The 265,652-nt window shown below is 47.2% G+C and overlaps 10 protein-coding genes, 1 long non-coding RNA gene and 1 other non-coding gene across 26 annotated transcripts; 8 read left to right on the top strand and 4 right to left on the bottom strand.

Moving 5' to 3' along the window:
* Positions 1-1,846: 1,846 nt before the first annotated feature.
* Positions 1,847-27,053, bottom strand: RBM5 (RNA binding motif protein 5). Of its 4 annotated transcripts, none has more exons than XM_059076806.2 (25): positions 26,923-27,053; positions 25,497-25,566; positions 22,831-22,996; positions 21,906-22,061; positions 18,179-18,248; positions 17,616-17,689; positions 15,078-15,161; positions 14,027-14,087; positions 13,187-13,252; positions 12,207-12,367; positions 11,660-11,757; positions 10,969-11,056; positions 10,740-10,817; positions 10,584-10,656; positions 9,821-9,906; positions 9,358-9,442; positions 9,054-9,145; positions 7,044-7,205; positions 6,033-6,182; positions 5,879-5,950; positions 5,115-5,294; positions 4,722-4,796; positions 3,604-3,701; positions 3,397-3,526; positions 1,847-2,539 (listed from the first exon to the last, which is right to left on the bottom strand). In XM_059076806.2, exons 2-25 carry the CDS (start codon positions 25,511-25,513, stop codon positions 2,414-2,416), a joined length of 2,448 nt encoding a protein of 815 aa, XP_058932789.1. In that variant the 5' UTR covers positions 25,514-25,566; positions 26,923-27,053; the 3' UTR covers positions 1,847-2,413. The 4 variants fall into 4 exon arrangements, with proteins under 4 accessions (XP_058932789.1, XP_066900258.1, XP_066900260.1 ...); XM_067044157.1 differs by lacking the exon at positions 26,923-27,053 and adding an exon at positions 26,391-26,412; XM_067044159.1 differs by lacking the exon at positions 1,847-2,539 and adding an exon at positions 2,893-3,012 and having other exon boundaries at positions 26,923-27,037.
* A 6,149-nt stretch (positions 27,054-33,202) lies between these two features.
* On the bottom strand, positions 33,203-142,574 carry RBM6 (RNA binding motif protein 6). Of its 3 annotated transcripts, XM_067044161.1 has the most exons (22): positions 142,365-142,574; positions 121,259-121,365; positions 115,936-117,214; positions 114,385-114,474; positions 113,099-113,168; positions 94,252-94,325; positions 56,744-56,910; positions 55,733-55,807; positions 49,492-49,552; positions 47,299-47,571; positions 46,724-46,884; positions 45,350-45,447; positions 44,627-44,669; positions 44,405-44,486; positions 44,075-44,160; positions 43,393-43,539; positions 40,841-40,936; positions 39,437-39,697; positions 37,564-37,638; positions 36,793-36,890; positions 34,207-34,336; positions 33,203-33,449 (listed from the first exon to the last, which is right to left on the bottom strand). In XM_067044161.1, the coding sequence occupies exons 8-22, from the start codon at positions 55,796-55,798 to the stop codon at positions 33,324-33,326; spliced, it is 1,803 nt and encodes a 600-aa protein (XP_066900262.1). In that variant the 5' UTR covers positions 55,799-55,807; positions 56,744-56,910; positions 94,252-94,325; positions 113,099-113,168; positions 114,385-114,474; positions 115,936-117,214; positions 121,259-121,365; positions 142,365-142,574; the 3' UTR covers positions 33,203-33,323. The 3 variants fall into 3 exon arrangements, with proteins under 3 accessions (XP_066900262.1, XP_058932773.1, XP_066900263.1); XM_059076790.2 differs by lacking the exon at positions 56,744-56,910; XM_067044162.1 differs by lacking the exons at positions 56,744-56,910; positions 94,252-94,325 and having other exon boundaries at positions 142,365-142,567.
* A 5,710-nt stretch (positions 142,575-148,284) lies between these two features.
* Positions 148,285-162,192, top strand: MON1A (MON1 homolog A, secretory trafficking associated). 5 transcript variants are annotated; one of them, XM_067044163.1, is made up of 8 exons: positions 148,358-148,630; positions 149,654-149,784; positions 155,968-156,012; positions 157,843-157,982; positions 159,109-159,594; positions 160,183-160,948; positions 161,660-161,807; positions 161,908-162,192. In XM_067044163.1, exons 4-8 carry the CDS (start codon positions 157,856-157,858, stop codon positions 162,046-162,048), a joined length of 1,668 nt encoding a protein of 555 aa, XP_066900264.1. In that variant the 5' UTR covers positions 148,358-148,630; positions 149,654-149,784; positions 155,968-156,012; positions 157,843-157,855; the 3' UTR covers positions 162,049-162,192. The 5 variants fall into 5 exon arrangements, with proteins under 5 accessions (XP_058932799.1, XP_058932801.1, XP_058932800.1 ...); XM_059076818.2 differs by lacking the exon at positions 149,654-149,784 and having other exon boundaries at positions 148,342-148,630; XM_059076817.2 differs by lacking the exon at positions 155,968-156,012 and having other exon boundaries at positions 148,346-148,630.
* LOC131764743 (U6 spliceosomal RNA) lies at positions 154,117-154,223 on the top strand. The gene has a single exon (XR_009337943.1). It is a non-coding gene; the product is annotated as a U6 spliceosomal RNA (small nuclear RNA).
* Positions 162,193-166,356: 4,164 nt separating the features above from the next.
* MST1R (macrophage stimulating 1 receptor) lies at positions 166,357-179,166 on the top strand. The gene is made up of 20 exons (XM_067043112.1): positions 166,357-167,619; positions 170,497-170,685; positions 170,760-170,888; positions 171,062-171,232; positions 171,886-172,046; positions 172,403-172,568; positions 172,682-172,818; positions 173,236-173,397; positions 173,493-173,586; positions 173,744-173,953; positions 174,057-174,203; positions 174,284-174,446; positions 174,608-174,709; positions 174,785-174,991; positions 175,269-175,349; positions 175,501-175,682; positions 175,777-175,886; positions 176,149-176,314; positions 176,709-176,845; positions 178,608-179,166. Exons 1-20 carry the CDS (start codon positions 166,372-166,374, stop codon positions 178,789-178,791), a joined length of 4,146 nt encoding a protein of 1,381 aa, XP_066899213.1. The 5' UTR covers positions 166,357-166,371; the 3' UTR covers positions 178,792-179,166.
* A 9,244-nt stretch (positions 179,167-188,410) lies between these two features.
* LOC131764108 (uncharacterized) lies at positions 188,411-192,161 on the top strand. The gene is given in 3 exon segments (XM_067043184.1): positions 188,411-189,059; positions 189,467-189,643; positions 189,646-192,161. Coding segments are annotated over 3 exon segments (3,342 nt in total).
* Positions 192,162-195,746: 3,585 nt separating this feature from the next.
* CAMKV (CaM kinase like vesicle associated) lies at positions 195,747-207,781 on the top strand. Of its 2 annotated transcripts, XM_067044179.1 has the most exons (11): positions 195,747-195,981; positions 203,309-203,417; positions 203,528-203,659; positions 203,842-203,916; positions 204,132-204,270; positions 204,413-204,533; positions 204,690-204,765; positions 204,864-205,000; positions 205,162-205,240; positions 205,478-205,565; positions 205,862-207,781. In XM_067044179.1, exons 2-11 carry the CDS (start codon positions 203,323-203,325, stop codon positions 206,432-206,434), a joined length of 1,515 nt encoding a protein of 504 aa, XP_066900280.1. In that variant the 5' UTR covers positions 195,747-195,981; positions 203,309-203,322; the 3' UTR covers positions 206,435-207,781. The 2 variants fall into 2 exon arrangements, with proteins under 2 accessions (XP_066900280.1, XP_058932803.1); XM_059076820.2 differs by having other exon boundaries at positions 195,784-195,981; positions 204,413-204,765.
* Positions 202,961-208,959, bottom strand: LOC136794987 (uncharacterized). The gene is made up of 3 exons (XR_010842556.1): positions 208,924-208,959; positions 208,433-208,477; positions 202,961-202,992 (listed from the first exon to the last, which is right to left on the bottom strand). It is a non-coding gene; the product is annotated as an uncharacterized lncRNA (long non-coding RNA).
* Positions 208,960-209,203: 244 nt separating this feature from the next.
* TRAIP (TRAF interacting protein) lies at positions 209,204-233,619 on the top strand. Of its 2 annotated transcripts, none has more exons than XM_059076826.2 (15): positions 209,204-209,412; positions 213,899-213,956; positions 214,465-214,548; positions 217,156-217,195; positions 217,800-217,927; positions 219,160-219,254; positions 219,756-219,869; positions 220,628-220,715; positions 221,468-221,557; positions 222,005-222,093; positions 229,705-229,860; positions 232,108-232,156; positions 232,430-232,579; positions 232,691-232,741; positions 232,963-233,619. In XM_059076826.2, exons 1-15 carry the CDS (start codon positions 209,315-209,317, stop codon positions 233,086-233,088), a joined length of 1,416 nt encoding a protein of 471 aa, XP_058932809.1. In that variant the 5' UTR covers positions 209,204-209,314; the 3' UTR covers positions 233,089-233,619. The 2 variants fall into 2 exon arrangements, with proteins under 2 accessions (XP_058932809.1, XP_066900281.1); XM_067044180.1 differs by lacking the exon at positions 209,204-209,412 and adding an exon at positions 209,481-209,609 and having other exon boundaries at positions 232,963-233,617.
* Positions 233,620-236,921: 3,302 nt separating this feature from the next.
* UBA7 (ubiquitin like modifier activating enzyme 7) lies at positions 236,922-245,975 on the top strand. Of its 4 annotated transcripts, XM_059076793.2 has the most exons (24): positions 236,922-237,390; positions 237,475-237,643; positions 237,740-237,874; positions 237,984-238,090; positions 238,408-238,498; positions 238,599-238,734; positions 238,935-239,032; positions 239,126-239,272; positions 239,687-239,869; positions 240,051-240,158; positions 240,316-240,396; positions 240,466-240,621; positions 240,715-240,880; positions 240,960-241,165; positions 241,264-241,328; positions 241,420-241,603; positions 241,677-241,751; positions 242,005-242,188; positions 242,731-242,813; positions 243,090-243,176; positions 243,268-243,459; positions 245,035-245,127; positions 245,203-245,303; positions 245,761-245,975. In XM_059076793.2, exons 1-24 carry the CDS (start codon positions 237,335-237,337, stop codon positions 245,888-245,890), a joined length of 3,033 nt encoding a protein of 1,010 aa, XP_058932776.1. In that variant the 5' UTR covers positions 236,922-237,334; the 3' UTR covers positions 245,891-245,975. The 4 variants fall into 4 exon arrangements, with proteins under 4 accessions (XP_058932776.1, XP_066900267.1, XP_066900269.1 ...); XM_067044168.1 differs by lacking the exon at positions 237,475-237,643 and having other exon boundaries at positions 237,184-237,474; positions 237,758-237,874; XM_067044167.1 differs by lacking the exon at positions 237,475-237,643 and having other exon boundaries at positions 237,186-237,474.
* Positions 245,976-246,148: 173 nt separating this feature from the next.
* INKA1 (inka box actin regulator 1) lies at positions 246,149-248,466 on the bottom strand. The gene is made up of 2 exons (XM_059076845.2): positions 247,744-248,466; positions 246,149-246,991 (listed from the first exon to the last, which is right to left on the bottom strand). Exons 1-2 carry the CDS (start codon positions 247,954-247,956, stop codon positions 246,191-246,193), a joined length of 1,014 nt encoding a protein of 337 aa, XP_058932828.1. The 5' UTR covers positions 247,957-248,466; the 3' UTR covers positions 246,149-246,190.
* An 8,908-nt stretch (positions 248,467-257,374) lies between these two features.
* On the top strand, positions 257,375-264,522 carry CDHR4 (cadherin related family member 4). Its single transcript, XM_059076809.2, has 19 exons — positions 257,375-257,423; positions 257,776-257,960; positions 258,085-258,247; positions 258,327-258,409; positions 258,919-259,029; positions 259,668-259,771; positions 259,966-260,102; positions 260,360-260,543; positions 260,640-260,793; positions 261,047-261,140; positions 261,416-261,619; positions 261,700-261,839; positions 262,074-262,224; positions 262,305-262,525; positions 262,766-262,908; positions 263,397-263,453; positions 263,555-263,642; positions 263,872-263,899; positions 264,402-264,522. The coding sequence occupies exons 1-19, from the start codon at positions 257,375-257,377 to the stop codon at positions 264,455-264,457; spliced, it is 2,352 nt and encodes a 783-aa protein (XP_058932792.1). The 3' UTR covers positions 264,458-264,522.
* The last annotated feature ends 1,130 nt before the right edge of the window (positions 264,523-265,652 follow it).

Here is a 265,652-nt window from a genome sequence, read left to right on the forward strand (position 1 = left end):
GCTGCTCATCTGGGCTTTGAAACTCTTTTGATGCATGGCCACAACATCTGCTCCTGGACGGCCCTCAAAGCCCTGCACATTGCAGCAGCTGTCCCAGCAAAGGGCAGGCTGGACTTGGGATCCCTGGAGGCTCCCTCTAGGTCAGCAAGAGACCCTTCCAAATTCAGAATTTGGGTTTCCCTGACTGGGAACTTTGCAGTGCTCTCACAGTACCCCCATTGGCCATGGCTAGAACAGCGGTCCTATGGTCAGGGTAGGGCAGGGCAGGACATGGCACACTTACCCCTGGGCTTGGGGTTGGAGTAGAACCTGACAAGCCAGCGGGGGATGCCTGGGCCCTTGGGCTTCAGCCTCAGGTCCTCAGGGGCTAAGAGTCATTTAGCACTACTGGCAGGATCTCCCAAATACGGTCTTCCTTGAGAGATCTGAGAAAAAGGTACAGCTTGTCAAACTTTAAGAAATTGGTCCATGGGTTCAGATGCAAGATGAGGGCTGCAGTCACCTGGCTAGGTATGTTGGTGACAGGAACTGTGGAACAGGCTGGAAGTGGGAGAGGGAGCCGCCAGCTTCTCTGAGGATCTGATCAGAGGATGGACACTAAATTCATGTTTATAGAAAAGCCCATGCCAGTGCAGACAGCAGATGCTGTGGTCCAGAGCTGTCTTCATGGAAGCCTTGAGCAGCTGAGCACAGCAACTATCAGCACCAAGTAGGGCTGGGACCGATTCAAGTGCCCTTCCTGGTGTGGGGAAGTCAGAGGCTCAAGATGGCTGATGGAGGCCTGGCTCTCCTGCCAGGGCTCAGCTGTGGCTTCCCCAGGGAAGAGGCTTACACTAACTTGCCCTTTGATGAGCTGGCTATACATAATTGAGAGCTTCCCAGATTTCATGATGTGTGACCTCACCTGTGTGGCCTCAGCCTTCCAGGCTGGCTTTGAGATGTGTCTAATTAAGCTGCTTGTGACTGCTGCTCAGATGCTAAGAGAACCAGCGTCTGCAAGGACTCCGGAGGTGGGGATGGTATCTCCCCATGGCTGTCCCTGGAATATGGGCGTATCAGTTGGGCCCTCATTTGTGAGGTTCCCAAGCCTTAGCCCACAGAAGCCCAAGCCTGAGATTTCTGCATTTGCCTCCACATCTCCCTAGCAAAGCTAGGCTCTACCTCTCCAAGGAACCCCCTAGGAGGCTGAGGTGAGGGCCTGTGCCCTGAAAGCTCCTCCTGAGCATTTTTCATTCTGATTTTATAAGGGGCAGGCCTGCCTGAAAACAGAAAAATATGACCATTCACAGAAGCCATGGAGTTCTACCTTTAAGAATAAGTTCCCCCTCCCTGACTAAATGCCACACAGGGAGCCCAAGCACTCAGTTCAGCTAGATGGGCAGCATGGGTACCCCATCACATCTGGTCCCGGGAACAGCCTCAGACTCAGGCACACTTCCTGCCCTTGTCAAGCATGGTGTTGCTGGCCAAATGATGACAAGGACTGGATGACACCACTCAGAATGGAAAACCCACCCTGCAACGTCCCTGACCACCTCCTCAGCAGCTGAGATGACAGCAGAGAAGTAGAGTGCTTCGGGGGAGAGAGATGGCCTCTCAGCTCCTCCACCTCAGCACAGAGGTCACCTGTATTGTGGCCAAAAGCAGGGAGGCTCTTCCTCACAGAGCAGTAACATGCCTACCCCCCGCAGGTCTAGGATACAGTCTGTGAAAAATGAAGAAGCCCAAGTGCTCGCACTCACTTAGGCCTAGGAAGTGGAAAGGCCGACTCAGTTATGATGGAGTTTTCATGAAGAATTTTCACACACTTCCTTCATCACCCCAAGAATAAAGAGACACAGACACGCATTTTTCAAGGTATTTCTTTTGTAAAGGAGCCCAATTTGGCAACTAGACTGAAAATCTTCCAAAATTCTGTACAAATGTGTAATATACAAATATACACAAGGCTTTTGCCGAGAAAAGACAGCACAACAAATGACAGGCGGCTTTGGTGTTACATACCACCCTAGGGCATCTCAATACCCCCTAGGAATGTAAGGGGCTGATGGACCACAACATAGGCTACACATGTAAAACACACTACAATTACACTATGTACACTTAAGTATAAAAGACCCACTGTCCCCTTGGCCAGCTCACAAGCCCTCTGGCAGGAAGGCAGGCCATTCACCAGATAACCCATACTAGGGGAACTCCTTTAAGTGGGAGAACCTTGCAGAATGAAGTGGTTTGCCCTAAAAACTATTAACAGCACAAGGCATGCCCTTAACGAGAAAGGTGGTCAGAGTGAATTCAAGAGATGGAGCACTCCTTGTGCTCTCTGGAGCTCCTTGTCATCCCTCTCTCCCTCCCTCCCTCTCTCTCCCTCTCTCTCTCTCTCTCTTTCTCTCTCTCATCCTCTCTCTGAGTCTCACTCCATCTCAGTGAACCGGGCAAACATGGCCTTCCGGACAGCATCTTTGTAGGAATCTGCACCAGACAGTCCGTATGCGCTGCCTTTGGCTCCTAGGCCAGCTCCTTTTAGCCGGACTTGAGCCTGGGGGGGGATAAAACTGCTGTCAGCAGCTGGCAGGTAGGGTGTGGACTGCTCCCTCTCCCCCTTATCTAACCCACTCCCTACTGAGTTGGACCACCCTCTGGAAGACAGGAGAGGAAGTTTTAAATGAAGACATGGATTTCTATATTGGAGACCTAGAGTAGGTTTAAGGACTGAAGGGATCAAATAGGTAAGGGAGACAGGCAGATAGAACCATACCCTCCCCTACTCCTATGCCTGTTCAGCAAGCATTTTAAGGGCCCCAAAGCACAAAGCATTGCACTGAAGCCCAGGGAAGGTCTGGTAATTTTGGGCACAGATCACAGCAGGACAGCTTGAAGTCAGCAGAACTCGCTTGCACAAATCAACAGTAAGAGTCTGACCTAAGCTATGTTGCCGGGTCAGAGAGGGAGCAATCACTGGCGGTGCTTTTGTCTAGAAGGTCAGTGGTTGAGGGCCTCTGCTCCTGGGCTCTGAGTAAAGGATTTCTTATCATGGATGGAAACCCTACTAAATTATAATTTGTTTTATACATAAGCAAAATCACTTAGAAATTAAAGCACAGTACCTTTCTAAAAATCCAATCTAAGCTACACGGGTCTGAATTGGTGTTAAGTTAGGGTTTGTTTATAACAAAGGACATAGGAAGACACAGCCCTTAGGAGAAGGTAGGTTTTACCCAAAGATACCAAAAGACCAGAAAAATCAAGTAGGGTGCCACACCCATTCCTTCCACTGACATCTTAAAAGGAGCGTGAAATATGGGAGGGCTGCAGAGAAGACAACTCCCACTGGGTCCTAGGTCCTCTGGGTGCTTCAATCTCATCTCTGGGATAAGCCTGCAAGCCACTGCTTACCTCAATGGGGGCTGTGATGCCTTGACACTTTCTTCCCAAACCTGAGCCTTCCCGCCAACCCATGGCCTGCAGCATCTTGTTGCCAATGTTACTGTGGTCAATGCCATCTTTGGTGGGCTGCTCGTAATTCCTGCCAGTGGCAAACACACAGTTACTTAAAAAGCCAGAGACCTGGCTCACAAAGTGGAAAATGTGCACAACACATACACAGTGCCAGCATCAAACTGCTTCTTGCGCTTAGGTTCTGGAGGTTCTGGAATGCCGTACTTCTCCCGTCTTTCTGCAGCTCGATCCCGGTATTTCATCTATGTGGGAAAACAAACATGGTTAGAGATATTCAGACTTCAATCTGTAGCAGTCTCATGCACCCACACTTCAAGATTATCACCTCAAGTGCTTTCTTCACCTGGAGCTTGGCCTTTTAGAGTGCTCTCAAATACCACATGCCCTGTCTCCCTCGCTGCACTCAGTCATATCCAAAACGGCAGGTTTGTAGAGATGAACTGTGTGTGGAACCTGGGGTAGAACTATGTTTCCAACAACCAGTTTTATTTAATGAGTCACCTCTTGTCAAGGTCTTCAACCAGCCTGCTGGGCGTGGGCACAGCTTGCCAAGGTCCTCGAGGGAGAGGAGGGCAGAGCTGCTGTACCCCCTCAGCATTTGGACAGGCCAACCTCCAGGGAGACAGAGCCAAGGAGACTTCCAGAGACCTGTTCTACAGTCCCTGGGGAGACGGCACAGTAAACAGTGGGAAAAAACAGGAAAGCAAAAGCCCTAACTACAGATACTATCTTGGGGTGAGAAATTTCAAGTAACTTGCTCACTGGTTAATCTCTAACCGATAGGCCTCTATTTGTATTTAAAACCCTACCCAGCTGGCTCTCAACCTGCCTCATCAACTACCAAATGATCGCCCATTAGTGGCCCCCCAAGCTTCTCCTGCCCACTGCTTCCTTCCACATCACCTGCAATCATCTTGTGTCCTGCTGTTCCCTGGGCCTCATTTGAAGCTCCTCTCATTGTTCACAAAGGCTTCCCTGGCCAAGCCAAATGAGCTCACTCTCTCCTTGCTAAAATCCAGAATACTTCACCAGCAAGTATCTGGCACTCAGGACTTGTGAGCAGCCTTGAGCACCCTCATTAAGGGTCAGTGCAGGGCTCATAAAGCGCACAGAGTTGGGTGCAGTCTACATAAGCCACAATGGCCAGGTGACAGGTATGTGGCAAATCCTACCCTGCCCCTGGGGCCTGAAACAAGTGCTACAAATAAAAGCCAAAGGCAGTTACCCCAAGACACTCTAGCAGCACATTGACCCCCATTCACCTCTCTCTCCCTCAGCTCCAAGGCTTCCAGCTCCTGCTCGCTCAGCCTGGATCGTCGGTAGATGTCCATATTTTGCTGTACGAGAGATTTTACAGACAGTAAGAATTCACACCTACCTAATTTGAGATATCACAACATTATCAGTATCTATTATATTCTAAGAGTCAAAGCCCAATTCACTACACTACAGCATGAAAGCCAGAGCCCGGTGCATACAGAGCTGCCACAGTCCTTTCCACTCTATAATCTAGAACATACTATAACCAGGAGCAGCCTTCTAAAAGGCAATCATTTAATACAGGTATTTACTGAAACTTCACTACCGTCAGGGCACTCACAGCATCTTGCTGCCTCCCCTCCCTGCCTCAGATCAGCTCAGAGAAGCATGGCCACCTTGTGTAGGTCTGAGAGCTGCTGGTGCCTGACCAGGGCATCTCTGTTTGGGAACTGGCGCCGGCAGAGCAGGCAGGCCATCTTCTTCCAGTCGGCCAGCTTTTCTTCTTCACTCTCAAGTCTCTCCACCAGCTCCTCTTCATTGTCACTGTCACCACTGTAAGCAGCAACCAGACCCCTCTAGGGACAAAAGGAGGGTGGGTCATTGGAAATGTACAACAGGAAGATAGCATGGCTAAAAGTAATGCCTAATCCAAGCTGTGAGAGTACGCCCATTACCCGTACTGAGTGGAGCAGCCAGGTCCTCCAGTGCTGGGCTCAAGAGCCTCCTGGTACCAACCCTCTTGGGGCCCCAAGAAGAGTTCCCGGATGGCTGTTCTCAAACTACTGACCATGTTTGAAAACCCCAAATACAAAAGATCAGAGTAATGGCCCACCCACATTAGTATCTACCAATAAAACATGTTTTTTTCTTGTCTTAATTTTCTCTTTCCAGTCTGTAAAACTCTCTATTTACAAATGCAATAAAACTCAATTAACTGAGCTCAGGAATTTGGGCTTCATTCCCTGCTCCATCTCTCCAGTTCTCAACTCACACAGGGAAACCAAAGCCCTGAACATGGATTCTATGTGCAGAAGCTGCTCCAAATACCCACTGACAGGGACCAATTAAGTAGAAATCACATTAGCCAAGATGCAGCTGAGTTTCAAAGTGAGACACAAAGCACAGATATGGTCTTTAAACTCTGGTGGTACTTCCTTACTTTGAGGGGATTCTCCTCATCTCCATTTCGCACCAATTCGGGGATGAGCTGCTGCCTTTCTGCTAAGGCTCCCTGGGAAACAGAGAACAAGTCATAAGCCTCAAATTTTACCTAAGTTCCCCTCATGAAGTAAGGCCATTCTTGCTACTGTTACCTTCTTCTCAAAGAGAGCAAAGCCAGCATCTGCTGCAGCAGATTCTCTCCTTTCTTCTTCCCTCAAAGAATTGACAGGTTGAAAGCTGTTTTTAAAATTTTCTTTCTGCTTGTTTAAACTCTTAGCCCAGCGTTCCATGTCTTTGGCAATCTAAAGTCAAACAACAATCACAAAAAATACACTTAGGTAGAGGAACTTAGAAAACAGTCTCCTATGCCATGAAAACTAGCCATTATTGTAACAAACTGTAACAAAACCCCTTTTTCCCTTACCTTTATGAGATACTGCATACAACCAAAATCATTAAAGGTCTCAAAAGTCAAAGTATTTTAAATTACATAAATAGTTTTTATGGATGGTCTCTATCTGCTTCCCACTGAAGTTACCTGTATAAATGACTTTTCCTCCCTGGACTGAAGCTGGGACTCAAGCAGGCTCCTGCACTATGCAGGCTGATTAATGACTCTTTTCTTCTTGCTGCTCCATCAGAGGGAACTCTTCAGTGAATTCTTCTAACCGCAGAAAGGCACTGGAAACCCCATACAGCCTTATACAACCTAAATCTCAGGGACTTCCCTGGTGGTCCAGTGGCTAAGACTCTGCTCCCAATGCAGGGGGCTCGGGTTCTATCCCTGGTCAGGGAACTAGATCCCTCATGCCTCAACTAAAGACCCTGCACACGGCAATCAAGATCCCGCGTACCACAACTAAGACACGACGCAGCCAAATAAATAAATATTAAAAAAAAAAAAAAAAGTCTTTGAGTCTTTCAGGATTTTTTTCCCCTAAGTACACAGGCAACTGACAGACAACATATGGTAACACTAAAAAATTGCAAAATGCTCTACAAACTTGATATAAATAACATGTGTGGCCCCATTTTAAAGAATCCAAATAAAGCAGATATAAATGCTTTGCCCCCCTGCTTCCCCCTCGACAAAAAAAAACATAAAAATTAAGCCCAATATCCCAGAGAGAAAGATGGGTCTGTTGGCTGGGTCATGATCTTACCTGCTGTGCTGTTTTGCTCTTGGGTTTCTCCTTCTTTTCCTTCCCCTCTTTTACAGGAGGTAGGCCCGTCTGCTGGTGGGAGTTAGACTCTGCAGCCAGCACGTAAGTCTCCTTCTCTCCATCCCAGTACAGGTACTGCTGGGTTAAGGAATTGTAGTAGTACTGGGGAAAAAAATACCATTAATGCAGATTTCTGCTGTGTTGAACCATTAACTTCAAGGAGAATTTTGTAAAAACCCACATCAAAGTTGTTTTGTCAAAAAAACTAAACATAAAAACAAAGCATGTTGCAGACCAGTAATATTTTCTGTGTAGATAAGAGGTGCTGTACACCTTGGTGTAGGTGAGGATGAAGAACCAGCCAAGAGGTGTGAAACCTCTTGGGCTAAAGTAGAGTGTAGTTTCTTTTCAAGAGTCTAGTTCCCATTAATTTAATCCCTGGGCCTGGAGGGTACCCAAAGAGAAACGTGTCTGACTCCTTTCCATAGACAGACCATTTACACAAACCAAGTGGCCAGAACATGTGGTTCAGGAGGAGCTTTATCTCATATGTCCTCCATGACGAGTTAACATCTCATTGTTGGGTTCAACCATACAGAATCCTGCCTGTGGACACCCAGGCAACCAAACAGGTTTGCAACAGGCTAGCTCCGGAGTCTGGAAGGAGGTGACATGTGAAGGAACCTGATCTGAAATTTGTGGGGAGAACCACAACAGAGAATAGGTAGCAGTTATCTCTCCTCTTCTCTATTCTTCAGTCAATCACTCTACCTGCTTAACAGGGACCCAGGAGAGATGCCTGTTGTTATCTCTTCCAGGGCAGGTGGTGAGGGTCAGACACAGGAGCCACAACTTCTATGGCCGCCAAGAAGCGGCCATAGAAATATCTGCTTAATATATAGGGCATAGGGTTTCTTTTCAGGTTGATGAGAAGGTTCTATAATTAGATAGTGATGATGGCTGCACAACACTGTGAATATACCACTGAACTGAACACTCTAAATGGTTAAAATGGTGAATTCTATGTTACATGAATTTTATCTCAACTAAAAAAAATACACAGTAAGAAAAAAAATGGCCTGGGAAAGGTCAGACTTCACAAGCAAGAGCAGTGGAAGAACCATGCACAGGCTCAGCCTGCTTGGCAGGTCCCACACAGCTTCACACCTGACTCTCAGAAACCACAAGCTCTCAATGCCAAGTTCCTGTTAAAAGCACTTATTTTTACTGTTCTATATATACATACGGCTCCTGGTCATAAATAGCTGTTTATTTATGGGGTGTTAATGTTTCTTTTCCTCTTTAAAAGTTATATACACCACCAAAAATAAAATACCACTCCACACATCTGCTAATTTCTACTCTCAAAAATACAAAGGGTTGCTAAGTAAAAGAAGCCAGACACAAAAGGTCACATATCTGATTCCATTTACACAAAATGTCTAGAATAGGCAAATCCAGAGACAGAAAGCAGACAGCAGTTGCTGGGGTGGGACAGGATTAGGAAGTGACTGCTTAATATATAGGGCATAGGGTTTCTTTTCAGGTTGATGAGAAGGTTCTATAATTAGATAGTGATGATGGCTGCACAACACTGTGAATATACCACTGAACTGAACACTCTAAATGGTTAAAATGGTGAATTCTATGTTACATGAATTTTATCTCAACTAAAAAAAATACACAGTAAGAAAAAAAATTACAATTAAAATTTCTATCTAGGTCTTTACATGAAGGTTAACAGTCACCTATAAATTTTAACTTGACAAAATAATCCATGGTTTAGAAGTAAGAATAGTGGCTACGGGTGGGGTTATTGACCGAATAGCAACAGGCATCAGAGAACGTCCAGCGTGCTAGGAATGCTCTCATTCTTATCCCAGTGCTGGTATATGTATGAACGCATATACATGTAAACATTCAAAGAACTGCAAGAACTGCATGTCAGTTTCATGCATTTTTCCATATGTACATTATACCTCAAAACATGTATTTTAACCCTTAAATTACCTGCGAGTTGGGGTCATAGTACAGCCCTGTTGTCGGATCATAGTAATATCCTGAAGATTCATCATACTGGTAAGTGGACGTGTCAGGCACTGCTGCAAAAAACAAAATCCAGCATACAGTCATTCCAGGTAAGAAACTGGCTTTACTTCAAATTCTAAACCACTGAGATGCAGCAGGCCTTAATGGTGTTCTCTCACATCCCCAAGTGTCCCTCTGACACCCACAAAGGGAGAGGAACTCTTATTAAACAAAGACAACAACTAGGACTTTCCAACTGTCAACAGCCCCATGAGGTTTGGCTTACCATATTTGGTACCAGGAACTACACCAGTGGGGGAAGCGGCTGGGGCCTGTGTACTTGTGCTAGTGCTAGGCTGTGCTTCCTCAGTCTGGAAAGAACAGCAGCTTCAATATAATTTCAACTGTAAAGTCTCTCAAGAGAACTAAATCACTGCAATAGGGCCCCCTGACAGACCCACTGTAGCAATGATCTAAGGCAATCCTTGAGCAAAACACGTGTTGACAACGTTCTTCCTAAAGGTCAAGTCGAAGCATGCATAGTATAAATACACCCTGTTTGGAATCTTGCACTTAAAATATATACACAAAATTATTTTATTATCTAATAATATTTGACAGAGAAGTGAGACTGGAATGTGTGTGTATTATTCAATCCTAGCTCATACAGCAGGAAAAGATAATACTAGTATGGCAACACAAAGCTTCCCCAACAGTCACCAGTTCTGTATCTAAAATGACAGGATTACCGGAGAGCCGGGTGGATTGGAGGTCTGATTATATAGCTGGGGACTCTGAGATACTACAGCCGCTGAGGTGGTGGTCACTGCTGTGCCTGATAATAAACACAGGAGTTAGAAGAGCCAACGCACTGAACTCTAAGCCAAACAACCTTATCTGTAATGCCCAATCTAGCATCTTTGCATATGTCAGTTCTTAACAACCTAATTCTCAATAAGTACTCTTGAACCTATGATATTTTCATTTTTATAATCCTACTAGAATGTGACACACAAAGTCAAAAATTCTGTTATGATGGCTAAGAAGAAGGAAGAGAAGAAAGTCTCCATATCTGCTCTGGGGTTGAGAATAGATTTAATTGCCACACCTTTATAATTCTAGAACAAAAAACTGAAGCATAAGCTTTTAGAGTGACCCTTCTGATTAATATCTGGACACCAGACGACTGTAGGGCCACACCGTATCTGCTTACCTGAACCTACATGGTCACCCATGATTCCTAACAACACAGACAGGGAAAATATTGAATTCCAAGAATGAACACTCATCACATGGTCTTAAGAGCTTCTTATCAGCTCCTGATGTACACGAGCAATCCCAATATTCCCCTAGGACCTTAGGCATGTGGTGACAACCCTGAATGTGTCCTATCCCCAAGTTTTGCAGGGAAATGGCCCTCATAGATTTATTTGGGTCTAATGAGAACATCTAGTTCTATCTCCTCAATTGTATTTGCTTAAACAAAAATAAAGGGAATATGAAGTTTATTACCTGATGCAGATGATGCATCCGATTCCAATCCTCCAGCCTGTTGCTGATAAAACTGTTGGTAATCCTGTGAGTACTGTAGAAGAGTCCACCATTAAAGCTGCTATTCTCAGAAACCCTCTGGAGACCAGAAGTTGGATGTTGGTCAAATCTACCTACCTGAGCATACTGGGTGTAGCCATCTTGGCCTGGCTGTAGGTAACTGTAGTCAACATTGCCTCCTTCGCCACTCTGAGACTACAAAATACCAAAAGAAGAGGAAACACAGACATCAAGTTTTTGAAATGTCCTTGGAGAGCTTCCAAGGCAAGCACCGCTGGAGAGGTTACTTCTGTGAATCCAGGCAACACCACCACACTGCTTTGAGCAAAAAGATCCTCCATCTTACCTGGGTGGAAGACCACTGAGCGGCAGCAATGGCTGTACTAGCCACGGAGAAAGCACTGACCCGGTTACCATCTGGGAGGACCAAGTCTCTGAAACCACAATGATCCAATCATGTGATTCTATCTCAGTATGTTTCCAATCACTAACCCCACACTACCCAGAAAACAGCAATTCACTCTAGCCTTTGTTGGAAGGTCTCTAATGCCAGCAAGGCCACATTTCAGATGAGGAAGGGTTCCCATGGGCAAAGCCCTAAGTGGGCAAGTGTCCCTATAGTATTTCTATTCTCCTTTGTACTCTTCCATCTAATAAGGTGTCTGCTGGATGAGCAATGATACTAGAAAGGGGAAATTTACATCGCTAGAATGAAGCTCTATATACATGAAGCTGCATGTTGTTCTGGAAGTAAAGAATTATATCCAGATGGGTTTGCACCATCCTGAAGCAGTTTGCATAGCACTTATTCTCAACCCATCTGCCATGTCTCTCTTTGTCCTGCTCTGAAGTTTTCTGGCAACTGGTTATTGAGACAGAGGGAATAAGCTCTAAGAAGACAACTGTGTCCTGCCCAGCCAACCAGGAAGGATAGTGTCTCAATGTAGAGAACATGGGCTTTGAGTGCAGTTAGCAAAGCATCCCTGGACAAGCACACAGATGCAGCAGTTTGAAGTAAGGACAATGAAGCCACTCACTTTCTGGCACTTTTTGCAAAATCAACCCCAATAGTTTTGCCATCAATTTTCAAAGGAGGATGGAGACTCTGTAGTATCTGAAGCAGCTGAGAAGCATCCTGAAGGAAAATGTGAAGAAATACAATTTTGTCATGTAATTGAAAATCTCTCTCTACTACCTAGCCCAGTCAAAGAAATATTAAAAAAAGAACAGCAATTCATTCTTATTTGTGGATATGAAATCATGAGAAAAAAATTAGCCCTCTTTCCTCCAGGACATGAAGGTACCCAGTATTATTAAAAGAGTAAATGCTAAAACAGTCTAAAACAAAGCATGATGAAAGGACGAAAACTATGGCTCAACCTTCAGTTATCTACAGGTATATATGGTATTTTTACCACTTACTGAAGTCATCAGCCTGTAATTTACCACTGTAATAACTGTCATTTCTTATGTCTTTAACTTCGGGCTCCAGGAGCCTTACACGCAGTATCACAATTGGATGAACCACATTTGCCTCTTAAATCTCAGTTTCTTTTAAAAGGAAAGATTCAATGAACATCTCACCATTGCAGAAGACAGCTGCACAAATGCGAAGCCTCTGTTCTGCTGGGTCTGTTTGTCTTTTATGAGGCGAATGTTATTGACAGCTAAGGACGCGTAGGGAGACAGTGCTGTCATGATGGAATCCACCACAGTGTGTGGAGCTATGTTTCGAAGTATGATTGCTGCAGGTGAATGAGACAAATGACAGATACATGCATTCCCACCACCAATGCTTTTCAAGGCAGGTTCAAGTACAAACAAACAAATCCATTTTGGGAGGTTTCTAGCATATTTGACCCTTGAATGCAGGGGGATTAGGGGTGCTGACCCCACCCCCATCCCAGCCACACAGTCAAAAATCTGTATATAACTTTATAGTCAGCCCTCTGTACTGGTAGTTCCACATCCCCAGATTCAACCAGAGGATAGTGTACTATTATAGCATTCATTGAAAAAATCCATGTTGTTCAAACCCATGTTGTTCCAGGGTCAATTGCATATCTTTCACACTTTGACATGGAGAAGATTCTAAAAACCAGTCTTTTATGAGGCAACCTGAAGCTACTGCTCCTCATTAAAAATGGCAGGATGGGACTTTCCTGGTGGTGCAGGGGTTAAGAATCCGCCTGCCAATGCAGGGGACACGGGTTCGAGCCCTGGTCCGGGAAGATTCCACATGCTGCGGAGTAACTAAGCCCGTGAACCACAACTACTGAGCCTCTGCTCTAGAGCTCGCGAGCCACAACTGCTGAGCCTGCGTGCCAAAACTACTGAAGCCTTCATGCCTAGAGCCCGTGTTCTGCAGGAGAGGCCACCGCAATGAGAAGCCTGCTCACCGCAACTAGAGAAAGCCTGTGCGCAGCAATGAAGACCCAGCGCCAGCCAAAAATAAATAAATAAAATAAATGCAAAATAAACAAATAAATAAAGGGTAGGGAACAAAAACATCAAATGGGGGTCAATTTCCAACATAACGGCCAAAAGATTACATTTGAACTTACTATCGCAGTAGTAATCTACAGACTGAACTGATTCTGTGGTTCCAGGGGGCACTTCCTGTTCAGAGTCTACAAGAAAGAAAAGAAAGAGGAAGAATCAGTAACTGAAGACAAACAACAAACCAATATAAAAAATACATTGAGGGGCTTCCCTGGTGGCGCAGTGGTTAAGAATCTGCCTGCCAATGCAGGGGACATGGGTTCAAACCCTGGTCTAGGAAGATCCCACATGCCACGGAGCAGCTAGGCCTGTGAGCCACAACTACTGAGCCTGCGCGTCTGGAGCCTATGCTCTGCAACGGGAGAGGCCGTGACAGTGAGAGGCCCGTGCACCGCGATGAAGAGTGACCCCTGCTTGCCGCAACTGGAGAAAGCCCTCACACAGAAACGAAGACCCAACACAGCCAAAAATAAATAAATAAATAAAATTAAACAAACAAACAAAAACATTGAAATACCAAAGTTTTAATTTTAAGTAAATGTAGCAGTTATTTTTTTCTTTTTTAACCATTTGTGGCTATAGTAAAACCTTATTAATTTTGACATGATTTTAAATGTGGAATGCAAAAATTGGGCCAGTGGAGGACTGACATTACCTCTATACTAAAGAAAAGCAGATGCAGAATGTAAACAAGGCGAGCAGACTTAATTTTGGAACATAAAAGAACTATTTGCACTCTCAATCATCAGCAGGATCTATCTAACCTAAGGTAAGAAGGTTTAAGGAAAATATATAGGTTACTTGTTTAAATGCCCTACAACCCATACTTTTCCTTAGGTTCACAAACAATCCAATTAGTCAGGGTTTAATACATATTCCCAAACAGCTGAATCTGGGCTTACCAAACTTGTCTGCTCCACATCGGAAGCATTTTAGTCTTTTCCTGAAATTGTTAAGGCAGCACTGGAAAAAAAAAAGTTTTATCTTGGTTATTTCTCACAGTAGGCCGGGCTTACTAGTAACAATGTGGGTTAGAGCAAGAGGGCCATGGGCAAGTCCCAGTGAGGAACAACAACAAAAAAAAGCAGAAAGTGATGCCATGTATCCAAGATAAAGGGATATTAACCTAAAAATTTAGAATGCTTTTACTACTATGTGAATTTTCCCAAGAAAAACAAATTTTGATGTATTCTGAAGTAGAATTCCATTTTTATCAAGCTGGGGAAAAGTTTTAGTTCACCCCAAAATCCTACAGCAAGCCACTGGCAAAGTTCTCCCTTATATCAGAAGAGCACCATAAGGACTTCCCTGGTGGCGCAATCGTTAAGAATCCACCTGCCAATGCAGGGGACATGGGTTTGAGCCCTGGTCCAGGAAGATCCCACATGCCGTGGAGCAACTAAGCACGTGTGCCACAACTACTGAGCCTGTGCTGTAGAGCCCGCGAGCCACAACTACTGAAGCCCATGCGTCTAGAGCCCATGCTCTGCAACAAGAGAAGGCACCATGATGAGAAGCCTGCGCACTGCAATGAAGAGCAGCCCCCGCTCACTGCAACTAGAGGAAGCCCATGCACAGCAACAAAGACCCAATGCAGCCAAATAATAAATAGAAAAAAAAAGAAAAAAAGAAAAAAAAAAAAAAGAGAGAAATTGCCAAAAGTTGAGAGCTCTAGAATTCAAGAAACCATAAAGTGAAATAAACTTAAAATCTTAATGGAAACACTGGGCTTAGAACCAGGATCTTAAACAAAATCTCTCATGTTTGAGGGATTCTGTCCTCTAATACCTACTCAGGAGGACCCAAGAAAAGTCAGAAAGTACGAAAATCACCTTATGATAAAAGCTGGTGGTTGTGTACTTACTCGTTTCCTGTTTGGACAGTCAAACAAACAAACAGAAAACAACAAAACCCCAAAAGAGTTTTGTCTATTTGGGAAGAATGCATGCTTACCTTGTTACAAAGCCAATCTTCAAACTTAGGTCTGGGATTGCTATAATGCATTGCAATATGCTTTCCTTGAATCACCAGCTTTTTCTGTAAAAAAAGAAGTAATTAGTTATTCCCATTGTGAGGAACATGTGTCCATTTTCCCAGGGCAGAGCACACTTCGGAAAAATCAGTGCTCTGGAATTAAATGGACAACATACGGGGAGGACCAACCACCGCCACCTATACTCTGCCCATCCAATCCTTCAGATAGGCAGTAAGAGAATGGGATGCGGAGTAAAGGTAAACGGAGTCAGGGAGTGCTGAGAAAGCTGCCACACACTAAACGCTGACATGCACCAGGCCGTGTCTCCAGCAGAGACAGAAGTCCTAACATTCATCATTGACAGGCTGCCTGAGAGTGACAGTCTATTTCAAAAAGCAGAAGACACAACTCTCCCAGTTCTGAGGTTGTCTCCTACTTTAGCCCTTAGCATGGTGTCCTTGGGCTTCGCTTCACTTTTTCCCCAGTCCCCCATCCTTACGCAAAGTGAAAGCCTTTACATTTCCCCTTCCCCCAAATTCCTGCTTCAGATGTGTCCTTTGGGGGACAATGGGAGGGGAACTCATTTTTAAAGGGAATCTGGTTACAATTTTCTCAGGAGGAACTAGTCTGAATGCCATCGACTCTAAAACAGCTAAATGAGATTTCTTCCTGCCAAGTGCACCACGTGATGTCCTGAGTGACACATGTGTTCTTCACTGAAATAGATGGTACTCTCCTTCAAGATGAGTAACCAGGAGGCCAATGAAGTTTCTTCAGGGGGTTAGGAAGTTTGTAAATGTTCATATATCACCTCATCCTTCAAGTCAACCATGTGACTAAAAAGGACTTAATTTTCAAAGGTCAAAACTCCAAGCTGAATGAGTCTACCAAGAGTATACCCAGCACCTGCCCCCAAAGAGCCTTCATTTAACAGGCACATCTTTTCTTTTTCTTTTTTTGGGGGGGAGGGGAAGGGAGCAGGATGTTCTGACACTGCCAGAACAGATTTAAGTAGGAGGCTAGATATCCAAATTTTTTTTAAAGGAGTCTAACCCCTCTAAACATACATACTGTTGAGTAATTTGGTTCTTGCAAATCCTGGAAGAGTTAAGACATGCTGTGAATGTTGTCTCTGCAATATCTAAAGACAAGACTGCATGTCTGGCCAAGAGGGAAAGAGCTGAAGGCCATCCACTCACTGTGTTGTAAAGAAGCAAAAATAGAGAAGCTGGGAGATATGTCAACAGATCATCCCACTAGGAGGGATGTGTGCTGGGGGAGACTCCAAACTATCACTGAGTCCCTAATCCTACTGGCCTTTTATTTCTGGAGTGAATTTGAACTGTAATGAAATATTACACATTAACATAGCTTTGTATACATTAAAATTGTGGAGATTTTTAAGTGTCTTACAGGTTTTAACTTCCTAGGAGTTTTAAACTCCCAAGCAAGTCATTTGATACATCCACCATATTAAAAGATGCTGTCATGTAAAGAAAGCAGATTCACATGAAGCTTGCCCATGTCCTGAATTTTATTAGGATGGTGTCCATGGTATGAAATGAATGAAGATCTACCATTATAAGATCAGGCTGTCACCTCTGGGTTAAGGAAATGAGAGGCTTAAAAATCTAACAAGTCAATCAAAATGATACCCTCATTAGTGAGTCTTGCTATAAATGATAATAAGTCATCAAAGAATAAACTCTTATTTATGAGTGACAAATCATAAAATGCTGCAGAGAAGCAACATAATGAGTTAAGCAGACTTCCCAGAATGCACTTGGTTAAGGCATTCAATACTGTGCTTTGGAGTTCTGGCAAAAAACGTTATTTAAGTGCCAAGCACTGAACATTATCTCGACAAACTGTAGAACACTTCAGTTAATGCTTCTTAAAGAATCATCAATGATTTGCTTTGAACAGACTACAAAAGGCATTCTCAGGGAGATTAGAATGATAATGCCACTCTAACTAGATCAGACAGCAGCAGGACACCAGCTCCCAGGCTAATCTCATCAGACTTATTGTTCAGAAATTCCACTACGTCCTTATATAGTCCTTGAAGACCCATGTAAGCAGTTACGCCTCCAGGAAGCTTACAGTCTCCAAGCGAAATAAAAAATTACTTACAAAATGCCTGTAGCAGACTTCAATTATATTCTCTTCACTGTCAAATCGAGAGTTGGATAATCTAAGATTACTCTCAATGGACATAATAGGAATATAATCAGGTAAGGAAAAGGGGAATATTAAAGATGTCTTGACAACTACCAGACAAATATTCAGTGGTTAACAAGGCCCTGCCAGGTAGCCATGTTTAAAGGCAGAGCAAATTCTGCAATGTAGTGCTTGGTACTGTATTTATTCTAGTAACAGCAATTTTAATATATACAAAGCTTTTCTTTTTTTAAAGTCACTCCTTTGGAACAAACCACTCCTTCAACCTTTTTTTTTAAAAATTGTACAGACTTGTTCCATTTTCATGAATATCTAGACTTGGTGAGTGAAGCAACCTGATTGGCTTCCATCCAGCTGGTAGCATCTTGCAAGTGATAAAACTCCACGAAGGCGAAACCACGGCTTACACCTAGAGACAGCATTCAGATATAGACGGGATACTCGTGTTAGTCAGTTCCTTTATAACAGGTGAATCTCTCTCCCACTGCTTCAACACTGCGTGACAAAGCCAATTGGGAAGCAGCTTTACAAATGTGACTTGACTTGGGGATCTTCTTGATACTTTGCCATGGCAAGGAACCAAGCCGCCTGAACTAAATGCCACTCGATTTGATTCCACGCTTAAAAAGTAACCATGCAACCGACTACAAACAGTCAAACAAGGAGTTTATAAATCACTACTTACCGAAGGGAAAAAAAAGCCCCTAAAAACAAAGTTTTTAAAAAGGTCCTCAGATGCTTTCTAACATCGTTTTCAAACAGTCACATTCCTTAGCCATGGCAAACCTTTCATTCTGAATTCATGTGCTTGAAGACTGGGGATATCAGGATGTTCTTTAGGGACTGAGGTGGGAATGGGGAAGAGAACCAGAACAGCAGGAACTAAGCAAGCTCTCACCTGTTTTCCTCTTCATCAGCCTCACGTCCGCAGGCTGAGGGCCTTCAAAGGATTCCATCATTTCTCGAATCTGCACAGACAGGGTTTTACACATTTATAGTTAAAGCTTTAGCCACAAACTATTCCACACTAAAGAGAGGTCAAAGACTAGGGATTACATTAACTGCTTAATTAGCCAAGTTTTAGCTTCTATCATCAAAATGTAATTATTCTAAAAATAGAATAAAAGAAGGAACACTTCTCATAGAAACTGATGTACTGTAACAGATTTGAAGGCATTCTTTATATGCTGACTGGGAATTTCCTCAGGCACAATTATTTATGTTGTGATACACAGTCTTGCTCATGGTATGCCTCCCTCCTTTAGTCTAATCTTGTTGTTCTTTCTACTAAAGGACCAGAGAGAAAGATGAGATTTAAAAAATGCAGACGATATGTCACTGTCTTCTGAAGTATGCAACCAAGTATCAATGCCAAAAAATGAGGAACTCCCTTAAGATAAATATTTTTTGCACAATATCTTAAAGAAATAGCTTCCTTACATTTACATTAATGGTGAAAATTAACAAAGCTCATAATATTCTTCGGCTCCTAGTAAAATCAAAGTAAACATTAATTGGGCATGTAGAAAGACTTCTGGCTGGTAGGTTTGTTATTGATGTCAGATCAAACCCTTACTGCAAAAGGCAAAATACATTAATAAATACATTAGTCTCTTTATCAATCATACCAGGCAGTGATACTCCCAGGGAGAAAACCAGGGTCAAATCTGTGAAACAAGATTCTTAGTGGCCTCCACTTTCCATAATTATGTGTAAAGGCTGCAGGATTATATACAGTCAATCCTCATTATTTGGGGATTCTGCACTTGCGGATTTGCCTACGCATTAAAATTTGTTAACTCCAAATCAATACTTGTAGTGCTTTCATGGCCATTTGCAGACACGTGCAGAGTAGCAAAAAATTTGAGTCACCTGATGTATATGTTCCTAAACAAGTGTCCTACTCATAGTCTGTTTAGTGCCAAGTTTTTCACATTTTTGTACTTTTTGTTGGTGATTTCACTGTTTAAAATGGCTCTCCAAGTGCAGTGCTGAAGTGCTGTCTAGTGTTCCTAATGCAAGAAGGAAGGCTGTGATGTCCCTTACAAGGAAAATATATTAGAAAAGCTTCATTCAGACATAAGTTACAGTGCTGTGAGTTCAGTGCTAATGAATCAATAGCATATATTAAATAAGGCACCTCTAAACAGAAATACACACGAAACAAAGTCATATATTGATCTGTTAATGAAAATGTTGTGACCAGAGGCTCACAGGAACCTAACTTTGTATTTCCCCTAAGAGCATGGTTCCATACCCCCAGTGCCTTTACAGACTGCAACTACCACAACAAATATAAGGAAAATCGACTATTTTTTCATAAAGAGTATGTATGAGAAGTGCTACACTGAGCCAGACCCAACCACCTGACTCAAGTTCATGCTTGGTAACACAGTAAGAAAAAAATCAGTCACCAGAGTAACTAAAAACAGTTTCTATAAAAGTAGTGACACAGTAACATACATAGTAACATAATTAACTAAACATACATAGTAACATAATTAACTAAAGACAGTTACTCTAAGAGTTCACATGTCAGTGGGGGACTAAAATAAAATGCAATACTGAAAGTGATAAACAAATTCAGAAGATTAAATACTATAATTTTAAAATGTTTTAAAGATCCCAATAAGCAAATTTTCTACAAATACTGCAAAAAATTTGGCAACCTCAGAAAGTCTATTTTGAAAACCTGCCTTCTTAAGGTAAGCACTTCTAGTTCTCTCAGAAGCCTGAAATAAATAAGCATTTCAATCTTGTTTCATTACCAAAAGGGAGTGCCCACAGAGTCAGCTAAGGCATTGCTCTCCCCATGCCACCCACTTCTTCTGCACGCTCCCAGGGCCACAGGCCTAAAAGACTCAAGGGGACAGTATGATCAACAAGTAAACTTTCCTCAACTGACTCCTGCAAGATTTCTTGTATCCCCTCCTCCCCTACTCCACATGCTCATGACTGCTGCTACCTGAGCTGAGCTCTGCCTTCTTTCTACCCCCTACCATTCCAACCTACATAGCTTTTGTTACCAGGTAAAAACCTCAGTAGCTTTCTTTCATACTTAGCTGGGCTTTCAAAGACTCCATCACTGGCCCCCAAAGCACCTTCCCATCCACCTCTCTCTTGCCAAAAGCCTTTGATTTCAGTCGTATCAAGCTGATTTGGGCCAGTCCACATCTCATCCTCAGTTCTCCACCAGACCAAAACACTTCCATCCGCCAAGAATCAGCTCAACTAAAATCTCCCTGGAGCGCTTCCTTGCCCTCGACCAGTTAACTCAGCTCCCTTAAAGAATCCTCCAGAGTTACTCCACAGAACCACTTTCAACAAGACCTTTTCCAACACCTATCCCTTTCTACTGTGCATTGTCTTCATTATCTGCTGACCTTAGCTATTCATCCTTAAGCTTTTATGAGGCAGGATCCATGGTTCTGCATCACTATAGCATAGCAGTACACAGTGTAGCAAGTGTGCTATGGATCACAAATACCCATTATTAATTCTAACATCCCATCTCACATTTGTCACTTCCAATGTTTAGAAGACCAAGGCTGTGTGAACTCAGTACTTATCTTTAGCTCTAAAATTCACTAAACATTAGTCAGAATATTACTCTGAATACTCCAAGACAATAGATACTGGCATAATGCATGTTTTATAAATGTATTTCAAAACATCACATTAATTTCACAAACAACATTGGCTGAGCAGCCTCCTGCATTCAAGGGTTGGGGATACACTTAAGAAATTCCACCTGGTAGGTCAAGAAAGGCTTCAGGGACTTCCCTGGCAGTTCAGTGGTTAAGATTCCGTGCTTCCACTGCAGGGAGCATGGGTTTGATCCTTGGTCGGGGAACTAAGGTCCTGCATGCAGCACAGAGCTGTCCTCCCAAATGAAAGACAGAAGGAAGGAAGGGAGGGAGGGAGGTAAGGAGGGAGGGAGGGAGCGAGGGAAAAAAGAAAGAAAGAAAAGAAGGGAAGAAAGGAGGAAAGGAAGGAAGGAGAAGGAAGGAGAAGGAAGGGAGGGAGGGAGGGAGGAAGGAAGGAAGGAAAGAGGGCTTCAAGGAGAAAAAAAGGGCACACTGGTAGAATGATGGACATGTCCAAAGTGGCGTGCAGCAAAAGCAAGTGGTAGATGTGGCTGGAAGGAATGCGTAAGGGTCAGAGATACCACTGGAAATCAGGCAGTGCCCAGTACACCAAGGCCGTAGTTGACCAGATGGAGAAGTGGGGAGCCACTTCTGAAAAGCCTGTGGCTTTTCAGAAGTTTAAAATGGATAATATAATTTCCATTAAATCAAAGGATGGCCAAATCATAAAATGTTCTTACAGATACACCCTCACCGAGTAAGTAACCAATTCAATAAACACGTACTGGCTACCTTCTAATAGCTATTATTGAAGGAATAACTGCTCCCTGTAGTTCTTCTGAAAACTCTACATTGAGCTTCAAAGCCTAAATACAAATGATAGATCTGTGAATCAAGTTGAGAGAACTCCACTCTAATTACAGAAATGTATTTCACTAGATATTAGCTTGAGATATAGTAACACAAGAAAATAATGGTAGAAGCGCAAAGTTCATTGTGCCTATTGGATTGCTCATTAGAACTGTTGGTTCCCCTTACATCGCTCTCCGTGATGGTGATGGGAAGGCCGCGAAGCATGATGGTCTTGCTCTCCCTCTCATCACTGATGTCATGCCTATAGTCATGCTCGCCATAGTCACCATCTGAATGGTAGCCATCTTCGGATCGGTCACTGTTCCTTCTTTCACGTTCTCTCTGATTTACAATAAAGAAAATTGTAATTCAAATCACACTGGGCTTATTTATACCCGTTGATCCAGTCCCTCCGCTTGTAGTAATTTATCTTTAGGAATAGAGATAATACAAGAACTCCATGATGATGTTCACTGCAGCATCTTCTAAAACAGCATAAAACAAAAACAAGAACAGAAACCCCCAAACCTGGCAACAATCATTTAGTTCAGAAAGAATGGTTTAACAACTCACCAAACAGTATAACAACACACAATGAAACACTATTACCTGTTAAAATGATTATATGCATAAGAAAAAAAACAGTGCAAAATTATGTGGGCTGCACAATTACTGTTAAACAAAGCTAATGCATATGGAAAGAAATGTGAAAAAAGCTATGCTACAATGTTAAACTACAACTTTTAGAAACACCATCTGAGGCAAAGGGATGGTATATAATTATGCCCCAATTGTCTCACCTTTAAAATGAAAATAACACCTACCTTATAAGGTTGTAGTGAGACCTGAATGAGTTCATGTAAGTCAAGTGCTCAAAAGAGTGCCTGGTGCATAGTGAGCCCTAAGTAAACCCTGGCCAGTATTTCTATGACTACAGGGCTCTGTCTTTGAGGGTTATAGTTGACTCAGATTTCAGAATAATAAAGAGTTTGAATATAATACTCCTCTTGAGACATTTCCACACTTGATATGCTTATTTCAAGAATCTTGGAGGTTCTGTGCATATAATTCATAATTCTAACAATTCTATAAACAGTTGTTGGTCACTCACCTCTGGACTGTCATAGTCTCGGTAGTCATCATATCTATCACCCCTCCGATCATCACTAGATCTTTTGTAATCTGAGTCCCTCCTCCTGCTTCTGGATTCACGCTCATCACGATCATCCCTGTCTATGATGGATCCGTATCTTCCACTGCGTTCTGTTCTACTCACTCTGCCATGGAAAATAATTTTCATTTACTCTTCAGTAAATCACATTTTGTCCCTTTAGAAAACATGGTTGAAAAACCACACAACCCACATCTCCGTTTATAAGATATCCAACTAGTTCAGTGTATCCCTTAAAATTTATCACCAAATTCCAATTTACAAAGACAATGACTGGGAAAACAGCTATGTCCCTAAGTACAAAGGTAGTTTTCAGGAATTCATACTAAATGTAAAAATATAGCTATCATGGGCTTCCTTGGTGGCGCAGTGGTTGAGAGTCTGCCTGCTGATGCAGGGGACGCGGGTTCGAGCCCTGGTCTGGGAAGATCCCACATGCCGCGGAGCAACTAGGCCCGTGGGCCACAACTAATGAGCCTGCGCGTCTGAAGCCTATGCTCCGCAACAAGAGAGGCCGCGATAGTGAAGAGGCCTGCGCACCACGATGAAGAGTGGCCCCGGCTTGCTGCAACTAGAGAAAGCCCTCGCATAGAAACGAAGACCCAACACAGCCAAATAAATAAATAAATAAATAAATAAAAGATTAGAATACTAAAAATATATATATATAGCTATCAAATGTATGGGTTTAATATTTTTGAGAGAGTCTGGCTGCCCAAGTTCATCTTGCATTTTCCCAAGCCTGTGGCCTTTACATCACCTCTTTCATCTCTGATTTCAGATCTTAGTGATCAATCTAGACTGGAAGAATGAAATTATAGTTGTTCCCGCCAGGGACTGGTTCCAGGACCTGTTGCAGATACCAAACCCATGGATGCTCAAGTCCCACAGTTAGCCCTCTGGTATACACAGTTCTGCATCTGCAGATTCAACCAACCACAGATCATGTAGTACTGTATTTATTGAATAAAATCTGCCTATAAGTGGACCTGCAAAATTCAAACCCATGTTGTTCAGGGGTCAACTGTTTTAGCATTTCACTCAATTACAAAGGAGGACATGTCCTGACTCATCTGCTCTGAAGGGTATCTCCCTACTGAGAAATGGACCAACAAACTGGATAACCTGTCTTTTTTCCCCATTAGGCAGTTAACCAAGTTCATTTGTTAGATATAACTAGCACCATCAGAGAACATTATTTCCTATAACATCTGATTGACTGATTGATTGATTGGCTGCATTGGGTCTTCATTGCTGTGTGAGGGCTTTCTCTAGTTGCGGTGAGCGGAGGCCACTTCTTGCTGCGGTGCAAGGGCCGTTCACTGCGGTGGCTTCTCTTGTTGCAGAGCACGGGCTCCAGGTGCATGGGCTTTAGTAGTTGTGGCTCACGGGTTCTAGAGCACAGGCTCATCAGCTGTACACAGGCCTAGTTGCTCCGTGGCATGTGGGATCTTCCCGGACCAGGGCTCGAACCCATGTCCCCTGCGTTGGCAGGCAGACTCCTAACTGCTGCACCACCAGGGAAGCCCCTGATTTATTTTTGATTACTGAGCAGCACTGGGCTTCACAGGAAAACCTAATAACAAAAGGCTTACCCATTTGACCACAGATATAAATAGTTCTTTCATAAATTGTTTACCAGGTTCATAAAACTACTATGTAAGGACAAGACAAAGAGAAGGCTTATAAGGGCCTCATTTAGAGTATACAAATTTCATAAAAAGAAACAAATGAAACAAGTAGTCTAGGACTATTCTGAAATGTTAAGTATGTAGATGAGAGACCCTAAAACGGTAAATGTTAATTTATTTGGAACCAGACTACTGACAAAGCATTAAAACAATGATATCATGTGACATGAACACTTCATGAGTCCCAGTGGGCCATTAATTTGATCTATCACTGGGACTGGACTCAATATTAAGGAGGCAGCTGGATGAATAAATAAAGGTTATGTGTTTAAATCAAATGGTTTGAGTCAGAGAATCCACAGATGACACAGGAGTCAAATGCTCCCATCTTAATTCTTTACTAATTCTTTAGCAGTTTTTCTTTCTTCTTTTTTTTAAAAAAATGTAACCCATGGTCCAAAGCTTCTCAGCTCTATAAATCTGGATCATCTTGTCATGGAGGGGATAATAACAAGAACTGGCATTCACTGATTGCTTTCTACAGCCCAGGTACTGCGCAAAGTGACAGACAGTATGATCTCCTAGCTTCTTCCAGAAGCTGTTTGTTATCCACACCAGGAACCCTCATGACTTACTATTCCACCCAGCCCTCCTTTGCCTAATTCTTTCTTACCCTTCAGGCTTCACCTTAGAGAATACTTTCTCCAGGAAGCTTTCCTGGCCGTTTCCAAGAAAACACATGTTCCTAAGTGTTCTAACAGCACCCTCAACTTCTTTTAACATAGCACAGTTCACACAGTATTTTAATTATCTCATTAAACTGTGTGCTTGTGAGAGCAAGTATCATGAAAGTGCTCACAGCAATGCCGGACACAAAACAGACACTCAAATATTTGTTTGATAAACAATTTTTAACAAATAGCTCAGTCCCCATTGAAATGCTGAGATCAAAGGCATGTAACAGTAATAACTTACCGTTTGTCTGAACCCATTGTCCTGCTGAAGATCTAGCACACTGCTCCAAAAGGTTCAAATTTTGTTTTTCCTAGGAGACAAAAGAGATAGGTTGCTGCAAATCTGAGAGATCACGTAGTCAACTGTTCCATAGCTGGAACACTACTGAGATTGGAATTTCATTAAACCATTAACAGTGATTATCTAAGGTTGGGGGGGTGGGGAGGGAAGCGGGGACCAACTGTCAACATTAAAATTAAGCTAACGTTTTGTTAACAGTGAGCATAGCAGGAAGGCGAAGCACAGTAAAAAATATTACATTCCACATTCAATAACAAACCCATAAAAGGATACGAGCAGAAGGTTTCTTCCCTGCTCCTGCTGTAGGATTACAAAGCAAAAAGGGCACAGCTGCAATCAGCTCCCTGTGTTCTGAATCAAAGCATTGGGATAGTTGACCGTTAAAACATTAATCAAAGTGTCTGTATTAATACAAGGAGCGAAACGAAATTCAAAAATTACTTATGAAAAACTTAACCTTTCAGAAGCCCGATGCTGAGGTGATTGAAAATCTACTCCATTTAAAATGCAACGGGCTGATCCAAAGCTATCTCAAACAAGGGTAAACCTCCACACGACTTAATTCCTAGGTAACAATAATCACCACAGGTTCCAGAGGTGGCCAGCCTGGCTCAGCTGCGCACCGGCGGTGATAAAATATCACAGAGCTAGACTCCGTTCGATGCGTGCGCGGTCCAAGAAACTACTTACTGTCGTCCCTGGCGCCTGTTCTAGGCAGGCGCTCAACGAACCTTTGCTGAATTAATAAATGGAAGAGAACCATCCGGGAGAAACCAGGCCCTAGGCAGAATCTCTGATGCCTCCCCTCATCGCCTGGGCAGTGCCCGGACCCACCTCCGCGGGGTGTCGCGGCCGAGATGGCGGCGCCACGGCCTGCGCGACCAACTCAGGCGTCCGGCTATCTCTTCCTGCTTGCACTCCCGCCTCCCGACCCCCAAGAGGTTCCCAGTCCGCAGATCAGCCTTCACCGAACAGCTTTCCGGAGAGGGCTGATTCAGGTCAAGCTGCGGGGCGATGACGGCTAGAGACTGTCAGGGAGCCCCTGAGAAGTAACCGAGGGACAAACGACGGCTTCATGCTCAGCTCAGGGTAACTACCCAGCTCAGCTGGGTAGTCGGAAACACGTCCCGACAGGGGCACACTCAGAGCTCGAAAGAAGCGGGCCTAGGGCTGGGCGGGAGAACGCTCTCTGAAAGCTGACAGCGCTAGCAGGGAGGAGGGGCGCGGCTCTCCAATGCCTCCGGTAGCCGTTCGAGAGATCCGGCTGGAGCTGGATCGACCGCCGCCCGCGGCTGACAGGGAGGCTCTACAGGGCCTGCTCCAACAGAAGGAACCGCCGGTTATTACGGGCGGCCGCCGCACTTACCTCCAGGAAGGACGGAAGTAGCAGCAGTAGCGGTTTTCTGCCAAGGGATTCCAACAGGGTACGGCCGCCTCACAAAATGGCGCCTCCGTCGACGGCCGTCTCCTACCCACAGTACCTCGCGCCTATCCCCTCCCCCCCCCACGCTTCCTATGGAGGTGTCCAATCCGCGAAGGGGTCTGGCTGCGCGAGGGCTGCTGGGTAGTGTGGTCGCTAAGGCAACCTGTCACTTAACTACGCCCTGTGTCAATTTCCTGCGTATTTCCCTTTCTTCAAAACCCAGGCCTAATATCCAGTCTGCCTTTTGCAGTTACGGATCAGAGCTTTTACCTTTATTAGGCATAGTAATTATTTGCTTTGCTACAAGGGTCTTAGAGAGTACAGTTTTCTTTCACCGACGCGGTGTAAACCATCACGTTTAATCTGGCTTTAAGAGAAGGAATGTAGGTCTATCGCCTATTGCATTATTGAATGCTAGATTAGATTATTGGGCTACATGCTTTACAAATTTCTATTTTCATTTTCATCACCTATGAGGTGGTTATTAAATCCATTTTGCAACTAAGGAAATTGAGGTTTATGGAAATTAAGAGGATTTAAAAAAATTTTTGGTTGCATTGGTTCTTAGTTGTGGCAGGCAGGCTCCATAGTTGTGGCACACAGGCCCCTTAGTTGTGGATCCAGGACTCCTTAGTTGCCGCACGTGGGCTCCTTAGTTGTGGCATGCGAACTCTTAGTTGTGGCACACATATGAGATCTAGTTTCCTGACCAGGGATTGAACCTGGGCCCCCTGCATTGGGACCGTGGAGTGGAGTCTTAACGCCACCAGGAAGTCCTTCCAGGGTTAATTTAACAGTTACTACTTGGCCGTCTAATAGAGTATCAAAATTAACACAGCCAAAAGCCAACCTTGTCTCCTTCACAGCCTTCCCCACCCCATAGTTAGCAACCCCCTGCTTCCAGTTACTCAGGACAAAAACCTTGGAGTCATCCATGACTCCTTTTTTCCTCGCACTCAATCTATCAGCAAATCCTGTTGACTCTACCTTTAAACTATATCTTGGATCTGACCACTTCTAGCTGGCTCAACTGCAGTTCACTTAGTTAAAGCTATTATCACTGTCCTTGTTTTAGAGAGACAGTAGGCCACACTAAAATGTCACACTATAGATTCCAAAATATAGTGGTGGAACTGGGATTTGAACTAGTAAGTTTAATTTGAGCCCACGCCCTCATTCACTAGAATGTAAACTCCAGAAGGGGAGGGACTTTTGTCTGTTTAGTTCACTACTATATCCCCAGTGCCTCTACTGCTGCCAGGCACATGGTATGCACTCAGTAAATATTTGTTGAATGAACAAATGAATCCACTACCAAAGCTAAAAGTGCAACATTTGTGGCGGAAAGAACCAGGGATCCTTCAGCAATTCAGAGAGAGATATTTTGGACCCTCACTCATCAGTCAAATGGTGGTATTTCTAAGTATCCAGTTAGCATAACTTGCCCACTGGCATTATTTATAGATGTAGATTTAGTGGAACTGATTTTTCCGGTCACATATACAGATTGAATAATTAGACCGTGACAGGGCAGAGGAAGATATTAGATGTGGAAAACCACACTTATACTCTTTTCTTTCTGAATAAAAAGAAATCTTTTAAGAATAAGTAGAAGGGGGACTTCCCTGGTGGTCCAGTGGTAAAGAATCCACCTTCCAATGCAGGGGATGTGGGTTCATTCCCTGGTCATGGAACTAAGATCCCACATGCCACAGGGTAACTAAGCCCGCACACTGCAACTATTGAGCTCACGTGCCTCAACTAGAGCCCACGTGCCCTGGAGCCCGCACACCAGAACTAGAGAGAGAAAACCCACGCACCGCAATGGAAGATCCCACGTGCCGAAACTAAGACCCAACGGCAGCCAAAAAATAAATTAATAAAATAAAATAAAAATAAAGGAAGAAAAAAAGAATAAGTAGAAGGACGTCAAAGAGATTTCAAGCCAGAAGCTTCAGATACACTGGAAAATCTTTTCCTTGGAAAAGCATCTTTAAACATGTTCTAACTATGGCTTATCGAGGGCATTAAGTGACTGACACTGGAAACTCTTTGGATAATTAAAAACATGACAATAGATGGAAAGGTAGGAATCTCTGGATTTTAGATGGGTAACTTTTGTTTCTCTCTCTCCTCTCCTCATCTCTATTTCTATCTTCCTATCTATCTATCTACCTACCTACCTATGTCTGTTCGGGCTGCTATAACAAAATACCACAGACTGGGGCTTCCCTGGTGGTGCAGTGGTTGAGAGTCCGCCTGCCGATGCAGGAGACACGGGTTCGTGCCCCGGTCTGGGAAGATCCCACATGCCGCAGAGTGGCTAGGCCCGTGAGCCATGGCTGCTGAGCCTGCGCGTCCGGAGCCTGTGCTCCGCAACGGGAGAGGCCACAACAGTGAGAGGTCCGCGTACTGCAAAAAAAAAAAAAACAAAAAAAACCACAGACTGGGTAGCTTGTAAACAACAGAACATTTTTTCTTACAGTTCCGGAGGCTGCGAAGTCCAAGATCAAGGTGCCAGCATGGTTGGGTGAAAGCCCTCTTCTGGGCTGCAAACTTCTTGTTGTATATTCACATGGTGAAAGGGTCTAGGGAGTTCTGTGGGATCTCTTTTATAAGAGCACTAATCGCAGTTATGACAGCTCTGTCTTCATGACCTAATAGTCACTTCCCAAAGGCTTCACCTACTAATACCATCACCTTTGGGGTTTAGGTGTTGGTGGTGGTTGGGGGAGAAGACCAGCATTCAGACCATAGACTACCTACACACACATATTTTTCTACATTTTCATATGTATGTATCTGTATATAATATCCAACTTATGGGGTAGTGTATATATATATATATATATATATACATACATATATATGTAAAACTTTTATCATCAGAATAAAGTAAATGTATGTGACCCTCAGAACTCCAATATTAGTTTAATGATATTTAAAACTTAAATATAGATTGGTCATTGCAAACTCTGCAATGGATAATGCAGATGCCGAGAACCCAGAACTTGCTAGACTTAATGGTCACGAGAAGTCTGCTCACTTCCAAAGCAGTTAAACAAGCACTTCTGAGCATCCCTGAGGTGCCTGCTGGGCTGGGCTTGTCACCAGCCACAAAAGCTATATAGCTGTTCATAAATAGTACAAAATAATTCTTAAATACTTGAAGGAGGTGTCTAGAAAAAAAGATGGATTCCACCAGAGCGAAATGCCATCCTCAAAATTCTCTGGTAGCTGACCTTCTTTGTGGACACTGCCCTTTTGAGTTCCAGAGCTGTGCCCCCAAAGTCCTGTCTGGCAGCTGATGTGAGTCTGGGAAAGTTTAACAAGTTCCTGGCTAATTAAGGAAAACAAAGACAACAGAATGAGTTGTTTTTTTGTTTTAAAGAAAGCCACAGATGTTCAATATAGAATAGAAGACAGTCCTTTAAGTTTGCCTTTACTACTTTTTTTTTTTTTTTTTTTTTTTTTTTTTTTTTTTTTTTGCGGTACGCGGGCCTCTCACTGCTGTGGCCTCTTCCGTTACGGAGCACAGGCTCCGGACGTGCAGGCTCAGCCGCCATGGCTCACGGGCCTAGCCACTCCGTGGCATGTGGGATCTTCCTGGACCGGGGCACGAACCCGTGTCCCCTACATCAGCAGGCGGACTCTCAACCACTGTGCCACCAGGGAAGCCCTTTACTACTTTTTTGATGGAAAAAAAAAAAAGTTCTCTTAATGAAACGATCTTAGGTCTTTTTCTTTTTCTTAACTTCTCACCACCTGACAAAAGAAAAAAAACTAGTTCACATGTTTTGGTCCCAGGCTGGGAACTACTGCTTTAGAATTAGTAAAAAGGCTCATGTGGGGGAAAAAAAAAAAAAGACAATGTGAGAACTCTTGCCTATACCAAGAAGCCAAAATAATTTATTTTGTCAGAGATGGGCTTAAACTGAGAGAGATATGCAATCAAAATTTAATTCAACAAGTATTTACCACAGACCTATGAGTTCAGCATTATTCACTCATTTATTGGGTACCAACAGTGTTAGGCCCTGAGCCAGGCCCTAGGGATATAGTAGTGAAGAAAATTACCCAAGATCTCTGCCCTTATGTAGCTGGCATTCTGATCAGAGGCCTCAGGGAACATCCTAGGGACATCTTAGGGTGACACACTTTTCACACTCATTCCAAGTTTCATACAATACCCAAAGTACTGCTTTAAAATTGTATGAAATACTTTAGACCTTATTTCCAACCATAAAATCTCCACTAAAGTGGCAAAATAAAACCAGAAGACAAACCAAAACAAAACTAGGCAGTGGCCTAAACTAGTCCGGAGGTCTGAGTTTAAACACAGCAGAGAAGGTGCTGCTGCCACCAAATGAGAATTAAGTCCATGTCATACCATCCCAGCAGCTTGCTATACTTCTCCCTTGCATCTCTCATCACATCAGAAATTGTGCAACGTCCATCTTCCCCAGAGGACTGAGTCCCATGGTCACAGAGACCCACACTGATCTTGCTATAAGCCCTAGTGTCAAGTAAAGTAGGCTTTCAAAACATTCAATGACCACTTAATAACTTGATGGTGCTACTGCTGGGCAGCCAATAACCTGGGTCAACCAAGTAGCCTCTATAGGATCTTCAATACTGAAGCATTGGATGTGTTTCACAGCTCTGGTTAGGCCAAACAGGGTGACACAAAGTTAGAAGGAAAACCTAGTCTGACCAGTTCAGGACAAACTTGGAAACTTCCAAAAAATGTTTTGACCTATTCAGTGAAGGTCAGACAGAGACTAACTGGACACACCACAGATGCACCTGCAGACCATCAGTTAGACCAGAAGGGCTCTTGGAGTACATCTGTCTGGGGCTGAAAGATCCAAATAGCCCACCTTCTAAAATGCTGTACTAGTGGTAGCAAGGCCCAGAACTAGGGGCTTTTGATCCCTAAGCCAATGTACTCCTGTTTGTTTTCCTTTTTTGGAGGGGTAAAAAGATATATTAAAGATTAAGAGAAAGGGATTATATTTGGACACAGCATGGCAAACAATTTAAATTCACATTTACCATTCCTGTTGCTAGAAATGTTTTCTCCTTGGTATACTCCCACCTCTCCTTACCTCTCCCACCCCTCACTGCTCATCCTCTCCAAAATGCCAATACCCCCACTCAATTTTTACAAAACCCTCCTTGGTCCTGCCTTACGCATCCAGACTATGTCATTAGACCAAGGGTTGGGAAAAACCACAACCCCTGGGCCAATTCTGGCCTGTGACCTGTTTTTGTAAATAAAGTTTTATTGGACCACAGCCAAAATCACTTGTTTGTGTATTGCCTGTGGCTGCTTTCTTACTACAAAAGAGCTGAGTAGTTGCAACAGAGATCATATGACCTATAATATGAAGTCTAAAATATTGACTCTCTGGCTTTTTACAGAAAAGTTTACAAACCCCTACCTTATACAATCAAGATGTTCTTCGAAACATGCAATTCTAAGAAACATTCTTCCCCTGAGATACCTGAAAAGTGCAATTCTTAGTACCATATGTTCCCTTGAGAAATTATTTTTTAAAGTTTTAATAGGTGCATAGGATATAGTAGTCCTTTTAACTAAAAAGAATTAAAAACACAAAAAACTCACTTTTGAAGCAAATTCTGTGAAATGGTATGAGTGATATGGTGGGCAATAAAGATTTGAAAGAGGGCAGACATCTCTTTGGAGAGTTCTAGCCATGGAGGAAACGAAAAGCTGGGGCAGTGGCTGGAGAGAAGTGGTAATTCTTATTATGCCAATTTGCTGTGGTGACTACAATGTGTGAAGCAGTGAACACCCAGCAGACATTCAGAAAAAGAGCTGGCACAAGAGCTGCCAATCCAGGCTGCCTCCCCCCGTCCCCCAACAAAGTCAGAAGAGGACTTCTGAAGGTCTCATGACTAGTAAACCAACATACGGAAATATGTTCAGCCTTAGCAGTTACAATAACGTGATGCTATTTTCACTAATTAGATTAAGAAAATAATTTTAAAAATCTGACAGTATTCATACAAGCCAGAGTTCAACGGTCACTGCAACCAGTCCACTCACACTGATAGCAGGCACTGTTCCAGGGCTCACTACAGCCCTTGTTGCCATTTCAGCGTCACCTCAAATGGACCCACACCAAGGGACTCTCTTCCTCCTACCATTAGCTCCACCCCCCCACCCATGAGAGAAAAATTTAACCACCAAAAGAAGTCACATTGAAAAAAAGTTTATTTAAAAAAGTTCTAGCAGCAAGAACAGTAACAAAACAAAAGGAGAGACGGACAAACAAAACAAGAAGGAGGCTGTGTCCTGTGGGACTTGTCTCCACTCTTTAATCGAGTTCTTTATACCGAGCAAACATGACTCTTCTCACAGCATCTCGGTAAGTCTCATTGGACTGTCTCTTACTGGTTCTTCCTGGAGCTCCCACATTGGGACCCCTCATCCGGCTTTCAGTCTGTAAAACAAAGACAAACAATGAAGTGGGCTCTATGAATTAATTAGCCTCAGGGCTGGTCTTTGACTATAAGCATTTCTGGACTAGTAAGGAGCAGGATATAGGAGAATTTTTAAAGAATGCTTAATTAATAAACACTCAAGATGAATAAGGAGGGTGGCGATGCCATGATTTCAGGATACAGGATTCAACACCAGAAATGTGAGAAGCCATTCTCCTATATGTGGCATTTTCAGACAGGGACTAAGACAACACAAAATGGAGAGGGTTCCCTCTTATCACCTTTTCTATCTTCTCTTCTTTTCCTTAAACATGAGGGGTGAGGCCCTTCATGGGACCCAGGACTAACTTCATGCTCCTCAAATTTTAGCCATCAAAGACCTCTAACGACAATTCCTCTCTGAGATGCCTTTGTACCTTTTATTGCTGGTTCTCTGGTTCTTTTCACCAAATGATTCTTCAATCTCAAACTGCCTGATTCCCACACTGCCCCATGTCTTACTCTGTGTTAAGAGTGAAATCAGCCCCATTCCAAATTCTCTCTCCCCTTCCCATCGCCAATCAAACAGCGAAGAGCCTAGCATGCCTAGCTACAATCCAGTATCAAGACTGACAGCCTTCTCAGCTCTCACATTCTTTGCCAGCAGTGGTGAAAGCCCAGCTAATAGGCAAGGACATAGCTCTGGGCCACAGAATGAGAGGAAACTAAGTATATGCTAGGTTCGTGCCACCCCTAACAAGATGGAAACCATTTCACCTCCTCTGCTGAAGCCAATCCAGGATGGCCATATCCGAGGCCTGCCCCCTTCCTCCAGCCAGTGGCCTGTTGGACACAGCCTCCTTTACTGCTATTGTCGATGCCTTCTTTACCAACAGGCTTACGATCACTGCAAAAGAAGCATACATACTTAGACACCAGCACTTTCAAAGTGACATGCTTGTGAGCCCAGTAAAAACCTCTGTCCTCTTGATTCAGATTTGCCTCCTCTTAAGAATATTAAACAGTATCTTTGAGTGCCTACTATCTATGAAACCGGCTTTGTCCCGGGGATACAGAGATGACCAAGACCTGACCCTGTTCATGGGGAAGGATGTGAGAAGGATAATATGTCAACAGATGCTTACAGCACATTGAAGAGCTCAGCCATGGATGTAGCAACAGTATACACCTACTATGGAAATACAAACCGGGAACACAAACCTGAAGGGGCATCACCAAAATGAGGAATTCTAACAGGTGGGTATACCTGAACTGGGTCTTAATAAATGAGGAGCTTGTGAGCTAGAAAAAGCATGGGAGGAAAGGAGGATAAAAGCAAGGAGAAGTGAAAGAATACAATTTGTCCAGAAGAGTGGCAGGAATTGACAAAAGGCTGCTTGAGCCAGACTGTGAAAAGCCTTGAACATCATGCTAAATCAAGACTCTGTACTTCATATTTCAGGCAAAGAATCTCTAGAACCCAGGCCTCCCTTTAGGCAAGGTATATGTTCACAAAAAGGTTAGTTTTAGGAGATTTCTGTTTATAAAGGTCATTTTGGTGGTAGGGTAGAAAGACTGAAGAGCAAAGATGGAGACTAAGCAGTCCAGTTTGGAGGTGAGCTATGAATTGGGGCAAGGCTTAATTATGGATGTGGCCACTAACGATACAGAGGATAAAGGAGGAAGATTGGGACAGACCAGGTAGACCATGATGTGACGATGTTACTACTCTGAAATAGGAATACAGCAGGTTTAGTAGGACTAGACTAGAGAATAATGTGAAATATAATATTGAGTAATTGTTTAGTGTGAGGAGGCTGAGAAGTGGCCAAGAGGATATGCCCAGAAGGTAAACAGAAATAATGATTTTGAGCTCAGAAAACAGAAATGACTTGAGGTGGAGCCACAGGACTTGTTAGCCTGTGAGTGGTGGCTAAAGCCTTGGGTACCATAGGCAGTCCAAGTCAAGAGGATGGAGGAGCAAGAATAAAGGAAAACTGAGGGCAGAGTCCTGGAGAATATCTGGAATTACCCAGAAAAGGAAGAGGAGAAGGAGAGAAGACTTAGAAGGAGGAGGGCCAGGGGTTTCCCTGGTGGCGCAGAGGTTGAAAGTCCGCCTGCTGATGCAGGGGACACGGGTTTGTGCCCCGGTCTGGGAGGATCCCACATACCGCGGAGCGGCTGGGCCTGTGAGCCATGGCCGCTAAGCCTGTGCGTCCGGAGCCTGTGCTCCGCAACGGGAGAGGCCACAACAGTGAGAGGCCCGTGTACCGCAAAAAACAAAAAAAAAAAAACCAAAAAAAACCCCAACCCTAAATAAACTCTTATTGAGGGCTGTGAACAAGTAAGTTGGAATGCCAGAGCCCCAGACCCTATCTAGACTTCTTAGGGGCCTTTCTCCATCAATCATCTCCCCTTTCCCCACAGGCATACTCTACCTTGGCTACTAGTTCTTTTGCTTACCAATGTAGAGACTTGTTCAAGTTTCACTAGATCAATACCCTGTGCTTAAAATCATTTCATAACCTCCCACTGCCCTAAGACAAAGTCTTAGCAAGGTATTCAAGGAGCATGAACTTCACGAACTGGACTGTGTCTGTTGAGCCAGCCTCATCTCCTTGTCACTCAACCACTTATCTTCAGTGTTCAGCCCATCAAGCTACTTACAACTTCTCAAATGCATCATGACCTCTCTCTCTTTCATCCGTGAAGCATGCAGTTCCCTCCAACTGAAATGCCCTACCCTTCTCCACCGGATTTCTGTGTCTGCCCTATAAGACAAAGTATCACCTAAGCCTTCCTATTTTCTGTTCAGACAGTCAAGGATAATACGTGTCTTGTCCACATGAATATTCCTTGCCCTTGGTGCAGTATCTGTACACAGTGGGCTATCAGTAAATTCTGTGTAACTCTGGACTCACGACTTGGGAGCTCTCTGACCAGAAACAAGCATAGGAAGCTAGAGATCATATATCTCTATCAGCAGCCAACCACTTATTCAGCACCTAATGTGTGAGAATGGAGGTTCCCTAAAGAAAAAAGTCCAAGAGTGTGACATTCTTATCAGGCTAATACGGAGGTACAGCATTACTGATGAGAGAAAGGGTTCCCAACTATAGCCACTCCAGCCCTGGTTTTGAGCAGCTAAGCAGCCAGTGATTCTTACATGCAAACATACATACATATTCCCTATGTTAAGACAGGTGGTAAAAAGGCTGGGGTGAACTTCATGCTCAAGAGTTCAGACAGAACCTGCTCCCAATAACCTCACTCCCCGAGAGAGAAAAAGGCAGCATGTTGGAGAAAGTGATGGTTTCATCATTAGGCTTGAGACCTAGGTTGAGTGAAGAGTTTCTAGCTTACCTGTCAGTTTCCCTGGAGTATTTAATTCGTTTCCTTTCTGGAGAATCAAAAGATTGGAGCTTTTCCCTGCGATCATTTCCTCTTTCTTTAAACCTTCCCTGTTGGTAAGCAGAAGAACAGATCTGAGACTCCCATCTGAGGGGGGGTGGGAGAGTGCAAAAGCTTCACTTTATTCCCAATATTTCTTCTAATGTGAAGGGATTCAACTGGTAACTCCTGGAATCTCTCATTCCTTTAAACATTCTTCTTGAGAAAGTAGTGGCTTCTCTAATAGGTAAATTTGGGAAGAAGAGGCTATCTTTTCCTCTTCTGAGGAGGAGGTGCTCTCCAATACACCTCCACAGGTGGATTCTTAACCATCACATAAGACCTGTCATGGGCTGGTGAAGCCTGTAGCTGGGTAAGTGAGTCTCCCTAATTGGTCTACAAGTCCATTTGGCTTTCACACTAAGCTACTTCCTCCAACTTGGCCTTTAACAGTAAAAGATGCTATTTCAGCAGCCCTATCTAACACTCCTTCATTGATTTTAAAAGCTGGGCAGGAAAGAGGAATGTTATTTCACCTACCCAGAGACCCTAACACCACCTTATTAAGGTATAATTTATAAACTATAAAATGCACCCACTTTAATGTAGTTTGATGAGTTTTGAGAAATGTACACACCATCTTTTGGGGCTTCTTCGTTCTTTATCTTCAGCACAGCCTACAAATGCTACACCAGAAAGCAAAAAGAGTTGGGGTCAAGGGAGTAACAAGTCACCAAATCTTACCTCCCGCTCTCTCCTCTCCAGATAGGCTAGCTCCTGCTCAGACTGTTTTATCTTCCGATGGATTTCCAGGTTTTGCTGAGAAGAGAGGGAGTTCTATGAGTGTAGGTCTAAAAAAAGTGGTCCTAGAAATGCTCTAGGCCTTTCCTGATAGCTGCTCTAGGACTGTAGCTCCTTTCACTGACCAACTCTCCCAAGTGATCACTGCACCACGCAAGCAACAATCCCTAACTAGTCTTGTGTTAGCCTCACCAATGGGAACCCAGGTTCTAACACTGGCTTGTCACATAGAGTAGTTACATGTTGTGGCACAAGACAGAATTTTATCCTACTTCTCTCCAAAGTGTAGAAGACACAAATCTGGTTTATATCTCTTTACCTAAGGTAAAAATGGGAGAGGGGAATCTGACTACACCAGTGAAGAAAACCAAATGCCCACATGCTCTGCCTACCACCACTACCACCTGCCATCCTCAGACACTATTCTCTGCGGGCACTATTCAAGCCCACAGAGAAACAGGAAAAGGAACTCCGAGGTCACAAAAGAACAGATTGCTCTGAGAGTCCTGTACTCCTTGAGGGTCCTACACTCCTGAAGCGTGGCTCCCTCCGGCATATGTAAGAAACTTAAGGTATCCAGAGCAGCTCTTGTACAGAGAGGGGGTTCTTTGCATTGGATTACTTCAAGGAAAGGAAAAGTGCTATAGTCCACATTCCACTGTCCAAGGGCTAGTTCAGTTTGTGGATTCATCAGACCTCTGGCTCCTCTTTCCTGACAACAACTTTATAATCTCTTTGGCAATTTACTAGCACTTTCATAAACGAGCTGAATTTTAAATGTTTTGTCTGATGACTCAGAATTCCAGAAGGTAAAAGGAACTTGGGAGGTAGTCTGTTGCAGGGATTGTCAGAAGGAGCCTCTCAGAATCCTAGAAACTTCGCAGAGCCTCAACAGAGGCAGCTGGAAGAAGAGGTGTGCCTATCATCAAAGCAGAGCTTCTCAGCTTTTAGCTACATAAGACTTTGGGTTTTATATTGAGAGAAAGTCTAAATCTAATCCCCTCACGTGCTCTAGCAACATCTGCTAGAGTGTGAAAGAAATTACTTTATACTGAGAACACGAGTCCATCTAGGGGCTTTACTTGTCCAGAATTTGGCTCCTTGGCCAGTACATATAAATGAGAAGACTGCAAGGGAGGACCCATGTATGTAAGTTTAACACCCCAAGAATAGTTGTTGTGCCATGGCTTACAGCAATAACTCACTACACGAAGAGATGGCAGAATGTGACTCACCCTTGGGGAAAACCGCACACTGTCAGAGCTAGATGGAACCAGGTGAAGCCACCAAGTATCAAAGAAGAAAACGGCCTTATCTGAAGTCCAACTGTTAGGTTAATGGTAGAGCTAAGATGAGAAACCCAGCAGGTGAGTTTCCTTTTCCACGACCCCTTCTCCTCCTGTCTTCAGCACAGCTTCCATGTTTGGTGCCCCAGCCACAGCCATGATGCTTGCCTTGGGTCTACACCCTGAAGTTTTTTGAAGGTGGGCACCGTCTTAATGCAGAGCAACTCATGAACAAAAAGTGGAGGAACAACTCATTTTTGTCTTTTTTTTTTTGGCCGCGCTTTATGGCATGTGGGATCTTAGTTGCCCAACCAGGGACTGAACCTGCGGCCGCTGCAGTGGAAGGCAAAGTCTTAACCACTGGACCACAGGGAAGTCCCAGCAACTCATTTTTGAATTAAACTGATTTAATTAGAGGAGTTGGGGAAGATACAGGCTGAGGAGGACAGCATAAGCTTCTTTAGTCACTGTAATGCTCAACAGTGATAAACAGTCAAAAGTTTGAAAGGTCAGGGCCCTTCCCCTAATACCTTGTGCAGGTCTGAAAGCTGCTGGTGTTTGCTCAGAACTTCTTTATTGGGAAACTGCCTTCTGCAGAGCAGACAAGCCAGTTTATTCCAGTCAGTGAGTTTGTCTTCTTCATTCTCCTTCTTGGTCAGCTCCTCCCGCTGCTGGGGTTGTGCTGTGCGGGGCTGTGGAGGAGGGGTCTGCTCCTCCTCCTCTTCCTCCTCATAGTCACTGTCTCCTCCATATTCACCCAGGAGGCCGATCAGTGGGTTTACCACTTTAGGCTGGTAGGAGAAGGCCAGGGATTAACGCAAACTCAACCTATATTTGGGGCCTGTTTTCTGGATATTCTGATACGGGCATCTCATTTCTTTTAGTTGTGAATAATGAACTGGCTTCAAAATAGGCCCACTGACCATGTGGCTCATTTCCCAGACGGAAGCAACATGGCTCGAGCTTGACTTTTCTCCTTGTCCACTGAGATAAGCCAGAAAGTTTCCCTTAGAAGTGACTCTAGCAACAGAACAGTGATGAGAAGGAAGAGAAAGGGAAGCTGACAGAGACCACAGGGAGAGTTTAAAAGTTACAAGTTACTTTTGAAGAGGCAGAGATAGCAACCACCTCCAACTCACTGTAAGCCATGGAAAAAAGTTACTGTAGCCTTTCATCAAGGCTACAGTAACTCCTAGAGCAAAAGAGATTTAGGAAATGGACTAAAAGCAACTGAAGGATAAACACCCAGGTAGACAGATCCAATTTCTGAGTAAGGTAAAGACAAATGCATGGTTAGGATAGATGTTATAGTGAACTGAATAATGTAGAGCAGGCAAAAAGTATTTATCAGCAGCTTACAGGAAATGTTAAATAATGATGCATGATCACTGGCATATGATCAATCAAAATAAAAACAAACAGAGGGTCTCTATTGTTATATATTTATACTTAATCGAAATAACTTGTGATTAGCTTGACATTATCACTTAAAGGCATCTAAAAAATGGGTACCAATGTTAGCATTGTTCACTCTGGCAGGCAAACTATAAAAATGACCATGCATGCACTCGACATCTAAGAGATTCTCATGCAGCACTAAAAGGTAGGAAACATCGGGGCCAGGAAAATGGGTTTCCTTGGTCATTTAGAAGAGAAGAATTAACAAGACCGAGATTCTAACTTAAAAAGGGCCAGTCTGATGGGAATGTCACAAGGCAGAGGAAAGAGGACAGATAACTGCCTCTGATTCTCCATCAATACCCCTATTAGCAGACAGGAAAATTTACCTCATGGTTATACTCAAGAAGAGTCCTTGTCTGTGTGAAACACAGAGAGCTAAAGGACCAACACCAAAGTGAGGCATCAATCTTTGAACTTCCTTTCCCATTTGGAACCAGCCCCAGCCCTAGCCCAGTGCATCAGCTTAGCCTTACTGGTGGAGGACTCTCTTCCTTCTTCACGGTAGGAGGCAGAGGCTTCTTAAAGACATCTTCTGGGGGAGCTGTCCCCTCACTGGCATTTTCCTGAAACTGATCAAAATCCCAGATAATTTTTATTTTTATTTTTATTTTGTTTATTATTATTATTTTTTTTGCAGTTCGCGGGACTCTCACTGTTGTGGCCTCTCCCGCTGCGGAGCACAGGCTCCGGACGCGCAGGCTCAGCGGCCACGGCTCACGGGCCCAGCCGCTCTGCGGCACGTGGGATCTTCCCGGATCGGGGCACGAACCCGTGTCCCCTGCATCGGCAGGCGGACTCTCAACCATTGCGCCACCAGGGAAGCCCCCAGATAATTTTTATATGATACTTACAAAAGCTGGGTTTAGAGTTAACCCTGTTGAAATGAGTCTGATTTTCCAAACCTCTCAATTTGTGAAATATCTGTAATGTTACTATGATTCCAAAATTTAAAAAGAAAACTTTAAAAAGATCACATTTAGTATATATTGAGTGATTACTATATGTCAGGCACCAGATGATGCATTTGTATACATTATCTCCTTCAGCCTTTATTATAATCCTTCTAAATAGGCATTAATATGCTCATCTTACAAATGAGTGAGAATATTGTTAGAAAGAATAAGTGGCAAAAGCAGAATTCAAGTATTAAGGCAGGGGCTTCCCTGGTGGTGCAGTGGTTGAGAATCCGCCTGCCAATGCAGGGGACATGGGTTTGATCCCTGGTCTGGGAAGATCCCACATGCTGCAGAGCAACTAAGCCCATGTGCCATAACTACTGAGCCCGTGCTCTAGAGCCCGTGAGCCACAACTACTGAGCCCACGTGCCACAACTACTGAAGCCTGTGTGCCCGTGCTCCACAAGAAGAGAAGTCACCGCAATGAGAAGCCCGCGCACTGCAACGAAGAGTAGCCCCTGCTCGCCACAACTAGAGAAAACCCGCACGCAGCAACGTAAACCCAACACAGACGAAAATAAATAAATTTATAAAGAAAACAAAAAAACCCCCCACATATCAAGCCAGTATAACTTTAAAGTCTAAGTTTTCAGTGATCATTGTGTAATGTATAGAAATTTTGAATCACTATGTTGTGCACCAAAACTAACATAGTGTTGTAGGGAAACAAAAGAAAAAAACAAAACACCTAAACAAACAAACTCAAAGAAAAAGAGATCAGATTTGTGGTTACCAGAGGCAGGGTGGGAGTAGGGGTAGGGAAATTGGATGAAGGTGGTCAAAAGGTAAGAACTTCCAATTATAAGGTACATAAATACTAGAGATATAGTGTACAACATGATTAATATAATGAACAGTGCTGTATGTTATATATGAAAGCTGTTAAGAGGATAAATCTGAAGAGTTCTCATCACAAGGAAAAATAATTTTTTTTCCTTTTATTTTGTTTCTTTATGAGACAATGGATGTTCACTAAACTTACTGTGGTAATCATTTCATCATGTATATAAGTCAAATCATTATGCTGTATACCTTATACAGTGCTGTATGTTAATTATATCTCAATAAAATTAGAAGAAAAAAAAGTTCTCAGACAGATTCTTTCTCTCTATATATGTATCTGCATAAACACTAGTAGTATTACAAGGGGGCAGAAAAAAAGACAATTTATGAATTAAGCCACAGGCCAATTCATCCATTTGCATTAATGTACAACTGGTGTCAGGGTGAATCAATATAATTCTTTGGAAAATAATTTGATTTTATGTCAGGAAATGTAAAAATGTTCATCATCTTTGTTCTTGAAAATTTATCCTAAGGAAGTAATTTTTTTTTTTTTTTTTTTTTTTTTTTGCAGTATACGGGCCTCTCACTGTTGTGGCCTCTCCCATTGCGGAGCACAGGCTGCGGACGCGCAGGCTCAGCGGCCATGGCTCACCGGCCCAGCCGCTCCGCGGCATGTGGGATCTTCCCAGACCAGGGCACGAACCTGTGTCTCCTGCATCGGCAGGCGGATTCTCAACCACTGCGCCACCAGGGAAGCCCAGGAAGTAATTTTAAAAAGAAAAAAATAAAATGCTAAATGCTGTATATTATAACAGAATAAGATTAGAAAGAGGAGACAAACAATGTAGGAACGATGAAGAAAACAAGGTCACAGTTTTACTATGAATTTTTACCATACAGACATGGAAGTAATAAACAGTATTATACAAACATGAAAAAATACTTATGATCAAATATAAAGTGAATAAAGAATAGAAAATGGTAGCCCCTGCTACAATTACACCTATAGATATGTGTATACAGAGTCAAGCACTGAAAAGGGATGTAGGAAAGTGAAACTGTGTGGAGCTGAGGTACTGGGGTTTGAGCTGAGCCACTTTGTTCCACCATCCATAGTTTCTGTATTTAGAAAAGAGAGTGACCACAGGCTGTAAGAGGCTAGTGGACTCCCTGCTTTTTTAGTAACTCTATACCTCAAACCCAGACCTCGTCTGTCTATGACTCTTTTCCTTTTAATTTGTAATTATGTGGTGAAAAGGGAGCAGATTCACAAGTCCTCTTACCCTTGTCACTCCTCGGTCTTTTTTCTCCTTGCTATCCCTTTTAGACGTTTCCTTCCTGCTGCCTGACTTTCCTTGACTGGTGGGTTTCTTTTCCTTGATGTCTTCTTCCTCAGGTGACCCAGGGTCCTGGGGCACATAGACTTCTTGCTGCAGTACAGTTGGAAACAGTTAAGTCTACAGAACATTTCACTTTCCCAGTAATTCCAGATCTAAGGAGCACAGTTCCCTTCTGAGGGAAAGAACAGCTCTCTCCCTCAAGCCTAAGAAGAGACCATATCACACAATCGAAAACTATACTCCAGGGGCCAGGACGTCGCCAGACCACTCACTGTCCATTTTTCCAAGAACAGCACTGTTCTTGCCTGTAATGCCACACGGCATTGATTTTCTATATGTGCAACAGTTAACATGAAGATTATCATCTTTAAAATCTACCTAAATAAATATAACTCAATATAAAACCTGGACTTTTTAAAACAAGAAGTAGACATGAGGTACACATAGTACAACAGTAGAGCAGCTGCCTTGAATGGAGAAATATTCAGCTTATATAGATTTAAACTTTTACACTTTTCATGTAATGAGCAACCAGAGAATACAGGGAATAAAACCTTCAAAGTAACAAATCACAGGTACTTTTCTCAAAAGAAGCATTGACAAAATAACAAAGCCAAAAACTCACCTGGGTATTGGGGTCATAATAAGTTCCTGCCAAGGGGTCATAATAGTAGCCAGTAGCAGAATCATATATGTAGCAGTCAGATGAAGCTAGAGGGAATAAAACCAGAGCCAGTGTTAGTCCCTGTCCAATGAAGCCCTTGCTGGGGACTCATCAAGAACAATCTAAGAACGAGGCTGGCCAACCCAAAACGGTACAGAACCTGTAGATGGTGCTCTCTGAGTCAGAACCCCTAGTCAACTGCATCTCTTGCCAACTTTGTGACCATAAAGATTTCAATTAATGAGTAGTCAAGCCAAAAAGAATAATAGAAATAAGACAAAGGTCACTCACACTGTTGTCCTTGTCGATTTGTATCTGAAGACCAGTCTGAATTTCTGCCACCTCCCCGCCTATCTCGGAAATATTTTTTACCCTATCACAGAAAGACAAGTTAAAATTATGCAACTTCTGATAGCCATTTACCTTAACAATCACCCACTAGAGAAAATTTAAAATCACTCTTTCAGTCACTTGAGGATTTTAATAGAGCACCCCCCAACTGCTGAAGCCTACCTGATAGTAGTGCATGTGGTCAGAATGGTCCCCAGAATCATTTCTGCAACAAACAATACAACATGTCTTGAGCCTGCTACCAAAAGCCACTTGAGGAGTGCCCAACCCTACAGATTTGCTGAGAAACTCTTTTCCCCCTTTTGCATGGAAAGGAACAACCCAGACAGTAAGCAAGACTGGTGATGCAGAGACTCCCGAGAGGAGGGGCAGTGGGACTCCTACAAAGCTATCGGCTGAAGCAAAACAGCAACTGAGTTGAGGTTGCCAGAGCAAGATTTGCCCCATCCCTGTAAGCCTGCCTCTCTGATACAGCCATTTCCCAGTTACCACTCCTGGGTCAAGATGAATGAAGGAGTAAAGAAGAATAAGATTTCCCAGCACTATGGGGGTATGAACAAAGTCAAGACAGCATTTTCTTAGGATTCCAAGGGGCAAGGATACATTGCGATTTTTTTCCTGCACATCCAAAACTGTACCATCACCTGGGACCCAAAGATACCAGAGAATCAAGAGGGAAAAAACAAAAGTACCTAGTACTGCTATTTAAAGGGAAAAACAAAAACCTAGAGTCAGAACAAGGCAAGTTTCAGAAAAAGAAAACATACACACATACCTGAAGCAACTCATACTGGGAAAGCACCATGTTTTACTATTTGTCTCTCCAGCCAGGAATAAGAGTTTCCTCCCCAAAACCTGAGTGGGGGTAGCACTCCTCTGCTTTACCTTCGTTTTCCAGTGGCCAGGTTTACAGCTACCATCTTCCCATCAATGCTAAATGGTGGATCAAGGTTCTGCAAGATCTTCACTACGCGAAGAGCTTCCTGGGGAACCAAAGACTCATTTGAACCCAAAGAGAGAAAAGGACATGTCCCTTGAAAGAAAACTGAACATGGATTTTTCCTTCTCAAAAGAAAAATTTCTGGGCTTCCCTGGTGGCGCAGTGGTTGAGAATCCGCCTGCCGATGCAGGAGACACGGGTTCGTGCCCTGGTCCGGGAAGATCCCACATGCCGCGGAGCAACTAAGCCCGTGAGCCATGGCCGCTGAGCCTGTGCGTCCGGAGCCTGTGCTCCGCAACGGGAGAGGCCACAACAGTGAGAGGCCCGCATACCGGAAAAAAAAAAAAAAAAAAAAAAAAAAAGAAAAATTTCTAAACATGTTCTGGTCATAACTGTAATACTAAAAGCACACTGGCAAAAACAGGCAACTCTTTTTTTTTTGTGGTACGCGGGCCTCTCACTGTTGTGGCTTCTCCTGTTGCGGAGCACAGGCTCCAGACGTGCAGGCTCAGCGGCCATGGCTCACAGGCCCAGCCACTCCGCAGCACATGGGATCTTCCTGGACCAGGGCACGAACCCGTGTCCCCTGCATCGGCAGGCAGGTTCTCAACCACTGCGCCACCAGGGAAGCCCCAGGCAACTCTTAATGAAGGGTTGATCAGAATAATGGTCAGAGTAGACATCAGTTCTTGGTATAAATTTCAGAAATTCAAATCCTCTTCTTTTAGTCTGCAACTGTCACTGCATCAGATTCAGTTTACAAAGTCTCTTGTGATTTCTGAGCATGAAATCTAAGAAATATCAATGTTTTTCATTGCTATCCTCACATTACTTCCATAGAAAAGGGCCCCACAGCTAAAAATTCAAGCCACAAGAAATCTATTAAAGCAACACTTTGAGGAAAAAGAGGAAATGCTGTTTCCATCAAACATAAAACTGTCTGTGGCCAGGCAAAATGATTTTAAGAAATCAGAAAATTCATTAAAATCTTGAAAAGGTTTAGTCCTCAGATTTTCCACAAGTGACTAAGCTGTCACTTTATTTTAACTGGAAACTGTAAATGCCACAAGACAAAAATCTTGTGGATCTGGAAAACCACTCAGAGTCCCAACTTTCAAGGGCAGTCATTTCACCTGAATGAACCCCAAGAAAAGAATAAGAGGGGTTATGGTACCAAGTAGCAAACAAGAATTCCAAGATTAAAGTCCTTCAAACCTTCTGGAGGTTTCTATAGCCAGCCATCCCTAGGCTGTTCTGAGGGGGTAGGAGGTGAGGGATCCAGGGGGTGGGGGTGGTGATGACGGATAACTACGACTCACCGCATGGGAGTCAAGGTCAATAAAGCCATAGGTGTGGCCCATGGGGCCTGTTCTGTTCTTGATGATACGGACGTTAGCAGTAGTAAGGCGGACGTAGGGCTCCAGCACTTCCACTATCACCTCAGGTGGAGTGGAACGATAGATGCGTTTTAGCATTATTGCTGAACAAACCAAGCACAAATGGGAGAGGAGAAAGGAAAGAGAGAGAAAGGTTTACATTTTTGAAGTCCTCAGAGCCTAAGTGTGTGTGTGTGTATATATATTTTTTTAAACTGCAGATGTTACCCTGCTCTACCAAGGCTGGTTCTATAACAAAATGCTAGTCAAATACTTCATATTTTTCTTCACCAATACTTAGAAATCTAAAGTTATGCTTTGCTGCATCTGAATAGCAACTTGCTATTTGGAGGATATAGATTACTTCAGTGAGGCGTGCAAAAAGCAAGAGCCTCTTCAATCAGACCAAGCAGTTTTACTAGGGTGTAGGAAGCTGCTGGTCCAGAGCCACAACACAAGCAATCTATGTTCCAACCACGGTGGTCACGGTCTGGTACATGCCCCAACAAACCACTTACTTTTGCTTTCCCCATCCTGGCGTGTCTCCCCAGACCATGGCTCCTTCTCTCGGTCTCTTCGGAAGGTGAGCCCTTCCCTCCGCGAAGGAGGGAGATACCTTTCTGCTTCTCTCTTTTGATGTCCCAAGCGTGGTTCTTGTCCTTCTTCCCGCTTCTTCGGTTCTGATTCCTTATCAGCTGACCTTGGATGGCTGGGTTGTTTTTCTGACGGTGCTGGTATGGATGTTTTCTGAGGCTGAGGGTAGGTTATTAATTCTTGCTTGGCCTCTGTCACTAGAGGAACAGAACAGAAAGAGAATCTCCAACAGGTTTATCCCCCCAAACACTGTGAGTCCTCCTTACCTGCCACCAAATACTCATACTGGAATGCTTTTATTTTGTTTTGTTTGGCTGCACCACGTGGCATGCGAGATCTTAGTTCCCCAACGAGGGACTGAACCTGTGCCACAGCAGTGAAAGCACCAAGTCCTAACCACTGGACCGCCAGGGAATTCCCTGGAATAGTTTTAAAAGTCAAAGAAATACCAACAAAAAAGTCCTCTGACAGACTTTAAGCATGGCTAATAAGACAGCATATAAAATAGTTAACAGAAGAAACTACCCAGTATTTAAAAAGTTTAATCTTACGAGTTTTCTATCACTTCCCCAACATTTAAATCTTTCATGAGACCCTGAACTTTACTATTATAACCAATGATAGAACAGATCTGGGGACAAAATTACCAAAGATATGGCCCTTGCTAGAAGTTTGCTACAAACACTTATCTCAAACGTGTATGGCTAGGGGCCTTGCTTCTTCCAGTGTTACGGTACTAAGATAGCTGCTCAAATTCTGTAAGACCAGACACCCTATTCTCCGGCGAAGCTAAGAGACCTACCTGCACACAGCTCATTTATATGCAAATAATTACAATGGGCAAATGTCCTTCAAAATATAAATGATTCATTTCAAATCTCTTTCTAAAGCAGGATAATTTGTCCAGTTAATTGGAGGTATTTCTGCAATTCATTCTTAGAGGAAGTCATGAGGCTCAAAGAGACATTCTATGGGAGCAGTGTAGAGATTACTTAACAGCAGTGACAGGTGACCAATGGATACTTGCTATGTGTGTTTCCATGTTAAAGTTGTTTCAGCCATCTTAGTGGTATGGTGCTCAAGGGTTTTTATAAACCATCTGTTCATTCGTTAGAGTAGACTGAGAAAGAAGTCTTTCTTGAGGGAAAAAGCACAATTTTGCCTAATTGAAGTAATAAAACAAGCTAAAATCTCCAACCTGTCCACGGGGAAGTTATTTACTCACCTTCCCACATGCTGGTTTGGTCTCTAGAGCATGCAGAGCCTTCCCCAAAGATTTTCAGAACACCTGCTTCACAGCCCTCACTATAGAGTAGAATCTCCACTATAGGCCAAAAGCCCAGCTAAGGAATTCTTTGTAAGCATGCTAAGTTCTAACCTTGGAACAAACAGATCTTTCAGAAGACTAACAGGATCCCAGCACTGAACTGTATTTTATGGTCATGCACTAGCTTTCCTTACAGGATAATATCAGAAAGAGGCACATACAGTCATTGTTATAGGACTATTGTTACAGATGCCTTTGACAGACTCTTCAAGGTTATTTACCTATAGGTTCTCAGGAGAAATTAACTTTAAAACCAAGTTACTGAGAAGCTGTTAGGTTTATTACTCTATAAAAATAACACATACCCTCAATCCTGATTATTGTCTATTGTTTATATTTTTACTGTTACTTTAACAAATGTTTTTGTGTTGAAGATCCTCAAATGTTTAGAACGTAAATGAGAAAATAATAACAATAGCAAATTATTCCCAATAACTTCAAAGAAGCTGGGGTAGGGTGGGTGGGGTGTCCACATGGACTAATGCCATGTAGACTCTTTCTCAATTTAATATCCTTAAATGTATTCTGAGTAACAATACTACTGACCTCTGGTCAGCTGGGTTATGGGTAAGGAGCCCATATCCCATCTCATTCCCCTGGCAGAACTCCGAGATCCAAAACTATTTACTAACAGGTCACACGAAGTTAGCTATCACATTGCACTTTTAAGAGCTTTACAGATCATCTTGTATTTAGGGATGATCACTCTTTGAAGCCAAGGAAAGCATGAAATTTGTTTTGCTCAGTGCACAAAATAAAAACTACCACCTCCATCTCTACCACCACTCACCTTCCCTTGGGCACTTGCAGAATGAACATGAAGATCGGTGTCCACCAGTGCTGGCTTTACACTACAAGGGAAAGGAAAAGAATTCAAATTGACCAAAAAAAAATTTTTTTAAAATCTTACTTATATCCAACACAGCAACAACTGCCGAAAAATGAAAGAAATAAGCCATATCCCAGATCACCTTAAAACCTAATCAGTCTGATGTCTTCCACTCATCAGAGCTGACACAGACTCTGATGAGCTGCTGTTTGAGAGCTGCCTCTAACAGGTATATGGACCTTGGAGCAGCCCCAAATGCTTTTGCTCTGGACAAGGATTTCTACAGGAAGTAAATTTGACTAAGAAAACTGGACTATTAAGTGGTTTATAGGATATACTGCCCTAAAGCTGTTACCACTCAGTCTGCATCCAAAATTTGATCCTGAACTGGTTATGACAACCCTATTCAGGCTTGGCTGGAACTGAGAAGAATCCAGTGATCAATTCCTTTCTCAAACACTGATTTTAAAAAGGGCATGGAAGGAGGAGGAAGATCCCTAAGTAGTGTCTCTGGCAGCTATTCTGAGGATGTTAAAAGGAAAAGTTACATTCACTACCCTAGAACAAGGGAAGAGACACTTTGCATTGTGAATGAAGTTCTTATCTGAACCTATGAACAAAAAGGCAAGTCTATCATAGCCCAACCCCAAACACAGCCCCAAACCTGAACTTTTGCCACTGAGCTCAGAGTGTTAGAAGGGCAGAGTTGACTGGTAAGAAACCAAAAGAGCAGGAACCATGAAAAGGATTCTATATGAGGAGGGCCTTGTAGGTTGAGTAAAAGAATACCAAATGGAGGAGGAGAGAATCATAATAAAAGCAGCAGCAGCTAATGATTAAACAGTACACAGCATGTACTGGGCTTACTTTACTTTACATGTGGTCACTTACTGATCCAGACAACTATTATCTCCCCAATTTGTAGATACTGAAACTGAGGCCTCGAGAGGTTAAGTCACTTGAGCAAGGTGATTAAAGTCAATTACTTTATTGTTCCCTTCTCTGTAAGCAGATCATACACACAGCCCTGCCCATTGTCAGGTGACTGTGTTGCCTCCCTGTAGGGTGAGTGACTTCATTGTCAGCCTTGCCACATGTCTTGCTTTGGTCAACGGTGCATGAGTGAACGTGATCTACACAGGTCTGGCAGAAGCTTTAGGAGCCAATACTTGTGTAGATGAGCGTCCTGTTCTTTCCTTTGGCCAGGAGTTCTGATGTGGGACTAACTCCTTCCACCTGGGTGCCAGACTGAGCGGCCATGAAGCCGAACTGTAGCAACTGCCCACAGCCCCTGGACATGTAATGTGAATGAAGAATATGTTTGCAAATGTAAGTCACTAGGATTTGAGGGCTATTTGTTATTACAGTTGGCCCTCAATATCCACAGGTTCCACATCTGCAGATTAACCAACTACAGATCAAATATATTTGGGGAAAAAAAATTCCAGAAAATTCCAAAAAACAAAACTTGAATTTGCCACATGCCAGCAGCTATTTACATAGCATTTACATTGTATTATCTACTATAAGTAATCTAGAGACCATTTAAAGTACATGAGAGGATGTGCCTAGGTTATGTGCAAATACTACATCATTTTATATAAGAGACTTGAGCATCTGTGGATTTTGATGTCAGCAGGTGGTCTTGGAATCAATCCCCCACAGATACCATTGGATGACTGTACAGCAGAGCTGTAAGTGGGGGAATCAGGATCCTAACCTGAGTAGGTATAATTTAAATACCATAAAATTCATCAGTTTTAAGTCTCCAATTCAATGATTTCTAGCATATCTATAATACAATCATCACCATAATCTAACTTTAGAACATTTTTTTCATCCCAAAAAGAAACCTGTTGGAGTTATCTCCCATTCTCACCCCCAGTCCTATAGAATTAATCTTTTGCGTCTGGCATAGTTTTTTTCCCAGTTCATTCATGTTGTAGCACCTATCAATACTTCATTCCTTTTGACTGCTAAATAGCATTCCATTGTATGGCTATACCACATTTTGTTTATCCATTCATCAGTTGATGGGCATTTGGGTTGTTTCTACTTTTTGGTTATTATGAGTAATAGTGCTATGAATTTTTTTAAAAGTCAGTGCATTTCACATCAGGCCAAAGATCACATATGCAGGGTTGGCACCTCAACTCTTCCAGAAAAGCACAGAAATTACAAAGTACCTCTGAAACAGCTGAACAAGTGGCCTGCCATTTTAGGGAACAATTTAACCAAGCTATTCTGTTCTTTCAAGCAACAGCCTTGGCAACAGCTATATAATTCTGATGTCAGATATTAACATTTTTTTCTGCTGGTTAACAGAAAACAGAGTTCAAAACTTTCCCTTTAATGCTAGCTCCCTCCATCTCTGATTATAAAATAAACAATACGTGTGCATTATAGCTAATAATGGAAAGTTTAAGAGACAGGGGAAAATCACTCATAATTCCAAGACGTAGAGGCAATCACTATTAAAATGCAAAATGTTCTCAAAATTCTATTGGCCTTTTTTGCAGAAATGGAAAAGCAGATCCTCAAATGTATATGAAATTGCAAGGGACCCTGAGTAGCCAAAACAATTTTGAAAAAGAAGAAAAAAATCGAAGGACTCACACTTCCCAACTGCAAAACTTACTAAAGAGTTACAGTAATCAAAACAGTGTGGTGGAAATGTAAAATATTTTAGATAGCTAGTGGGACGCAGCTGCATAGCACAGGGAGATCAGCTTGGTGCTTTCTGACCACCTAGAGGGGTGGGATAGGGAGGGTGGGAGGGAGGGAGACGCAGGAGGGAAGAGATATGGGAACATATGTATATGTATAACTGATTCACTTTGTTATAAAGCAGAAACTAACACACCATTGTAAAGCAATTATACTCCAATAAAGATGTTTAAAAAAAAAAAAGTGTAGTGGGCTTCCCTGGTGGTGCAGTGGTTAATAATCTGCCTGCCAATGCGGGGGACGTGGGTTCGAGCCCTGGTCCGGGAAGATCCCACATGCCGTGGAGCAGCTGGGCCCGTGCGCCACAACTACTGAGCTCTCACGAGCCACAACCACTGAAACTTCATGAGCCACAACTACCGAGCCCACATGCTGCAGCTGCTGAGGCCCGCATGACTAGAGCCTGTGTGCTGCAACAGAAGAAGCCACCGCACCACAGCGAAGAGTGCCCCTGCTCACCACAACTGGCATGGGCCCATGACCAGCAATGAAGACCCAACATAGCCAAAAAAACAAAAACAAAAAACAGTGTGGTACTGGCATAAGGATAAAAATATAGATCAACAGAATAAAACTGAGTCTATAGAAATAAACCTATACATCTATGGTCAAATGATTTCCAACAAGAGTACCAAAACCATTCAACGGGGAAATAATTGTTAATTCAACAAATGGTGCTGGGAAAACTGAATATCCACATTCCAAAGAATGAAACTGGACCCTTACTTCATACCCGGAACAAAAATTAACTCAAAATAGACCAAAGATCTAAATATAAAAGCCAAAACTATAAATTTCTTAGAAGAAAACATATGGATAAGTCTTCAAGACCTCGGCTTTGGCAATGGTTTCATGACACCAAACGACAAGCAATAAAATAAAAAAAATAGGGGCTTCCCTGGTGGCGTAGTGGTTAAGAATCCGCCTGCCAATGCAGGAGACACAGGTTTGAGCCCTGGTCCAGGAAGATCCCACATGCTGTGGAGCACCTAAGCCCGTGCACCACAACTACTGAGTCTGTGCTCTAGAGCCTGTGAGACACAACTACTGAAGCCCACGCTCTGTAACAAGAGAAGCCACCGCAATGAGAAGTCCGCGCACCCCAATGAAGAGCAGCCCCTGCTCACTGCAACTAGAGAAAGCCCGCGCACAGCAACGAAGACCCAACACAGCCCCCAATAAATAAATATATAAATAATTTTTTTAAAAAAAGAAAAAAAATAGATGAATTGGACTTTATCAAAATTAAAACCTTGTGTATCAAAGGACTCTATCAAGCAAGTGAAACACAACACAGAGAATGGGAGAAAATATTTGCAAATCACATATCTGATAAGAGATAAACATCCAGAATATATAAAGAACTCTTACAACTTTTTCTTTCTTTCTTTCTTTTTTTTCTTTTTTTCTTTCTTTCTTTTTTTTTGGCCACAACACACAGCTTGTGGGATCTTAGTTCCCCAACCAAGGATTGCCACTGTAGTCAAAGCGCCAAGTCCTAACCACTGGACCACCAGGGAATTCCCAAGAATTCTTACAACTTAAACAAGAAGACAGAGGGGAGGGATATATTGGAAGACTGGGATTGACATACACACATTACTATATATAAAATAGATTAACTAATAAGGACCTACACTGTATAGCACAGGGAACTCTACTCAATACTCTGTAATGGCCTATATGGGAAAAGAATCTAAAAAAGAGTGGATATAAGTATATGTATAACTGATTCACTTTCCTGTACACCTGAAACTAACACAACATTGTAAATCAACTATACTCCAAGAAAAAAAAAAAAAAAGACAACCTAATCAAAAATGGACTTGAATAAACATTTTTCCAAAGAAGATATACTAGTGGCTACAAACACAAGAAAAGATGCTCAACATCATTAGGGGAATGCAAATCATTATCATAATCATGATGATGAGATACTATTTCACACCCGCTGGCGGCTGTGAAATAGTTTGATGGCTACTATCAAAAAAAAAAAAAAAAGGAATATAACAAATATTGGCAAAGATGTGGAGAAATTGGAACCCTCAGACACTGCTGGAGGGAATGCAAAATGGTGCAGCTGTTGTCTGTGGAAAACAGTTTATTGGTTCCTCAAAGAGTTAAAAAATGAAAAGTACCATATGACCCAACAATTCTACTCCTGGGCAGTTCCAAAAGAACTGAAAACTGGTTTTCAAAGAAAAACTTGCACATGAATATTCATAGCAGTCTTACTCTCAATAGCCAAGAAGTAGAAACAACTCAAATGTCCATCAACTGATGAACAGATAAACAAGATGTGGTATATCCATATAATATTATTCAGCCATAAAAATAAATGAAGTACTGATACACACTATAGCATGGATGAACCTTGAAAACATGCTAAGTGAAAGAAGGCAGACACAAAAGGTCACATAATACATGGTTCTACTTACATGAAATGTTCAGAATAGGCACGTTCATAGAGATAAAAAACAGAATAGTAATAGTGGTTTCCAGAAACTGAGGGAAAGGGGAATGGGGAGAGACTGTTTAACAGATATGGGGTTTCCTTTTAGGGCGATGAAAAAGTTCTAGAATGACATAGTGTTGATGACTGCACTTCATTGTGAATGTACTTAAGGCTACTGAATTATATGCTTTAAAATGGTTAAAATGGTAAATTTAATGTTATGTGTATTTCATCACCTTTTAAAAAATAGTTAAATGTTTTCCTAAATTGACAGCTTAAGGTACTACATGCATGAACTATGAATACTTTGGTCAATGACAATCACTGCTATCCAAATTGTATTCCAAAATGTAAAGCTAAAGCTTTTACTTAACTTTATCAAGTTCTACAACACTTTTAATGAATCTTGGTTCAGAAACTTTATATAGATTTTTCAAACTTATTTTTGAAACTAAATAGTAGCAATGAAAAATGACAAAATATATTTTCATGCTCATCTGCAATCAAACTGGACTTCTAAAAAGAGTATAGCCTAAAATCTTTATATATGCCATTCAAGAATATGAAGTTGAACAGAGGAAAAATACCATGGTACCTAAAGTTCTCTATCCTTGGAAACTCCTGAATATCCAAAAAAAATGTGTACCTCTCACAGGACCAGCCTTTTTATATACATCATCCCAAACATTAATAAATCCTCTTTACCCCAGGAAGGGTAACTGGGGAGAGGTTGTAAGTCAAGGGACTGTTTTTCTTTCAGTTCGTAATCAACAGAAAGCATGGCGTGTGTCCTTGGGAAAAGGTCTCCAACTACAGGCCCAGAACCCTCTATGGCCACAGGCAGTAGCTGGGAAACAGATATAGATGATCTTGCCCTGACCTCCAGCTCATCTGAAGTGAACCAAGAAAGAAGAGCTTTGCCCTTGGCAATGCATACGAAACCAGGCAGCATTCCTGTAGACATGGAGAAGCTGTGATGCTGGATCCTTACTTCTAAGGAGAGGAATTCTTGGCACTTACCCGTTTGCAGTACCAAAAATCCAGGCTTGGTACATACTCAAGGGTGACTTCTTTGTCATGGATCATTAGAGTTCCCTGTAAAGACAAAGACAGAAGCCATCAACATTAACCTTTAGAGAAACAAAGAGACAGGAAAGCACAGAGAGCCTTTCCAGTCCCTAAATTGAAACATTTTACAAAGAGTGGGCTTATTCATCGGCAAAAGGAAATGGCTGTTATAAGCCACAGACTTGGGACAGTGTGGCAGAGCAAGCTTAAGCTTAGGGAAAGGGAGTGGGAGAAGGTGAAATCAGTCTTCAGCCTTGGCTCCTGTTGGTTGGGGCGCTGTCTTTGGGCAGGCTAGGCCCAGTCTACTCCTCCAGAGGTCATGTAGTCCCAGCACGTCCCCCACCTGGCTAGGGAGCTAGCACACTGTCAGGAAGCAAACTCTTTCCTTCTGAAGCACAGAGGCACAGGAGCCCTCTTAATTATCTTCTTTTCCATGGCTAACTCAAATCCCCTTGGCGAGGTAGTAAGGGCTCTTAACTTTGGTGCCTGAAAACTTTTTTTGCAATACTGCTGCATGGCAAAAGCACCAAAAGAAAGAGGTACAACACCGAAGACAGGAAGAAAAGAGGAATGTGAAAGCTTCATGGCAGGTCACATCCTTAGAGCAGGAAACTAAATGGCTGGTGGTGGCAGCAGTGGTGGTGGTGGCGGTGGTGGCAGCAGCATCACTGTGGCTTGGAGCCTTCAGAGTGAGCTGGCCATGAGAACTGAGGAGCAACCATTGGCAAATAAGCACTTTGGGAAAGCCTGGCACCAGAACAGGTGAGAAAAGGGGTTCAACAAGCCTGCAGTTACAGAGCTCCTTTGCCTCTGCATTTTGGACAAGACACGAATTCTTTCACATCAAGAAAAAAATAAATTTTGTTTAATAAACACTAGACAGCAGATACGTGTTAGAGCAGAGGAAAAAAAAATCTCTGCCTACTGAAAGGGACCCTCACCCACACTTGCAAGTGAACTAACCGAGGATGCGACTCTGGAACTAGCCCCTGCGCTGTGTTCATTCTCCGCCCTCTAGGGTCCTCTGTGTCTCCTCAGACAGGGCTCTGAGTTATACAAGGCATTTCTTTGCAATTGGACCTCAGTTTCTTGCTTGAATCCATACATCTGTCAAATAATGCTTTACCTCTCTGCTTTTCACACCAAAAGAGTCAAGAGAAATACATAGAATAAAATTATTGTCTTGTGAAAACAAAACAAAACAAAAAAAAAAACCTGCCCACCTACCTAACTGCTAGAATCTGGTCTCTGAGAAACTGTTTCATGGTTTGTTCTCAAGGCTAGAGGACAATGATAATAAAAATTTGCTAACATTTTTTAAGTGCTTACTCAGAGCCAGAAACTGTTAAGTATGTTATCTCATTTAACCCCTAAATGATACCATGATCATTATCTCCATTTTACAGATGATGAAACATGCTCAGAGAGGCAAGGTTACCCAGCTGGTGAAAGGCAGAGGCAGATTCACTTCTGGGGCTGTAGATAAGGAACTGCCTGTTGCATTTGGCAACTCCTGCTCACTCTTAGGGATAGGTAATCTGCTCTAGGAGCCAATCCAGGAAAGAGAAAAAGCTCTGCAGACAGGGAGGGTCAGGGTCACTCTGCCAAGCTCTACCTATACAGGAGGTTGGTCAAGATGATACCCTTCCACCCAGAGGCAGTGTATCATGTCATTTAAGAATATGGACTCTGGGTCAGGTTCCCTAAACTTGTATCCTGCCTCCACTCCATGACCTTCAGCAAGGTCCTTAACTTCTCTGAGCTTCAGTTTCCTCATTTGTAAAGTAGGAATAACAGTACCTATTTCATAAGGTGGTTATGAAGATTAAGTAAATTAATACATGTCAAGTGCTTAGCACGGGATATAGTTAGGGCTCAATACCTGTATTTTGAGCCCTAAGTGCTAGAAAAGGACTAGTCACTCATTCATCAGATTAGTTACTCACTTCATCTTACTTGCTTGTCAGGTGATAATACTTCACACCCCATTTCAATCTACTGAAAGACTAAGCTTTCATAAGGGAATGGTCACTGCATGTCAGAACCTGTATCTTTATCACAGCATTTGGTGTTAGTTTTCAAATGCTGGGCCAAATCTGATCAACCAGGCTAAATCTTGCTGGTCTTTTATTATCAGTATCAAGCCCAGTACTTGGTACAGAAAAGGAGCTTAATAAGCAGTTATGGAATGAAAAAAAGACTGAATGGATCCAACTATCCCTGGAAGACTGGAGTGCTTTAGCACACAGTGGCTCTAGAGGAAGGTACTGCTGTCGTGTATACCTGTACACCCAGTCCATAAAACATGTGGGTTGCCATTTGAACAGTGAACAGTGCCATCAGAACAAGGCACTACTGTGAATTGCAGTCAACTGCAAATTCTGACTGCACCACTTGGAGGCATCAGTAGACTCAGGAATTCCTAAGGCAAGGAGCACGTTATACTTATCAGATAACAAATATGATGTTCCAGAAGCCGTTGATAACTTTCTGTCGAGGCTAGGGAACTCCCCCTGCTAGGAGTACTCACAGAATATCAATTTGAGAAGGTTACCTTCAATTCATGTGTTACAAAGGCATGCATGATTTTTTTCTTTTTGGCAGCACCACGAGGTTTTCGGGATCCTAGTTCCTGGACCAGGGATTGAACCCGTACCCCCTGCAACGGAAGTGCAGAGTCCTAACCACTAATTTCTTATTCCTCAGAGTCCCCTACAACTAAGGCGGCCCTTTCTTTTCAATCTGCACATGGTTAGACATGAGGCTACCAGATACCACTGCTAAAGAATACAAAATGGTTGTTAAACCCATCACTATTGAAGAACAGAGCCAACTGATTTTTTATAAATTTATTTATTTATTTATTTATAGCTGTGTGGGGTCTTCTTATTGCGGTGGCCTCTCTTGTTGTGGAGCACGGGCTCTAGGCACGCAGGCTTCAGTAGCTGTGGCTCGAAGGCTCTAGAGAGCAGGCTCAGTAGTTGTGGCGCACAGGCTTAGCTGCTCTGCTGCATGTGGGATCCTCCCAGACCAGGGCTCGAACCCATGTCTCCTGCATTGGCAGGCGGATTCTTAACCACTGCGCCACCAGGGAAGCCTAGGAGCAAATTGTTTTCATAAGAATAAACAGACAAGGGACTTCCCTGGTGGTCCAGTGGTTAAGAATCTGCCTTCCAATGCAGGGGACACAGGTTCGATCCCCAGTGGGGGGAACTAAAATCCCACTGCCTCGGGGCAACTAAGCCCACGCCCCACAACTACTGAGCCCATGCACCACAACTAGAGAGAAGCCCACGCCCCACAACGAGGAGCCTGCGTGCTGCAGTGGAGAATCTCACGTACTGCAACTAAGACCCGATGCAGCCCCAAAACAAATAAATATGTTTTTAAAAAAATTCTAAAAAAAAAAAATAAACAGACACAAAAAACTCGAATGAGAACAATCAGGTTGATTTATGATTTGATTCCCCAGGTGTTATCATACAGAGGCTGCCCAGATGTACCAAGCACAGGCGTGACTTATACTGTACTCCTCCCCATTCCTGCTAGGTCTTTTGTTCAGATTTCATAGAGTAAAGATATGGGGCTTCCCTGGTGGCACAGTGGTTGAGAGTCCGCCTGCCAATGCAGGAGACATGGGTTCGTGCCCCGGTCCGGGAGGATCCCGCGTGCCGCGGAGCGGCTGGGCCCGTGAGCCATGGCCGCTGAGCCTGCACGTCCAGAGCCTGTGCTCCACAACACGAGAGGCCGCAGCAGTGAGGCCCGTGTAACGTCAAAAAAAAAAAAAAAAAAAAAATATGCCAGTGTCTCCAAGGGAAACAACCTGTGAAGAGTTGGATTAATAAGTGGGTAGGATGATTTCATAACTTTTTGGTTGACCACTTTTAATTGTCTATTACACACCACCTTCACACACTAGAATTTTTATTCATCATTTGAATTATTGGGTTATTTATTAAGCCACTTGAAGCAAAGGTACCATGAAGACAAGTCTGATTAACCACATCTGGCTTCTAAAGATGTACCACCATATATTTGAAAGTAAAACCAAAGACACCCCCTTTCTTAGTCGTATTAGATTAGGCGTAAATTAGATTAAAACCTGCTAGAATCCTCCCAAGCCCAAAGCTCTCACTTGACAAAGTTACATATATGCGTCCCTAAGTATATTTCAAAGGGTCTTAATGTGAAGAAGCTGCAAGCAGCGAGAGATAATCACACTCCTGAACAGCAAAGCAAGTCCTTACTCTCCATCTCAGGGACACTAGAGAGTTGCATATTCTGGGTCTGAGGGCTGCTAAATTCAACATTCACATTTCCATTTCCCTTATCACCTGCTGCACTTGGAGACTTCATAACTCCATTTTGTGACTCTTAACCTGTGAAAAGGACTTGGGTCAGAGAATTGAGACTCTATCGTAACTTCCAGCTGGTTTATAACCAAGCTCAAGGATTCTTAAGGTACTGGGGAGGTACAAGAGAAAATGGAAAGGAAAGAACGTTTCTGGCCAGCAGCTTTGCATCTTTTCTGAAGATCTCCCACTAGCACAGTAACAGTTATACTCTGTATTGAGAATATGATTGCTGGGTGACATAAAAGATCACCCCATTCAAGTATGGAGAGAGAGGGAGACAGACAGGATCAAAGGCAGGGGGAAAGTATGTGAGCCTTGTGAATACAACTCACGCTGAAAAATGAGCAAGCCCTCTTTGTAGATTTGTGCTTCTTCCAAACACAGGATGGGAGAATCAAGTTACTGGTGGCTGAGAACTGGTACTGTCTATCAGAGATAGTAATCTTTATTCACAAAGCAATTAGTTTATAAAAGCATTCTTCACAAATGTCATCTTGATAAATCCTCACAATAGGACATATATAATACCTATTTCCATATGGGAAAGTATGGCTGAGATACATGGAGCACCCTGCCCAAGATTATAGAGCTAGTTAGCAACTTATACAGGACTGAATGTCAGGTTTTCTTTTCACCATATTGCTTTTCTTTGTTTTTAAACTTCCAGGGTGTCAGCCAACTCATAATACTTGCCACACCAAAGAGGTGGCTTCTCTACTGAAGCCCGCGTGGCACAACTAGTGAGCCCACGCGCTGCAACTATTGAAGCACGCGCGCCTAGAGCCCATGCTACACAAGAGAAGCCACCGAAATGAAAAGCCTGTGCACCACAATGAAGAGTAGGCCTTGCTCACCACAACTAGAGAAAGTCTGCATGCAGCAACAAAGACCCAATGCAGCCAAAAAAAAAAAAAGAGGTGGTTTCTGATGAAATGGTGCACAAGGTAAGTCTAAAGAAATTCACAGGCAATGGCCCCACAGGGAGTTTTTAGAGAGACTGCCATAAAGACTGTTTCTTGATAGCATTGCCAATCCTCCAACTGGCCTGCTCAAGGTGCTCTTTATGTTCTTAAATCACCTACAATTACTTTAGGTGCTGTGTCTAAGACAAAGAGGGCTGCTAGTAAGTACACTACCAGGAATTTCAACACCAACAACAATCAAATGGACCTGCTGAAAGACTAAAGCAAGAGGAACAAAATAACAGGTTTAAAACAGACGTATCTCTTGGTAACTGTGGGAGATTGGTTCCAGGACCCCCATGGATATCAAAATCCAGGGATGCTGAAGTCTCATCTAAAATGGTGTAGTAGAGCTTCCCTGGTGGCGCAGTGGTTAAGAATCCGCCTGCCAATGCAGGAGACAGGGGTTTGAGACCTGGTCCAGGAAGATCCCACATGCTGCAGAGCAACTAAGCCCGTGAGCCACAACTACTGAGTTTGCGCTCTAGAGCCCGCGAACCACAACTACTGAAGCCCGTGCACCTAGAGCCCATTCTCCGCAACAAGAGAAGCTATAGCAATAAGCCCGTGCACCACAAGGAAGAGGAGCCCCCGCTCGCTGCAACTAGAGAAAAGCCCGTGTGCAGCAATGAAGACCGAATGCAGCCATAAATAAATAAATTTATACAAAAATAAAATAAAATAAAATAAAATGGTGTAGTATAGCTGGCCTTCTATATCTGCAGATGCAGAACCTGTGCATATGGAGGGCTGACCATATGTCATTCCCCTCAGTATAAAAGGGTAGTTTTTATAGAACTCTTTTGCAAAGCAGCTAGGCTCATTCCTTCTGGTACAAGGATATGTTACAGTTCAAACATCTTGTAAAACTCAGTATCCCCAAATGCCAAAACCAGAATGAGACAGAAAGAAAAAAGGAAAGGAAGGAAGGAGGGAAGTAGAGGCCAAAAATCCTGAAGGAAGTACACAGAATGCTCTGTGACGACTCTAGCTTGGTCCACTGACAACAACTCTAGCTTGGTCCACTGACTGCCGTGTACCCTCTGCTTAGAATGGCCTTTCACCCAACAGAAGCTGAGTTGCCCTCTGAGCAACCAGGAGGTGAGGCCCTGATGGAAACTCCACCAGAAACAGAATAGCACTTGAGGGTCCAATTAATACTGAGGAGCAAAAACAGAACAACCATACGACCCAGCAATCCCACTACTGGGCATATACTCTGAGAAAACCACAATTCAAAAAGAGTCAGGTACCACAGTGTTCACTGCAGCTCTATTTACAATAGCCAGGACATGGAAGCAACCTAAGTGTCCACTGACAGATGAATGGATAAAGAAGATGTGACACATATATATACAATGGAATATTACTCAGCCATAAAAAGAAATGAAATTGAGTTATTTGCAGGGAGGTAGATGGACCTAGAGTCTGTCATACAGAGTGAAGAAAGTCAGAAAGAGAAAAACAAATACTGTATACTAACACGTATAAATGGAACCAAAAAAAAATTGGTTATGAAGAACCTACGGGCAAGACAGGAATAAAGACGCAGATGTAGAGAATGGACTTGAGGATATGGGGAGGGAGAAGGGTAAGCTGGGACGAAGTGAGAGAGTGGCATGGACATATATACACTACCAAATGTAAATAGCTAGTGGGAAGCTGCCGCATAGCACAGGGAGATCAGCTCCCTGCTCTGTGACCACCTAGAGGGGTGTGATAGGGAGGGTGGGAGGGAGACACAAGAGGGAGGAGATATGAGGATATATGTATATGTATAGCTGATTCACTTGTAAAGCAATTATACTCCAATAAAGATGTTAAAAAAAATATTGAGGAGCAAGAAGACACTGCCCTCTGGGTGGCTACTTATCTTGATATCTTTTCTTGTCCAGACAAAAGCACAACAAACATGTTTTCTAAAATGTTCCTTAATAACACTGTTTACTGCCTGACCAGTTTATCTGTCATTTCCTAAGAGGACACAACCCACCTCTTGCTAAAACTAAAACCTTATTTGTGCTCTTTGAAGCAGTATGGCTGACCTGTGTTTCACTGGGCCCTACTCACCAGGCTCAGAGTTGGTGGAAGTAAGGTCTCTGTTCCAGAAACATAACAGGCGCTGACGACACAGGCATCTGGTGCTGAGAATATATTCCACCCACTCCACCACCATTCCATGCTATTCTTTTGTGTATTTTAAAGTAAGATCCCAGAAGATGCCTCTATCATTGTGAAAGAAAATCAGTGATCTGCAGTCTTGGAGATGATTTCATTAACTTAGATCCCGGAAGACTTAGGAAGGATAGATTCATCTACCAGGGGATCTATGAGAAACTTCTATTCCAAGAGTCATTTAAGTCAAAAACAAAGAGGCAAAATATAAACAAACAAATAAATGAAAAAGCAAATAAATAAATAATCAAAACAGCCAAAAGTCTTTTCGTTCCTTGTAAGATGAGGTCCTATTACAGAGACTGAAAATGCCAGGCAGATGGGGCACTCAGCAAATTCCTTCACCACAAATATCTTACCATAAAGAAATAATTTACAAGCTCCAGTTAACAGTGCTTAGAATAATCAAACAACTGTGAACCACTAAAATGCAAATATTTTTGAAACTTTAGTTTGTTATAATTTTGTATGTTTTAGAACAATGTTTCAGCCAATGTTTATAAAGACGTCAGTTAAGATTACCCTGATTATTCAATTATTTATTTCCAAATAAAGATATCATCTAGTTCTTAGTGGAAGTAGAAAATTAGGTTTGAACATATCTTACTGATATCCTCAGAATTCCTTTCAGAATTCAGGTTTCTATAACTTCCATTTTATTCTTTCATATTCTAAGATGACTATTGTTCTAGATCCCCTGGCTCTTTTCTTCTGGAAAAGTGGACCCTAAATTCAACATATACTCATGCTTCATTGTCTAGGTCTCTAAACTGAGTCACTGTAGGGGAAGAAAAAGGAAGTTGCTAAAATCAATGCGGAAAATATACAGCTTCTTATTTTGCTTTGTTTGCTGAATAATGTTCAAACCATTTCTCTCTCATTTCTTTTTCTTACAGAGCTGACGAATGGAGGTAGCAGGAACAGCCAAGAGAGCAGATGAGGCCCACAAGTCCTAAGACACTGCACAGGTCACACTGCTGAGCCTACCACAAAGGCTGCACAATATTCCCCAGGCATCCCCCAAAGAACCAGCAGCTATTCTTCTGGCCTCACCATTGAAAAGAGATTATTTCTCCTGGCTCTTTATCTACTACCTCCCACCCAAGAATCTTAGCTCTCTTGAAGGTGGTCCCTATTAGCCTCTCTGGCTTCAGTGTCCTGGGCTCAGACACTTCAGAGAACCCTGCTAAAATACTTTCTACAGAAACAGGGCCTTGAAAAGATGAACAAAATACAAAGCTGCCAGACTTCTGAACACTCACTGTTCAACTGCCATTTTAGCGGAAGTAACCACCCACTGTTTTTTATTTCTTAGTCAAAAAGCTATAGACACAATGCCACTCTGACAGAAGCTGTAAGACTAACAATGGAAGTTTCAAGTCAGAAAAGGTCCACTGGAATAAGTTGGATCCCTAACTCTTTTAATTAATTAATTAATTTTTGGCTGTGTTGGGTCTTCATTGCAGCACCCGGGCTTTCTCTAGTTGCGGTGAGCAGGGGCTACTCTTCGTTGCAGTGCGTGGGCTTCTCATTGCGATGGCTTCTCCTGTTGTGGAGCACGGGCTCTAGGCGCATGGGCTTCAGTAGTTGTGGCACATGGGCTTAGTTGCTCTGCAGCATGTGGGATATTCCCTGACCAAGGTTCGAACCCATGTCCCCTGCATTGGCAGGTGGATTCTTTTTTGTGTGTGTGTGGTACGCAGGCCTCTCACTGCTGTGGCCTCTCCCGTTGTGGAGCATAGGCTCCGGATGCACAGGCTCAGCGGCCATGGCTCACGGGCCCAGCCGCTCCACGGCATGTGGGATCCTCCCGGACCGGGGCACGAACCCATGTCCCCTGCATCGGCAGGTGGACTCTCAACCACGGCGCCACCAGGGAAGCCTGGCAAGTGGATTCTTAACCACTGCACCACCAGGGAAGGCCTCCTAACTCTTAGATCTACTCATTCTCACATGCAAATAACAGAATTATCAAACTTCAGCCCCTAATAAAAACAAGGGATGGCTTTTCACATGGAAGATGTGCCCACATTAAATTAGTCCATACTGAGGAAGCAACATCTGCTGAACTGTAATATCATGGCTGCCATTGCAATAGATACGTATAGAGAATGAGAGAATGATCTCTGCACAGGGCAGAAATCTCTGGTAATCCAAGAGTTTGGGAGAAGACAAAGCCAGTGGGTCTCTAACACTATCCTAGCTAGAGGTACTATCAAGTGCTACAAAGGCACAGCCTCTCTGGCCATGAAGAAACCCTCCTGGTCAAACCTGTATGCCCTGGAAATATAACAGAGACTTAACCCTTGGATGCCTTGAAACACTCTCAAGACCTAATATACACCATCCAGTGTATTAAAAGGCATCCCTTGTATTTGTTTGAAGACCACCAAAATAACCAAGATAAATGGTCATATAATTGAAAATTTCTCCTCTTTATAAGAAAAACTGGGGAAAAAACACATTAAAAAGGGGAGAGCCTTGAGCAGTGTCAGGAAGCATCCTGAGGTTTCTAGCACACAGAATAGCAGGCATGTCTAGATTTTTTAGATTTCCAACTTCATGTTTTGTCCTATCAAAAGGCTATGTGTCAGGCAATGCAAACCAATTTGACATTTGAAGATGGTTAACGTTACAACACAGCTGGCTCCTCTCCAAAAGATTTCAGTTCAATACACTAAGATTATTTCTTCTTGTGGAAAGACTTCTAGAGTTTTATAGATTAAAAAATGCCTTTACCCTTTCCCTACCGCCTCCTCATCCCTAAAAATCAGTAGCCAGAACAGACTATATATTCATTATTCAACAACAACTATTTTCTCACAGCAGACTAGGCATGGGGGGGTTCAGTGGTGAACAAAACCTAGCAATGCTCTCATGAAGATTATTTTTTAAAGCACTAGGACAACAAACAAGTACAGTTTTAAACAAATAAGCAGCACATATCTCTATCTGAAATTCTTATCAGGAGAAATACAGAATGGGAAGTGTTCTTTAATATTGCCAGAAGTGAAGAGGGACAAAAGGAGAGTGAAAAAGTTTATGCTAAGAGGTCAACTGTGTGACACAGTTCACCAGGTATAAAGTGCACTGTGAGCAGCACATACAATGGACAAAGCTGGATGTGAGCCAGAGAGGAGAAAATGATAAACCACACTTAACAAAAGTGAGAGAGGCTGGCTTCCCTGGTGGCGCAGTGGTCAGGAGTCCGCCTGCCAATGCAGGGGAAATGGGTTCGAGCCCTGGTCCGGGAAGATCCCACATGCTGCAGAGCAACTAAGCCTGTGTGCCACAACTACTGAGCCTGAACTCTAGAGTCTGTGAGCCACAACTACTGAGCCCTTGTGCTGCAACTACTGAGGCCCGCGCGCCTAGAGCCCGTGCTCCACAACAAGAGGAGCCACCACAATGAGAAGTCCGTGCACTGCAATGAAGAGTAGCCCCTGCTCGCCGCAACTAGAGAAAGCCGGCAAGCAGCAATGAAGACCCAACACAGCCAAAAATAAAATAAATAAATTTATATTTTTAAAAAAAGGTGAGAGAGGGACTTCCCTGGTGGTCCAGTGGTAAAGAATCCGCCTTCCAACACAGGGGACGCGGGTTAGATCCCTGGTCAGGGAACTAAGATCCCACATGCTGCGGGGCAACTAGGCCCACATGCCACAACTACTGAGCTTGTGCGCATCAACAAAAGAGCCTGTGTGCCTCAAACTGCAGAGCCCACATTGCTCTGGAGCCCACGCGCCACAACTAGAGAAGAGAAAACCCGCATGCCACAGCTAGAGAGAAGCCCGTGCGCTGCAACAAAAGATCCCACATGCCTCAACTAAGACCCAACACAGCCAAAAATAAATAATAAAATAAATAAATAATACATAAATCTTAAAAAAAAAAAAAAGAAAGAAGAGTAAGAGAGCCAGAAATAAATAAGATCAAGATATATTCTTGGGCTTCCCTGGTGGCGCAGTGGTTGAGAGTCCGCCTGCCGATGCAGGGGATACGAGTTCGTGCCCTGGTCCGGGAAGATCCCACATGCCACAGAGCGGCTGGGCCCGTGAGCCATGGCTGCTGAGCCTGAGCTCCACAACGGGAGAGACCACAACAGTGAGAGGCCCACGTACAGAAAACAAACAAACAAACAAAAAACAAAAAAAGATACATTCTTTATCTTGCTTAAGATGGGCCTGGCAGAAATGCTAGTGCCTTCAGGGATGGGGCATTCTACTTCTGCTCTCTATAAATCTTACAGTTTACAAATAATAAGTTGTAGAATAACTCATACAGAAAAACTACATCCAAAGCTGCCTAGGTAAAATATGGTCTTTATCATACTATAACTTCTCTAGCTTCTGAATCTACTGATCTTATATTCAAATTTTAGACACTGACATCAACACTGGTCTATTCCACATCATAAGCTTTAGCTGCTAGTCGTAAGTCTATGTGACATTTAAAAAAATACAAAAACAGAAGCATACATTTTAATTATATTTTATTTATATAGTTTATTATTGTTTAGTATATTTATTATTATTATCAGGATAACTAAAGTTTGAAGAAATAAGTTCCATAACCTAAAAGAATTTGGAACCTGGTTCTTAGCCTGGAAAATTAAGAGACTACAAGTAGTCTCCCAATGCCTATTTGCTTCCTTTTTCTTGGAAGCAAACCCTTGATTTTTAACTGGGTACATGGCTGCCTGAAATAAGTTTTCCAGTCCTCCCTGCAGTTAAGTGAAGCCATAAATTCTAATATACTGGACATAAGCAGAAATAGTCCTTGCAAAGTTCAGGAACTATTCTTAAAGGGAGAACCATGTCCATTTTCATCCCTTCTTTTCCACTAGTCGGCAAGTCAAAGTGATGGCTGACACTCAAGCAGCCACCTTGGACAAGCAGGTAGAAGTCACAGGTTGAGGATGATAGGGTTACACAACTAAAAGAGCCTGGGTCCCTGATGATCGTACCACCATAAGGAAACCTGGATGGCTTAGACTTCATTTACGGTAAAGAGAAATAAATCACCTCATTTTAAGCCATCGTTATTTCTAGTGTTTTGTCACTCACCAAATCTAATCCTAACTGATATAGATGCTTTTGGAAATTATTGGTGATAGGCAGAGGTAGGTATTTTGCCATAAAGACTATGAAATAAAAAGAAAGCTATAAATTAGTTGAATAGTGGAACAAAAGATACAAAAAATGAAAGTGAAAAAACTGCATGTTTATTCTGCCAGGCACCAATCCTGTATCTCTATCAGTTACCTAAAGGTCCTGCTGTCACTTCACACTCAACAACCATCTTCGTCCCTCCCTTCCAAACGCCTTCCTTTTCCAGATGTTTTGTTTCTGTTCAAGGTACTATTGTTCTTCTAACCTCTGAGTGGCCTCTGAGTCTGCCCTCCCTCTTGCCCCTCTATCCAATATCCAGTGTTACCAAACCTCAGAGTCTTCTTTCAAACCTGACTTCTTCATTACATACCTGCTCCCAGCCCCTAGTGGAAGCCATCATCTCCTCACATCTCAATTTCTGCTCCAGATTCTAACAGACCTTTTCCTCTTCAGTTTCACCCCTCTAGTCAAGTCTATATACTACCACAACAAGAGTTTCCCTATAGTGTCATTTTGACTTTGTTACATTCTTGTGGTTCCCTCATGTTTTTAAATTAAAGACTAAATGTAAGGTCCTTGACAACCTACCTTGCACTTTCCAAGCTATTACTTTTACTACTTCTTGGAGTATGAGGACAAGAATCAAACAGAAACTTGGAAATTATAACAAACAAGATGTGGCAACCTCTGTTAGAACAGAAATAGTATATTACTATCTGCTATCAAAGATAACAAGGTAGAAGCCTAATAGAAGTACCAGAATCTGGCAAGTCAAGAGGCTACTCAGGTTGGGAGGACAAGAGACTTCTACATTATGCAGAAACTAAAAAGATCACTAAAGGCTTATGAAGAAGGAATACAGAGTCAGAAACTACTTTTAAGTTGTATTAATATCCAGAAACAAATATTTATTTAGCACATCATATGTTGCCAGTTATAGGTCTAAACCATTTAGGCAGTGAAGGAAATAAAAGTGAAAAAAAGAAACAGTCCCTGCCCTCTTGGATCTTTAGATCCAGAGACGTCTATTTCTGGTAACACATGCTTTACTGTACATAGATCTTTGTTAGTCATGACCTGGGCACTTTGTCTGGTTTAGCTATTTACTCCTTTATTCCGTATTTCTCAGTGTTCCAGTACTATCTTGAAACTACCTAAGCAAACGCCTGACAACACAGAGTCCCGTTCCTCCCAAGCACTCAGAAGAGCCACAAGAAGCATTTTCCTAGGCAAGGCGCCCAAACTAATGTTCTCTGACCTTAGAGAGGTCCAGCTGAGCTTGGAAACCAGATAGGAACAAACACAAACATTTCTCTGAGCTGGCACTCCTCCAGTTTATAGGGAACCGAACATATCCTGCACTGCTCTGGATTCACAGTGCACAAGAATCACATCAAAGAAGAAGAAAGAAAAAGACCTTTATACCTTTAAAATACCTCAGGAGGGGCTTCCTTGCTGGCGCAGTGGTTGCAAATCCGTTTGCCAATGCAGGGGAGAAGGGTTCGGACCCTGGTCTGGGAAGATCCCACATGCTGTGGAGCAACCAAGCCCGTGCACCACGACTACTGAGCCTGCGCTCTGGAGCCTGTGAGCCACAACTATTGAGCCCACGTGCTACAACTACTGAAGCTCGTGTGCCTAGAGCACATGCTCTGCAACAAAAGAAGCCACTGCAATGAAAAGACCGGGCACCGCAATGAAGAGTAGCCCAGACTGCGCAGCTACAAAGATCCAGCACAGCCAAAAATAAATAAATAAAATAAATAGATTTATTTTAAAAAAAACAACACAAGGGGCTTCCCAGGTGGCGCAGTGGTTGAGAATCTGCCTGCTGATGCAGGGGACACGGGTTCGAGCCCTGGTCTGGGAAGATCCCACATGCCGCGGAGCAACTGGGCCCGTGAGCCACAACTACAGAGCCTGCGTGTCTGGAGCCTGTGCTCCGCAACAAGAGAGGCCGTGACAGTGAGAAGCCCGCGCACTGCAATGAAGAGTGGCCCCCACTCGCCGCAACTAGAGAAAGCCCTCGCACAGAAACGAAGACCCAACGCAGCCAAAATTAAATAAATAAATAAATTAATTAAAAAAAAAAAACAAAACAACGCAGGAATTAGACAACCTGAGCATTATCAGATGCATAGGCAGAAATAATAAATGTGTCATTTAACAGTTGACTATGAGAAGGAGAACCTATAAGGAATGGAAAGAAGAAAACTAGCTGTTCAACCATCAACTGCAAATCCTTGATACGCTCTAAACCCAAATAACAAAGCCTGATCTATGTCCAGGGCAACAAGTGCCCTGAGGCATCTGGCTTAAAATAACAAAACAAAACAACATGAAACAAGACATAAAACTCAAAAACAACAAAAAAATAATCCATAGTCCAAGGAAGAATTCAAAATGGCAGCATGAATGCCCAAAGGCATCCAAAACAGAACTGAAACCTGGGCCATTGGAACTGTGAGTATTCCATGTTTTCAATACAACACCACTCCAATATGGGGCCTAATCCATTTGGAGAAAGCTCTTGAAAAAAAAAACCTGAAAACTTCAGCATTTCCACTCCTAGACATACATCCAAGAGAACTGAAAATGTATGTTTACACAAAAATTTGTACATGAATATTCATAGTAGCATTATTCATAATAGCCAAAAGGGGAAACAACCCAAATGTCCATCAACTATGGATAAAGAAAATGTGTTACAACCATACAATGGAATATTCAACTATAAAAAGAAATGAAGTACTAATTCATACTACAACATGAATGAACTTTGAAAGCTTTGTGCTAAGCGAAAGAAGTCAGTCACAAAAAAATATATGATCCCATTTATATGAAACATCTCAAACAGGCAAATCCATAGAGACAGAAAGTAGATTAGGGGACTTCTCTGGCAGTCCAGTGTTTAAGACTCCATGCTTCCACTTCATGGGGTGTGGGTACGATCCCTGGTCTGGGAACTAAGATCCCGCATGCCATGCACAGCACGGCCGAAAAAAGAAAGTAGATAAGTGGATGTTAAAAGCGTGAAATGGGGGAAGGTGAAGGGAAATGGGAGCAACTGCTAATGGGTTCAAGTTTCTTTTGGGGGTGATGAAAATGTTCACGAGTTAGATAGTGGTGATGGCTGCATAACTCTGTGAATATATTATATTAAATGCCACTAAGCTGTACTTTTGTTGTTGTTGTTGTTTTGCGGTACGCGGGCCTCCCACCACTGTGGCCTCTCCCGTTGCGGAGCACAGGCTCCGGACGCGCAGGCTCAGCGGCCATGGCTCACAGGCCCAGCCGCTCCGTGGCATGTGGGATCTTCCCGGACCGGGGCACGAACCCGTGTCCCCTGCGTCGGCAGGCGGACTCTCAACCACTGCGCCACCAGGGAAGCCCTAAACTGTATACTTTAAAACGGTTAATTTTAAGATATGTGGACTATATCTTAATTAAAACAAACAAAACAAAACAAAACAAAGCTTTCAGGGCTGCAAGACTATTGCCAGAACAAAGACATTCAGTTATTTCATTCCTCTCTCTTTGCCATACCCTGGCCCACTTAACCTGTCCCCACCCCACAGCCTCTCAGTGAGTACTCTGCCCCCAGCCTTTTCTCCTCTAACTGTGCATACCACTGCCACACTCATCCTCCTTAGCACACCTCAATTCTTGCCCAAAGCTCTGGTTCCCAACGACCATACATAACTGAAAATTAGAGAACTCTAACTAGAAGGGAACATCCATTTTCCCAACAAAAAGATGGCCAAAAGGCAGTTTGACCAACTTTTAAAAAAATTTATTTATTTATTTTTGGCTGCATTGGGTCTCTATTTTTGGCTGCAAAAGGCAATTTGACCAACCTTTTTTTAAAAAATAAATTTATTTATTTTTGGCTGCATTGGGTCTTCATTGCTATGTGCGGGCTTTCTCTAGTTGTGGCAAGCGGGGCTACTCTTGGTTGCAGTGCGTGGGCTTTTTGTAGTGGTGGCTTCTCCTGTTGTGAAGCACGGGCCCCAGGTGCATGGGCTTCAGTAGTTGTGGCATGTGGGCTCAGCAGTTGTGGCTCACGGGTTCTAGAGTGCAGGCTCAGTAGTTGTGGTGCATGGGCTTAGTTGCTCCGCGGCATGTGGGATCTTCCCGGACCACGCACCCCTGTGTTGGCAGGCAGGTTCCCAACCACTGTGCCACCAGGGAAGCCCAATTTGATCAACCTTGAATGAATAAACTTTAGGGATATGAAATAAACTTTAGGGATATGAAATATCCAAATGTCTCCTTAATTTATTAATTAGTTTTATATGTTTAAATTATAAAACATACATGTTTAAATTATAAAACATGTATGTTTAAACATATGTTTAAATTATAAAACATGTATGTTTAAGTTATAAAACAACATGGTCTGAATTACAACTGTACCCCCAATACCTATACACTGGCAGGCATATAAACACAGCAAGGAGCTCAACAGCTACTGAATGACTGTATCTAGGCAGCAATCAATGAAGTTAAAACTACTAGGTGATAGATTGAGGATACACTCAAAATCCAAGTCTACAGATGGGTATATGTTAACAGGAATGACTGTACCTATTCGCCAAGAGAAGTAAACAACTATGAAATAGCTCCAAATGGAAAAAAACAAAAACAAAAAACCCAACCCTCCATGTTCTTTGACAGTGGAACCAATGAATAAATTGTGGTATGTCCTTTTTTTTCCTTTAAATATTTGTTTGTTTATTTAATTTTGGGCTACTTTGGGTCTCAGTCGTGGCAGGCAGGATGTTTGTTGTGGCAGGCAGGATTCTCCGCTGTAGCATGCGGGCTCAGTAGGTGCAGTGCAAGGGCTCTCTAGTTGCGACACGCAGGCTCCAGAGCACGTGGGCTCCGCAGTTGTGGTGCACAGGTTCTCTAGTTGTGGCCCAAGTGCTCAGTAGTTGTGGCACATGAGCTTAGTTGCCCTGTGGCATGTGGAATCTTAGTTCCCCGATCACAGATTGAACCTGTGTCCCCTGCATTGGAAGGGGGATTCTTAACCACTGGACTGCCAGGGAAATCCCTGTGGTATGTTCTTATGCTGAAAGACTGTACAACAATGAAAATGAACACATCACACTTAAACACAAAATGAATTTTAAAAACAATACTCAGTATAAAAGTCAGGTAGAAGAATACATCATGTGTGATTCCATATACATAAGGATCAAAAGCAAGTCAAAGGACTCTACAGAATGACAACTTAGGACAGTGACTACCTCTGGGAAGGGTAGAAAGATTAATGGGGCTTCCCTGGTGGCGCAGTGGTTGAGAGTCCGCCTGCCGATGCGGGGGACACGGGTTCGTGCCCCGGTCCGGGAAGATCCCACATGCGGTGGAGCGGCCGGGCCCGTGAGCCGTGGCTGCTGAGCCTGTGCGTCCGGAGCCTGCGCTCTGCAACGGGAGAGCCCACAACAGTGAGAGGCCCGCATACCACAAAAAAAAAAAAAGAAAGATTAATGACCAGAAGAGGCTTCTTCATATGGAGCAGCATCCTGTTTATTAAGCTGGGCTGCAGTTACATAGGTCTTTGGACAGAAAGTTTGTGTCCACTCCCCTACCCCAGTTCATATGTTGAAGCCCTAATCCCCAATGTGATGGTATTTGGAGGTAGGATGTAATTAGGTCATGAGGGTAGAGACTTCATGAATGAGATTAGTACTCTTAGAGACAAACAAGAGAGAATCTTTCTCTCTACCATGTGAGGATACACAACAAGGCAGCAATCTGCAAACCAGGAAGAGGGCCCCCACAGGGAAACATACTGGCTGGCACCTTGATCTTGCACTTTCCAGCCTCCAAAACTGTGACAAATTTCTACTATTTAAGTACCATAACCAGTCTATGATATTTTGTTATAGCACCCAAACTAAGACAATAGGTGTATTCAACTTGTGACAATTCACTGAAATAGTATGCTTATGATCTCTTTACTGCAAGTATGTGATACTTCAAAAAGAAAAGAAGAGAAAGAGAGAAGAAATAATGATTTAGAGACAGTACCCCTTCCATTTGTACACTTCTATTTTATTCAAGCTTTTTACATGCTGCATTTTAAATCACCAACAGAGCCATTTTAGGTCATCTAGCAGTTTTCTAGAGCGCATCATTCATTCATTTATGGCCGCGTTGGGTCTTCGCTGTTGCGTGCTGGCATTCTCTAGTCATGGCAAGCGGGGGCTACTCTTCGATGCGGTGCATGGGCTTCTCATCACAGTGGCTTCTTTCTGTTTTGGAGCACGGCTCTAGGCACATGGACTTCAGTAGTTGTGGCACACAGGCTCAGTAGTTGTGGCTCGCGGGCTCTAGAGCGCAGGCTCAGTAGTTGTGGTGCACAGGCTTAGCTGCTCCGCGGCATGTGGGATCTTCCCGGACCAGGGCTTGAACCCGTGTCCCCTGCATTGGCAGGCGGATTCTTAACCACTGCGCCACCAGGGAAGTCTGAGCACATCAGTTTTTAAAAACTTATTTTATTGAAGTTTAGTTGATTTACAATGTTGTGTTAATTTCTGCTGTACAGCAAAGTGATTCCATTATACATATATATACATTCTTTTTCATATTCTTTGCCATTATGATTTATCAAGGATATTGAATACTGAGTTCCCTGTGCTATACAGTAGGACCTTGTCGTTTATCCAGTCTATATATAATAGTTTGCATTTGCTAATCCCAAACTCCCAGTCCATCCCTCCCTCCCCCACTCCCCTTCCCCCTTGGAAACCACAAGTCTGTCCTCTATGTCTGTGACTTGGTTTCTGTTTCAAAAATAAATTCATTTGTGTCATATTTTAGATTCCACGTATAAGTGATATCATATAGTATTTGTCTCTGTCTTTCTGACTTAGTATGATAATCTCTAGGTCTATCTATGTAGTTGCAAATGGCATTATTTCATTCTTTTTTTATGGCTTAGTATTTCATTATATATATGTACCACATCTTCTTTATCCATTCTTCTGTCAATGGACACTTATTTAGGTTGTTTCCATGTCTTGACTATTGTGAATAGTGCTGCTATGAACATAGCAGTACATGTATCTTTTTGAATTATAGTTTTATCCAGATATATGACCGGGTATAGGATTACTGGATCATATAGCAACTCTAGTTTTTGAGGAACCTCTATACTGTTTTCCATAGTGGCTACACCAATTTATGGTCCCACCAACTGTGTAGGAGGGTTCCCTTTTCTCCACACCCTCTCCAGCATTTGTTATTTGTAGATTTTTTTTTTTTTTTTGGTGGTATGCGGGCCTCTCACTGCTGTGGCCTCTCCCACCACGGAGCGCAGGCTCCGGATGCGCAGGCCCAGCGGCCATGGCTCACGGGCCCAGCCGCCCCGCGGCATGCGGGATCCTCCCGGACCGGGGCACGAACCCGCGTCCCCTGCACCGGCAGGCGGACTCTCAACCACTGCGCCACCAGGGAAGCCCTGTAGATTTTTTAATGATGGCCATTCTGACCAGTGTAAGGTAGTACCTCATTGTAGTTTTGATTTTCATTTCTCTAATAATTAGTGATGTTGAGCATCTTTTCATGTGCCTGCCTGTTAGCCATCTGTATGTCTTTTTTTGAGAAATGTCTATTTAGGTCTTTTGCCCACAAAATGTGGTATATCTTAAGCAAATTTGACGGCAATTAAAATGATGTGCTCTATAAAGGGAACCATTTGTACAACCTAAGCCCAAGACACACAGATCATCCTGTTTGGAGTTGCTGATAATGCTAATAAATGCTTTTATGTAGCAAGTCTTCACTTCAATCAAAACGTGTTGGGAGACTTCCCTGGTAGTCCAGTGGGTAAGACTCTGCACTCCCAACGCAGGGGGCCCAGGTTTGATCCCTGGTTGGGGAACTAGATCTTGCATAGATGCAGCAACTAATAGTTCGCATGCCACAACTAAGGAGCCTGCCTGCCGCAACTAAGACCCAACACAACCAAATTTTAAAAAAAGAGGGAGAGAGAAACAGAAACCGACTCACAGACATAGAGAACAGACTTGTGGTTGCCAAGGGGGAAGGGGAGTGGGGGAGGGAGGGACTGGGAGTTTGGGATTAGCAGATGCAAACTATTATATATAGAATGGATAAACGACAAGGTCCTACCGTATAGCACAGGAAAATCTATTCAATATCCTGTGATAAACCATAACGGAAAAGAATATGAAAAAGAATGTACATATATGTATAATGGAATCACTTTGCTGTACAGCAGAAATTAACACAACATTGTAAATCAACTAAACTTCAATAAAATAAATTTTAAGAAGATATACCACATTTTGAATCTGTGAATAATGTTATTGTGGGGAAGTTTATCGTAAGCCAGGAGTACTTTGTGGCATGAAACTACAATAGTCAATTCTTTCAATGGTCCTGTAAGTGAATTTGAATACTTGTTTTATTAAACATGTTATCCAACTTTTTATTGTTGAGATTATAACCCTGGAATAATCATCAAAACTGTGTTAAATTTCTTTGCCTGCTTAAAAAAAAAGGATTCTCTTTCTGAGGGATAACATTTTGGGAAACCCCATGTCATATTTAGGTAATATACCTATTTTCAACATTTCAAAAAGTCTAATAGATATCCCTTAAGACTAGACAGGGTAACTAAGATGTCCTATTTTTTTCACTTTTAGCTGAATATTCATCAGGAGCCAACAAGTTACAGAAGAAATACAAATAACTAGTAATCAAATGTAAAAACATTCTATTTCACTAATAACCTAAGACAGAAAATTAAATCACTCCTTTCTTTGCTACATGGCAACATTTTTTTTAAATTATGAAATATTTCAAACACACAGAAAGTTAGAGAACACAATAACACACATCCATGTACCACCACTCAATAAAAATATTTTGTTATTAACACTTGGCACCCGTTGGGATGCAGGGAAGACAGGTACTCTCAAACACTGTTGGTAAAAAATAAATCAGGAAATTTCTGGATGGCAATTTGACTATATTTATTAAGTCATAAAATATGCTTACCTCTTAATCTGGCAAGTCTACCTGGAGGAATTAACTTAAAGAAGTAATTAAGGGGGTTTCCCTGGGGGCGCAGTGGTTGAGAGTCTGCCTGCCGATGCAGGGGACACGGGTTTGTGCCCCGGTCCGGGAAGATTCCACATGCCGCAGAGCGGCTGGGCCCATGAGCTATGGCCGCTGAGCCTGCGCGTCCGGAGCCTGTGCTCCGCAATGGGAGAGGCCGCAACCGTGAGAGGCCCGCAACCGTGAGAAGCCCGCGTACCGCAGAAAAAAAAAAACCAAGAAGTAATTAAGGATGTATGACTATTTAGCTACAAGGAGATTCATCATAGCATTCTTTAATAAAATAAAGAAATAATCTCAAAATATCAAATGAAGAACTCATTAAATCATGGTAATCTATACTATGGAGCATTACAGAGCCATTAAAAGTGATATGATAAAATTGTATTTAATAACAAGGAAATATGCCCAGAATACTTGAAGAGAAAAGGTTATAAAATCATGTGTACAGGGCTTCCCTGGTGGCGCAGTGGTTGGGAGTCCGCCTGCCGATGCAGGGAGCACGGGTTCGTGACCCGGTCCGGGAGGATCCCACGTGCCGCGGAGCGGCTGGGCCCGTGAGCCATGGCCGCTGAGCCTGCGCATCCGGGGCCTGTGCTCCGCAGCGGGAGAGGCCACAGCGGTGAGAGGCCCGCGTACCGCAAAAAAAAAAAAAAAAAAAAAAATAATGTGTACAAGATTATCCTACTTTGTAAATACAAAGGTTATGGATGATGTGTACATAGGAAAATTTGGAAGGGCACACATCAAAATAACAGCAATAATCTATTCAATGTTTATAGACTATTTCATCCAAAAATAGAAGAATACACATTCTTCTCAAGCTCAGATTGAACATTCACTAACACAGACAACATTCTGGGCCAAAAAACACACCTTAAGACATTTAAAATAGAAATTATAAAAAGTATGTTCTCAGACCACAACATAATAAAACTAGAAATCAATAATAGAAAGACAGCTGTAAAATCTCCAAATACTTGGAGATTAAACAACACATTTTAAAATAACACATGGATCAAGAAGAAATCTCTCAAGAGAACTTTTTTTTTTAATTTGAAACTAAATGAAGCTGAAAACACAACTTGTTGAAATTTGTGGGATGCAGGGAAAGCAGTGCTCAGAAGGAAATTTATAGCACTGAATGCACATAATAGAAAAATGAAGATCTAAACTCAATAATCTAAACCTCCACCGTAGAAAACTATAAAAAGAAGAGCAAGTTAAATCCAACAAAAGCAAAAGAAATGATAAAAATAAGCACAGAAATCAATGATACTGAAAACAGAGAATTCATAGAGAAATATCAATGAAACTAAAAGTTGGGTTTTTAAAAATATCAATAAAATGGATAAACATCTAACCAGGCTAACTAAAAAAAAAGAAAGATACAAATTACTAATAGCAAAAATGAAATAGGGGCTATCAGTACTGATTTCATGGACAATAAAAGGATAACAAAGGAATATTATGAACAATTCCATGCCCACAAATTTGATAACCCTGATGAATAGGAGCAATTCTTAGAAAAACACAACCTGTTAAAACTCACACAAGAAGAAAAAGACAATCTGTATAGGCCTATATCTATTAATGAAATTGGATCAATAATAATCTTCCAAAACTGAAAGCACCAGTCCCCGCTGAGTTCACTGACGAAGCCTACCAAACATTTAAGGAATTTATACTAATTTTCTACAGTCTCTTCCAGAAGACAGAAGTAGAGGACACATTTCCTAACTCATTCTATGAGGCAGACATCATCCTAATACTAAAACCAGACAAAGATATTACAAGAAAAGAACCAATATCTCCCATGAAGGTAGATGTAAAAATCCTCAACAAAGTATTAGCAAAGCAAATCCAACAATGTACAAAAAGAATTATATGCCATAACCAACTGGAATTTATTCCAGGTATGGAATGCAAGGTTGGTTCAACTTTGAAAAATCAATTAATATAATCCATCACATCAACAGGCTAAAAAAAAAAAAAGAATTACAAGGTCATATCAATAGAAGCAGAAAAAGCATTTACAAAATCCAACAGCCATTCATGATAAAAACTCTCAACAAACTAGAATAGATGGGAACCTCTTCTACTTGCTAAAGAACAATGGGGGTGGAGGGGGGTGGGGCAGAACCCTAGAGCTGGCAAATAAGCTTATGAAAAGATGCTCACGTCCTATGTCATCAGGGAAGTACAAATTAAAATGAGATACCATTACATAGCTATTAGAATGTCCAAAATACTGAATACCGACATCAAATGCTGGTGAGGATGTGGAGCAATAGGAATTCTCATTCACTGCTGGTGGGAATGCAAAATGGTACAGCCACTCTGGAAGACAGTTTGGCAGTTTCTTACAAAACTAAACATACTCTTACCATGAAATCCAGGAATTGCACTCCTTAGTATTACCCAAATAAATGGAAAAATTATGCCCATACAAAAACCTACACATGGATGTATCCTATAGCAGCTTTATTCATAACTGCCAAAACTAAGAAGCAACTAAGTTGCCCTTTAGGTGAATGAATAAACAAACTGTGGTACATTCAGACAATAAAGTATTACTCAGAGCTTTAAAAAAAAAAAAAGAGCTATCAAAACACAAAAAGACATGGAGCAAACTTAAATCAAGATTACTAAGTGAAAGAAGACAATTACTAGCAAGTACATACTATTATGTGAAAGAAACCAATCTGCAAAAAGCTAAATACTGTATGATTCCAACTACATGAGATTCTGGAACAAACTATGGAGACAGTAAAGAGAAAATGGTCACTAGGGGTTTGCAACCCAGCAGCCATTGAGGAAAGGATGAACAGGTAAAGCACAGAGGATTTTTAGGGCAATGAAACAACTCTGCATGTACTATAACGGTTGATATATGTCATTATCAATTTGTCCAGACTCACAAATCTACAACACCAAGAGTGAACCCTCATGTAAACTATGAACTTTGAGTTGATAATGATGTATCAATGTTGTTTCACTGATTGTAATAAGTGTACCACAGTAGATGGTGAGGGAGTCTGTGGGTGTGGTGTTGGAGGTGGGATTTTGTGAGCCTAAAACTGCTCTAAAAACAAAGTCTATTTAAAAGGAGAAAAGAAAAAGTCCATTAATTTATTTTTTTTAAAAAGCAATATAGGGCTTCCCTGGTGGCACAGCGGTTAAGAATCTGCCTGCCGGGCTTCCCTGGTGGCGCAGCGGTTGAGAATCCGCCTGCCGATGCAGGAGACACGGGTTCGTGCCCTGGTCCGGGAAGATCCCACATGCCGCGGAGCAACTAAGCCCGTGAGCCATGGCCACTAGGCCTGCGCGTCCGGAGCCTGTGCTCCGCAATGGGAGAGGCCACAACAGTGAGAGGCCCGTATACCGCAAAAAAAAAAAAAAAAAAAAGAATCCGCCTGCCAATGCAGGGGACACAGGTTCGAGCCCTGGTCCAGGAAGATCCCACATGACGCAGAGCAACTAAGTCCGTGCGCCACAACTACTGAGCTTGCGTGCCTAGAGCCCGTGCTCCCCAACAAGAGAAGCCACCACAATAAGAAGCCTGCACACTGCAACGAAAAGTGGCCCCTACTCGCCGCAACTAAAAAAAGCCCACATGCAGCAATGAAGACCCAATGCAGCCAAAAATAAACAAATAAAAAGCAATACAGAGATCATTGGAGATACTAACCCTTTTCTTTTAACCTGTGCTTTCTACTTTTTCAACAGTAAAATGAGTAACAACCACACAGAAGAGTGGGTGTGGTGGTGAAGAACCACCCTAACTAACTTTGGGAAACAGTATTTTGACTATATACTCTCAGGCTAAAGACAAAAAGAACTGTACCCAAATACTGGATTCTAGTTTTTCACAGGGGGATGAATTAACAATCTGAAACTACTTTATGTATACTCTGGGATTGAGCAAGTAAGTAAACGTATTGTGGATAATGAAAGCCAGGATTTTTAGTATTAGCAAAAAGAATTACAAATAAGGAATGAGGTAAAGCTAGAATGAACTCTGTGATACTGGATTGGAATTGGAATTTATAACATCATGAAATCATGGTTTTTAATATATATACACAGATAGATATAAAAATGCATATGTGTGTATATACCATAGTTTTTAGTTCTATTCACTACATAAAATAAGGGAGATGGGATGGTTCATCCTTATAGTAGAATTCTAACAAATGTGTAAGAACTGATGGAAATAAAAAACTGCCCTTAGACAAAAACCCACAGTAGTAACTTTACATGCAAGAGCTATCAACGATGCTAAAATTACTAAGTGAAAAAGGCATGCTGAGAAATAGGATATCTATAATCTCAAAGTATGCCCCCACAAAATACTTATTAATTATAATTAATTAGTAAGTTAATTATACCTAAAATAGTAACTTTACAGTGGTGAAACCTGACAAACACCACCTTAACCAAGTGGTCTAAGTTAATATCACTAGTAATAGGACAAAACCATGTGATAACCAAATGAAAAACCAAATGATATATAAGACACACATCACTCCTGGGGTATTCTTGCCAAAAAATGCATAACCTGAATTTAATCACAAGGAAACAGACAAATCCAAACAGAGAAATGTCCTGCAAAATACCAGTACTTTTCTAAAGTGTCGAGTCCACGAAAGACAAAGAAAGACTGAGGAGCTGTCACAGAGAATAAAAGGAGATATCACAACTCAATACAACATATGATCCTGGTTTGCATACTAAACCAGAGAAACGACATTAGCGGACAACTGGCAAAATCGGAAAAGTTATATATATTAGATAATATTATATCTATATTAACTTAATGATTATGAAATGTTGAAGAGTATTGGTATTCTTTCCACTACTTTGTACCCCCTTGAAAGACTGAGATTATTTCAAAATGAAAAGTTAAAAAAATTAAAAACTTTTGGGCTTCCCTGGTGGCACAGTGGTTGAGAATCTGCCTGCTAATGCAGGGGATACGGGTTCGAGCCCTGGTCTGGGAAGATCCCACATGCCGTGGAGCAACTAGGTCCGTGAGCCACAACTACTGAGCCTGTGCGCCTGGAGCCTGTGCTCCGCAACAAGACATGCCGTGGAGCAACTAGGTCCGTGAGCCACAACTACTGAGCCTGTGCGCCTGGAGCCTGTGCTCTGCAACAAGAGAGGCCGCGATAGTGAGAGGCCCGCGCACCGTGATGAAGAGTGGCCCCCGCTTGCCACAACTAGAGAAAGCCCTTGCACAGAAACGAAGACCCAACACAGCAAAAATAAATAAATTAATTAATAAACTCCTACCCCCAACATCTTAAAAAATAAAATTAAATTAAAAAAAAAATTTTAAAGTCTCACCCCACTAGGCCATAAGGAGACATGTCCAGTTTTTCATTAATAAATGTATACTACTTAGTCCAAGGTCTTACACATAGAAGTGCTCAGTATTCACCATGTTAACAAAAGTTAAAATGAGTTGTTTCTGATATATCCAATATGATTCCAGACAGACCAACCAGTTTTGCACAGGAGGGTATGTCCCATTTACAGTAAAATGGTATTATATTAAGATAAAATATATGCATCTTTTACTTTGAGTTGAGTCTCTATAACTAGTTCAACATGCTGGCTCCAGTTATAAGGCTCTGTGAAACCTTCTTCCAAAATAAAGCCAAATGAAAAGATATTCATTTGTCTTCCAATATTTGATACACCATAATCAAGGGCTATGAAAATCAGCACCCATATTTTAAATACTCCCTGGAAAACTGACATGTGAAATACAATCTGTTTAGGGAATTCTCAACTTGTTTTTCTAGCAACTGCTATCAAATGTGTGTGATCTGCTGACCCTCAAGCCCCAAATCCAGCTGGTATGTCCGCTGGATAACAGAATATCTTAGTCATTTCTCAGACTGATTCTAAAAAATCACCTTTGGGGGGAGTTCTCTGGTGGCCTAGTGGTTAGGATGTGGAGCTTTCACTGCCAAGCCCAGGTTCAATCCCTGGTAGAGGAACTAAGATCCTGCAAGGTGCGCAGCATGGCCAAAACAAAAAACAAACAAATAAAACACCCCAAAAAACACAACCCCCCCAAAAAATCCCTGTGGTTCTTTAAAGAACTTATTCTGGGCAATATATCAAGTAGGTGTCATTCTGAAGCTCCTACCCCAAGGGCACAGGCTAGGCTTGTAACTGGCAGTCTGGAGGGTGGGCAGGAGGCATGTCTGCACTCTATCACTATACTCTTAACCCCACCCACCACTCCCCATTCTGTTAGGACCAGGAGGAAGGTAAAGAGAAGGGTGATTCATTATAAGTCAACCCATGGCAAGTTGGGTCATCCTCTCTATGGCTAACCATAACTCCCGTCCCCTTATACCAGGGTTTCTCAAACTTGGCACTGTTTAAATTTTGGGCCAGATAATTCACTACAGGGGCTGTCCTCTGTGTTGTAGGATGTTTAGCAGCATCCCTGGCCTCTACTCACTAGTGCCAGTAGTGACAACCGAAAATGTCTCTGGATATTGCCAAATGTCCAGTGGCTGGGGAGGGGAGAAAAGGATATCCAAACTGCCTTCCCCCCACCCTCTCCCCACTGTTAAGAACAACTGTGTTACAAAATAACATCAGGCCAGTGGATGTAAGCTTGCTTCGCCTTTCCCCTGGCTGCTGTTGCTTCTTGGTCTAATGCTAGCTAGCACACAAGTCCTTCTTTGTGTATCAGGCATCCAAATGCCAGCTCTCTGATGGGGGAAAACATTTGTTGGTTTTTTTTAAGCCCCACAAAAACCTTACAGTGTGCAGGAGTGGGAGATCTGAATCTGGTCCTATTTCCTATCCTCCAACCCCAACCCCCAACCTCAGCTCTGCCCAGCAGCGGACCGACCCTCTTGGGAGCGCTGACAAGATAGCTTAAGCCCCCATCACTTTCCAAAGTATCCACTCAACCCACCAGAAATTTACTTACTTTCCCCAACCAAAGAGTACCTCCAACCACCAAGGGAGGGGGTATGATGGGAAGACAAGTTAAATGATGCCTCTTCAAGAGAAGGAATCATTCAAAAATCTCTGCATTTGTTAAGACTCCCCCTCCCGGGTTTCTCTCCTGTCCCTTGCATCCCTCCACAAGGTGATTTAGCATCCTGAGTGAGGAACTGAGGCCTGAATCGCTTGGCATTCTCCAGCTTCCATAGGGCCATGGCTGTATGTGCTGTCGCTGTGTTTCTGTTTTTGTTTTTTTGTAACTGGGTTTGGAGTTTGATTTTTATTTCTCTGGGTGCTTTATTTTTCTTGGCAAATACTAAAAATCTTGTCAATGTAATTTCTGTGGTTTCTATTCAGCTTGGGTTTCATGTTTTAAAATAAACAAATTTTAAAAAACAAAAACAAAAAAACCCAAATGTGGTAAAATGTTAACATTTGGGGAATGTGGGTGCAAAGCACATAGGAAGTCTTTGTACTGTTTTTACAACTTTTCTTTAAGTCTGAAATCACTTTATGGTTGCACGACTTGGTAAATTTACTAAAAATCACTGAATTATATACTTAAAATGGGTGAATTTTATGATACTTAAATTATCGTAATAATTTTTTTTCTTAAAAAAAAAAAAAAGAACCTCTGTGTCCCTCTGGTACTAGAAGTCAAAGATGACAGCTACAGTGTCAATACTGCTGAAAAGGGACTTCCCTGGTGTCACAGTGGTTGAGAATCTGCCTGTCAATGGAGGGGACATGGGTTCGATTCCTAGTCTGGGAAGATCCCACATACCGTGGAGCAACTAAGCCCATGTGCCAGAACTACTGAGCCCGCGCTCTAGAGCCCACGTGCCACAATTACTGAAGCCCTCACTCTTAGAGTTCGTGCTCTGTAATAAGAGAAGCCACCGCAATGAGAAGCCTGTGCACCACAAAGAAGAGTAGCCCCCCTCACGCAGCAATGAAGACCCAACGCAGCCTCCCCCCAAAAAAAGAATTAAAAAAAAAAAACTGCTGAAAAGAAGCCTCTGAGAAAGATACAGGGAGGGAACCTCCCTCAGCAGTGATTTGGTTTTCTCTACCCACATTCCAGTTTTGAGCTGTGGTTAACAATTCCAGGAAACCAGGAGAGATCCATGTTGGTACCTAAAGAGCATTTGGTTACAGGAATGTTGTCCCTGTAAAAAAAAAAAAAGCCCAAGGATTTCCCAGCGGCACTTTCATTTTAAATCTATCAATACTTCAAAATAGTCCTCTCCTTTATATCTTTTTTTCCTTCTTCTTTTTTCTTTTTTTTGGCTGCGCTGCGAGGCTTGTGGGATCTTAGTTCCCCAACCAGGGATCGAACCCAGGTCCTCAGAAGTGAAATCGCTAAGTCCTAACCACTAGAGGGCCAGGGAATTCCCCTTTCCTTTATTTCTAACTGTGTGGATACTAAAACAGAAAGCCCACTCTGTACTGAGCAACTACTGTGCAACTACTGTGTTGAGCAACTACTGTGCACAGCTACATGGCCACTTCAAATGTGACTTGTTACCAATTCCATCCTCACCTTTCAGACATTTAGTTTAAATGTTCTTCTGTGGCATGTAGATACCATTAACAAAGAAATTCTTCAGACATTTTACGATCAAAGCTTTAAATCTCTAGCTTCCAGACAAACTGACATAACACCTTTTTTTCTGTAAGTGAATCTGTATTTTATTTTAGACCCGGATTCATTCCTGTCAGGCTGGGATCCTGAACTAAATTCCATGCTAAGTTTAAAGACTTTTTTTAAAAACTTGAGATATAGTTCGCATACCATAAAATTCACTCTTTTCTAGTACTTTGTACAATTCTCTGGGTTTTAGTATATTCACAAGGTTGGTCAACCATCACCACCAACTAATACTAGAACATTTTTACCACCTTAGAAAGAGGCCCTATTACCCATCAGCAGTCACTCACTATTCCCTCTTGCTTTCCCCCTCTCTATAAGAACCTGGTAACCAATTATCTACTTTCTGTGATAGACCTCTTTTTATATTTTCCTTTGGAAACAGCATTCATACAGATTAAATACAAATTTCACTTGGTCACAGATTTCGGTAAAATATGTATCATTAGTATACAACATCAGCATTACTAATCTCACCATGAGAGATTAAAGATAATTATTTTTTAATAAATTTATTTATTTATTTTTGGCTGCATTGGGTGTTCCTTGCCGCACACAAGCTTTCTCTAGCTGTGGCGAGCAGGGGCTATTCTTCGTTGTGGTGCCGGCTTCTCATTGCAGTGCCCGCTTCTCATTGCGGTGCCAGCTTCTCATTGCGGTGCCGGCTTCTCATTGCAGTTGCTTCTCTTGTTGCAGAGCACAGACTCTAGGCTCATGGGTTTCAGTAGCTGTGGCACGCGGGCTGGGTAGTTGTGGCTCGTGGGCTCTAGAGTTGCAGGCTCAGTAGCTGTGGCACACGGGGCTTAGTTGCTCCACGGCATGTGGGATCTTCCCGGACCAGGGCTTGAACCCCTTTTCCCCTGCACTGGCAGGCGGATTCTTAACCACTGCGCCACCAGAGAAGTCCCAAAGATAATTATTAATCTACATAAGCTTATCCATGATTATCAAAGTCATATCATCAATACTCTTAACAAGAAATATGTACATATTATATATAATACATATTACATAGACACGTATTTATGTATCTAGCTCACATACAAATGAGTTAGAGGGTGGAATGACAACATCTGAACAATTAGCCATGTGGAGAACACACAAAGACACATGATAACCTCCAAGTTCAACTTGAATGGAGAAGACACCCAATAAACTTTCAATGCCACCTGTGGCCTAAGTGAATTCTGTGACAGAACTACCAGCAATGCTAGATTCAGAAACAAGGCTCTCCACCGTATGAGTGCTGGAGTGGCCATGATCGTCTGCCCTCACATGCCTGGATGCCTGTGCACTCATCCCTCAGACACTGTCAAGACAGGTGCTACCCAGCCTCTTTCACTTTCAGTCCAGACACCCCAAGTTTCATGGGAGAGACTGTGCAACAGCACCATGTGAACTGGCTGTCAAAGATCTAGCTGCCACCCAAAGCACTGCCTCCACGTTTCAGGCATCTCTGAGTCCCAAGAGGTAGATAAGCAGCCAAGAAAAAGAAAGGCAACCAAGTAGAGTCCATAGTTATAGAATCACCCTGTACTACTGAGTATATACCACATGCTAGATGCCATACCAAGCACTTCACATACATTACATACTTTAATCTCACAATTGCTCTGAGGTAGGTACTGCGATTATCCCTCCATTTTATAGATGAGGAAACTGAGCTTCAGAAGTTACAAGAGCTAGGAACTGATGAAGCTGGAATCTTAAACCTGTCTGTGCTCCTAACACTATACTGTCTGGAGGTATACAAAGTCATAAACCAAAGTTATAACCAAGACCACAAAGGGAACTGTGCCTTTGTATAACCCCTGAACTAGTTAATTAGAATTATACAAATTCTACTTGTTTTTTTTCAATAACTGTCTGTAATCAAGTTCCAAAATTAGCACTTAGCACAATCTCATTTTTATAAAAAGTCGAACATTAACTAAAAATACAAGCTGGGGGCCTCCTTGGTGGCGCATTGGTTAAGAATCCACTTGTCAATGCAGGGGACAGGGGTTCGAGCCCTGGTCCGGGAAGATCGCACATGTCGCAGAGCAACTAAGTCCATGCATCACAGCTACTGAGCCTGCGCTCTAGAGATCGCAAGCCACAACTACTGAGCCCGAGTGCTGCAACTACTGAAGCATACATGCCTAGAGCCCATGCTCTGCAACAAGAGAAGCCACCACAATGAGAAGCCCGTGCACCACAACGAAGAGTAGCCCCGGCTCGCTGCAAATAAAGAAAGCCTGTGTGTAGCAACAAAGACCCAACACAGCCAAAAATAAATAAATAAATAAATAATTTTTTTTTTAAAAGTTGAAAGAAATATGGCAACATCAAAGCACGAGGTTAAAATATACAGGCACATGCCCAATTTAGAACAAATTAGGAACTAAATTTCTTCCATCCACAGAAATGAACCATGTGTAACAAAAATAATCATAAACCTCATCATAGGAGACACATTGGAAATTTCCCTTAAAACTGCCAAATGATAAATGTTTACTTTTAAAATTCAAGAAAACTAAACTGACTACAGTTTAGAGTACCTTTTACAATTATTGGAAAAGAATCTGAGACAGGCAACACCAGTGGATAGTTACCAGAGTTTAGGGTTTTATGGTCACAGGCTAGATTCCCAGTGTGGTCTAACCATACTCCATGCCCCACATGTGGTATGTCTCTTGCACTTCCTCCTGAGCAAATTTAAGATTTGATCACTGAGGCAGGAGAAACACCTAGAGAGACCTGATAATCAGTCCCAATCAACAGGCTAAATAAGAAGTATTGTTGATGTAAAAATAATCCCCTGGACACCGCCACCAAATCCTTTTTTAACCACATACTCCATGAAGCCAAAACTGGAGCTGCTATAATTTAGGACTTACTTGTCCAGTCAGATGAGAAGTTGTGTGTTAATAACAAATAAACACTCAATGTTCACTGCATTCCAGGCCCAGTTCTAATCACCTTACATGCATTAACTCATTTAATTCCTAGAAGTATGAGAGGACATTTAGACACAGAGATGTTATGTTATGCCATCTGCCCAAGTTACATAGTAGAAGGTGACAGAGCTGAGAAGTAACCCCAAGCAGTCTGCCTCCAGAGTCCATGTATTTACCTACTGAGCTAGTTGGATGGAAATCAGAGTCCATATATTTAACCACTATGATATACTGCCTGGTACCCAGCCAAGACTCAATCACTGGACAGGTAACCAAACTGCATAATCAAATCATCAATCCTTAAAATCATTTTTAAAAAATATTTTAAAAATTTATTTATTTGGTTGGTTGTGCTGGGTCTTAGTTGCAGCAGGTGGGCTCCTTAGTTGTGGCATGCAAACTCTTAGTTGCAGCATGCATGTGGGATCTAGTTCCCTGACCCAGTATTGAACCTGGGCCCCCGGCACTGGGAGCTCAGAGTCTCAACCACTGCGACACCAGGGAAGTCCCCCTTAAAATCAGTTTTAATTATCCAGAATACCCCAACTCTCCGGAGAGTGAGAATCTTCAATAATTGTTGATTTACACACATTTTAGAATTCATTTTCCTTTCTGTTTCCCACCAATACCTCTACTGAGGGCACTCAGGAGAGGGTACTGAAATTGAAATTTCCAGAAAGAATGGCATGACTCAACCCACAAGTTATACAGCTGAGCTCTGGCCAGGATGCCAAATTCTCTTCAGTGAAGTAGTTTTAGGGTGAGGGTTTAGGCAACGCCACAGCCTTGCAGGAATTTATAAAGATTTTTTGTTGTTGTTATTTGGAAAGGACACAATTCAAGTACTGAAATGTTTCATACAATATTGCTAACAACTTAAATAAGATTCCAACAAACTGAGTCTCAGCTCATTTTTTCCATCATGGCCTGAACAAAGTCTTCCCATCCCCCAAAACATAAGTGTTCCCTATTCATCTCATTTTAATCACAAGGACAGATCCCATTTAAGATTTGGCTTCCTTCACATACCTTCAGAAATACCCTGGCCGTCCTGGTATCTTCAAAAACTCAAACTCTAAGTTTGTTGACACAAAAAAACACTATTTCATAAAACTTCATGTAGTCTACATTCTTAATCCCACATACTAGAAAAAGTCAGTGTCTGAAGGAATTTTCATGTTAGGTGATAACAGCATCCTTTTCCCTTGCACTTTATAAAGTCAGGATGATTCTGTCATGTAGCCAAGTCATCTTTAGTTAAAGAAGGTCACTGATGCTAATAAAGTTGAGTAAAAACTCCAGAGAAATGAATTATTCTCCCAGAGCCCTTTTATAAGGGCACTTTAGTGACTATTTGGTCAAACAGAAAAAGGCAACAAACATCATACCTGCAAATTTGATAAAATAAAATGCTGCAGACCAAATGACAACAGTTTGAGAGAACTAGCACAACTGGGAAACCACTGAGAGTTATTCTAACACAATGCTTCTTATTCCCCTCCCCAAGTCCCAGTGCGATGGGACACAAAGAGAAAGGAGATAATAGTCACTCTCAATCCACTCTCAATTTCCTTACTGTCACTTGGACAATAAGGAAAGTCAAGGGTATATGACACTGCTAGAAATACCTTTCCCAGGAAGGGATAGAATAAAAGGTTCTGCATCTCACAGTGTATGCTGGCTTTCTACTTCTCCTAGACAGGGATGGTGAAGGTATGAGCTGACAGACCTCTGTAGGAAATTACTTTCCCAGACAGACAGCTGTTGGCTAAGTGATACCCTAAGTGATGACTCCCCTTGGCCACCATGCTCAGTACTGCTGCAGAGCATCCTACTAGTTTGATGTCTCCATTAAGGCACTGGGAAAGGGCTAGAGGGGCCTTAATTATCATCCTGAACAACCTCATTATGCACACATACCCCACAATATCTGACAAAGCAAGATGCCAGAAGCCTCCTTTATCCCCTTCCCCAGACTTAGAAGTATCAGTCAATGATAAATAAAAGACATTTCACATCAAGAGTCAGGATAGTGAAGAGTTATAAAAATCTCAACCCAAAGCATTTCACAGAACCCTCCTCAGAAGCATATACACAGACTACTCAAAGGTGCCCTGTAGATGGTGATTCAGAATTCATACTAATTTGGTCTATAAGTAAAACTTAGAGGGAAGGAGAATGGATGAATAGACATCTTCCACAAACACTTGCACCTTACTCCAAGGAGTAAGGACTTCTTCCCTCACATTCTTATGTCTCTCATAAGATTTTAAACTGCTGTGTTATTGGGAGCTTGATCCACATCCATTTCCTTAAGGAAAATCCAGATATAAAAATTTTTTTCCCAGAATTATGATTGGAAATTACTTGACATGAAGAAGAGGAAGAGGAGGAGGAGGAGATGACTAATTTCAAATACTTACTAGATATCAGATGCTACGCTAAGTGTTCTGTATACATTATGTACCAAGAGTCACTACTCAATTCTATGTTACTCCTCAAGAAGTCTCCCTAACCACCTCATCTAAAACTGCCCTCATATGCATTCTCTCAATACCCTGCTTCATTATCTTTATAGCACTTAGCACTATCATATATTATTTTAAATTTGTCTACTTGTTTATGCTCTGACTTCTATCACTAAAACAGAAGTTATATAATCTGTCTCGTTTACTGCAGCGTCTCCAGCATCCAGAAAGGTGCCTAGTACACAGCAGGCACTTGTGAACACATGATCTCGTTTAATCCACTCCAGGGTCCCATGAGGTACTGGTAACAGAGGGAACTGAGGCCAAGGGAGGTTAAGAAATTTTGCCAGAGACAACCCAGCTAGGAAGTAACATTTGACTATAGAACCTACACTCCTCTTTTCTATGCTGTACTACCTAAATACAAAAATCCCCCTGAATATTCCATTCTCAAAATTTTTTTCATCAGAATGATTTGTACACATCTGAGCTGTGATAAAGGTTATTAAAAGAATACTGACTGGGTCATGAAGTCTATGCAGTTCAGCGAGAGGATTCTATTGCATGGCAGTGTTAGCAGTGTGACCTCTGTCCCATGGCTAGGGGAAGAATAAAAATTTAGGAAATGGGGTTGACTGAATAAGGATATGGTGATGTCTTATTAAGAAATAACTCCAGTGAATACTGAAAATGTTATCGGACAGAATTTGGACTTTATCTGAGAGAACACTCTATGGAATCCATGAGTACCACATAATCTCTGTCACCTTTCTTAGTATGAGATTATAAGGTCCTAGAAGACAGAGGCTGTCTGTCTCTTACTTGCTCTCCTGCACAGAGTGACACATGCAAGAGCATGGTTACCCGTCAAAACATTCTATTTCACATCTAGAAAAATTCTGGCCTTGTTCCTGCTTTATTCTGGTGTCCCAATCACTGGGCAAAGGTCATTCATGAGGGATCTGGGAGTCCTAAGAGTGTTCAAAGAATGGGTGGGAAGGGTGGGGGGAGATATGTCTATAGGCTACATCCCCTTGACACTGCTTGTGTAAATGAACATTTTTCTAGATGTACCTCTAACAGAAATCCAGCATAAGAATAATCCTTATTTTTAAAGAAGGCTGTCCTAGTTCTATTTGACATTACTCTTTAGGAGTCTGGATACTTTAGATAGGATTTTTGGGGGGATAGAAGGAAGAGGCAGTTAAGACACAATATGGTTATTTTTAAGATTAAATAGCTCTGATAAAAAGCAACATCCCTCTACGAGAAACACACAGTTGGGAGAATGGTACTAAAGAAATGGCATCTGCCATGGCTACTCATTTATGTTTCTACCACTCACAATATTCTTTAGTACAGTGGCAAAGGATTTAAAATTACTCACTGATAAAGACAAGATGCTATGAATTAAATGAATGTTCTCAAATTAGGACAGATTGTTAGAATGGAATCAACCATAAGCATACAGACTAGGACTTTCATTCCTCTCTCCAAATATTGGCAGATAGCATTTTCTGACACATAATTAGTATCTGTTAAATGACTGACTCAATGATGGACACTGAACAAATCAGGCAACAAGAACTCGGTCAAGGGGATATGGTCCTAATGCAGTCACTTTCTGAGGATCTAACAGTATTTATACTACTAACAATAAGAATGGATACATCAAGTTTCCTCTAATTACTGCTTGATCCCAGAGGATTTAGAGCATGTCATCTCCATTGCCATAAAGGGGGAAAACGGTCAAAGAAGGGAAAAAGTTAACTGTGATGAGCCATGCTGAATGGAACAAAGCTGATGAAAGGGCATTAGGCTATGAAAGAGGAATAGTTCTCATGCAATACTACTCTTCTCTGGCAGAGCCTTCTTTTAAGATGCTGGGTGCATCGCAATCACAATGTTCAGCACAGGCAGTGGGTACATAAAAATCAAACTGTATCACTAAGCTTCTTTCTCCCACTTTACAGATGGAGGAACTAACACACCACAGAGAAAACAACTTTCCCCAAGGAAACACGATGACAAGGATTCTATCCATTTCATAATTCCTCCCAAAACTACCAGGCAGCATTCAATTAAAGACCCAGATGACAGTTATAGGTGTCAAGCTAAATACATCTAGGTGTTTCAAACATAGGGTAAGTACAGATTCAGGTTCACCAGCTCTGACTATATGCAGCTAAGAGCTTGAATACGAAACCCCAATTTGCAAAGAACAATGATGAATGCAAAAGACCCCAACAATCAACAACTAACTCTCTTCTCCCCATTGGCCCTCTTCCAAAAGTAGCACATGCAGGCAGGACCTGAGTGCCACAGGAGTTTCCATCAGTGGTCTTCACCCTAGGTCTGGGTGTAAGTACTGACCTAGAATTCCTGTGCCAGGAGGTTCCTTCAGATCACAGACAGGCAAGGATCATTCTTTGCATCTGGATCCCAAGCTCAGTCACATTCCAAAGGGAAGCACTCCAGACTTGTCATTTTTTTCCATCTACTGTCCTTGGAATATGGTGCAACTACAACTGAATGCTATTTTTAAAAATACACTCTGTGCCCATTAACTCTTCAAGAGAAACCTTCCCAGCTTCTTTTAAAGTTTCTCCTGGTTGGAATGTGGTATGCTCCAAATACAGATTTCTGGTACCTTTCCAAAGTTTAATCATTTGAAGCCCTCCCTCCCCATACATAAAAAATATATCCTTCCAGCATCATTTGACCGAAGTATAAAGCAACCTGGTTGGCCTCCATGCATCCGATGGCATCTTCCAAGAGTGAAAACTCCACGCAGACATAGCCATAGTCGTAACCTGGGGACAGCATTTAAATACAGACGGGAGTGGTGTTAGTGCCTTGAAAACACAAAAGACACACTTAAATCCCCTGTTTCTGAACCCCTTAAACACAAGCCCTCCCCATAGCTCCCCTCCCGCCCTGTACTAGGCAAAGCTGCTACCCCAAACAGAAAAAAGTACTGAAGGAAAGTCTGTTTCTGGACTTAGAAAGTCATTCCAAAATGGCCTTTTCTATTAACCAAGAAGATTCTTTGCCCACTTTAGCACTGATGATATGGTAAGGGTGCCCCAGAATTGGGTAATCACACAGAAAGTTCAAAGGGGGACCCGAAACATTTTAACCACAGGCTTAGTCTTCTGGAAAAACAAGGTCAACAAGAACAGGAAAGTATCCGGGAAAAAAAAAAGTGTATCCCCGAGAGAGGAAGGAGAGCAATTATCTCAAAGCTATTCTAATAGTCACCACTTATCAAGCAGAAACCACCTTCAAAGACAGAAGTGCTGACAGACTGAGGCAACTATATACCACAGGAAGCTTCTGGTTGGCAGGGGACAGACCATATCAGGTCTCCTCTTTTTTTCCTTGTTTCAACTCAAGTCATAAGCCAGCTAAAATCTTTATGAAAGGAAGAAGGTGTAAAAGCATAAGTAAGTACAAATGGCTGGGTCCAAAACTGTGCTTATGCACAAAGTTGGGGTAGGCTGGGGGAGAGACAGGAATTGTTAGCAATCAGTACATGTTCAAGAATTGTATGTACCATCAGAGTACAAAACACCCTTCACCATTTTCCTGAGCAAGTGTCATTTGTGACTCTCGTGACCCATGAGATGGGAAGTCATGGGATTTACAAGCTGATAAACTCTTAACACTAACCCCATCCTATAATTTCCTTGATACTGCCACCATATGACTACAAAAATATACTTATTAAAGCAATGCTCCACAAGTGGCTTCCATGTTTCCTCCACTGCCTCACAGGATAAATAAGTTCATCTTTAGGAGTGACACTGTGCAGATGGAACACCAAGAAAATGATGTGATTTGTTCAAATAAGAAATAAAACTCAGGGGCTTCCCTGGTGGTGCAGTGGTTAAGAATCCGCCTGCCAATGCAGGGGATACGGGTTCGATCCCTGGCCCGGGAAGATCCCACATGCCGCGGAGCAGCTAAGCCCGTGTGCCACAACTACTGAGCCTGAGCTCTAGAGCCCGTGCTCTGCAACAAGAGAAGCCACGACAATGAGAAGCTTGCGCACCACAAGGAAGAGTAGCCCACACTTGCCACAACTAGAGAAAGCCCGTGTGCAGCAATGAAGACCCAACACAGCCAAAAATTTTTTAAAAAACACAAATAAATAAATTTTTTTTTTTAAAAAGAAATAAAACTCAGGGAAAAAGAAACCACACAAAACCTAGGTCAATTTTGAGCACAAACTATATATAATAATAGAAAACTGGTATCATTGAATCAAGGTAATAACGGCCAAAAAAAGAAAAAAAAAAAAAAAAAAGGAAAACAACACAAAAAAGCTAGGGCAAGAGAAAATATAACTTAAAAACAGACCAAACTTGGTGAAATGGGTTGGATCCCTTGTCACATGGACTGAATGGCCTGAAATGTTTTATTATGATATAGGTAAGGCTTTAGATCTGTTACATACTCCAAGTTCATGATGAAATGTTACAATGGTATAATTTGATTCTTCCTTTGAATTTTAGGAAATGACCAGGAAGAAAAGAAAGCTACTAGAAATCTCAGCACCACCTTAGGTGGACAGAGACTTTCTACCTGATTTCACAGCTTTCACCAACACAGATTAGAATTAACCCCTGGAATCTCTATTTAAACTTACCATAACAAAATCAGTCTTTTCTGATTAGTAACTATTTGGAAAAATGAAACTACTTTAGAGAAACAGTATATGCATTTGTATATACCTTATTAACAGTAGAAATTGTTTTGTTACATATTTCCTTTCAAGTGGATTTTCTTGATTCAACTCAGTGAACATCTCATACATAAAACATTCTGCATTTTGTAAAGGGCTCTGAGTGTTCTTGGGAAACACTGCTGAAGAGCAGAAGCAACTAAAGTGCCTTTTATCACCAAGTATCTACTGTAAACATTCAAATGTATGTCCACAATCAGAAAGGGGCAGCCATGGAACAAGCAGATATACTCTCAAGTGTGTTGATTACCTCTACAGAACATTGTCAAAGTAGCGTCCAGGTGTGTGGAAGGCAAACCCTCTCCATAGCTGCCAAAATGAAAAACACAGGGAACCAACACCAAATTGGCAAAGCCCTAAGTTTCCTTACTGTTCTTAAAGAAGTAACTATTGTGGCCCAGAGGAGCACACAGAATCTATGTGCAGAAAAAGAAAGAATTCATGGCAACATTCATACTTTGCTAAAGAACAAACAGACTTTGATACTAATGTCACTGCAAAGGAAAAAATACTAGAGGAGACATAATGAGCATCTAGAGGAGACATAATGAGCATCTAATAGCATCTCTATACAATCCTGAGATACTATATGTTGACAATGTACTTCAGATATAATATTTAAATTTATAAGCCCAACATTCAAGTTCTTCTGCCTGAAACTTTATCTATCAAACAAAAACAGAAATTTAAAGTTTAGGGAATTCCCTGGCGGTCCAGTGGTTACGACTCGGTGCTCTCACTGCTGGCGTCCAGGTTTGATCCCTGGTCAGGGAACTAAGATGTCGCAAACCATGCAGTGTGGCCAGAAAAAGCAAAAAAGTTTAACTATAATACCTAAAACTTTAAAAATAAATAAAAATTAAAAAGGACCCAATCTTGATCCCAAAGCATTCTGTGTGTCCAAGATTCAGAGTTGAACTATAAGGATTTTCATAAATTGCCAAAATGGGTGATGATACCAAGTAATATTTACAAAGCACTTGTAGGTGCAAGACTGTATTCTAAATATTTTACATATAGTTAATCCTCACATGACTATCCTATAAGGTAAATAATATTAACCTCGGGGCTTCCCTGGTGGCGCAGTGGTTGAGAGTCCGCCTGCCGATGCAGGGGACACGGGTTCGTGCCTCGGTACGGGAAGATCCCACATGCCGCGGAGCAGCTGGGCCCGTGAGCCATGGCCGCTGAGCCTGCGCTCCGCAACGGGAGAGGCCACAACAGTGAGAGGCCCGCATACCGCAAAATAATAATAATAATAATAATAATAATATTAACCTCATTTTACCCATCATGGGGAAGCAGTCAAAGAAAGAACAAGTAATTTGTTCAAAATCACCTCAATGGTAAATAGCAATACCTGGCTTCAAACCCAGTCAGTCCAGATTCAAACTGATGCTATTAAACTACACTGTATAAATTAATCTGATTTCCAACCTCCAGGGAGCCCAATCACAGAAAGGATCCCACATGCCTGAGCACAGATAAGACTATGTCTATAGTTAAGAAATATTGAAATTTGAGCACAACAGTTATTTTTATTCTAAAATATCTATGGCAGAACAATTGTGAGTGGGCCTGACTGTGCAAGTTAGAAAGTATTCACTTTCATGGATGAACATACTGGCTATCAAAATTCTTCTAAAAAGACAAAAACCCAAAAGTTTTGTTGTAAATGATGGCTATAAAAATTACAATATGATAAGATACTTGATATAGTATATTGAATATAGTATATTTAAAAAACTTTAAAATTGAGAACAATTATATAAAATGTATATAGGAAAAAGGACTAGAATTAAATACAATGAAGTTGCATCTAATTCAGAGGTCAGAGACAGAAGTCAGCATATGAGATGAAAACCATGCATTTTCAATATCATACTTGAACACCCCAAGGTGAAGAACAACATACCATCTCTCAATATAGGTTAAGTCCAACACTGCCAGTTTTTCCTCCAGCGTCGCAACAGATCACTTTTCTTTTGGCTGACACCAGATGAAGAGGTTGGCTTGCATTTAAGGGCCATAATGTATGAAAAATATATCACTTTAAATAACAGAATCACAGCCAGCATAGTGAATGCTCATACTCAGAGAAAACTGGAGAGACCACCTGAAGTCATAGCTGAGTCACACCCCCACCTCTCATGCTCACTCCATGAGAGGGAAAATAGGGTGTGGGGTAGGGGAGAGGAGTGGAGCAAGCACAGGTGAATATACAGAAAACTGAAAATGATGTAATGCGACACAACCGTAAACAAAAATGATTACAGTGGTTGTATTGAGATAATTGGAATTTTTTTCCTTTAGTTCTCAAATGTAATTTTATAATTCACAGAAAAAATTCTAGTAGACACAGAAGATGTTCCACTCAGAGACCTAAATGTTCTGAAGACTACCAACCAACCTTGCATTCAGAATTGCTAGGAACCATATGGAATCATCAAGATGGTAAACTCAGTGTTAACAGTCACACAGATTCTCACCTAAAAAGAGTAATAAAAAAGTCTCTTTTATTACCTTTTTCTTCCATCATCACATACTGGGAAGAAACCTGGTGGGCTGATGGATCTTTGTGGCTTATTTGTATGACTATTAAAAAGCATATCTTTCTCCATTTTCTAACCTAAATGTATAGATTCCTCATAGAAATGTGAATGCTCCTTATACTTTTTTTTGCAGTTGAGAAGGATGAGAACAAGGCAAAGGAAGGAAATCTATAAAGGTAATGTTAAATTTTCAATTCTTCTCCATCTTCATTAACCATGTGGTTGCCTGTTCCCCAAAAAAGTATCTGTGATAATAACTAACCAGGTGCTTAGGGGAAAACAAGGTACAGAAAACAAAGCCCTGATAAATAATATCCAATCCCAGAACGAATTCTTTAGTCTCTGTCCCTAGAAAAGCTGACTCAGTGACGCTGACAAACATGGCCTTTGATTATTCAAGCCAACTGTTAGTCTATACCAAGCCCACTTTTCATAAGTTATACACGAAGATTTTTACTTAGGCAAATGAGATGAGCAGCCCTATATTCAAACTGACCAAGAAAAACCCAACTAAACATCAACAAGTCCAGCTGAATTTCCCATTAGAAGAGTAGTGGTTGACTTTGAAAAAGGCCAGAATATACATACCAACTATGAAATGTAAAAAAGAACCAGGATTTTTTTTTTTTTTTTTTTTTTTTTTTTCTGTACACGGGCCTCTCACTGTTGTGGCCTTTCCCATTGCAGAGCACAGGCTCTGGACGCGCAGGCTCAGTGGCCATGGCTCATGGGCCTAGCCGCTCTGCGGCATGTGGGATCTTCCTGGACCAGGGCTCAAACCCGTGTCCCCTGCATTAGCAGGCAGGTTCTCAACCACTGCGCCACCAGGGAAGCCCCAGGTTAGAGATTTTAACAAAAGTCAAACAGAACTGATACAGGTATCTGAATTCCCACCAATGGAAATAACATAACAAAGGAGGCCTGTGTGAAAGATTTCCAACAGGTATTTTGCTATGTTAAAACCTCAAATGAGTATGTACCTGCAGCTTTCATTAGCAAAATTAGGAAAATATCTGACTTACATGTCAAAATATCATCTGGGAAGAATGAAATTGGCCTATATGAAATCATCACTTTGACATCTTATAAGCACTTTCAATTCTCTCTCCTTCAACTATGCATATAAGGATTGCTGGTTTATTATAAAACAGATGAAACTATGAAGATATGCACTGATGATTACTTGCTAAATTTGTGAAAACTGCATAAGGTTCTATTTCATCCAGCTTTCCATCTGCACCAGCTGGTTATTTTTTTTTAATATATTTTTTGGTTTCAAGCAGTTTTCAAAATCCAAAATTAATCTTAGGGTCACTTCATCCTGATGATGGTTCTCAGGCCCAGATTAACATTTGTTAGGAAATTCTCACCCTTATTCAACTCATTCAATTCCACTGACATTTACAAGCTAGGTGAGCACAGAGGGGAGTGTCCTAGCCCTCAGAGAGCTTAGTCTAATGGAAGAGTTATGACAAGTAGATAAGCATAGACCATCTCAAAATACTATGTAAGTCAAAAAAGGAAACATTTATATTTTTTTCTGAACTATAATTGACAAATAATATTGTATTACTTTTAGGATACAACATGATGATTTGATATATGTATATATGGCAAAATGATTACCACAATAAGTTTAGTTAACATCCATCACCATACACAGTTACAATTTGTTTTCCTTGTGATGGGAACTTTAAAGATCAACTCTTCCTGCAACCTTCAAATATCCAATACAGTACTGTTAACTATAGTCACAACCCTGTATATTAAATCCCCAGGACTTTTTTAAAATCTGGGAACAACTACTCTTTTTAGAGCCAATGATCTAGTTCAATTTTTGTTCACTTGAAAACAAACAAAAAAACCTACAGAGCAACCATCAGGAATAAGATCTGAGTTTTTCCCCCCAGCTAATAACACTCCAACCTGACAGGAACGATGGTACAGGAGTGGCAAAAAGATCACCCAAGAGAGGAGTAGCATCAATGCTGAAGCAAACTGCCCATGCAGAGAGATGATCCCAGAACAATAAAGGTCCCAGACTAAGTGGGAGAGGGGGATATTTTCAATTCTGTCCACCCAACACTGGCATAATACCCAGCACGCCGTGGCACTCAGTCAATACCACATCACTTGTAATGAGTATCTTCACTGGAGCAACACACAAGAAAGTAACTTCTACAGTTATGTACATAGGCAAGAAGCTACAGCTAATTCACCATGTGCCCTCAGGCAAGCCACTTCTCTATGGGCCTGGGTTATCTCATATGCCAAGTAGCAATGATGGTACCTCCTTTGCAGGGTGGTTTCAGGGGTGCATGAGATAATACATTTCATTACCCCTGTGCTTCTACTACAAAGCACTCTCAGGGACTAAAGATGAGACAGCTGCCCCTGTGTTGCTGCTAAAATTTTAGCACTGATGAATTTCCTCACTGATTTCTAGCGTATACTAAAAACATATCTGATTTTCCCATAGGTCACAAAGCTATTTTCATTTTGACTGGGAAGGAAAGTATGACCCATAAACATTTTTTCCCCACTGCCTTGGTCTTAGTACAAAAAGGACAATTCACCAATGTTCTAAGGGGCTCTGGGAAGGTTCTACAAAGATAATGGCTTCTGAGCTGCAAGTTGTTCAAGATGACAGCAGATCACACTAGCCTAGCCACTCAACTATTCCAGAAGTGAACTAGCATCTAGAGAAGAGTTAGCAGACAAATGGCATTCTGTGAGACTCATGCTGACCAGACAATGAGCCTAGGTCATCTATGCCCTGTAATAGAGAACAGAGGTCCAACAAAAGGTAGTGGGTGCCAACCAGATACAGCTTTAGGATCCCCATCTGTGGCATCAGAGAGATATTTGGTCTTTGCTCCAGTTTTCTGACACAGAGCTCCTAAAACTCTTGGAATTTCCTGAGTGATAAGAGCGATGAGTCTTTTGTTTTAATGAGATGACTCCTGGTGGGCTCCTAGATAGTTCCAGGATGGGGCCTGGTCATCAGAAAAACCAAGACTTGATTAAAAGCTTTGAACTTTCAGCCTCATATCCTAACTTCCAGGAAGGGGGAAAGGGGCTGGAGATTGAGTCAATCACCAATGGCCAATGAGGTAATCAATAATGCCTATATAATGGAACTGTCATAAAAACTTCTAAATCATGGGATTTGTAAAGCTTCCAGGTCGGTGAACATATCCACATTCCAGGAGGATGGTGGTACACCCTAACTCCATGGGACAGAGGCTTTTACGCTTGGAACCCTTCCAGACCTAAGTACCTATCTACCTCTTCACCTGGTCCTGTATAATAAACTGGTTAAGTGTTTCCCTGAGTCTTGTGAGCCATTCTAGCAAATTATCAAATCTGAAGGGGGTGGAAGATTGTGAGAACCTCCAAGAGACGTATGGGTAACCTGGGGATCTGATACTTGTGAATGGCATCTGAAGTAAAGGCAGTGTTGTGGGACTAAGCCCTTAAACCTGTGGAGTCTGATGCTAACTCTGGGTAGTTAGTGTCAGAACTGAAATGAATTATAGGACATCCACTTAGTGCCAGAATTGGTTGGTGTCAGGAGGAAAAAAAATCTCTCACCATCTCTCTGCCTATATGACACAGAGGCATACACTGCTTTCTGCTGACATCACTCCAGAACATGTTCAGACCTCCATTTCTCAATTTACATGAAGTTTGTCGCCCCCACCCCCACCACCCCATGCCAAGTTCAACTGCAAACACCACTGTAATCAGCTAACTTACTGACAGCACTTGTCCTCCATGCAGCCATTTTAAAATACAGGACTATTCTTTTCTTTTTTTTTTTTAAAGAATTATTTATTGAGTCTTCATCCCTGATTCTGGCACAGAGCTTTTTTGCGGGCCTCTCACTGCTGTGGCCTCTCCCGCTGCGGACCACAGGCTCCAGACGCGCAGGCTCAGAGGCCATGGCTCACGGGCCTAGCCACTCCGTGGCACGTGGGATCTTCCTGGACCGAGGCACGAACCTGTGTCCCCTGCATCGGCAGGCGGACTCTCAACCACTGCGCCACCAGGGAAGCCCAGGACTATTCTTGATTAAGATTTACCAAAACCTTTCATCAGATATGCTTGTACATTGTCAAACATACTCATTGTCTGAGTATGTTTGACATACTCATTTTTTTTTGACAAAAATTTCTTGAGAGGATCTACTCATCCAATATTTTATTTCCAAAGTTAGCACGTACATGTTAACTAATGTTAACTAATACTTTCAGGTTGAAGAAACATATCCCAATACTTACACAAATATTATTTAACCACCAATTCACATATAACCTCACACATTGCTACCAGGAATTTTTGTAGCTTGGAGTGTGAGATAAGACAACAGGACTAATATTTTCTTCTTTGATTTGAAGACAAGCAAAGGCAGGAAATCATTTAATTTGTGACACAAATTCAATTGCTCGGTTATTAGGAAAAAACTAATGAAGCTTAAGCTTCATGTATTAAGCAATGATTTTCCTACCCTGTCAGGGACATTTGATTCATTTTTTTAAATGATGTTATCTAAACAACAAGGTCCTACTGTACAGCACAGGGGACTATATTCAATACCTTTGATAAACCATCATGGAAAAGAATATAAAAAAAGAATGTCTATATGTATATAACTGAGTCACTGTGCTGTACAGCAGAGACTGGCACAACATTGTAAATCAACTATACTTCAATTAAAAAATAAATACATAAAATTAAAATAAAAATGATCTTATCTAGTCACTTTCCCTCACCAGAGCTATGAAGTACTATTCCACAGCCCCCACCCCAACTCCTGTACCATGGGATTTTCTAACATGTATCTGACGATTGTGACAACCAACATTCATTTCTGATAAACGCAAAAGCACTGGTGGGCATTCAAATAAACACAAAAGGAATTTTTTGTTTTGTTTTACTTTGTTTTGCCTGTTCCCCCTGCCCCTAAAACAACTGAATGAACCATGAAAGTTATAAACCAAGCCAATGAATATCCTTTTTTTCTCTTTCCAGTCCAAATCTAGTTTTTAAAATCGTGGTCAAAACAAAAACAAAAAACAAAACCAAAAGAGGCAATATCACAACAAAACTAACATTCTTTCAACAAAGCCAGGACTAAGTTCTTCAAATGAAATATTACCATTTCCCCTATCCTGGTTCCTATGGTACATTTTGAGGTGGTTTGGAAGTCACGTTTCAGACCACTCTAAACATCTCAAAGAGCTCCAGATCATTTTAAAACTTCCCTGAAGGCAAAGCAGCCCTCTTTTAGTAAGGAGAAATAGTAGAGAAACTTCCCCAATACTGAGACTGAAATAACCAAGACCTTCAAGGCCTCCAAAGGTCTCCTATGTAGAAAACAGCTTCTCTCTGAGAATTTACAAATTCTTACAACGCAACTACATTTTTAGAGGTTGAAAATATATTTTTAAAAATATGCATTGGGGGCTTCCCTGGTGGCGCAGTGGTTAAGAATCTGCCTTCCAATGCAGGGGACACGGGTTCGAGCCCTGGCCCAGGAAGATCCCACATGCCACGGTGTAACTAAGCCCGTGCACCACAACTACTGAGCCCGCATGCCGCAGCTACTGAAGCCCACACGCCTAGAGCCCGTGCTACCAACGGGAGAAGCCACTGCAATGGGAAGCCCTTGCACCGCAACCAAGAGTGGCCCCCACTCACCGTAACCAGAGAAATCCCGTGGACAGCAACGAAGACCCAACGCAACCAAAAATTAAAATAAATAAAAAATAAAAATAAAGTGAGTCTTTCATAGACAGCATATAGTCGGATCATGTTTATTTTTTAAAAATGCATTGAAACAGAGGTACAATGAGCCTTCCAGAAAGCACACAAAAAAGGTCCATCTGTACACATTTTTCTCTACTTCTTGTCTGATCATTTCCTATAATACCCATGAAAAGTCTTGATTTATTTTACTTCTCTGAAACTCAGGGGACATCACTTTATTTGCTGATCTCTCTGACCAGTGATTACCTTCAAGCATTCACCTAGGTGTTATTCTCTTTTAATCCTGTTGCCTCTAAAAGTTGTCAACCAATTTTCAAGAAGGCTTATTTTTAAAAATTGAGATGTAATTCACATACCATAAAATGCAGTAGTATATTCACAAAGTAGTGTAATTCAGTAGTGTATAATTCAGTAGTATATTCACAAAGTAGTGTAACCATTACCATCAAATAGTTCCTAAGAGGCTTGTATTTAAATTAGATAGAAGACCTAAGTGATAACCTAAGTAAGAAACATGGAAGTAGGGAAAAATTGCTTTAATTTACATTCTGAGGGTAGAGAATGTAAGCTACAAAGGGTGAGTAGAAATCAGATGTTCTGCAAGGGGAAAGTTAAAGGAAGGAGCCAATGTACTTTAAATCCCATAAATAGTTTTTATGGATGGCCTCTATCTGCCTCCCATTGAAGTTAACTGTATAAATGACTTTTCCTCCCTGGACTGAAGTTGGGACTCAATCAGGCTCCTGCACTATGCAGGCTGATTAATGACTCTTTTCTTCTTGCTACTCCATCAGAGGGAACTCTTCAGCGAATTCTTCTAACTACCAAAAGGCACAGGAAGCCCCATATAGCCATATACAAACTAAGATTCAGTCAAAGCCACCTAAGCATTTGACCAAAAAGACAAGTGAGGACTATAGAAGCCAGAAGCAATTCTACCTAAAGAAGAGTGAGGAACTCAGAAAGGCAGTGAACTGACACAGGGCTATAAACAGAGTTCAAACACCTTCTGCATTTCAGAGAGGCAAACTCCATCTCAGCCAAATAGTTCTAGGGAAGAGAATATAACCTGCCAATTAAGGCATCTGCTCATCACTGTCATGCTATACTGTCACCTGTCTGTTCTACCTACAGATGTCCTGTGTGGTTTAGACAGAGACCTCCAATGCTACATAGTCTACCAACCAAAAACTGCCAAGCTGGTGGTCCTTGCTTCTGAATAAAGTGATGCCTTGGGTTGTGAAGGATGTCCCATTCTCAGATCCAGATTAAGACTCTATACCCAGGACTTCCCTCGTGGCACTGTGGTTAAGAAACTGCCTGCAAACGCAGAAGACACAGGTTTGAGCCCTGGTACAGGAAGATTCCACATGCTGAAGAGCAACTAAGCCCATGCACCACAACTACTGAGCCTGTGCTCTAGAGCCTGTGAGCCACAACTACTGACCTGCGTACCTAGAGCCTGTGCTCCGCAACAAGAGAAGCCACTGCAATAAGAAGCTCTAGAGCCCGTGAGCCACAACTACTGACCTGCGTGCCTAGAGCCCATGCTCCGCAACAAGAGAACAACGAGAAGCCCGCGCACCACAACAGAGTAGCCCCTGCTCGCCACAACTACAGAAAGCCCGCGCACAGCAACGAAGACCCAACACAGCCATCAATCAATCAATCAATCAATCAATTAATACCATATTAAAAAAAAAAAGACTTGACACCCAAAAGCCCCAAGGAAAGGTATCATGCAGGGAGCCCAATAAAAAAAGTCAATAAAAATATTAAAACTTCCCTACCAGGGCTGCAAACTACCACTAACCATCCTTACTAACTTAAGGGGTTTTAATAAGGAAGCTTAAATTGAAAAATAAGCCAGCTCCCAGAATAGAAAATGAGTTTCATCTTAAGTGTTAGGAAAGTTAACTACCCCAAAGAAAAAGATTAAGTAAAACCAGAAATTCTAAAGTCTTGCTTTCCAAAACAGTACTGGGATTCTACTTTAAAGTCAGCAACAAACCCTCAAAAGTACCCAGCCCTGACCAAGCCCTGAAAACATACTTATATCCTCTTAGGCTACCCCTCCCCTTACTAGGTGACAGACCTAAACTCAAACTTCCCTTTGTCACTAAACCTTAGCGCCTTACTGCTCCTATAAAGTCTACAGGGACCTCAAGCTATCATTCCCAATAGTCCAGTGAGCCCCTATTCTGCAGTAACTACCACACCACCTAATGAGGTTCAGAATACATCATCATCAGAGACAATTTGCTCATGTCTCTGCTCATGGTACTTAGCCAAGTTGTCCATTTCCAGAGTCTACACCAAGGTAATCTCTCAGGAGAGGTAATCCCTTAAAGTGAGGGTAAGAGTCACAAAACATCCATATTCTCTAACAGGACCTTCTACTCAAAGTCTTTGGGGTGGGAAACGTTAAAAATGAAATAAACAAGACCAATCCCCAGGTAATGCCAAGGATGACTAAAATTAACCCTAGTTCCAGCACCTCTTCCCAGTTCACCTGATCCCTCTAGAACTGCACCACAGGATTCTTCTCCAGGTGTACTGTTCTCCACTCAGCCATAGAGTCCATCCACTGCCTCCACAAGACCCACCCAGCCCTAAAAAGTGCCTCTTGGCTTCCCAGACATTCTTATTTTTAAAGCTCAGCCACCTTTCCTTAAGGCTCATCTGTAAACACCCTCCCCAAATGTGGTACCAAACCCAGTAAGTCTCCTGGCTGAAAACATCTTCTGCAGTTTTAGAGATGTGACAAGTAAGTCTGATATTTTCTGATTGGTCAGTGTTCCCCTAAGAACTAAAAGTTTTACTTGTTTATTCTGTAAGTGCCAGGAAAAAAAAAAAAGCAAAAATGTGTATTTGCAATTTCCAACTATAATTTATTTTTTCTAAATGACGTTGAGCTACTCCATCTGGAATACCATAAACTATGCATGTTTTGTATCATCAGTGTCAACCCATTTCACAATGGATTTCTGCCCCTAAACTGAAAGATCCTCTCAGAGTTTTCTCTTTTCTTAAGGAAGTAACTTCTGTTTTATCAACACAGAGGTAAAAACTCAAACCATTTCAATTGTGAGAAATGAAAGGATATGAGCCTGTTCCCTTAATAAATGCAGAGAGCCTCTGACACTTTCAATATACCCAAAATGTTAGGGTACAAGACCAAGTGACTAGGTTGCCACAAATGCTTACTTCCTAAGAAGAAATTTCCTTCACCGGGTCACAAAAACTGTGTCCACTCACTATATGAACACTGACAAAATCAAAGCAAGATATTGCGTCTTCCTATTAACACCACCCTATTAACCTTCTAACTTTCTGACACTACTTAATGAAGCAGTACTAAAATAATTCTGTAGCACTTCAGTTTACTGTAAGAGAGTTAACTTTCTATGTCAGAGACTTATTAGGAAACATAATCCATAAGCTATATTGTTTTTACTTAAATGATACAAATTCCTTTGGGAAAAAAAATCACAGCAAGCTTTATACTGTCAGTATTCAAGTCCATCTAAAAATCAATAGCAGTTCTGTCTGCATTCAAATATCAGAGAAACACTGTGAGAATGAGAACATCTACAACCATTCCAAGACCTCTGGAGGAAGTATGCTACATAAACAGAAAGAACAACTAAGAACATAAAATAACATCAACACTACTCCAGTTCCTGCCCCAGATCTGTACAGCAGAACTGATATCAGTAGGCAAGGCCCTGCCATGGGCTCCTAAGGCACATACGCATTAGGCTTTTCTACTTACAGAAGGTCCACTTGCTTACTGTCTATTTTAAATGGTGCAAAAAAGTTCTTGAATAAAGACTATAAACAAATAATCTAATGCAATCATTCTCACAATTCAGGGTGCATCAAAAATCGCATGGAGGGACTTCCCTGGTGGCATGGTGGTTAAGACTCCACACTCCCAATGCAGGGGGCCCCGGTCTGATCCCTGATCAGGGAACTAGATCCCACATGCATGCTGCAACTAAGAGTTCACATGCCACAACTAAGGAGCCTGCCTGCTGCATCTAAGATCTGGCACGACCAAATAAATAAATAAATACATAAAATAAACATTAAAAAAAATCGCATGGAGGGCTTGTTAAAGCAGAGATTGGTAGGCCCCACCCCCAGAGTTCCTGATTCAGAAGGTCTAGAAAGGAGTCTGAAAATATGTACTTCTAACAAGTTCAGAGGTAGTACTGACACTGCTGGTCCAGGATCCACTCTGAGAACCACTGCTCTATAGTTTGTTGACAGAAATAGTTCATTGTAGTCTTTATCTTGCAAGATTTCTGCTGATTGTTTAAAAACAGGATACATCAGATTTATGTCAGTTTTCCACATTTTTATTGGAAATAATTTCCAAGTTACAAAAAAAGTTGCAAGAACAGTACAAAGAACACACTCATATGCCCCATTACCAGTTTCATCTATTGACACATGTTGTCATATCTACTCCCTTCCTTCTCCATATTCATCAAATATTTTTTCTAAACCCCATGAGAGAAAACTGCATATATCATGGTCCTTTACTTCTAAAAACTTCACTGTGTATTTCCTAAGAATAAGGATGTTCTCTTACATAACCACAGTAGTTACCAACTTCAGTGAATTTAACATTGATACACCGCTGCCACAGTCAATATATAAAACAGTTCCATTATGCCCTCCAATTCCCTTATGCTTCCATTTTACAGTCAACTCCTCTCCCAATACCTTGGCAACCACTATCTTCTATTACTATAATTTTGCTTTTTCCAGAATGGCATATAAATAGGATCATACAGTATGCAGTATTTTTAAAAATTATAATCAAATACAGAGAACATAATATGCACCATTTTAAAGTGTACAATTCAGTGACATTAAGTATATTCACCATGTTATGCAACCATCACCACTATCTAGTTCCAGAAGAACATTTTTATCACCCCAAAAGGAAATCCCATACCCATTGAGCAGTCACTCCCCTTTTCCCTCTTCTCCAGCCCCTAACAACCACCAAACTACCCAATCCATTTTCTGTCTCTACAGATACGCCTATTCTGGATATTTCATATAAATGCAATCAGACAATATGTGGTCTTTTGTGCCTGCTTCTTTCACTGAGCATAATGTTTTCAAGGTTCATTCAAGTTGTAGCATGTATCAGTACTTTATTTCTTTTCAGGGCAGTATGTAGCCTTTTGAGTCTAGTTTCTTTCACTTAGCATAATGCCTTTGAGATTCATCCATGTTGGTACATGCACACAGTTTCATCATTTTTGCTGCTGAGTAGTATTCTATTGTATGTGTATACCAGAGTTTGTTTGCTCAGTCACCAAAAGACATTTCATTCCTGATTCTTTCCCCAGGAATATAATCATGTAAGTCAAGGAACTTTTACAGCTAAAAGGGTTATTATATATTTGCACATGGCAATAGAAAAACTCAAACGTACATAATATGTGTAGGTTCACAGTCCCTTATCTGCAATTCCAAAATCCAAATATCCCCTAAATACCAAGATTTTGGTAAATTTTCAGTGAAGTCATTTGGAGATAAATCTTGACCTATATGCTACACTTAGTTTCTTTATAATCATCTTCTTAGTGAGAATATTCATTTTGCTGCAGAAGTATTACGTCTGATACACATCCCACTGGGAGAAATAATTCATGTATGAGCTATGTACCACATTACCTTTCTATATTCAAAAAAATTCATAAATTCATCTGACCCCTCAGATTTTGGATAGAAGTTGTGGCCCTGTACTTACACAGCTCTAAATGAGACAAAAATTAAACTGATATTACTTGAGTCAGTGAAGAGGCATTAATGTTTTCTCTGTTACAGACTAGCTCCCCAATACATCAACTAAAAGGATGAACTCTACCCCATAATCTCCTTCTTATGATCAACATCCATCCTACATGGTCTCTGCAGGTTATCCTAGCCTAAAAAATTGACTGCCATTTATAAAAGACACCATTTCTACTAAAATTCACACAAAACCTTTGAACAAGTAAATGTTAAAGTTCTCAGAACATCTGATTGTTTCAAGGTATGTTCTTCAGCAGATACATAAGAGTGCACGGCTGTGAAACCTAAACTACCTTTTAATGCACCTCACCTGAAAGGAGACCACAGCTGCTCTCCATATACATTACTCCACATACACCACATTATTCATTCCAGGCATGCTGGGAACCCATCAGGGCCTGGCAGAGTGTCAAGAACTGGGAAAACAGGAGGGAACAAGACAGACGAAGCTCCTGCTATCATGGAGCTAACTCTCTGGTGAGAGGAATAAGACACACAAAACCACTGAGAAAAATATCAAAGTGATAAATCCTATGATGACAAACCAAGATACAATAAAAAATGACTGAGAAGTGACTTTATATTGGATGGTGAGGCAAGGCCTCTGAGAGTTGAAACTGAAGCCAAGAACTAAACCCCAAAAGACAAGTGAGGATCAGTGGGAAGAGCAGTGCAAAGGCCCTGACAGAGAAAGAAGTCTTTATTTGCCAAGGACTAGAGAAAGGCTCAGTGTGGCTAGAGTATAATAAGAAAGGTGGAGAGCAGTATGGGATGAGGTCAGACAAACAGCCAAGGGCAAACTCATGCAGGACTGTGTACGTCAAAACAAGAAGTGGGAATTTCTTCCAATTAAGATGGAAAGGTGTTAAAGGGTGTTAGGCAGGGGAATAACAGGATCTGACTGATAATTTAAAAAGCTCATTCTACTTGCCACAGAGTGATGTAATATGGATAACATGGGACTGGTAATCCAATCCATTCATTTTAAAAGGTGTATATATATATGTATATATATATACAACACACACACCTATATATATATATATACACACATATATGTATGTGCATATATATTTTTTTATTACACTATCACTTCATATATTAAAATGCCAAGAAAAGTGCATTTCCTGAAAGCTGATTTTTTTTTTAAACCACTGTCCTATCTTGAATGATTTCACATGTGTATCAATATCTCTGGTGTGCCAGCTACAATTTTTAATAGCTACCACAGCCAGGAAATTTAAGAACTCCCTCTGTGAACCGTGTTAAGTTAATGTAGGTTTTACTCTGCTAATAAATCTGACAATACACACAGAAAGTCAATGACTACTAAAGAAATGGAAGAATTGCAATTGCTGCTATTTAAACATCATGACATGTCTTTTTCCTAAAAATACCAATACTTAACGAAAGCACTGTTCATGAAACAAGATAAAAGCTGAAATTATTGCCCTATGAGTCAAAAAGCAACGGCAGCCTATAAATTCTATTTTTAATTCCCAAAGTTAATAGTAAATCAAGAAAGTCTGTATGAGACACATGCCCCTCCCTGCCAAAAAAGTGGTGTGCGAGAACAACATAACTACTCTTAGTCATGTTTTCACAAATTTAGAGTTGACATATTTAAAACAAAGAAACAATAGCTTCCTGAGAAATAATGCTTCTGAGTTTGTTGTCAAATTACAGAAAAAAAATTTCTGTACTTAGCTCAAACACCAGATTATTTCAAGCACAAAAATTTATTTTTGTGGATAGTTTTCCTCTGTAGAACCAATCGAAAGAAGCTATCTAGTTAATGCAAAAATTTTATTCCATGGTAAACTGTTTAAAAGTAAACTATCTACTCAAAAATATGGCTTACTCTTACTTGAAGAGTTCTTTAACATAAATTACTGAAATTCTAAGTTTTGTGAAAAGACTAATGCTCTACTTCTTCAATTTAAAATTCTGCAAAATAGATCACTTAAATATTACCTTTATTTTTAAACCATTTCATATGTGTAGTCCTAAAAATACTGGTCCAATACTTTGAGTGCATGGCATTTCACTTTTGATTACTTTTTCTGTAATAAGATTTGAAGAAACTGACCAAACTTGGTACTCTAAAATACTAGGGGAGGATATTCTGAAAATCTAATCTGCAGTTCAGACCACAGAACAGAGGTCAAAAAGAAAGCTCTTCTGGATCTATTCATGGGTTTCAACAAAATAGTTGTTGTAGGAGTCTGTTCGCAGAGTAAGACTAAAATTTCAAGAAACCACTAATTTGTACAATTTCTCTGGAAAGTTGAAAATTCCACGCTGAAGAAATGAAATGTAAAATTTTACATATAGTAAGATAATTAAAATCTTACCAGGCCCAAACGTAAACATTCCACCACCATGAAGAACACAAGCAATAAGTTAAATGATTTAATTATATAAAATATATTTGGGGACAAATGCTACAACACTCACTTTATATCTCACAGGCACTCAGAAGAACTGGAACATGCATCCTTATTGCCCATGTGTGGACAAACATCCACAAAGAACTACTGCTAACACTAAAGCTGGCTGTTATTTGAAGGCATCAACAGGAGACTTCTGAAAATCTTAACTATGGTTTCTTAAAAAAATTTTGAGTAGCACAAGATGCAGAGATCTGACAAAGTTTCTTCCTAACCCAAGGCTGCATGCAAGTCATGAAACTCACCTGTGTTATACTCCTTCAACTGCAAGTCCTTTACAGGCATGCCATCAGGAGTCCGAAAGGCATTAAGAATCTGCAAAAATATGGTATGTACAGTAATGATACACATCATAATGAAATATTGATTATTATATTTCCCCTAGTGGCTTTTATTCTACATAATTTAAAGCCATGATTACTTTACAAAGGCAAAACTGAGCCATACACACTCCAGGCATTCAAAAACTGCTGAATAAGTAGAACATAATTATTTAAAAATTCTCAAGTACATAAAAAAGGCAGAAGAGCATAACCTCAAGGACTCAAGCTCTGAAATCAGACTGCCTGTATTCCAAGCCTCTCCTGCTCATGTGCTAGGTAACCTTTCAGCATCCAGATTCTCACCTTTTAAACATAAGATGATGCACTGAGCTCTTTCCAGTCCAGGGCCATGGCACCTGAACTCCCTCAGCCTGGTCAGTTCTTCTAAATGGACTGTTCTCTCACTTGCATTCAGGCCTGGGCTCAAATATCACTTCCTCAGTGATGTCTTCCCTAACTACTCAATCTAAAATAGCCTATACCCCAATGATGCTCTAAAACCTTACTTTAGTTTCCTTCAGGGCATTTATCACTGCTATATCACTCAGTGCCTAGAACACTGCCTGGAATACAATAGTGCTTAATATTTGGAATGAATGAATAAAGAGTATGTGTTTCATAGGATGTTGTGATAATTAAATGAACTAATGCTTGTAAACATCACACAATGCCTAATACAGAGTAAAGCACTGTTTGCTCTGGTTGTTGTATATTCTGACCAAACTCTTCCTTAAGGTCATCCATAGTTTAGTCACCAAGTTCTTTACCACTGAGGAGTTAGGCAGCTCCCAGTTTTTACTACTGTCAATAAACCACATCTTTATGTATCTTTATATAACTGCATCTTGGATCATCCCTAAAGGATGATTATCAGGTCTAAGGACAGCAATCATTTCTCATAATTTTTTTTTTTTTTTAAACAAACCTCATCTCAGTTGAGTACATGTGTAACTGGTGAAAAATGAATGAGCTCTATGGCTTATACCAAAGCCAATTTCCTGGTTTAGCTACTGTACTACAGTAATACAAGATGTTGACACTGGGGGACGGGGTGGGAGAAAGCTGGGTGAAGGATAACCAAGATTTCCCTGAATATTTCTTTAAGTTTTCCTGGGAATCTACAATTTTTCAAAATAAAAAGTTAAAAAAAGAATTTTAATTGATGAAAAGAAAGGAAAAGGAAAAAAGAAAAAGAAAAAAAGCCTTACCTCTTCTTTTGCTGCATTTTCAGGCACCCCATTTAATCGAATAAGCTTGCTTGGTTTCTCCTCACTTGGGCCAGTCCTATAATCTTGATCCTTGAATCCAGAATAAAAATTATTTTAGAAACAAATACATGTTAATGCGCAAAATGAAACAACATGAAATACAGGTACTCAGGATCAAAAATCAAAATGACTTACATTATATGAAGATATGAAAAATTATAACTATCTCTATTTTTCTGAGTTCCAAAATTTGATTTCTTTCTTTCTTTTTTTTTTTTTTTGGTGGGATCTTAGTTCCCCCACCAGGGATTGAGGGATTCCCCAACGGGGCCCCAGCAGTGAAAGCACTGAGTCCTAACCACTGGACTGCTAGGGAATTCCCCCACAATTTGATTTCAAATTATTAGAATACAAGTGTGCTAAGATCTGTGCTCATTGAGAGAATTTTGAAATAGTAAAGCAGAAAATTAAGAGAAACAACATTGAATATGACTTTTATAAACAGGAAAAAAATCATCTAGATTCTCAAAACTAAAATTTTCTTTTCCTGAATGAGAAAACAGCAAATAAATAAATAAAACCAGATGTCATTTATCAAAGATGTCATCTATAAACAAATTCCAGAACAGTCAAAAGGTGTCATCTGACAATATAACTTAACAGTACAATTCAGAGAAATCTGCATTTTCCATATTCACAAAAGTCTCAGCTCTAACTGATTCTCTTTCATTTCAACAGTTATAAAAAGGGTTTAACTTTTGGGAAAAAAAGTCTCCTATAACTACATGACCACACCTCCCAGTTATGCCTACTCTCCTGGCATAATTACAAATAGTGTCCCCTTTTACTCTTAAAAGTGTCCTGAATCGTCAGGTAGGATAAAAAAAAAAAAAAAAAAAAAAAAAAAGTGTCCTGACTTGAACAATAAATTATATGGCCATCCAGCTCTAACATTCTCAAAATCCATTATTTGGTTAGCATGTCTTAGAATTACTGTCCAAAATATCAGAAACTTCAGTAGAGATGGGTAATACCTATTTTAAAAGATAGTACTTTCAATGTCCAACTGCAAACATAATTCTCCTCGCTTACATTATATATACATTAGATTATACATTATACATACAGAAATTCAACATTTAAGTCAATTAAGTTAGCTTCAAGAGAATACTTGCAACATTAACATCACCTCCTCATAACTAGGTATTCTCTAAATGAGTTTAAATAAGAAAATGAACCTTAAACAGCCAGAGGCCTGACTATGTAAGAGTCGAGAGAACCAACTCCCAAAGACAAATACTTTCAAACTAAATTATCCCAAAGCATTTCGATCAGTACCATCAAGCAAAATAATGAAGAGACACACAACAAAAATATGATCTGAACTGATGGCCCTTTCTCTAGAGATGTACACTGAATATAAATCTTGCTTTTTAATGGCTGTACAAAGTTAAGACTTAGGACTAATGGTCCTGGACTCCACACTTCACCCTTCAGAAAAGTCTTATGAAAAAGCAAAATTCAAAAAAGCAATCTACTCCATTAACATACCTGAAGGTCCCGTTGGGCATCTTGGGAAGTTTTGCCCTCTGGAAAAGACTTGCTCTGGCCATAGCCAAATAGCTGGCTTCCTGGAAGCCTGTGATCCACATCACGGTACTCCATGCTTCTGTAATCAGTGTCTTGCCGGCCAAGGAAGTCCAGACCACCTTCTCCTTTAAACACACCAGCATCCGAACTCTGTTGTTCAGCTCCAGAAAGCTGTGACTTGTCCTGGTCTTGAAGTGGACTTTGGCTGGTCTGAAAGTCTGGTGGAGACTCATGTTCAAAAGCTACACCTTGTGTTTCTCCTTCTCTTGTTTCTGAATGCTCAAATTCTCCCTTCTGAATGCCAAAAGCAGGCCTTTCTGTCGTATGGTCATGTGCAGATTCTTCTCTCTTGTTCACATTCATACCAGAATGTTCTCTATCTTGTGTAGAGGGCTGAATGTAATCCAAAATATTTGGATCCACAGAGGGCATCTCCCTATCTTTAAATTCCATACAAGGTCCCACTTCTCTGCCCCTAAAATCCTGATCAGTCCTGGACCGGTGTCTACCTCTGAAATCTGAATGTGGTGTATCCCTGTCCCTAAAGTCTAGATCACTAGTACCTGAACCTCGGCCTCTAAAGTCCATCTGTGTTCCGTCTTTGTCCCTGAAGTCCAAATCAGATACATCTCTATTTCTAAAATCAGAACGGGACTGATCTCTGGCCCTGAAATCCAAATCTGATAAATCCCTTCCCCTAAAATCTGCATGGGATCCATCCCGGCCTCTAAAATCTAAATCATAAGTGCCCCGGCCCCTGAAGTCAGGTGGAGGAGCATCCCTACCTCTAAAGTCAACAGTATGAGCATCCCTGTCTCTGTAGTTCATGTGAGATGTCTCCCTACCTCTATAATCCATAGAAGTACCATCTCCACCCCTATAGTCCATAGGTGGTCCTTCTCTATCGTGAAAATCCCCAGAATGTATGTCCCTACTTCTGAAGTCCAACTGTGATGAATCTCTGCTCTGGAAATCAGAAGATGAAAAATCTCCCCCCCTGAAATCATGTCCAGGTCCCTCCCCTCCTCGATAGTCACCATGCTGTCCGTCTCTAGCTCCATAGCTGAAAGAATGCTCCTCTACATTTGCAAAGGGAGGCCCCGAATGCCCCTGGAAATCAAAGGGAAGTGAATCTCTGCCAGGAAAGTTGCCAGAGTGTCTCTCTTGAGCATGACTCTTAAGGGGAGGAGGAGGATAATCCCTGTTCCACCCGGGAGCAAACCTTTCTTCTTGGCTCCCACTGTAGAAACAAAGACAGTGTTATTCATATTGTCCAGAGAGTTTGAAATCTACACACCAGCATATTCTTCTCTAATCACAGCACATTCTTCTGTAAACATTTTTTTTTTTGGCAGAGTTCTGTAACAAGGTCCTAGATCTGCAGAAAACAGCAATGTTTTGCTATTTTAAGACGAAGTGGCGTAGTAAACTTTTATATTCCCATTTCAGAACACGAGGAAAGTCAACACAAGGTTTTCAACATGACTGCTGCAGAAAAAGCTTTCACCCAGTCCTGCAACAGGGAAAATCCGCAACACCAGATAAGCTAGCAATGGTGACACTCTACAAAAATTTCCATTTCCTATAACCAGGGAACTTAGAATTCCAAGATCAGCATGATGATTCCTATACATCAGAAAAATCAATGCACTGTAAATTTTATACAGTAGGTTTCCGGAGGTGTCTTTCTCATTGATGCATACAGGAGTAACATTCCAAAGTATTTGATTACAGCCACAGTATGGACATCACCCAGTCAGAATGGATGCAGGCCCAAAATGAAGAAACATTGGCTGTAAATCACTAGGAGTACACCAGTGTTCACCAGCTGAGCATCAGCCCTGGCTGCACCTAAATCCTAGTTCTACAGTGGCTCCACCTAGAACTGTTCTCACCTGTGTCCAATTATTGTAACTACTCAAGGATATCTCAGAAGGCAGCATGAATCATGCCACAAAGCATGTGTTAAGTTGACTAAACCAAGCAACAGCATCCAGGAACTTAATACTGAAAGGGACCTAGAGAGAGCATTAGGCCTTCAAGCATTATCACCAGGTCCCCAAAAAAGAAGCTGATTTTCTAGATTCTAATGACTCATCTAATTTTTCATGGTAATACAATATATTTTAAAATAAGCATAGTAATAAATTCACATTCTCAGTTTACAGAACTCAACAGATAAATGAGAATTGGCCCAATCTTTCACACTACCTAACTTCCTCCCTTTGTCTTAAGCTCCAGACCATTTTATATGTTTTGACTTTGGTAAAAGATTAGGGAATTTAAATAGGCAATTAGGTACCTAGGATACTGAGCTTGAAGGGGAGGGGAGAGAAGGGCATGAGAAAGGAAAACATGAAATGATCTGAATGGTTACCTGCTTTTTAGCAGTAAAACAAAAGTACTAAGAGATCAAGTCCAACTCAGTTCTCTCCTTCCAGAATATACAGGTTCTATTACATGACCCTTCTGAACTCAGACTGCACTGCTATAGAAAGATTCAACAGACAACTGCTTCTGGGTTACTCAGTGTAAGAGAAACAGTTACAATGCCAAATCCTTTCCAAAAAGTAATAGGAATTTAACAATAGTAACCTAAACAGTTGAATGATGCATATGTAATGGACTTTCAGAACATGGCAACTTCCATTAGCTCCTATTAACATTAGTTATATCTATGGGGTTCATCATAAGAGAAGCAACTTTAAATGTTCTTCATAAATAATACAATATAACACTAAAATTAAGACATTACCACTAATTCTGGTGTCACCCATATTTAAAATCATTCAAATCCCAATAGTTAGGGACTTTACTGGTGGCGCAGTGGTTAAGAATCCGCCTGCCAATGCAGGGGACACGGGTTCGAGCCCTTTTCCAGGAAGGTCCCACATGCCGTGGAGCAACTAAGCCCGTGCGCCATAACTATTGAGCCTGCGCTCTAGAGCCTGCGAGCCACAAAAACTGAGCCCACACGCCGCAACTACTGAAGCCCGCGCACCTAAAGCCCGTGCTCCACAACAAGAGACGCCACTGCAATGAGAAGCCTGTGCACCGCAACAAAGAGCAGCCCCCACTCGCCGCAACTAGAGAAAGTACGTGCGCAGCAACAAAGACCCAACACAGACAAAAAATTTTAAAAATTAAAAAAAAAAATCCCAATAGTTAGCTTGCAGGAAGACTTAAGCCTCAGCAGACACAAACAGGCTGAGTGCTGAGGTAGCTAAATCTACATGTTCTCTGACCAGAACACATCCAACAGTGTCTTTGAATACTACCCTAAGGATTACCTTACCCTCTTAAGTGGAGAAGATCAAAGAGATCTAGAGTAACCACTGTACTAGGGTTCTTAGAACTGTATTTTATGTAGACTATTCAAGAAACACTTCTATTAGTATAAAATAGTGGCTATGAAAATCATTTTCAACCAAATTTTTAAAAATTTTAAGAAGACGAGTTGTTAAAATAAATACAAAATTATTTTCCTGCAAGATAGCTTTTTCACGCAAATTAGTCCCCTCAAAAGTTATGCTATATAAACTATGTTTCTTTCTGGTCAAAGATCTTAAAAAATAGCATGTAATGATTTCTTTTTAAACTAAAATTAAGGTGGGGAAATACAATTTTAAATAAATTCAAAGAGAAAATGTTCTGAAAAAAATTTTTAAGTGACTCAAAAGAGCTAAAGTTACCTAACATTCCTGAAGGCTTACAGGAAACAGCCTTACTTACAAATAATTATCCATAATAAGTAAAAAGGAGAGATTTTTAAATGTTAAAGTACAAACTCACTAATCTACACTAGGGATCTGCAAACTTTTTCCATAAAGAGTCAGACAGTAATTACATTAGGCTTTGCAGTTTCTGTCAGAACTATTCAACTCTGCCATTGCAGCATGAAAGCAACCACGGACAATTTGTAAATGAATGATCAGGGCTATGTTCCAATAAAACAAAAAGAAGCTGCAGGCTGTACCGCTTGTTGTTGTTGACCACTGATCCAGACCTTAATATTTTGAAAGGAAAAACATAACCAGCATCACCACCACTGCTTTAATTTAAAGACTGCTAAGCAGAAAGTAAAGACCCCTTTATTCATGAAACTAGTTTTACTAAATATTATATGGATTTTTAAAAACTTAGTTCTCTCCCTAAATTTTTCACTGGAACCCCAAGCTTCAAAATAATAAAACATCTGTTGAATTTGCACAAGAAGATCGTGCAGACTGCCAATCAAAACGAAAATTTACTAGTAACAGAAGTTTCAATTAGAACATAATTTTTTTTTTTTGCCACACCACGTGGCTTGTGGGATTTTAGTTCCCGGACCAGGGACTGAACCCAGGCCCTTGGCAGTGAGAGTGTGGAGTCCTAACCATAACCACTGGAGCATAATTTTTTTTTTTTTTTTTTCGGTACGCGGGCCTCTCACCGCCTTGGCCTCTCCCGTTGCGGAGCACAGGCTCCCGACGTGCAGGCTCAGTGGCCATGGCTCACGGGCCCAGCCGCTCCGCAGCATGTGGGATCTTCCTGGACCGGGGCACGAACCCGTATCCCCTGCATCGGCAGGCGGACTCTCAACTACTGCGCCACAAGGGAAGCCCCAATATTTTTTAATGTATAGCCTTAAAGGTCATATTTATTTGCCATATACCAACTAAAGCCATAACAATCATATTCCAATGCAAAAGTTTTAAATACCATCATCAGTGTTTATTATACTGGCTATAAAAACTTAACTCCCCACAAATCTAAAATATAATCCATTTACAACTGAACGGTACCACCTTCTCCACTTATCTTTGTACCTAGTAACCCTTAAAATTGAAATGCAGTTTAGAAAATTGCACTGAGTAATTTTTCTTTCTCAGCACTTTTTTTGGTAGCTGAAACACAATGTGTCACAGGAAAGACAGAGCTCTGGATTCTAGACATAAATTACTGAATTTAATGAAACATTTACATACATTTATAAACATTTATGTACATTTTTCACTAGCTTTCCTTGTTAATCAAATATGTATTACTTTGTTAAAAGAGACAAAAAATATTTTTAGAAATTGGGGGATTTCGTTAATGCTTTTAAAAATGCTAAAACACAAAACACTTGGCATGCTGGGTATTTAGTCTCACAATCACTTTAGAAATGACTAGAAAATTTTTAGTTTCTATTTTTAAAAAATCAGAGCAATTTCTAGAAAATATCTCTCTTTATGGTAGGCCAAAAATGTTATACTGTATCATTAAGATACTGACATTTCAATGTTCAAATTTTGAAACTTACCGAAAAGGTCCTGTTCTGTTAGCAGATCGAGAATCCCCCCACATCTCTCTCTATGTCAAGAGGGTCCAATAAGTAGATCCTTGCTACCAAACTGGTTATCACAGTACCTGTACAAAACAAATCACAAAAAATGAGTACATTGGAACATGAAGTAAAGACTAAACCAATTTCCTCCTGTTTGGCTTATCAGGGACCACATCAGCAGGTACACTTTTGGAAGTCACTTTTAAACATTTACATATTAATTTATAGCAAGAGAAATACATTTTAAATTTAAAATGTGCAGTCTAGGGCACCATCAACTTCTCAATGTACTAAGAATGCTTCATAATATATTTACTAATTTTTCTGGCACCCATTCTATCTTCCTTTTCGGAAACAGCACGTTAGCATAAACACCACTCTCAGTCTGTGCGGCTGATCCTACTCTATTCAGCCTGGCCAATCAGAATAGTCTATTACTGGGACTTCCCTGGTTGCCCAGTAGTTAAGACTCCAAGCTTCCAATGCATGGGGCACAAGTTCAATCCCTGGTGGGGGAACTAAGATCCCACATGCCAAGCAGAGCAGCCAAAAAATAAATAAAAATTAAAGAAAAAAAAAGAAAGAAAGAAAGACAAGAATAGTCTATTACCTCACTACAGTGATTGCTTTGAAGACGGGCATGTAACCTAAGGCTGAGAAGTCATCACAGGACCTGTGCTCCAGCTACTAAAAAAGAGGCCAACTTTTTTTCTTTTTTGGCCATACCACGAGGCCTGTGGGAGCCTAGTTCCCCGACTGAACCTGGGCCCAGGCAGTGAAAGAGCCAAGTCCTAACCACTGGACCACCAGGGAATTCCCAAAAAGAGGCAAACTTTTATGACCTTGGATTTGGCAATGGTTTCTTACTATGACAACAAAAGAAAAAATAGGGTTTCCCTGGTGGCGCAGTGGTTGAGAGTCCACCTGCCGATGCAGGGGACATGGGTTCGTGCCCCAGTGCGGGAAGATCCCACATGCCGCAGAGTGGCTGGGCCCGTGAGCCATGGCTGCTGAGCCTGCGTGTCTGGAGCCCATGCTCCGCAACGGGAGAGGCCCAAGTACCACCAAAAAAAAAAAAAAAAAAAAGAAAAAGAAAAAATAAAGTAGACTTCATAGAAATTGAAAACTTTTGTGAATCCAAGTACACTATCAAGAGAGTGAAAACACAATCCACATGTCAGCAAAACAGCAGACTGAAATTCCAAAGCCTCATTCCTGAAACATCAAAAAACAAGCAGTCTGAACCAACTTTGTTGTAGCTTTAGAAAACAGTCAAAGCTCTACAACAACCAAGTGAACACTCAGTCAAGAAAATGTCATCCTCGGGACTTCCCTGGTGGTCCAGTGGTTAAGATCCCGCGCTCCCAACGCAGGGGGCCTGGGTTCGATCCCTGGTCAGCAGGACTATATGCCGAATGCTGCAACAAAGATCCCACGTGCCGCAACTAAGACCAGGAGCAGCCAAATAAATAAATATTTTTTAAAAAGAAGAAAAAATGAAAAAGTCATCCTCAAAATAATAGGAAAGTTTTGTGGTGTTTTTACTGATCCTTGCCCCACCCCCACCCCAGCATGGCAGTGGTTTCTGTCTTGAAAGCAGCCCAGTTTTCAGCTCCCTCCCTAAACCCAAAGGAAATCTGATTTGTAAATTATTGTGTACATCTGTTCTAATCTGTATGGGGGCTATCTGAAGGACTGATGTAAGGTACTTGCCTCTGTTTTACCTAACTCAGAACTCCGGGGGGAAAAGCCGGCAGGCACTGCTAATAAAAGCTGCAAAGCAGACTACAGACTCACAGATATGGAGAGGATGGGGTGAAAACACTTTGGGAAGTTAGGACATTCCAAGGCACCATGTATATGAGAAAATTCAGAACACCACAAGCATACCCAGACACATGATCAGACAAAACCTGAGAAGACTCTAAGCTTTCACCTCAGGCTGATCTCTAGGTTCAGAGCAAGCCTAGCTAAGTGCTGAAGGAATGGCCCCAGCACAGAATCAATCTGCAAAAACAAAGAGAGGTGGGTTTTCTTTCTCTTATTTTTGTTGGTGTGTTTTTTGTTCATTTTTGTTTTATTTGTTTGAGCTCCTAGCATTCAAGGAAATCTTGGTTAACACATTAGATGAACAAAGGCTATAGGTGTCAGTGATCACACTTAACAAGGAATACAGCCTTTGCAAAAATGGTATAGGAAAAGAATTCTATATCTAGCAAAATTCTCCTTCAAAAATGAGAAAGAGGGACTTCCCTGGCAGTCCAGTGGTTAAGACTCTGTGCTTCCACTGCAGGGGGCACGGGTATAATCCCTGGTCAGGGAACTAAGATCCCGCATGCCACTCGGCATGGAAAAAAAAAAAAATAAGGAAGAAATTAAGACATTTCCTGATAAGCAAAAGCTGAGGGAATCTGTTACCAGTAGATGGGCCCTGCAAGAAATGCCAGAAGTTCTTCAGGTTGAAATGAAAGAAAGCCAAACAGTAACTTGAAGCCATATGAAGAAATAAACATCTTCAGTAAAGATTAAAAAAGCAGGAGTAATTATAAAAGCTATTATTATTGTAACTTCAATTTTTAACTCCAGTTTTTACTTTCTACATGATTTAAAAGACAAATGCATAAAAAACAATTATTAATCTAGGTTAATGGGAAACAATTTATAAAGATGTTATCTGTGACATCAGTAATAGAGGGAAGGGGGACTTCCCTGGTGGCACAATGGTTAAGAATCTGCCTGCCAATGCAGGGAACACGGGTTCGACCCTGGTCTGGGAAGATTCCACATGCCACGGAGCAACTAAGCCCGTGCGCCACAACTACTGAGCCCACGCACCTAGAGCCCGTGCTGCGCAACAAGAGAAGCCACCACAATGAGAAGCCTGCTCACCGCAACCAAGAGTAGTCCCCGCTCGCTGCAACTACAGAAAGCCCGCATGCAGCAACGAAGACCCAACGCAACCAAAAATAAATAAATGAATAAATTTATTTAAAAAACCAATTAATCTAGGTTAATGGGATACAATTTATAAAGATGTTATCTGTGACATCAATAACAGAGGGAAGGGGGACTTCCTGGTGGTGCAGTGGTTAAGAATCCGCCTGCTAGTGCAGGGCACACGGGTTCGAGCCCTGGTCCAGGAAGATCCCACATGCTGCGGAGCAACTGACCCCGTGCACCACAGCTACTGAGCCTGCGCTCTGGAGCCCGCAAGCCACAGCTACTGAGCCCGCGTGCCACAACTACTGAAGCCCATGTGCCTGGAGCCCGTGCTCCGCAGCAAGAGAGGCCACCACAGTGAGAGGCCTGCGCACCGCAACGAGGAGTAGCCCCCGCTCACTGCAACTAGAGAAAGCCCGCGTGCAGCAAAAAAAGACCCAATGTGGCCAAACATACATACATACATAAATAAATAAATAGAAGCAATGGGATAATATATTTTAAAAAAAGATTCAAGGAAGGAAAGGAACAGTATAGAAGCACAGTTTTTGTATGTTATTGAACTTAAGTTGGTATAAATTCAAATTAAATTGTTATAACTATACAATGTTAAATGTAATTCCCATGGTAACCACAAAGAAAATATATTTAGAATATACACATAAGAAAATGAGAAGGCAATCAAAACATTTCACTATAAAAAAATCAACTAAACACTAAATAAGACAATAATGGAAGAAATGAAGAGAAAAAAAGCTCTAAGGAATATAGATTACAAATAGCAAAATGGCAGAAGTTCCTCCTTATTAGTAATCACTTTAAATGTAAACAGCTTAAAATCTTCTTCTCAAAAGAAAAGATTGAAAGGGCTTCCCTGGTGGCGCAGTGGTTGAGAATCCGCCTGCCGATGCAGGAGACACGGGTTCGTCCCCTGGTCCGGGAAGATCCCACATGCTGCGGAGCGGCTGGGCCCGTGAACCATGGCTGCTGAGCCTGCATGTCCGCAGCCTGTGCTCCACAATGGGAGAGGCCACAACAGTGAGAGGCCCGCATACCGCAAAAAAAAAAAAAAAAAAAAAAAAAAAAAAAAATTTAAAAAATTAAAAAAAAAAAAAAAGAAAAGATTGGCATAATAGATTAAGAAACATAATCCAACTATACGCTGTCTACAACAGACTCGCAGTAGATCCAAAGACACAAATAGGTTGAAAGTGAAAAGACAGAAAAAAATATTCCATGCAAATAGTAACCAAATGAGATCTGTGGTGGTTATACCAGTATCAGACAAAACAGACTTTAAATCAAAAAAGGTACAAAAGCCAAAGGATATTATATATTAATTTAAAGGTTAAAAAAACACAAGAAGATAAATCATAAACATTATACACCTAATAACAGACCCTCAAAATATATGAAGCAAAAACTGAAAGAAACTGAAGGGAGAAGTAGACAGTTCTATAATAGTTGGAAACTTCAAACCTCACTTTGAATAATGAATTGATCAACCAGAGAGTATATAAGTAAGAAAATAGAGAACCTAGCACAATAAACCAAACACATCTAACTGACACATACAGAACACTCCACCCAACAACAGTATAATCACATCTTGTCAAGTGCACATGGGATATTCCTCAGAATGGACCATTTGCTGGGCCACAAACAAGCCTCAATAGATTAAATAACCATACAAAGTATCCTCTAACCAAAACAGGATAAAGTTAGACATCAATAACATAAGGAAAAATTCTACTGTTTTCCTTCTACATACATTTTTGTGTGTGTGTGTGTGTGTGTGTGTGTGGTACGCAGGCCTCTCACTGTTGTGGCCTCTCCCGTTGCGGAGCACAGGCTCCAGACGCACAGGCTCAGCGGCCATGGCTCACGGGCCCAGCCGCTCTGCAGCATGTGGACAAAATTTTAAATGCATATTACTTCTGACTTTCTAGTTCCTCTTCTAGGAATTCATTCTCTAGAAACTTACAATGTGAGGTGACATGTTTACAAAGGTACATAGTGCAGCACTGTTTGTAATAGCAAAAGATTATAAAATCTAAATTACATCAACAGGGCTTCCCTGGTGGCGCAGTGGTTGAGAGCCCGCCTGCCGATGCAGGGGACATGGGTTCGTGCCCCGGTCCGGGAGGATCCCATGTGCCGCGGAGCGGCTGGGCCCATGAGCCATGGCCACTGGGCCTGCGCATCCGGAGCCTGTGCTCCGCAATGGGAGAGGCCACAGCAGTGAGAGGCCCGCGTACCACAAAAAAAAAAAAAATAATAAAAAAAAAATTACATCAACAGAATATATTTGTACTACTGAAATACTATGCAACTCTCAAAAAATGAAATAGCTATGTTAATTTATATAGGATAAACTATTATATATTAAGTTTAAAAATATGTGCAAAATATTATTTGTAATATGGTATCATCTGTGCAAAATAGAAAAGAACACATACCACAAAGTTAGGGGACTCACATTTCCTGATTCTAAAACTTAACTACAAGCAGCCTAAATGTCCACTGACACATGAACGGATAAAGAAGATGTACTATATACATATACAATGGAATATTACTCAGCCATAAAAAAGAATGAAATGCCATTTGCAGCAATATGTAGATTATCATTCTAAGTGAGGTAAGCCAGAAAGAGAAAGACAAATATCATATGATATCGCTACTACACGGAATCTTAAAAAAAATGATATAAATGAACTTATTTACAGAACAGAAAGCGACTCACAGACATAGAAAACAGACTTATTGTTACCAATGGGGAAGAGGGGGTGCAGGGAGGGATAAATTAGGAGGTTGGGATTAACATATACACAATACTATATATAAAATAGATGACCAACAAGGACCTACTGTATAGCACAGGGATTTTTTAATAACCTATAAGGGAAAAGAATCTGAAAAGGAATGTGTGTTTGTGTGTGTGTGTGTGTGTGTGAGTGTATATGAAAAACTGAATCACTGTGCTGTATACCTGAAACGAACACAATATCGTAAATCAACTATACTTCAATTTTAAAAAAAGAAAACAAAGCTACAGTTATCAAGACAGTGTGGCACTGACATAAGGATAAACAAAGATCAATGTAACAGAATTGAGAGTCCAGAAATAAACCCTCACATTTAGGATCAAGTGTATTAGACAAGAGTTCTAAGACAATTCAATGAAGAAAGAACAGTCTTTTCAACAAATGGTACTGGGACAAGTGGATGTCCCTGTGCAGAAGAATAAAGTTGAACCCCTACTTCATGTCATGTATAAAAATTAACACAAATGGATCAAAGACCTAAATGTTTTAAGAGGTAAAACTATAAAATTCTTAGAACAGGCATAAATCTTCATGACCTTAGATTAAGAAATGGCTTCTTGGATAAGATGAATACCAAAAGCACAAGCAACAAAAGGAAAAATAAAATATATCAATTGGATATCATCAAAATTTAAAATTCTGTGCTTTAAAGGACACCATCAAGAAAATGAAGACAGTCCACAGAATGGGAGAAAACTTGTGTAAATCATATTTGATAAGAGACCTGTATCTAGAATACATAAAGAACTATTTTACAACTCAGTAGCAAAATGACAACCCAATTTTTAAAATGGGCAAAGGCTATGAATAGATATTTCTCCAAAGATGATACTTTTTTTTTTTTTTTTTTTTTTTTTTTTTTGCGGTATGCGGGCCTCTCACTGTTGTGGCCTCTCCCGCTGCGGAGCACAGGCCCCGAACGCGCAGGCCTAGCGGCCATGGCTCACGGGCCCAGCCGCTCCGCGGCATGTGGGGATCCTCCCGGACCAGGGCACGAACCCGTGTCTCCTGCATCGGCAGGCGGACTCTCAACCACTGCGCCACCAGGGAAGCCCCAAAGATGATACTTTTAAAAGGCTAATAAGCACAGGAAAAATGCTCAATATTACCCATAAGGGAAATGCACATCAAAACTATAATTAAGGGCTTCCCTGGTGGCACAGTGGTTGAGAGTCCTCCCACCGATGCGGGGGACACGGGTTCGTGCCACGGAGCGGCTGGGCCCGTGAGCCATGGCTGCTGGGCCTGCGCGTCCAGAGCCTGTGCTCCGCAGCGGGAGAGGCCACAATGGTGAGAGGCCCACGTACCACAAAAAAAAAAACAAAAAAAAAAAACATAATAAGGGGAGTTCCCTGGTGGTCCAGGGATTAGGACTCGGCACTTTCAATACCATGGCCCAGGTTCAATCCCTGGTCGGGGAACTAAGATCCCATAAGCCAAAAAACCAAAACAAACAAAAAAACCACAGTAAGATACCACTTCATATCCACTAGGATGTCTCTAATAAAAAGATAAGTTGACAAGAATCTGGAGAAATTAGAACCCTAATATACTGCTGGTGGGAATGGGGCCAAAGGTATGGAAAAACATCTAGTGCTTCCCTCCAAAATTTTCCTCAGAATAGCTGGAATTCTTCAGACAGTTTAATCCAGCAAAGCAAATGATTACAGGTTTCGGGGCTGAAATGATGTTAAACTATCCTTAAACTTTAAATGGGTAAAAACTCTTGAGTTACTGGCATGGAGCCAGGGCTACTTTTGGTAAACAGAACTGGCACTGCAGGATGAACTGAATGCCAGGTTAAGGCTTTAAATGCTGAAGCTCATCAGAACCCAGCAGGGATATTGGTTGATATACACAGCAAGACAGGAGCCAAGAAAGTCAGAATCCACTAAGGAATGTACAACAAGTCACCTGCCATACCACCTGACTCTGAAAATAAGTGGTACTATAACACTAATTACACAACTGTACCTGGCGGTGAACATGCAAGTGGGAAAGAGAAGGCCTGCCACCTCAAATGCCCAGATCCCACCCCTAACAGATGCAACATAGCAATGAGTAAGAGGGCCCTTGTGGTAAGGCTGAGATGTAAGTCCAGGTGAAGCTACTGCAGGTGTAGATCTTGGTGGTAGTAGTAAATAGCCAAATGAGAGGCTTTTGTTTGTTAGTTTTTATTGTAGTATAATTGCTTTACAATGTTGTGTTAGTTTCTGCTGTACAGTGAAGTGAATCAGCTATATGTATACATATATCCCCTCCCTCTTGGACCTTCCTACTCCCTCATCCCACCCATCTAGGTCATCACAGAGCACTGAGCTGAGCTCCCTGTGCTATACAGCAGGTTCCCACTAGCTATCTATTTTACACATGGTAGTGTATTTATGTCAAACCTAATCTCCCAATTCATCCCACCCTCCCCTTCCCCGCCATGTCCACACGTCCGTTCTCTACGTCTGCGTTTCTATTCCTGCCCTGCAAACAGGTTCATCTGTACCATTTTTCTACGCTTCACACATATGCGTTAATATAAGATATTTGTTTTCCTCTGACTTACTTCACTCTGTATGATTCTCAAATGAGAGTTTTGAATGCTGAATTGAAAAGTAATTTCACATGAATAGTGGTTGAACAGGGGTCAGTTAATCCTGAGAGATGGCAAGCATCCCATTAAACTATGGATTGCACTCCTAGTGATGCCCTTCTCATCAATTCCTTTAATTTTCAGCTTTACAATTATACTCCCCCAGAACATAAAGACTTTGGTTTCCTGGAAACCAACCAGTGGGTATGGGAATAAAGCCTCCCCATTGTATAGGGTCAGCAGCCTTTAAGGTTAGAATGATGATGTTAGCTGATTGTTCCTGAGCCTCCTCTGCCTTTGACTCTTGATTAATAAAAACATTCTTGGCAGGACTTCCCTGGTGGTGCAGTGGCTAAGAATCCTCCTGCCAATACCGGGGACACAGGTTCAAGCCCTGGTCCGGGAAGATCCCACATGCCGCGGAGCAACTAAGCCCGTGCACCACAACTACTGAGCTTACACTCCAGAACCTGCGAGCCACAACTATTGAGCCCACATGCCACACTACTGAAGCCCGCCTGCCTAGAGCCCATGCTCCGCAACAAGAGAAGCCACTGCAATGAAAAGCCCTCCTGCCGCAAACGAAGAGTAGCCCCGGCTTGCTGCAACTAGAGAAAGCCTGCGTGCAGCAATGATGACCCAACGCAAATAAAAATTTTAAAAAATTAAAAAAAAATTCTCAGCAAATACTTTCACTCTGGTCCATTCTACACATGTCCAAGAAATTTACCTCCAGCAAAATAAAACCAATACCCAGGGCCACCCCTCTTACTCATGACTTCAGTTCCAAAAGCCAACAAAGCAGAACCAGGGGTACTATTCCATTAGTTTTAGCTGTGGTATATAGCAGCCTGTTCCTGCTTTAAACACTCTTAATTTTTTCCAAAGTAAATGCTTTGCGCCAAACAGGACACTCAGCTAAGAGGATCAAGGGGGCACCAACAGGCAAGGATTGGTGTGAGCACCTACCCAACTATGATCCAACTATGAGTTTTTAAACAGCAGCCCAACACAGACGAAAATAAATAAATAAATAAATAAATAAATAAATTTATTAAACAGCAGCATCTTTAATATGCACTATTGGACCTAGAATTAGTGACTGCTGGAAGCACCATTGCTCCCCCAACCCCTGCAAATTCCCATTAAAAAATTTTAAGTGTATTCATTTCAATTACACTTAAAAAGATTTGTCCTCGGGACTTCCCTGGTGGCGCAATGGTTAAGAATCCACCTGCCAATGCAGGGGACACAGGTTCGATGCCTGGTCTGGGAAGATCCCACATGCCACGGAGCAACTAAGCCCGTGCACCACAACTCCTGAGCCTGCGCTCTGGAGCCCGCAAGCCACAACTACGGAAGCCCACACGCCCTGGAGGCCGTGTTCAGCAACAAGAGAAACCACCACAATGAGAAGCACATGCACGGCAGTGAAGAGTACCCCCGCTCACTGCACTAGAGAAAGCCCACGAGCAGCAATGAAGACCCAACACAGCCAAAAATAAATAAATAAAATAAAATAAATATTAAAAAAAGATTCCTCCTCAAATGTAATAGTGATTTTTCAGGCTTCCTCTCCAGAATCATATCCTAAATCCCCATTGATGGCATTTGCTTTGCCTACTATCATACTACATTAAAAGTGGATCTACATAAATGTAGAAGATAAAACTATAACGTTTCTAAAAGAAAACACAGGGAATTCCCTGGCAGTCCAGTGGTTAAGACTTCACGCTTTCACTGTGGTGGCCCGGGTTCAATCCCTGGTCAGGGAACTAAGATGCCACAAGCCAAGAGGCATGGCAAAAAAAAAAAAGAAAACACAGGAAAAATATTTTTGAGCTTGGTGTCAGCAAAGACTTTTATAAAGGACCCAGAAAGCATTAGCCATAAAGAAAAATATTAAAATCAAAATCTGTTCTTCAAAAGACACTGTTAAAAAATGAATAGGTAAACTACAGAACAAGGAGTAAATATTTGTGACACATGTCTGACAGATGTTCCCTATTATTAGTCAGAAGGATAAGATTAAAACCACAATGAGATACCAATACACACTCACTAGAATTGCTAAAATTAAAGAGATTCACAAAATCAGATACAAAAAGATTTCCAGCAATCAGAACTCATACACTACTCGAAAGAATGCAAAACTGTAGGGCTTCACTGGTGGCGCAGTGGTTGAGAATCCGCCTGCCAATGCAGGGGACACGGGTTCGAGCCCTGGCCCAGGAAGATCCCACATGCCGCGGAGCAACTAAACCCATGTGCCAGAACTACTGAGCATGCATTCTAGAGCCCGTGAGCCACAACTACTGAGCCTACATGCCACAACTACTGAGTCTGTGCTCTAGAACCCGTGAGCCACAACTACTGAGCCCACGTGCCACAACTACTGAGCCTGAGCTCTAGAACCCGTGAGCCACAACTACTGAAGTCTGTGCACCTAGAGTCTGTGCTCCGCAACAAGAGAAGCCGCCCGGGCATGGCAAGGGAGAGTAGCCCCCTCTCACTGCAAAGAGAAAGCCCCGCGTGCAGCAATGAAGACCCAGTGCAGCCAAAAATAAAATAAGATAAATAATTTTTTTTAAAAAAGTTCACACACACACACACAAAGCAAAACTGTACAACCACTTTAGAAACTGGCCTGAGAAACACTACCCTATGACCTGGCAATTCCACTTCTAAAGTATGTGCCTAAGATAAATGAAAATAAAAGACCTCTACAAAAATGTTCACGACAGCTTTATTCATAATAGCTTAAAAAAAATGGAAACAACCCAAATATCCTTCAATGGGAGATGAGATAAACATTGTTTGGTGTCCTAAAGGGTATCCTCCCTGGGGCAGTGTACTTCAGTTAGATTCCAAATGCAAAGGTGACTTTTTGGTAAAGTGGGAGAAGGGTTAGTAAGAAAGAGGAAGTGGAAAAGGAGAATTAACAAGACCTATTTTTAAAAAATAATTTAAGTTTACCACTTAACCATCTTTAAGTATACAGTTACGAGGGATTAAGTACATTCACAGTGTTTTGCAAATATCATCCCCATCCATCCACAAAACTTTTTTCATCTTGAAAATCAGAAACTCTGTACCCATTAAACAGTACTCCCCACTCCCCTCTTAACCTAGTCCTTGGCAACCACCATTCCACTTTGTCTTTATGAGTTTGACTACTCTAAGTATCTCTTAATACTAGTGGAATCATACAATATTTGTTCTTTCTGGCTTATTTCATTTACCATAATGTCTTCAAGGTTCATACATATTCCAGCACCTATCAGAATTTCATGCCTTTTTAAGGCTGAATAATATTCTATTGTGTGTACATTTTATCTATTCATCCACTTATGGACACTTGGGTTACTCCCATCATTTGGATAATGTGAATAATGAACAAGTGTGTACAAATATCTCTTTGAGATCAGTTCTTTTGGATATATATACCCAGAAGTAGAATTGCTGGATCATATGGTAATTCTATTTTTAATTTTTTGAGGAACCACCATACTGTTTTCCACAGCAGCTACACCATTTTGCATTCCCACAAATAGTGCACAATGGTTTTGTTATGGACTGAATTGTGCCCCCTCCAATTCATGTGCTGAAGCCCTAACTCCTAATGTGACTGTATTTGGAAATAGGGCCTTTGAGGAAGTAATTAAGGTTGAAAGAGGCCATAAGGGCAGGGCCCCAATCCAACAGGACTGGCATCAGTGAAGAGACACCAGGAATGCATTCACAGGGAAAAGGCCATATGAGGACATGGACAGAAGATGGCCTTCTGCAAGCCAAGGAGAGAGGCCTCATCAAAACCCAAAACTGCTGACACCTTGATCTTAGACTTCAGCCTCCAAACTGTGAGAAAATAATTTTCTGTTGTTTAAGCCACCTAGTCTGCGGTATTTTGCTATGGCAGCCCTAGCAGAATAATACAAGTTCCGATTTATCCACATCCTCACCAACACTTGTTATACTGTTTTTCTGTTTTGTTTTGTTTTTTAATAACAGCCTTCCTAATGGGTATGAAGTGGTATCTCATTGTGGTTTTGATTTGCATTTCCCTAATCAATAATGATGCTGAGAATCTTTTCATGTGCTTATTGGCCATTTGTATATCCTTTTTGGGAGAAATGTCTATTCAAGTCCTTTGCCAATTTTTTGATTCAGGTTTTTTTGTTGTTGTTGAGTTCAGTTTTCTATATATTGTGGATATTAATCCTCTGTCAGACACGTGATTTGAAAATATTTTCTCCCATTTTGTGAGCTGCCTTTTTACTCTGTTGATAGTGTTCACTGACCACAAAAGTTTTTAATTTTGATGAAGCCCAATTTGTCTATTTTTCCTTTTGTTGACTGTGCCCTTGGTGTCATATCCTCTAAACAATCACGGCCAAATCCAACGCATAAAGCTTTCCCCCTATGTTTTCTTCTAAGAGTTTTCGTTCTTACATCCAGGAGCAAGATTCATTCTTTTTTTGTTTGTTTTAATATTTATTTACTTATGTAAGCTGTACCAGGTCCTAGTTGCAGCATGCGGGATCTTCATTATGGCATGCAGGATCTTTAGTTGCAACATGTGGGATCTTTCAGTTGTGGCATGCAGACTCCTTAGTTGCGGCAGGCATGCAGGGATTGAATCTGGGCCCCCCACATTGGGAGTGTGGAGTCTTACCCATTGGACCACCAGAGAAGTCCCCAGATCATTCTTAAGAAGAGTATTTATGGAAGGCAAGTTCTGCATATTGATTCCTTTAAAAATATACATGCCCATAGTCTCTCTGGGATGTTTTTGTGTACCTATAGATTAAAGACGGTAGTCTGAAGAATCTACCCTTACCTTGCTCTATCATTTAACTCATATTTTTTTTTTTTTTTTTTTTTTTTTTTGTTTTGTTTTGTTTTTGTTTTTTTGTGTTACGCGGGCCTCTCACTGTTGTGGCCTCTCCCGTTGCGGGGCACAGGCTCCGGACGCGCAGGCCCAGCGGCCATGGCTCACGGGCCCAGCCGCTCCGCGGCACGTGGGATCCTCCCGTACCGGGGCACGAACCCGTATCCCCTGCATCGGCAGGCGGACTCTCAACCACTGCGCCACCAGGGAAGCCCTTAACTCATATTTTTGACCTATATTACCACTCTGCTGACTACTTCCTTTTTGATGGTAAACATACTCAAGTCTCTCTCATGCAAAACACACACCCACACACCCAATACAAATATTAGTTCAATATATAAATGAACGTCCACCAAATACTGCTAATCTCCTAGCCTCTATTCTGTTCCCCAGCATGGTTCTTGATGCCGTCTCTTGGTGCTATGGACTAAACTGAATGTTTGTGTTACCCCAAAATTCATGTGTTGAAGTCCTAATCCCCAATGTGACGGTATTTGAAGATGGGGTCTTCAGGAGGTAATTAGGTCATGAGGGTAGAGCCCTTAGGAATGGGGTTGATGCTCTTATAAGAAGGAACAAAAGAGGACTTCTCTGGTGGTGCAGTGGTTAAGAATCCACCTGCCAATGCAGGGGACACGTGTTTGAGCCGTGGTCCGGAAAGATTCCACATGCCACGGAGCAACTAAGCCCATGCGCCACAACTCCTGAGACTGTGCTCTAGAGCCCACAAGCCACAACTACTGAAGCCCGCACGCCTAGGGCCCGTGCTCCACAACAAGAGAAGCCACCGCAAATAAGAAGCCCATGCACCTCAACAAAGAGTAGCCCCCACTCACCACAACTAGAGAAAGCCCGCGTACAGCAACGAAGACCCAACGCAGCCAAATAAACAACAACAACAACAAAAAAAAAAAAACTTCCCTGGCTCCAGAACTATGAGAAATAAATTTGTATTGTTTAAGTCACCCAGTCTAGGGTATTTTGTTAGAGCAGCCACTGGGCAATCTTAGCCATTCCCAATTTAACCACTATCCCTACCATCTCTCTGATAATAATTTCCACATCTCCATCCCCAGCTTAGACTTCCCTATAAAGTCCAGATGCCTGCCAGAAATGGCCACTTAGCTATCCCATAGGAATCTCAAGCTCATGTACAAATGAGACTTTACTACTATAGGGAGACATTTAGATACTTCATTAGAGCTGCTTTTTTCCTAGTTTAAAAGTGAGTTTATATTATAAGAAAGCACAGTGCAGTGGTGAAGGGACAAGAGTGCAATCTCTGGACATACTCTGCTGGGGTTCACAGTCAGATTGCTTGGAGGCAAATCTTGGCTCTGCACAATGTAGCTCCTTTGGGTGGGGGGGTGGCGTACACAGGCCTCTCACTGTTGTGGCCTCTCCCGTTGTGGAGCACAGGCTCCAGACGCGCAGGCTCAGTGGCCATGGCTCACGGGCCTAGCCGCTCTGCGGCATGTGGGATCTTCCCGGACTGAGGCACAAACCTGTGCTCCTTGCATTGGCAGAAGGACTGACAACCACTGCGCCACCAGGGAAGCCCCAAGTTATTTAACTTAATGCCTCAGTTTACTTCTCTCTAAATATCAGGATAAAGATAATGTCTACTTCATAGTTATCAGGATAAAATTACAATGTAAATTCACTAGAACAGTGCCTCATAAATAAATGCTCAGTAAATGTTACTACTCTTTTTAAGAGTTTATTTCAAAAATCATTGGGATTTGGAATGTTCCCACTGATGCAGTCTGGTTTGGCTAAATGACTGACATTAAAGTTTGATTTGCCAATTAAATTATACGGCAGACATTTTCCATAAATTAAATCTGCAGTTCCAAGGTTTTGTCAACTATATATTTAAAGCACATATACAGTATATATATTATGTCAGAAAATACATCCTTTGCAGTCATTTATGACAGAAGTGTTAAGATGCCAACATAGAAATGTACAAGGTGGTAAACAATTTTTTCAAAATTTTAGGGGTTAAAATTTTTAAAATCCTTTTAGGTGGTTCAAGAGTAAAAGGGTTTCAAGACCACTGGCTTATTGAATGTTTTAGAGTCAGACTGCCTGGGTTTGAATCAAAACTCCAGCTTCTGGGAATTCCCTGGTGATTCAGTGGTTAGGACTCCATGCTCCCACTGCAGGGGGCATGGGTTCCATCCCTGGTTAGGGAACTAAGATTCCACATGCCATGCAGCATGGCCAAGAGAAAATAAATAAATAAATAAAAGGAAGACAAAACTTTAGCTTTCTTTCTTTTTTTTTTCTTTTTAATTTATTTTTGGCTGCATTGGGTCTTCATTGCTTCGCACAGGCTTTCTCTAGCTGTGGTGCGTGGGGGCTCTTTGTTGTAGTGCGCACGTTTCTCATTGCGGTGGCTTCTCTTGTTACAGAGCACAGGCTCTAGGCATGCGAGCTTCAGTAGTTGTGGTTTGCGGGCTCTAGAGCGCAGGCTCAGTAGTTGTGGTGCACGGGCCTAGGTGCTCCGCGGCATGTGGGATCTTCCCGGACCAGGGCTTGAACCTGTGTCCCTTGCATTGGCAGGAGGATTCTTAACCACTGCGCCACCAGGGAAGCCCAAGACTTTAGCTTTCTATGTACCCTTGGTAAGTTGTATTTAACTTCTATATGCCTCAAAGCTCTCCTCCTACACAAGGGGAATAATAATGGTACCTACCTCATATGATTACTGTAAGGAGTAAATGAGATCATGCATCAGAAGCAATTGCATTGATAGCAACATTATTCATAATAGCCAAAAACTGAAAAGAATCCAAATGTCAATCCACAGGTAGATGGATAAACAAATGTGATATACTTGTAAAAAGGAATGCAACATGGATAAATCTCAAAAAAGATTACAAGTGAAAGAAGCCAGACATTCCAATTATATGAAATTTCTAGAAAACATAAAACTACAGAGGCAGAAAGCAAATCAGTGGATGCTAGGACTTGCAGTTAAGAGTGGGAAGTGGAGAATAACAACAAACAGGAACTAGGCAATGTTCTGAGGTGTTGGAAATATTCTAAATCTGAATAGTGGTGATGACTGCACCAAACTGAACTGTTACAATAAGTGAATTTTATGATATGTAAATTATGCCTCCAAAAAAAGTTTCAAAAAATTTTAAAGCAACAATGTATTAAATATTATTACTACTGTTACTATGGTCAAGTGTTTAAAATGACAATAACATTAAGCTGGAAAGGACTTTTCTGAGTATGTCTATTCCTACTCTCTGAAACAAGTGTAATAAAGGAAGGCATAGCTGAGTACTGACTCTGCCACAGTTGCGCATTTTACATGGGTTCTCTCACTTAATCATCACAGGTCCTCCATGGGGTAAGTTCTGTTACAATCCCCACTTTACAGACTATGAAACTGAGGCTCAAATAGGTTGAGAGACTTGCCCCCAAACAATATAACTAATATGAGTTAAAGCCAAAATGCAAACTCAAGACCATCTGATTCCAAAGCCCATCCTAAAATTCGTATAGAATTTCATAGGTCTCTGAATAGCCTTGAAAAAGAACATAGTTGGAGGACTCTCACTTTCCAATTTCAAAACTTACTATAAAGTTACAGTAATCAAAACAGTGTGGTATTGGTATAAGGGCAGACATACAGAACTATGGAATAGAGAACCCAGAAATAAACACTCACATATGGTCAAGTTATTTTCAACAAGGGTGCCAAGACCATTCAATGGGAAAAAGACAGTCTTTGCAACAAATGGTCATAGGGAAACTGGATATCCACATGCAAAAGAATCAAGTGGGGCCCTTACCCAACACCATATACAAAAGTTATCTCAAAAAAAGGATTCAAAAGAGGGAAGAGAGGGGCTTCCCTGGTGGCGCAGTGGTTTAGAATCCGCCTGCTGATGCAGGGGACACGGGTTCGTGCCCCGGTCCGGGAAGATCCCACATGCCGCGGAGCGGCTGGGTCCGTGAGCCATGGCTGCTGAGCCTGCGCGTCCGGAGCCTGTGCTCCGCAACGGGAGAGGCCACAACAGTGAGAGGCCCGCGCACTACAAGGGAAAAAAAAAAAAAAAGAGGGAAGAGATATGGGAACATTATGTATATGTATAACTGATTCACTTTGTTATAAAGCAGAAACTAACATACCATTGTAAAGCAATTATACTCCAATAAAGATGTTAAAAAAAAAAAAAAAAAAAAGGATTCAAGTCCTGAACTCAAGATCTAAAACTCTAAGAAGAAAACAGAGGGGAAGTTTGATGCATTGGATTTGGCAATGATCTCTTGGATATAACAGCAAAAGCAGAGTCAAAAAAAAAGACAAATTGGACTTCATCAACATTAAAAACTTCTGTGCTTCAAAGAACACTATCAACAGGGTAAAAAGGCAATTCACGAATGGGAGAAAATATCTGCAATACACATATCTGATAAGGGATTAACATCCAGAATACACAGAAAACTAAAAGTCAACAACAAAAGACAACCTGACTCAAAAACGAGCAAAGGACTTGAATACACATTTCTTCAAAGAAGACATACAGGGCTTCCCTGGTGGCGCAGTGGTTGAGAGTCCGCCTGCCAATGCAGGGGACGCGGGTTCGTGCCCTGGTCTGGGAAGATCCCATGTGCCGCGGAGCAGCTGGGCCCGTGAGCCATGGCCGCTGAGCCTGCGCGTCCGGAGCCTGTGCTCCACAATGGGAGAGGCCACAGCAGTGAGAGGCCCGCGTACCGCAAAAAAAAAAAGCTAGGGGCCTCCCTGGTGGCGCAGCGGTTGAGAGTCCGCCTGCCGATGCAGGGGACGCGGGTTCGTGCCCCGGTCCGGGAGGATCCCACGTTAAAAAAAAAAAAAAAAAAAAAGCTAAACACACCATATGATCCACTTCTGGGTATACACCCAAAGATATTGAAAGCAGGGACATGAAGAGATATTTGTATACCCATGTTCACATCAGCATTATTCACAACAGCCAAAAGGTGAAAACCCAACTGTCTAGCAAGTGAACAGTTAAACAAAATGTGGTCTATACACACCAACTGAGTATTGTTCAGCCTTAAAAGGGAATGAAGATGTCAACATCTTCAGTTTTTTAAAATCTGGTTTTTTTTTACATCTCAGTTTTTTAAAAAATCTTTAATTAAAAAGGAAAGAATGAAGTTTGGACACACGCTATGACATGAAAACATTTTTACCTGAAATAAGTCAGACATGAAAGGACAAATATTGTAGGATTCCACTTATATGGGTTACCCAGAACAGGTAAATAAACAGACAGAATACAGATTAGATGTTACCAGGGGCTAGAGGGAGGAGGCAATAGGAGTTACTTGCTTAATGGTTAGGGTTTCTGTTTGAGGTGATGAAAAAGTTTTAGAAATAGATAATGGTTATGGTTTCATTACATTGTGAATGTAATTCATGCACTGAATTTTACACATAATAATGGCTTAAATGGCAAATTTTGTTACAATGTATGTAACAAAATATATTTATCACAAATTTATTTTTAAAAAAGTAACATAATATATGAAAAAAACACTGAATTAAGCACCTTAAATGGGTGAACTGTATGGTGTGTGAATTATATCTCAACAAAGCCATTTCTTTTTGCGGAGCACAGGCTCCGGACGCGCAGGCTCAGCCGCTCCGCAGCATGTGGGATCTTTCCGGACCGGGGCACGAACCCGTGTCCCCTGCATCGGCAGGCAGACTCCCAACCACTGTGCCACCAGGGAAGCCCAAAGCTATTTCTTAAAAAGGTAACCATGGCTAACATTTAGTGAACACTTTCCACACACCAGGCACTGTTCTAAAAGGATTACATAAACCTCAAAACAACCTACCGAGGTGGCTACATTTCTTAACCTCATTTCACATATGAGGAAATTGAAGTTAAGTAATTTGTCCAATGTCACTCAGGTAGTGGAAGAGTCACGGGTTCAAACTCTACCAGATTTTAGAGCTCCTACAGTTACCCACTCTGCTCTACTGAGTCCCACAGTGTGATAGGAAGGTTACTAAAGGCACCCAATAGATTCCCCGTTAACTAAGTGAATGAAATGAACTACTGTGGAAGTCTAGCAGGAAAATAAATTCTAAACACTTGGAATGTAGCCAGAAGAGTCCATGATTTATCATCTTTAAAATTTTAGAATTTTCCAATAGTGGGAATTTCCTGGTGGTGCAGTGGTTAAGAATCCTACTGCCAATGCAGGGAACACAGGTTCAAGTCCTGGTTTGGGAAGATCCTACATGCCACGGAGCAACTAAGCCCGTGCGCCACAACTACTGAGACGGCGCCCAGAGCCTGTGCTCTGCAACAAGAGAAGGGACCGCAATGAGAAGCCCGCACACCACAACAGAGTAGCCCCCACTCGCTGCAACTAAAGAAAGCCTGTGCGCAGCAACGAGGACCCAACGCAGCCTAAAATAAATAAATAAATAAATTTTTTAAGAATTAAAAAGAATTTTCCAACAGCTTTAATGTTAATACAACTCTGAGTTAGATTATTAACACACCATCTCATACATTTAAACACTGGCAGAAGAGTATAACCTTGCCCATGTATCTTCAATAAGACTGGAGAGTTCACTTAGTAACCTCTCCATTGACAATTCTCCTCTGAAAGGCTACAAAAAACTAGGCTCCTAAAGGCAACAAAGTAAACCCAATTCTGGTAACAAAATTCTATAAAGAAGGGTGCTACAAATGTCCAGAAACAGAGACATAGTACCTATTCTATAGGTTAGGTACCTAGTTAGACGCCTGTAAACTAGGCAAGGTTCAGGTCCAACTTTTGTGTGTTTCACCAGAATGCTAACATACCATTGTCAGTCCTACCCTCACTTATCAGTTCTTGATACCTCTTCTAGAGTCCTCACAAGTTTGCTGATGTTGACATTATTAAACCATTCACATTGGTGGCACTACTCAACAGGAAGTTGAAAACTAACAAACCTAGGGCACAATCCAGAGTTCAGAAATGAATCAGGTGACCAGGCGCATCTAAGTCTACTGAACTCCACCTAGATCCCCGCAACTCTGACCTTCACAAGCAAACCTGGAATGTGCAAAAAATACAAGTACTCTTACAGTTTATGTACCCTACAAAACAAGGCCCTTTGTTTTATTTAAAAATGCACGCCCAGAGTTGAGCCCATAAGCACAACATCAATTCTAAAATTAAGAGAAAAACACAGATTTACAACGCCAAAAGGAATCTAAAGAGCGAATACGAGGAAACTTCCCTCTCCTCCTACATGCGCGCAACGGGTGCAGGACCCACCAGACCACTCCCCCGGCTCCAGGTTCTACAGCCCCGAGTGCCGGGCTCCGAACTCTCGCGCCCTGTGGTCCGGCTGAGCCCACTCGGGTCTGTCCAGGTCTGAGAGTGAAGCTACGTGCTAAGCACAAAACAAGCTCCCTCTTGAACGATGCCTCAGAACTGTATCAGAATCTTTAAAAAGCAGGAAAAAAGGAGGAAGAAAGGGCCGCCTGCCTGGAGCTCCTCAGACCAGGAGAACCGAACCGCAACCACGCGCCAGCTACAAACACCGCAGCCGGCCGCCCCGAGACTGGACCGGTAATTCCACCGCCGCGCCGGGCCCCGCCCCGGGCCCGCGACCATTCTGGGGCGTTCCTCCCGTGGGCGGCGCCTCCCTCACCACACCGCCACTTGGCCCTCTTCCTGAGCGAGGCCGCGGCCACCCCGCGACACCGAAGCCGCAGCTTCTAGCCCGCGCGGGCCCGCGACATCCAGAGCGGCCTGGCAGGCCGGCTCTTTTCCCCCAGGCTCCGGCACGCCCTCTCTACGGCCCCAAGCCCTTACCGAGGCAGCGCGGCCTCCGCGGCCCGCTCCTCCTAATCCTCGGCCGCTGCTACCGACCCAGCGCCGCGGAGACCGGAACTTCCTCCGCGCCGAGCCGCTGCCTTCACAAAGGCGCCGCCGCCTTTAGCGCTCTGCCCGCCGGGAGATGGAGTACCGCGGCCGGTCGCACCGAATCCACTCCCGGCGTACCCCGCGCCGGGGCCGGAGGGCGGGGCGCGGGGGGGTTGCTGCTTGCTTGCGCGGGCCGGACGTAGGGGCACGCTCTCGTCGGCATCCAATGGAAGGGCGCCCTTCCCCCCCCCCCCCCGCCGTCCGCCGGGGCTGCTGGGGGTTGTGGTTTGGCCTCTGGCCCACGGGTTCTAGTTCGTTTTCGGTCTTTGGAGTTGAGCGAGGCGTTCATTTTCTTGGTGGCTTGGCCTTCTCGAGTTTTGCTCCCCGCCAGAGCGCACATATGGCCCCGGCCTGCGTAGCTTGAAAACGACTTATTTTCCGTTAATGTGAAGGAAATGGAAGGGAGGCGTCTCCGGCCTAAGACTTCCGAGGCAGGGGCTTCTGGCCCACACAAGAGCCTGTTTTCCGACCCTCCCATAGGATAGGGAAGCAGTAGTCACAGAGGCTCGTCTCTTTTTCCTTCTGATGGGTTTCCAAGTTAGGTATTAACGACTCAGGAATACCAGGTGGGTGTCATCTGTGTTAAAGGTTTAATAGCCCTACCTACGAAGGAAAATCTACTCAGTTTACACAGAGCATTGCTAGCTCGGGCAGTACATCTGGCCAAGATTGACTTGTGCGAGGTCACAGAGGAACTGGAAAGTATCTGCAAATCAGAAATCTAGTGGAAAACGGGGCAGCACAACTTTCAGTTTGCAGCTTACGTCCAGAATCTCCTTACAGCTAATGTTCTTCAAATGGCCAACTCGAAGCTTCCAGGTGGCTTGTCTCTACATTGTTGAAATGCTTGCTGGTTCCAGCTACCTGGTATTGCCAGGTACTGGCAATCAGGTAACCTGATTTTATAGCCTGAATTCAACGTCATGGAATCGAAGAAGTCTGCCGCAAGAAAAGCCTATAAATCATTTAAAAATAAAGCAAGACTTACCTGTAGAGAAAAGAGATTGTTGAGTTAAGTAGTCTTTAAAATTACCTTCCCACTTTTCAGACATCTTGTCTGGAAGTCATTCAAGAACTACATGAAGCTCTTGCTGTGTGCCAGGCACTGTATCAGGTCCTCGGGCCACAGGAACCTGAACAAAGCTGATAAACTTTGCTGCTCTGGGGACTTACCTGGTGGTCCAATGGCTAAGACTGTGCCCTAGCAATGTAGGGGGCCCGGGTTTGATCCCTGGTCAGGGAACTAGACCCCACATGTATGCCACAACTAAGTTTGCGTGTCGCAACTTAAAAGATCCTGCGTGCCGCAACGAAGATCCTGCGTGCCACAAGTAAGACCCGACACAGCAAAATAAATAAGTAAATATTTTTAAAAAACAAAAGCAAAACTTTGCTGCTCCGGTGGAGTTGGGAGTGGGGGTGGTTACTGAAGACAGACAACAAACTAAACGATATACAGTCTCTGCTGAAATGAGTTTGGTTTCTGTAAGGAGGGAGATGGAAAGTTGTCGGAGGGCTCTAAACAGAATAATATCATGGCTTTCATGTAACTGGGATCCGTCTGGCTGCTGTGTACAGATAGGCTGAAGGTGGGAAGGGCAGAAGCAGTCCAGCTGATTAAGAGACTGTTGCAGTAATAAAACCACAGAAGGATAATACTTGTACCTATGTGGCCACAGTGGAAACAGGAAACATGGACTGGGATGAGGGGAAAGAGAGAAGAATGTCAGAGGAGCAATTTTGTTAGGAAGAGCAGGAGCTCAGTTTTGGGTAGGTTGTTTTTGATGCTTAGTAGACAAGATGTGGCAGTTGGCTACATGAATCTGGAGTTCAAGGTAAAGGTCAGGGTTAGAGATGCAAATCTGGGAGGTATCAACGTATCGCTGGTGCTGGTATTTAATGACATGGGCCTGGATGAGATGACCTAGGGAATGAAGGAGTGAGAATAGACTGGAGAGCAGAGTTCCAGCCCTGAGGCCTGGGGCACACCAGCACTAAGAGGTTTCAGGGAAGAGGAGGAACACCTACACAGAGCTGTGGGTACTTTGACTTTGCTTCCCAAACTGGGCCATTGTTGGTGTTCTTTCCCTTATCGGATAGTACTTTGTCCTCTAAGGAGGTAAACATATGAAAGAACTAATTATTTTTGCCTTATGCCCAAGTTCCTTGGGCAATAATAATTGCTACCCTTTATCACAACTCTTTGCCTGGCCTTGTGCTGACACTTCATTATCTCATTTAATCTTCACAATAACTGTATGATATCCCATTTTGTAGTTATGGAAACCAAAGCCCAGAAAGATTAACTTGCTGAAGCTGGAAAGTAGAGGGTCAGGGGATTCCAACCCAGGTCAGTCCTACTCCAAGGCTCATGCTCCTGCCTACTTTCCCCGTTTCCTTATGGTGATTATTGAGTTTTCAGAGGAAGCATCTAGATTTTTTTTTTAACTTACATTGGCCCATAGTACTGGGAAAGTTGTTTATATTGCCTAAGACCAGGAATATGAGTATTTAGAATAGCTGACCCAGAACAGCGCCCTCACCCGGAATGGGGAGCACAACGTCCAGTTGCAGAGGTAGGTTGACTCACTTTCAGCCCCTAAATTCTCACACGGAAGAACCCAGCAAAGAGGAAGACTGTTGTGCTGCCTGTTGTTCTTTGTTGCCTTGGTCACACTTGGGGCCATGACTCTTCAGCATCGAAAGTAGGGACTTGATCAAATGTTAAAATGAGAGACAGGAACCAGGTGAGATACAGATAATACAAGGGCCACAGAGGAAATTTTCCAGCAGAGCAGGAAAACCAGCTGCCTTACCAGGAACTGCAAAGTAATAAAGACAAGAAGGAAAACCTCTTCAAAATTTCCAGGGAAGAACTGACTATTCTTTTGTTATTTTAATTAATTTATTTATTTTATTAATTTATTTTTGGCTGTGCTGGGTCTTCGTTGCTGTGCGCGAGCTTTCTCTAGTTGCGGTGAGCGGGGACCACTCTTCGTTGGGGCGCGTGGGCTTCTCATTGTCGTGGCTTCTCTTGTGGAGCACGGGCTCTAGGCACGCAGGCTTCAGTAGTTGTGGCACGTGGGCTCAGTAGTTGTGGCATGTGGGCTCTAGAGCTCAGGCTCAGTAGTTGTGGTGCACAGGCTTAGTTGCTCCGCAGCATGTGGGGTCTTCCCGGACCGGGCTCAAACCCGTGTCCCCTGCATTGGCAGGCGGATTCTTAACCCCTGTGCCACCAGGGAAGCCCGACTATTCTTATTATTAGCTCAGAATACTTCATATTATATAATCTTATATTTGTAGGAGGGAGGAACTGCTGAAGATGCTGAAAGAGTCATTAAAGAATTTGCCCTGAGTCACACCAGCAAGATGGCAACAGGGCTGGTAACAGATCCCAGCCTCAGGATACAATCGGGTCTTTTCACTTCAGCTACAACATTTTCACAGCACCTCAGGTTCTGAAATGTCCACTCAAGCTATGAAAGAAAAGACATCTGGGGAAGAGCAGAGGTCTTATTACCTTTGCTCCAGTTCCTGCTAGTCCTCACTACTGCTGTTGTGGAGATGACATGCTGGGTCCATGAAAATCATGGGCCTAGACAAAACAGAAAGCTGAGGTTTTGAGGAGCCCCTGACCTGGAGGTGCACGGTGGCCTGTTGTTTGTGGCAAAGCCCAAGGCTTGAAGCAGCGTCATACAGGGCAGCAGAGCCATCACAAAATTGACATGTATTATTATTCCAAAAGACCTAGATTTATTTCTTGGTAATTCTATCAGTAAAAAGTGAGCTTTAGGAGGGTTGTCCCAATATTCAAATATAGGTCAATAGGTTGATTTAAACAGAGTTTTAAATCACAACCTTAAAACGTTTCGTATGTAGCCAAAACGGTTTGCTCTGAGAGAGTGTCCTAGGCTCAAGAGTTAGCCAGAAGCCCATGGGGTAAATGGCCACTTGCTTGGCTAAGGAGATGCAATTCTTCCAAATGACAGTGGTGCTATCTGATAGAGCTGATGTGCTTGAAAGCAAGAGTGGGACTCAGATAAGCCCTGAGGTCATGTGGAGACTGTTGAGGAGATTGGTTAGGTATGTTAAAAAACGTTAAATTTGTCTTCTACGGGGATCAATTCTATGGGCTGCAGCTTCTGGTTAATGGAGTGTAGCCAGGATATTTCTGTATCAACCAGAGAATATGAGACCTTCTTGGCTTGAACTCTCATAATATAATATGGCAGGATTAATGAGAGTAAAACTGTATAAATGATATTTACTCTAAGGGTGGGAGCCTGTCCTCCTGAGCTAGTAAGGAGAGAAAATACTGAGTGACCTGTGGAGACTGGGAGACTCCTCCTTTCTCCTTCCCAGGGGTAAAGATAGTTAAGGAATTGGGCATTTTCTCACATGTTCTTAACTATTAATAAAAGGGAGGAGAAAGCTCCCCTTAAACTATGTGCGAGTGTCTAAGCCCTGTGCAAAGCCGTCTCTGGTAAAAGGTCACAGCTTTGGGCTTCCCTGGTGGCGCAGTGGTTGAGAATCCGCCTGCCGATGCAGGAGACACGGGTTCGTGCCCCGGTCCGGGAAGATCCCACATGCCGCGGAGCGGCTGGGCCTGTGAGCCATGGCCACTGAGCCTGCGCGTCCGGAGCCTGTGCTCCGCAACGGGAGCGGCCACAACAGTGAGAGGCCCGCGTATCGCAAAAAAAAAAAAAAAAAAAGGCCACAGCTTTGTCACAATGTCAGTCACAGTCCAGTGTTGTGGAGGTAGGCTCCAAGTGGCAGCTGTCTGAGACTATGAGAAAAGCGCAGGGGCAGAGCTCTCCCTCAATTCCAGTGTAGGACTGAGATGGAGACAGAACACTGCATTGGGGTGTTTGGAGCAGCAGAGAGAATCAAAGGAGTGACTTCATACTTTTTCCTTCACCCCTGAACTGTTGGGTGAATTAACCATGAGGCTATTAAGTGATTTAATTGCTTCAGAGAAACATGAGCAGTATTATTGTTAATCCCTAATTTTATTTCTTTAAACTACTCTCCCAAAGTAAAATTGTTGATTTTATGTTTTCCTGTTTTTTTCTAGGGGTGGTATCCAGGCTTTCGTCTTTTTTTTAAAGTTCCCCAGGTCATTCTATGTGCAGAGTTGAGAACTACCATTCTAGAGATTCATATTGATATATTAAAACGCGGCTAAAAGGATGTTCTGGGAGTTCCCTAGTGGCACAGTAGTTAAGAATCCACCTGCTAATGCAGGGGACACGGGTTTGAGCCCTGGTCCGGGAGGATCCCACATGCCGTGGAGCAATTAAGCCTATGCGCCACAACTCCTGAGCCTGTGCTCTAGAGCCAGTGAGCCACAACTCCTGAAATCCGTGTGCCTAGAGCCTGTGCTCCGCGACAAGAGAAGCCACTGCAGTGAGAAGCCCGCTCCGAAGACCCAGTGCAGCCAAAAATAAATAAATAAATTTATTTTTAAAATAAAATATATTAAAAAATAAAAGGATGTTCCTTTAGCAGCAGTTGGTGTGCCTACATCCTTTACAGTCAATGTGGTCGGGTCCACTAATGACATTTATCCAGCCCCCAAACTTGCACTGCTCTTCCACAATTAGTGGAGGAAACAATGCCATAGTCTCTTTCTTTCGCTTTAAATAAACCTCTTGTTGGCTCTGGCGGAGGAGCTGGGGAGTCTGGGCCTGCGGTCCACCCCAGGCTTTGGGTTTGGGGAGGTGCCTGAGTTTGGCCGGGACCCTGGAAAAGGCGGTGCGGGATGATGCCACCGCTGACCCGGGTCAGGCCCCGCCCAGGTCTCTGCCGGGACCTGGCGCCCCGCCCCACCTCGCGGCCGCCGTGCCCTGCGAACTACATTTCCCATAATGCACACCGGGGGCGGGCAGGGCCAGGCCCAGCGACTGGAGCCGGACCTCCGCCGCCGGAGGCCGGCGAGTGCTGTCTTCCTGAGCCGGCAGCCGGGCAAGGGGCGGTGGGAGGGAGCGGTGGCCTGCGCTGTGGCCATGTCTGCGTCCGCAGGGGCCCGTGGTCCCGCGAACCTGAACCATCAGTCCGGGCCCGGCCGGACACCCGTGACCTCCCGGGGGTCCGGCAGAGGGCAGTGACCGGCAATCTCTGTGCTTCCTGACCCTTTCCCCCTCCCCGAGAAACAGGTGAGTCCGACTGCCAACCCACGTGGCTTGGGGGCGCCGAGAGACTGGAGAGCTGTCATCTTTGAAGGGAGGGGCTTGAAGACTGGGGGCCTCTGCAGTCTCCGCTGCCATTTGCGGTAGAAGGACTGGGTCTCTCTGGGGTCCCTTCGCCGGTTCCCAGCTGGGGAATACAAAAGGCGAGTCGTGGAACTCTTCCTTCGGCTGGATGGGCAGTCCTGTAGCCCCAACGCACACACATTCGGGCCAGCAGAGTGCTCTCAAAGACTGGCAGAGGTTGACTGTGGGGTGAGCAGGAAGCTCCTGAAAGTGTCTTGAGGCTTGGGACTTTGCCTTCAAGGGTGCCCTGGCTCAGATAACCAAGCTGCCTCTTGCACCTGTTGAGCCACACTTTCTGGGCTTGAGTTTGCTGGGGAGGGTGAGCAGCCTTTGTCAGAGAGGGGAGTGACCACTAGCAGTGACAAGTACCAAGCTATACTCTCAGCATGGAGTAGGCATCCAGCTGAAGCAGTTACAGCACAGCCTCACCTGGACCCTGTCTGCCACACATCCATGCATCCTGGCACCATCCTCCCAGATAGCCCACTCCCCAAAGGGCCAAGGCAGGATAGGGCACTATCTAAGCAGGAAGAGGGAGCAAGAGTGGTAGGGACCCAGTAGGGAGGGGTTCTTGCAAGGCCCTTCCTCCCTCCAGGCCAGGCACCTAGAGGAGGGAGGCATACCAGAAGGGCTGATTGAGCTAACTTGTTTGGTGACATTGCTCAAAGGCACAGCAGAGCACTTCTAGGGAAAATAGAAAGCCCTGGGGGCTTCTAGAGAGGCTACCTGAGAAGGGGCCCCAAGGGAGTATCTGGGACTGGTTCCAAGAGACCTCTCTTGTTTAACTGCTTCAGGCCCAGCCACCCAAGAACTTCAGCCACAGAGGTTATGGCTCCAATGGGGTTTGGGGTGGGTTTTGCTATGAGTCATTCACCTTCCCTGCCTAGTTTCCAGTGTAAATGTCCAGAGAACTGTTTGCTTCACCAGGGCTTCTGGCTGGACCCCGATACTGGCCTTGGAGATATTGAGGTACTACATGATTTCAGGTGGTTGGAGAACTGTTCGGAAGGAGATGTCCACTAGTCCCAGCCAGCTGACCCTGCCCTCACAACATGCAGGTACCATGTTGGGTAGTACTCAGCCATGCTGGGCGCAGTTACCTAAAGCCCACTGGGATCAGTGGGTAGTGGGCCCTCAGGGGTAAGCTGCTGTAGACCTTGTTGTGGTCTTTGAGCCAGAGGTGCAAGGCCACAGAGCAGGGGCATGTGGTAGAAAGTTCAGCTTGGGAGAGACTTCTGGGAGCAGCAGGGAACCAATGGTCTGTCCTCCAACTTCAGGATGAATAGCCAGTTAGCCTGGAGGAACTCCCAGCCCTAGGCCCAAAGGCATCTCTTTGTCCCAACATCACAGATGGGTCATTTCAGGCCAGAGTCCACCTGGCTTCATGAGGTCAGAAGCACGTCCTGTTCACTAAGGGCCTGTCTCAGGATGAGCAAACTCTCAAAGGACTGATTTACATGGCAGAGATTACTGGATCTGTGTATAAGTGCAGGTACACATGGTCTGAATAAAAATAATCGTGATATGCTAAAGACAGCTGAGTGTATATGTACCTACTCTGTGCCAGGGTAACCAAATTACATGGATTATCTCATTTAATCCTTCCACAACCCAATAAATCAGTGCTGTCATCATCCTCATTTCATAGGTGAGAAAGCTGAGATTTATAAAAACAAGCCAGGTTAATCCAGGTCCCTCTGACTCCAGAGCCATTGTTACTGAACACTTAACTACTACCAAGGACAAGTCTTCCCTACAGGCAGGAGTCTCCCAAGGCTACATTGGAGCTGGGTATTCTCTGAGGATCTTTCATCTTCTCCCTTCCAAAGTTAGTTATCTGACAAATGTTAATTAAAGTCCTCCTGCATATGGAGCTGACATTCTGAAATTTGCGACAGCTCACAGGGTTACCTTCATTGTAGAAAAATAAAGCCGGGCAAGGGAGATAAGAATCCAGGATATTCCAGGAAGGCCTCTCTGATAAGGTAACACTTGAGCAGCAACCTGAAGGAAGTGACAGAGTGAGTCATGTAGATATTTGGCCAAGTAGTGGAATAAGTGAGGTGGGGGGCAGGGGGAAAAGTAGGGAGATGTGGTTCAGGCAGAAAGTTCAGCAAGAGCAAAGTTGTGAAGTGAAGGAACACTCAGGATTTACATTTACAGTATACTCAAGGAAAACCATAACGTCAGTGTGGCTGGGTTGAAGCAAAGCAAGTAGGGGAAAGAACAGGAGATGAGGTTGAAGAAGTAATTTGGGGGGTGGGGTGCGGCGCTTGTAGACAGAGTGGTTCTTGTGTACCACTGTGAGGAAATTGGCTATCTCACTGGGTGAGGTGTGACCGTTACAGACTAGTGAGCAAAGGAACTATGTGACTTGACTTCTGTCTCAAGCAGATCACTTTGAGTGCTGTGAGAAGGATAGACTGTACAGGGACAAGGACAGAAGTGGGGAGACTGGTTAAAAGACTGTTGCAATGCTGGAGAGGGTGTGGAGAAAAGGGAACCCTCTTGTACTGTTGGTGGGAATGTAAATTGATACAGCCACTATGGAGAACAGTATGGAGGTTCCTTAAAAAACTACAAATAGAACTACCATACGACCCAGCAATCCCACTACTGGGCATATACCCTGAGAAAACCATAATTCAAAAAGAGTCATGTACCACAGTATTCATTGCAGCACTATTTACAATAGCCAGGACATGGAAGCAACCTAAGTGTCCATCGACAGATGAATGGATAAAGAAGATGTGGCACATATATACAATGGAATATTACTCAGTCATAAAAAGAAACAAAATTGAGTTATTTGTAATGAGGTGGATGGCCCTAGAGTCTGTCAAACAGAGTAAAGTAAGTCAGAAAGAGAAAAACAGATACCATATGCTAACACATATATATGGAATCTAAAAAAAAAAAAAAACGGTTCTGATGAACCTAGGGGCAGGACAGGAATAAAGACCCAGATGTAGAGAATGGACTTGAGGACATGGGGAGGGGGAAGGGTAAGCTAGGATGAAGTGAGAGAGTGGCATTGACATATATACACTACCAAATGTAAAATAGATAGCTAGTGGGAAGCAGCCGCATGGCACAGGGAGATCAGCTCACTGCTTTGTGACCACCTAGAGGGGCGGGATAGGGAGGGTGAGAGGGAGACGCAAGAGGGAGGGGATATGGGGATATTTGTATACGTATAGCTGATTCACTTTGTTACACAGCAGAAACTAACACAACATTGTAAAACAATTATACTCCAATAAAGATGTTAAAAAAAAAAAAGACTTGCAACAATCTGCTAGAGAGATAATGTTGACTTGGACCAATGTGGTAGTGGTGGAGGTGATGAGAAGTGGTCAGATTCTGAATATGGGCATTTCCCCGTGGAACATCAGTAATCTGTTCCATGAAAGTTGGACATTCTGTCTGGAATCACTAACTTAGTATCTGTTTCCCACTTTTTTTTTGTCATTTAACTTTTTATTTTTTTGTTTAACATTTTATTGAAGTATAGTTGATTTATGTGTTTCCCCATTATTTCAAATGGGAAAAAGTATAATGCTTCCTTCATCAACCCCAAATCCCCAATTTTCTAAAATGGCACTAAAACACAAGGAAAATACATACCTAATATATGCCAAATAAATTATAATGTTAGGATACAAAATGCTTAAAACATTTCCTCCTGATCAAACAGTGTTGCTTTGATACAGCATCATGGCCTCTTTCAGTACCTGCAAATAGCCATGATGCAAGTAAACCCTTTTAGTTGGCACTCAATGGTCTTCTATCAGTTCTATTTGAAATGTAATTTGAGGCTTTAAATGCACATTCCTTTATTAAAAAATATAGATCAAGTGTTGATAATAGTTTTTTTCTACATAAACATAAGCTCAATCAGTACAAGTTTGTTGTATTAGTTATCTATTGCTGTGTAACAATAATAAATATTAGCTCAAAACTTAGCAGCTCAAAACAATAATACATATTTATTATCTCATACAGTTCCTAAGGGTCAGGAATTTTGGAGCATCTTAGCTGGATGGTTCAGGCCCATTGTCTCTCATGAGGTTGCAGTCATTCAAAGGCATGACTGGGGCTAGATGATTTGCTTCCAAGACTGCTCGCTCACATGACTAGCACAATGGTACTGGCTGTTCTCAGGTTTCAGTTTCTTACCATGAGCTCCTCTCTTTAGGGCTGCTTGAGTGTCCTCACAACTGATGGCTGATGGCTGCACCTAGAGAGAGTGATCCATGAGAACAAAACAGAAGCCACAATGTCTTTTATGACCTAGCCTCAGAAGTCACACATTGTCATTTTCACATTATCCTGTTGGTGACATAGATTAGTTCTGCTCAGTGTGGGATGGGAGTATACAGACTTGAATGCTGGGAGTTGAGGATCACTGGGGACCATATTGAAGGCTGGTTACCACAGCTGTGTATTAAAAAACAAGAGGCATTCTATGTGGCAAAGGTTAATGAGAGACATTTTGCTGGGTGTACCTGTATTCTGAAGTAAAGCTGACAAGATTTGCTGGTGGTTTGGTATATGAGGTATGGGAAAAAGAGAGGCATAAGGGATGCCTCCAAGATTTTTTGCTAAATAACTGGAAGTATCAGATTGTCTTTCACTGACATGGAGAAAACTCTGGGAGGAACAACTTTTTAAGGGAATGATCAGGAACTCAGTTTTGGACATATAACTTTGAGATACTATAAGATATACATGGGCAAACATCAAGTAAACAGTTAAATGTGTGTGCCTCTGGAAGTCAGAAGAGAGATTAGGGCTGTGAATAAAATTTGGAATCATTAATTTATCAGTGAAATTTAAAACCATGAGACTGAATAAGGTCACCAAGGGATCAAATGAAGACAGAAAAGAGATCCAAGACCTGAAATCTTGGTCCCTCAACAGTAAGAAGAACTGTAAAGAGGACTTAGAAGGAGTGGTCCATGAGGTAGGAGAACCCTGAAAAGAGAGTGATCAGCCAGAAGCCAAAAGAAGAAAGTGTTTTGAGAGAGAGGAAATAATCATTGTGGCTGCTGAGTGAAGTCAGATAATCCTGGAGGTCACTGGAGACCTTGAGGGAGCAGTGTTACTGGAGTAATAGTTGGAATGGATTCAAGTGTGAATGGGAAAAGTGGAGAGACAACTGAGCGCTCCACATTTCCCAGTCCCTCTGGCCACATGACTAGTTTTGGCCAATCTGGACTTTGAAGTATTTAAGAGTTGGTACATGACCCTCCAGCCCAGTCTTCCATTACCAGGTGACGGCAGAGCTATAAGATGCTAGTAGCCTGGATTCCTGAATCAATTCCCGGAAGGGAGCTGCTCTGAATTGCTACCAAACCCACAGTTCGTGAGCAAAAAATAAGCCTTTAGTGCCTGCTTTGGCAGCACATATACTAAAATTGGAACGATACAGAGAAGATTAGTGCGGCCCCTGTGCAAGGATGACACGCAAATTCCTGAAGCGTTCCGTATTTTTTGGTTCAGGCAGTAATGCGAGTGATGGGGAGTGACGCGGGGTGGCAGATGAAGCTTCACTCTCCCACTGCTCCCCTCCTGCCATACGGCCCAGTTCCTAACAGCCCACGTCCCAGATAGAGGTCCGCAGCCTGGGACTTGGGGATCCCTGCTGTATATAATGGAGTCAGCCTGTCAAATTAGGAACTTGTAAATATTTTAATACATATTATCCTTTAGAGCTTATTAAAAATGCTTGCAAAATCTGTGAAGGTGGTCAAAAGGTACAAACTTCCAGTTATAAAATAAATAAATCCTGAGGATGTAATGTACAGCATGGTGACTATAATTAATAATGCTTGTATATTTGAAAGTTGCTAAGAGAGTAGGTATTAAAAGTTCTCATCACAAGAAAAAAATTTTGTAGCTATGTGTGGTGATGGATGTTAACGAGACATGGTGGTGACCATTTTGCAATATATACAAATATTGAATCATTATGTTGTAGACCTGAAACTAATATAATGTTATACATCGATTATTTCTCAATTTAAAAATGCTTGCAAAAAAAAAAAAAAAGCCTTTAGGGAATTCCCTGGCAGTCCAGTGGTTAGGACTCTGCACTTCCATTGCCTGGGGCCCAAATTCAATCCCACAAGCCACGTGATATGGCCAGAACAAACAAAAAAAGCCTTTATGTGTAAAGCCTCTACCATTTTGGCATTCATCTGTTACACTGCATAGCCTAGCTTACGTGACTAATTAAACTCCAAGTACTGTTTACTGTTTTGAGGTTTGTTTGTTTTATAAAGGACAGCAAAAAAAAAAAAAAAAAATAGAGTGGTACCTAGAGGGGAATGTAGAGTTAAGGTGAGGTTTGTTTTAAGGTTCTTTTGTTTTGTTTTGTTTTTTCGGTATGCGGGCCTCTCACTGTTGGGGCCTCTCCCATTGCCTGTGCTCCGGACGCGCAGGCTCAGCAGCCATGGCTCACGAGCCTAGCTGCTCCACGGCATGTGGGATCTTCCCGGACTGGGGCACAAACCCGTGTCCCCTGCATTGGCAGGCGGACTCTCAACCACTGCGCCACAAGGGAAGCCCTGGTCGCTCTTTCTTTACACAGCAATGTAGACCCCACTCGGGCTTTTAGGTTAGCTTGTAAAATAATGGTCTCCAAGGTTCTCGTGTGGCCTGTATCTTCTTGCTCAAGATCTGGACATGCCCTAGTTTCCTTAGCACCCACTGCCCTTGGCTCCATGGTGTTGCGGTGGCTGTTTTGGCCTGTTTTGGATTGCTCCTCTTGGTCTCAGTCTCAGAGGAGACCTTTCTGGATGCCTCCCCAGGTTCCTGTTGAGGGCATGCAGCTTCTTAATTACTCTTCATCAGAAAAGGTGGACCACATCTTGGTCTTCTGGGCTCTGACCCTCGCTGGGAACCATCACTCTTGATTGTCCTGATGGACAGGATTGGTGGCCTGGAAAATCCCCAAAGGTAGATGTTCTCCCAAATAATCTTCCTTTGAAGATAACTCAAAGCGCATTCTCTGTGGGGTGATGCTGTTGACCAGTGGTACCCAACCCCCACTTAACCCTGTGGTGCTCCAGGACCAGTGGGGGCGTGGCCGTCAGGCCAGTCTCTGGCCCTGCCTCCCTGTCTGTCTATTTTGCACACTGAACTGCTTTACAAGATTAATTTGAAGAAAGGATTCCATAGCTTAAAACAAAGATGACAGAAGAGCTTGAAAATCAATTCTTTGGGTTCACTTGCAGGAGCTGCCTGCTAGGAACTTGTGGTCAGAGAATTCTTAGACACAGGTAAGCGGGGGCCACACAAATGCTAGTACTGGTGACACTGTTTTGAAATCACTCTTCTCATGAACGTTTTTGAGCACCTACTTCATGCCAGGCGCAGGGTGGAGTCATTTGCCCAAGGTTACAGAGCTAGTAAGGGACAAGCCTCAATTATTCCCTATGGACTCTGCTCCAGGAAGGCAGGGACAGAGTCTGCTTTGCTCACACTAACACCAGTCCCCACCAGGCCCCTGGCCTGCCTGCAGTGGCTTCCTCATGAGTCTCTGACTAGTTTTGGCTGCCCTTCTAGCCCATCCAGCCAAATTTCTCTTCCCTAAAGGGTTAGTGCCTCAGATGGAACCCCTCTCCTATGGATTGTTTGTTGCCTGCCAAATGAAGACCCTTCAGCCTGTCATTAAGGGACCTTAGAGGCTGATCCCAAGTGAGCCACCCAACTTAGTTATCCCTGACATCCACTCTTGGCCACCTCCACCTGTCCCTGAGGCTGCAGAAGGACTGGGAGATCAGGCTGAGTTTGTCCTTGGTGTTCATCAAATGGGCACTGAGAACTGACATATCCATAGTTGTTTTTAACTGGAAAGGCAAGCCCTCGTGCCAAATTCAAAAGGTACAGAATGCAAGGAGAAAAGCAAGGCTTAGGCCTGTTTACTCTGACTCACTTCGTGCATAGTAAATGTCTAAATATCAAAAAGAACTGATTTGTCAACTCAGTTTTGAATGGAGAAATGTTCATGGTAGGATGTACAGTGGAAGATATCAGGATACAGAATGGTTTCAATCCCCAGCTCCAGTGCTTCTTTCCTGTTGTGACATTGGGCAATGTACTTACACTCTCTCAGCTTCAGTTTCTTCATATATAAAGGTTATCTGACAAGAGTGCCTGCCTCAGAGAAGAGTGATCAGGATTACATAAAAATCCACATAGGGACTGGGACTTCCTTGGGACTTCCCTGGAACTTCCAGGAGTAAAGAATCCGCCTTCCAATGCAGGGAATGCGGGTTCAATGCCTGGTCAGGGAACTAAGATCCCACATGTCGTGGGGCAACTAAGCCCGTGTGCCACAACTAGAGAGAGAAGAAGCCCTGCACACCACAACTAGAGAGAAGCTTGAGTGCTGCAACTAAGACCTGACACAGGGACTTCCCTGGTGGCACAGTGGTTAAGAATCCACCTGCCAGTGCAGGGGACACGGGTTTGATCCCTGGTCCAGGAAGATCCTGAAGATCGCAGAGCAACTAAGCCCGTGCACCACAACTACTGAGCCTACTCTCTAGAGCCTGTGCTCTGCAACGAGAAGCCACCGCAATGAGAAGCCAGCGCACCACAACGAAGCTTAGCCCCCACTCACCGCAACTAGAGAAAGCCTTCAAGCAGCAACGAAGACCCAACACAGCCAAAAAAAAAAAAAGTATATTTATTTATTTATTTTGGCTGCACTGGGTCTTAGTTGCATCAGGCAGGATCTTCATTGTGGCATGCAGGATCTTTAGTTGTGGCATGAGGGATCTTTTTGTTGCAGCATGCTGCTCTTAGTTTCGGCATGCGGGATCTAGTTCCCTGACCAGGGATCAAACTGGGCCCCCTGTACTGGGAGCACAGAGTCTTAATCACTGGACCACCAGGCAAGTCCCCCATGCATTCTTTTATAATCAAAAAGAGAACAGCATGCTTCTTTAGAAGGGAATATTCAGAACCCATTCCCCAGAGGTTTGAGTTAGCTGGGTCCTGGTGAGTGATACTTTCCTGTACTTAACCACTCTTAATTATGCCAGTGACTCCTGCCACTAGCACCTTCCCCCTTACCCTCAATGATGCCTTTGTTTACCCCACAGGAGAGCCCAAGGGATGGCTGCTGACATGCAGAGGAAGAGAAGCAGCGAAGGCCCTGATGGCACGTTGGCTCCTTCTGATGGGCAGAGTGTGGAGAGAGCTGAGAGCCCCACACCAGGACTGGCCCAGGGAATGGAGCCAGGTATGGGCAGGGTGCGCAGCCCCAGCCAGCTTACAGCTAGAGCAGCCTCCAGGGCAATCGGGATTCCCAACCACTCTTTCACTGTCACTCATTCATGCATGTGTTCACTCATTTGTTAGCTATTTGTCATGTGCTGGGGATACTGCAGGGATCCAGGCTCAGTGTGCATCTGGCCTTCCTCTCCACTTCATGTTGTGCCACTTGCCCTGTGCTGTCTTGCCACCAGTGTGGGCTCTCCTATTTCCTGTGTCTACAGGTACCTCCCTGGCTCCTTCTCCCTCCCTCAGCTCTCAACTTAAATGTCACCTCCTCACAAGAGAGGCCTGCTCTGACCATGCTCTGCACAGAACACTAGTTATTTTATAGTCTTATTTGTGTGTGTATGTTTTGCCCATCTCTTTTGTCCACAAGATTGTGAGCTCTTTGAGCACAGAACTGTCGTATCCCCAATGCCTGGTACAGTGCTGAACTCATAATAGAGACTCAAAACATATCTCTTGAACTCTTCTGTCCAAAAAAAAATCAGTAAAGGAAAATTGACATGGTCCCTGCCTTGGGAGAGCCACGGGCTAGTGAGAGCATTGTGGTGGAGGGGGCTAGGAACCATGGGTCCCTGTGCAGGGTCAGGCAGCCTTCTCCCAGGGAGAGAAATGTGCTGAGCACAGAAGTGCCCCAAGCGAAGTCAAGGAGGGGGATATGATAGAGTGCCTGGATTTGGGGGTCAGGTGACAGGGACAACTAACATCTTTGCTGTGAGCTGAAGTGTGACAGGGAGCTGTCATGCAAGGAGGTGGGAGTGCCTGCCTTCCAGGCAGAGGGAACAGGAGATGCAGAGGCCCTGAGGTAGGTGGGGATATCCAAAGAGCAGATGCACGAAGGGCTGTGAGATGAGAGCGAGGGGGCAGGCAGATACTGGCTACCACCGCAGCCTTGAGGGGTTGGGGTCTTATTCCCAGGGTGAGGGGAGGAGGCTGGTGGGCTGTAAGTCACAGCAAAGCATGACTTATAGCCAGAGGGAACAGTGGCTTGCCTCATCAGGACAAGCAGAGTACTGTATTGGGCACCTTGCTGGTGACGTGGTCTGCCAGAAGCTACTGCTCTAAACACCAGTGCTTTTGGCTGGCAGGTGCCGGACAGGAGGGTGCCATGTTCGTCCATGCCCGTTCCTACGAGGACCTGACTGAATCAGAGAATGGGGTGGCTTCTGGGGAGAGCCCCAAGGAGGGTGCTGGTGGTCCCCCACCTCTGCCTACAGACATGCGCCAGATCAGCCAGGACTTCAGTGAGCTGAGCACCCAGCTGACGGGTGTCGCCCGAGACCTGCAGGAGGAGATGCTTCCAGGAAGCTCTGAGGACTGGCCGGAGTCCCCAGGGGCAGCTGGGCGACCAGCCACAGAGCCCTCAAGGGAGGGCACTGGTGAAGGGGATGAGGAGGAGACTGCTGAGGCATGGCGCCTGCACCAGAAGCATGTCTTCGTGCTGAGCGAGGCGGGGAAGCCTGTGTACTCCCGCTATGGGTCAGAGGAGGCACTTTCCAGCACCATGGGTGTCATGGTGGCCCTGGTGTCCTTCCTGGAGGCTGACAAGAATGCCATCCGTTCCATCCATGCAGGTGAGCCACCAGGAGGGGGGTGCCAGGAGGTCTCCCTGGCCAGGAGAGACCATACCAGGTTTCGGACTCCCAGGGACTAGAGGGCTGGGATGTGCTGTGTGACCAAGGGTAGTCCCTCCACCTCACCGAGCCCCAGGTCCTCATCTGAACACGGGAAAACAACACTGACTGCCTCATAATGCTGTTGTGAGGGCCAAAGTTGGCTCGCATGTGGGCATTGCCCTTGGAGAAGGTGAGAAGCCAGGGGAGGTGACCAAAAAAATCCCAGGTCTTGAGCCCCACCCAGCTCTTGCCACTTAGGCCAAGAATGTGTGTCTTTCTGAAGCGCTTCCTGCGTTTTAGCTGGTCCCAGTCTGTGAAACAAGTGGCAGGAAAGGGGAAAGGGGTGGGGGGAAGGGGGCACATGGGCCTCTGTTTTTCTGTCATCCTGAAGCCCCCTCTGTGTGCACAGCTCTGAGGGGAAGTGGAGAGATTGTGGAAGGCTGTGCGAGAAAGCGGGGTTCTTAGGGTGCTAGGGCAGGCCAATCAGGGAGGGCTTTCCGGAGAAGGACTGAAGCTGACATCACCCCTATCCATCCGCCCCATCAGATGGCTACAAGGTCGTATTCGTGCGCCGGAGCCCACTGGTGCTGGTGGCGGTGGCCCGCACGCGGCAGTCGGCACAGGAACTGGCGCAAGAGTTGCTCTACATCTACTACCAGATCCTGAGCCTTCTTACGGGCGCGCAGCTGAGCCACATTTTCCAGCAGAAGCAGAACTATGACCTGCGGCGGCTGCTCTCGGGCTCTGAGCGCATCACGGACAACCTGCTGCAGCTCATGGCGCGAGACCCCAGTTTCCTGATGGGGGCGGCGCGCTGCCTGCCCCTGGCGGCGGCCGTGCGCGACGTCGTGAGCGCCAGCCTGCAGCAGGCGCGCGCCCGCAGCCTCGTCTTCTCCATCCTGCTGGCGCGCAACCAGCTCGTGGCGCTCGTGCGCCGCAAGGACCAATTCCTGCACCCCATCGACCTGCACCTGCTCTTCAACCTCATAAGTTCCTCCTCGTCCTTCCGCGAGGGCGAGGCCTGGACGCCCGTGTGCCTGCCCAAATTCAACGCAGCCGGCTTCTTCCACGCACACATCTCTTACCTGGAGCCTGACACGGATCTCTGCCTGCTGCTCGTCTCCACCGACCGTGAGGACTTCTTTGCAGTGTCTGACTGCCGCCGCCGCTTTCAGGAGCGCCTGCGGAAGCGCGGAGCGCACCTGGCGCTGCGAGAGGCACTGCGCACACCTTACTACAGTGTTGCCCAAGTGGGCATCCCTGACCTGCGCCACTTCCTCTATAAGTCAAAGAGCTCGGGACTCTTCACCAGGTGAGGGAGGGCCTTGGGGACACTGCTTGAGGGAGACAAGGGTGTGGTGTGTGTGTGGGGGTGGCCAGTTGGGCCTGAGCTCTGATGCAGTCCTGAAGCTGACGACCCCTCTGGGAATGGACCAACCTGCTGTGTCTGTTTGACTCTGATACCAGGAACCCAAACCCCCTATCACCCTACTCCCCATCAGCATACACCTCTCTACTTCAGTCATTTCCCATAAGGCATTGAAATACCCAATACACCCAGGGAAGGAAGCTGGAACAGAGGTCTCCTCTGTTTGGTCAGTTTGGTCCAGCCCAGGATGCAGAACTCTACTTCCTCCTCCAGCGGAGGGGCTGGGGCCAGATGAGGCATCTCTATCCTCCTTTTACCCCTTTTTGGTCCAGAGGGTTCCTGGCTCACTTTTCCTCCATCTCAGACCTGTCACTCTGTCAAGGACACCTAAACCCAGATTGGCTTCTCCAAGGGAGGGTCACCAAAGATGCCATGAACTTGGGGGAGAGGGGAGAACAGGGCTCCAGCCTGGGTGGGCCCAGCTTTGTCTTGGGGAGTCTTCAGTAGTGAGGAGACAATGCCTTATCCTGGGGTGGGGGTCACTTGGTGGGTAGAACACATGGTAGAGTCTCCCTGGCTAGGAATAGGTGTTTCTGGATCTCCAGAGAAGCCAGTGGAAGTCATTCCTTTGCGAACCTACTCCCCCATCTCCAGCCCTGAGATCGAGGCCCCGTACACCAGTGAAGAGGAGCAGGAGCGGCTGCTGGGCCTCTACCAGTACCTGCACAGCCGCGCCCACAATGCCTCCCGCCCACTCAAGACTATCTACTACACAGGCCCCAACGAGAACCTCCTGGCTTGGGTAAGGCAGCTCTGGGCTGGGCTGGGCTTCATCAGGGTCCTGGGCAAGGGCCACGAGGGTTGTCTAATCTGGATGACCACCCTGTGCCCCCTTCCTCCAGGTGACAGGCGCCTTTGAGCTCTACATGTGCTACAGCCCCCTGGGGACCAAGGCGTCGGCCGTCAGTGCCATCCATAAACTGATGCGCTGGATCCGCAAAGAAGAAGACCGCCTCTTCATCCTCACGCCCCTCACGTACTGATGAGAATGTGTGTGGGCTCAGCCCTCCTAGGCACACCAGGCTGTGGAAGCCATGGGAGCTTCCAGGTGGGACTGGCCTCTCTGGCCCAGGCAGCAGGCAGGGACTGTGGGTTGGTGTGTGCATTAAAGTGCTTTGGGGAAGACACTTGTGGGCCTTGTCACTTTCCTTCACTCTCACTCACACACAGACGCTGGATCCTCCTCCCTAGGCCTTGCCCATGCTTCCCCATGTGCAGCATCCCATGTGCTCAGAGTTGGCCCCTAGGCTGGGGCTGTTTTCATTCAGCTGAAGTCCTGCCACATGTAAAGTGTTCTCTAGGACCCCACTGGCCTTCCCCACCACGACCAACCTCCTGCGACGCCCCATCCCACTCTCAGTCTGAGCCCCTGGTGCCTCCCCTGTCACTCCTAGGTGGGATTCCCAGCTATATGGCCTGAAGGACCACCCAACCACCTGGGAGCCCTGACTGTGGCTCTGCTTAATGGACTGCTGTAGTTCAGCACGGGCTGAGCTAAGTAAGACAGGGACAGTCAAGTGGAGAGAGTCTGAGCCCGGGCATGGGTGGGAGCCCTTGGTGAGGTGGCCCAGTGTTCAGCACAAATTCAGAGTCCAGCCTCACGATAGCTGTAGGCCTCTGGGGAAACTATTCCAGCTTAGGGTTCCTCATGAAGGCTGTCCACCTCAGCTCCCCTACCTCCAGCCAGCACATTCCTCAGGATGGCCCCCAGGAGTGAGCCAGAGGACCTGAAAGAAGACCCAGCTGACCTCTGGGGCAGGAGTGGACCCTGCCCTAAGAAGGGCTGATGCCCTTTTCAGTCACCCTGTTCCCTGGCATGGCCCAGCCTACATGGGTCACCATGAACATCCCAGGAGGCTCAGCAGTGAAGGCCCAGCCCTATTCACTCTCCATGAGACCTTCTTAGGACAGAGTTCAAGGCAGAGTGCAGAAAGCCTCTACCTTCCTGCTGGGGTCTCTCCCAGTTATGCCACAACTGAACTATCTCATTGGCCAGGGAAACAGAAGACCTAGGAAGTGTTTGGGAGAATAGTGTCCATGGAATATGGTCTTCAGACTATAGAGTGGATCACCTTCATGCAGTCTCTGAGTGCTGGACCAAGATACTCTGCCACTAAAACCAACCCATGCCGGAGAATGTGTTTTTGTGGTGGTGTAGGCCAAGGATGCACTGGAATGAGTCACTTACTGTCCCAGGAAATGGCAGCACAGCCCCTGCCCTTGGCCTCACCCCAGATCACATTAGAATGGGTATGGCAGCAGGCCACCTGCCCAGACCCCAAAGCCCCTATGGAGCAGCCACAGGCTTGGTGGGTGCTGCTCACACTGCCCACATGCCCTAGGTCTCTTTTCTGTCTGCTTGCTGTTTCTGTTCCTTCCCTGAATCCTGGAAAGGGCACCAAGCCACTGCCTCTGGGGCCAGGGTGATGCCAGGCTAGCTGTCTCTGACTGCTACCAGTGTTCTTCTGGTCAATGGTCAGCCTCCAGGTGTCCCTGCTGCTTACACTGATCCCTGTAGGGCTTCCAGCTTCTTGCCGTTCAGCACCTATCCTGGGTGGGGGTGGGAAGAGATAGTCACAATTAGATAAGTGTGTATACCTAGGACAGTAGGCACCTAGGAGTGTGGGGTTTACCTGTTTGGGGAGCAAGGAAGGGACAACAGGCAAATATGAAAGGTGTTCCTAGTGGAGCAACAAGCATGTGCAAAGGGATGAACCTGGTATGGTAAAGAACCTTGTCCGACTGGGTAACAGTGAAGCTGGAGAAGTCTTTAAAGCCTAGGGTTCTCAAATTCCAGGTAAAAGTCTGGCAGTGGGGAGCCACAGAATGTTTTAAAGCTGCAGAGTGACATGGTCATATTGTGGTTACAGAGGTCCCCCTGCTGTCACTAGGATGATCTCTTTGCGTTGGAGAAAGAGGCTGGCACTAGTTCTCTGGAGTGGTGTTCAGAGGGGAGTGAGAGCCCAAAGGGGGCAAAGTGGCTAGCACTCCTTCAAGGTGACAAATGCAAGAGCAGTGGGGTAGGTCCTTAGCTGAACGTGGGCCAGGCCTTGTGAATTCACCTTGAGAAAGCGCTTGTATTCGGCACTGCAAGGCTCCATTAGCTGACTTCCCCCACATGGCTTGCCTGCCCCCCCTCCCACAGACCAAGTGGATGAGGAGGGAGGAAGCGGCACTCTGTGGATGCCTGCTGTCAAAGACCAAGGCAACCTCAGAGGAGATGCCAGCCTGGGGGCAGCCAACAGCTTGGCCACATGATGGCAGCAGAGAACCAACTGTTGACTGCTGCACACCCACCCCCCAAAACAGGTGAACAGGGAGGACCCCTCAAGTTTCCTTCCAACCCCTAGAAGTCTCTCCTAATGTCCTGAAGCAGAATAGGGGTCACAAGAACCCATGTCTCAGCGCCGGGCAGGGAATGTTTCATCAGTTTTGCCTTGCATGACTATCTTTAGACATGTTGACTGTGGAACACAGGAATGGTGCCATAATTTCTGATGTGTGTTTATTCATTTCCAGGCCAATTCTGGTTAGCGAAGGGAGTGCCTTTTATGTTGCCTCAGGCACGGTATCCTCCCAGCACTGGGTGTGGCCGCCCCCGTGCTGTTTCCACCCTGTTACCAGATGCTCATTAAGCTCCAGCCTGGAGGGGTAGGGGAGTCCAGCATTAGGAATGGGGGATGGGGGGAGTCAGGTATCCAGAGTAAACTGTGCTGGGGTAGGTGTAGCACAGGGTCTGTGGGACACACAAAATGGACTTGTCACCGCCTGGATCAGGTAGGCTTCCTGGAGGAGATGCCACCTAAGTTGCAAGAGAAGGAAGGGAAAAGGGTGCTCCTGGAAGGAAGAACAGGAGTATGGGCTGGATGGTGAGTAAAGGAGATACTCGTAGGGTCAGGCTGAATCCTGTTGGGCTGAGGGCTCCTCTCCCCACCCCTACCCGTTACCCTCCAAAGCTCTGGGACTCACAGTTCACAGGTCCCTCAGACCTCAGCCTTGGGCCACCCTGTGATGCTTTCCCTCCCTCCAGGGTCCAGGCCCACCTGGCTGAAGGGGATGTCAGGCTAAGGATGTCCCCCAGGGCCCCCCTCCAGTGTTGCGGGGAGCCAGTTTCCAAGGAGCAGATGCTGAGAGATGGCAAGAGCAGACCCGAGTTGACTCCCCTGCCCTTGCCCCACACATATCACATCCTGGAGAGAGAACTCTGGGTAACCACCTAGTGAGAACTACACCCTCATTTCAGAGACTGAGAGGCTGAGGTCCAGCACGGCTTACAGAGCAGGTTAGACGTGCCCTGAGAGCCAAAGCCCATGTTTCCCTCATATCAGGGAGGCCCTGGAGCAGAGCTAGGAATGAAGGCCAACATTATGTCCCCATCCTACAGCTGCCACCTACTGAGGCAGCAGTGGACAGACCAGAGCTAGGGTTGGGCCTCCACATAAGTTGCTTCTCCTCTGACTCTAACGTCCAGCCAACAGGGCTGGCCCCATCTTATAAATCCCACCTGCCCAGGGCAGGTGGGATGCAATGCACCATCCTGTCGCTGTCAGCCCAGGGCAGGCCCACAGAGGGATAGTCCCTGCCCACAGAGGCTAGTGCCACTCCTGGGGTCTCTCCACACCTCCCCTCTGGGTCTCCAGACATTCCTGGCCTCTGTTCCCCACACGGTGGGTGCCCCAGCCCCTGACAGGAACGAGTGTCTGAGGATGTTGCTGTATCCTGGCGCTAAGAGAAAAAATAGGCCAGGTGGTCCTCAAATGCACTGGGGCAACACGCCCCCTCACTTCGCCCGGTCGGTCGTAGGGGGCGGGACGGGACAGCTCAGGTCTACTTAACCTCTCTCCAGGCCACTCCACGCACACCCACCCACAGGCCACTGAGAAAAAGGGGACCAATTGTAGGTGTAGGACCCAGGCTTCCGAGGGCCAGGAAAGTCGAACAGAGAGAAGGGCTGGGCTAGGCCAGGCATAGAGCAGGCCCCGCCCACAGCCCCGCCCCCACACCCGGGCCCCGCCCGCCCCGCCCGCCCCGCCCCTGGCACTCAGACAGACTTTGTTCCAAGCACCGGCTGGGAACGGCAGCTAGGGCAACAGGTGGGGCGGCCTCTCTGCATGTGTGTCCGCCCGCGCCAGGTGCTCAGACCCGAGGGCAGGAGAAGGCGGTGGGCATCTCAGGAGTCCCGGTGCGGTCGGTGCCCCAGGGCTCCCAGGACCGGCGCTCGACGCTTGTCCGAACCCAGACTTCTCGTCTGCTCCCAGCCAGGCCTGGGCCTGCAGGAGCCTCCGCGGGGCCCCATCTGGGCCTCAATGGAGCTCCACCCTCCGCCATTGCAGCCCTTCCTGTTACTACTGCTGCTGCTGCCGCCGCCGCTGCTACCGGCAGTGCCCGAGACGGGAGGATCCTGGCAGTGCCCACGCATCCCCTATGCTGCCTCCCGCGACTTTGACGTGGAGTACCTGGTGCCCAGCTTCTCGGCTGGCCGGCTGGTACAGGCTGTGGCAACCTACGAGGGCGGCAGGGAAGGGAGTGCCGTGTTCGTGGCCACACGCAATCGCCTGCATGTGCTTGGGCCTGATCTGCAGCCTGTTGAGAGCCTAGCCACTGGCCCTGCTGGGGCCCCTGGCTGCCAGACGTGTGCGGCCTGTGGCCCAGGCCCCCACGGCCCACCGGGAGACACAGATGCGCAGGTTCTGGTACTGGAGCCGGTGCTGCCCGCACTGATCAGTTGTGGCTCCAGCCTTCAGGGACGCTGCTTCTTGCATGAGCTAGAGCCTCGCGGGACAGCCATGCACCTGGCGCCACCAGTCTGCCTTTTCTCAGTGCACCACAATCATCCGGAGGACTGTCCCGACTGTGTGGCCAGCCCGCTAGGCACCCTCGTGACCGTGGTTGATCAGGGCCATGCCTCCTACTTCTACGTGGCATCCTCACTGGACTCGGCGGTGGCCGCCAGCTTCAGCCCACGCTCAGTTTCCATCCGGCGCCTCAAGGCCGACGCCTCAGGATTTGCACCAGGCTTTGCCGCACTGTCAGTGGTGCCTGAGCACCTGGCTTCCTACCGCATCGAATACGTGTACAGTTTCCATGCAGGAGCCTTCGTCTATTTCCTGAGTGTGCAGCCAGCCAACGTGGTAGATGCTCCTGGCGCCTTACACACGCGCCTGGCACGGCTCAGTGCTATGGAGACTGACCTGGGCGACTACCGCGAGCTGGTCCTCGACTGCCGTTTTGCACCTAAACGCCGGCGACGCGCGGCCCATGAGGGCGCGCAGCCCTACCCGGTGCTGCGGGCGGCCCACACTGCTCCAGTGGGCGGGCGACTGGCTACTGAGCTGAGCATCGCTGAGGGCCAGGAAGTGCTATTCGGGGTCTTCTCAGCTAGCAGAGACAGTGGCCCAGGTGTGGATCCCAACTCTGTCGTCTGTGCGTTCCCTGTAGACTTGCTGGACACTCTCATCGAGCAGGGTGTGGAGCGCTGTTGTGAGCCTCCTGTCCACCCTGGCCTCCGGCGAGGCCTCGACTTCTTCCAGTTGCCCAGTTTTTGCCCTGACCCGGTGAGCAGAAAAAAAGGGCCCTCACTTGTGAGCAGTGTGCACATGCTTCTCTTCCAGCACTGAGACGGTCTGGGATGGGGAGGGCAGGCAGGGAGAATTTTCTCTTCCACCCAGTTTCTTAGGGGGTGGTGTGAGGGAATCAGCCAAACAAAGGCCACACTGGAAGTTCATCTCCCAGCCAGGCTAGACCCCGTTGCTACACCATCTTGCTCTTTCACCCTCTCACTTACCGTGGTCCCTTGCTTTTTTAGGTAATTTCCCTTGTTATGTGAAAATTGGATTACATCATAACTGTCTCTCTACCAGGCACACTTCCAAACACTGGGTACAGTGATGGTTGTCCCTTCCTACCTGCTCACCACATATACCCTTAGGGACACACAAAAAAACAGCACCCTCCCCTCCACAGGCAAATACAAATTCACCCAGACTCACATCTACTCACCAACACGTTTTCACTTTCCCTGTGGGAATACTTGTTTTGCTCTGCTTTCTCAAGAGGGTGGGGCAGGAGTTGTCAGAGAATGCTCCCCTCCACCCCTGTTCCAGAGAGCCTTCTGGGCCTTGGAAGTTGGGGGCTTGTCAGGGAGCCTGCATTCCTTGGGCTTTCCTGACTCACTCACCCCTGACTGTTCTCCGTGCGGCGACTGGGGGAGGATTCAGGACATAGTGAGAAGGTGGCTTGGCTCTAGTAAATTTGTGCAGGCAACTAAACATCTGGGGATGAGTAAAGGCCTAGGAGGGGCTGGTTGGATTTGGTTCACCATGTAGGAGTCCCAGACTTTCACCATAGTTGGGGCCCTTCTCACCTCAGGCAGGAGGTCTCCCAGCCTCTGCTGAACTAGGCGCTCCTTCCTGCAGACCCTACCCAGGTTCTCTTCAGCCATGGTGTCAGGGAGCTAGAGCAGAGACTAAGAGGACGTTCCTTAAAATGCTTCCCTGATGACAAACCCAAAACTCATCCCTTGAAGCCATTGAAACAGTCCCACCATACATTACAAGAGATTAAGCCAAGGAAATGGGGTGAACGAACAAACAGATGGCATTGGACAAGTGGCCTTTCAGGGAGCTAACCCACAGTCGCTGCTCTCTGAGTCTTTGGCTGCTCTGTGGCTCTGGCCCTGCTGTGACATTCTTCACCGACTCCTTTCACTCTGATTGACGCCCCAGTGGTGGGAGAGAATTTACACACAATGAGGGGTGGGGGATCTTCTGCCTCCCTCTTTCAACTGACTCCCTCTGGGTTGAGGAGGCCCTAGGGGTTGAGATCCCTAGTCTGCATCTGGGCAGCCCTGACTGCCCTCCTCTCCTTCTCTCTGGGGAGGCAGAACCTCTCCCTGACTTGGCTAGTGGTCAGGGGATCACACGACTTGGCAGTGCAAGGCTCCAAAAGGACTAATCTCAAGCCCTGCCTACAGGCTGGCCAGGCCCCCAGGCAGTGTGTGAGCCAGCCTGTACAGTGTTTGTCCAGTGACTGGGCATGCAGCCTCCAGGAAGAAAGCCACTGTGTGCTCATCTTGGCTGCCTTCACAAAGCCTGAGGGGCTCAGAGCTGGTACCTGCCCTCCATGGGTTCAGATAGGGTTTGAGTCTGGCGGAGTCACCCTCCTCTATGGAGCATTGGATACTTGAGTCTTTTCAGGAGGCTGGAGCCTGGAAATTCAGACAAGCCTGGAAATCCAGAGCTAAAGCCCTGGAGCCCAGGGGCAAACAGGCAGCGGCGCAGCTCTGACCAGGGTAGGGCCTCTTTTCCACCCCACAGCCCCACCTGTCCCTGAGTCATACTGAAAACACCTGGCTGGCTTCCTGCTAGGGCCAGGACTTTTACTCACCTCCAGTGAGGACAGAGTCCCAGTCCCCACCCACCCACCCTATAGACCCAGTGTGTGTAGTTTCAGGGCCCAGCTCTATGCTGAGGTCTTGTTCCCAAGACTTATAATCAGCACTGAGGTCTCAGGACTGGGTTAAGCATACTTAGTCTGATAGGGGCCTCCCATCAGCCTTGAGGAGTAGTACCCTTACGGCTGGCAAGGGAGGGTCCCAAGCTACTGGGCCACAGAGCCCTGTCTGCACCTTGCACCCAGCTCCAATACCCTGCATCCATACCCTCACTGCCTGAAGCTTCCAGAAGCTTCCAGAGCTCGGCGCTGGGGCACTGAGTGTCCCCCAAACACCCTCCTGCTAAAAGCAGGGGAGAAATTAGTGTCTTCTGTTACCCGGGCCTTCAGGCCTTGGTTTATCCCTCCTGTACCCTGAAGGAGGTACGGGTAGCAACTGGAGGTACAGGAAGACCTTTGGCATCTCAGGGAGAAGGACGACATTACCAACGCTGTGCTGGCCAGTTAACCTCAGAGTTCAGCCCCGTAAGCATGTGGAGAGACTGAAGCCTGAAGAAGGGACAGGGTTTGTTGAAGTGCAGGGCAGGACCAGCAGGGGGCAGGAGAGGACTCTGGTCAGGATCTCAGACTTCTCACCTGGCTCGTCTCCTGAGAGGCGATAAGGCCTTTGACAGGTAAGCAAACCTCTCTGAGCCAGTTTCCTTATCTGTAAAATGGGGGTGATGAGAGAACCCACTCTACAGCGTGGCTGTGAGGACAGAATGGGGTTGGCTCTGTAAAACTCAGTAACTCATTATCAGAATGGCCATGGCAGGGTAGGGCAAGGTGTAGGGGGAGCCAGCGTTCCAGCCTTGGCCTTCTTCCCTGGCCTTGCTACATCTGAGAGCCCCATGGAGGCGGTGGGGTAACTGGCAGGACTGGGGCCTTCTCCAGCCAGGCCAGGTGAGGGGTGTGAGTTTAGGCTGCTGTGGTCACTGACAGAAGCCCCAAGGGGTCAGTTCATGGACATGAGCCCTGACTCTTTCCCTGACCCTCCCCAGCCTGGCCTGGAGGCTCCCAGCCCCCAAACCAACTGCCGCCACTTCCCCCTGCTGGTCAGCAGCAGCCTCTTACGGGTGGACCTATTCAACGGGCTGTTAGGACCAGCGCAGATCACTGCATTGCACGTGACACGTCTCGACAATGTCACAGTGGCCCACATGGGCACAGCCGACGGGCGCATCCTGCAGGTAGGTCCCTCATCTCCATGGCCCCTTGTCCCGGGATCCCTGTCCCCATTTTGCTCACAGCCGACCTGTCCCAGGTGGAGCTGGCCAGGTCTCTCAACTCCTTGCTGTACGTGTCCAACTTCTCACTGGGCAGCAATGGGCAGCCTGTGCATCGGGATGTCAGTCGTCTTGGGGACCACCTACTCTTTGCCTCTGGGGACCAGGTAAGGTGGGCAGCATAGGGCCCGGGGCTGGGCTGTTGGGAGCACAGCTTCTCCATCAGATCCAAGGAGGCATTGACACACAGGTCCCCCCACCCTGACCTACAGTAGGACCAGGGGGTCTAAGGGGCTCAGTCTCCCCCTTCAGCCACCCCTGAACCACCTGTTTGTCCAAGGTCTTCCAGGTACCTATCCAGGGCCCTGGCTGCCGCCACTTCCTCACCTGTGGGCGTTGCCTGCGGGCACAGCGTTTCATGGGCTGTGGATGGTGTGGGGGTGCGTGTGGCCGGCAGAAAGAGTGTCCTGGCTCCTGGCAGCAGGACCATTGCCCCCCCGAGCTTACTAAGGTATGGCTTGCCTGGCAGGGCACAGGTAAGTGTGGGACAAACTGGGCCTGGGGTAGGGGTCAGCAGGTCTTAACCATGATCTTCCTCAGGCCTGGGATGTCTTCAGTATTTACAAGGAGGACATTCTTTTTTTTAATTTTAAATAAATTTATTTATTTATTTATTTTGGCTGCGTTGGGTCTTCGTTGCTGCGCACGGGCTTTCTCTAGTTGTGGCGAGTGGGGGCTACTCTTCATTTCGGTGCGTGTGCTTCTCATTGCGGTGGCTTCTCTTGTTACAGAGCGTGGGCTTCAGTAGTTGTGGCTCACGGGCTCTAGAGTGCAGCCTCAGGAGTTGTGGTGCACGGGCTTAGTTGCTCTGCGGTGTGTGGGATCTTCCCGGACCAGGGATTGAACCCGTATCTCCTGAACTGGCAGGCAGATTCTTAACCTCTGCGCCACCAGGGAAGTCCCAAGGAGGGTATTCTTGGCAGAGGGGATGGCACATGCAAAGAATTAGGGGCAGAAAAGTATTGAGTGAGGACAAGTGAGTGACCTAGAGTGACTGGAGTGTGGGGCAGGCAAGGAGTGTGGCAGAAAACTTAGGGGAAAGCAGACAGGGCTGAGAGTCCTGACGCATAAAGGGACTCAGGCTATATTCTCCTCCCCTCTCAGTTCAGCCCCCACAGTGGACCCCTAAGGGGCAGCACGAGACTGACCCTGTGTGGCTCCAACTTCTACCTGCATCCTCCTGGTCTGGTGCCTGAGGGCACCCATCAGGTCACTGTGGGTCAAAGTCCCTGCCGACCGCTGCTCAAAGGCAACTCAAACCTCAGGTACAACTTGGTCCCTGCCCTTTCTATCCCTGATGGGGATAACCAAGCAGCCCCTTCCCTGTGAGACCCTGTCCTCTGCTTGTATGGGGCAAGGAGGTATGAGGCAAGCTGTAGTAGCTCTGGTTGCTTTCTGTCTGGGGGGACATCTCTGTCCCTTCTTGAGCCTACATATGCCCTACCTCTCTGTTGAGTCATGGCAAAGCTAGTCCCTGCCCTGTCAGATCCTGCCAACCCTGGATGAAGCCATGGGTAGAGAGATGCTATCTTCAAGCTCACATAAGACCTGTGATTTGTGATGGGCATGCAACCAGGCCTGTGTGACCCCTGGCTGACCTTGAGTTCCCCTGATGTCCCAGCCAAGTACCCCAGAAGGACTTTGTAGAGGAGCTTGAGTGTGAACTGGAGCCCTTGGGCACGCAGGAAGCCGGGCCTGCCAACGTCAGCCTCACTGTGACCAACATGCCACTGGGCAAGCACTTCCGGGTAGATGGCACCTCCATGCTGCGAGGCTTCTCTTTCATGGTGAGGCCACCTTTCCTTGTTTGTGCCCTTGGCCAGCTGGGAAGTTCAGGCAGGGAAGAGTTTGGAGTGGAGTGCCTCCTGCTCCAAGCTAAGCCACCTCCATGCCCTCTTAGGAGCCCATGCTGACAGCAGTTCAACCCCTCTTTGGTCCACGGGCAGGGGGTACCTGCCTCACCCTTGAAGGCCAAGGCCTGTCTGTTGGCACCAGCCGGGCTGTGCTGGTCAATGGGACTGAGTGCCTGCTGAAACGGTAAGTGCCAGTGGGAAAGGGGATGAGAGGCCACAGGGTCCCACATAGGGGAGCCCTCACCAGGTGGGGCTTGGATCCCTGACAGGGCAGGGGGAGGAGGGCTCAGTCACTCAGTGTAGGGAACAGGTCCAGGAAGAAGTGTCTGCTGCTCCCTCCAGCCCAGAGGTGGTTTGGGATGGCAAGAGAGCCCATTACAGAATCCACTGGCTGCAGCCAAGGCTGTGGGGGGAACCTGTTCCCTCCCTGACTTCTTGGAGGCCTTTCTGGGACCACCCTATCTTCAGACAGACCCATGGAGTACGGGCAAGTTGAGGAGATGACCAACAGAGGAACTAAGAGGGGTCAGCAGGGCCCTGGAGGAGTTGGGCCTACCCATCACATGGAGGGTGCCCCTGAGCCTAATCCCCTGTTCTGCAGGGTCAGCGAGGGACAACTTTTATGTACCACACCCCCCGGGGCTGCTACCGCCCGCGTTCCCATTCGCCTGCAGGTGGGGGGCGCCGAAGTGCCTGGCTCCTGGAACTTCCACTACCAGGAAGACCCCATCATGCTGGGTATCAGCCCCAACTGTGGCTACACGTAAGTGCCACCCTCTTGCCCACTCTGGTCTCCTAAGAATGAGGCATCCAGCCTCAGAGAGCACCCCAAGTCCACCACCCTGCTCTCCTCCACAGTGGCTCCCACGTCACCATCCATGGACAGCATCTGACTTCAGTGTGGCACCTCGTGCTGTCATTCCATGATGGGCACAGGGCAGTGGAGACAAGGGTGAGTGGGCACTGGTAGCTGCCGAGTGGGCACTGGCCAGGAGGGAGGAAGGCCACACCAGTCCCCTGAGTTCCAGCCCCAGCCCATGCTGGGCTGAGGGGTCTGGGGTAGCTGTAGGTAGGAAACCGGGCTAACCACTCTTGCATGGACCCAGCAGTGTGAGGGGAAGCTCCCGGAGCAGCACTGGTGCCGCCTGCCTGAATACCTGGTCCGAGGACAGCAGGGGTGGGTGACGGGGAACCTGAGTGCCCAGGGGGATGGAGCTGCTGGCTTCACACTGCCTGGCTTTCGCTTCCTGCCCCCACCCCACCCACCCAGCATGGACCTGGTCCCGCTGAAGCCTGAGGAGCATGCCGTTAAGTTTGAGGTAAGTGGGGGGGGGATAGGGGGTGGGGACAGTGGAGGGTTAAGGCTGCAGCCTGCCCAAAAGAGATGGGGGCAATGGCCAGCCCTCATGACTGTCTCTGCAGTACATTGGGCTGGGCGCTGTGGCTGATTGTGTGGATGTGAACGTGACCGTGGGTGGTGAGAGCTGCCAACATGAGCTGCGGGGGGATGTGATTGTCTGTCCCCTTCCCCCCTCCCTGCAACTTGGCAAGGACGGTGCTCCACTGCAGGTAGGCAGCTCAGCTAGCCCTCTACGGGAAACGTGGGTTGAGGACCTACAGGCTGGGCCTGAGCTGCCACCTGCCTCCAGGTCTGCGTGGATGGTGGGTGTCACATCCTGGGCAAGGTAGTGCGGCCAGGTCTGGAAGGGGTCCCACAGAGCACACTCCTTGGTGTCCTACTGGCCCTGCTCCTGCTTGTGGCTGTACTGGCCACCATACTGGTCTTCAGTTGCCACCAGAGAAAACAGCTAGGTGAGCTCCCCACTCCCATCCTGACCCAACCCCACCCCCAAACTCTGACATGTCCAAGTCCCTATATCCTCTCTCTGCCGAGGCCTTAGGGGTCTGCCCACACCTCCTTCGTCGGGGTCAGCCTGTAGGAGCTTGGCTACCAGGAGCCATTTTTTTCACAGTCCATTCTCCGAACCTGGATGACTTGGCATCCCTGGACCGGACCACTGGAGCCATGCCTCTGTCTCTGCTCCGCTCAAGCTCTGACTATAGGAATGGCCTTGGTGAGATGGTGGAGGTGCTAGAAGCTGGGACCATACTCTCTGCTCCACCAGCCCCTCATTCCTTCTCTTCTTCAGCAGCCCCTGCCATTGATGGCCGAGATTCCACCACTCGGGTCCACAGAGCGTCCTTCTCAGGCAACAGGGATGGGTCCCATGTCCCACTGCTGCGGAAAGAGTCCATCCAGCTTGGGGACCTGAACTCTGTGCTCCTGGCCGAGGTCAAGGGTGTACTGATTCCCCATGAGCGGGTAGTCACCCACACTGACCGAGTCATTGGCAAAGGTATGGGGGCCAGGCCATGTGGGGTTCGGGCTCAAGGGATAGTTGGGCAAGACTCTGAGCCTCCATTTGCTCATCTGCGAAATAGGAATTCTGTCTTCTGTGAGTTCTGGTGCAGGTTAAGTGGGTGTGGGAGGGCTGCAGTCTCTGCCATCATGAGGCTGCTGCTTGTCTTTAATGTCAGGTTGGCCACTTGGAGCTCTGAGGTCAGGTTGCCAGTGGGAGGGTGTGGTGTGAGCCCTGGGCACTGAGGCCTCTCTCACTGTCTCTCCCTCATCAGGTCATTTTGGAGTTGTTTACCATGGAGAATACACAGACGAGGCCCAGAATCAAATCCACTGTGCCATCAAGTCACTGAGTCGTAAGTGGAGCAGAGGCTGGGAGGATACTCGTCCCTGCTGTGCTACCACTTCACTGAGTGACCTTGAGCAGGAGACCTTTCTTCTCTGTTTCCCCATCTGACCCTTGTAAAGGGCCTCCCTGCCCTGGGCCTGACTCCAGCCTCTCTGCAGGCATCACGGAGGTGCAGGAGGTGGAGGCCTTCCTGCGTGAGGGGCTGCTCATGCGCAGTCTGCACCACCCAAATGTGATGGCTCTCATTGGTATTGTGCTGCCACCTGAAGGGCTGCCCCACGTGCTGCTGCCCTATATGCGCCACGGAGACCTGCTCCAATTCATCCGCTCACCCCAGCGGGTCAGTGCTCAGCTGGTCCTGGATTGGGGGGCTTGGGCAACAGCTGGGGATGGAGCTGCTCCGTCCTCGCCTGCTGACCCACCTGTGCCCCCAGAACCCCACAGTGAAGGACCTCATCAGCTTCGGCCTGCAGGTGGCCCGCGGCATGGCGTACCTGGCAGAGCAGAAGTTTGTGCACCGGGACCTGGCTGCTCGGAACTGCATGTGAGCAGCCAGAGTGAGGTTGGGGTGAAGCCAAGGGGCAGAGCACCAGAGCGTGCAGCTAAAGGTGCCTCAGGGAAGGCCCATGCTCCAGTCCTTGCTGTGCAGCCCTGGGCATGTCCTTCCCTCTCTGGGCTTCAGTTTTCCTGTCTGCCTAACGCAGGCTTGAGTCGGACACTGTGGCTCAGAAACCTTGTAAGGGCCTGAAACAGGTGGGTTCAGGGCCTGGTGGGGGCCAGTCCTGAGTGTGATTCTCCCCTCCCAGGCTGGATGAGTCATTCACAGTCAAGGTGGCTGACTTTGGTCTGGCCCGTGACGTCCTAGACAAGGAGTACTACAGTGTCCAACAGCGCCACCATGCTCGTCTACCTGTCAAATGGATGGCGCTAGAGAGCCTGCAGACCTACAGATTCACCACCAAGTCCGACGTGGTTAGTCCCCACCTGCCCCAGAGTCCACACAGCCTCAGAGAATACTTGGCCTTGCCCATTGATCTCCAGATGGTGATGAGCCCAGGGAATCCCCACACTGGGCAGCCCCACAGCCCGTTCGCCCACCTCTGGGCAGGTGTCAGGGCAAGAGGAGGCTGTGAGCTCATTGGCTCCTCACAGACAATCCAGGCCCTGCCCAGCCCCAGCTCTGGACGGCTCTGGTGGTGGGTGGGGACAGAGGGAAGATGCTTGTGAGGTATTGAGGAATGGGCTCTGACTGCGGGGTCGAGCCCCTCATTTCCAGCTAGAGGGCTCTGGGAGGTAGAGGACCTGGGAGGGGCCCTGTCCCCCCCCAGGGCGAGAGCTGAGTCCCTTCACCTGTCCGCTCCCACAGTGGTCGTTTGGCGTCCTCTTATGGGAACTGCTGACACGGGGTGCCCCACCGTACCCCCACATCGACCCTTTTGACCTCATGCACTTCCTGGCCCAGGGTCGGCGCCTGCCCCAGCCTGAGTATTGCCCTGATTCTCTGTGAGTATGTGGAAATGGCAATGGGGAGGGAGCTGGGCCCCAGAGACAAGGAGGGGAGGAGGGCGCCGGAGACAGAGTTCTTGCCCGGCTCTCTGACTGATTCTCTGGTTGACCTAGAAAGGGACCCTCTCTGGACCTCAGTTTCCTCGTCTGTGGTTTCACCACCATTCGAGGCTTGGTGCTGGAGGGATATCACGGTTGCCATGGTAACACCATTCCCAACTCAGAGTCTGGGTTGAGGCCAGTGATTTGATTTCCCAGCACTCCTCTCCTTTCACCCCGCCAAGAGGGACTGTTTTCCATCTTTTCCACTTACTTAACCTCAAGGAAAGGTTCCATTAGCTCTCACACTAGCCCCCTCCACGTCTCAATATCAGAATGTTTTCTTCATTGGATATAGTTTCAGATTCCCTGTTCCCAGAGGCATAGCAGCAGCTGTGTTTCATCAGTACCTGTCGAGTGGTTCAGCTCCATAAGCAGCATGCATGCCTTAGCTGTGCTGAGGTCTTTGAGGTTAGAACAGGAAGAGCCAGGTCATAGGTGGTTGATGATTACTGTCTTACTCAGCTTGTGCTCCAGAAGGGTATGAGTAACCCTTCCTCACAGCCCTGCCTGCCTTGATTTTGCTTTTTATTATTTATTTCACTAATGAACCTGGTTCAAAGTAAGGGAAATTAACTTCACTGCCTATCTGCCTCCGGGTCAGGCTCCCTGAAACAGATTCTGAGATGGAGGTTTACATGCAGGGGGTTTATTGGTAGGTTGGGGACGAGAGAAGCAGGACTAGGTAGGGGGAGAAGTTGGGCTGTGATGCAGATGCAATAGAGGCTGCAGTCCATCCCCTGGGGACCTCTGGAATTGGGATGGCCCTTCAGAGTTTTCTGAAATTGAGACCAAGGGGCCCAGGTCTTTGCTCCAGACATCCATTAGTCACTGCTTATAGATGTCCATGAGGAAGGAGTGTGAGCTTGGAGGAGGCATTTCTTTTCTGCCTAGGGCAGTTCCTAGAGGGGGCCTCAGCCAAGAGCCATCATAAGTCACAGGGAGAATGAAGGGGGGAAACTGGGTGGCCTACCATAGCATCCTCCATACCAGGGAAAGTCCCTTCTCTCGGGGCTTCAGTTTCCTCATCTGCAAAGTTGGAATGATAACAGTACCACCCTCAGAGGTCTGAGAATTATACAAGATTATTGTGTGTAGGTCACTTTTAGTATAATTTAAGGCAGGGATGACATTTCCAAGATAAAGGGTCGTGTATTAGGACCCAACAGACAAACCTAGAGAAACTCTGCTTGGAATCCATGGTGCCATGAGCTGCCCCACACATCTCAGGGCTTTTAATCCCCATTTCACTGGACCTGGGCTTCCTTCCTGGAAGACGTGATGATAACCATAATAGCTTGTGAACTGGGCCCTAAGCTAAGAACTTCACAGGCATCTCTCACTTTATGCCCCAATAGCTCTGTGGTCAGAGAAGACTCCAGAGGCACAGACAGGTTAAGGAACTTGCTCAAGATCACATAGCCCAGGTCACAGGACACAGGAGTCCAGCCTCTCAACCCCTGAGGCAATTCGACCTCTGCCAGCGTGGAAAGGCAGTCACAATGAGAAGAGCTGCCCCTAATTGGCTGATGCAAGGCACCAGGCCCTGTCACCCACTCTCCATCCCATGTGGCCTGCCAGGGGGCTAACAGCAGGTTGATAGCGCAGAATCTCTGGGTAGGGGTGCACCGTGCCCCTCATGTTTTCCTCTACCCGGTAGGTACGCAGTAATGCAGCACTGCTGGGCTGCGGACCCTGCAGCACGACCCACCTTTGGAGCACTGGCAGGGGACGTGGAATGCTTGGTGGCCGCGTTGCGAGGGGACCACTACGTGCAGCTGCCCGTGGCCTACGTGAACGTGGGTCCTGGTGCCCCTGACAAGGCACACATGCCCTCGGAATAGTCGCCATCCCCACCAGTGCACAGGAGCATAGGTGGCTGGGCCCCTCTCAGAGCCACCAAGGCCCATGTGACCTCAGCCCCAGGCAGGCATCAGGGGTTTGGACCTGCATAGCGGTGGGAGTTAACCCCAAGCTGCCTCTGGGCTGGCCTCTGCCCTGTCCTTGTCCCTGCCCCTTAACCTTCAGGGTCACAGGAGGGCTGCAAGGCACATTGGTCTGTCACTCCCCAGTGGGGGCCAGTGAGGGGATCCTTGATGCAGTGAGTATTTATGGAGTGTCTGCTGTGTGACTGGCTGCTGGGCACAGGGGACTCAGTGGTGACCACTGGCCCTTAAATCAGTAAGTGAACAAATAAATATTTAATTACAAATTGTGGTAAATGCTATGAACGAAAAAGACAGGCTGCTTTGAGGGAATGGAGGACAGCCTTAGATAGATGAATAGAGAGGTAAGGGAAACCACCCCAGGAGGTGACATTTTTGCTGAGACTTTGTCAGGTGGGAACTGTGCCAGAAGCGGTCGGGGGAAGAGAGTTTTTGGCAGAGTGAACAGCACATGCAAAGACCCTGAGGCTGGAAAGGGGTTGAATCAGCAAGAAGGCTCCAGAGAACAGGAAGGGGAGGCCAGGCCCAAATCCAGGTTACAAGGTCCTGGGGCCTTTTGGATGGAACCGAGAGGGGTGGGTTGAATACCCAGATATGCAGCAGCCAGGCTGGCTTCTCCTATTGCCCAGTCTGCCTGTCCCATTCCCCAGGCCCTAACCCCACTCCAGGGCTCCCTGCTCTATCTGCAGCCTTCCCCCAACTGCCCCCGCCACCCCCCCGCCACTGATAAGTCATGGAGACTTGCTCCCCTTCCCCCCAATCCTGCCAGCATTGCTCTTGCAGCCTTGAAAGAGATGAGCCAGCAGCAAGGCCTCAGCTCCACACTTTCAAGGCACCAGCTTCGAGGTGCAGACTGCTCAGGCTATTTATACTCGTCAAGGCCACTGTACAATACCCACTAGAGGGGCAGGCTCCACCAGAGTAGGAGAACAGCTTCCTCCTTGTACTATCCCTCCCCCGTGCCCTCAATGCTGAGGGGGCCGCTGGGCTCTGCTAGTGTGGATAACTGGAGTATCAGGGTGACTGAGCCCGGGACATGCACTGTGGTGGTTCCTCTGTCTGTCTCTTTTTTTAAAAAAATAGTTATTTATTTATTTGTTTGGTTGTGCCGGGTCTTAGTTGCGGCAGGCAGGCTCCTTAGTTGCGGCACGCAGGCTCTTTAGTTGTGGCATGTGAACTCTTAGTTGTGGCATGCATGTGGGATCTAGTTCCCTGACCAGGGACTGAACCCAGGCCCACTGTATTGGGAGCATGGAGTCTTAACCACTGTGCTACCAGGGAAGTCCTTGTTCCTCTCTCTTGCTTAGGTCCCCCATGGCCTCTATCTCATCAGTTGGGAGACCCTGGCTCACCCTAAGGGGAATAGGCTCCCTTCCCTTTGAGTCCCCAGCTCTTTGCCCTGTCATTCATGGAACCTGGGTTTAGGCAAGAGGTCCCTGGTAAGCAGAGTGGGGGACTCCTTGGGACTGGAGCTGCCTAGCTGTTTTCTACGCATCCGTCGCCTACTCTTTCACCTCAGGCCAGAGGGAGGCCCAAATATGGGGACCCAAAGGACTCTGAGGACAGGGGTAAAGCTTAAAAGGAGACTCTCATGCTCAAGTGCAAGGGTCTGAAGATCAGGACCCTATGAGCTGGAGAGGGGAAGAGATGGACTCCGTCTTCCTATTTACCCCTGCACCTCTGATGCCCATGAGTGCAGGCACAGAGGAGGTTGTAGCTTTGCATGCTCTGCCAGGGACCTCTGGGCTCTCTCTCCCCCATTGTATCACCACTGAGGCTGGGAGAGAGGTGAGTGGAATGTCCTGGAGCACTCCCACAGCTGTGGTCCCCGTACCAGTTGGAAAGGACTGTCTCCATCCCTCCAACTAGTAGTCCTTGTGCCCTAACCTCATCTTTGGGATCTAAGGGTCACCCAGGGCTTGGAGCTGGTTGGGGAGTGAGAAGAAGGGTCAGAGGCTTCACTGAAGCTGGACTGAGGCTCCTTCCCCACTGGGCCTCTGCAGCTTATGGACCATGGGCTTCTCTGTTCATAAGAGAGGGACTCAGAGAGAAGGGGGTGTCTGGATGGGAGGGAAGCTTAGTGAGGAGAGGAGTACAGAGAAGGGAGACGGAAGAAGCTCAGGGGATGACAGGTTTCCTGTGTAGCCAGAATGTGGGGCTTTGGGCCTGTTTCTGGGCCAAGGACCTCCAGGGCCAGGATTCTCCAGGGAGGGGACACAGTTAAGCAGGTGCTTGCCAAAGCTGCACCCCCTCTCCCTGATGCTGCAGCCCCCAAGCTCTGAACTCTTTTCTCAGAGCCACTTTTTTTTTTTTTTTTGTATGCGGGCCTCTCACTGTTGTGGCCTCTCCCGTTGCGGAGCACAGGCTCCGGACGCTCAGGCTCAGCGGCCATGGCTCACGGGCCCAGGCACTCCGTGGCATGTGGGATCTTCCTGGACTGGGGCACGAACCCGTGTCCCCTGCATCGGCAGGCGGATTCTCAACCACTGCGCCACCAGGGAAGCCCTCTCAGAGCCACTTGATAGTCCTAAGTCCATCTGGAGTGTTGGGAGTTGGAACTACTTCAGGGTTCCAATTCTTGACTGGGCTGCCAGGAAGGAGAGGAAGGGAGGATAGGTTCTAGGCCCCCTGATGGGCTGGGGGGACCAGGAGTTTTCTGAGTGGTTTCCAGGGCTAATGAAGGCTGGACTGCCTTTGCCTTGGGGGAGGCCTGAATAATGGTTGGTCCAAGGAGAAGGTTGCTGGTGACCCTGGTGGGCCTGAGCCTGCCACTAGGGTGGGATGGGGTGAGCACAGGTTTCTCCCAGGGCTTTGGGAGTCCAGCATTGCCATCATGAGCTGTGGAGAGCGGGTGTCAGTTCCTCTCCTCATCTCCAGTGGGGCTGGGGCCCAGCAAGTGCCAGTAAAGGCTGGAGGAAGGCCAGGATGGAAGCTGGGGCTGAGGAAGCAGCAGATGACTCACATCCTCCTGATTGCCCACTGGTGTCGCTGTTGTCTGGCACCTGGAGGGCAAGCATGGGGTAGACCGACGTGCTTTGATCGGGGACCATGAGTCTGGTCTGAGATTCCCCTTATGCCGAAGCCCCAGCCTATCAGAGAATTTCCTCAGGGATCCAAAGGCTCTCTCGGGGGTCACACCCGAGGGTTCTAGACACAGCCCCATTTCAAATCCTGAGAACTTTCTGGGACAGTGGCTTCATCCGTCACTCCCTTGGTGCAGCCCATGAGGTCCCGGGTCCACCTCTGGTGCCATTTCATGAACTAACTCCCTGCACCTGTAGGAGAGAGCAGGACCCTCCAGTGCCAGGTGGGGTTGGGGTACATGGGCACTGCTGGGAGTGTCTGAGGCTCAGAAAGGCCTGGGATGCACCTCTCACACTTATTACCTCTGCCCAGAGAGAAGCAGCCCCAGGAATCGGTAGCTGAGCGCTGATCCACTATCTGCCAGGCCCTGATGAAAAACACCGTTTACTCCATGCTGGGCTGGAGAATTCTCCTCCATGAAGACCCCAGGCTCTTCACTCAGAGCCTCTGTTCTGCCCATGTGAGGGTTCAACCAGCTTAGAGGTGGAGCTACTCTGGCCTGGAGGAGGGGGGATGACTTGATGAACCACCCCCAGCATTCCCCATCCAGCACAGGGGGGCCAGTTGAGCCTCAGTCTCTCCCTCCATCCTTTTGGGGTTTGTTCCAGTTGGGGTTTTTAACCCAATGAGCCTAGATGCCAAGAGAGCCCAGGACCATCTCCTGTCCCTCCACAGCTACCCATTCCCCCACAATTTCTGCTCCACCCATCCTGCAGCCCAAACCTTGGAAGGGAAGCAGAGGCACTAGTGGTCCTGAGAGCCAGCCTTTGTTGGGCAGGTGGCAGGAGGGCCCTTGTATTTGGCCCTCGCCTGTCTCACTATTGCTCTGTGGGAGCTTGAGGGCCAGGCCCATGATGGTTCCTATTCCGAGCTCAGGTGGTAGGAGCTGAGGGAAGTTGCTGAATCCCTGGGGCTCAGCATGGGCAGAGGCAGAGGGAACACGAGAGCCAGGGGCATCCTTGCCTTCTCTCCAATCTGTTGCCTTTCTTGTTGGTTTAGCCACTTGCACACTTGTGGTCAGTCTTGGACTGGGCAGTTGGGATCTGGGAATGCATCAGGGAAGGCAGGGGACTCAAAAGCAGCAGCTGGTGGCCAAGATCACAGGATTTAATCAGCTTTGAAGCCAGAGCTCCCTCTCTCATGCTACAAGTCCACCCCCCTCACCGGCTCCATGCCGCCTGGACCATGGGGACTTAGAGACCCCCAAAGAGTCAGCTCCACCCCTGGGCTCCATGGTAGTGACAGCTTCAGCCAGGCATTGGTCCTGCTTGACATGTCTCTCCAATCTGGGGAGGCCCCTCTTCAAAGCGGGAAAGGAATTGTTTGGGCTGCCCCAGTCACTCTGCCCACATGGGCTCCTGCCCTGGTCTTTGTGACCAAGCCGTCTGTTCCTTTTTAAAAAAAAATTTATTTATTTTATTTATTTACTTTTGGCTGCATTGGGTCTTCGTTGCTGTGCGTGGGCTTTCTCTAGTTGCAGCGAGCAAGGGCTACTCTTCATTGTGGTGCACTTGCTCGTACTTCTCATCACAGTGGCTTCTATTGTTGCGGAGCATGGGCTCTAGGTGCACGGGCTTCAGTAGTTGCAGCACACGGGCTCAGTAGTTGTGGCATGCAGGCCCTAGAGCGCAGGCTTAGTAGTTGTGGCGCATGGACTTAGTTGCTCCATAGCATGTGGGATCTTCCCGGACCAGGGATCGAACCCATGTCCCCTGCATTGGCAGGTGGATTCTTAACCACTGCACCACCAGGGAAGTCCAGCCATCTGTTCTTAAAGTCGCCCCCACCCTCCACTGGGCCCGGGTTCCTCAGGGACCCTGAGGGAGGGCAGCTCTCCTTACATCCCTTCACAGGTGTGGTTGGAGGTCTTTTCTTGCCGGGCATGAAGTCCTGCCTCCTCCCCCCACTCCCCGCTGCTGGCTCCTGGATGGGAGGCTGCTCCCAGGGAGGGTGAGGAGCTTGCCGCAGCCCCTAAGCCAGCTGTGGACAGCAGTCAGGGGGGTGCCAGTGCTGTTGTCCTCCCTCCTGGCTGGTGCGGCTGGCCATCTTTCACGCAGAGTTACGTAAGCTTGAGTCAATTGGAGCTCAGAGCGGTTCATTGTGGGCTATTTTTAAGCTGTAACACATCACAGCAGAGGGGTCACTGCACCATGGCTTGCAGGGAAGGTTGTTTAAACATCTGTTATTTAAATTTCCCTGTGCCTTAAAGCTCAAAAGCCATGTCCTCCTGCAGTCTCGGGTTCTGCCTTTCACATCCCAGATGAGGAGTGGATTATCACCCCTCACCCTGCCATAGTTTCCTCTAGGACTGGGGTTTTCTGCACCGTGACTGCCTTTCTTTGGGGTGAAGCAGCGGGGCAGGGAGAAGGTGCCAGTTCCTTCAAACATGGTGCTGCCTCCGTGGAATGGGTGCACCCTGAACAGGAGAGACTTCCAGGGAAGCAGGAAGTTAGAGTTCACGGGGGGGAGAGGAAAACACAGACAGAGTGCTGGGTATAGAGTGAGAGACAGACAGAGGGTACAGCCTTCCTCCTGGGGGGCTTTAGTTTCCCATCAGGACCCAGAGAGTGTTGATTACAAGGTCTTTGTGGGTCTCTTCAGAAGCCTGCCTCTGCTTGGGCTGTGTTCCTACCTGGAGTGCCCTCCCTCCACAGACCTAAGTGCTACCCACGTGCAGCCTCTGGGACAGAGGGCTGGTGTCTGAGCCCTCGGACAGTAGGCAGAGATGAACCTCTGGGGAAACAGGCATTGCTTTTCACTCCATTGTCCAGTGGTTAGCTGCACTGGGAGCCCTTTAAGGCTCCTTTTTAATTATTTATTTATTTTTGGCTGCGTTGGGTCTTCGTTGCTGCACGTGGGCTTTCTCTAGTTGCAACGGGCGGGGGCTACTCTTTGTTGCAGTGCACAGGCTTCTCATTGCGGTGGCTTCTCTTTGTTGCGGAGCGCAGGCTCTAGGCGCACGGGCTTCAGTAGTTGTGGCTCGCGGGCTCTAGAGTGCAGGCTCAGTAGTTGTGGCGCACGGGCTTAGTTGCTCTGCAGCATGTGGGATCTTCCTGGACCAGGGCTTGAACCCGTATCCCCTGCGTTGGCAGGCGGATTCCTTAACCACTGCGCCACCAGGGAAGTCCCTAAGTCTCCTTTTGATCCTAGATTTTTGGAGATGTCAAGTCTTCCCAGAGTACAGGGAGGGGAAGGCAGGTAGACTGGAAGAGTTCAGGGCCAGGGACTTGACAGAGCTGACTCCTGAGAACACAACAGAGCCCAAAATATGTCTGTGTTGGAGAAGCAGGTCTGGGAGACTTGACTGGTCGTGAGGTAGAATGGGACCTTCTGTGCCTCTCCTCTTGATGTCCTTCCTGACCACCATCCTCAAGGTCTCCTAGGTAGGAGGATTCCAGCCTGATCCACTGGGAAGGAGGGTTTCTCAGAGTGAGGTGGCCGTCCCCATCTCCTGAAGTCTGACCCTCTCCACAGGGTTTGGGGCCTTCCTCCAAGCCTGCCAGGAGCAGGTCAGGTGAAGTGTGAAGGGAGGCAGTGCTGGAACCCGCCCTCACAGAGGAGCCTCTGTATGGCCTCGCCCTCAGACTGAGCTTCTTCCTGTTGCTTCCTGGCCCCTCCATCCCAGACAGCCCTCAGCCTGGGGAATGGGCTCAGCCTGGGGGAGGGGCTCTCCAGGTTGCCATGGTAACATGTTGGCCCTCCTCACTTTCCAGAATCAGAAATAGAATTGGATGCCCTTCTTCCTGGTGAGAGACTATTTAAAAACATGTTGGGGGGAGGGGTACAGGGGCAATGTCCCTGCCTGATGAGGGGGGAGGGGATGGGGGAATGGGGGGGGTGGGTGCAGGAGGGGGCTGGGTAGAAGGTGCCCAGCCTGGGATCCTCTCTAACTGCCTGCTGCCCCTCCCCTCAGCTGGATAAAGCAGAGGGGCTTCAGCCAGCCAAGAATTCTGAGTACAAGAGACTCAGCCAGGTTCCACAGGGTATGTAACTAGCCCCTACTCAGCACTGACAGCTTCCTGGGAGGCACTGGCTTAGTGCCCCCAGGAAAATGCCCCCTCCCATGCCTGAGCCACCTGCTAAGCTATTGGGAAGAGGAACAGGGCCATGTGGGTTACAGCTTGGGTGGGGGCTTAGGGCTGCAGCACTCGGAAGGGAGGCATGTTGGCTCCTCTCCAGCAGGGTCCATGCCAACGTGGCCCTGCGCATGACACCTGTGATGGCACTGTAGTTTCCTGAAGTGTGGGTCCAGAGTGGCCTGGCTTCGGATTCTGGCTCTACAACTCACTAGCTGCAACCTCTGTGAATTCTCTCTCCTCCCTGTGCCTTGATTTCATCATTTATAAAATAAGGGTGACAGCACCCGGCTCTTGTTGAATTGCTGTGAGGCTGGGTTACAGTGCTCAGCACTGCCTGGCACAGAGGAAGGGCCCAGTCAATAGCAGTCACTGTTCTTATTGCTATAAGAGGTGTTTGCTTCCCAGGTGGGAAAAGCCTTCTCCTCTCTCCGGCTGCCTTCTTTGGTCTTTCCTTCGTGGGTCACACCCTTCTCAGATCAGTTGTTCATGAGGACTCCAGCCCTGAAAGGGAGGATTATGCCTCACTTCCGCAGGAGTTGGGGGATGGCTCAGTGGTTGGACAGGCAGGGACTTTCAGGGCCTCCCTCCATGCTTCTCCAGCCCTCCCACAAACACAGGAGGCTGCTACTAGCATCTCTGTCATGGGGAAAAACAAAACAAAATTAAAAAACGGTTTGCTTGCGGCCAGAGATTAATGAAGTTAATAGTGTTCAGCAAGTATGTGTGTGTGAATGCACAAATGTGCAGACCACAGACCCTTGGGCTCTGTCACCTTCCTGGGCCATAGTGTGTGGTGAGCAGCAGTGTCCAGACACATCTATCCCCATTCTTAACTGAAGGCAGCATCTGGGGAAGGGGGAGGGGGTCCAGGGGCCTGAGACATGGCTGAGTCAGGCTTTGCCCAGTGCTGAGTCAGGAAGGTGCAGATGAAGCACAGAGCTAGCTTTGGTCCCTGGTCACATCGCTTCACACCCCACGGCCAACCATAAGCACTATTTTTAACTTCTGTGAAAACACACCGCTTCAGAGGACAAGACTACAGCTTCGTTCTCCACAAACCTGTTTCCTGGGTAGAAAGACTGAGGCCTGAAAGGATAGCCCTGGAGGACAGAGCGAGGAGGCCCAGAGCTCATAGCTGGGGGAAGGAGGAAGGTCTGACCCCGCCCCAGTCAGAACCTCCAGACTCAGGCCTGTGGCACTGGTCGGTTCCCCAAACTAGGCTTGTCCTCTGTGGCTGCAGGGCTCATCTGGGCCTTGGCTGGTGGTCCAGGCAGGTCCCACTCCTCCCTGACCCTCTGCCCAGCTACAAAATGGAGGGTAGGATGGCCCACCTCGTCTAATAGCTTTCTTTTCTGTGTGCTACCCAAGTCCAGTCCTTTGTACAACTTGTCCTCACTGCGTATGCAGTTGTGCCCAATGTGTACCCAGTTCTGCACCCACCATACCCTCACTGTGTAGCCAGGCCTGTGCCCACTGTGTGGACAGCCCCCTAACCACTGTGTCCCCACTGTGCCCCATCCTGTAATTTCCACTGCTGGCCTAGCCCTATGCGCAGTGTTCTGCCCCCCTTCTGGCCAAGATGAAGTTGACACAATGTGACAAGAGCTAGAACATTCTGACTTGAGGGTTCTGAGCAGAGGCCCCACTCCCACCCATGTCATCCCCATCCCCACCTCTGTGGGATACTGGTCCTGGGCCTCAAGGACATGTGGCTCTGGGGAGGGGGCTCTGTGAGGCACAGGCAGAGGAAAACCATCTGGAGCAGAGAGACTGCCAAGGAGCTGCTGTCCCTGGAGCGGGAGCTGGGGAACATGGGGGAGGGGAGTTAGAGCCTGAGCCTGGGCCCTCACCCACTTCTGCCTCTCAGGACTGAGTGGTGAAGGGGCTTTGCCCCCCACAAGGGCCTCGGGTTACACACTTGGAACTGCATCCCTGGGTCAGGGCTTAAGTCTCAAGTTGCCACGTGGGAAATGGGGAGAAAGCCAAGTCTGGCATCTGAGGTAAACTGGGAACCCAGGGGCTTCCTCAGTATCTCCCCTGCCTACCTTTTTCCCTTGGCCTTATACATGCTCTCGCCTCTCGGAGCACTGCCCTCCCTTTAGGGCTGGCCTGGGCAGAGTGGCCACCTGGCTGGCAAGGAGAGAGGAGGCCAGTCTAGGGTTGGCAGAATTCACTGGGGTCCCTTGGCCTTTCTACCTCTCAAGATTCCCTGGGCAGGTCCCCATTCCTCAGGGGGGTGGGGCCCCTGGTTTTCCACAATCTCTTACCCTCCCCCAGGTCACTGGGTGCTGTGATGTGTGGGGTTGCCATGGCAGTTAAGTGGGGGCAGGGCACCTAGGGCCTGGAGCAGGACTATGGAAGTCACCAAGAAAGTGGGGGCCCCTGATCCATCAGGCTCCCAGGGCCACCCCTCAGCTGGCAGCCAGCAGCTGAGCAGTGACCCTAGAGGGTCCCAGGGACCATGGATAAACTCAGGATCTGTATACTTGAGGCAGGGGTTGTCACTGTCCACCGAGGCCATCCTTGATGGGGCCTATGGCTCAGCCTCCCAGGCCCATACCCACGAGCCCAGTGACCAGCAACTCTGGGACCCTGCTGAGGTTAGCTCCCAATGTGGCTGTGAGCGGGCCTCACAGGATTCCCTGAGACTCTCCTCCACTAGCTCGTTTCCAGGCTCTATCGTGGGAGCCCAAACACATCTCATCACAGAGAACAGGACCCTGGCCCTACCGGTGTGCAGGCGCAGTGACGGCACCAGTGACATGGCGCGGCACGGACTCTGCTGTTCCCGGCTTCAGGTGCAGATGGCGGGGGAGGGCAAGGCTCCGGCTAAAGTCCTAGTAGGCTGGGGCAAAGGCCCTTGCAGCCCCAAACAGATAGCCCCACTGGGCATTAGGAAGAGCCAGTGGCTACCGTATTTTCTTTCAGGGGAGAATGGCTCAGCTGCAGCCCAAGGTCCTCTTCTGGCTCTGGCCCAAGATCAGGGCCAGGGCCAGTACCCACGTCCGGCTCAGGCTCCTCCAACTCCAACTCCAACTCGGGCAAATACTCCAGCTCTGGATACAATCTCAATGTCAGCAGCAGTTGAATCTTACACCTGAAACCTTGACCACCTGATGGATACCGATGCCATCACCAAGGGCCTGTCCCAAGACCTCTTGCCCAGGAAATATGGCAACCAATGGTCAATCCAGCTGGAGTCTCCCAAAGGGGTCACATCCTGCCAGGACAAAGTGAATTTCCATTCTCAGGATGAGCCTGCCACCCCAGCACGCACTCCAAAAGAGTCCCCAGACCAGGCCCAGGAGCTCGAGTTGCCCAAAGGCCAGTGTTGCCAAGGCAGCCTGAGAACCAAGTGGAGAAGCCCATGGTCTGTACCTCCAGGTGAGGCAGCCCCCAACCGGGCTCAGGGCCCCCAGAAACCCCCAAGTCCCAGAGGGGTAACCAGGAGATTTGCAGCTCTCAGCCAGGTCAGCAGCCTCTCAATGCTTGCAGCAACACCTGCTCCGATATGCCACCGTCTGCCTACTAAGTAACATGCCACAACTCCCTCCCAATACAGCCTCCCAGGGAAGCCATGCAGATACCAGTGCCCCTACCTGCCAGCTCCAGGATGCTGTGGAAGACCGTGTGCTGGTGTTTGATATGGCCACGGGCAACACCAGAATGGGGCTGCTGTGCCATGACCCCATGGGCTCAAGGGCAGTGCCGGTGGGCCTCATGCCCAGCCACCCATCCATCTATGCCTCTGAAAATACGCTGTCCACCCGGCCGTTGGCCATGCCCATCCTCTCCCCTGACAGCGATGGCTCCAGCTTCTGGTCCACCACATCCATGGTGTCCAGCCCCGTGCCCTCCAGCCTTTCATCTGGAAGCTACCGAGAGGTGGCCCTGGTTCCCAAAGAGGCCAGGCTCAACCTGGAGTCACGAGGCTCCCCTGGTACTGAGACACTCATCAAGATGGGGATGCTCACTGGGCGTGTTCCACTGGGAATGCCCCTCCAATTTGGAGAGAGGATACTGAGCCATGCCTATGATCCTGGCTCGTCCAAAACTGACGCTGAAAAAACCGAAACTAGTCACACCATCTGGATGCAGGATGCCTCCGGAATGCAGGACACCTCTATGGTCCAGGCCAAGAAACTGCAGTGGACGAACTCAGAGCAGACCCCAGAGCCTGTACCACCAGCCCCAAACCAGCAGGTGCCCAGACCCCTGCTCCAGGAGGATGTAGGCAGCCACAATCAGAAAGGGGTCGTTATTGCTCACCCTGACAACCCTCAGGTCAAAGGTGCTGGGCATGCCCCCCTCGGTGGTCAGCCCCCACTAGCTGAGCAGCATCCCCTTTCCAGGCAGCCCCCTTCGACCGGTCAGCCTCCCTCTGCAGAGCAGCGTCCCCTTCCCAGGCAGACCCACCTTTCTGGATAGCCACCCCTAGCTGAGCAGGCCCCCTCCACCAAGCAGCACCCCCTTCCTGGTCAGGCTCCTCTCACTGGAGCCCCGATTGCCAGGCAGCTTTCTCTCACTTGGCAGCCTCCCTTTTCCCAAGAACCCCCCATCTCCAATGAGTCCACTCTCTCAATAGGTCCCCCCACCACTAGGGAGCCTGGTCAGGCCTCCACCCTGTGCCAGGAAGGTGAGCCATTGGGCCCGCCTACCCATGTGGGGGTACTTCGGGTGACCCCGGCCCCTGAGGAGACCTGTGTCTATATAAACAGAGAAAATGTTGGTGTCAGTGCTGGTCAAAGCTCCAGCTCACATCGGCTCTCACCCTGGCAACCTGGTGGCTCCCCCAGGGAGCAGTAGGAGCAGCTTTCCCAGATCACATTCACCACACCTGGTCCTGGCTGCAAGGTCTTGCCCATGGCCATGGTGGGCACTGAGCCCCACGGTCCCCGGTTCAAGCTGACAGCTGAGGACATTACACACTCGCCAGTGGTCGTGCAGCTTGGCCTTCTCCGAGGGGCCTGCTATGAGCTGGTGCCCACCATGGATGTTCTGCCAGTACGGTCCCCAGTGCTCTGCCGCCATTCACGGGGCCCCTACCAGGACATGGCAGCTGTGGTGATCGACACAGGCACAGGCTTCACCAAATTTGGACTGGCTGGAGAGGACCACGTCCTCAGTGTGCTGCCGTCATGAGTCCAGCTGCTCCAGCATCCAGTCCAGGGCCAGTCCAGGTACGCAGTGCCTGAGAACCAAGAGGGTTCCTACTCGGTGCTGAATCGAGGAGTGGTGTCCGACTGGGATGCACTGGAGGTGCTGTGGCAGCACCTGTTCTATTGCATGCTGGGTGTGCAGCCCGAGGAGCTGGCTGTGCTTGTGGCGGAGTCACTCACTTCACCACGCACCAACCGGGAAAAGGTGGCTGAAATACTCTTTGAGCGTTTCCATGTGCCAGCCATGCAGACAGTGAATCAGGCCCTGCTGGCACTCTATGCTTATGGGCGGACCACTGGGCTGGTGCTGGGCAGTGGCCATGGCACCTCCTATGTAGCACCCATCATCACTGGGGATCTGGCCCCACTTGACACCTACCGGCTGGATGTGGCGGGTGCTGACCTCACTGAATACCTGTCTCAGCTGTTGCTGGCAGGTGGCCAGTCACTGTTCAAGGCATGGCTGGTCAACCAGATTAAAGAGGCCTGCTGCTATGTGGCCATGGACATGACAGCTGAGATGGCCCGTGCCCAGGCTCTGGCCCGGGTGGACTTTTTGCTTCCAGACAAGCAGGTCATCACACTGGGCTCTGAGCGCTTCTGCTGCCCCGAGGCCCTCTTCTAGCCCAATCTGCTAGGCCTCAATCACCCGGGCCTTCCACAACTAGCCCTCCTAAGTATCAGCCGGCTGGAGGCCAAGCAGCAGGAGCAGCTGCTGGCCAATGTGGTGCTGGACAGTGGCGGCACCCTGTTGAGTGGCTTTCCTGAGCTCCTGAGACAGGAGCTGGGCCCCGGTGCCACTGTGCTGGGCTCTCCGTACCGTGCTGTTGCTGCTTGGCTTTGAGGCTCCATCATGGCGTCCCGGGACTCCTTCCAGAGCCTGTGGCTCAGCCGCCGTGAGTACGAGGAGGAGGGCCCATGGGCCATCTATAAGTACCATCTGTGAGCACATAAAAGTTCTTTCTGGTTCTGCTTCTTTTGACCACTGTGGCATATTTTAGGCACAGGGTGGTGGGGGGAAGGGCAAGGATCCAGGCATGTGGTCAGGGATGGGGACCTTGGCACTCCCAAGGCACACCTTGCCTCTACACACTGGAATTCCATGGGCCTTGGCAATCCTATCCTTTCCAGAGAGCCCCACAGCCCCACGGCTGACATTGGCCCTGGTCTAGCCTGACCTTTATTGTACCCCAAGGGCAACCACAGAGAGTGGCGGCTGTGAGTTTTGCCCTGTTGCCCTGGTGACAAGCTCAATTACCCTTGATTGCCAGCTCGTTGCCATGGCAATTTCAAACATAATGTAATAACCCACACAGCCTGGAGTGAGTCATTGGGCCGGGGGCAGCCCCCTCCCCTAGCTCCAGAGGAAAAGACTGCTTGCCTTCCCCCATGTTGGGCTCTCTACGGGGTGCTGAGGCCAGCAACATTCACAACAGCCAAACAGTTCTACAGATGGCTGGGGCCCTGGAGCACTTGTTACCCCCAAGGAGGGTCCCTGTCAGAGTCTGGGCTTCCTGAGGGAGCTGGCCTGATAATGCAGATACCTCCTAAAGTCAGAACCTTGGCTGGAGCTCTATGCTGGTTTGGCAGGTGCTTCTGTCAGCCAGTCAAAATATGAAGGTATAGGAGTGCTGGCCTTTGGTTCCCTGGGGCAGGAAATCAGGGTGGGGGGCTGATAAGTCCTGAATCCTGGGTGGGAGATACAACCTGAGCTGGGAGATGAGGCTCTGGCCTGCTTTGTAGTCTCTGTGGACATGGAGACTCACACCTTATCCTGCCTCTCTGACTATCTAGTTTTGGTGGGAGCCAGAACTGTCAACTTTGGGCTCCCTTCGCCTCCTGTGCCTCCCAAAATGGGCAGCCTCTGCCCACAGGGTGGCCAGGGTAAAGGCCTCATCAGGAGATCTTCACAGAGGCTATGGGGCAATGCCAGTGCCAACTGCCCTGCTCTTGTCCCAAACTCCACTCTGTTTTAAAGGGCCTCCCTCTGTCCCTCTGGCCAGGGGAGTGGCTAGAAGCCACGGCCCCTGATCTTGTCTGGCTCCGAATAGTGGGGATAGGAATAAAGGTCCATGTCTTCCATGGCCTGGAAGAGCTGAGAGGAAGAATTCACCTGGTGTTGCTACTTCCTGCCTGGAGGGCAGCTGGAGGTTGAAGCCAAGACACTGAAGCCAGGACTCCCCTGGTGGTGCAGTGGTTAAAATCCGCCTGCCAATGCAGGGGACACGGATTCGATACCTGGTCCGGGAAGATCCCACATGCCGTGGAGCCAATGAGCCCATGTACTACAACTACTGAGCCTGTTCTCTAGAGCCCGTGCTCTGCAACAAGAGAAGCCACCGCAACAAGAAGCACATACACCGCAACAAAGAGTAGCCCCTGCTCGCCTCAACTAGGGAAAGCCCACCTGCAGCAATGACGACCCAATGCAACCAAAATAAATAAATAATTTTTTTAAAAAAAAGGACACTGAAGCCCTACCCTGCTGGTGCCCCTCTGACTAGGAGCTGAGGGACAACCCATGCCCCTGTCCCAACCCTGGGTTCTCGTCTTTAGGTTATCCTCTCCACAAAGGGCAAAGACCTGGCTATCCCCACACACACCTGAGAGTGAGGGGCTGCCCTTCGTGGAGAGACTAGAAATGGCCAATGATATAAGGTCATCACAGCCCCCACCCACCCCTGGGCATGGTCCACCCTCTTCCCATGTCCAGCTTTCACACTGTGAGTCAGACCCCACGATCCTGAGGCCTGTGTCTGGTAGGAAGAGGACCAGTGGCTCTAGGGACTAGCTAGCTACAGCGTCCATGTGTACATGCAAGCAAGCATGCCTGGGTGCACACAGAATGCAAACACATGTGCCCCTGGGCACCGCTGCACACACTGTGCTGTTGCCATCTCCTTTGGCATAAGAGCACACACACACAGACATAATCATCACACGTGTGCACATACACCCTGCCACGTGCTCACCCACAGGCACATGGAGTGTGCACGGGACCAAGAAGAGGTGGAGCACTGCCAGCAGCAGGCAGGGCTCTAGCGAGCCACCTCTTCCCCTGCCTCTAAATCCCCCACATTCCAGCTTCTCCTTGGCCCAGCTTTTCTGTGCCTGGATAGCCATGATCTTCAGGAAAGGCAGAAAATGTGTGTGCCACGTGCGGGGTCAGCAAGCCAAGGATCAGATGCACCATACAGCTCAGGGAACCATTGTTTCAATGACAGTGGGCAGACAGCAGGAAAGACAGTGCCAGGCCATTCATTCATTCTGCAGACATGAACTTAGCATACTGAAATGAGACACAGAGCTCTGCCCTGCAGATGCCCAGCTTGCCAGGAGATTCCTACCCAGTGGTGGAGTTGGTGCCATGAATGAGACCACCCAGAGCCCAGGGAGCCCAGAGGTGACACTCACCTGGCCTGGAAGCAGTGACCAAACCAGGGAAGGATGTGAAGGGCTCCTCAACACCCCCCCTGGAGAAAGATATTGAGGGGTCCTGTTCGAGAAGTCATTTCCCAGGCTAGACTTCCAGCCCCAGCACGAGCTCCAGCTTCCTCACTTGGGCAGTCACTCCTGTCAGCAGCTGTGGGAAACCATCCAGGAGAGACTCACTCAACATGGCCAGGGGTTTGGAGATGACCCCACCAAGGATGGGATCAGAAGACTCACTGAGAGGGTTCTGGTTGGGTGGAGCCCAGTTTCAGGCACACAGAAGCCTAAGTCTCGCCTTCAGATACTGGCCTCAAGGCTTGTGGGGGGGCGGGGCAAGCATTTGGTCCATGTGCCTCTGTGAAGAGGGACAGAGAAATGGCCAAGGACTTCCTTCAGAGGCTCTTCCCGGCAGTTCTCAGCCTCTTCCAGTCAGGGGCCAGGTCTGGTGTGGCACCATGGTGCTGTAGTTCTCCTGTATCCCCATATCCCAGCCCAGGCCACCAGTACTGATGCTGTTCAGGAAGGGTTTGAGGGTGATTAAACTGTCAAGAAAGCAGTCTATGCCATGTCATAGGTAACTTTTAGAGCTTGAGAAATTCAGTGCCACACAGGAGGGGGCAGGCTGAGCCAGCTACCCTGGATGGGACCTTGCAGGGGGGGCGGGGAGGATGGGTAGGAGACTCTGCCACCAAGGTCTGGAGCCCTCACTTGCACACACACACCCCGGTGTGTTTACTAGCTAGGGGAGGCCTGTCTGTAGCACAGCTTGCCCTAGCGATTGCCCACTTGGTTCTAAGTGGGTTCCGCTCTTTGGGTCAGGTTTTGGGAGCTGGGCAGAACACCAGTCCCCTGGGGACCACTACCTGCCAAGACACTCCTGTGCAGCTCCAGGACTCAGGCTTTCCCCACACCTTCTACTCCGCACCCTCTACAATGGGCATAGGAAGGCCCCTCCGGTCCTTGTTGCCCGGTCAGTCCAAGGGCCTAAGGGAGCCTTTGAAAGCCTGGCCGGGGCCGGGCAGGCCAGTGCTCACCTTCTCTGCTGCCACCCCCTCCTCAGCCCTCCTTCGAGTGAGATTCCGGGCTCAGGCTCCTCCAGGGTCGGGGCGGAGCCGGCTGAGGGAGGCCCCGCCCCCAGCCCGCCCCCGGCCCGGGGTGCGAATGCGGGGCCGGCGAGCGGCGGGAGATGCTGGAGGTTCGCGAGCCGAAGTGGCTGCAGCTGGCCCCGCGTCTGCCCCGCGTGCCCGGAGCGGATTCTGCCCGCCGCCCCCGGAGCCCTCGGCGCCCCACTGAACCCGCGATCGCTTCCTCCCTGTGACCGACCGGCGCTGCAGGTGCGGGGTGACCCGGGAGGGGGTGGCGCCCCCGGAACGTACGTTGTGGGGTCTTAGGGGATTGAGTCTCTGGCTCGAGGTTCGGGTAGCCGAGTGCGCCGGGGCGCTGCAAGGGCCTGGGGTCCCGGCGGGGGCAGAGCACGCGGGCTCTGCAGATCCAGGGCTCGGCGTGCGGGGTTGGGCTAAAGTTCCCCATCGCCTCAGACGGGTCGGGGGTCCCAAGGGAAGCCTCTGAGACTCAAGTCCAGGCCAATCTCCCCTCCTTGTCCCCCATCCCACCTCCATCTCGCTGGGCTCCTAATTGTGAAAACATTAACCCTCCAACATTCGTGGTGCCCCTTGAGGGTAGGGGCCGAGGGCTCAGCTGTACCTCTGGACTCCCAGAGCCACCTCCGGCCCCTCCCAACTGCCCCCAGGCCCCCTCCCTCCCTCTAAGCAGTCACTAATTTCCATGACAACGAGAGTTCTTTATGGGCGACAACCTGAAGGGGGCTGGGCGGGGCTGCCGCGGGGTGGGGGAGGAGGCTCAAGCCCTTGGGGACCAGCAGCCCCCTAGCCAAGATCCATCTTCCAAGCCTGAACTCGAGGGCCCGCCGGGGGTCCAGGACACAGACCCAGCGCTGCGCGGTGGGGCTGGGGGACGCACATGTTTCTGCTGGGAGGTGCGGGGTTGGGTGCTCACACGTGTGCCTCCCGCATGTGTGTTGCTGTGCCAGCGGGGGCGAGTCAGCAGCACCGGGGAAGGGGGTCAGGGTGGCAGCATGGTGGGGAGCAGGGCCCCCAGCTGGCTGGGTGAACAATGAGCGAATGAGTTTCCGCTTTCCCCAGCCTGTAGTGTCTGGCAGAGACCCTAGGCTCTCCCAGCCCCCCATAGCTCTGCCAAACTGCTTTTGTCCGCACCGCTAGGCAGAGCCTGCTTCACCAGGTTCCCTCCCAGGGAGCAGGGCTCTCTGTCCCTCACCAAAAGCTCAGTCTGCAGCAGTCCAGCCCCTGTCCTGCCACCCTCCTCCAAGGCCCAGGCTTTGAGCAACAACCCCCCACCCTCGCCCAGGACCGCCCACCCGTGGAGACCTGGTGCCCTTCCTTCCCCACCCCCCACCCCACTCCCAGTTGATTCCTGTCAGCTTTAGGCACCTGCTGGGCCCCAGTTTCCTCAGCTGGGAAATTGGTGTCTCCATTCCCCTCGGTGTCAGGCGCTGGGCCCTGTGGAGGAGAAGAGGTCTCTCTCCCTTTCTTTTACAGCATTTGGTGTGGGCCCCCAGGTGCCATAGGCTGCCTTTCCCATATCAGTTTCTGGCCCTCCTCTCCAGCCCTTGTCCTGGCAAGTGGGCAGTCCTTGCCCTGGGAGAAGACCACAGAGTCAGTGATCTCCATCCAGGGAAACTGAGGCATAGTGAAGGGATGCTGTGCAGCTGTTATCCTGTTTCTAGGTTGCTTGGGGTGCTGTTTCTGGCCCTCAGACAGGATTCACTGTCGGGGAGGGGGACGGTGGTGGCAGGGAATTAGGCTGAGCTGCAAGAGAGGCCCTGGGGACCCAAGGCCTCTAGAGTACAGCAGATGGGGGTGGGGGTGGCTGGGGAGTCTAGGCAGAGCTGGGTCAGCTGAGAGGAGGGGCTGTAAAGGGAAGCAGCCAGGTCTCCAGGCTTCATTTCCATCCCCCAAGCCTGTGCCTTTGACATGTTGGACCTGCCTCACCTAAGCTGCTGTGATGACAGGGAGAGAGACTGAGGAACTGTTCTGAGGGGACAGCAACAGCTGGCCTCTTTCCCAGAGCTACGGCTGTCCCACACCAAGTTCAGTGCATGTCTAGGGGAATACAGGAGGGGTCAGTCTCAAAGGTCCAGGCATCAGGAGCAGCTCCTGGTCCAGGTGTGCAGAGCACATGGTCATGGAGGCCTTAGGGCTCTGCTGGGCATCCACAGGCCCCTTTGAAACCCCCTGCCCACCTTCCCTCCTGTGTCCTTGTGCCTGCATCCCTTTTACTGTGTCAACTCTTTACTCCCCTTCCATCACAGGTTCTGCCTTTGTCTTTCTGTGTCCCTGCCCCTCTCTTTTCTAAAGTCTCTCAGTTCCCCACCTCCCCTTCCTTGATGGGGACCAGGGTCACAGAACCCATGGGGAAGGAATCAGGCCAAAGTCTCAGGGAATTCTTGGAGAATTTGAATGGCACCTCTCCTCTCCCCTCTCCTTCCCTCTCCTCCCCTCCCTTTCCCTCTCCTCCCCTCCCCTCTCCTTTTTAAAAAACTTCCATCACCATAGCAACCCTTTACTCTGGGGCCTTCCCTGAATTTCCCCTCCTCCGCTCACAGAGAAGCAGGGCCCCCAGTGAATTTTCCTTCAGGGGCTCAAAGATTGGGATCCTAGGTGTCTGGAAGGGGCCAGCTGGCTCTCGGCTCTGCCTGCTTATTGAAGGCTGAACTTTCTCAAGGCAGCACCTGATCGTATGCCCACCTCTGAGACAGGAGAGTACCCCCGCCCTCTGCCTGCGCCCTCATTAGATGGGAGAGAGTCAGCAGCAGGAACTACGGACCATGATTTAGCTAGAGCCTGAGGCCCAGCCAGGGCAGCCCCCTGCCCAGTTACCTATAGCAGTTGCATAGTGGGCGAGAAACTTGACTCTGCCTCCTGACACAGAACTGAGAGTGAGGTCTCTATTTCTGCCGGTCCTGCATCCTGCCGGTGAGGTCTCTGCGGCAGGCTGGGCAGAGCTTGGGCCTAGGCTGGGCAGAGCTTGGGCCTAGACGTGTCTATTACAGCAAGAAACCCAGCCCCAGTCCCTGAGAGAGGAGAGCAGGGAAGGGGAGGGTTTGCCGGCAGGCTGGTGTTCACAGCGGCCACTAAATTTGGAGGTGTTGCCCAAAGTTGTTGGGAGGCAGCTGGAGGCCTCCTGGGCCCACCCTGGCCTCCCTAGGTTTACTGCAAGGTCTGAAGCCGCACATGGCAGAGGACCAGGGTGGCAGGTAACTCCTGTTTATGGCTACGAAAGGTGGGGCTTGAATCAGGCTGACCCCAGTAGAGGAGGGGCCAGGACTCTCTGTGGGACCCCTGGGCTTCTGGAACTGGCCTCTGTCCTATTCGGGCCTCCCCTGGGCCAGACTTGTCTTAGGCTACAGTAGTATCCCTAGGGGACCCTTTATTACCAAGGCAGAGGCTCCATCAGCATTGCCTGAGGGGCCAGGCCTGAGGAGCAGGCAGTAGCTAGGGTATGCTTGGCCCTCAGGCTCCCTTAGAGGCTCCCCCAGGCTCTGCACTTCCCCCAAGCTCCCTTTGGACCGCCCCTGTGCACACCAGTCAGTTTCTCTGCAGAGAATGGAAGGAACCCTGTCTTTAGGGAAACGGCAGCTATGGGACTTCTGTGCCCTCCCATGTCCCAGTGTGCACTTAAGGCCGAGCCCAGGTCCCGTGTCGTTAGCGGGGGAGCTCTCTATTGTTGGATGTTGAGTCTGGGCTGTCCAGGCCATAGGGATGAGAAATGCACACCCTCTTTCTGCCTGGCCTTCTACTGTTCTTGAAGCCGTCCCTCAGCTTCTCCTCCCTGCTTTGGGGCCAGGGTCCCCTTGTTGCTAGCAGGTGCCAGGGGCTTGGTATGCACACCGGCAGCCTCCTAGGCAGCAGCAGTGGGTAGCAGATGGTAGAGTGGGTGGGGGTGGAGGGGACCAAGATGCTAATCTGAAGCAGGGCCCCCTTTTCTCCTCTCTCCGCCCTGGGGCCAGGTTGGGGGTGGAGGCAAGTGAGTGCAGTTAGGTTGGTGAGGAGAGGCAGTGACTGGCAGAGATCAGGGCCGCTGTGGGAGGGAGGAGACAGATCTGTCCCTGCCCCTGCCATGAGGCTTCAGGACATGCCTCCAGGCTGATATGACTGAGCAGAGGCCCAGATTTCTGTGGTGGAGACAGACCCCCATGACCAGCCCTGAGTCCCTGCGAGTATGAGTGCCTGTGCACGGCCAAAAGCTGGGCCAAGATCAGGGACAGGCACGTACAAAACCTCCCACGCTGTGCGGCTGAGCAGGGAGCTGTTGGTGTGGGGTGGGTGGAGGTGGAGTTTGTGGAAGTTATCTCAGCGAAGGGTGGTTTTGAGCCTGGAGCTTCAGGATCGTTGCAGCCAATCTGTGGCACAAATAACCTTATAATGTCAGAAATCACAGTGAAAGAAGAGATTTAGCCCTGGTCTCAGCACCTAGCTCATGTGGAGGCTGCTCCACAGAGAGGCCAGCATGGGCAGTGCCCTTGCCAGTGCCCACAATTCCTGCCATTGGGTGGACACAGTTGAGCTGGCGAGTCACCTGTTGTTGGTTGTTTAGGTAGTTGCTGATTTTTTTAATGTTAAAAATAACTCTGCCGTGACAAATAGGATACTGATGGGAGGCTTTGGGGGAAGGGCATTCCTGCCAGAGGGAATGGTGTAAGCAGAGCAGCAGAGCTGGGACACAGGTCCCTCCCAGCCCTCCTGGGGGACCTGTAGGCTGAGGTACAACCCTCTCACCCAGTACAGGGCCCTTGGATTGCAGCCTGGGAAGGGAATCGTTGCACATAAGACCAATGAGGGGACTGATGCAAGCCCCCTCCCCCGGATTGTTTGGGCATAGAGATGGGTGGCCGGCAGTGGTGGGTGGCCATGCCTCTGCTCTCAGCTGTGAGTGGGATTCTAGCCACAGGCTCCTTCCCGGCAGATGCAGGCGCAGGGCTGTGACCATGGCGGCAAAGATACGCAGTCAGGGACAATCTTCAAAGCTTCTCTTGTTTGCCTCTGCAGTGCCTCACAAGATGGCTTAAGCCCTAGCTTGAATCACACTGATGAAATGTGTTTGTGTTCCCTGAGCCCAAAGAACCTGGATGCGGGAATGATGGAATTTGTTCCCTAAAGCAGAGGGCAAATTTGAGGGAGAACTTTCAGGACTGGGTGCCCTGGGAAGTGGGTAGCCTCCGCCTGGGAGGAAGCAAGCAGCAGCCAGGGCTGATCAGGGGGCTTGTGTGGGTCCTGGCCTTTGAGCCTGGCTGGCAGAGTCCCTCTGACCAAGCTGCTTCCTCTGGTGGTGGCTTCCTCTCTCCTCCACTACCCTGTGGCTATGAGTCACTTCAGGTAGGGGGGCATCTAGGTAGCCAAGGCCCCAGCCCAGCCCCTTTGCATAGCAAGTGCTAATCGGGGTGGAGGGAGACTATGCACAGTCAGCAGAGGCAGAGCAGTTTCAATGCAGCCTCAGTGTGAAGTGTGTTATCATCCCGGTGTCACATCAACCAGGCATTAAGGAGGCTGACTCTGGGTCAGGTCTGGAAAGGTCCAGACACTGTCACCAATTCCCCTCCTGAAGTTTACCTCTGAGCAAGGGCCGTGAGTGCCTTTTCCTGTGGGTGCTGGAGCCAGTCCACTCAGCACCACAGGTGAGGATTGGGCTGGCAGCGTTGCAGATCCAGGGGGTGCCATGCTCCGAGTGCCAGAGTTCCTGGAACCTACTGGAGTCAGCTGTGTGTGGTCATCCGTGTGCCTGGAATAGCCACCCCTGGCCAGGGGCCTCTCCCCTGGACCTGAGGGTCCATGTCTCCTGCGAGCCCTGGCAGTGAGGCACTAGGCAGGCTTGTCTTGCTTTTCTGGACCATTACCCCTTCATGCCTCCTGGAAAATCCTTTCCCTATAAGGCCCAGCCCTAATGCTGCTTCTTCCTCAAAGCCTTTCCTCATTTCTCTACCCAGATGGGGGTTCTCCCTCTGAAGAATCCCCCAAGCAATATTTTTATTTATTTATTTATTTATTTATTTGGTTGCACCGGGTCTTAGTTGTGGCAGGCAGGCTCCTTAGTTATGGCTCATCAGCTCCTTAGTTGCAGCACACGGGCTCCTTAGTTGTGGTATGTGAACTCTTAGTTGCGGCATGCATGTGGGATCTAGTTCCCTGACCAGGGATCAAACCTGGGCCCCCTGCACTGGGGGCATGGAGTCTTAGACACTGCACCACCAGGCAAGTCCTGCAGTATTTATTAAATCAGTAAAAGTAATCACAGTACAAATCCTAACAGAAAATTAGGAAACAATAGATATAAATCTGCCCCTCTGACACCCAATTCTTTCCCCCAAAGAGAACTCTTATTTTTTCCCAGAAAAGAGTCTGTGAGTGTACACAGGTATATAAAGTTTAAAAAATTTACCCCAATGTAGCACCCCTTACCCACCATTCTGTCCCCTGCTTTTTTTCAGAGACTGTCCTACAGCAGCACATTTTGATCTATTTTATGCTTTTTAATAGCTATCAAGCATTCTTCAGCATGGATAGCCATAATTTTTATTAACTTTTTTATTGTGAAATATAAGAAAGATCTAGGAATGTGCCCAATATGTGTATGTACATTTTTACAAATTATTATAAAGTTGAACACCTGTTAAACCACTACTCAGGTGGTTCTCAGGTTCAGAAATAGGTCCTCCAGAATCCACCCACCCCCAATCACAACCTCTTTGTTTCTCTTAGAAAGACTCATGGTGTTTATTTCCTAGTGTTTCTTTATAATTTTACCAGTATGTCTGTCTCCTTAAACAGTATAGGTTAGTTCTGCCTGTTTTGAACTCTGTATCAGTAGAATCACACTATATGTATTTGGTATTTTTTTCACTCAACACTGTATTGGTGAGATTGACCATGCGCTTGCATAGAGCTGTAGCTCCTCATTTCCATTGTTTTGTAACAATATTCCATTGTGTGACTGACTCTACCACAATACATCCTGCTCTTGATGGATATGTGGGCCGTTTCCAGTTTGGGGCAATTCTGAATATTGCAGCCATGAGCACTCTTGTACGAGTGTCCTGCTGCACAAATGTACATAGTTAGCAGTGCAATTGTTGGTGCACAGGTTATGTTTGACTTCAGTAGTTTTACCAAACTGTTTTGCAAAGGGGAGACTTGCCCTCCACCAGCAGTGCTCATGTTCTCCACATCTTTGCCAACACCTTGCATCTTCAGACTTGCGGAGATGATTCTCTGATGGGTGGGTAGATACAGCCCCTTTCATCTGTGGAATTACTGAAATTTAAATAAATCATTTGATAAATCTTCTTTTGATTGTATATAATGCAAAGTGATTCACGGATATGTCAGTTTACTATATTTTTAATAAGCGCAGGGGCTTGTTGTAGTTCGGGCAGCCAAGCTGAGTGGTTGGAGGTACAGCCAGAAAAGCAGGCACTGGATCTGAGCCTGATCACCCTCTAGCCCTTCCTGGTGTAGACTCTGCCTCTGACTTGGTCTGAGACAGGTTGGGGTTTCCCAAACGCAACCTTTACATTGTGGGGAGAAGTGGGCTGTGGTACAGCTGAACCAGACCCCATCCTGCCCGCAGTTCAGAGCCCGGCAATGCCGTTTGGGTGTGTGACTCTGGGTGACAAGAAGAACTATAACCAGCCATCGGAGGTGACTGACAGATATGATTTGGGACAGGTCATCAAGACGTGAGTGCTGGGTCTGTTGGGCAAGGGTGGGCGGGCAAGGGCTGGGGAAAGGGGAGCAGAGTACAGCCCACGCTGAAGCCAGGGCTGAGTGGAGTGCCTGCTGGCTGCAGTGAGGAGTTCTGTGAGATCTTCCGGGCCAAGGACAAGACAACAGGCAAGCTGCACACCTGTAAGAAATTCCAGAAGCGGGATGGCCGCAAGGTGCGGAAGGCAGCCAAGAACGAGATAGGCATCCTCAAGATGTGAGTATGAGGCCCAGGGGTGGGGCTGGGTAGGGGAGGTAGCTGGGAAGGGCTTCGAGGTCCGGAGGCCTCAAGCAGTACCAGCCTCTGGCCAGTTAGTCTGCTGTGGCTCACAATGGTGACCAGAGCCTCTCTTAGGGGTTCACCCAGCCCTACCTATTGGCTCTTCTCTCTGTTGCCAGGGTGAAGCATCCCAACATCCTGCAACTGGTGGATGTGTTTGTGACCCGCAAGGAGTACTTTATCTTCCTGGAGCTGTGAGTGTGGGTCTGGGGTTCCAGGATTCCTCAGTCCCCCAGGTCTTTACCTGCCCTGCCCTCTGCAGCAAGGGAAGGCCCCCCCTTCTGGACCCTTGGGGTCCCAGGTCCCTGTGCCTTGCCCAGCCAGCTGCCTGGTGTAGGCAGCCTGCCCACGTGCTCCTGCCCCACCCCCGATCCTGCCCACGCCGGGCTCAGGGGCTGGTGTCCCTCAGGGCCACGGGGAGGGAGGTGTTTGACTGGATCCTGGACCAGGGCTACTACTCGGAGCGAGACACGAGCAACGTGGTGCGGCAGGTCCTGGAGGCGGTGGCCTACCTGCACTCACTCAAGATCGTGCACAGGAACCTCAAGGTGAGGCCAGCAATCAGGTCAAAGGGTCAACTGGCAGCCGGCCAGTGGCTGGGGTGGCAGCACCCCAGGGCCGTGGTCCAGCCTCTGAGGGTTTCATGGTCTCTTCCTCTGCCCGCCCACATGCCATTCCTGCCTGGAGCAGCTGGAGAATCTGGTTTACTACAACCGGTTGAAGAACTCAAAGATCGTCATCAGCGACTTTCACCTGGCTAAGCTAGAGAATGGCCTCATCAAGGAGCCCTGTGGGACCCCCGAGTACCTGGGCAAGCAGGGAGTGGGGTGGGGCAGGGTGGGACACAGCCTTCAAGGAGTGGCTCTGGGTAGCGGGGGGAAGGAAGTCCCTATCCCAGCAAATGGGTGTGAGCGGTACAAGGCCTGGCCAGGCCTGATATTGATCAGCAGGTGGACACTTTTTGCAGCCCCAGAGGTGGTAGGCCGGCAGCGGTATGGACGCCCTGTGGACTGCTGGGCCATTGGAGTCATCATGTACATCCTGTGAGTGGATAAGCCAGCAAATAGCCTGGCAGCCAGGTGGGGTGGGGGTTTGTGTCCATGGCCTTCCTGAGTGACCCTGTCCTTGGACCCCTGTGCAGGCTTTCAGGGAATCCACCTTTCTATGAGGAGGTGGAGGAAGATGACTATGAGAACCACGACAAGAATCTCTTCCGCAAGATCCTGGCTGGCGACTATGAGTTTGACTCTCCATACTGGGATGACATTTCACAGGCGGGTGAGGAGGTGCCCAGCGTGAGGGGAGAGTGAAGGGTTGGCGTGGGGGACTGCTCTCGGCCTTCTCTGTTGGACTCTGACCCTATCCCCGAGCCCATTCATCACCTCTAGACAGTGAAATGGGGGTGCCCAAGCCTAGCCTCTCCCTGGCTTTGTCCCCAGCCAAAGACCTGGTCACAAGGCTGATGGAGGTGGAGCAAGACCAGCGGATCACCGCGGAAGAGGCCATTTCCCATGAGTGGTGAGCAGGGCCCAGGGAGGATGGGAGGAGAGGCCAGTGGTCCCTTGGCCTCTGTCCTCCTCACACCTAGCAGCCTCTATCCTTGAGGCCTCAAATTGGGGTTCAGGGGGCACCCAGAGCTCAGGCCAGCCCAGAGGGTTTGCCTGGTAATTCTTGGCTCTTACAAGGAAAGTGCTGGGCACAGTCTCCATGAAGGCCATACCCCCTCAGATCCAGACTCACTTGTACCCCTTCCAGGATTTCTGGCAATGCTGCTTCTGATAAGAACATCAAGGATGGTGTCTGTGCCCAGATTGAAAAGAACTTTGCCAGGGCTAAGTGGAAGGTAAGGCTTGGATGGCTCCCTTTCCTGGCTTGATCCCAAGTGCTCCTTCTGGCACCACAGTTTCTTGCCTGCATCACACCCTTGCAGCCACACACAGGCTTTTCTTCAACCGTCAGGTATAGCTGTAGCCACTGCTACTACCTTAGGCAGGTGTGCTGAGCAGCTGGGTCCCTGGCCCTGGGTTGGTCAGAGGCAGCCAGGGCATGATGGAATGGTCTGGGTTTGGCCTTCGCAAAGGAATGGATCCAGCTTCTGTAAGCCTCGCTCTGAGCCTCTCTCCACTGTCCTTCTTTCAGAAGGCTGTCCGAGTGACCACCCTCATGAAACGGCTCAGGGCACCAGAGCAGTCCAGCACGGCTGCAGCCCAGTCTGCCCCAGCCACAGACACTGCCACCTCTGGGGCTGCAGGCGGGGCCACAGCTGCAAGTGGAGCTGCCCCAGCCCTTGGGGGCAGTGCCACCCCAGCCACAGCGGGTGATGTTACGAAGAGCGATAATGTAGCCCCTGCAGACCGTAGTGCCACCCCAGCCACAGATGGCAGTGCCACTCCAGCCACTGATGGGAGCATCACCCCAGCCACTGATGGGAGCATCACCCCAGCCACTGATGGGAGTGTCACCCCAGCCACCGACAGAAGTGTTACTCCAGCCACTGATGGGAGAGCCACACCAGCTGTGGAAGAGAGCACCATGCCCACTACCCAAAGCAGTGCCACACCGGCCACCAAGGCTGCTGCCACCCCTGAGCCGGCTTTGGCCCAGCCGGACAGCACAGCCCCAGGGGGCACAACAGGCCAGGCTCCACCCTCTAGTAAAGGGGAAGAGGCTGCTGGCTCTGCCCAGGAGTCTCGGAGGGAGGAGACCAGCTGAGTGGGCAGGCTGTGGGGGGGGGGGGGCGGGGGATGGGCAGGAGGGGTGGGAGAGTGGATGAGGGGCTTCTCACTGTACAGAGAGTCACTGGCATGATGCCCTCGCTCCCCCCCACCCCTGCCTCCCAGCATGGGGCATGTCTGGGGGCCACAGGAGAGCAGTTTCATCTCCTGTGTGTATGTGTGTGAGTGTTGGGCAGGCCAGAGGCAGGACCAGCCCCAGCCCCTGCATGGATTCCTTGTGGCTTTTCTGTCTTGCTAGCTTCATCAGTTTCTGTTTCTTGTGGGATGCTGCTCTAGGGATACTCAGGAGGTCCCTGCACCCCTCCCCCTTCCCTTTTTGCCTCACAATTCCCCCAGGCAGGCCCTGCAGGTCCCATCCTCTCCCAGGCCCTAAATTGGGTGGCCTTGCCCTGAGAGCTGGTCCTCCAGCGAGGCCCTGTCAGCGGTCTTAGGCTCCTGCACATGAAGGTATGTGCCTGTGGTGTGTGGGCTGCTCTAGGAGTGGAAACAGGCTGGTATAGAGAATGCTATAATCTCAGGCAGTATGCTTTAAGACAAGACTGGTCACATGGCTGGGGGCACTGCTTGGTAGCCATGGGGGTCCTCAGAAGTGAAAGAGAATGAGTTGGAGGTTAGAAGACTCCATCTTTGTCCCTGGGAAGTCTCTCCCAAGATTCTTATTCTATTTCCTGTCCTCCTGCGTCCTGCAGTGGGTTGCCCTGTGCCCTGAACTGCCTGAGCCTGTAAGGGGAAGGAGGAGCAATGAGGATGTGGCTATGAGATCTGGGAGGGCAGAGTGCAGGCCCAGCACCTAGTGTATCAGCCTAGCTGGGTCCTTACCCTGGGCCAAACAAGGAGTGCTGCCCCTGGCTCTTCCCACATGGGCTCCCTCAGGCTCAGTCCACAGTCCTCTCCATACCTGGGGGCCTGCTGTATGGCAGTGTCCCACAGTCTGATTCGGGGTTTGCCCTTCACAGGGGCAGATTTTCTGCTCTCTCAATTCAACAACAAAATAGAGAGGAACCCCCTCTATGTCTATGACCCATTTTCCCTTCTATCAAGGCTTGGAGAGAGGCCCAGGTGCCTCTAAGCCATGCTGAGTTGCTTTTGCTGGAATGAGGGAGTGGAACAAAGCTCCCCAGTTTCCTAATGGAGGCTCCTGGCAGGTGCCCTTTGTCAGACCCCACTACCGCCTGGGCAGGCAGCCACACTGGTCCTGGCCCTCGCTTGGCACTTGGGGGTAGTCCTGCCCTTCTCCCTGCATGCCTGTGGGTCTGCTCTGGTGTATGAAGGTCGGTGGGCTGTGTACCTGCTGAACCTGGCAAATAAATGTCACTCTGCCAAAGCCTCTGGCCACCCTCTCGCCTTTGCTTCCTCTATATAACTGGGGAAGGGCCTCTAGAAGGCAGTGGGGAGGGGAGAGGCTGGGAGTTAGGTTCACAGGTAGTGAGTGGTCTGTGCTCAGTGCCATGCAGATTGCTTGGGCTGAGAGTACAGTTCATTCCTGCCACAGGGTGTTCCTTGATGGTGTGGCAGGGTCCTCTGGACTCCAGAAATCCATGTGGGTGGTGGGTACTGTGCTGGGCTTGTGCCGAGGAATAACCTCTGGGCTACTGTTCTGACAAGTCCTGCTGAACAAGGAGCCCTTATCTTGACTTAGGCCTAGACCTGGAACCCACCAAGTGCCATCCACCATAGGGAGAGACCTTTGGGCTTCCCTGGGTTGGGAAGTGGATGCAGGGTGGGCATTACACAAAGATTCTAGCCTGCCCTTTGTGTTGATTCCTCTTTCCTGTAAACAACACCTTTGCTTTCCACATAGGCCCCAAGGACTTCACTCTGGGTCTACTTCAGGTGGGAACAGATCAGCTTTATATTATGGGGCTCTGTACAAGGTTTTTTTCTGGGGAGAGGGGAATAACACTGCTAAAAATAATTAATCATGAAAACTCCTAGGAATACTTGTTCCAGCCCAGATCAGCCCACGTGAACTCACCAGGTATGCTGCTCTTTCTCAGAGAGGACCCCAAAGATAACGTCTCTGATGTGGGAATAAGAAAAAGGGTTGTTAGTCACTCATCTATGAAGCATCTGGGCCTCCAAAATTCCAACCTTACTGCAGTCCCGAGGCAAAACTTGATCCTCCTGAGAGCTAGGAGCTAAAGTCAGGATACTGGCCCTGCCACCTCTAAACTTAGGGATCATCAAGCTTTGCTTGTATAGAGCCAGAGTGAGCTTGAGGTGTCTGGACCTGTGTCCATCTTTCTAGGACCACTCAGAGCGGAAGGCTGAGAGGGTGGAGCGTTCTTTTGGTCTGGGAACTATGGGCTTCCACCATATGGTCGAGCACTGTCCAGAGCCCAGGGGACCCGCTCTCCATTGGGACCGTCGTCCCATTCCCCTACGGCCGCGGTCTTCTTGACTCCCCCGAAGTGCAGAGGAGGCTGCGCCGAGAAAACAAGGCTGAGAAGCCCGTGCCCAGCGCACCTGGCACCAGCTCTGGCTTGGGACCATAATTCCCAGTCTTGCCCCAGAAAGGGGCCCGGCCGTCGGCGCAACTGCTCTCTGTGTCAATCCAACGCTGAGCTCCTGCGGTACCGGCCATCTTCCCGCGAGCCGCCTCAGAAATACCGCGGCGCTCCGCCCCAGGATTCTTTACGGCCGCTGGGCCGTTAAGCCCCGCCCCTGAGGGTTCGTCGTCCAATCCGGACCCAACCTTCAGTCCGCGCTTTCACGTTCCTTGTTGCCACTTCCGATCCGCTCCCGGAAGTTGCGCTGCGGAGCCAAATTTGAAGCAAGCTGAGACGCGGAGGCACGGCCACGAAGCTGAACCCGTCGCGTTTTCCTTGGCTACCTTAGCCACTTGAGACCAGTCATCATGCCTATCCGTGCTCTGTGTACCATTTGCTCTGACTTCTTCGATCACTCCCGCGACGTGGCCGCCATTCACTGCGGCCACACCTTCCACTTGCAGTGGTGAGTGACTGCTCTGTTGGAGCTGGGCACTCGCCCCGGTACGGCTACAGGACTGTGGGGTGTCGGACCTCCGGCCGACCCGACCTCGGAGCCCAGACGTGATGAGGACGGCATTAGACGGAGTCCCACGAGAGTTCCTGACCTGGGCAGAGGCGGGTTATGGCAGGCTTCCCGGAGGAGGTGACAGCTGAGCTGAGGTCGGGGGTACAGGGTTGGTTTTTTTTGTTTTTTTGTGTGTGTGTGTTGGTACGCGGGCCTCCCACTGTTGTGGCCTCTCTCGTTGCGGAGCACAGGCTCTGGACGCGCAGGCTCAGCAGCCATGGCTCACGGGCCCAGCCGCTCCGCGGTATGTGGGATCTTCCCGGACCAGGGATTGAACCCTTGTCTCCTGCACTGGAAGGCTGATTCTTAACCATTGAGCCACCAGGGAAGTCCCAACACCTCCAACTTTTTTTTTTCTTTTGCGGTATGCAGGCCTCTCACTGTTGTGGCCTCTCCCGTTGCGGAGCACAGGCTCCCGACGCGCAGTCTCAGCAGCCATGGCTCACGGGCCTAGCCGCTCCGCGGCATATGGGATCCTCCTGGACCGGGGCACGAACGCGTGTCCCCTGCATCGGCAGGTGGACTCTCAACCACTGCGCCACCAGGGAAGCCCCAACACCTCCAACTTTTATTGGAGAACTTTTTGTTTCTCCCTTCAATTCTGTACAATTTTCTTCCGTGTATATATTTCATATATATTTTGTTAGGTGCATGTATGTTTATAATTGTTATGTCTTGTTGGATTGAACCTTTTATCAGTATGTAAAGCCTTTCTTTGTCTCTTATAAACTTTTTTGACTTAAAGTCTATTTTGTCTGACAATAATATAGTTACCTCAATTCTCTTTTTGTTACTATTTTTATTCTGATTGAGATTTAACTTGTGGAACAATTTCTTTAATCAGTTCTGGGAAATTATCAGCCTTTATCTCTTCATGTATTGCCTCTATTCCATTATCTCTTTTCTTTCTATGTTAGTTTTTCATTTCTGCTATAACAAATTACCACTAACTTAGTGGCTTAAGAAAACACAGATGTATTATTTTATAATTCTGGAGGTCAGAAGTCCAAAATGGGTCTTGCTTGGTTAAAATCAAGATGGAAGTGGGGCTGTGCTTTCTTTGGCTCATGGCCCATTTCTCCATCTTCAAAGTCAGCAGTGTTACATCTTCAACTCTCTCTGTATGACTCCAATACTCCTGTCACACTTACAGGGACCCTTGTGATTACATGGGACACACCTGGATAATCTCCCCATCTCCTTAACTTAATCACATCTGCAAAATTACTCTTGTCATATAAGGTAACATATTCACAGGTTTCAGAAATTAGGACGTACACTTCTTGAGGGGAGGACATTATTCTACCTAACACTTTCTTTCTGGAATTCCTAGTTATATGTATGCTAGACCTTCTCACAGTATCTTTTATATCTCTTATCATTTCTCATGTATTTTCCATCTTTCTAATTCTCGATGTTTCCTCTGACTTATCTTTCAATATACCAGTTCTTCAACTGTGTCTAAACTGCTATTAAACTCATCCATTGAATTCTTAATTTTGGCCATTTTTTCAGTTTGGTTCTTATTAAATTCTGATATGTCACCTTTTATTTTCGAATTCTCTGCTGATATTTTCTTTCTTTATTTAAAAAAATTTTATTTATTTACTTATGGCTGCGCTGGGTCTTCATTGATGCGTGTGGGCTTTCTCTAGTTGTGGCGAGCAGGGGCTACTCTTTGTTGCAGTGCACGGGCTTCTCATTGCAGTGGCTTCTCTTGTTGTGGAGCACTGGTTCTAGGCGCATGGGCTTCAGTAGTTGTGGCTCGCGGGCTCTAGAGTGCAGGCTCAGTAGTTGTGGTGCACGAGCTTAGTTGCTCCGCGGCATGTGGGATCTTCCCAGACCAGGGATCGAACCTGTCTCCCCTGCATTGGCAGGCATATTCTTATCCACTGTGCCACCAGGGAAGCCCTCTGCTGATATTTTTAATCTTAATTTTTATTTATTCATCATAATGTGTTTATTATGGTCTGTGAAAATCCTAATATCTTAAGTCTTTGTGGATATGTTCTGGTTTGCACTATGTAGTGCTTTTTTCCTTGTATAACTGTTTACTTAAAAAAAAATTTATTGAAATACATTACAGGGACTTCCCTGGTGGTGCAGTGGTTAAGAATCCGCCTGACAATACAGGGGACATGGGTTCCATCCCTGGTCGGGGAAGATCCCACGTGCCGTGCCGGAGCAACTAAGCCTGTGTACCACAACTACTGAGCCTGCACTCTGGAGCCCACAAGCCACAAGTACTGAGCCCACGTGCCACAACTACTGAAGCCCACGCACGTCTAGAGCCTGTGCTCCGCAACAAGAGAAGCCATCACAATGAGAAGACCGCGCACTGCAACGAAGAGTAGCCCCCACTCGCTGCAACTAGAGAAAGCCCATATGCAGCAACAAAGACCCAATGCAGCTATAAATAAATAAATAATTTTTTTTTTTTTTTTTTTTTTTTTAAGAAATGTTACATAAAAGTACAAATATAGGGGCTTCCCTGGTGGTGCAGTGGTTTATAATCTGCCTGCCAATGCAGGGGACACGGGTTCAAGCCCTGGTCTGGGAAGATCCCACATGCCGTGGAGCAACTAAGCCCGTGCACCACAACTACTGAGCCTGAGCTCCAGAGCCCGCGAGCCACAACTCATGAAGCCTGGGTGTCTAGAGCCCGTGCTCTGCAACAAGAGGAGCCACCGCAATGAGAAGCCCACGCACTGTGACGAAGAGTAGCCCCCGCTCACCGCAGCTAGAGAAAGCCAGCGCACAGCAACAAAGACCCAACACAGCCAAAAATAAATAAATAAATAAATAAATCCTTTAAAAGTACAAATATAATAAGTGTGTAGCTTGCAGAATTTTCACAAACTGAACACACCCTTGCAACCAGAATTCAGAACAAGAAACTAGACATCAGCACTCCAGAAACCTCCTCCTGAGACAGGTTGGGACCTGGGACACTGCCAGAGTGCTTGCACTTGCACCTAGACAAACCTCTCCTCAAGCAACAGAATACAGAGAAACTATAGGGGACTAAAAATAACTACATGTGTGCAGCAGCTGGGGCAAATTACAAACAAAATACAAAAAGGCCAAAACCCAGCTGTTGCTTCTGAAGTGCCTGGAGCAAACGCAGGGTCTGTGCATGACCTCTGCACACAGCACCACCAAAGGGGTGGGCAGACTACCTAAGCCACCCCTGTGGCTCAATCTGCCGACCCGCCCCATACACTCACCCCATTTAAGGAACCAGCTCCCCCCCTGCCCCACAGTGAGCAAGCAAGGGCATCTGTTGCTTGTTTTTGCTCCCTCAGGTGCAGCACAAGTCCCAGTAAAGCCTTGCCTAAATTTCTTCTCTGGCCTCTTATCAGTTTCTATTGATTAAAGAGTCCAAGGACCCAGGTCCGTACACTCTTTCAGTTACTCCCACCTGTCCGCCTTTCCCCCACACATAAGGATAGCCACTGTCTGACTTACAGCAACATAGATGAGTTTTGCCTACTTTTTTACTTTACGTAAATGGACTTATACACAATATACCTTTTTTTGTATCTGACTTCTCTTCCTCAATGTTATATTTATATAATTCATCCATAATTTGTTCTTAGTTGTAGACTCATTTGTTCTTATTGTTGTGTAGTATTCCACTGTGCATTGTTAGCTTTGTATTATATGTATTTGAAAAATTATTTATAGAAAAAGAATTGAGGCCTAGGATTATGGTATCATCTTCCTGAAAGGACTCTGTTTCTCCCTGGTCCCTGGGGGTGGGATTGTTTACCAGTAGGAGACTATGTTTTGTTTTTGTTTTTTTTGACTATGCTGCACAGCTTGTGGGATCTTAGTTTCCCACCAGGGATTGAACCCGGGCCCTTGGCAAAAGCACGGAGTCCTAACCACTGGACTGCCCGGGAATTCCCTAGCAGGAGACTATTTTAATTAAAGTTTAAAGCAGATGGTACATAGCTGGGCTGTGTTTTGCTTTTACTGCTACTTGCTTTTACCTCCAGTTTATCCTTACTTTGGAAGTGTCCCCCTTTGGAGCCCCAGCTTACATGGGGGTATTATTACAATCCCCATCTCTGAGGGAGTCTGGCTTTGACTGTTGCCCCCCCATGCCCCGCTCCAAGCCTAGAAAGTTGACAAAATTGCAGCTCAGGGTTAGGGAAATCCAAGCCAACAGGGCCCAAAAAGGCCAGTTGGTTGGAGTGCTTGTACCAGTCAGGCCTTGTGGGATATACCGTCATGACCTGTGGTGCTGCCCTCCTGGGTAGGCAGGCATTGGGTCGAGGAGGAGCAGGACAGGTGCTGTTCTGGTCGGGGTGGCTACCTGGTCTGTATGTCTCGCTCCAAGCCATGGCTCATAAGTCTGTTTTTCTATTTCTCATTCCAGCCTAATTCAGTGGTTCGAGACAGCACCAAGTCGGACCTGCCCGCAATGCCGAATCCAGGTGAGGGTGGTAGGATGAAAACACCTCAGCTAAAGACAGCTCCTTGCCAGGGAGCAGGAATGAGGAAAGATCTCGGAAGCTAAGCAATGTCTTTGACCTATTTGGACCCTCATGGTTTGAGGCTGGTCGAGCCTCACTTGTGCTTTTGAGCGGCTCGGGAGGCCTGCTTGTGCCCAAGGATAGCAGGCGGATGGACTTTCATTGCCTGGGCCAATCTTAACCTGGGTAGATTTGGTCTCCTTCCCTGCCTTTCCCCTGCAATGCCCAGCACCTAGAGTTGGGGTTTCTTTTGAGCAGTTACCACATGGGTCTGCAGTGACATGACTTCAGTAACTACCAAGCTAGTGGCACCAGCTTGGGCCACCTACAGGGTTACAGAGGTCCTCTCACTCCAAGGGATGTGCTGTGAAATGTTAGGCCTGAGATGGACTTGGCTGAATGTACACCCTTGTCTTCCTTGCCCATGACCCAGCTGTGCAGTCATACTGTATCTTGTTCTTTCATTCAGGTCGGTAAAAGAACCATTATCAACAAGCTCTTCTTTGACCTTGCCCAGGAGGAGGAGAGTGTCTTAGATGCAGAATTCTTAAAGGTACCCAGAATTTATCTCATTCTATTGAACCCCAAGCCCTCTGAGAGTTCACTTTCTGCTCCTACCCAGGGAGAGTACCTCAAGTATGGAGATGGAGTTCTGGAGGGAAGACTTGGTAGAGATTTCAAGGCAGAGGCTGAGAGAGCAGAGGACAAGTGATGATGCTACAGTCATTGAAGAAATACGCTGTTAGGGAGGAAGGGAGCCACTTGACTGTGAGCCCTCCTCTGGGGATTTCAGAGCAATTCTGACCATAGTTTAGAGTGCCTCTCCTGAAGTTCCCTCACCTCACAAAGGGTCTACAACCATCTTTTCAGTCCTCAGCCAGGGAATATGTGTGAACCTACTGTTCACAAACCTGCCTGTGCTTCAAAACTGCCTGGGGAACTTGGTATATATCCAGGTGCCTGAGTCTTTCTCAGAGCAGGAATGGAGGGCAGAGCCCCTGGAATCAAGATATACAGCCAGGATAGAAACCCACACTGTGGGGGAGGATGGGTGGATTCCCTCCTACACTTATACTGCTTCCCCTCCAAGTGTAAGATTTAGCTTTCTTTGTGCACAAAGGGATTGGATTGGCAGAAACCTTTCAAGGAAGTGGGATTGAAGTTTGCAAGTGAACCTGGACTCTGAGGGTTAATTTGCTGGGCATCTGTCAGATCAGGATTCATTTGGCCCTGGTCCCAGGGTGCTGTGATGTCCTTGGAACCTCACTGCTTCAAGAACATGGAACTTTTATGCTTAAAGCTAACATGTTCATCGTCATGGTAACTGCTCCCAGTTTTAAGCCGTGTCCTCCCTGTGATAAAGGCAACAAAGGCAGCTTCATTTCTTTCTGGCCTTCTGAGCCAGATCTAGGAGACAGGGAGGCAAAATCTTGAGTAGTTTGGAGCAAGGGCTTGGAAGGCACCCTGCTTGGGTGTGGAAGGAGCCAGGGGACTAGCGGTAGCTTTGGGCTGGCAGCCATTCTCAGGCAGCCCGTGTGTGCACTTCTCTACCCACCGCTTCCACCCCAGATGTCTGGCCTATTTGACCAGCTCAGCCACCAACGGCTCCTGCCCCAGGGTCCTGGGTAAAGAGTCTGACAACAGGGACTTATCCACGCACTGGGGCTAGGCCTTAGTATTGGTCACATGTGATATTCTGAGTCTTTTTTTTTTTCTAAACTTATTTTATTTTTTTTTTATTTTTGGCTGCGTTGGGTCTTTGTTGCTGCGTGAGGGCTTTTCTCTAGTTGCATTGAGCGGGAGCTACTTTTTGTTGCAGTGCACGGGCTTCTCATTGTGGTGGCTTCTCTTGTTGCGGAGCACAGGCTCTAGGCGCATGGGCATCAGTAGTTGTGGCTCGCGGGGTCTAGAGTGCAGGCTCAGTAGTCATGGCTTGCCGGTTCTAGAGCACAGGCTCGGTAGTTGTGGTGCACGGGCTTAGTTGCTCCACAGCATGTGGGATCATCCCGGACCAGGGCTCGAACCCGTGTCCCCTGCATTGACAGGCAGATTCTTAGCCACCGCGCCACCAGGGAAGCCCGATATTCTGAGTCTTGCGTTGACCTGGGAAGGGTAATCTGGAGGAGGATTTTTCTGGATTGCATCTAGCTACCACCATGGACCCTAGGCCAAGCCTTTCAGGTCTGCCGAGCCTGGTTTTCCTGCTTATGGAGTAGGCATGTCTCTTGCCCACAGGGGTGTTGAGTACATGGGACTCCTGAATGGGAGCTGGGCTCAGTTCTGCTCCAGCCTCTCAGTGGTTCTGTGGCAGTGGCTTCAGAACATATGCACGCACTTTGAGAGGCCCATTTGACTCTCACAACAGTCTGGTTAGAGCCTAGTGCAGGTGAGGTTTCATCCAGGGGTGCAAAGTTGTCCTGGTTCACCTACCTATTGGATTCTGGGACTGGAAGATTCATGGTGCACAGAGCCAGCTTAGAGCTTGGAGAGGGGAAGACCATGAAGCAGGCAGGACCCAGGGTGGAGGGAAGCAGTGGTGGCCCAAGGTGCTTGGCCATCCCAATTCTGTGTCCCCAGTGAGTGCAGCTAATGCCAGAGAGGGTCAAGGCCAGCACAGGCCCAAGGAAGCGATGGAAGCCTCTGCCATGAGACTGACTGCACAGGCGTAGCTCCACTTCTTTTGCCCCTGTTATGCCTCTTTTCCTGTCCTAGGGTCTTGTACCTGAGACTATTTTCGTCCACTTTATCTACTTTTTAAAAAGGCACACATGCAACTAGGCCCGTGAGCCACAACTACTGAGCCTGTGCTTATGGGGCCTGTGCTCCGCAACAAGAGAGACCACGATAGTGAGAGGCCTGTGCACCACAATGCTGAGTGGGCCCCGCTTGCCACAACTAGACAAAGCCCTCGCACAGAAACGAAGACCCAACACAGCAAAAATTAAAAAATAAATAAAAATTAAAAAGGCACACAGAGATAAAGCAAGGTTTCTCTCTCCATTGTTGACTTAGCTTGGCCTTGAGGTGCACAGGGTTCATGCTTACCTGGGCCCATAGGCCTCCTTGTCCCCTCCTGGGGCTCCCCACCAGCCTTATGGGAGGCTGAGTGGAGGCCAGCTCTGATGCCTTCTTGCTGCTTATTGTGGGTATTGCCTTACAGAATGAACTGGATAATACCAGAGCCCTGCTTTCCCAGAAAGGTGAGTTCCCAAGGGGCCCTGGGAAGCCCCTGACTTGGGTAGTGGAGGGAGAGGCCCTGGGAGGAAGGCCTCCAACCTTCTGGCAGAGCCAGGGGCTCTCCCTGCTTCATATGTCCAAGAGTCCTATCAGCTCTTGTGATTGGCAGAAAAGGAAAGGAAAGGGAGGTGACCGAAGCTGTCCACCTAGATCAGATGAGCCTCTTCTCTTTGTCTGAGGCTGCTTGCCTAGGACCTGGGCTGGGAGGGGGCTATCTGATAGGACAAAGTATTTGTAGGTGAAGGTTCCACTGTCAAATTTGGCAGGAACTTGTTTGAGTTCTGGGATGATGAATTAACTAGACCCACAGGAGCACAGAGCAGTGAAATCTTTACTCAAGTAGTTCCAAGCATCAGAAAGAGGGTCTCATCCCCTGAAGAAAGAGACTCTGGCTGGGCGTCCCTGGTTTGGTGTCTGCCAGAGAGAGAAGTGGGCCACCCAACTTCTGGCCTGAGACTTGTTCCTCACCTGGCTCTGGGGTGGTGTGCTGGAGCCCAAGGGCCCAGGTTCTCATACTGCAGTGTGGACGGGCCTCTTCTCTCCCTCCATCCCCCACCCTTGCTCCAGAGAAGGAAAAACGAGACAGCCAGCTCATCATTGACACTCTGCGGGACACGCTGGAAGAACGCAACACCACTGTTGAATCCCTGCAGAAGGCCTTAGACAAGGCTGAGATGCTGTGCTCCACCCTCAAGGTGGGTCTCCAGCCCTTGTGGTCACAGATTGGTGGGGAGATATAGTTTTAGTCCTGGACTCATCACTCTGGGCTTGTCTTTTGGTTCTGCCTTGGTGAATACCTTGGTTTGTGCAATTGTAAAATGGAGGCAAATCCCATCTTCCCCAGGCCTCCCATGCTGTACCCATCCAGCCCATGAGAAAAGGGTTGTATTGCCTGCACTTATGGATTTTGTACTAGGTAGTTTCGAGAGGTGAGGCCTGCCCAGTGCTTCATGGAGGGGCTGCTCAGCCAAGACCTCAGTGAGGCTGGGCCGTGTTTCCAAAAGTGGTTTGTACTCCACTGACAAAGCCAGCCTAAAGAACCTTCCATTAGCACTCTAGTCCTTGGCTGGGCTGCTCTCTGGAGCCAGATCAAACAGCATCCCAGGGAGGAGCATGGGGCCTTTGAAGTCGGCTGTGCTGAGCTGACCTGGCAGATCAAAGCCTGCAGAGCAAGTGGCTCTAGACCCAAATGAATTTTGTATCAGCCTGGGTTGGTGAGCCTCTTGCTCTCCAAGGGGCATGAAGTGATTGACTTGAATCCACAATTGATATTCTGGCCTCGTAGGAAGGAGCAGTCTTTGTTGGATGCCATTTGAAAGGGAAGGGGAGCCATCCTTGTGAATAGATAGGGCCCCAGGGTGTTCATTGTTTCTGTCTCTGCTTCGTGGCTGGCCTGGATCACATGGCCTGGCCAGTGGGAAGGAAAGAGTGAACCAGCACCTGGCTGCAGAGCAGGAGTCTGCTGGCAGTCCCAGGTCAGAGATGAAGTGGCCAGGTACTGAGGGCAGCCTGGCCAGCTGCCTCTGGCTCAGCTCTCCTACCCCAGCAACTGTCCATAGGTCTAGATGGTGGATAGCGCAGCCTGGATTTGTACTCCAGGTTTCTTCAGCCTCCTGCACAGCAGGCCACAGGACCCTGGCAGCCCCCAGCAGGCCTATAGATCCTGGGAGTGGGCTGTGCCTATGGTAAGACATATCTCAGGAGGAAGCAAGCAGGGAGGTGAGGAAGCAGCTAGCGTAGGGCCTCTTAGCAGAAAAAGCACAAGCCAGAGTGAGGGCCAGGAGGCTTACCTCCTGGGGGTTGGAGCATATGCTTATCAGCATTTTCAAAAGCATACAGTTCTAGGGTAGTGTTCTCCCAATGACGTTAGCCTTGGCCCCTGGGAGCCTCCAAGCAACAGATATGTAGGGGTACGTTTGCTCTTCAGAAGCAGATGAAGTACTTGGAACAGCAGCAGGATGAGACCAAACAAGCACGGGAGGAGGCCCGCCGGCTTCGGAACAAGATGAAGACCATGGAGCGGTGAGATTGGATCTGGGGCCTGCGCTGTGCCCTTGCACCTAGGGCCCTCAGGGGCACAGCTCTCAGGACTGCAGCAGGGGCTGACACACCTCTGTAGCTCAACTCTCCATAGGCCATGGGGGGCTCAGGCCAGCTGAGTATGGGCACCGGTCTTACTATGCCTCTATGGGCTCCTCTACTTTCCATGGGGGCTCTTGCCACACTCCTCCCTGTCCCTGTTGCCTGTGGCCAAATGACCTGGCAGAGCTTTTGTTCCAAGAACCTTTCTCTGGGGATCCCTGACCTAAAGCTCTCTGTCAACACCCCTTCTTCCTCAGCAGCATCGCTGCAGCTGTGCTTAGCTCTGTTGTGGGACCTTTCTTTTGGGCAGACCTGCCTGCTGAAGCATCCTAGCAGCTCAGGCTGTCACCATAGCAACGGCAGCAAAGGGAAGCAGAGCTGCACTGGGTATCTACCCATCAGCCTCCAGTTTTTAAATGCCGTGGGCTGGGTATTTTTCAGGATTGAGCTCCTACTCCAGAGTCAGCGGCCCGAGGTGGAGGAGATGATCCGAGACATGGGTGTAGGACAGTCAGCGCTGGAGCAGTTGGCTGTGTACTGCGTGTCCCTCAAGAAGTGTGTACTCTGGCCCCTCTATCCAAGCCCAAGAGCTAAGCCATGGCACCCCAGCCATGCCTCTCCGTCTGTTGCACATCTCTTGTAAAGCACAGCAAGTGGAGTTAAGGGGCAGGCTCTGGAGCCATGCTGCCTCAGTTTGAACCCTCACCCCTTTCACCATGTGGCCAGGAGCCAATTTCTTAACCTCTTTGATCCTCAGCTTCGTGAATGGAGATAATAATAACTTGCCTCACAGGATTATTGAGAGAATTGAATGTGAATTATAAGTGTTATTTCTAAAGACGTTGGCACAGCTTTCTGAGCCATGAGCCCCATCATGATATCTGGAGCCTGTTTTCCATCAGCACTGTTACTGACCCTGCCTGGCTTGCATCAGAAATTCAGCTCAGATGTTCACTACAATGGGTGTGAGGTGGGAGAAAAAGGACCACTTGGCTGACAGGCATGGAGGATTCCAGATGCCTCATGTAGGGGTCAGGTGGTGTAGGGGGCCTCGTAGTGGGGCCGGGGCTTCCTGCACACCCTCTCAAATCACCAGTGCCTGCAGGCAGGCAGGGAACAGAGACTCACTAGCTCTCCTTGCATTGGGTGCCGGACCCTCCACAGCACCACCTGGTCCCCTCTGGGCTCAGGTGTCAGAGTAGGAATGAGAAGGGCTGAGGGCTTGGGCTGGGCTTTGTGTTTGGTTGGTGCTGTGGCTCAGTCTGACCAGCAGGTGTCTGGTGCTGACATGTCTTTCCATGGCCCCTTTGTAGAGAGTACGAGAATCTAAAAGAGGCACGGAAGGCCTCAGGGGAGCTAGCCGACAAACTGAAGAAGGACTTGTTTTCTTCCAGAAGCAAGGTAATTCAGTGGGGAGCTGACAGTGAGGGGAGAGGTGGCTGTCCTTTTGTCATGCTCATGTGTGTCTCCTAAGCAAGGCCATGGGGCTGTTGGTTGACTCACAGAGGCTGGTTTCTGATACTTACTGGGCATTGACTCTGGCTACATGGCTTGTCCAATTAGGGTGGCAGGTCAGGCAGGTATCCCCCCAGTCTCTGCACAGTTCTGTTCCCCTCTGCTCTTCTTGGTACCTCTCAGCTGGCTGGAGCACACAGGTCCCAAATGTGACAGCTTCAGGGGCCTGTTTTTTGTTCCAGGCCCAGAGTAGGAGGCCTCTTGTTTGGGGGTATTTTTTGTTTTGTTTTATTTTGTTTGTTTGTGTTTTCTGACCACGCCACTTGGCTTGTGGGATCTCAGTTCCCCAGCCAGAGATTGAACCTGGGCCATGGCAGTGAAAGCCTGGAATCCTAACCATTAGGCCACCAAGGGACACCCAGTAGAAGGCATCTTGGAACCTGATTCAGTCAGCACAGCAGTTTTTATTTCTGGGCATGATGCATCCATGGGCAAGGGTGTAGGAAGTAGCCCTTGCTCCTGGGCAGCTCCAGATGGACATTGCCAGTCTAAGGTCCAGCCCCATGGAGCTAGGGTCTCCCTCCCGTGTTCCCAGCTCTTCTGGACCCCGGGCTACCACGAGCTAGTGTAGCAGCAGGTGCGGGCAGGGCACATGGCCACCCCTTGGTTCATCCTTTTCTCCTTACACTTTCTTGTAGTTGCAGACAGTCTACTCCGAACTGGACCAGGCCAAGTTGGAGCTGAGGTCGGCCCAGAAGGACTTACAGAGTGCTGACAAGGAAATCGCAGTGAGGGACATCTCTGGCCAGGCGGGAACGAGGGGTGGCTTATGTGCCCTCCAATAACAGGGCTGGCTAGTTCTGCCCGCGAAACCTTGCACCAGTCAGTGGTGGTGGCTCTGGGATCCCTGCATCCTCCTGGGTCAGGGTGGGTCAGGACATGTGCCTTGGCCCTTGGTCTGGAGCCGGGGCCTCCTCAGCAGAGGACAGAGAGCACCTGCATCTTCCTCACAGTCTGTCCTGTGCCTACATCCTGGAGACCACCAGAGTAGGGGCTCCACCAGAGAGGGGTTCTGAGGTCGGGTAGTCCTGGCCTCCTGAGCCTGATATTTGGGTTTCAGGCCTTGTTCTCTTCCCAGTGGGGTTGCCTTTCCTGTGTGGTGCTCAGTCCTTGGCAGTCCCTCTGGACTTGGTGCCTCAGCGTCTCTTTCACACTCTTCTCTTTCCTTCCCCAAGAGCCTGAGAAAAAAGCTAACGATGCTGCAGGAAACCCTGAACCTGCCACCAGTGGACAGTGAGACTGTCAACCGCCTGGTTTTAGAGAGGTTTGTTGACCCTCTGGGGTGGTGCAAGGGCTACAGGCTGGAGGAGCTCCCTGGTAAGGGTGTCCTCACTCCTCCTGGCTTTGTGGGAGTAGGTGGCCCATGTGGGCCTGAAGGCTGTGGACCCCCTGCCCTGGGAGATAGCCAAGATTTAGCTGGAAAGCAGCTTTGAGGTAGATTCTGGGCTTTGACAAGGAGAGTCCAGGGGAGGCCAGAAAGGACCTAGGGCTGGTCAGAGAAAGATCAGGAGCACCAGCTCAGGGCATCCTGTTTATGGAATGGCTCACCTAATGTATCCGTCTGCCCCAGGTTCTGAAACAATCACGGAAATACTGTAACTCTCTTCGGGTTCCAGGAATATGCACATTAAAGCTGCCAGCACAGGGAGCCAAGAGGCAGAGGGATGGGTGTCCTCCTCCCGAGTGTTCCACAGAAGCCAATGGGCTGAGAGGGTCCTCAGGGCAATCTCCTGCCTAGCAGCCCTCCTGATGGTCCAGACAGAAAACACAACCCAGCAGCCCAGCCACTTTTTTTTCCCCCCAAGCCACGCAGCATGCAGGATCTTAGTTCCCCAATCAGGGATCGAACCCATGCCCCCTGCATTGGTAGCACAGATCCTTAACCACTGGACCACCAGCGTAGTCCCCAGCCACTTTGTAAAAAAAAAATTTATTTTGTTTTTGGCTGCGTTGGGTCTTTGTTGCAGTGCATGGGCTTCTCATTGCGGTGGCTTCTGTTGTTGTAGAGCATGGTCTCTAGGCGCAAGGGCTTCAGTAGTTATGGCGTGCAGGTTCAGTAGTTGTGGCACACGGGCTTAGTTGCTCCGCGGCATGTGAGATCTTCCCGGACCAGGGCTCGAACCCGTGCCCCCTGCATTGGCAGGCGGATTCTTAACCACTGCGCCACCAGGGAAGCCCCCCAGCCACTTTTATTTGAGCCACTTTTTAAAAAATTTAGCTATTTATTTATTTAGGCTGTGCAGGGTCTTAGTTGCAGCGTGTGGGATCTTTTGTTGTGGCATGCAGTCTTCTTAGTTGCGGCATGCGGGCTGTTAGTTGCAGTGTGTGGACTTCTTAGTTGCAGCATGCCTATGGGATCTAGTTCCCCGACCAGGAATCAAATCCGGGCCCCCTGCATTGGGAGTGTGGCATCTTACCCACTAGACCATCAGGGAAGTCCCTTTGAGCCACGTTTCAACGTTGGAAAATCATTATGCGCCCTCTTCCCCACATCCTCTCAGTTGCTAGAGCCTGCCCATCTAACTTCTGTGGTGCCTCCCTGACCCTTTTCCTTGCTCCCACCTCCGTGTGAGGCTTGTGACCCGTCGCCCGACTCCTCCCCCTGTCCTGTATAGCAGCCCCACCACATCATGCCACTTCCGTGCCGAACATCTCCCAGGACCCTTGGCACTGGCCTCAGGCCCTCATGGAGCTGGCCTTGTGGGCTGTGGTGGATATTCAGGCTTCAGCCACATCACACTGCCCAATGCAGCAGAATACCCCTTGCCTTCCTGCTCCTATGCCCTCCTGTGCTTCTGCTCTTCTCCGCACTGAAGCGTCAGCTGCCCCGTGGAGGCTTCCCTTGTCTCCTCAGCAGAAATAAGCTCACTGTCCTCTGCACAGGTAGCACTTCTTATTCAGATGCCGTCAGGTGCTAGGGTCCACAGAAGTGCTCTAGAGGCTTTCTGGAGCCTGGTCTACCCCCTGTGTACACACCCGGCTGTGAGTAGACCGGGAGCCGCCTCCTAATCTGTGTCCCCACTGTCAGCTTCCTCACACACACTCCTTCCCCCATGCCATAGTACCTGGTCAGCGTCTGAGGAGGGCAGTGAATGCATGTAAGCCAGTTTCCTCTCATACTCCTACCTTTCATTCCTCAATCTCTCTCTTTCCTTTCATACCTCAGGTCCTCAAGTGTTTCTTTTTTTTTTTTTTTTAATTTATTTATTTTATTTATTTATTTTTGGCTGCATTGGGTCTTCGTTGCTGCACGCAGGCTTTCTCTAGTTGCGGTGAGCGGGGGCTACTCGTGGTGCGCTGGTTTCTCGTTGTGGTGGCTTCTCTTGTGGAGCACGGGCTCTAGGTGTGCTGGCTTCAGTAGTTGTGGTGCGTGGGCTCAATAGTTGTGGCACACGGTCTTAGTTGCTCTGTGGCATGTGGGATCTTTCTGGACCAGGGCTTGAACCCGTGTCCCCTGCATTGGCAGGCTGATTCTTAACCACTGTGCCACCAGGGAAGCCCCTTCCAGTGTCTCTTTACAGAGCCAGGGCTGCCTGCCTGCCCCAGTATAGGTCTGAGGGCTGTGAGAGCGTGATAGGCACATGACTCTGTGAGGTCCAGCCTGTGGCTGATTTTGATAAACTAAGCTCTGTTTCTGGTCCCTCCTACCTACTCTACCCTCAGAGCCCATCGGCCCAGCCACCTTGGAAGCCCCAGGTAACATGAAGGCTCTGTCAGGAGCTTGGCAGGTATAGTACCCACCCTCAGGGAGCTGATAGTCTCAGTGACCATCTCATGTAGATAGACCTTTAGAACCCAACCTGGGTCAAGGCAGAAAGTAAAAATCCTTTTTTTAAGGATATCACTCAAGGCTGCTGTCTGCAAGCTCCCCATCGTGCTCCCTTCACTTTCTATTCCATGGGCCTTGGTGTTTCCATGCACTTGTCATCTGTGTCTGGAGTCCACAGTAAGGGGGAGCACAAGCACAGAGGCTTCCTCTAGGTGCCCAGGGACTTTCCATTCCTGCTTTTGCTTACTTTCTTTTTATTTATTTGTTTGGTTGGTTGGTTGATTGCGCCAGGTCTTAGTTGCAACAGGCAGGCCCCTTAGTTGCAGCTTGTGGGCTCCTTAGTTGCGGCACGTGAGCTCCTTAATTGCGGCAGGTGAGCTCCATCGTTGTGGCATGCAAACTCTTAGTTGCGGCATGCATGGGGGATCTAGTTCCCAGACCAGGGATTGAACCTGGGCCCCCTGCATTGGGAGCTTGGAGTCTTATCCATTGTGCCACCAGGGAAGTCCCAATTTCTTTCCTTTTTAAGGCTGAATCAGCACTTGCATTTTAAATTTGCACACGTTCTTGCTCACTGAATGCATCCTTGGCAAAATATGCTCTCCCTTGTTTTATGGTCTAGCATTTTCATTTCTGTCAGGGCCAATGTTTGTACATCATGGCCTTTCTCTTGGACTTCCCTCTCATGCTTGGGGGTCCTTGGCTGCCTGTGGCCCTCTGAGGAGGAGTAACAGAAAGGTGTCCTGGGAACCCAACCTTTATGGGCAGGGATTGGGGGAATGTTCAGTCATCTGGTATCATGCTGAGTCTTATCTGAACCTAGGTGCAGAGGGATTTGCTGTCAGGTCCAGTACTGGCTGCCCTAAAATCCTGTGGATGGATTGCAGGTGACTTTAGGAAAGGCCCTTCTCATTCTTGGCCCCAGGTAGCAGGCTCACTTCCTGGTGCTCACTCCCTGATGTAGGGAGTGGTGGCACCAAGCTCGCACCTTCCATCAGTACCCCCATTTTTGGGCTTGTTTAATGCATCTGTAAATCCAGGTCTTCCCCGCTCCTCCCTTGCATCCGTAGCCCTCTCCTGGTGGGTTCTGGCTATTGTGTAAGTCTCCTATCCCCTGGCCATGATCTCTCCCAGATTTTTGTGGAAATCTATGGGTACTGATGATGGCTGCCCGTTCCATTTGTTGCAGTAGGGTTATCCTTCACTCCTGTCATTCTAGGGAGGCCTCAGCAAGTAGCTATCACCCCCAACCACAGAGGAGGTGTTTGGAAGACCTCTCTCATGGACCCCAAGAGCCTCTGACCTCCAAGCTGAAGGGAGTTGGGGAGGCCTTTGCTTAGGGTAGGCCTGCCGGTTGCCATGAGTTCATGGAGGACACACTGACTAACTTCCGTGCCACACAGATAATAGGTCTGCCCAGGGCCTTGGTTGAGTTTTGGAAAGAGGGGTTTCTTGCCCCAATTCTTGAGTCCTCTGGCATGAAGCCCTGTATGTTGGCCATGGGTGAGTATCCCAAAGATGATGGTATCACCCAGGAGGACCTAAAGCCAGGCCCTCAACCATTTGGGGGGTGTATGTGGCCACTGAGCTCTAGACTCTTCCACCTTGTCAGACAGACAGAAGGTGGGAAGGAAAGAAAGACCATTGGCAGGAAGAAAAACAGGGTTCAAGCTTATAAAAGAAGAGGATTTACCAGGAAGTGTCTGAGGGAACAAGAAATGTGTACATATGAGCCACATGGTGTGGGGGAGTGAGGGAGGCACTGAGAGAACCTCCTGAGTCTTGAATTTAGTGTTGGGGATGGCCAGGAGGTGTGAGTGAAAAAGACTGGCTTGGCTTGAGCCAAGGCTGGGCACATGCCATGAACATCACTGGGCAAGGTCTGAGGCAATGGCAGCAGGAAGTCCTACCCTGAGCCAGCTGGAGGGCAAAATGGCTCTCGTAGCCAGACCCTGCCTGCCTCCTGAGTGCACCTCTCCTAACCTGGACCTGGACTTGCTGAGGTTGGTAGTGGCAGAGTAACAGATCTTACAGAAGATTGACATGGGGCTTCCCTGGTGGTGCAGTGGTTAAGAATCCTCCTGCCAATGCAGGGGCCACGGGTTCAAGCCCTAGTCTAGGAAGATCCCACACGCCGCGGAGCAGCTAAGCCGTATGCCACAACTACTGAGCCTGCGCTCTAGAGCCTGCGAGCCACAACTAATAAAGCTCGTGCGCCACAACTACTGAGCATATGCTCTAGAGCCCCTGAGACAGAACTACTGAAGCCCACACACCTAGAGCCTGTGCTCCACAAGAGAAGCCACCGCAGTGAGAGGCCCAAGCACCGCAATGAAGAGTAGCCTCTGCTCACCACAACTAAAGAAAGCCTGCAAGCAACAATGAAGACCCAATACAGCCAAAAATAAAAATAAATTAATTAAATAAAATTATTAAAAAAAAAAAAAAAAAAAAAGATTGGCATGAGTGGTCCGGACTGCTGCTTTATGCTGTGGTTCCCAGAGGGGGAAGCAAAGCAACGCATGGAGTTGGTCTGAGGTGGGTCTATGCAGCCTTTGCTTCCACCTACAGGCAAGGAAAGGGTAGAGCTTCCAGGGGTCTGGCCAGGGACAGAGAGAGTCCAAGCTTCCCAGATTGCTTACCTACCCAAGTCAGTGCAGGTAGTTCCTTTCCTCTGATCTGCATACCCCATCTGGCTCCTGGCCAGAGACTAATACAGCACAGCTCGTCCCTCTGTCCCTGAGTAGTGAGAGTAGGGCTGTGGGCAGCTCTGAAAGGCTCCTGAGGGAAAGAGTGTTCTTGGGGCTTCCCCTGCCACTCCCCGGAGTTCTTTGATCACAGGAGCTGGGGAGCCCCACCAGGTCTGGATGGGCTAGAAAAAATCCTGTTGGCTTAAATTTTCTAATAGAATTATACCGCTCCCCCATTTTAAAAAGTGAAAACACATTCATTGTTGAGAATTTGGAAAATATGGACTTAGCCCAGAGGTAGTCACCATTGACCAGTGGTATATTCCCTTCAAGTCCTTTTTCTGTATGTGGTAGAGTGGGGGATGGGTGTGCACAAGTCATGTGATTGTACTATACATAGAGTTTTCTTTGGTTTTTTTCCCCCCAATTCTATTGTGGTAAAATATACATAACATAAAATTTACCACCTTTTTTTTTTTTTTGGCTGCATCCGGTTAGTTGTGGCACGCGGGATCTTCCTTGTGGCATGTGGAATCTTTCACTGTGGCATGCGGGCTTCTCTCTAGTTGTGGCGTGCGGGTTTTCTCTCTCTAGTTGAGGCACGCAGGCTCAGTAGTTATGGCGCATGGGCTTAGTTGCCCCGCGGCACGTGGGATCTTAATTCCCCGACCAAGGATCGAACCCGCGTCCCCTGCATTGGAAGGCAGATTCTTTACCCCTGGACCACTGGGGAAGTCCCTTACCAACATTTTTAAGTGTACAGTTCAGTGGTATTAAAGATGTTCATAAGGTTGTGCAACCATCACCAACATCCATCCCCCCAATTTTTGTCTTGTAAAACTTAAATTCTATACTCATTAAACAGTAACTCCCCATTTCCTCCCCCTCCCCCTCAGCCCCTGGCAACCATCATTCTCCTTTCTGTCTCTGTGGTCTTGACTACTCCAAATACCTCATATAAGTAGAATCTTTTTGTGACTGGCTTCTTTAAGTTGGCATAATGTCCTCACGGTTCATTCATGTTGCAGCATGTTGCGGAATTTCCTTTTTAAAGCTGAATAATATTCCATTGTATGTATATACCACATTTTGCTCATGCATTCTTTTGTAGATGGACTCTTGGGTTGCTTCCACCTTTTGGCTATTGTGGATAATGCTACTGTGAACACGGATATACAAATATCTCTTTGAGATCCTGCTTCCAGTTCTTTTGCACATACACCCAGAAATGGAATGGCTATATCACTTGATAATTCTAGTTTTAATTGTTTGAGGAACTGTCTTTCTGTTTTCCACGGTGATTTAATCACTTTACATTCCCACCAACAGTGCACAGGGTTCCAATTTCAGAACATCCTCACCAACAGTTGTTATTTTCTGTTTTTTTTTTATAGTAGCTATCCTAATGAGTGTGAGGGGTGTCTCATTGTAGTTTTGATTTGCATTTCCCTAATGATTAGTGGTATTGAGGGTCTTTTCATGTCTTCATTGGCCATTTGTTTTCAGGGGATGCTTTCTTCGGGACATGCTGCAGCTTGTGGGGATCTCAGTTCCCAGACCAGGGATTAAACCCGGGCCACAGCAGTGAAAGCCCAGAATCCTAAACATTAGGCCATCAGGGAACTCCCCTTTATTGGCCACTTATAAATCATCTTAGGAGGAATGTCTGTTCAAGTCCTTTGCCCATTTTCGATTGGGTTATTTGCTTTTTTGTTGTTGGGTTTTAGAAGTTCTCTATATATTCTGGATTCTAATCCATTAACAGATATATGATTTGCAAATATTTTCTCCCATTCTGTGGATTGCCCTTTTACTCTATTGATAGTATCTTTTGATTTGCAAAATTTAAAATTTTTGTGAAGTCTAATTTTTGTGTTTTTTCTTTTGTTGACTATAGAGTTTTGTATTGCTTTTAAAATTTAACATATGAGCTCTTTCCCATGTTATTAAGTTTACTCTCTAGAAACACTACTTTAATGTGTATATCACATTCAAGCTATGAAAGTACCAGCCCCCTAGGGGAGTCATTTTGACAGTTTCTAATATTGTGCCATTTGTCATAATAAGTAGCACTGGAAGGGACATCCCTCTTCTTCAGTCTGTGGTCACCTCTCTGACAGGATCCTTGCACTGCATTCTGAGAAATGAGACTACGTGAATAAAAATCCTTTTGGTTGTGCATTTGGGTTTTGTGTGAGTTTTTGCTTGCTTCCTTCCATGTCTTCCAGACTTCCACTGTGGGAAGGACTAAGCCAAGTGGTTTCTTCTGTAGAGATTTGGGCTTCCTTGCAGGATGGCTGTAAACCAGGTGTGGGCTCCAGGCCCCTGGAGCTGAGCCATCTCTGATGCTTGAGGGGCTTTTGTTCTTCTGGGCTGCCACTGTGGTCTTGATTAACCAGGCCATCTCTGCCTATAGCCCAGCTCCTATGGAGATGCTGAACCTGAAGCTTCGCCGGCCAGCCTTCGGTGATGATATTGACCTCAATGCCACCTTTAATGTGGATACTCCCCCAGCCCAGCCCTCCAGCACCCAGCATGGCCATGCCAAGAGACTCTTCCCAGAGAAGGCACAGTAAGTGGTAGTCCCTGGCCCTTCCACAGCCTGGAGGGAGGATGGCTAAGAGATCTCTGCAGGTCCTGCCCTAATAGCTCTGAGTGGCTGACAGGGCAGTGAGGGCCACCTGGGCTTGGCCATGGCCATGACTTTGGTTCCAGCTACCTTTCTGCCCTCTCCTGAGTACTCAATCTGTACAAAGCCCTTCTCTTGCTTGTCTCATTAATCTTCACAATCACCCTTCAAGCAAAGTTGGGGATGTGAATTAGAGAGAACACAGGGGTCCCAGTAGGGGCAGGTCTGGGCTGATGCTGTTGGGAGGCAGGGTGCTCCCAGGACCTTGAATGGGCTCACTGGAGTCTTAAGTCAGGGACTCTGAACTTCCTCTTCCATTGTATGCCCCACAGGCTCATGCTTGAGGCAGGACCATATCAGACCATGGAGCCCAGAGCCCTACCACTTAAGGAGGTAGCCCACAGGGGCAGGCATGAAAAGCTGTGAGGAGCTGCACTGGGATGGGTGGGACCGCACTAGCAGTGCAGTGGGACTGGGAGTGGGGAGACTGTCTCCTTGGCCAGGAAGGCCACTGTAGTCCATCATGGAGACAAGAGCTACTCCTGTACATCCATGTAGGTGTACACTGCTCAGGTAAGGGAGTCAGGGGCTGAGCAAGTTATTTCTCAATCAAAGACTTTGGACATGAGAGAAAGAAATTGAGATGTTAGGCAGTGGAGGTAGAGGAGGCCCAGGGAGAGGACAAAAGGGAAAGCCAGCTGGATTATCCACCCCTCCCCAGCCTCAGGGGCAGAGGCACCAGTTGTATAGGGCCAGGCCTGGTAGCAGTGAGAAACAAACCTAGAGCATGTGGGCTACAGTCAGGGGGCCTATCAGTGCCTGCTCGATACTCTGGCTTCCTCTTGTTGCCTCTTTAGCTATAAAGGTTGAAAGTGGGCACCTGGGGCTTGCAGGCTACCATACCTTTTAGAGACATTTCTACCATCTTCAGTGCCTGTGAGGGGGGTGAGGGAGCCTAGCCTTCCCAGAGCCAGACTTGCAAGTGGAGCAAGAGGAGATTCTTCCCATGGTCATCATGTGGCATCACCACAGGCTATGGGGGCAGGAACAGAGGGGTTCAGTATCTGCAGGCCCTGATCCTGCCCCTGTCCTTATGGCTTTAAGAATCCACAGGGTCAGCCTTAGGTCACCATTCTCCCACTCTTCTGGGAAGATATGAGAAGAGGGTATCCAGCTGCTAGGGTCCCCAGGAGTTGGATGGAAACACTGTGTCCAGGTCTGGAACTAGGAGTGGCAGACCAGGGCCTGGGGTCATGATCTGTTTTGCCAGACCCTGCCTGCACAGATTTATCTAGGGAGATGGCCTAACCCTGTGTTCTGAGAGTACTTTACGGGCTCTCTAACTTACTGAGGGTCCTCTGGAGGTGGTGGCCCCTCTCTGGGCAGACGGGGCTAGGCCTGAGCTCATTTTCAGGGCATGAGTGGCTTTCCTTCTGTGGGTAGTGAATTTGTTGGTTTCTCCAGCCCCACATACAGCCCAGAATGCGGTGAGGTGACTGAGAGCCCATCATTCCAATGGTGAGCATTCCAATGGAATTGGTTTGTCCCTGAGTGGAAGCCACAAGATTGGAATATGGCCCAACCTCCCCTGCCTCCACCACTCTGGTGGCTGTGGCTATCCAGCTGTTCACAGACCTGCTCTTGGGGTGGGGATTACTGAGGTGCCTTGCCCAGCACGCAGCCATGCCAGCAGCCATGCCACGTGGTGGCTCCCCAAGGGGAATGTGCTGAGCCTGGTTCGCCTGCCCCCACCTTTTAAAAATATATTTATTTGTTTGTTTTTTTGTTTATTTATGACTGTGTTGCATCTTTGCTGCACTGGGGTCTTTCTCTAGTTGCAGCGGGCGGGGGCTACCCTTCCTTGTGTGTGGGCTTCTCCTTGCAGTGGCTTCTTGTTGCAGAGCACGGGCTCTAGGCATGTGGGCCTCAGTAGCTCAGTAGTTGTGGCTCATGGGCTCTAGAGCACAGGCTCAGTAGTTGTGGCTCATGGGCTCTAGAACACAGGCTCAGTAGTTGTGGCTCATGGGCTTAGTTCCTCCGTGACATGTGGGATCTTTCTGCACCAGGGCTCGAACCCGTGTCCCCTGCATTGGCAGGCAGATGCTTAACCACTGTGCCACCAGGGAAGTCCCTCACCTGCCCCTTATGTCTTGCTCACCTGCCTCTTGTCTTCATGTTTCGCTCTTGCAGTTCTCCCGTTCGGGACGTTCTCAAGAAGATGCCCAAAGGCCCCAAGCAGGTAAGGCTTCCCAGAAGAAGCTCAGGCAGTCACCCTCCAACTCTGGCTCAGACTGAGTATGAATCTGGTCTTCTGAGAGGTCAGGGTCTTGCCAGAGCCCTCACACCCCTGGAGGACTGAAGCACTTTGGAGCCACCCTGGGAACCCTACTCACTGTCCTTCCTGCCTCCTGGTGAGGCATCAGAGATCCTGATCCTGTTCCAACACACCTCCTACCCTCCTCGTTTGCTGCCATCCGGCTTATCAAGCCTGGCTCTGGTGTCTCCTCTGCAGGAGTCCCAGCTCTTGCTGGGTGGCCAGCGCTGTCTGGGAGAGCCTGATGAGGAGCTGGCTGGTGCCTTCCCTGTCTTCATCCGGAATGCTGTCCTGGGCCAGAAACAGACCAAGAGGACCAGGGCAGAGCCCTGTCGCAGCACAGATGCAGTGAGTATGGTTTCCTACAAGTGGCAAGTGCCAGCCTCCTTGTGGGTAGGGCTGGGTGACCAGCCCCCTAGCCCATTAGCCTGGCCCACTCACCTCTTCCTTCTGCTTTAGGTAAGGACTGGCTTCGATGGACTTGGAGGCCGGACAAAATTCATCCAGCCTGTATCCTTGTTCTGTAGCATTGGGCTGAGCTGAGCTGTGGTGCCCACATCATCTTTCACCTGTACCCCCAGACCCCAGCCCACCGGTGGCTGCAGCCCCAGGTGTGCAGAGCCAGACCTTACTCAGTATAGCGGGGCTGCCCACCGCCAAGTCTGAGCCTTTCCTGCCCTGCATTCCATTCCAGTCCCCTCTTTAGGCCTCTTCCTTGACATTTCCTTCAGACTGACATGACTATGATCCGCTCACTGCCCGTTAAACCCAAGCCCAAGGCCAGGGCTAAGCAGAGACTGGGGGCCAGGACAGTGCTCCCTCCCTCCCAGGCCAAGCTGGACACCTTCCTGTGGTAGTGAGAACAGTGAGTCTGATCAGTGGCCAGATACATGCCTCTGACTTATAGGCCGAGGACCGCTGACTGGCTCGGCAGATGGTTTGGGGGGCATGGCCCCTCTTCTAGGACCAGCCCTGAGGACAAGGATAAACAAGAAGATGGGGTTGAAGGTGAGGCCCAGGAACTGTGCTTTTCCTGCATACACACCCTGCCCCACCCCCCATCATACTGGATCTACCTGTGAGAGCTGATGTGATCGGCTCACTGTTCCCACCAGCAGGGCTTGCTCCTTATTCCAGGCTCCCATTTATAGCCATGATCAGATGTGGCTGGGCTGCTTCTGGTCCTCTAGACCAGGGTTTTTTGTTGACTGTAAGGACCAAAGTGCTTGAGGCTTCTCAGGCAGCCTCAGCCAGCCCAAGCTTCTGCCTGTCTCTGACTTGCTGTTGGTCTGGGCCAAGCAGGGCGGGGAATGGGGGATGGTGGTAGGGAGAGGAGGGGGGCCAGATTTCTTTGTGAAATAAAAAAGATAGAGTCTTTTCTTCCTGACTCTGGGAGTGTAAGTTTGCACTCACTTTGGAGAACTGTCCAGCATGATTTTCTAAAGCGGGACCTTCACCTAGACCCAGACCCAGCAGCTTCACCCTTAGGCATTTGCTTGCTCATAGGGCACAGGGAGACTGTAGCAAGAGTGATATCACCTCAGCTTTGTCCACAGTCTCTAACCTGGGCACAGTGCAAAGGCCATAAGCAGGAAAGCGAATGGGTGAACTAGGGTCTAGACACACAGGGAACTCCCAGCAAGCACAACAAATGACCAGTGACACCCCCCTCTTCTCCACCTTTCAACTCTGCCAGCCAAATTGCTAGCCTCTGCGTCTTAGCTTCAAAAGCACTTTCTCCCAGAAGACTTCCCTTTGAACTCCTAGCTTGGATGAGAACCCCTAAACTTTCCTCTCTCACTACTGGATGGGAGTTCACCTGTTTCTGCAGATCCCAGCATGGACCTGGCACAGGGGAGAATGCTTCAGGCTGAGTGCCCAGCTGCTCTCCAGCAGGTGTGGAGGAGCCTTGGGCTTCTTGGGGAGGAAGTGACGCTCTTGGTTATGGGAGTTGGACCCCTCTGGTGCTGCCTTGAGACAAGGACGGATAGGGGAAGTGTAGCATCAAGTTAAGGGTGCAGTGGCTGGCTAATAGCTTTCTTATAGATCAGTAATGAACAATTCAAATTATTTTATTTATTTATTTTGCGGTACGCGGGCCTCTCACTGTTGTGGCCTCTCCCGTTGCGGAGCGCAGGCTCCGGACGCGCAGGCTCAGCGGCCATGGCTCATGGGCCCAGCCGCTCCGCGGCATGTGGGATCCTCCCGGACCAGGGCACGAACCCGTGTCCCCTGCATCGGCAGGCGGACTCTCAACCACTGCGCCACCAGGGAAGCCCTATTTTTATTTTTTAAAAAATATTTATTTGGCTGCATCAGGTCTTAGTTGCAGCACATGGGATCTTCGTTGTGGCATGCAAACTCTTAGTTGCGGCATGTGAGATGTAGTTCCCTGACCAGGGATTGAACCTGGGCCCCCTGCATTGGGAACATGGAGTCTTAGCCACTGGACCACCAGGGAAGTCCCAACAATTAAAATTAAAAACTCAATACCATTTACTTCAGCACCAAAAAAGAAGAAAAAAGAAAACAAATATTTAGGTATAAATCTAACAAAATATGTACAAGATCTCTGTGAGGGAAAACTACAAAACTCTGGGTCTATACATACAATGGAATATTACTCAGCCCTTTAAAAAAATTCTGAAACATGCTATAACATAGATGAACCTTGAAGACATTAAGCTAAGTGAAATAATCCAGGCACAGAGGACAAATACTGTATAATTCCACTTATATGAGATACCTAGAGTAGTCAAATTCATAGAGACAGAAAGTAGAATGGTTGTTGCCACGGGTGGGGAAGGAGGGAATGGGAAGTTATTGTTTAATGGGTTGAGCGTTTCAGTTTAGGAGGATGAAGTTCTGGAGATGAATGGTGGTGATGGTGGCACAACAATGTGAGTGTCTTTAATGCTACTGAACCATACATTTAAAGATGTTAAAATGGTAAATTTCATTTTATGCATATTTTATCACAATGAAAAAAAGGACCGAAATTCTGATACATGCTACAACCTAGATGAATGTTGAAAAGGTATGCTAAGTGAAATAAATGAGACACAAAAGGGCAACTACTTTATGATTCCACCTACATTAGGTACCTAGAATAGGCAAAGTCATAGAGACAAAATAGAATGGAAGCCCCAGGGAAACAGGGGATCTAAGATTGTTGAAGAGTTACTGTTCAATGGATACAGTATTTCTCTTTGGGATGAAGAAAAAGTTCTGGAAATAGTGGTGATGGTTACACAATATTGTGAATGTACTTAATGCCACCGAATTGTACATTTAAAAATGGTTGAAACCACAATTTTTAAAAATCTATTTCTATTTTAATAAGAGTTAAAAAAATCAGGAATGGATGTTGAATTTCATCAAATGCCTTTTAGTATCTATTTGAAGATACCACTTCAGAATCTGGCCCTGGTTTCTGTACCTAGTATGTATAACACAGCCAATAAATGTTCACTGAGTGAAAAAAAAAAACAAAACACAATTACCTACTACTTTTTACCCTCTAGGATGGATATAATTTGGAAAAAAAAAAAAAGGAAAACCAGTTTGGCCATGATGTGGAGATCACTTCTGTACATTGCTTGTAGAAAATAGTTTGTTGGTCTGTCAAAAAATTAAACATAGGATTACCATGTGACCCAGCAATTCTACTCCTAGACATATACCCAAAAGAATTGAAAACAAGTACTCAAATACTTGTTCAAGGACAATCATAGCACGATTCATAATATCCAAAACGTATAAACAACCCAAATGTCAACAGGTGACTGGATAACAAATTGTGATATATGCCTCTGATGGAATATTATTCAGCCATAAAAAGGAATGATGTACTGATACATGCTACAATTTGGATTAACCTCAAAAAGATTACGTTAAGTGAAGGAAAACAGATACCAAAGCTCACATTTTGTATGATTCCTTTTATATAAAATATCCAGAATGGGCAAATGCCCAGCGACAGAAAGCATGTAAGTGTTTGCCAGGGGGTGAGATGTGGGATGTGGGATGGGTAGCAATTATTTAACATGGTTGTGTTTTTCAGTGGGTGATGAAGTCTTGAAACTAGAGAAAGATGGTTGCACAACATTGTCAATACACTAAATGCCACTACATTGTATACTTTAAAATGGTTATTTTAATGTTGTATGGAAGGGGACATCTGTGGGTGAAGGGTACACAGGACCTCTCTTCTATTTTTGCAGCTTCCTCTAAGTCTATAATTATTTCAAAATGAAAGTTTAAATGACAAATAAGGACTCGTGATCATGGCTGCCCCATGCTTCCCACTCTCAGGGCTGGCACTCAGAGACTAAGAACACACTTTGAGTCCTGGCACTCATCAGTGAGAGATCCTAACTGGCCACCTAGGGCTGCCGCCTGTCCTGACCAGGCCGCTGTGGGCAGAGGGGAATCTCTGATCCCTGAGGACATGGCTCAGGGGCACGCAGGCACTCTCAAAGATGCTAGGCTCCACCCCAAGTCTGTAGTTTAAGCCCTGGGTGTGGGACAACATAATCCATAAGCTCTCACAGTCTCTGGGATGGGACTGGCTCTGCCCTCTAGGGTCTCTAAGTCTCTGTGTGTGGTTAGGAGACAAGGCGAGTCCTCAGGACAAGGGAGTTCCCACCAGTACTCTGTGGACAGGAAGCCCATCCAGGCAGGGGCCCCTGAGGGGGATAGGGACCTGAGGTTCAGGACATCTAGGGAGCTACAGGAGACCGCATGGATCCCTCCTATGGCCCTGCCCCCTTCCTCAAGAGAAATACCTGCTCTCCCAGAGGGGGAACAGATCCAGGAATTCTGTCCTACCTTGCCAATGCTCTAGGGCTGCCAGAACTCTTCTTTGCCAGGCTAGGCTGTGCTGGACAGGCTGGAGGCAGGACCAGGAGCATGCTCAGTCTAGTTTCACTTTCACTTTTGCTTTCTCGGAAATGACAGGAGCCAGGAAGAAAGCTGTGACCAGCAGTGTGCTTCACTCCTTAGCCTTAGTGCCTGTTTGCACTGGCTTCTGCTGGCACTGCTTGCCACACAGAGATCCTATCTGTAAGCGCTGCAGCCTGTTTTCCGGCCCCAGGCCTCAGGATGGATGTCTTGGAGACCTCCAAGTCGCTGGATGAAGAGCTGTACTCGCGGCAGCTGTGAGGCCCAAGGTGGGGAGGAGAGTGGAGTAGCCTTCTGACTTCTGATCTCCAATCACCTGCCCTTTTACTTCCTACCCACAGGTATGTGTTGGGCTTGCCAGCCATGGAGAGGATTCAGGAAGCCAAGGTGCTACTCTCAGGCCTGCAGGGCCTGGGGGCTGAGGTGGCCAAAAATCTGGTCCTGATGGGCGTGGGCAGTCTCACTCTTCATGATCCCCACCCTACCTGCTGGTCTGACCTGTCTGCCCAGGTGAGGGTCCTGGGGGGCTATGGGTTTCCAGACCATAGCCCTTGGGGATAGGGCTCAAGAGAAAACTTGCTAAAGCCAGACTGGGTCTCTCTTTAGTTTTTCCTCTCAGAGCAGGACTTGGGAAGGAGCAGGGCTGAGGCATCTCAAGAACTTCTGGCTAAGCTCAATGGAGCTGTTCAGGTGTGCATCCACACAGGTGACATCACTGAGGACCTGCTGCTGGACTTCCAGGTGCCCTCCCAGCCCTACTCTCCAGGCCAGCCCAGTGTCCCCCTCCAGCCTTTAGCAGCAGGGTGGGCTTGAAGTGGTTCCGGCCCTGCTGATCATGAGGTCCACCCAGGTGGTGGTGCTGACTAACTCGGAGCTACAGGAGCAGCTGAAGGTGGGCAACATCTGCCATAAACACGGAGTCTGCTTTCTGGTGGCTGACACCCGAGGCCTCGTGGGGTGAGATGGTTTACCTAGCCTGCCACATCACAGACATCAGCTGGTCCCAGTGCTGTCCCCAGCTCCAGGCTTGCTTCAGAGCCCCTCCACCCAACCTCAGGCCTGTCCCAGCATCCCCTCTTGATTATACAGTCCCCAGTCCCATTTGTCTGCTTCCTTTACCCCAGCCTCCAGACTTGATCCAGTAAATCCTTCAAGCCTCTCCCAGCATTCTTTTCCCGATTCCTCTGGGCTTGCCCTAGTGTACGTCACCCTTCACCACAACTGTGGCAGTTAACCACTCAGGCATCTCAGTGATCCCTCCTACCCCACCACAGGCAGTTGTTCTGTGACTTTGGTGAGGACTTCACTGTGCAGGACCCTACAGAGGCAGAACCCCTGATGGCTGCCATCCAGCACATCTCCCAGGTGGGTGCTAATGTGGGGGGTGCTCACCTACTAAGGAGGGGCTGCCAGAGCCTGTGGAAAGCAGGAACAGGCAGCCCTGAGCAAGCGACCTCTTATCCAGGGCTCCCCTGGCATTCTCACTCTGAGAGAAGAGGCTCATGCCCACCGCTTCAACAATGGGGATTTGGTGACTTTCTCAGGCATTGAGGGCATGGTGGAGCTCAACGGCTGTGCTCCTCGGCTTCTCCACGTGCAGAGTTAAGTCAACCCCACTCCAACTCCAGGCTCAGTGCCCAGGTCCCCACTGGGGGTGGACACAACCTGGTCCTTGGAGATAAGTTCTCCCTCCCCCTTCCTCAGGGTGGAGCAACATCAAGAATGTAGATGCAAGACAGGATGGGATGTGGGGAAGTACTCAGGTTCAGAGGGCATACTGACCAGGCTCGATCTCCCCCAGGGGATGGGACCTTGGAGATTGGGGACACAACAACTTTCTCTCGTTACTTGCGTGGTGGGGTTGTCACTGAGGTCAAGAGACCCAAGACTGTGAGCCACGTGAGTTCAAGTTCATCTGAGGTTGGGGAGCTTGGGCGCCTTGAGGGACCTGCAGTGTTCTGGACTTGACCCTGAACCGAGTGCCCCCTACAGGAGCCCCTGGACACAGCCCTGCTTCAGCCCCGTGTTGTGGCCCAGAGTCCCCAGGAAGTTCACCGTGCCCACTGCCTGCATCAGGCCTTCCATGCACTGCACAAGTTTCAGCAGCTCCATGGCCGCCCTCCTAAGCCCTGGGATCCTGTGAGTGTCCCTGATGCCCCTCCCTCCAGCCTCTGTCTTAACAGGGCCTCACTTACCAGGAGGCAACAATGACTGTCTTACAGATCCAAGACTGAATCCAGAAGCAGTTTCCCACTCATATAAAGGACTTGATAAACACTATCTATAGACCAGAGGCTGGGTCCATGAAAGGGCCAAGCACAAAGTCTGGGGACCCATGCTACTCCTAACCCCTAAGATCTGGCCTGGAAGGTGCCCCCAGGTTGGGGAAACCTCCAGGGCCATTGTCTGGCACCGGGCATCCGCTAGTGGGGCCCTCCTACTCAGGCTTCTGCTTCCTCTTCTGTGGAACAGGGTGGATGGCTGCCTGAAGGATTCAAATGGGGAGTGGAGCTCAAGCTGGGGCTGCTTTACCCATGGAGTTCTACCCGATAGGTTGATGCAGAGATGGTGGTGGACCTAGCCCAGGCCCTGGAATCACTGAAGGGGACAGAAGGAGAGCCTTTGGAAGAGCAGCTGGATAAGGCTCTGGTGCGGACAGTTGCCCTGAGCAGTGCTGGTGGCTTGAGCCCCATGGCAGCCGTGCTGGGTGCAGTGGCTGCTCAGGAAGTGCTGAAGGTGGGCACAGGCAGAGGCAGGGTGGGGCTGGGAAGGGTGCAGAGGTCGGTGTGGGTGCCACAGGGTGCCCAACACCAGATAGCGGCCCTGGGGGCTTCACCAACCTGGGTGCAGCCCTCAGCCAGGATCTGAGGGGATTAGGAGGTGGGAAGAGTCCCCAGACTGAAGTGCTGACTTGTAGGCAGTCTCCAAGAAGTTTATGCCCCTGGACCAGTGGCTGTACTTTGATGCCCTTGATTGCCTTCCAGAAGATGAGGAGCCCTTTCCCAATCCTGAGGATTATGCACCGGTGAGAACCTGGGGTAGGGGTGCAAGCAAGCCTTATCCAAACTCAGGACTGGGGGAAAGAGGAAGAACGGTCCCGAGATCCTGACCTGGAAAACGGTGCAGGAGGGAGAAGCAGCACAGGCCAGTGGCCATCACTGACCCCTGTCTGTGTCCCCTAGAGAGACTGCCGCTATGACGGGCAAATTGCAGTGTTTGGGGCCGGTTTTCAGGAGAAGCTGAGCCACCAGCACTACCTCCTGGTGAGCTATGTGGTGAGGTTGTGGAGGGGCAAGGCCTGGCCCTCTGGCTAAGGTTGCTCCTTCTGGCAGGTGGGTGCTGGCGCTATTGGCTGTGAGCTGCTCAAAGGCTTTGCCCTAGTGGGCCTGGGTGCTGGCGGCAGTGGGGGTGTGACTGTTGCTGACATGGACCACGTGGAGCGCTCCAACCTCAGCCGGCAGTTTCTCTTCAGGCCCCAGGACGTTGGTGTGAGTGCCGACCCGTCCCCACACCCGTGTCCTGGACTGTCCTCCCACAATGTGCCCCTTCCCCCACCCAACATCTTCCTGCTTTCTTCTCAGAGGCCAAAGGCGGAGGTGGCTGCAGAGGCCGCTCACCGCCTGAACTCAGACTTGCAGGTGACCCCGCTCACCTACCAGCTGGATCTTACTACAGAGCACATCTATGGGGACAACTTCTTCTCCAGTGTGGATGGCGTGGCTGCTGCCCTGGACAGTTTCCAGGCCCGTGAGTGCTCAAGCCTAGAAATCACCCCTTGTCCGAGGCTGTGCCAGCCCCACTTCTGACCCTCTGCCCCCCTCACCAGGGCACTATGTGGCTGCTCGCTGCACCCACTATCTGAAGCCACTACTGGAGGCGGGCACAAAGGGCACCTTGGGCAGTTCTTGTGTGTTCATACCACATGTGACTGAGGACTACAGAGCCCCCGCCTCTGCTGCAGCTTCTGAGGATGACTCCTACCCTGTCTGCACTGTGCGGCACTTCCCCAGCACAACCGAGCACACCTTGCAGGTGAGAAGAACCCCAGAGACTCCTACCCACCTGGCTCAGTCCTCAGCTGCAGACCTCTTTGCCAACTGGCACCTCATGGTTCCTTCCTCCCCTCACAGTGGGCCCGGGATGAGTTTGAAGGACTTTTCCATCTGTCTGCCAAGACCATCAACTGCCACCAACAGTAAGACCACCAACAAGGGTGAATGGGAGTCCAGGCTCCCTAACACCAGGAGGTTTAGGGCTTAACCTCAGACTTTCTCCTCTGTCCACAGGGCACTCACGTCTCTGGCACACTTGGATGAGTCACAGGTGCTGACCCTGCAGCACGTGGTGTTGGGTGTCCTGAGAGAGCGTCCACAGACCTGGCGAGACTGCGTGCTTTGGGCCCTTGGCCAGTGGCAACTCTGCTTCCATTATGGCATAACACACCTGCTGAGCCGCTTCCCACCCGACAAAGTGGGTGGCTGGGGGTCAGGAGGCTGAGGGCTCAGGATGACCCAACTGAGCCCAGCAGCCTCCATTTCCCTAGGTGCTAGAGAATGGAACTCTTTTCTGGTCGGGTCCCAAACAGTGTCCCCGGCCCTTGGAGTTTGACGCCAACCAAGTGAGTGGAGTCCCTTGCCAGCCCTGAGATGGGAATATGGGCCCTCAGAGCGGAGGTGGGCACCTCTATATTTTGTAGAGATGCACAGTTGCTGAGAGGGAGAGAGCCGTGTTTGTGCACATGTGGGTGTCCACATGGGAGGCAGAGGCAGGCACTCAAACAGATCCACAAATGGGCAGTGACCCCCACCCCATGCACCCACACAAGCTCGCTCAAACCCATGCAGCCACCCCTGCTCTTTGTCTCACTGCAGGACACGCATCTCCTCTACGTGCTGGCGGCTGCCAACCTGTATGCCCAGATGCATGGGCTGCCTGGCTCACGGGACCAGACTGCGCTCAGGCGACTGCTGAAGTTGCTGCCATTGCCTGACCCCCAGGACTTAGCCCCCATTTTTGCTAGTGACCTGGAGCTGGCTTCGGCTTATGCTGAGTTTGGTGAGGTCCCTGACCCTGGCCCCCCATGCTGCCACCCAAAGGCCTGACCCTCCTTAGCCTGTGCTGCAGAAAGAAGACAGTGTCTGGGGGCCCTGAAGCCAACTCAATACCTCTCAGGCCCTCTGACCTTGCTTCTCTGTAGCCTTGGGTTCATCCTCTGGCCCCTCAGTAGGTCCTCTCCTTGCTGCCTACCCCACCCCTACCCCACTCCCCCACCCCCATTCCTTTGGCAGACTCTCAGCCAAAAAGAACAAAAAGAAAAAACAAACAAAAACACAAACCACTGGGCCCTAGGGAGCAACTAGTTGTGGCCCCTAGATGAGAACAGTCACATAGGTTTGCATGGGCGCGCACACACACATACACACACACACACAAGTGAGGGCTGGGGCTGCTGGAGAGGAGATTGCACCATCCATCAAGGGGTCTCCCTGAAAGTGGTAAGTGATAGGCTTGGCAGGGACCAAGGATAGGCAGCAGGCTCCAGAAGAGTGCAGGACATGGGGGCTAAGGACTGCCCCAACACTCCCTTCCCCTGACAGGCCCTGAGCAGTCGAAGAAACTGAATGAAGCCCTGGAAATCTGGACTGTGGGCCCTCCCCTGGAACCCTTGACATTTGAGAAGGTGGGAGCCCAAGGGGGGTAAAGGGCCGGGCTAGGGAGGTTGTTGGGGAAGGTCAAGAGCTAAGAAGGTAGCTTTGAAGCCCCTTGGTCTGAGTTTTTCTCCCAGAAGGACCCCAGAAGCAGCTCACCTTCCCCGAGCTCAGCCTCCTTATCTGTTAAGTGGGGAGATGTGAGTATCCACCCCACCGAATTGTGTGAAGAGCTGTGCAGTGGCAGAGTCGGCCAAGGTGAGGGCCACTGGGACAATGTTAGTACTACTGTGCCTTGGGCCTCACAGGACGATGATATCCATGTGGATTTTGTGGCGGCAGCAGCGAGCCTGCGAGCTCAGAACTATGGGCTCCCACCAGCCAACCGCACCAAGGTACCCTGCCCCTTGGGGCTCAGGCCTGGAGGTGGGGGTCAAACCCTAGCCTTATGCCTTGGGCCCAGACCAAATCTCCTGTCCTTGGCAGACCAAGCGAATTGTGGGCCGGATTATCCCAGCCATTGCCACTACTACGGCAGCTGTGGCTGGCCTGGTGGGCCTGGAGCTGTATAAGGTGGTGGGCAGCCCACGGCCCCGCAGTGCCTTTCGCCACAGCTACCTGAACCTGTCTGAAAACTACTTTAGCCGCTGGGTACCTCACGCCCCAGCCATCCAGGAGGTGAGCCCTTGACACCCTACCCATACCAGACCTGAGTTTTCCCTGCACCTACCCAAACAGGCCCTACTTTAGCTTCAGGCTTTCATCAGGACCCAGACTCTGGGGGAGTCATCAAGACTCCCTCCAGTCGCCTCCCTGCTGCAAAGCCAGGCTGGGACCTGTCAGACACAGGAAGCAGCCGTCAGCCACCCCCACCCCCCAACAGTCCGGGTCTGGGGGAGCTGCAGCTTTAACTCATTAGTGGAGCCAGACATCCCCCGCAGTTCCTTCCTTCCCAGGAGTGCCCCTGAGGGGGAGGGGGGACTAGGGCCCTAGCCCCAAACAGAGCCCAATATCTGCCTGCAAACCATGGGGATCCTGGTCCGCCCCCTCAACCTGAGTTAAAGGGCACTGAGCTCACCACCACGGTTGTGGGGTGTGCAGCCCTGTGGGGATGAGTGCATTCATATCACAGGTGTGAGTGCACACAGGTCTGGGCATCCCTGGCCCTGTGGTGTGTGGGCGTGGAGGGAGCATGCTTGCACATCTGTGTGCCAGATGCGAATGCAGGCCTCTTTCACAATGTGGGCTTGCGTGTGTGTGCATGTGAGTACACATGTGGGCTTGTGTACATGTGTGTTCCTTCAAGTGTAGGGCTGTGAATGCCCCTGGCTGTGTGCCCAGGCTTTGCAATAGTTGGCATTTCCTTAGGGCAGAGGAGAGGGTACAGAGAGAATTCTCTCACCAGGGGAGAGGGGAGAGGTTATGGGCCAGCACTGGGCTTTTTCTGAGCAGCCCTGGGGTCCCTCAGGGCACAGCACACAGAGCCCCTTTGTGAGGGGCCCCTCCTCTAGCTAGAACACAAGCTGCCTTTGTCTGTGGAGGAGGGGGAGGGGAAGGGTCCCCCATCTCACCTCTGGCCTCGTCTCAGCTTGACCCCACTGTGTTTTCTGGGGAGCTGGCAGAACCCCTCCTGTCTTGCTCCCTGGCTGCCTGCCACCCCTATGCCCTCAGCTCTGGGTACCAGAACCCCAAGACTCCAGAAATAAGGAAGGAACAAAGGGACAGGAAGAGGAGTTCTTTGTGGACTGTGTTCCTGCTAGAGTCACTCTGCCCCTTGCCATGTGCCCATGAGTAGTCCAAGGCCCTGGTGGTAAAGGCTTAGGGGACAGGATTTACCCCACCCCCAGCATCCAGCCTTACATTTGAGGAACAAGCAGCTTTATCAGAGACTGCAGCGGCCCTGCTCCCGCTTCCTCAGGAAGCATTGCTCCCCCCAGCACACACACACACACACACACACACACACACACACACACACACACACACACACAAAACGAGCCTGTATGATGGATCGCCTGTTTCCCTGTGTGGGGGCCCCGTAGCCCCATTTCCTGTGCTGGCCCCAGCATGGGCGGGGAGGGTGTTGAGATTCTGGGCCCAGATCCCACCTTCCACCCCCACCCCCTGGCTTCTGCTTCCTGCCTCTAGTCCAGCTCCTCCCCTAGGAAAGGGGCCATAAGCTATTGGTAACTGGGGTAGAGGGAGGGTGTGTGTGTAAGAAGCTTCTCACTCCTCCCCACTACCACCCCCCAGTTCCATCACTGGAAGTGGACCTGTTGGGACCGCCTGGAAGTGCCTGCTGGGCAGCCCGAGAGGACCCTGGAGTCACTGCTGGCCCATGTCCAGGTGTGCCCCATTCCTGCCCTTCCCCCAGGCCTGGCCCAGCCTGGCCCAGCTGGCACCTAACCTGTCTCTCTCTAGAAACTAAATGGGCTGAGGGTGAGGATGCTGCTGCACGGGAAGGCCCTGCTCTACTCGGCAGGATGGTCTCCTGAAAAGCAGGACCAGCATCTGTCCCGCAGGTGAGCCCACACCTGGCTTTAACCTCATTCTGTCCCTGGAGGTTGGAGGTGGGGGACAAGCAGCATTTTCTCTTCCCAATCCCATTTGGGCCCCTCACACCTTCCTGAAGTTTTCTTTTGCCAAATGGAGCCAGCAAATGGGCTGGGGGTGGGGTGAGGGCCAAGAGCCTGAGGAGGGGTCTCTAGGAGCTGCCTGCTTGGCCAGCCCCACCAGCTCACGCCCTGCTCAGCTCCCCTTTCACAGCCCACTCCCAGAGGACTCACAGCTTCCTGCCTCCTGCCCACCCCGCCAGCCGCTCCTAAAATAGTTTCAGATGTTTCCTGTCTTGGGCTGCTCCTGCTCCTGGCTTGGGCTCCTTATGGCCCGCCAACACCCTATAGTCCATGCCAGGACACTCTCTGCCTGCTACTGCTCACCTACCCAATCTCCCCACCCCTCTCCCCCCCATGCCACCAGGGTGACGGATCTGGTGCTGGAGGTGACACGCCAGGTGCCTGAGCCTGGGCAGCGGGTGCTGGTATTGGAGCTCAGCTATGAGGGTGAGAAGGAGGATGTTATCTTCCCACCCTTGCACTACAAGCTGTGACAAGGCAGCAGCCTCACCACCCAGCTCTGTTGAACCATGCATCCCAAGCCCATGGTAGGCGCTTAATAAATGCTTGTTGAAGGAAGGTGTAAGTGGACAGGATGGATGATAGAACACGGGGCAGATACATGGGGTGTGACATGGACATGACAGGGACCCCTGCAGGGAGGGAAAAGGGTCTTTAGATTCGCCTGTCTGAGTTGTGCCTTGCGGGACTGAGGCTGCCTCCTGGAGCCTCAGAGGTATGGAACCAGGACAGTGCAGAAAAAGGCCTTTATTGTCCCAAGCTGGAGGGCAGGGTCAGAGGTAGCTGACAACATCATTGCAGATGATGGGCTGGCGACTGCGGCAACTCATGAGGGCTGCAAAGCGTGAGACATCTGCAGGCAGTTCAGGTTCCGGGCGAGGTGGGCATGACAGTCGCTTTCCTGCCACTGCTGCCCGGCGTGCCCTGGCCAGCTGGCGCCGCAGCTGCTCAGAGAGGCCAAGCAGGAACTGGGGGGGCCGAGCACGTGCACGGGGCCCACCCCCACTGTCCCCCTCACCTGCTGCCTCGGGCAGCTCCATCCAGTTGTGCACCAAGTCAGCAAAACAGTTGTCCCCCAGCACCAGGGGCTGGCGACTACGACCTCTGCTAAGCAGGGCTGCTGTCCAGTCCTCAGCTTCCAGCCCCTGCCAGTGCTCCAGGCAGGCATCTGGGGTGGACTTGGGCCGTGGTCGGTAGGCAGGTGGTACACTGGCCGCAGGAGCTCTGCCAGGCAGGGGGATGCCACTGGCCGAGAGGCGCTGTCTATGGGGGGGCCATGCTGAGGGTGCTGGATGCTGGAGTACAGGCAGCTCTTCCTCTCTCCATGTGCTGCCTGACACCTCTGAGAAGCCAGAGTCCCAGTCTAGGGCATGCTCCCTGGGGCCCCCCAAAGCTGCACCCCTGTCTCCTGTCACCACAGCTTCTTCCTCCTCTTCCTCCACACCACAGGCTGAGTCCTCTTCCAAGGCATCTGAGGCCCTGAGCCGATGCTTGAGCCGCATGCCTGGGCCAGGTTTGGGGGGTTGCGGAAGGGGGCCAGGCATTGGGGGTGAGTCTGTGTCCCGGCCACACAGCTGTGGAAGAAGAGAGGGCAGAAGTCGAAGGAGCAGTGCTTGTCACCCCGTCTGCCTGGTCAGGCCAATTCCAAAACAGAAGGCCCAGGAGGGCCGGATTGGCCTGCAGGCCTAGGCAGCAAAGCCTCTAGTGGGCACAGGGCCGGCATGGTGCGCTGGCACACGAAGCTCGTGTGGCTCCCATCGGCCGACCTGTTGGCAGTCCGGCAGGCTGCAGCACGCAGCGCCGGGCAAGTCGGTACCCGCCACCAGGGCGGGAGGCAGGGTTGCGGGCCTGCATTGGGAAGTAAGTCCTGCTCAGGGAGCGGGGGTGGGGGGGGGGCATCCTGTGCCTCTTGAGGGATTCAGCTCCTCAAAGCCCGCAGCGTCTTTCAGAGAAGAATAGAGCACCTGCCAGGTGGGGTATAGAGGACAGAGGTACAGGCCAGCCTGGAATAGGGGGCATCCATAGCAGCGCCACACCTCTTTAGTCCCTCGCAGCCCCCTGCAGCGCCCCACAAGAAGTTTCTCCCACCAACTTCCTCCGCCGCGCCGGCAGCAGGGCCAGCTGGGCGGCTGTTACTTGATGCCCAGCACAGCTTACAACCGTCCGAAACCCGACGCGGGCCATCTGGGCCATCTGCGTCGCCCCGCCCCCATCCTGTCTTGGATGGGCACTCGGGAGAGCCCCCCACCCGAGTGCCGTTCGGGCAGGAAGGGAGCCGAGCACCCCACACACGTCCTCACAAGCCACACCCGCTCCCAAGCCTCACCAGTTCCCAGCGGAGCTGGCCCAGGAAACTGTCAAGTCGAGCACTGTGCATGCCCGTTCCGGAGCCCCCGCCAGGCCTGCCAGTTCCTCTTCGAACTCCAGCGAAAGGGGTGCGGAGAGGGCCCCGCGGGCCGGCCAGCGGCGCCCTTACCCTCCGCCTGGCTCCGCGACTCCTCCCTCTCCCTAGCTCCCGCCGTCGCTGCCGCCCCAACATCTGGCAGTCCCTCCCCGCCCCTAGCACCGCAGCCAATGGGGCTGGGGCGGGGCTGATGTGGCCCCGCCCCCCGGGCTCTGCCGGGTGGGTGAGCCGGACTCCCACTACCCACTCCACAGCAGCTCCGGGGGGAAGGGCAGGACTATAGCTGAAAGCTGGGCCGCGTCCGGCCCCTGACTACCCTAAGTCCCAGGCCGTTAAACTGACTCCGGGTTCGCTGCATGACCCAGGACAAGTCGCTGCCCTGCAGTAGCCTCAGCTTCCCCATTTTTCCCAGGATAGAGTTGTGGTCCCTCCCGCGCGGCTTCCCCGGCTGCGCCCTTGAGCGGGCAGAGCGCCCCCAATCGTCGGATTCGGCACTGATGTGGCCCACTCGCGGTTCGACCCACTGAATCCGATCCTGGAGCCGACCTTGACAGTCCCTGGAAGTCATGGGAGGGGTCCGGCCCCTCAGAGGACTCCGGGAGCGCAGAACCTCTTTGCAGCACCGGGGAGGAGCCTCGGCCAAGGCCCAGTCCCCGCCCTATCTGCCCCTCGTCTTGGCCTAGCTAAGCAGGGCTGCCCTCTAGTGGGCAGCGCCTGGCTAGCTGCGATTCCCGCGGCGACACCCGCATCCCCTCTGCCCCAGACCACATGAGGGCTGAGTACAGGGCGTTACGGCGAGGCTCTCTGACCCAAATGATCAGAGCCTTCCCTGAGGCCGCTCCATGGTCGGACGCTAGGTTCAAGGACACAGACTCACTGGAGACAAACTAGACAAGTCAGTAGACAGAAAAATACCAGGGAATGAGGGCGACGGGCCAGCTTGGGAGAGGGGACTCTCAGAGGAGGTGGCATTCTGTATGGGATCTGGATGAGCCATCAAGGGGAGATCAAGAAGAGGGGCATTCTAGGTGGTGGGATCAGCCAGTTAAAGGCCCTGAGAGGACAGGAGCTAGACAGGGCATAACATAAAGAAGACCTAGATATCTCTGATGGTGGTAGTTGGGGGAGTGAAGAGGTCAGCAAAACCAGGCTCCTAGCAGTCTTAGAAAGGAATAAGGGGGTTTTGTTCTTGGTGTGATGGGGAGCAGTGGGGGCTTTTGAGCATCACCTGGGCTGCAAAGAAGGGGGTCTCTTGGGGGAATGTTTTGGAGTTAAAACTCAAGCCTTGCTGATGCATGAGTATGGGAAGAGAAAGGGAAGCATGAAACATGACTCCTAGATTTCTGGCCTGAACAACTGATTGGATGGAATGGCCATGAATCAATCCAAGCAAGACTCGAGAAGAGTGGGCTTGGAGACGAAAATCAAGTGATCATTTGTGGACGTGTGACCCTTAAGATGCCTGTTAGGCATCCAAGAGGAGATGAGGGGTCAGCCACTGGGTGTGTGACTCTGGTGCCTGGGAGAGAGTTCGAGACTGAAGCTTTGGATCTGGGAGGCAAAGCGAGTGGATGGTATTTTTTTTTTTTTTTTTTTTTGCGGTACGCAGGCCTCTCACTGTTGTGGCCTCTCCCGTTGCGGAGCACAGGCTCCGGACGCGCAGGCTCAGCGGCCATGGCTCACGGGCCCAGCTGCTCCACGGCATGTGGGATCCTCCCGGAACGGGGCACGAACCTGCGTCCCCCGCATCGGCAGGCGGACTCCCAACCACTGCGCCACCAGGGAAGCCCTGGATGGTATTTTTAATTTTTCCAAAAAAGAAGTCATCAAGTAAGCAATGTTTTTGTTTTTATTTTCACATATATTTTTTGAATTTTTGAATTTAATTTTATTTTTTTATACAGCAAGTTCTTATTAGATATCTATTTTATACATATTAGTGTATATATGTCAATCCCAATCTCCCAATTCATCCCACCCCCCCACTTTCCCCCCTTGGTGTCCATATGTTTGTTCTCTACATCTGTGTCTCTATTTCTGCCCTGAAAACTGGTTCATCTGTACCATTTTTCTAGGTTCCCCATATATGCGTTAATATACGATATTTGTTTTTCTCTTTCTGACTTACTTCACTCCGTATGAGAGTCTCTAGATCCAACCACGCCTCTACAAATGACCCAATTTCATTCCTTTTTATGGCTGAGTAGTATTCCATTGTATGTATGTACCACGTCATCTTTATCCACTCATCTATCGGTGGGCATTTAGGTTGCTTCCATGACCTGACTATTGTAAATGGTGCTGCAATGAACATTGGGGTGCATGTGTCTTTTTGAATTATGGTTTTCTCTGGGTATATACCCAGTAGTGGGATTGTTGGGTCATATGGTAATTCTATTTTTAGTTTTTTAAGGAACCTCCATACTGTTCTCCATAGTGGCTGAATCAATTTATATTCCCACCAACAGTGCAAGAGGGTTCCCTTTTCTCCACACCCTCTCCAGCATTTGTTGTTTGTAGATTTTCTGATGATGCCCATTCTAACTGGTGTGAGGTGATACCTCATTGTAGTTTTGATTTGCACTTCTCTAATAATTAGTGATGCTGAGCAGCTTTTCATGTGCTTCTTGGCCATCTGTATGTCTTCTTTGGAGAAATGTCTATTTAGGTCTTCTGCCCATTTTTTGATTGGGTTGTTTGTTTTTTTAATATTGAGCTGCATGAGCTGTTCATATATTTTGGAGATTAATCCTTTGTCCATTGATTCATATGCAAATATTTTCTCCCATTCTGAGGGTTGTCTTTTCGTCTTGTTTGTAGTTTCCTTTGCTTTGCAAAAGCTTTGAAGTTTCATTAGGTCCCCTTTGTTTATTTTTGTTTGTATTTCCATTACTCTAGGAGGTGGATGAAAAAAGATCTTGCTGTGATTTATGTCAGAGAGTGTTCTTCCTATGTTTTCCTCTAAGAGTTTTATAGTGTCCAGTCTTACATTTCGGTCTCGAATCCATTTTGAGTTTATTTTTGTGTATGGTGTTAGGGAGTGTTCTAATTTCATTCTTTTACATGTAGCTGTCCAGTTTTCCCGGCACCACTTATTGAAGAGACTGTCTTTTCTCCATTGTATATCCTTGCCTCCTTTGTCATAAATTAGTTGGCCATAGGTGTATCAGTTTATGTCTGGGCTTTCTATCCTGTTCCATTGATCTATACTTCTGTTTTTGTGCCAGTACCATATTGTCTTGATTACTGTAGCTTTGTAGTGTAGTCTGAAGTCAGGGAGTCTGATTCCTCCAGCTCCATTATTTTCCCTCAAGACTGCTTTGGCTATTCGGGGTCTTTTGTGTCTCATACAAATTTTAAGATTTTTTTGTTCTAGTTCTGTAAAAAACGCCACTGGTAATTTGATAGGGATTGTATTGAATCTGTAGATTGCTTTGAGTAGTATAGTCATTTTCACATTATTGATTCTTCCAATCCAAGAACATGGTATATCTCCTCATCTGTTTGTGTCATCTTTGATTTCTTTCATCAGTGTCTTCTAGTTTTCTGAGTACAGGTCTTTTACCTCCTTAGGTAGGTTTATTCCTAGGTATTTTATTCTTTTTGTTGCAATGGTGAATGGGATTGTTTCCTTAATTTCTCTTTCTAATATTTCACTGTTAGTGTATAGGAATGCAAGAGATTTCTGTGCATTAATTTTGTATCCTGCAACTTTAGCAAATTCATTGATCAGCTCTAGTAGTTTTCTGGTGGCATTTTTAGGATTCTCTATGTATAGTATCATGTCATCTGCAAACAGTGACAGTTTTACTTCTTCTTTTCCAATTTGTATTCCTTTTATTTCTTTTTCTTCTCTGATTGCCATGGCTAGGACTTCCAAAACTATGTTGAATAATAGCGGCGTGAGTGGGCAATCTTGTCTTTTTCCTGATCTTAGAGGAAATGCTTTCAGTTTTTCACCATTGAGAATGATGTTTGCTGTGGGTCTGTCGTATATGGCCTTTATTATGTTGAGGTAGGTTCCCTCTATGCCCACTTTCTGGAGAGTTCTTGTCATAAATGGGTGTTGAATTTTGTCAAAAGCTTTTTCTGCATCTATTGAGATGATCATATGGTTTTTCTTCTTCAACTTGTTAATATGGTGTATCACATTGCTTGATTTGCGTGTATTGAAGAACACTTGCATCCCTGGGATAAATTCCATTTGATCATGGTGTATGATCCTTTTAATGTGTTGTTGGATTCTGTTTGCTAGTATTTTGTTGAGGATTTTTGCATCCATATTCATCAGTGATATTGGTCTCTTATTTTCTTTTTTTGTAGTATCTTTGTCTGGTTTTGGTATCAGGGTGATGGTGGCCTTGTAGAATGAGTTTGAGAGTTTTCCTTCCTCTGCAATTTTTTGGAAGAGTTTGAGAAGGATGGGTGTTAGCTCTTCTCTAAATGTTTGATAGAATTCACCTGTGAAGCCACATCATCCTGGACTTTTGTTTGTTGGAAGATTTTTAATCACAGTTTCAATTTCATTACTTGTGATTGGTCTGTTCATATTTTCTATTTCTTCCTGGTTCAATCTTGGAAGGTTATACCTTTCTAAGAATTTGTCCATTTCTTCCAGGTTGTCCATTTTATTGGCATAGAGTTGCTTGTAGTAGTCTCTTAGGATGCTTTGTATTTCTGTGGTGTCCGTTGTAACGTCTCCTTTTTCTTTTTAAATTTTATTGATTTGAGTCCTCTCCCTCTTTTTCTTGATGAGTCTGACTAAAGGTTTATCAATTTTGTTTATCTTCTAAAAGAACAAGCTTTTAGTTTTATTGATCTTTGTTATTGTTTTCTTTGTTTCTATTTCATTTATTTCTGCTCTGATCTTTATGATTTCTTTCCTTCTACTAACTTTGGGTTTTGTTTGTTCTTCTTTCTGTAGTGCCTTTAGGTGTAAGGTTAGATTATTTATTTGAGATTTTTCTTGTTTCTTGAGGTAGGCTTGTATTGGTATAAACTTCCCCTTAGAACTGCTTTTGCTGCATCCCATAGGTTTTGGATCATCATATTTTCATTGTTATTTGTCTCTAGGTATTTTTAAATTTCCTCTTTGATTTCTTCGGTGATCTCTTGGTTATTTAGTAATGTATTGTTTAGCCTCCATGTGTTTGTGTTTTTTATGTTTTTTCCCCTGTAACTGATTTCTAATCTCGTAGCGTTGTGGTCAGAAAAGATGCTTGATATGATTTCAGTTTTCTTAAATTTACCGAGGCTTGACTTGTGACGCAAGATGTGATCTATCCTGGAGAATGTTCCATGTGCACTTGAGAAGAAAGTGTAATCTGCTGTTTTGGGATGGAATGTCCTATGAATATCAGTTAAATCTATCTGGTCTATTGTGTCATTTAAAGCTTGTGTTTCCTTATTAATTTTCTGTATGGGTGATCTGTGCATTCGTGTAAGTGAGGTGTTAAAGTCCCCCACTATTATTGTGTTACTGTTGATTTCATCTTTCATAGATGTTAGCAGTTGCCTTATTTTTTTGAAGTGCTCCTATGTTGGGTGCATATATATTTATAATTGTTATATCTTCTACTTGGATTGATCCCTTGATCATTATGTAGTGTCCTTCCTTGTCTGTTGAAACATTATTTATTTTAAAGTCTATTTTATCTGATATGAGTATTGATACTCCAGCTCTCTTTTGATTTCCATTTGCATGGAATATCTTTTTCCATCCCCTCTCTTTCAGTCTGTATGTGTCTGTAGGTCTGAAGTGGGTCTCTTGCAGATAGCATATATATGGGTCTTGTTTTTGTATCCATTCAGGAAGCCTGTGTCTTTTGGTTGGAGCATTTAATCCATTCACGTTTAAGGTAATTATCGATATGTATGTTCCTATTACCATTTTCTTAGTTGCTTTGGGTTTGTTTTTGTAGGTCCTTTTCTTCTCTTACGGTTCCCACTTAGAGAAGTTCCTTTAGCATTTGTTGTAGAGCTGGTTTGGTGGTGCTGAATTCTCTCAGTCTTTGCTTGTCTGTAAATCTTTTGATTTCTCCATCGAATCTGAATGAGATACTTGCCGGGCAGAGTGATCTTGGTTGTAGGTTCTTCCCTTTCATCACTTTAAGTATATCATGCCACTCCCTTCTGGCTTGTAGAGTTTCTGCTGAGAAATCAGCTGTTAACCTTATGGGAGTTCCCTTGTATGTTATTGTCATTTTTCCCTTGCTGCTTTCAATAATTTTTCTTTGTCTTTAATTTTTGTCAATTTGATTACTATGTGTCTCAGCGTGTTTCTCCTTGGGTTTATCCTGCCAGGACTCTCTGAGCTTCCTGGACATAGGTTGCTATTTCCTTTCCCATGTTAGGGAAGTTTTTGACTGTAATCTCTTCAAACATTTTCTCGGGTCTGTCCTCTCTCTCTTCTCCTTCTGGGACCCCTGTAATGCGAATGTTGTTGCATTTAATGTTGTCACAGAGGTCTCTTAGGCTGTCTTCATTTCTTCTCATTCTTTTTTCTTTACTCTGTTCTGCGACAGTGAATTCCACCATTCTGTCTTCCAGGTCACTTATCCGTTCTTCTGCCTCAGTTATTCTGGTATTGATTCCTTTTAGTGTATTTTTCATTTCAGTTATTGTATTTTTCATCTCTGTTTTCTTTTGTTCTTTAATTCTTCTAGGTGTTTGTTCTTTAATTCTTCTAGGTCTTTGTTAAACATTTCTTGCATCTTCTCGATCTTTGCCTCCATTCTTTTTCCGAGGTCCTGGATCATCTTCACTATCATTATTCTGAATTCTTTTTCTGGAAGGTTGCCTATCTCCACTTCATTTAGTTGTTTTTCTGGGGTTTTATCTTGTTCCTTCATCTGGTACAAAGTCCTCTGCCTTTTCATTTTGTCTGTCTTTCTGTGAATGTGGTTTTCCTTCCACAGGCTGCCGGATTGTAGTTCTTCTTGCTTCTGCTGTCTGCCCTCTGGTGGATGAGGCTATCTAAGAGGCTTGTGCAAGCTTCCTGATGGGAGGGACTGGTGGTGGGTAGAGTTGGGTGTTGCTCTGCTGAGCAGAGCTCAGTATAACTTTAACCTGCTTGTCTGCTGATGGGTGTGGCTGGGTTCCCTCCCTGTTGGTTTTTTGGCCTGAGGTGACCCAGCACTGGAGCCTACCTGGCTCTTTGGTGCGGCTAATGTCAGGCTCTGGGAGGGCTCATTTCAAGGAGTACTTCCCAGAACTTCTGCTACAGTGTCCTTGTCCCCATGGTGAGCCACAGCCACCCCTTGCCTCTGTAGGAGACCCTCCAACACTAGCAGGTAGGTCTGGTTCAGTCTCCTATGGGGTCACTGCTCCTTCCCCTGGGTCCCGATGTGCACACTACTTTGTGTGTGCCCTCCAAGAGTGGAGTCTCTGTTTCTCCCAGTCCTGCCGAAGTCCTGCAATCAAATCCCTCTAGCCTTCAAAGTCTGATTCTCTAGGAATTCCTCCTCCTGTTGCCGAACCCCCAGGTCGGGAAGCCTGACGTGGGGCTCAGAACCTTCACTCCAGTGGGTGGACTCCTGTGGTATAAGTGTTCTCCCATTTGTGAGTCACCCACCCCGCAGTTATGGGATTTGATTTTATTGTGATTGCGCCTCTCATACCGTCTCACTGCGGCTTCTCCTTTGTCTTTGGATGTGGGGTATCTTTTATTTATTTCTTTTTATTTTTTTATTTTTATTTTTAAAAATATCTTTATTAGAGTATAATTGCTTTACAATGGTGTGTTAGTTCCTGCTTTATAACAAAATGGATCAGCTATACATATACATATGTTCCCATATCTCTTCCCTCTTGCATCTCCCTCCTTCCCACCCTCCCTATTCCCACCCCTCTACGTGATCACAAAGCACCGAGCTGATCTCCCTGTGCTATGCGACTGCTTCCCACTAGCTATCTATTTTACGTTTGGTAGTGTATATATGTCCATGCCACTCTCTCACTTTGTCACAGCTTACCCTTCCCCCTCCCCATATCCTCAAGTCCATTCTCTAGTAGGTCTGTGTCTTTATTCCCGTCTTACCCCTAGGTTCTTCATGACCTTTTTTTTTTTTTTTTTTGGATGTGGGGTATCTTTTTTGGTGAGTTCCAGTGTCTTCCTGTTGATGATTGTTCAGCAGTTAGTTGTGATTCTGGTGCTCTCGCAAGAGGGAGTGAGCACACGTCCTTCATCTCTGCCATCTTGAACCAATCTGAGTGGATGGTGTTTAAGGCCATGTGCCTGGATGTGAGGTGGAAGGTGGACAGAGGATGGCAGCAGTCAGGACTTAGCCTTGGAACACTCCGCTGGGTGGAGGTAGGGAAGATGAAGCAGAACCAGCAAAGGAACTGAGCAGGAGCAGCCAGAGAGGTGGGAGGAAGCTGAGAGAGTGTGGGCACTTAGGAGCCAAGGGGAGCAAGCATCAAATGCTGCCGAGGAGGTGAGAGTAGAGAATAAACTGCAGTTTGCAGGTCTCTGAGGACCCCAACAAGGGCATTTTTATTGAGAGAGGGACAAGCTCAACTATAGTGGGTAGAAAAGAGAGTGAGAGGTGAAGAACTAGAGAGGGCATGTGTAGACAACCTTTTAAACATTGACATATAATGTAAATAAAATGTACAGACAACTCTCAAAGGTACAGCACTATAAATGTTAAAATCTGTAGACATCTGTGCAACTGTCACCCAGATCAAGATATAGAATATCACCAGCCACTCCAGGAGGCCACTTTTTGCCCCCTCCAATTGATAGCCCCAAAAGTAACCACCATTTTTATTTCTATCACCAAGGATACCTTTTGTTTGTTGAATGTACAAAGGTTTTGAGAGATTTTGTTGATGGTTGGGCTCAGGTTTTAGGGCAGATAATGTTCTTTCTTTTTTTTTTCTTTTTTGGCTGTGTTGGGTCTTCATTGCTGCGGTGAGCGGGGGCTACTCTTTGTTGCGGTGCGCAGGCTTTGCAGTGGCTTGTTGTGGAGAATGGGCTCTAGGCACGCAGGCTTCAATAGTTGTGGCATGCAGGCTCAGTAGTTGTGGTGCACGGGCTTAGTTGCTCCATGGCATGTGGGATCTTCCCAGACCAGGGATTGAAACCATGTGCCTTGCATTGGCAGGTGGATTCTTAACCGCTGCATGACCAGGGAAGTCCCTAGGCAGATAATGTTCTAATGGGAGTGGGCAGCTGGAGTTCAGACTCTGTGGGGTAGCAGGTCCTGGGCCCAGTTTTCCTGGGTTCTGTGCTTGCTCTGTCGCCAAGGACTGCATGACCAAGACTTCCTTGAGCCTCAGTTTCCCTATCTGAAGCTTGATCCTTCTCCCCTCACATTTCCTTTGAATTCTAGTAATAAATAGGGGAATTCATTGAGAGCAGTGAAAAAAAAATGGAGTTTTCCAGGCCGCTTGATGACTGTAGAGCCTAGAGCTCAGTCACCAGGGCTGGGCAGGGCTAGAATCTTGGAGGCCCAGCTTTGTTTGAGCAACTGACCTGGCAACGGGGTGGGTCTGACAAACACTTCTGGCTTTCCGTAGTCTCCTCTGCTGTCTGTATCTTCAGGTCACTATGGTGCTGCTCAGGCCCCTGGTGCTTCTTCTTGCTCTGGTTGTCTCTGGTGAGGAGCCGGTGGGTGGGGGAACTCTAGTTCTCACCCCCTGACTCCACAGTGGAGTCCTGATCCCTCTCAGATAAGCTACCATGGAGGACAGGGGCTGGGGGGAGCCAGGAAAGGGCAAAGATCTGTATCCCCGACCCTCATTCCTTATCTTGGCTGCTTCCTCGACTAAGTTCTTACTCCCAGTCTGTGAAATGAGCTGACCCATGGTTGGATGCGGGGGACAAGGAAGGACTTTGGCTGCTTGTCTCCAGGATGTGGCCAGGCCCTAAGGCAGAAAGGAGGGACTCTGGTTGTATATATGGTTCCATGAGAATGGGGGCCTCCAGCCTGAATCGTCTCTTCCTCACAGACCTCCACTGCCTGCCCTGGTTCACAAATGTCTCTGAGAGCCAGGGACCTGGCACCATCCTTCAGTCTTTCTCCTTCAACTGCTCTTCACACACACCCACCCTGGAGTTGCTCCATGTGCAGCCACCCACCACCTTCTTCAACCCACCTAGCCTAACTAGATGGCAGGGGATCTATGTGGGAAAGGTAGGGTTATGGGCAAAACTGGGGACCATGGGGGAACAAGAACAGACCCTAAATTCGCAAAGCCAGAGGTGGCATAGGGGGATGGAGATCCTAGGCCCCACATGGCACTGCCCACCTGCCACAGATGACCTTGAGCAGCTCAGCCCGGCTGGATGCCCTGACAGTGAACCACTATGAGCTGCAGCTGCGGTTCACATGTGGCAACCATGTGATGGAGGGACCACTCTCTGTGGATGTGCAGCGGGACCCTGGCCGTATCCAGTGTGCTGGTCGATTTGCCAGCCCAGGTGAGGTCAGGGACAGCAGGCAGGGGGTGTGGGCAGGCATGACCTGAACAGAACCCCCCATGACCTCCCCTCTGGCCAGCTGGGGAAATCATTCAAGTGCCAGAAACTGTCAAACCTGGGGCCTGGCTGTACACTCTGCTGCTCCCAGGCCAGGGAGCCCAGGTGAGCCCTGCACATGGGCAGTGGTGGTGGTGGTGGGGTAGGATGGAGGGTCGGCGGGGGATGGGGAGACCAAGCCCAGCTCCTGCCTGGTCAAGCATAGCCTGCAGAAGGATTCTTTAGTCTACAGCTGAGCCTCAGCAATGATGCATGTTCTTGGAGAGCGCCACTGAGGGCTGCCCACCCCTCAATGACTATGGCTGTTCCCATAGGGACATCTCAGGGTCTGAGTTCTTCTTTAAAGTTCTTCTGTGTGTTCTGAATTCTCCATGAAATTTCTGTATCATTTTTGCAATCCCCCAAAGAAATCTAGTTTAAAAACAAAATAATTAGTTTAAAAGCAGAGAGGATTGAGGATCAGGGCCGGGGGGAGCCCAGGCTAGAGTGGCAGTGGCAGGGTATGGGAGAGTTGAGAGTGGGCAGGTACCTGCTGGGTTGTTGGGGGACTTTGACAGGGATGCTTGGGGCACTGAGGTTTGGGGAAGGGGCCTCCAGCATCTCTGTCCTGTCAGATGAGCATCACCAGTGCCCAGGATCCGCCATACTTCCCTGGACCTTTCTCTATCAATGGGCAGGGTTGGCTGCAGGCACCATCCCAGGGCCTCAAAGGCCAGGCTCAAAAGGTGAGCATGACTTGGAACCTGGAGATATCCATGAATTGGGCATAAAATGGGCAGAGCCACTACCTCCTGGAGGTTTGTTTGTTCCAGACTGCCTCAATCATGCTGCCTTTTCCAGACATAGCCCACACCTGTACCTGCTGCCCCATGCTGGCTGTACTCCCACATTGGCCTGGTTCTGTGCTGGGCTCTGGAGTTCTAGAAAGAAGAGGGATCCCTGGCTCCAGGAGCCCATGGTGCCCCTTATAGAAAGGAGAAAGTTCTGAGCAGTCACACAGAAAATGAAAGCTCTGGGTACAGTGCCTAGTGTAGTCTGGAGGAAGTTAGAGAAGTTCTTTCTTTAAAACTTCCACGTCTTAGTGACTGACTCTTAGCAACTCTAAGATGATAATTCACATTGTGAATGATTCAGATATTACTCTTCCGGGGGCTGTATGCATCCTAAGAGAAGGACTTATGACCCAGAAGAGTGAGACACAAAGGAATATCTGTCAGCAAAGTGACAGGTCATAGGGAGGAGTGAGTGTCGGGGTTCGTTGTGGAGGTCCTGAGGTGGCGCTGCCTATTTGAAGGGACGACTGGGCACAGATATACAGGTAGACACACACCGTGGTTCCCTTCTTGTTTTGTGTGCACCGCAGGTCTTCCAGCTTCAGATCCTGGTGACCTTTGGACAAGGCCGAAGCTGCAGTGGGATGCTGACAGTGAAAGTTTTGCCTGCTCCCTCCAGACAGGTCTCCTTCCTGTAAGGCTCCCCTACCCTGGGAACAGTGGGGAAGGCATGACCTAGCCCCAGGGAATTAGGAGTAGGGTTAAGGTGTGGGGCTGCTGGAGCATCCCCAGCTGGCTCCTGTACCAGGGAAGACCCAGGGGAGGGGTCCGCAGACCCCGCCGGGGTGGTGGGAGAAAGTAGGAGCCAGTGCCCCCATTTTGGTCCAGGCAGCAAGCCCAGAATATCACCATCCCGGAGAACCTGGTCCCCGGAAGTAAGGTGGTTCAGGTCCAGGCCCGGGGCTTCGATGTGCGCTACGAAATCCTCTCCCCAGTACCCTGCCGGCTCTTCTCCATCGGACGCGGTGAGGGGCATGGAGGGCGGTTAAGGGGATGCCTCTGCGGCTGGTCTAGAAGCGACCCACACTACCTCCTCACACCGAGGCAGAAATGGGGCGAGGTCGCGTTTGGGGGCCCGAAGTTAGAAGCGAGCCTTGGAGGAGGCGGCCAAGTGGTCAGTCTCTGCGCCCTCCCCTGCCAGCAGATCCGTGGGAGGGCGGGAACTGGACTGAGCTGGGGGCGGGGCCGAACTCTCCGTCCCCCGCCCTCCCAACCTGCCCAGTCGACGGAGTCGTCCGGACAACCTCGCCCCTGGAGCTGGCTCAAGCCCCAGACGCCGCGGTCACTAGGCTAAGGGTGAAGGCCTTTGAGTGGCTCTGGCCGTGGGCCAGCGCCGAGCTTGATTTCAGGGTGGACGTGCAGTCGGTCAACCGCTGGGCCCCGCGCTGCACACCAGCGCTGCTGGTGTGAGTATATGGGAGCCTTACCTTGGCTATTGGGTAGAGCCATGGTTCGCCGCCCAGCCCCAGCTCCCACCCTGCTGCCCTGCCCTCTGCTCCCAGGACTCAAATCCCCGAGACCACGCCTGTGGGCACTGTGCTGAATACCTTCACTTGCACCGACCCTGAATCTCCTGGCTCCACCCTGGACTACCAGCTGCTGTTCCACAGCCCTGCTGACGCAGCCAGCCTCTGCCTTCAAGACAGAGTCCTGGAGGTGCCCAGTCCCCGACCCCAGACCCATGTGCAGAGTGCTTGGACAAGAAGCGGGGGTGGGCCAATGGTCTGTGGGAGCCGAGACCATGAGGGTGAAGGAGATGGTGGTGGAGCCAACCTGCTTTACAGTCAGAAAAATGGAGGGTCAGGGTAGGCTATTTGTGAGTAACCTGAACCTAGCCTGAGGCAGCCCAGTGTGGCTCAAGGCTCTCCCAGGCCTTGGCTGGGCATCACCCTCTGGCCCCTCTGGCTAGGTGAATGCCACACTGGACTGTGACACTCCTGGCGCCTGCTTTCATCATGCAGCTTCCATCCTGGTGCTTGATAGTGGTCAGCCTCCAATGACCAGTGAGTGACCATGCCCAGGCCTGGACATTCAGGACCGGGTTCTTCTATACCCTTCTTCCTATCCTCAGGATGGGGTCATCTCTCCTCCCTCAGAAACCAATGGGGCAGGGTTGTCTCCACCAAAGACCCCTGGCAGAGGCACATTTCTCCTCTTTGAGACCCCTTGGCAGGGGAGGGCTATTGCCCTTCCGCCTTCCAGAGCCTCTACCTCCTTAAGCCGCCACGGCAGGGCTGGGCAACCCAGGCCAGCTCCCTGACTGCCAAATGGCTTCCAGCTGAGGTGCCAGTACTGGTGATGGTGACACCTGTCAACGAGTTCTCCCCAGCCTGTGTCCCACGCACATTCCGGGTTCGTGAGGATGCAGGGCCCCACGCTCTTCTGGGCTCTGTGGTGGGCAAGGACATGGATTACCCGCACGACAGCATTGAGTACTCCAGCCCTGGCGGGTCTGCCACTTTTGCTGTGGACCGTCTCAGCGGTACTCCCACCCCAGGGCTGGGATGGAGGGGCGAAGCCAGAGTTGACTCTGCAAGCTGAGGCAGTGGCCACCCCTTCTAGGGGAGGTTCGCCTCCTGGGGCCTTTGGACTATGAGCTGCAGAAGTTCCACAGGCTCACTGTCCTGCTGACTGACCATAGCCAAGACCAGGACCCTACCTGCCACCGCTCCGGCTCTTGCACCATTACCATTGAGGTGGAGGTAATTGAGCCCCGAAGCCTTGGAAAGAACTGGAAAGAGTTCATCTCTCCCTCTGGCCTTCTGCTTGTGCACTCTGCCTCAGGTTCCTCCGCTGATTGGCTGGAGAGGGGTGGGGCCTCACTGTGGAAAGCTTTGGAACCTGTTGCCTGATACCAAGGTTCTGGCTGTGGTGGGAGGAGGCTGAGGGGCTGGCCTGGGGGTTTGGGAGTGGGTGATCTGACTACCTGCCTGCAGGATGTGAACGACCATGCCCCCGAGTGTGAGCCCCCATTTCAGGAGCTCACCATCCACACTCACCTGGGCCGCAGCATGGAGGTGACCAGGATGTCATGTCGGGTTCCCCAAGAGCCACAGCGCCTGGCTTTCTCCTACAGCATTGTGGGAGGTGAGGGCCAAGGGGACCACTGGGCTGTGGGGGAGAGGCAGGCCAGCAATGGTCCCCTTCTTCTGCCACTCTGTTTTCAGGAAATAGTCGGAGCCAATTCAGCCTGCAAGGAGCTGTCCTGGTGCACAACGACCCCATGTTGGGGCCCTCCTGGCCAGAGCAGCCCCATACTTATGAGCTATTGATCCGTGTGGCTGATGCAGGTCCCTCCACCCCCCACCTCAGCACCACAGCCACTATCATTGTGCATCTAGTTCCCTGGAGGGCCAGCACAGTGGCCACCAGCACCCACAGAGCCACAGTGAGGGGGTCCTCAGGCCCTTGGTGGGTGGGAAGAAAGGGTCTTGGAGGATGCAGGGACTTAGTTTTCCAGGTGGAACAATGGGGGAAGGCATTTCGGAGGGAACTGCTGAGTGCAAAGAGCCTGGCAATACAGAAGAGAAATCTGGGGTGTGGGGTGGCTCAGCCCTTGGAGGGCTTTGAAGGCTGGATGATCAGGGCATTTTGGCAAGGCAGTGGTGAAGCTGTGGCCCCATTTCAGGTGACTTCAATGATGACACCCCTGCTTGTGACAGACACGGAGGCTTTCTGGCAGCCGGAGCCCTGGTTTGTGGTGGTGCTGACAGTGACCAGTGCCCTTCTCCTCTTGGCTCTGGGCTGGCTCCTCAGCAGGCTCCTGCGGGGGTAGGGTTGCTATCCCTGTACTGACTGCCTCCCCACAGCCCACTAATGGATTGCATCTGTGATAGCTGGTTTTACCCAAGATTGCCCAAGTTGATGAGCAGACAAACTGATATTCAGGAGGACTGACCTCCTTCCAGTGGTCATCAGGTTAGAGGCAGAGATACACTGGGAGAAAGTTGTCTCCATCGCTGGCAGAATCCAGTCTTGGAATGAGACGAGGCCCAGGGCTTTAGAATCTGAGTCTGTCATGCATTGGGCATTTACCCCTATTTCTGACCCCTGCCCTCCATTTGAAACCTGACCTTCCCCTGAGACTCTGAGTTTCTTTTGAGCACAGGACTGAACCCAGGGGTAGGTGGGAGTAACAACGTGGGCACTGCATACAGACATAGGCTATCCCCAATAAAAGGGGCAGATGAATGGTGCTGGTTTCTGGAGCCAGCAGGTCTGCTGCTCTCACTGCTTGGTCCCTCCTCCTGGCCTTTTAGGTTGGCCCAGGTGCTACAGGCACCAAGCAAACCAACCCAGGCTCTACTGCTAAACAGGTAAGCCTCCTTTGCATACCTCTATGCCTGCAAGTCCATCTCTTAAACTCAGGCTGGGGCCCAGAGCCCTATCCTGTACTCCAGCTCCTACTTTGCCCCAGTATCCAGGGAGCTGAGGGGTCTGTTGAGGGGTTCATGGAGCCACCAAGGATGGAGACACCCCAGGCACTCAGCAGTGTCATAAGCCTGGTATGTCAACCTACCATCCTGTGCAGTGGGCACTGAGGCTGCTGCAGAGTGCTCCCCTGCCAAGCCTGCCCCCTTTCCCATGGATGGCTGTCCCTGTGGGAGGGCCCATACCAGCACCATCAGCATGGAGGAGGCAGGTGGGCTCCTGACCCTTCTGGGGGCAGACCTCCACCTGCTCCCCATGGGCAGGGTTCAACTCATTGCACCCTCTCATTCTTCACCTCAGCAGCATTTTGATGGCAGAGCACAGGACCCCTGTGAGTCCCCCTCTTTCCAAACCATTCTCTACTTGGGCCCACTTTCTTTCTATACCCCATTTCAATATCTCTGCCTCCCACCAGGCATCCACTATCTACTGTTCCCCCGAATGGGGTCTCTTCTCACCCCCACTCACCCCAGCAAGTGTTTGCCAAACACCTGGGGACCTGATCTGGTTCCTGCCCATGGGGGAAAGAGGGGAAGGTGGTGAGTGAAGAGGCCCCCAAATGCTCCACTGTCACCATGAATTATAGCAGAGTAATCTGGCCCTGGGCTTAGGGGAGCTGGTGTCCAGTTTTGGGGAACCATGGATGCTTCCTGTGCATTTGAGCCAGACCTCAAAGGATGTGCTGAAAAAGGAGGGAGGGGACAAGCTGGATCAAGCAGAAGGGAGGGGGTCACACCAAGGGTCCTGGAATACCTTTCCCTGCCTTTAGGGGAGGGAGGCAGTTCTGCTGAAGCCAGCAGTACCCTCCCTCTCTCCCGACCATCTGAGCTCAGGTACAGGCAGAGATTACCTGTTCAACACGCACACAGGAGCCCGGCGCTGGCTCTGAGGCCAAGAAGCTGCATCATATTTGTGGAATTTCTTCTTCACATGATTATGTGTTTTCAAGTTGATTCAATAATAAACAAAATTACAAACAGAAGGGTCCTAGCCTTGTAACCTACATGTGGGAGAAGCTCTGAGATCTGTGCTTCCTTGTTCTCACTTGGAGAATGCCCTGTCTTGTGGGAACATTGTAGGGAGTAGTAAGGTTATTTTTCTTTTAAGAAGGCATTGTACAATGCTCTGAAATGTAAGAAGCTGTTATCCTTGCCAGTGACTGAGGGGGGCTGAGGGGGCCTCCAGTTGGCCTGTCCCCTCAGAGGACACCTGCTGTGGCAGATGGGAAGGGCCCAAGAGCTTCCTTTTCCCACTGAAAGGAGGGCATTGTTCGTTTGAGAGCCCCACCAACTTCCAGGGCAGTTTGCCGACTGTATGTGGAGGTTTTCTTGAAAAGGATCTGGAGCTTTTGCATTGAGGTGAGGGTTGGTGCAGACTTGAGCACCCTGTGGCATGGGTGGCCATGGAGGGATTGAGAGAGCCCCCTTTTGAGCAGGTGTTCCCATTTCCTCCTGATCTTTTTCTTCTAGTTCCAGGGCCCTCTGTCCTCCCTGTGCTGAGCTGAGCTGCTGCACATGGCCAGGTGGCCTACAGTAGCCTGCAGGAGGGTGGGTTCTGTTGGGTGCAGTGCTAGCTCACTCCCCATACCCAGCCTGGCATCAGGTCTCAGGTTACTGCCAGCTCTCCCAGAGGACCTGCTGTCTTGGTGGAGGCTACCTTTACTGTGGTGTACTCAAGTTCTCTCAATCTTCTCCCCTCTGTCAAGTCTGTGGACTTGAACCATCTTAGGGTACCAGAGGACCTCCCTTACTGAGCCAGTTATGGTACCCCAGGTGGAGGAAGAAGCTGAGTGCCTTCTGTGGGAAAAATATGCTTCACGGTGCTTCCAATAAAGTGAGGATGTTAGAGCTGGCCTCAGGGCCAGCAACTTGACAGCAGGCCCTTACTGGAAGGGGTTGCAGGTGGATTTTTCCTGAGCACTTTACCCTGCTCTAAGGGCTTATTAAATCTTCATCTCTGAGGAGCTTGATTTTTATCCTCATTCCGCAGGTGGGGCAACCAAGCCTCAATAGTCACAAAACTAGCTAGTCCAGGCACTTGATGTGTGTCAGGCTGTGTGAATGCATCAGATGCCAAGCTCAGGG

Source organism: Kogia breviceps, chromosome 10 (assembly GCF_026419965.1).
Source record: "Kogia breviceps isolate mKogBre1 chromosome 10, mKogBre1 haplotype 1, whole genome shotgun sequence".
NCBI lineage: Eukaryota > Metazoa > Chordata > Mammalia > Artiodactyla > Physeteridae > Kogia > Kogia breviceps.

Coding starts and splice junctions, on each gene's coding strand:
- RBM5 (XM_059076806.2), bottom strand. Junction 22,062..22,830: donor GAGACTATGACAGTCCAGAG/GTGAGTGACCAA, acceptor ATTGTAAATCAG/AGAGAACGTGAAAGAAGGAA. Junction 6,183..7,043: donor AGAGCAAAACAGCACAGCAG/GTAAGATCATGA, acceptor GTTTGACTTTAG/ATTGCCAAAGACATGGAACG.
- RBM6 (XM_059076790.2), bottom strand. CDS start 121,302: ATGTGGGGGGATTCTCGATCTGCTAACAGAACAGGACCTTTTCG. Junction 47,572..49,491: donor CTGCAAGTGCCCAAGGGAAG/GTGAGTGGTGGT, acceptor CTGTTCCTCTAG/TGACAGAGGCCAAGCAAGAA. Junction 34,337..36,792: donor TACTCCAGGGAAACTGACAG/GTAAGCTAGAAA, acceptor CTTCTTTTGCAG/TGATCGTAAGCCTGTTGGTA.
- MON1A (XM_059076816.2), top strand. CDS start 157,856: ATGGCTGCTGACATGCAGAGGAAGAGAAGCAGCGAAGGCCCTGATGGC. Junction 159,595..160,182: donor CATCCGTTCCATCCATGCAG/GTGAGCCACCAG, acceptor CCGCCCCATCAG/ATGGCTACAAGGTCGTATTC. Junction 161,808..161,907: donor ACGAGAACCTCCTGGCTTGG/GTAAGGCAGCTC, acceptor CCCTTCCTCCAG/GTGACAGGCGCCTTTGAGCT.
- MST1R (XM_067043112.1), top strand. CDS start 166,372: ATGGAGCTCCACCCTCCGCCATTGCAGCCCTTCCTGTTACTACTGCTG. Junction 170,686..170,759: donor CCGACGGGCGCATCCTGCAG/GTAGGTCCCTCA, acceptor GACCTGTCCCAG/GTGGAGCTGGCCAGGTCTCT. Junction 173,954..174,056: donor AGCATGCCGTTAAGTTTGAG/GTAAGTGGGGGG, acceptor CTGTCTCTGCAG/TACATTGGGCTGGGCGCTGT.
- CAMKV (XM_059076820.2), top strand. CDS start 203,323: ATGCCGTTTGGGTGTGTGACTCTGGGTGACAAGAAGAACTATAACCAG. Junction 203,660..203,841: donor GAGATAGGCATCCTCAAGAT/GTGAGTATGAGG, acceptor CTCTGTTGCCAG/GGTGAAGCATCCCAACATCC. Junction 204,766..204,863: donor GGAGTCATCATGTACATCCT/GTGAGTGGATAA, acceptor ACCCCTGTGCAG/GCTTTCAGGGAATCCACCTT.
- TRAIP (XM_059076826.2), top strand. CDS start 209,315: ATGCCTATCCGTGCTCTGTGTACCATTTGCTCTGACTTCTTCGATCAC. Junction 213,957..214,464: donor GCCCGCAATGCCGAATCCAG/GTGAGGGTGGTA, acceptor TCTTTCATTCAG/GTCGGTAAAAGAACCATTAT. Junction 214,549..217,155: donor TAGATGCAGAATTCTTAAAG/GTACCCAGAATT, acceptor ATTGCCTTACAG/AATGAACTGGATAATACCAG.
- UBA7 (XM_059076793.2), top strand. CDS start 237,335: ATGGATGTCTTGGAGACCTCCAAGTCGCTGGATGAAGAGCTGTACTCG. Junction 239,033..239,125: donor GACCCAAGACTGTGAGCCAC/GTGAGTTCAAGT, acceptor TGCCCCCTACAG/GAGCCCCTGGACACAGCCCT. Junction 240,881..240,959: donor CCTGGACAGTTTCCAGGCCC/GTGAGTGCTCAA, acceptor CCCCCTCACCAG/GGCACTATGTGGCTGCTCGC.
- INKA1 (XM_059076845.2), bottom strand. CDS start 247,956: ATGTTGGGGCGGCAGCGACGGCGGGAGCTAGGGAGAGGGAGGAGTCGC. Junction 246,992..247,743: donor GCCAGCTCCGCTGGGAACTG/GTGAGGCTTGGG, acceptor CTTCTTCCACAG/CTGTGTGGCCGGGACACAGA.
- CDHR4 (XM_059076809.2), top strand. CDS start 257,375: ATGGTGCTGCTCAGGCCCCTGGTGCTTCTTCTTGCTCTGGTTGTCTCT. Junction 260,794..261,046: donor TTCAAGACAGAGTCCTGGAG/GTGCCCAGTCCC, acceptor CCCTCTGGCTAG/GTGAATGCCACACTGGACTG. Junction 261,620..261,699: donor TGCTGTGGACCGTCTCAGCG/GTACTCCCACCC, acceptor CACCCCTTCTAG/GGGAGGTTCGCCTCCTGGGG.